General features: G+C 39.4%; 1 protein-coding gene across 2 annotated transcripts; it reads left to right on the forward strand.

Moving 5' to 3' along the window:
- The first annotated feature begins 16,385 nt into the window (after positions 1 to 16,385).
- LOC149254914 (uncharacterized) lies at positions 16,386 to 235,199 on the forward strand. 2 transcript variants are annotated; one of them, XM_089460276.1, is made up of 6 exons: positions 16,386 to 16,664; positions 105,444 to 106,027; positions 177,885 to 177,956; positions 215,454 to 215,591; positions 234,365 to 234,479; positions 234,595 to 235,199. In XM_089460276.1, exons 2-6 carry the CDS (start codon positions 105,455 to 105,457, stop codon positions 234,738 to 234,740), a joined length of 1,044 nt encoding a protein of 347 aa, XP_089316402.1. In that variant the 5' UTR covers positions 16,386 to 16,664; positions 105,444 to 105,454; the 3' UTR covers positions 234,741 to 235,199. The 2 variants fall into 2 exon arrangements, with proteins under 2 accessions (XP_089316402.1, XP_089316401.1); XM_089460275.1 differs by having other exon boundaries at positions 16,390 to 16,664; positions 105,429 to 106,027.
- The last annotated feature ends 53,159 nt before the right edge of the window (positions 235,200 to 288,358 follow it).

The raw sequence follows: 288,358 nt of genomic DNA on the forward strand, positions 1-288,358 counted from the left end.
AAAACCCTGCGTAGTGCTACCGATTTTTCTGTTTTCCAAAAAAAAACATCATTTAGGGCCTCAAAAAAACTTCAAAAGTTCAGGACCCGAAAAAATGCCAAAAATAGTGAATGGTGGGGGTCCAAGTGGAATAGGCGGGTGGGCACCAATATGAAACTATATCGACTGTGGAGAACAATCTAGAGACCACCCAAAAAATAAGACACAATTAAGACCTAGGGTGGAGTACTAAAGCTAAATGCTTTAGTGTGCATGTGAATGAGAACCCAATTAATTAGGTTGAGTGACATGATAGGTCATGTGAGTGAGTTGAGCACCATGACAGATACAAAATTAAGCAAGAGGATTGAGCATCACATCAAGCAACGAGTGGCAGAGTGAGGACAAGCTCCTGATATGTGAATTAACTCTTGAACACGTTGCATGGCCTTTCAAACCTCAAGTGGGTCATGCTACCACATCCCTTGGGTGTGTATCTCAGAGGGATAGAGGTAGCCTGCCCCCATCCCCTCGCATGTTTGACACCCCATCCATGGAAACCTACTCAATAAGTTATCTCCATTGTACATTATAAATATTTTTAAAATTAACATTTCCCTGTAAATTTGAATATGCAACATTCATGTTTTTTATTATGACATTGAAGTGTAGATAAAAAAAGAATAACAAGAAAATATCCTTTGTTCTAATAAAATATTTATTTTATACATGCATCTCATGAAAAATATCATAGATATATATGAGTTAATTGGATTGAACCAAAGCAAATTGTCTAGAAGTAAAAATATGTGAATATTGTAAGAATTAATATAAAATAATCTAAGGGTTGCAATTTGTGATTCATTTCGCTAGTTTCAATCCCACTTCTTCACCCCTGTGAGCATCACCCGATGCAATGAGTGCTAAGTGAACTATTCAAAAATCATGAGAAATTAGTCAGTTACGACTACCTCTCATGGAAATGGTCATACGTGAATGACTTAACGCAGTTGAATCCCAAAAATGATATCTAATATAATGCACTGCGTAAACCCCCATACTTAGGTTGCAATTTGTCTTGATCAATAGCTAGTATTAACATTATACTTTGGAGCTATGCACACTTTAACTCATAATTGGAGTCTGATGGGATCAAATGGTTGTGATTAAAACATGTCAATGACTAGTATTATTACTGGGGGGGTGAATAACTATTTCTTTTTTTATATTTTAAAACACTTGATACACATAAATCATGAAACACAAATCTTTATAGAAGAAACACATACAATTTATCTTTGTAAATATTTTGAAACTTCCTTGTACAAAGTAAGCACTAACTTACAACTTTCGTAGTCACCAACCTAAAGGAGATTTCATTCCCCTAACTGAGCACCAACTCAACGAATGTAGGTACCAACCTATAGGAGGCACTAACTCCCCCCCAGTTGAGCACCAACTTAGCAAACTATAAGCACCAACCTACGTCCTCAAGTTATTCCTTGGATATGTCATCAATAACTTATGGTAAGCAACAAATTCTTCGGTGAGTTGTCATCTAACTATGCAACCCTTAGGTTTGCGCCTTCAAGCTTCATCACAACCAATTGACCTGTACACCTTAAATTTTTGCTCTTCACCTATGCTTCTTGACATGACTCTTTAGACTTAATTTCCTACATGTCAGTTCTCTGCATTTGATCAAAAAGAGGTCTGCCCATCTCGCACTTCAACTTCCTTAACTCTTGTTGTTCACTATTCAACTATCACTACTTAGGCTTATTATATGTCTAAAGAGAAGGTCTTCGCACCTGGAAACTTGTACTAAAAAATGTAGATTTATTTTTGCTACATAGGGCTTTTCAAAATAATTGAAACCAAGCATGCCTTTACAACCTTGGTCTCCTTCCTACAACCTATTAACCTTTGCATTAAACACTAACCTTATGCAACCCAGAGGCTAACCACAAAATTTGTCCATAATGGCCCTGTTATTATTGCACCTCTGTCCACAATAGGGCTCAGTCCTATCACCACCTTAACATCATAATTACTTCCGCTAAAAACTCCCTTAACACTACCTTAGTCAACTAGACTTGGCCTCTAAAGATCCCTACAATAGTTCTCCAACAAAGCTCAACACCTCAAAAATTAAACCAGAACTTGGTCTATACAAGACTGCAACTTCGGCCACCGAACAAACTTGAACTTGGCCTTCAAAGCACCAGAAACCAACCTTCAAACTAGACCTAAATGCAATATTTAATGCACAAAAACTTTGCCCTCATAGAAGACCTGAATTCAACCTTCAAAATTCCCTTGAACTTGACTTTCAAACACCATAATTCGGCCCCCAAAACAAACCTGAAACTTGGCATCAACAAGACTGAAGTTTGACCTTCAACAAGGATAAAACTCATCTTCAACGGGGCTAAAACTAGGCCTCTAGAACATCTCTATAGCTCACCTTCTAACCAGGACCAAAAACCTTCCTAGAGAGTGCCAAAAACTCTTCCAAAAATGTGCTAAAAACCCTTCCCACAAAAAACCTCTCCAACTTGGCCTCACTTCACTTAGTTCATGAGGTATGAACCTCATAACTACTCTTTTGGTTGCTTAGATAAACCCGAATTTTCTTGATCGAGTGGTTTTAAATTCTCCGTCCCACACCTATTTATAGTGCTTTTGGGGTCTCAGTTGAATTGTGCAGATGACATAATGTATAATGAATATTCAATACATAATTTCTCCTCAATTGTGAGGAGTTAGAGGGAAGCTTTCCAACCATATATATTTTTCTCCCATTTGAGCTACGTAATATAGGGTATCTAAATGGGGCATCAAAAATAAAAAAACAATATTTCCACAAGGTGTGCCATATATCATTAAAAAGGTCTTGAAATATGTTATTTGACTATGTAACTTTCTATTTGATTTGGACAACCTTTGACATCAATAACAATCATTTTCAATAGCTACCACATGCCTTAGGTGTGTGTCTTACTGGGATGGCGACAACCTGCCCCCACTTCCTTGCATGTCTGACACCCATATGGGTAACTGATCTGATTTAGAATATTAAATTGTTGTGCTAAGATCCTCCTCATATTAGAAACAAAATGCTTTCATTGTGCTTAAGGATTCATGAATTTTGCAAGTGAAAAATGAGTTTTTATGTTAATTTTATGAGCAATTTTAACATAAATAAGAGACTGAACAACAACATAAACATGTACAGAACATCATCAAAAACACATCACAATAGGAACATGATAAAGGAGTTCACCCCTCCTAGGCTATGTCTCCTTGGTCCAACTTCTAATGGCTTGGGCCTCTCTATTATGCTCAAAAGTGTAAAAATATATGTTTACAATGTTCAAATGCTTATGAAACCTGCTCCAATGAGTCCAGAATGTCCAAAAATGGCTACCTAGCCTCTTTCTGCATTTAGAAGTTATGAACTCTCCTAGTTTCTCCACTATTCGCTCCACAATTTGCACCAAATTCAACATCATCCTACAAATTCGCCCCATTTTCCGCTAACGAAGCAACAAATTCCCCGAATTTTGGGCAGATTTGTAGGATCATTAATTTAGCCACTGAGGCCTTAGAACCAAAAATCGGGTCATACGGGGGCCATGTGCCCAGAGGCTAGCCCCCGGCATTGGCCCCCCTCCCTCCAACGGTCATTGTAACCTTTAACGGTTATGCAAAAGTGTTCACATAGGCGGTTTGGTTCAGCGATTAGGTGGCAGTGACCCTGGAGGTCACAACAACTGCTACAGTGGTGGTTTTGTGTGTGTTCACATGGGAGGTCCTCACGGTTACGTTGGTGGTCTTCCCCCAACCTGGCGGTTAACACTTAATAAAACAAACCTGCGACCATAGTTTGTTAAGTCATAATGTGCAGACAGAGTGGTAAATTGTTGTGATGTGATGTGGGAGGTACTGATTTCAATTCCTATGGCCTCTGGTTCGGTCGTTGAACCAATTTTTGGTGGCCTTTTGGGCTTCCATGTGGCAACCTCGGGTTGGGACATGTGTGAGCCCGTGGTTGGCCACCTCACCATCCAATAAAAAAACCAACATTTGTAACCAATCAAAGGGTGCCACTTGGCACAATTTGATTTGCCACCTGCAAGGAATTTTTTAGTATATTCCATAGAATATTCCAAGGATTTTTTTGGACTGGGATGTACGAATGCCCAGTCAGCATCCCTGTCAGCTCCTGCACCAAATTTTCTTGTTTGGGAAAACGAACAGATCGCGTTTCTGGGAGCATACAGTATCCATTTTGCGCGAAACGAGTTGCACCGGATTCAGGATAATGAGTACTACATGGTTGTTTAGGTTCCACACCATTATGATAACTTTTATTTTTGAGCATAATTTTGAGCACTTGATCACTCCTCCCCACTAGAAGCCTTTTAGACCCCAAAAGATCACTTTCAGTTGTCCAGTAGGTGAGGGTATAGTTCCCTCACCTTTCCAATCTCTATCAATTTTGATTTTGAAGGATTTGTACCCTTGATCCCCACTCGAAGATAATCGACACTTCTACTTTTTGATGTCCTTGTTCTTCTGTCAAGTATAGTGTTTTGCTGAAGTTCATCAAGGAATTATAGAGAAAAGTCTTCAATAGATGGAATTTGAATATTATCTCCTTGATCTTCAATCAAAGAAGGCTCATTCAACCTTAAATTCTCAACATTAACAACAACATAAATTTGCATATATGAAGGCAAATCCAACCTGAAGGCATTGTTACCAATCTTTTCAAAAATTTTGAATGGACCATATCTAATTGGTTTTAGCTTTTTACCTTCTCCTTGGAGCCTCTCTTTGCTAATGTGAAGCCAAACTTCATCACCGAATTGGAACTTGTAATCTTCACAATGCTTGTCATGCCTTGCTTTGTACTTGCCTTGGCTCTTTTCAAGTTGTTCTTGAACCTTTTGGTGTACTAATTAGATTTGTTCAATGAACTTTCTTGATTTGTCTATGTTGCTATGACCATCAATAGCAACATCTTTTCCAAAACTAAAATCCAAAGGAGATTTAGGCTATCCCAAACATGCCTCAAATGGCGATGTTTGAGTTGAATATTGCTTCGCCCGGTTGTAAGCATGTTGAATATAGTGCAAATGTTCATCCCACAACTTATGATGCTTGTTGCAATACCCACGAAGAAGATGTATCACTATTCTATTCACCACCTCTGTTTTTTGATGAAAAGTTGTACTCTTTTTCAATTTGGTGTCCATGAATTCCCAAAAGCTTGACCAAAAATTCCCAACAAAGTGAGAATCTCGATCACTAACAGTGGATGTGGGCAATCCAAAATTCACCCAAACATTCTGAAAGAATAACTGAGCAATTTGTTCAGTTGTAACTTGCTTTTTACATGGCATCAAAATACACATTTTATTGAGCCTATCCACAACCACATACAAATAATCATGACCTCTTTTTGACAATGGAAGACCTCCTACAAAATCCATAGAAACACTCTCCCACGGTCATGAAGGAACCAGAAAGTGGTGTGTACAATCCTAAGTTCCTATTGCTAGGCTTACTGATTACACATACTGAACATCCCTTAATAGAATGAGACACACTTTCAAACATACGAGGCCAATAACAATACCTTTGTAGATGTGCCACCATCTTACTTATACCGAAATTACCAGCAATAAGAGAAGTATGTGCCTCTCTTATGATGTTAACTCTTTCTCCTCGTGGAATACAAAGCTTTCCAAGATGGTACAACAAGTTATCATGCAAATGATAATCCAATTCCTCTACTTGGTTACCTTGACTCAAGCTTGCATAAACATCTTGAAAGTCATTATCTAATGCATATTTCTCAATATAACTTTCATGTAAAACAAAATTATGCTTGAGTAAAGTAGTTGCACTAACAATAGGCCTAGAAAGCATATCAACAACTTTATTGTAGATGCCTTTTTTATACTTGATTACCAAGTGGAATTGTTGAAGAAAACCCATCCATCGGAAGTGCCTTGATTGCTGCAACTTTGATTGAGATTGAAAGTATTGCAATGGTTGATGATCAATGTGAATGATTGTTTCCTTACCCATCAAGTAGTGTTTCCATTTTTTCACACTTTGCACCAATGCATACAGTTCCTTCTCATATGTAGGATAGTTAATCACTACACCATTAAAAGTTTCCGAATGAAAACAGATAGGCTTACCATGTTGCATGAGGACTGCACCCATGGCGTAGTCACTAGCATCAGTTTGAATCTCAAATGACTGTCTCAAGTCTGGAAGTGCAAGTATTGGAGCTGTACTGATCTTTTCCTTCAATGGATCAAAGGCCTTTTGTTGTTTTCCTCCCCACTAAAAAACCTTTTTCACTCTTGTCAATGCATGCAAAGGAGCTGCTATAAGAGAAAAAAATAGCAATGAATTTCCTCCAATATAGGGCTGCTCCCAGAAAAATTCTTACCTCAGTAACTATCTTGGGCCTTGGCCAATTCACAATGACATCAACCTTAGAGGGATCTATCTTCAACTCACCTCCTCCAACAATATGACCCAAGTAAACTAAAGATGTTTTTTCCAAACTCACACTTTGACATCTTAAGATACATTTGTCATTTTTTCAAGACATCAAGTACTTTTCTTACATGCATGACATGTTCATCACGAGATTTACTGAAAATTAAGATGTCATCTAAGTAGACTATAACAAACTCATCAAGAAATGGCCTCAACACATCATTCATCACGCACATGAATGTAGTAGGAGCATTACATAAACCAAAAGGCATAACTATCCATTCAAACAAACCTTGTTTTGTTTTGAATGTTGTCTTCCAAATATCTCTTTAGCTATTCTAATTTGGTGGTAGCCACTCCTTAAGTCCAACTTAGTAAAATACTTTGCATCTTTCAATTGATTAAGTAAATAATCTATTCTAGGTAGTGGGTAATGGCTCTTTACCGTAATTTTGTTCAATGCACCAGAGTCCACACACATGCGCCACATTCTATCCTTCTTTGGCACCAAGACAATAGGTGAACCACACGACGAGGAAGATGGTCTGATGATCCCTTTATTCAACAACTCTTGAATTTGCTTCTTAATTTCTGCACTTTCCATCACTGACATCCTATACATGCCAATGTTAGGAAGGGGACAATCTTGTTGCAACTGTATCTCATGTTGGATTCCTCTCTTGCGAGGTAATGCCTTTGGTTCATGAAACATCTCATCATATTGGTTAACTACATCAACCAATTCAAATTTCAAATTTGAATCGCAACCTTTAAAAGCTTCATTATCAACATCATTCTTGGGTTTCATCATTAGAAGCACAAAATTATTGCTTGAATTCACTAGTCTTTTCATCTGCTCCGCATTAACAAGTGAAAGATTTAATTTCTTGCTATGATCTTTCACAATATATTCTACTCCATCTTTGAATAAATGATATTTGTTTTCATGTCTATGGAAGATAGCTTTTCTGTCATAAAGGTACGGGCTGCCCAAAACTATGTCACATATATCTAATGTCACAACATCAAGCTCCACTTCATCTATGAAATTTGCAGTAATGGCGAATTTCAGTTTACAGTTTCTAGTAACCTGCGATTGCGCATTATCACACACCCATCCAAGTGGATATGGTTTATGATGTGGAATGGTTTCCAAGTTTAAACTTTTGACAATGTTTTAAGAGATAAGATTGGATTAGAGCTAGTATCGAAAAGTGTATCAATCTTGTTATGTTTTGAGATCACCCTTATGTGAAAAAATTCTATTCTCCTCTTTTCATTTGGAGTTTCATTTTGTGAGTTTGAATAACTAGTGCTAGCAATGGATTCTTTTCCTTTTGAACCCATGGCTGTGATTTTAGTTTCATCACCCAAATTAGATCCCAAATCCTGTTGAGTGATTGCAGTTGTCTTTTGTTTTCCCTTGTTGTTGTATCTTTTTGGTTTCATTTCGGGATGAAGCTTCCAACAATGAGCTTCATTGTGACCTTCTCTGGAACAATGTTTGCATGTTACTTTCTCTCCTTCTTTTTTGATAGATGCATTTTTCTTTCCCTTCCCTTTGAAACCCTTTTCTTTTCCTTTACTCTTAAATGGATTTTTACTACCTTCTTCTGGAGTGTTTTTCCCTCTTGCCTCAAGATGAGTGGCTTGCACACACACATCATCTAGATTATTGGGATTAAACATTAAGATAGTATACCTAAGGTAACTTTGTAAACCCCTTATGTACTTTAGCAATGTGTCATGTGATTGCAAATATACACCTAACATTAAAGACCTTTTTCTGAATTCTTGGGTGTAATCTTGCACATTTTGACCTTTAAGTTGTCTAAAGTTCTACCAATTCATGATGGCTTTCTGCATATAAGCTAGAGGGTAGAATTGTCTTTTGATTGCAGCAATGAAATCATTCCAAGAAATTGAGATCTTACCGTGTTTTTTAATCTCCTCTTGGGTCTTTGATTCTCACCATACTAGCGCTGCACCCTGCATTCTCAAGGAAGCTAACTGGATCTTTATGTCATCCTTTTGAAGATTTTGAATCCTGCAATAGACCTCCAACTGACGAATCCAATTATCAATCTTCTCTGCATTCACTTCACCATTATACATGGGCAGCTCAAATTTAACATCAAGTTTTGAAAAAGGTGATTTACCAGTTCCTTTTGAAGTATGATGATGAGTATGAGTAAGGGTTGTGTTAGTGGAAGAGGGTGAAGATGCTAGTGAAGAAGAAGATGAAGAAGATGGTGGAGAGGGTGAAGATGCTTGTGAAGAAGAAGATGAAGAAGATGGTGGAGAGGGTGGAGGTTTGTCTCCATTTCCATTACCTCCTCTTGAAGAACCTTCTCTTTTGGGAGGTTTGGAACTTTCCCCTTGCAACCTGGCATTCCTCTCTTCATAGAGGACCTTCACCATCTCTGTCATATCAAAGAAAGTCTTTCTGAAAGTCTTCTCATCTTCTGTCATGTTTGTAGGTTCTCCTTAATGAGACATGATCTATGGAGTCTCAATTGCAACTTGAGGCTGAACTGGTGTTAGAGATTGTGGCAACCTTTCTCTCCTTCCCCTTGACCCAACTTCAGGGCTTCCAACCAACTTCCCTTCTCCTGTTTTGAGTTTTAACCTTGTAAGGATGACATAAACTTGCAAACAATTAAATCCTTCTTTCACAAAACAAACCTAGTGCTCTGATACCAAAATGATATGATTTAGAATATTATATTGCTGTGTTAAGATCCTCCTCAGATTATAAACAAAATTCTTTCATTGTGCTTAAGGATTCATGAATTTTGCAAGTGAAAAATGAGTTTTTATGTTAATGTTATGAGCAATTTTAACATAAACAAGAGACTGAATAGTAACATAAACATGTACAGAACATCATCAAAAACACATCATAGTAGTAACATGATAAATAAGTTCACCCCTCCTAGGCTATATCTCCTTGGTCCAACTTCCAATGGCTTGGGCCTCTCTATTATGCTCAAAAGTGTAAAAATATGTGTTTACAATGCTCAAATGCTTCTAAAACCTACTCCAATGAGTCCAGAATGTCCAAAAATGACTACCTAACCTCTTTCTGCATCCAATTTGGTCGAAAAATGAAGAATTTATGACCTCTCCTAGTTTCTCCACTATTCGCTCCATAATTTGCACCAAATCTGGCATCATCCTACAAATTCGCCCCATTTTCCGCTAACGAAGCAACAAATTCCCCGAATTTCGAGTGGATTTGTAGGATCATTAATTTGGCCACTGAGGCCTTAGAACAAAAAATCGGGTCATATGGGGGCCATGCACCCAGGGGCTAGCCCTCGGCGGTGGCCCCTTCCCTCCGACGGTCACGGTAACCTTTAACAGTTATGCAAAAGTGTTCATAGGCGGTTTGGTTCGGCAGTAAGGTGGTGGTGACCTTGGCAGTCACAACAACTGCTACGGTGGTGGTTTTATGTGTGTTCACATGGGAGGGCCGCCGATGGTTATGCTAGCGGTCTCCCCCCAACTTGGTGGTTAACACTTAATAAAACAAACCCGCGACCATAGTTGGTTAAGTCATATTGTGCGGACGGAGTGGTAAACCTTGTGTTGTGCTATGGGAGGTGCTGGTTTCAATTCCCGTAGCCTCCGGTTTGGTCATTGAACCAATTTTTGGTGGCATCCCGGGCTTCCACGTGGCGGCCTTCAGTTGGGCCACGTGTCTGCTCGTTGTTGGCCACCTCACCATCTAATAAAAAACCTAGCATTTGCAACCAATTAGAGGGTGCCACTTGACACAATTTGAATTTCCACCTGCAAGGAATATTCTAAGGATATTCCACAGAATATTATTTTGCTGACTGGGCTGTACGGATGCCCAGTCAGCATCCTTGTAAGCTCTTGCACCAAATTTGTCTATTTGGGAAAACAAATAGATTGCGTTTCTGGGAGCATACGGTGTCTGTTTCGCGCAAAACGAGTTGCAACGGATTTAGGATGACGAGCACTACGCGGTCGTTCAGGTTCCACACCATTATGTCAACTTTGATTTTTGAGCATAATTTTAAGCACCTGATTAGTAACCCTACTCAATAAGTTATCTCCATTGTATATTATAAGTAATTATGAAGTTAGCATTTTCCAATAACTTTGAATATGTAACATTCATGTTTTCAGTTATGGCGTTGATGTGTAGATGTAAAAAATAATGGCAAGCAACTATCCTTTGCTTTGGTAAAATATATATTACATACATCTCATGACAAATATCACATATTTTTATATGAGTTAATTGGATTAAACCAAGGCAAATTATCTAGAACTAAAAATCTGTGAAAATTGTAAGAATTAATATGATAATCCAAGGGCTGCAATTTGTCTTGATCAACGACTAATATTAACACCAGATTTTGGAGACGTGCGCACTTTAACTCACAATTGGAGTCTGATGGGATCAAATGGTTGTGATTAAAACAAAGCAAAGACTTGTATTATTATTGGACTTGGAGAGTGTGCACTTTAACTCGCAATTGGAGTCTGACCCATCAGATGGTGGTGGCTTCTCGTAATTGATGGTTAAAAATAAATTTCGAATGCCAAGGTGAAAGCACTTAAACTCTTTTATGATGTGGGATATTCACATGTGTTCTAATCAAGGTAAATTATAATTTCACCTATGCAATGTCAGTCATTCACATGAGTTAAATCCACTTTCATAAATGCATTTAGATCATCGAGAAGACATAAATACAATTTTAAATAATTCGTGATTTAATTTCAACGGAAAGTTTGAAAACCCTTTAAAAGTATTTGATTTATACTCAAAACATCGACAACAAAATGACTACTATGGAACTATTTCTCACTCCTCAACATCAAGTTATATGTTTTATTTCACATTTTTTTGTAATGGACATTATTAGGTTATTATGACATTATGTATGTAGCATTATCATATTGATTGATATGATATTTATTAAAATGCACTTTTGAATGCATAAATGGATTCAACACCCTGAAAAACCCCTGTGGCATTAGACCTTTGCAAATTAAACAACTTAAATTTATGATTTTTAAAAATCTATAATGGATTTTGGACAAAATTGACTAGAAAAAATTCTAGGAAAAGGACCATTTCATCTATTAGTTAGACTACAGGTACATGTTGTATGTTTTAATATAATTATATTATAGTTTGATTATATTAATAAGGTTCTTTATAAGATTAATATTTCCTAATTTTGAATTTATTCTTTGTTTAACCTTTAAATCAGATCATGTGATTCAAAAGTGGTCAATCTTTACATTATCATTATGTTCAATGCTTTCGAAGAGAGTGTGATTATGATTTATGACTCAACTAATTCAGGTATAGATTAATGGTAAAGGAGCAACTTAGAATGTGGAAGATAGGTTTTATGAGTTAGAATAAGACTAACGATCATGGGCTAAGGATCCAGGTGCAATGACATTTGAATAGGTAACCCAATTTTAAGAGGGTAGAATTGGACTGCAATAGGGATCACTTTGAAGCTTGAAATGTGTACTCTTGGAGTGGAGTGTTCACTTATGTGAGCCCCCATTGCTTATAAGGGCATTGGACCACATATGTATTTTTGGTTGCCCTTACCTCCCATATATATAGAGAGGAAGGAGAGTCATTTTATTATCATTGCCATTATGCTCTTTACATTATCTAGTCTTCTTGGAGGAAGTTATTAGGGTTTATGAAGAAACACTATGAGGAGTTATGAAGTCTAGAAAGGATGTCTTGATCTACAACTGGATCCTGGTGAGATATCAGTGCTTACTCTTATGAAGAAGATGTTGGTGATGATCACTCATCATTCTACCCACCATTCTTATTCGTTATGTGATTAGAGATATGACTAAGACGAGAAGTCCATTAGCCACCTTTTCTCTCTTATATTTTCATTTGTACGTGATTTCTCTCTCTTGGAGTTGCTAAAGTTTCTTGATCTTCCTAGAGCATCTTCAAATCTAGGGTTAGAGTTTCGTCCACTGGAGAATTGAGGCTATGCTTTTAAAATGAAACCTAGATGTATTTGGTGACAAAGAAAAAGAGGAAGACATGTCTTGCCATGGAGGAGTTGATTGAGTGATTCATCCATGTTTGAGTTCACTGGTTAAGCTAGGGTTTTTGTTGGCTTTCTCTAGATAGAAATTTGGAGAGAAAGTGGATTGTATGACCTCGTGGTAATGCTATGGTATGCACAACGGCTTCATCTTAAGCATGTTAATGGAGTTTTCAACCAACTATTACTTGCGTAAATTGCATATTTGACTTTCGACTATTTGTGTTCTTTATGGTTTGTTACTTACAACTATATATGTCTTGTTGATTAAACAAAAGTAAGTGCAATTATGTGAAGTGATTTAACATCATAATTGAAAAAAGATAGGGGTTGTTTTACTATCGTAACTAAGAGTTTGCCAAATTGGTTTATGTTTGATTATATTGCTCCCAAGGGTTGAAACTTATTAGAACACTTTGGTATCTTCTCCTCCTTGGATCCCCTAGATGTTTGGGTTGTTAAGGATTGAAATATTTCACATTTCTATTGTTGTTCTGTATTGTATAAGGTGACAATTTTGAATTACATAGGTCAACTTTTCATTTTTGAAATTTCAACACTTTTATGATGAAGACAAAATTTTAGATCACAAAGATCTACTTTTCTTTTTTAAAATTTAAAAACTTGTATGATTCTAAGAACCCACACTTATAAAGGAAAAATGTAAAGATATTAAAAAGATACAAAATGACTTTAACTCACTTTTAGAAGAAATTCACCATAATAATTCAACAAACTATTTTAAACACATGTGATACTTTTGAATTACATAGATCAACTCTTAATTTTTGAAATGTCAACACTTTAATAATGACAACAAAATTTTGAATCACTTTGAGTTAAATTTTTATTTTTAAAATTTCAATTTTGAATTACATAGATCAACTCTTAATTTTTGAAATGTCAACACTTTAATAATGACAACAAAATTTTGAATCACTTTGAGTTAACTTTTTATTTTTAAAATTTCAAAGTTTTTATGATTTTGAAATGTCACACTTTAATAATGACAACAAAATTTTGAATCACTTTAGGTAATTTTTCATTTTTAAAATTTCAAAGTTTTTATGATGCTGCAAACCAACATATATAAAGGAGAAAATAAAAAAATATCAAAAGGATACAAAATGAGCTAATAATGCATTTTATATGAATTAAAATAATCCAAAATAAGTTTTTCGAAATACATAATAATTTACCAAAAATAATACATATAACAAATAATGGGTGTAAAATAAAATAATTAATCATGAATAAGTTTAAAGAGAAACATTGAAACTTAGTAAGTGGATAAGTTGAGCATTCAATGACATTTTTTTTCATATAAATAAAGACTTTAGTTTAATTGTTTCATTTTGTTTAGCTTTCAATGAAATGTCTTTTTTTTTTTATATATAAATAAAGACTTTAGTTTAATTGGTTCATTTTGTTTAGCTTTCAATGAAATGTCTTTTTTATTTTATTTTTTATATATATAAATAAAGACTTCATTTTAATTGTTTCAACAACATCATACAACAAGGGCTCCCCATAGATTGGACAACTAGTCTGGCAATACCTCTTTTCAAGAGCGGTGACATCAATAATCCCTCCAATTATAGGACCATCATGATAAACCCTTTGTTTCCAAAGCTATTTGGAAGCATGCTAGAAAACAAAATTAGCAAGTGGGCAGAAGAAATAAATAAGCGTGCTAAAGGGCAAGCAGGTTTTAGACCTAAGCATTCAACAATTGATCATTGCATAACTTTAAGGCACATCATTGAAAAAGTTTGGGAGAATAAGGAAGAAGTCTTTTGTTGCTTTGTTGATTTCAGAAAAGCGTTTGACTCGGTTCCTAGGGATAAACTTTGGCAAAGAATGGAGGAACTTGGGGTTCCTAAACATTTGAGAGCAGCTGTGCATAGGCTGTATGAAGAGGTGAAAGTCAAAATTAGAACTTCGGCAGGCATTTCTGAAAGTTTTAGAAGCGATATCGGGGTCAAGCAAGGTTGCCCACTGTCTCCTACCCTTTTTGGTTTATATATCGACAAGCTTGAGGAGTGGTTAAATTCGCAAGGGGGTGATGGTATCTATTTGTGCAAGTTTGTTATAAGGCTTCTTTTGTATGCAGATGACCTTATTCTAATTGCTAAATCGACGCTTGGTTTGCAAGAGCACTTACTATCCCTTGAGCATTTTTGTAGAAGTGTGGGGATGCAAGTCAATATCAGCAAAACGAAAGTAGTGGTCTTCTCTAAGAAAAGAAAACATAACCAACATAAGTTCTACTTTGAAGGCAACATTCTGGAAGAAGTTGCGGAATACAAATACCTCGGAGTTGACTTCAACAAAAATCTAAGCTGGAATGGTTGTAGAAAGAAAAGAACTTTGGGGGGTTGGAAAGCATTTTATGCTTTTCAAAATAGGTGTAGAGAGGCAGAGTTATGGGACTGGAAGACCACTCAAACTCTTTTTGGGCTTCTAGTGATTCCAGTGATTCTATATGGTTGTGAACTGTGGGCTAGCAGTACTTCCGACATGCAGTGGAGACAAATTGAGAAAATTCAGAAGCATTTGATTACAAACAAATTTAAGATTAAAAGTGCAGTGCCTTATGATATCTTGTTAAGTGAAACAGGGGCTGCTCCTATTGAAGCAATTGCTATGGTGCGAGTCATAAGTTATTTAAAAAAAATTGAGCAAATGGAAGATGGTAGATGGCCTAAGGTTGTCTTTAATGATAGATTGTGCAAGAGCAAAAAAACTTGGATGCAACAAAATAACAAATGGTTTAATAAATGGGATATTTGCTTGAACGCGTGCCCCATAAACAACAAAGAGATAAAAGCTTTTGTTATGGAAAAGTTCCACAAACGTACTTGGGAGAAGGAGCTAGGAAGAAAGAAAAATTACTATATTGAAGTGTTTAATCCCACTCATAATCATCAACCAAAAGCATACATAGAGGCCAATATCTCTTGGAGAGCCAAAATTCTTATTGCTCAGTTAAGGACTAATTCTCATCAACTCCGTTGTGAAACAGGGCGCTGGAAAAGGCCAAAGGAAGTGTGGGAGGAAAGGGTATGCATTTTTTGTTCTTCCGGAAAAGTGAAAACAGAAAAACATTTCATTTTAGAATGTGAGGCCTTCAAAGACAACATGGAAAGTTATGCAGATACGCTCGCAGCTAACTCTTGGGATAATCTATTTAACGAGGGGTTTGTCGAGAAGAAGGGAGCATTTATTGTGAAGCTTCACAAAAAAAGGGCCGAATACATCAAGCAGATGAAAAAGCAATCTGTCCCATAGGCTATCTTTAGCCTCGTGGACGTTAAAATAATTTCTTTCTTTCTTTAGGTCAAAATTTTATGCTTGAAATTTTGTTAATTAAATGAAAACATTACTTTAAATTTCTCATTTATTAAGTATAATTACTATCTCTTAAAATTCTTATGGATTAGGTGCAACTACTATTTCTCTTAAAATTCTCTATCAAGTATAACACTTTTTGCTTGTATCTCTTTATATTTGAAACTTGCTGGGATAGAAAGTATAAAATCTTTAGGAATAAAATCTTAAATCAAAATAGATAATTTATTTCTTTAGGTCCGATAGACCATTATTTGGTCTCAGCGGACGTTAACCATCATCATCATCATAAATCATTAAGCTAGTGCAAAAAAATATTAGAAGAATGGTTTGATAAATTGAAAACCGGATGACAAACCCAGGCAGAGGGTCATCAAAGCGCAGGAGTCATAGAGCAGTTAAAAGTCTGCTTGAAAGTTTGAAACCATGGACAAAATATCTTACAAAAACCCATCAACGGAATCAATGGAGTCTAAGAGATTCATTGAATCTCCACCACGTGCTGCGATGGGGACAGAATTTGTTTCCGTGTCATCGGAGGGCAAGAATATGCACACGTTAAAGTCCCACTCGCCCACCAGCACCATTTGATATATTTTCCTTTCAAACACTTCCACATTTGCAATCATTCGGCATTCGAGCTGCCCCATCTTTACCAGAAATAATTGCAGAAGCCCCAATAATTGAGGGCCGTTAAGCGCTTTTAAACAGCAATTCTTCACATTACAGGTAAGAGTCCACTGACCATGACAATAAATTTCTACAAATACTGTTTACTTTACGGCTGATGCTTTGTATCCATGTTACAAACATGCAAATATTTAAAAAAAATACAAATAGTTGAGATGCCCATTTGAATTATGTTTTCGTTTTCCGAGTGATGATTAAGCGGGGATTTTGAATATATCTTTGAATATTGCATGCTGGCATTTTATTTTCTGATACTGAACAGCTTCTGGTCATTTTCTCTCTCAGTTATTGTACACTGCTCTTCCGTTTTTTCAATGCATATAATGATGCCTTTTCGTGTTATGATTGTATTTAAAATATTAGGGATATTTATCGACACATCTCTTGTGTATCTCATGCTTTACAAAATATGCTGCTGATATATTCTTCTACTACTTTGAAATACTAAAATTCAGCTGATGGGGTTGTGGTGGTATCTGGTATAATCTCCCCAGTGTTCAAATCCCCCCGAGGGCATGTTTTTAAGAATTGCCTTTTGTTGGCTGGTTTGTCCCTTGTAGTTGTAGTTAGGTTCTCTACACCTAAATGGGCTGCGGGTATTTCTTCCAACTTGCTTGATGAAGTATCATCTTTAAGAAAAGGAAAAGCTAAAATCCATCTTATACCATCGCACGACCGTTGAATCTGCCAAACAAATTGAAACCATATGCGGTCGATTTTCCATGCAGAGTAATTTAGGCCAGTCATGGGTTTGAAACATCCTCTTAGATAGGGAGGGGGGAATACTTCCACCTTTCCTGAATCCCAAATTTGGGATATTTGTTCCTCCAACTCTCTTCTCAGTGTTTTCTACTTTCACTTTTGCACCGAAGTCCGTAAGAGCCTATCCTTAGCTGCACCATCCCTTGGTTTTCCCTCTAAGGGATGTTTGCTTTAAAAATTGCTTGTACATTATGCTTATAGGTTTGATATACAATACTGGTGTATTTTGCTGCTAGCTTGGGTAACATTCTAAAACCTTGTTTTTACCTGGTTTGCTTTCTTTTCACAGAAGTTTCCATGCACAAGCTAAATTTCATCCTTCAAAAAGTTGTCAAAACCCTTCACATGATGCCAGTTTGTACCTCACTCTCATGTTTTGCTTTATATTGCATGTCTCAGAACTGCTCTCTTATTTCTGCCTCCTCTGAATTGCAAACTTGACATATTTTGTCCTCTAACTCTTCCCTCTGTTTTCTACTTTCCACCTTTGCACTAAAGTTAGCTACACCATCACTTGGTTTTTCTTCTATGGGATGTTTTCTTTTAGAAAGGCTTGTACCTTATTCTCATGGGTTTTTACCACGGTTTGCTTGTTTCCCATAGAAATTTTCTTGAATAGGCTAAATTTCCTCTCCCAAAAAGTTGTTACAACTTTTCACCTGATGCCAAATTGTACCTCACTCTTAGGTGTTGCTATATGCCTCACGTGTCTTGAAACTGCTCTCCTCTTTCCACCTTTCTCTAATAGCAAAATTGGTATTTTCTGCCCTCTAACTCTTCCCCCAGTCTTTTCTACATTCCAACTTTGCACTAAAGTTTGTAAAAACCTATCATTGTGTTTTTAAATGGAACACACTATATTTTTTGATCAGAGTTAGGGTCTTAACCCCCCCAGCCCACTACCAGAATCGATTTATCTAGTGGGATCTGGTAGGAGTTAACAGAACTGCACCTCTGGGGATGTCACTTTGAGGATTTCTCCTTTAGATCGGAATCAAACCCGAGTCAGTGATAGAAAAATCCCACATGTTTACTGCTGGACCACAAGCTCAGCTGGCCACAAAAGCCTATCCTTAGCTGTACCATCACCGGGATTTCCCTCCAAGGGAGATTCACTTTTATATATGCTTGCACCCTATTCTTGTGGGTTCGATTTTAGTTGCTGGCTTGGTGACATTCTAAAGCTTTGCTTTTATCATTGTTTGCTTTCTTCCCACAGAAATTCCCTTGCATAGGCTAAATATCTTCCCTTCAATAGTTACTACAGCGCTCTAACACTTTAGCGTAGGTGTATATAGCATATGTCTACAAACTATCTCCTATTCCCACCTTTCCTGAATTGTAAACTTGTTATATTTTGTCATGCAATTTTTCCCTTGGTCCTTTATACTTTCCAACTTTGCACTAAAGTTTGTGAAGTACCATTTTTTATTGTGCCACCACTTGGTTTTCCCTACTAGGGATGTTTTCTTTTAGAAATACTTGCACTTTATTGCCATGGCTTATTTGAATTTTTTCATATAAAATTGTTGCTTCCTTAAATATCCACTCAAAATGATCAATGCACTAGATAATCTCAGAAGCAATGGCACAAGGTTCATGTTTTTCTATCTCATACATACCGAATGGCCAAACTATTCCATAATGGATTTGATGGCAGATGCCTTATTCATATTTCAAGATGACAGAGAAAATACTTGTATCCCAGAATTATTTCTAGATGGTTAGAAACATGCTTCTTATTTCTGGAATGCCTCTGGATGTTAGAAATGCCCCCCAGGACGTCCACAAAGTGCTCGAAGTGCCAGAAATGCTGATGGGGTTTTCAATTATTTCTGGAAATTTCTGAGGCCATTTTTTGTCACTTCTGAAAATTGCCAATAGTTTCCATTCAATTCTGCATTATAAAATATGTTTTGGACAATAACAAAAGGAACTAAAACTTTCTAAAACCATACCTAATCTCAGTAACCCTAAAAAAACGGTTCTAAAGCACTAAAAAAAAGACACTTTATTAGAATTTACAGGTATAGGGTAAAACCAGTGATCCAACAATGAAATTTTTTTCCTATATGCATTGAGATTCAAGTTATTAATTGTGATTTATTGTTGTATGGCTGAAAATAAAGCTGATATATAGATGATAACTTTACTTGAAAATTTTCTTCCTGTTTCCAATAATTATTTCTTGGCATTTCCCTATTTCCTGCAGTTCTTTGAAAAGTATATCCTGATTCCCAAGTTTACTGCCCTTACTAGACCCTTGTTGTTCCTGTTTTTGCAAACTGTTTCCTTCCATTTTTTCCATCCCATTTCTAATATTTGAGAACACAGGAGAAAATGGAATAGTTTGGAACATACTCCTTACATGGGCATCCAAAACTAGTATGTGGAGTGCCTATTTGAAATCTGGATGAGGTGGATTCAGATAGTGGATTTATGTATTAGCAGATGGAGGACTATTTGGACAAGGTGGTCTTTATCATATTTGCAGGTGTCCATAGAAGCTGAAGGTTGAAAAGGAGACATTTCATGAGATAAGGACATTCCATACCCATTGAGAACAGCTTGAGGAGGCATACAAAAAGCTAAGTCACATGACACAAGGACACAAGGCACAAAGGACAGGAAAATACGAGTATCTGACACGTGACATGATGACCCCCCTGGAACATGACACAGAGGACACATTTTATATTATATATTAAAAAATATAACAAATTAGTGAATTACACATAAAATATGGAATATATAAAACATTTACACGATGATGATACAAATTTAATCATACAACTAATGCATATAACTAAAATAGCACAGAGAGCAATCCATCTCGAACCAAAAATACATTAACAAAGAGGCCGTAAATGGCTTGTAGAGTCCAAAAAATATCATGCTACAACAAATAACTAGTACTATATATCATCAAAAGCATTGCCTATATTGGGATACTCATCATTAATATCACCTTTTAAGCACTAAAATAAGTTAGAAAAAAAACTTAACATGTTAAATCGAGATTCTGTTAGATTGAATCATTGATGGGTACATTTTTACTAGGGTCATGACAGAGGAGTTCAACAATCAATGCTACCAACATTGAGGTACATAGAGGGCTTTGTCCTCTTAACTAAATGCTGATTCCATACCCTCATAGATGACAATCTCCAATGGAAACGTTGCAATCCCCCCAATTCTGAAATCCTGAAAACTGTTAAGTCTGCTGGAATTTGAGTGGGATCTAAAAATTTACTTTCTCCATATGAAATCCAATGAGGTCGGAACCACCTTCAAACATCCTGAATCTATTAAATTTAATGGTAATGTTAAAAATTTAAGTAAAAGGATGAAAATGAAAGATAAAGGAGAATGTCACTTTAATTGCTTTCTTCAACATTACTATTAATTGCATAGCATTAGTAGGGCCTGGACAAACCCACTTCCCGACTCTTGGAATCCCTTCTGACATTGCTTAATCACCCTTAGCTGCACTCCAAAACCTTTGACAGCTCCAAACTTGTGAAAGCATTGCGTGAAAATGAGGCAATAAATCGATTTTAAGATGCTTTTTAATTGGACACGCGTCGAAGTTTCGGGACACCAGTAGGGCTTGTGTCCAACACCGATCAAACTTGTGTCTTGTCGTGTCAGACACGTGTCACACATGTGTTGTGTCGACACATGAAATACATGACATGTGGGGGGAGGGAGGACGTGTTATGTTACTTAGACAAGAGGTAAAGAGGGTAATCACAATGTGGGGAGGTCGTCTTGTCTAGAGGAAGGACAACCTATAAGGACATCCGTGGAGATTGTTACGAGGATGGCCTGCATAGGAAGAGGATGGCTCAGTAGAACTTATGACATCCAACTGTAGAAGAGATAAAGTAATCATCATGAAGATGACTTGTTGGGATGTCCAATTGTGGAGATGATGGGGAGCTCATATTCATGATATCCTGCATAGAAGGATGACCTGCTAGGATCTCCAACTATGGAAATGACATAGTAGTCCTTGTGAGGATGGTCCACTCAGAGAGTACATCTTGAATAATGGAGGACATTCTGCAAAGACATCTTGGAATACATTTGCTGAAGCAATTGCAGGGAAAGTGACTGACAAGGATGTACTCTTGGGGAATGAGTGAAGTGATTATGTAGAGGATATCCTGCACAACTGAAGGGCGTATAAAATATTTGGATACAGAGATGTATATGCCATTGAGAAAGAGGTTTCGTGTTCTAGTGAGGGATAGAGTGAAGGAGTTACAAGTTTGAAATTCCTAAAGCAAAAGAGTGCATGGATTATACCTTGAAAGAATTCATGAAAAATGAATAGAACACAGGAAATATTTTTCCCAATTTGTAAAGCCAGAAGGTGAATTTGTTTGAGAGGAAGTTGACAAGTAAGAGGACAAAGCAAAACTTAAAGACAAATTTGATGAAACTAAGCAAGATGGAGCAATGCACTGTCAGGGAACCCAAGTGGATAAGATCCACCAATCGCCTTCAGATTGGCCTTCTCAGCTTAACACAAGAATAATAAAATCTTACGATATGATCATGTACCTTGTAAACGCAACTCATCAATGCTGGTCCCAAAGAGAAATGGAGAGTGTAGAGTGATTGCTGAGTTTTGTTCTCACATCCCTTAGTGTTGGGAGTTAAGTATTAAAGGTAATGTGCAATGGTCTTGTAACCAAAATGGAACTACAACCATGACAAAATTAAAATATAACAACGATAACATAAAAGTTAGCAAGAAACAATGGAGGCACCTGCACACCCAAAGGTGAATTTCACCTATGAATCCAAAAGAATGGAGGGATGCATCTCTAGTAAACATCAAATGTTGGTTCTTTGTATCGATAAAATGATCTGAGATACATAGAGGGGAAAATCACTATTTATAACAATAGAGTGGCAAAACCGATAACTTAATGCCTAAGTCACTAATAAGAGTCATGAGACCCCTGTTATACAAAACGACTTTTTTACAAATATATCATAAAAAATCATGAGCTTATACACAAAATAGTTCATGTACATAGAGTTGTGGTTAGGTACAGAACATGCCCTCCCTCTTAAAAAAGCTTTGTCCTTAAGGTCAAAAAATCAAACAATAAGAACCAAATGTGGAAAAAAAACTGCTCAAAAACTGAAAAATATGCACTGGCACACCATGAAAGGTTTAAAGAATGTGGTATAATAGCTCAAAAAAAGTCAGAAACATGCCTTTGCATCTGTGTGAAGCATGAGATTGCTCAACTGTGGTGGTTAAACCCCTCTTTTGGTCGTCTGAGTGATTTTGGAGCAATGCTGATCAAGAAGAGAGTGTGCACTTTATAACTTAAGCCACTGTAAGGATAGAGAACAAGATTTGAATCCCAAACCAGTTGTTTCGAAAAGTACTACTCCAACCAAATGAGCTAAAACATGATTATATTTAAGGCATAAAAAGAGAAAGTGTTCTTTTTTCAGTCAATGGCTACTCTGAAGACAAGGGAATCACAACATTTGCAAACTTGGGCACTGTATAAATATCTGAAATGCTCTGATACCATGTAGAAATTGTTTCTATACACCTTTTATTGCAAATTCATAATTTCCTCATCACAGCAGAGGTTTCCCAAATTTAATCCCTGAAACCTTTCAGCCTTGGGGCTGATCTGAAATATATAATTATAGTGTCAAACAACAGTGAATACTTCACTTCACTTCATTCTTCTCACTTTATTACAACAGATTTCATAGCGATAAATCTGTCCTCTTATCGTCAAAATTTGTGTTAACTCTCTTAACAATTTCAGCCATATGTTCTATCAAATCAACGTGAACAAGTAGTGCTGGAAATTACCGTATGAAGAAGATAACCTAAGCTGAAAATAAAATCTGCAAGCACACAATAATTAGACAGCTGAATCACTTCATTTGTATTTATGAGATGAAGTACATGTACCTATTCACAGCTGATCATAAGTTGGTATAATTTCAAGTTCTCGAAACCCTAGCTAGTGAAACCAAGAAAATCCTAGACACCAACTCATAGAGAGGAATTACTCCTAACCAAAGCTGGTTTCTTCTTTTACATTCTCTTTGACTCCGACACTTAAATCCCACAAATGTGCAAGCTGTCTCTTTCTCTCCTCTTCAACAAGCATAACAAGTATCACAAGGGTTTTTAAAGCCCTAGATTCCTTCTCTTACAAGAGTGACAAGAACAATGCTTCTTTTACCGTCTAGGGTTTATCACAAACCTAGTTTCATCGCCTCCTTAAGGTGAAACCCTAACACTAGAAGTATTGTTGAACTTCTCCAAGAAACCTAGTGCTTAAAGGCAAAGAGTTGTCATACACTCAAGAGAATATTAGAGAGATTGGTGCGATCCAGTCCTCACATATCTAATACACATGAGTAATGAATGAATCACCATGATCAAGTATCATACCTAAAATCTCTCTCTTCTCTCTCTCTCTTCTTATCTTCTCCTAAGGTTTCCTCATGAACCCTAGCATATTGCTTCCTACAAGATGTCTGTCTAAGACAAGTAATAAGAGTGATTACAATGATGATGATGTGAAATGACTCTCTCCTTCCACTATTTCTTAGTTTTTGTAGCATTAGATGTGTTCTAGCCTTGAAATTTTGTGGAGGCTAGAATACAGGAGATCTCCAAAACCTAGAAATCGTTTTGGAAATTCCGTGTAGAAATGACTTAATTAGATTATTAGCTAGTTTTTAAATATTTCCTAAGTCTAAACTTAGGGAATATGGTTAATTAGTCAGAATTAATTAAGTCAAGGCATGAATGATCCACAAACTCACACAGATTGACTTCAAGTTAATCCTAGCCATCGATTAAGATTTAATCTTGGTCGTTAGAGTCCCAACAAAGGGTTATAAGAAGAAGTCAATGGGCACTTGGAGAAAACACTTGAGAGGTTCGATTTCTGAGCAGATCGATTTCCAGAGAAGTAGCAGTCAGTTGTTGGAGAGAGAGTCACAAATTGAAGCAGTGAGCGAGGGGTAGAGACAGTGAAGCCGTAGGAAGAATTCCAAATCCGGTGAGTGCATTTGCAGAGAGGCATAAGAGCCACAAAGAAGCTGACGCTGGGGTAGTGTAGTAGCCTCTATAGGTAGTTTCGATTCTGTTGGGGAAAGTCGAGTTTCAGTGCCAGAAATTAGACAGAGGTTCTGGAGGCCAGGAGAGACATTTTCCCAGACAACAACAGATTAGACGGCTTGAGGAGAGGCTGATTCAGATTGAGTGCAAAAGGGACCGCGCTAGTGTGACGCAGTAGCTGTGCAAAGGTAGTTTGGATGGTTCACTTGGAGTTGTAGTCAGAGCCTGAATTTGCCTGTGGGGTGAGGAAAATTCCTCACTAGATTTTTGCCAGTATTTTCTCTGTAGGATTGCTAGTATTCGACATCCAGATTGTACTCAGATTATTTCACTGCTGCTTAATAATAAAACCCTCAGCTGTTGCACCGGTTTTCCCAAGTTGGGTTTTTCCGGGGACTTTTGTCCAAAAATAATTGTGTTATTTTATGTGTGTGTGCTAGCATTTCTTCCAACGTTTATTCTTCTGTAGTTTTATTTGTGTAGATTGCAGTGTGAGTTATTCAGTATTTGCTGTAGGAAACAGTAAATAAATTGTTAAATTTAATTAACAATTAGGAGAATAATTTCTAGTTGCTACAATAGGATTCTAGTTGTGGAATTTTCACATGGTATTAGAGCGCAGTTGATTAGCCAGAGAGCTCAGTAGCAAAGACAAAAGGAGTTTCGTTGTTCAATGTGGGTAGCAGATCAAAACCCCAAAGGCAACACAATCACTTTGCCAAGAGGCCGAGTTTCTTGAGGAGATTCGATTTTTCTGAGTGAGGGATAGAAAAATTCGATCTCTCCAGATCGAGTGATTCCAGAGGCAGAGGGAGCAACCCAATATTTTCGCAGAGCAGATCTCTAGCTGGACACAATAGTTTTGCAGCAGTTTGTTAGAGCAGAGCTAGCATCGGGTGGAAGGAGAAGAGCACACATGGAGGGAAACTTTTCCTCAAGGAACTTCTAGTCTCAAGAAGTTCGATTTTTCCTTGCAGATCAACAGTCGTTGTGAGTAGAGTTTCTCACTCCAAAAGGGAGTGCGAATAGCTAGGCAACAACTGAGCAGAAGGAAAGAGGAAATTTTCGACATTGTTGAGATAGCCACTACTGGTCTTCGTGATCATGATAGGTTGGATGGTGCCTCTAACTATGTCATATGGAAGGCAAGGATATCCTTCTTTATAGATGAATATGGCCTAAAGCCATATATTGATGCAGTGGTTGCAGTACCCCAAGATGCAGATTAGACGAAGGAGTACAGAAAGGAGATGGCGTAGGCGAAGAGGTTGATCCTCGATGGAGTCTGGGATCACATTGTTTCACACATAGTTGGCAAAGGTACTACCAGAGAGATGTGGGAGACTCTCTCCACGCTGTACCAGGGCACTTCCGAACAGCGAAAGATGTACATAGAAGAGAAGTTGAGATGCATCAGGATGCAGAAGGGGGAAGGCATAAACCCCTTCCTCTCCAAGATTCAGGAGGTTTGAGACCAGTTGTTAGCTGTTGGGGCAGCGCCTCAACCCACAGAGCTAGTGTGATTGGCACTAAACAGTGTCTCCAAGGAGTGGTAGGTATTCGTCCAAAGTATTTTGGGTAGAGATACCTTGCCAAGTTGGGACATGATGTGGGCCGGTTTTGAGCAGGAGGAGTTGAGGCGAGCTCTTTTAAAGAGCTCCATCAGTGGCAACAACAACGGACAAAAACAGGTGAAGGAGGAGGAGAATGTGGCCCTCGCATCAAAGGGTCCCTATGAGGGACAAGGGGAGCAACAAAAGAAGAAGGAGGACCTGTCAAAGGTCAAGTGCTTTAGGTGTGGCGAGTTTGGCGACTACAGTACCTAGTGTCCTCTCAGGAAGAAGGACAAAGAGGAGAAGCAGGACCAGGCGGTAGCTCATGCCGATATTGATAGGTTGTCCTCCAGGTTGGAGGAAGACTTCACTTGATCGCCGTCATACCTCCAGGAGTGAGGTGGGTGTTGATTTGGGATAGCATCGGATGTGCCCTAGCCACAAAATTTGGTGGAGAGGTTGGGGCACATGAGATCTCCAATACCCAGAAAGGGTTTGGGCAGATTCTAAACAGATAAGGAGATATTAAAATAATTAATATTTTTAATGGAGTCCCTAAGTCGAAACTTAGGGAAAGTAAAATATTAATATGAATCCGTGTTAGAATGGTCCAAAAAGACAGGGATCAAGCCAGATCTAATCTTAGTCGTTGATTAGGGACTTAATCTCGGCCGTTGAGATGTCAACAGAAAAAGTATAAGAGGAGGCTTGAGGGGCACTTGGAGAACATATTGAGGGAGACCAGTCATTTCAATTTCTGGAGCGGGGTTTGCTGAGAAATTGAACCAGTGGTCTGGAGAGCAGTCCGGAGGTAGCAAGTACGGAACAAAGAGATGGGAGATCAGTGTAGAAGAGGCAAACGCAGAGCCAAAGGAAGCCACGCAGAGGCAACAGAGACTACGTAGAGCCAGAAGGGCCTGCGTCATCCACGCAGAGGCTGCAGGAGTGATGCAGAAGCCCAGAGAGGCTGCGCAGAGCTTCAGTAGGTTGACGCAGAGGGTTTCAGGCTGTAGTAGAGGTTAGTAGGGCCAACGCTGGGTTTAGGAAATTGCTAGAAGTTTGTCTATCTGTGGGTAAGCTAGTTTGGCACCCTGTTGTACAAGAAATTTGTTGAATAATAAAATCCTCCCTTGCTGCACTGGTTTTCCCACATTGGGTTTTTCTGGGGACATTAGTCCAAAATAACTGTGTCAATGTGTGCATATTTTTGTTTCTGTATTACGATGTGATATCTGCAACAATATTTATTTTAATGTTTGTTGAAGTAATTTCATGAATAACTTATGATGAAATAAGTAGGAAAAGTAAATCAGTTGCTGTAGTGATAGAATTTTCACATGGTATCAGAGCAAGTAATCAGAGACAGAAAGGGAAAATCAGTTATGGGTCGAGACCACGATGCAGAGGCATCCACCTCAGGGGACTCACACAGATTTTTAGAAGATTGCACAAGAGAGAGATTTCGATTTCTCTATGTTGGCTTCCAGGTTGGAAGAAGAAGTGGCGTGCATGACTAGTGCTGCATCATCAGAAGTATGGTATATAGACAGTGGAGCCTTGTGGCATATGACAGGAATCAGGGAGTGTTTCTCAGAATATTGAGAAGAGAAGATGAACTTTCAGATCACCATGTGGAACAAGGCAAAGTGTACTCCAGTAGGAAAGGGTACCATAGTTTTTCAAACAGAATCAGGAGAGTGGTTTCGTGCCACAAATGTGCTGCATGTGCCAGGATTGGGTATGAACTTACTTTCCGTGTCACAACTGGCAAGGGCTATGACATCTACTTCATTAAGGAAAAGGTATACGTCAAACACCCGAGCTAGAAAAAGAAAGTGCAAATCGGGATCAAAAGTAATCGGTTGTACAAATTACAACTAGAATCTCCAATGGCACTAATAGTCAGTGATGGGGACAAAGACTTGAATGAACTATGGTACAGAAGGATGGGTCACTTGCACCATGGAGCTCTGAGAATTCTCAGGAGCACTAGAACAGGAGTTACGGATCTGACTACGGAACGAGATGATGTATGCAGGGGATGCGCTCTAGGAAAGTATGCCAAGGCGACATTTCCTAGGAGGAACCACAGGGCCAAGAGTGTACTAGGATTGATACACTCAGATATTTGCGGACCTATGTCCGTCAAAGCTCTCAGCGGTGCCGAGTATTTCCTTACTTTCATTGATGACCACTCGAGGAAAACTTGGATCTATTTTTTGAAAACCAAGGATGAGTTTTCAGTCGATTCAAGGAGTTCAAGGCTCTAGTGGAGAATCTGACAGGTAAGAAAATAAAAGTCTTGCGCTCAGATAATAGTGGAGAATATGTCGATAAGGACTTCACTGATTTTTGTGCTAAGGAGGGTATCAGAAGAGAGTGGACAACTCCCTACAATCTGGAGCAGAATGGGGTGGCAGAAAGGAAAAACAGTTATATTGTAGAAACAGCCAGGGCCATGTTGTATGATCAGGATATGCCAAAATTCTTGTGGGTAGAAGCATGCAACACAACTATCTACATTCAAAACGGGACTCCTCATTGGGCATTGGGCAAGATTACTCTAGAGAAAGTCTTCACTGGGAAGACACCTGAAGTCAGTCATTTCAGGATATTTGGGAGTTTGGCATATTGTCACATACCCAAAGAAAAGAGGAAGAAGCTAGATCAGACTGTAGAAAAGGGGTATCTGGCAGGATATAGCGAGAACGCTAAGGCATACAGGATCTATCTTCCAGGGAGCAGGAAGGTAGTAGTACGACGAGATGTAAAGTTCATGGAGGACAGAGCTTTCAGAAGATCTCGCGAAATGCCTTCCAAGGAGCAGTCGAAAGAGGATCCGTTGGTCATGCCTCTTCAACCAACAGAAGTGAAGAATCCTTCCTCAGATTAGGAAGATTCTCAGGATGAGGAAGAGGAGCAAACAGAAGCACCTGTTGGCAGAGGAAGAACCAGCAGGGAACTTCGTCAGATTCTGCGTGATGCAGAGAACTTCATTGGAGAGCCAAGGAACAGTAAAAGGGAGCGAAAACAACTAGACATGTATCAAGTGTTAGTAGCTCAAGATGGAGAGCCTTCCAGCTTCAAGGAGGGAGCTCAGCATCAGGTCTGGCTAGATGCGATGGTGGAGGAGTATAACTCCATAATGGTAAATGATGTCTGGAAGGTGGTGTCAAGGCCTCAAGACAGATCTGTGGTAGGTTCAAGATGGATCTACAAGATCAAATATGCTGCAGACGATAGTATTGAAAAATATAAGGCCAGGTTTGTGGCTAAGGGGTATGCTCAAAAGGAAGCGATTGACTATGAGGAAACCTTCGCCCTAGTAGCCAGGTATACATCTATTAGGACCGTGATATCTCTTGCAGCCTAGATGGGATGGGAGATCCATCAGATGGATGTCAAAACAACATTCCTGAACGGGGTAATAGAAGAAGTATACATTGAACAACCAGAGGGCTTTGAAACTCATGAGAAGAAGTCTCATGTATGCAGACTGAAGAAAGCCTTGTATGGGCTGAAGCAGGCACCAAGAGCGTGGTATGGTCGAATAGATGGCTACTTGCAGAAGATGGGGTTTGTCAAGAGTGACGCGGATCCGAATCTCTACTATCTGGTCGTAGAGAGCGAGCCACTTATCTTAGTATTATATGTGGATGATCTCTTCCTTACAGGACCATTCAGACTCATTGAAGACTGTAAGAAGAATCTAGCCACAGAGTTCGATATGAAGGATCTGGGATGAATGCACTATTTTCTAGGGTTGGAAGTTTGGCAGCAGAAAGGAGAAATCTTCCTTGGGCAAGGAAGGTATGCTACAAAAATTCTGAAAAGGTTCGAGATGGGAGACTGTAGACCTATGGCTACGCCAATGATCACCAACTGGAAGAAGATTGATGCATCAGAAGACAAGGATGTCGATCCCACCGTATATCGATAGCTCATAGGGTCCCTGATGTATCTAGCCAATACCAGGCCAGATATTTGCTACGCTGTCAACACCCTCAGTCAGTTCATGGTGGAACTAAAGAGGGCTCACTGGGCAGCAACCAAGCACGTTCTCAAGTATTTATAGGGAACAGTTGATTATGGGCTCTTGTACAACAAGGGGAAGGATATCAGGTTGAGTGGATTTACTGATGCAAATTGGGCAGGAAGTTCAGTGGATCGGAAAAGTACCTCTGGGTACTGTTTCAACATTGGATCAGGAATAACCTCCTGGTGCAGTAGGAAACAGAAGTCCGTGGCTCTGAGCTCGTCTAAGGCAGAATATATGGTAGCAAGCACAACTTCGTGTGAGGCCATATGGCTTAGAAAATTGCTGGTAAACCTATTCAGAAGAAATATGGAGGCGACCAGGATCATGTGTGATAATCAGAGTTGCATTAAACTCTTTAAGAATCCAATATTTCATGATAGGTCAAAGCATATTGATATTCGGTGTCACTTTGTCAGAGATTGTGTCCAATGTGGAGCTGTACAGTTGAGCTACACTCCTACAAGGGAATAAGTGGCAGATATCCTCACCAAGGCCCTTGAAAAGTCAAAATTTGACTACTTCAGGGAAAAGATGGGGATGGTAAAGAACCCCTTTCAGAATGTGTGTTAGCAGCACAAATGAAGAGGGAGTTGCAGTGCAGATGCAATGTTGGGAAAAAGGACCAACAACAACACAGATGCAAAGGGAGTTGCAGTGTTGGGAGAAAGGACCAACAATAGCACAGATGCAGAGGAAGGTGCAGTGCGGATGTAGTACTGGGATAAAGGACCAGCAACAACACAGATGCAGAGGGAGCTGTCGTACAGATGTAGAAGTGGCAGAACCATGGGCAACAGTACAGGATGCAACAGTGCAAAGGATGTTGGGCAGGGAGGCCTAGCATCAGCACAGGGACCAATGCCGGATGATCAGAGTAATACTCAGTGAGGAGTATTGCTAGAGCACAGTCCTCGCTAAGAGGGAGTGTTGATTTGGGGTAGCATCGGTTGTGCTCTAGCCACGAAATTTGGTGGAGAGGTTGGGGCACATGAGATCTCTAATACCTAGAAAGGGTTTGGGCAGATTCTAAACAGATCAGGAGATATTAAAATAATTAATATTTTTAATGGAGTCCCTAAGTCTAAACTTAGGGAAAATAAAATATTAATATGAATATGTGTTAGAATGGTCCAAAAAGACATGGATCAAGCTAGATCTAATCTTAGCCGTTGATTAGGGACTTAATCTCGACCGTTGAGATGTCAACAGAAAAAGTATAAGAGGAGGCTTGAGGGGCACTTGGAGAACATACTGAGGGAGACCAGTCAGTTCAATTTCTGGAGCGGGGTTTGCTGAGAAATTGAACCAGTGGTCTGGAGAACAATTAGGAAGCAGCAAGTACGGAACAAAGAGACGGGAGATCAACGCAGAAGAGGCAGATGCAAAGCCAGAGGAAGCCACGCAGAGGCAGCAGAGACTGCGCAGAGCCAGAAGGGCCTACGTCATCCATGCAGAGGCTGCAGAAGTGACGCAGAAGCCCAGAGAGGTTGCGTAGAGCCTCAGTAGGTTAACACAAAGGGTTTCAGGCTGTAGCAGAGGTCAGTAGGGCTTATGCTAGGTTTAGGAAAGTGCTGGAAGTTTGTTTATCTGTGGGTAAGCCAGTTTGGCACCTTGTTGTACAAGAAATTTGCTGAATAATAAAATCCTCCCTTGTTGCACCGGTTTTCCCACATTCGGTTTTTCCGGGGACATTAGTCCAAAATAACTGTGTCAATGTGTGCATATTTTTGTTTCTGTATTACGATGTGATATTTGCAACAATATTTATTTTAATGTTTGTTGAAGTAATTTCATAAATAACTTATGATGAAATAAGTAGGAAAAGTAAATCAGTTGCTGTAGTGATAGAATTTTCACTGTGGGGTGATTTGGAGTTGTAGCCCCAGAGCGCTACAGATGGGCACGATCCTTGAGGAGTCCACCTCATGGATCGATACCTTGCTAAGGGGGCCCATAGTTTTCAGTAGCAGGATGGATCAGTGGTAGTTGGTGCAGTCAGATGTCAGAGTGACAGTTGCAGAGACTAGTAGCAGTCAGATGTTGGGAAGCGCAGTGCAGTTGGCACAATGCATAGTCAACAACAACGCAAATTCTTCAAGTGATAATGCAGATGCTAGTAACAGTCAGAGACTCGAGAGACAAATGCATCATACTGATCACAGGTGATTCAGTGTTTAGGATGCTTCTCAATTGTAGTTGTTGCAGTTGCAGTGTTGGCAGCAGTTCAACAGGGTCAGTAGCAGCATAGATTCAACAACAACCAGACATTAGCAGTGTGATAGGAGATGATGCATAGATAAGGTGCTACTACAGGGTGTGTAGTAGAGCACTAGAACACATTCTTTGCGAAGAGGGAGTGTTAGTTTTTGTAGCATCAGATGTGTTCTAGCCTTGAAATTTTGTGGAGAGGCTAGAATACAGGAGATATGCAAAACCCAAAATTTGTTTTTGGAAATTCCGCCTAGAAATGACTTAATTAGATTATTAACCAGTTTTTAAATATTTCCTAGATCTAAACTGAGGGAATATGTTTAATTAGTCAGAATCAATTAAGTCAAGGCGTGAATGATCTAGAAACTCACACGGATCGACTTCATGTTAATCCTAGCCATCGATTAAGATTTAATCTTGGGCACTTGGATAAAACACTTGAGAGGTTCAATTTCTGAGCAGATCGATTTCCAGAGTAGCAACAGTTAGTTGCCGGAGAGTGAGTTACAAGTCGAAGCAGTGAGAGAGGGACAGAGACAGTGAAGCCGAAAGAAGAATTCCAAATCCGGCGAGTGCATTTGTAGAGAGGCAGAAGAGCCACAGAGAGGCTGATGCTGGGGCAGTGCAGTAGCCTCTAGAGGTAGTTTCGATTTTGCTGGGGAAAGCCAAGTTTCCGTGCTAGAAATTAGTCAGAGGTTCCAGAGGCCAGGAGAGACATTTTCCTAAGCAGAAGCAGACTAGACGGCTTGAGGAGAGGCTAATTCAGACTGAGTGGAAAAGGGACTGCGCTAGGGTGACGCAGTAGTTGAGTAAAGGTAGTTTGGACGGCTCACTTGGAGCTGCAATCAGAGCCCGGATTTGCCTGTGGGGTGAGGAAAATTCCTCACTAGATTTCTGCCAGTATTTTCTCTACAGGATTGCTACTATTCGACATCCAAATTGTACTCAGATTATTTCACTGTTGCTTAATAGTAAAACCCTCAGCTGCTGCACCGATTTTCCCAAGTTGGGTTTTTCGGGGACTTTTGTCCAAAAATAATTGTGTTATCTTATGTGTGTGCTAGCATTTCGGCCAGCGTTTATGCTTCTGCAATTTTATTTGTGTAGATTGCAGTGTGAGTTATTCAGTGTTTGTTGTAGGAAACAGTAAATAAATTGTTAAATTTAATTAACAATTAGGAGAATAATTTCCAGTTGCTACAATAAGATTCTGCTTATGGAATTTTCACACTATTTACATGGTAGATAAGGAGGCCAACAATATAAAGTGGACCTAGTCCACTACAAACAACCTAACTCTACACAAACAACCTCAAATGTAGAGTGCTCCCTTTACAAGTGACACATGTCAAACTATGGTGAAGACGTCCAACAAACAAGGCTCAAAAGCATGAAATATTCTCAAGAAGGGTCCAATTTTCCATCCCCACAAGCCTCCAAAGCTCTAGTGCTTCTTTGGGTGTGCCCCACCTACATGATTGCTCCCTCAATCAAAATGTCCTCAAGTCAAATACAAGCCTCCGTGCAAGCAACCAAGAGTGTCCATGCCATCTAGGGCTCAACTTCCTCCTCCAAGATGCCAATGCTCCTCTTCCAAAGCAAGTTGTCATCCCAAGAATGTGACCACCCTCCATGTGGCCATCGTGAAGAAGTCACCAAGCTCCATAGGTCTCCAACACTCCAAGGAAGAAAGCCACAAAAGCATCAAGACAAAGGTCTAACAATTAGTGAGCAAGTCAACTCCAATGTGCCTTGTTACTGCAAAATCTAGTAGGCATAGTGCAAAGCCCCTTTAGGCAAATCTAGACCTTGTGGCAACAAGAGATCAACCCACTTTTTTCTCAGTGGTCTTTCTCCAGTTGTTTAGTGGTGAATTGAATCCCATAATGGAGGCTTCCCTATATAGATATCCTAAAGGATATTCAACAAGAAGGGTTTAAGGTGAAGCAAGGTCTATGATTGGGATAAGGTACTAGCAAAGCCTAGAAGGCTAAGATAATCTTTGCCAAGGTTCAAGTACTCTATCCTTAGGCCTCTTAAATAGAATAATGAGCTATTATAAGTTAGGATTTGAGAGATCTTCAATGATATGGCTTGTAATGTCATATAACAACTAGAAGAAATAGTCTTCCAAGGATGGATCAATCAAGGAATAAGGCTATCAATTAGGCATGCAAGGCTTAGGGTATGCAAGTGAGTTTTTATGGCCGAAACATGCATAAAATAACAATAGAAAAGATGATGTCAACTTTAATTATAGGGTTTCACCATGTGATTAATGCTAGATTTTTCCTTTTTTCATATTATTAAATGCAATCCGTATTAAGAGGGCATTAACACATAAAGTACAATTACTATTTAGCACTCCCCAATGGGGGTGAGAATTGAGGATGGTGACGATAGGGTCAATAGTGCCCTCCACCCTAGCACAATGCTTAATGTAGGGCATTAAAGACTAGGGGTGGTTTGGACACCCCCATGCATGCAATTGCATGCGACGAATCAAGATTTGGAAAGATGTGAGGCAGGATGAGTTTAAACGAGGAAGGGTGAGGAGACATTGGCAGAGCTTTGGAAAACTAGTGTTGATTCGTTGGAATATCAGAGTGGAGAGACGAGATTTGATTTATATCTGGAAAGGAAGGAATGTTTGCAGGCTTGTTGGCCTGTTGAGAAGTCTAGATCCATCGATTTGGAGAAGAATTTTGGAGCAACAATTGAGATAGAGAGGCAAATACTCAAGCACACCTTGCATGCTGATATTGGAGCACACCTCTCACTAGGTAATTTTGAACTTTGCCAGGCCTCTTGGTTTACTAATTGTGTTTTGGTTAAAGGTTTGGCTTGTGCGATGGATTTTTATCCTTAGTGATGCTAGCATTAGTTGGCTCATAGCTTGGATCTTCATTCTATATTGTGATATCGGTGGGTTTTTAGTGTGGTTGCTGTGGCTTTAAGGAGGGTCTCTGCCTGTTGCACTTGGTTTCAGGGTGTACTTCTATTTAATTGCTACAAACTTTAGTTTTATTTATGGTCTTGTTGTGGGATTTAGTCTTATTTGTGGTCTGAGTTGTGAAATTGCACTTATGGCTCTAGTGAGGAAAGCCTGGCTGTGGCCATCCTTCTGCACCCACGGTATTATTTGGTTACTGGGTGTTTTCAGGTCTAATTACTGTGAGTTTTAGTTTTATCTGCGGATTTTGTTGGGAGACCTTACTCACTACTTCAGTATTGAGAGATTTGTTGTGGTTGCTGGTCTGGTGCTTTGTCACCGATATATTATGTGCAACTACTGTTTGGTTACAACCTTGACAACTACCACCATGCAGAGGCAACGCATGAGAAGTCATAGAGGCGAGGGGGTAGTTGAGGCGAACATGGCCAAAATCGTGATAACCAACAAGCCTAATGTTGAAGTTTCTAAGTCTACCAGTTAGAAACCCTCCATGCACTTTACTGATTTATTCCTACCTACTTGTTCCGTTACTTAACAAGTTATTTTTGCAATGTAAATACTGAAAATAAACACTAGTGCATGCTCAACATATTACAGATCATCAACTAAAGGAAACAGAAACAAACACACACAATGACACCGTTATTTTTGGACCAATGTCCCCGGAAAAACCCAATGTGTGAAAACCAGTGCAGCTATCTGAGGGTTTTGTTATTAAGCAATTTCAGAGTACAATTTGGGTGCCAAATCCGGCTTATCCAACAGAGAATTTCCTTGGCAGTAGTACCTCTCAATTTGAGACAAATGTCCCGGTTGAAACCCCGGATAAACCTTCCTCAGCTCCAATCTGCCCCAGAAACCCCAACGTCTGCCTTTTTAGATTGCGTCAGCCTCTCTCTGCCCAGCGCTGGCCCTGTGTCACCCTGAATGGGTCTGCGTCAGCCTCAGGAGGCCCTGTGTCAGCCTTCTGGCCCTCTACGTTAGCAACACTGGCCTCTTTGAAGCACTGTGCAGCTCCTAGCTGCCTCTGCGTGACCCTGCGTGAGCCCTGGCTGCTATTGCGTCACTCTCTCTGGCTCCTGTGCTAATCTCCCGACACTATCTCTGCTTCTTTGTTTCTCTCTACTCAATGCCCCTCAACTGCGACTTCGATCATTGATTCTATTTCTCTTAGCAAACCCCTCTCTAGAGAATAGAATGACTAATCATCTGGTGTACTCTCCAAGTGACCCTCAAGCCTCCTCTTATACTTTTCTCGTTGACATATCAATGGCCGAGATTAAGTCCCTGATCAACGACTAAGATTAGATCTGGCTTGATCCATGTCTTTTGGACCATTCTAACACAGATTTATATTAATCCATATTAATATTTTAATTTCCCTAAGTTTAGACTTAGGGACTCCATTAAAAATATTAATTATTTTAATATCTCCTGAACTGTTTAGAATTTGCCCAGACCCTTTCTGGGTATTGGAGATCTCATGTGCCCCAACCTCTCCACCAAATTTCATGGCTAGAGCACATCCGATGCTACCGCATATCAACACCTAAGAGGCTGCTAAAGCTTTCAACTAGGTCATCCCTGATGACATTTGGAATGAATTGTGTAATCTTGAAAACTTGGTTTCCAGAGACCGACACACTGTGTATGATTCAGCGCTGTTAGAGGAGTTTGGACAATTGATTTTGGACCTTGGCCACACTAGGGGCTGCAGGAAGCAGTACCTCCAAGCCTTGTTTCTTTATTGGAAGATAAAAACTTTAATGGGCGGAATCCTGATGGAAAGACAGGTCTCATGGACATAAAAAGAGAGTAGCGTAATATGAGATTCCATAAGGAAAGGATGGACACTTGTCTGGTTCAGATCAAATGCCACATCCCTTGTATTGCTACCTCATCAGTCCCTCTAGGTTCTAGTGCACAAGATCTGAATTTTTTTGATTCCTAGCTGTTAGATTTTTGTTAGTTTTTTATGGCGTGATACTCTGATAGATTCTTTGGTGATGTTGCAAATGTTGTACTTTCTTCAATTTTGGTCTTGCTACTATATTGACAAATGGTCAAAAATCCTTGGTTTCCCACTAGGCAGGTTGCGACCATCTTCCGTAAAGTCCGATGGAAGTGAATCGCTGAACTATGTAATGGCTTTCTGGTTGATGTGAGGTATCCAAATTTAGCTTACAAACAAAATAAAAAGAAAATTACTATTTAGCATAATTTCAAGAAAACCCTATCCCTAACCCTCGATACTTAGAAGTTAGAGAGAACAAAGAGAAAATATGTATAGAGAAAAGGATTGATCAACACCTATTAGACTAGTGCCTTGATCTAATTGGGCCATCGTGTCCTTTAGGGCAATTTCTATGAAGATAACGTTGATGAAGAGGGTGAGAGAGCAAGAGTCTTTTCTTGCAAACCCTAGTGACTTCCTTAAACGAGAGATTTAAGTTCAAGAGATGCACATATCAAAGTTCTCTTGAAGGGTTCAAGGAAAACAATTTTGCATACCATTAAGAATCAAACTTTCAGGATAAATATTGCAATGTTAACATGGAACATATAGAAACCCTAATTCACATAAGATATCATGCAAAGATGGAAGAAGATAAACATTAAACTTACAAAAATTCTACAATATTCTCTTCAATCAATCCCAATGAAGCCTTCTCATTCTAAAATCCTCCTCAAAAGATAGCTTGCTTCATAAATTTAAATTGCGACCAAGTAGAAAGGAAGACAAGAGCTAATGTGCACTTCTAAAGAAGAAGTGAGATGTCTGATGATGACGGATAAGTAAGACTCCCATTTGTTTATATGAGGGTAGCCAAGTCACACTTCACTAATTTTACAAGCAAAATCCCTTAAAAACGTTTTGAGTGTCCAACTAGGTCAAAGGTCACAAGCCGACCTTTAGATAGGTTTAAAACATAACAAAATGCCAAAAATAACCCACTTGTTGGAGAATAATGATCTCCACCATGATGTCATCCTCCAAAAAGGCATTAATGCATCGAGTAAGTGAGGCAATGGTCCAAGAGTATTTCTCACTAAAACATTTTTTTGGCAACATTAACAAATTGCGACACATTAAAAAATACAAAAAATATTCATCTTTTCAAAATTGAAAAAATCGGAAAAAATAAGCAAAAATCGGGTAAAAATTAGAAAAAAATTGCCAAAGGAAAAAATCGCTATTTTTGCTCTGTAATTTTTTGGCAGTTGGAAAAAATTGCGATGTTGTTGATTTTTCGTCGATGTTTGCAACATTGGTATACATCTTCAAAAGGCACCTCCTCCACCATGACCCCATACTAGAGTTGTGTATGGGACATTATAATGATATCAAAGTTGTGCATCTTGCTAGCCTGATGGAGTTAATAGTGAAAGATGGTGACCAACACTCCTCTTAAACAGTTCAACAATATGTTGATGGGATCCTTGAAAAAGATGCTAGAGAAAGAGGAGGAAGTTTTTAATGCAAGAGACAAGCTTGGTCATTTGTCTCCATCAAGAGAGGCCCTTCTTAGCTCGTTGGAGGAGGTGGCAAAGTGTTTACATAAGGTGGATCAGACATCTTCTCAACTGATGCAAGCAACTATGGTTCTAGTAGCGATTTACTTGGGTGAGAACAGGTTGTTGAGACATGAGGATAAGATGGTAAGGCTTGCTGTCACACATCGTTTAAGTGAAATTCTAAGGGTTAGAACTCCTAACCTTCCTTACAAGGAAGATATAATGAAGGAGATATTCCAATTGATTGTTGAAAGTCTTCAAGGGTTAGATGGCATCAAAAGTCCTTCTTTTAGTAAGAGGGCTAAGATTCTAAATTTGATGGCATAAGTGAAATCATGTGTTGTCATGATTGATCATGATCTTATTTTATAGATGTTCCATCTTTTCCTCAATCTTATCAATGTCAGGCCAGGAGGTAACTCCTCAAATGAATTATGTTTATTCATTAAGATTACTCATGGTTATATACATGAGAGAGTGACTTTTGGGCTTCACCTCCCGATGACTCTTCATTTTCCATTATCTACTATTTACATTATTTACAAGTGTTCACCCAATCCCAATGATTAGGTGTCAACATTCCCCCCTTAATCTGAAGGGATGTTGGTAAGTCCAAGCATCGTTCTGAATCTTTCAAACTTTTCTCTTCCAAGCGCTTTGTTGAAGATGTCTGCAATTTGCTCATTAGTGGAACAATGGCGTAGATTGATTGTCTTGGCCTCAACATGATGTCGAATCAGATGGTATTTTGTATTGATGTGCTTCGTTTGATCATGGAACTTTGGGTTCTTGGCCAACTTTATTGCAGAGGTGTTGTCAATCATGAGTGGAGTTGAATGTACTTGTTTTACCTGCAAATCTTCCAGAATTTTCCTGAGCCACACAATTTCTTTTGTTGCCTCAGCTGTTGCCACATATTCTGCCTCTGTTGTGGAATCTGCTGGAACTGATTGTTTGCGTGATCTCCAAGAGACAACTCCTGATCCAAGACTCATAGCATAACCTGAAGTAGATACCCCAGTTTCTTTGTCTCCATCGAAGTCTGAATCAGAGTATCCAATCAAGCTGAAGTCGCCCACCTGTGTATACTTGAGTCCAAAGTCTTGGGTTCCCTTCAAGTAGTTTAGAACTCTTTTTGCAGTAGACCAATGTCCCTCACAAGGCTTTTGCATAGACCTCGAGAGGATTCCGACAACAAAAGAAATGTCTGGTCTAGCAGTAGTCAAGCAGTTGAGACTTCCTACAAGCTGTCTATACTTTGTTGCATCCTCAAATTCTTTTCCTTCAATGGATGTGAGCTTTAAGTTTTGTTCCATTGGAGTAGTTAGAGGATTGCACTCAGCCATGCCAAACCCGTTCAATAGATCCATTGTACTTCTTTTGAGAGAGGAATATAGACTTCATATGTTGAGTTACTTCAATACCAAGATAGTAGTGAACATAGCCCAAGTCAGCCATTTCAAAACCTTTCCTCAATTCCTTCTTTATGGATGCAATGTAGGTCTCGTTGTTTCCTGTCATCAAAAAATCATCTACATATACCACAAGATATACAACTGTTTTGCCGATTTTCTTGACAAACAAAGTTGCATCATCAAGATCATAATGTTTGAAGTTGAGTTTCAGAAGATGCTCTGTTAACTTTTCATACCAGGTTCACGGTGCTTGCTTGAGGCCATACAAGGATTTCACAAGTTTGCATACTTTATGTTCATGTCCCTTCACAACAAATCCTTCAGGCTGGGACATAAAAACATTCTCTTTCAGATCTCCATTCAAGAAAGCAGTTTTTACATCCATTTGATGGACTTTCCAACCGTTCTGAGCTGCTAAGGCAAAGAGTGTCCGGATGGTAGCCCATTTTGTTGTGGGGGCAAAAGTCTCCTCATAATCGACCCCTTCCTTCTGTGCAAAACCTTTTGCCACAAGCCTGGCTTTGTGCTTGTCAAGTGAGCCATCAACTTTATACTTGTTTTTGTAGACCCACTTGCAGCCAATTGGTTTGGTTCCCAATGGAGGATCAACCAGCTTCCAAGTGCCATTCTTTATCAAGGCATCATACTCCTTTTGCATCGCTTCTTTCCATTCATCATGAGAAGCGGCTTCTTTGAAGGAAGTTGGTTCAAAATCTGTAGACAAATTCAGTTCACAATCATAAGAAACATCCATATCAACAGGTGAATCAGAATCATCTACATCACCTCCATTTTGCCTGGTTGAATTTCTTGTTCCTGTCTTTCCAACTTCATCAGGATGAACACTTTCAAGTGTCTTTGTCAGCCACTTTGGGGGACCTTTCTGAGATGGTCCAGGTTGCTCAGTTGATTGAGTTGGGACTGAATCAAGATTGAGTCTCCTAATTCTGTCAATCACATCACTCAAAGTATCATCAGTGGTTGGAGTTTCATGTGGGGGAGAGAGTGCTTCAGAAGAAGATTCCACAGATTGATCCAGTATAGGAATCCTCCCTTCAAGATGTGGAATCTGATTATCAAATTCTTGAATGATTTTGCATGCCTGAATCTATCCAAGCGATCAAGTTGCTGCTCAACAACATTGTCAGCTTTGGAAGATTCAAGAAAGATTACATCTCTAGATACAACAAACTTTTTATTAACTTCATCATAGAGATGGTATGCTTTGGAGGTATTTGAATACCCCAAGAAGATACACTTACGACTCTTAACACCAAGTTTGTTTCTATGTACCTTTGGTATCAAGGCATAAGAGGTGGAACCAAAGACCTTGAGATGCTTTACCGAAAGAATGTGGCCATACCACATTTCATAAGGAGTCTTGTTTCTAATAACATTAGATGGACATCTATTCTTTACATATACAACACATAGAATTGCATTAGCCCAAAACAACAATTTTACATTGTTGAAAAACATCATGGAATGTACCATATTTAAGATTGTCCTATTCATTCTTTCAGCTACTCCGTTCTGTTGGGGATTATAAAGGCACCGTTGTTTGATGTTTGATCCCATGCTGGCGAAGATAGTTTTCAAATTCATTTGAAGTGTATTCTTTTCCATTATTAATGCAAATAGAGCCAATATGAGATTGTGCATCATTTTCAATCCATGTATGCAAGTTCTTGAATGTTTGAAAACCATCAGATTTGTTCTTCAATAAATAAACCCAACACATTCTGGTGTAGTCATCAATAAATGTCATCATATATTTATTTCCATTTGCAGAAGGAATAGGCATTGGACTGCATAAATCTGAATGAATGAGTTAAAGTTTTCTATGCGCTCTAGAATGTGAATCATGAAAAGACTGTTTGCTATGCTTTCGTAGAATGCAAGCATCACATTGCTTAAGTTTCCTAGGAATTGTAGGCAAACTAGTAACACCATTTTTCTTCAACAAGCGAAGGCTGTCATAGTTCAAGTGTCCAAATCTAGCATGCCATAATAGACTTGATGGAAATGTATGTTCATCATAATAAGAACTATATGAGAAATTTTGTGCACGAACAGATGTACCTTGCAGCTTGAGAAGTCTTCCTTCTTCTATCCTCGTCATGACAAGTGAGTGATCTGATGCTTTTTTCACCTCAACCTTGCCATCAAACATATGAATGGACTGTCCTTGCTGGTGGATGTGGACCAAGGACAACAAGTTTCTCCTCAGCTTTGGGAGATATAAAACATCATGCAAAAGAAAGTCTGAAAGACCAGGCAATTTGAGCCTGATTGTGCCAAGCCCTGATGGCTTGAGTTTTGATTTGTCTACAAAGTATACTACTCCATCAACATTGTCAGTAAATTCTTCAAAAAAATCTCTTCTAAAAAGTCATGTGACAAGTTGCTTTTGAATCAAGCAACCAATCATTTTTCCAAGAAGCAAGTGAAGCATTAAACAAGTCTTCAATTACTCCAATATTACAATGTGCCACAACATAGTGAGCGGATTCAGGTGCTTTACCTTTCTCTTTGTCATTGATTTTACCTTTGGCTTGATTTCTTTCCTGCTTAGACTTTTCTCCTTGAGAGTGTCTGCCCCCCTGCCTCTGAAATTTCTTCTTCCTCTTCCTCTTCGACCACTTCCTCCTCTAGAAGAATCTTGAGCATGATTCTTCTCTCTATGTGCAAGACACACAACTTCAGAAGACTGAAGAGCTATCTTCTTCCCAAAATCTTTCTCTCTCTCAGCGAATTTATTCACAAGGGAGTCAAAGGTAATTTCTTTGAGGTTTCCATTTTCTTACAATGACTCAAGATAATTTGAATAAGTGGGATAAAGTGCCTTGAAAAAAGCTATTAGAGGAATGTCTAGTTCAACATTAGTGACTTTGATATCATGCATAATACATTTTACTTCTGATGTTAGAGCAAGAGGATCATCATTTTGTAATTCAAGACTAAACAATTTAATCATCAATTTGACAACTTCAAGCGCAGAGTGTGAGTCATAGAGTTCCTTCAACTTCTGTAAGGCTTCAAAAGCATTTGAAAATGGTGAAATATGATGACTCACCTCTTCATTTACAGATGCTGCAATCAAGGCATAGGCCTTGCTGTTCTTGTTTTCCCAAATGGCGAATTCCTTGTCTGAGGTAGGCTTTGCAGGTTCATTATCTTTTTCTCCTACACAAACTCCTTTCCACAACTCATTGAAAATGAGAGTGTATTTTATCTTTCGCGACCATTCTGGATAGTTCTCTTTCCCAGAGAGAACTACTCCAACAATAGATATCAATGAATGCATTTAAAAATGTATACTGCAAAAAAATTGTACTTCTGGTGGCAAAAAAATGTAGTTTTGGTGGCAAAAAATGCATTTCTGGTGTAAAAATTGCACTCTATATATATGACAAAGGTATAATATGGAGATGAATCCTGTCAACCTCCACTCACGGTTTAATCATTCTTCATCCAAAAAGCTTAGATCAATCCTCCTACAAGTACGCAGGCAGTTACAAATGCATTAATAACTCAATGCACACATCGGATTGTATAGGATCACAAAGCTGAATTGATCTCAGACATCCTTTAATCGCACCCTTTACACAATATATTTCTGGTGGATATGAACACATGTGATTGAAAAACCAACCATAACATGATTTATCACAATGCATATAAAAACTAATTCGTTCATACCTCTTCAATGCATTAATAACTCAATTAAACAAGTACGCTTAGTGGGCAACGTGGTATTCAGTGGCGATGGAGTGGTATTAGAGCGTATTACCCAGTGTATGGTAGGTGGAGGAGGGGTCTCTCATATGGAGAGGGGAGTCGACTGTTTAGGAGGAAATGTGCAGAGGAGGATACGATGGGAGCCACGATGGTATGGAGGAGTGGCTGCGTAGTGGGGAGGGGTGTGAGGAGCCGAACGCAAGAGCGTGGAGTGTATTAGCGTATGGAGCTGAACGCAGGACTGTGGATCGGAGCAGTGGACCGTGTTGTCCCTTAAGAAACCAATTTCTTGGCTGTGTAGAAATTGTGCTTAAGACATTAATGTTTATTATTTTTGTCACTTATTTGTATGATATATCCTCAAATGAAGGACCTGAAAGACTTGGTTCTTAACCCTTAATACTTAGGTGATATGAAAGTCTCAGAATGCCATATGATGCTGGATATAAATGCTGAATGAAGAATGCTTTGAAGAGTTAGAGACAATATGCTATTTTTCATAGAAACTATTATCTGTAACACTTTGAGAAGTTAGAGACAATATGCTGTTTTCACAGAAACTATTATCTGTGACTTAGAAGAAATGTAGGAGTAGGGGTTTTAAGTATAGGAACGCTCTTTTAAGGAATTTTAACTTCATTCACATAAGTAAACAAAGACTTGCAACTTCATTACTATACTTAAAGAAAAGAAGACATATGATGCCATATAGCAGAGAAGTTACAAAATCGTACCCAACAATGTGTGGAAAACTTCTGATTCTTTCATTAATGAACAATTTATCAAAAATACAGTAACCTAGTCTCTAGGTTCTTCAAAATTCGAACCCTTTTTCTATAAGTTTTCTTCTTTTTATACATCATGTGACAGTTGATAATCACCAAAATTGTCAAACTGCTTAACTATCTCCTAACTGTCTAAAGTAAAAGTCATTACAGAAAATTACATTGGGGGGTAAAAGACACCTCATTCTCAAGAAAACAAAATAACAGGAAGTAACAGAAATTAGAATATAATTGATGATGGTTGCTCGCTGTTCAGATCTATGGCTTCACTGCTGATGAAGTTTCTTTGTAAATGTTCTGATAATAGCTAGACTATTTTAACACAGCGAAACTGCATCTTTACAAGATTCCGTGCGTGGCTGTGGGTTATGGGCCCACGTATGTATCGGAAATGTTCTGATTGGCGGAAACACAAAGAAACCCTTATGGCCCACATATATATCGGAAGTGCTCTGATTGGCGGAAACACAAAGAAACCAGACCAATCACTGTTCCTTTGGAGTTTCGGTCATCCGCCTCTAATTCTAGTTATTCTGCTAAAACAACAGAATTGGTTGATTTACTCCATGGCTTACCACAGACCTGAAAAGAATTTAGACTCTGGTTCATAATCTTATCGCGTCCGCCTTTTCCACAGACCTTTGCCTTCCCCACAGACCTGATAGGAAACAAAACTGTAGTTAAAAGACTTCTCGGGTCCGAAATTTATAATAAAACCCGAGCACTTTTTGACGCGATATCTGTCGGATCTCGTCCCTTCTTGATGAGCGCCTGTGATTGATCCGGACTTCAATGAATTAAACCACATTCTATAAACCATCGCGTCCCATTTTGAATTAAACATCGTCCTTGTTAACCATGCGATTACTGTTGGATCTGCATTCTTTAAGCGGATGACCTTGATCAACTGAGGTTTTAACTCGATTTTGTAAACCATCACGTAGGTTTTAACTCGATTTTATAAACCATCGCGTCCGATTTTGGAGTAAACCTCGCCCTTGTTAACCGCGCGATTACCGTCGGATCTATTGCCTTGCAAGCGGACGACTCAGATCTTCTTACGGGTTTCTCACGTTCAAAAGCCATTAATAATATAAAATAAGTCATTTCTTTCAAATTTCCGCATTTCCTTTTATTTCCGTTATAACATAATATTTGATTTTGTTTCATTTTTGTGATAAAACTGAAAATAAAATTAAAATGACAATGGATGCTACAACATCTAGCTCCACCTGGGGATAGTGCTTTTGCCATAGAAGCACTAAGAACCGCAGATCAGTGCGTTTACCTCGGGCATGGAGTCACATATTGCTTAGCTAATTTAAATTCTATGGAATTTGTACAATGAATTCACTCCGGTATCTACAATGACAGGATGCTTGTGCTTCAGAACTGGAAGTAATGTTTGAGGTACTGCCTATTGACAGGCAGCTGTAAAGATTCACCATCAAGATTCTCCAGGAAGAATGTATTATTTGCCCTTGCTTCTATAATTTTGAATGGGCCATACCAGAGAGGATCAAACTTCCCATGTTTGCCCTTATCTTCTCTTCTAGTATCCCACCTTAATACCAGGTCTCCAACTTTAAAATCAATTTCTTTGGCCTTTCTGTCAAAAATACCCTTCATCTTTGATTGATACATAATCAAATTATCTCTTACCTTATCCCTGCTTTCACTCAACTCCACTACCTTATGCATTCTTCTTATCAGAGCATTGGGCTCTTCTTTTGCCTCTTGAATCATTGCAATTACAGGCTTCACAAGCTGACTTGGGAACAGAGCTTGAGTTCCATACACTAACTCAAAAGGTGATTTGCCTGTAGACCTTCTTGTAGTCACTCGAATAGCCCATAGAGCAAACTTTAACTTTGAATCCTAGTCTTTCTGATTCTCTGCAATAGTTTTCTTAAGGATCTTAATCAATGTTTTGTTAGTGGATCCAGCGAATCCATTTCCCTGTGGATGATAAGTTGTTGAATGAGATAAAATAACATTATACTTCTGACAAAAAGCAACAAACTTACTTGAACTGAACACTTGAGCATTGTCTGTTATGATTTTGACAGGGCATCCAAATCTGCTGAAAATATTTTCCTCTAAGAACTTCATCACCACTTGGTCATTTGCCCTTTTAGTAGGTATAGCTTCTACCAACTTGGTGAAATAATCAGTAGCTGTGAGAACCCACTTGTGCTGTCCACTTGAAGGTGGGTTAATTTCTCCAACAAAATCTAGTCCCCATTGTCTAAATGGTTCTTCTATGAAGACTGGGATCAAAGGCAAGGGAGCTAACCTCTTCTTCTCAGCAAAAAGCTGACACTTCTGACAGCTTCTGACAAACTTATATGTATCACCAAATAGGGTGGGCCAATAAAACCCTGCCTGGAGGATTTTATGTGCAGTAGCCTTCCAACTATAATGTCCACCACATAACTTCTGACAGCTTCTGACAAACTTATATGTATCACCAAATAGGGTGGGCCAATAAAACCCTGCCTGCAGGATTTTATGTGCAGTAGCCTTCCAACTATAATGTCCACCACATAACTTCTCATGATAATCTTTAATGGTTTCTGTAAATTCATCCTCTATTAAACATAACAATAAAATTCCCACAGGATCCTTCCAATACAATCTGCCCTCAACAATCACATATGGCAAAGCTTTGATCTTTAATGCTCTATATTTTGTTCTATCCAAAGATTGAGGACAAGAGAGAAAACATAAATAATGGACTATGTGCTTGTACCATTCTGAACATAAAAACTTATATCTGATATTCATACCTGGATTTGATTTTTCTTCACCATCTTCAATTATTTCCTCATTTTCAAGTGTTAGCAAGTTGATTCCCAATGCCTAAAAATTTGACTTTGTTAGCATCTTTGCCAATCCTTGCCCTTTCACCAGCTTTGTGGGCTTTATGTCCAGGTCATACTCTTGAATCTTGGTTATCCATTTCCCTCTTTTGCCTTCCACATCGCTCTAGACTAAGACATCCTTTACTGCAGCATTTGGCACATAAGCAATGATTTGTGACTGTAGCACATAAGTCCTGAAGGCCTTTAGGGCTTTTACTAGAGCATATACTTGTTTTTCAAGAATATTGTACTTTAGTTCAGCAACTTTGAGAATCTTGCTAAAGAAAGCAACTGGCTGCTCCTTTTCTTCATCATTTTTTCTGTAACAAAACAATAGCTATTGAATTAGGTGATGCAAATGAAAAAACTTGAAAAGGCTTTTGATAATCAGGGCTAATTAAAACTAGAGCTGCTTGTAATTCTTCTTTAATCCTAGAGAATGACTCTCTGGCTTCCTTGGTCCAATGCACTTCATTTTCCTTCTTCAACATATTAGTAATTTCTTTTACAATTTCAGCATAATTGGACACAAATCTCCTTAAAAGTTTATTTTTCCCAGAAATTTTTGAATGTCTTTCTTACTCTTGGGCAAGGGTATTTTTTGCACAGCTTGCACCCTTGCTGGATCTATCTTCACTCCATCTCTAGAAACAATGTGCCCCAACAGTTTGCCCTCTTCTAGAGCAAAAATAGACTTCTTAGGATTCAAGGAAAGCCCAAATTTTCTACATTTCTCAAAAGTCTTTTTAAGATGGTCCAGATGTTCCTCATCAGACCTAGAGAAAACAGTGATGTCATCCAAGTATATCACTACAAACTTATCTCCCACAAATGAAATGTCCATTTCCCTTTGAAACATTGCACCTGCATTCATTAACCCAAAAGGCATTCGAGCATACATAAAGGTTCCCCAAGGAGTTGTGAATGCAATCTTTTTTAGATCTTCTTTATCAACAACTACTTGGTTATACCCAGAGAACCCATCCAACATTGACATTCTGAATGATCTTGTTACCTTCTGCAACACATGATCCATTTTAGGTAACAGATAGTTATCTTTTAAGGAAGCTCTATTGAGATTTCTAAAGTCCACACATAGCCTTATTTCTCCATTTTTCTTCCTCACAGGCACTAAATTGGCCACCCAGTCAGAGTACCTGAGTGGAACTATTATCTTGGCATCAAGCAACTTTTTGACTTCTTTCTCAATCAATGGTAAAAGCAGAGGGTTTATCTACCTGAGTTTCTGCTTAAATGGTTTAATCCCCTCTTTCAAGGGAATTTTGTGCTGAATAATACTTACATCATATGTTTTGAGATCCTCATAGGACCAAGCAAAAACATCAATATAGTCCCTGAAAAGATTAATATATCTCTCCTTATAATTAAGTGGAACTCCATTAAATAATTTGACTAACCTGGGCTCCTCCTGGGTTCCAATATTGTGATCTTGAATCTGCTCATCCTGTGGAATTTTCTTTGAACTGACAGCTACATCATTGGAGTTAAAAAGTCTTTCAAGAGGGACAAGCCCCCTTGGTAGAATATTATCTTTCAATTGAATAATTTTTTGATTAACTATAGAATTTTTCAAACCACTTACTTCTGCACCTTCTGTTGTTTCATCTTCATCCTGATCAATCTCTGTGCCCTAAAAATCTTCAATCATAGTCAAGAATTCCTTAATCTGTTGATCATCCTAAAAAATCTGCTAGTGTTTTATATTATCCGGAACAGAAGGCCTGTGCCTCATTTCAACCTCATATCTTAGCTTTGGATTTATGGGAGGCCTAAAAGCATTGGTAGCCACAGCCAAAGAATCTGCCAATCTGTTTCCATCTCTTGGAATGAATTGTATGTTGAAAGCCTCAAAGAAGTTCTCAACCAAATCCCACACTTCATTTCTGTATGCCCTAAGCCTAGGGTGTTTTGTTTGACAATGGTTCTTTATTTGCTTTATAATCAGCTCTGAATCTCCAAAAACAGAAATTGACTGGACTCCCATTTGTTTTGCTGTTTGCAGAGCAATGATCAAGGATTCATATTTTGCCACATTATTTGTTGCCTCGAACTCCAATTTAAAAGAAAAAGGGATCATATTACCTCCAAGTGTAATTAAAAGGAAACCAACACTTGTTCCTTCTTTAGAATAGGCTCCATCAAAGAAGCACTTCCACACCCCTTCTTTTTGCAGCTCTGTATTTACACTGGCTGAAGTAAGCTGCGTTTGGTTATCTTCAGCCAACTTTGCATTGTCATGCAGAATGAAGCAAGAAAAGTCATCTTTCTCTTGGCTATATACAGGTGAATTACTTGCTCTGTTTTTTGTGATTGTTTTTACAAATCTTGTTTCTCTGTACAACCTCCTTTCTTCTCCACCAAAAACTGGTATGACAACATAAGTAAAATCCAGTTTCAAAACGCCACCCAATTTAGCCCCCCATGACCTAGATGGCAACATTCCAAACCTAGCAGGGATATCTGATACCATTACATCCATTACCAAGTTTCTAGCTAGGATCTAGGCTAGTGACACCACCATATCTTTAATGACCCCTAGACACTTGACTTTATTTGAATCAAAAGAATACAGGTCTCTGTAAAGTTTAGTAACTTGTAGGTTTAGTTGTTTCATCACTGATAGTGGCATAAGGTTATGTAAAGTTCCTGAATCAAACATACAATTATGCAAGAGGAAATCATGAATCAATAAAGAAATATAGAAAGGAGGTGTTGAAGAATCTACCTCCTCCACATTATGTGTTGCCTCGAACTCCATTTTAAAAGAAAAAGGGATCATATTATCCTCAGGTGTAATTAAAAGGAAACCGACACCTGTTCCTTCTTTAGAATAGGCTCCATCAAAGAAGCACTTCCACACCCCTTCTTTTTGCAGCTCTGTATTTACACTGGCTGAAGTAAGCTACCTCTGGTTATCTTCAGCCAACTCTACATTGTCATGCAGAATGAAGCAAGAAAATTCATCTTTCTCTTGGCTATATATAGGTGAATTACTTGCTTTGTTTTTTGTGATTGTTTTTACAAATCTTGTTTCTCTGTACAACCTCCTTTCTTCTCCACCAAAAATTGGTATGACAGCATAAGTAAAATCCAGTTTCAAAACACCACCCAATTTAGCCCCCCATGACCTAGATAGCAACATTCCAAACCTAGCAGGGATATCTGCTACCACTACATCCATTACCAAGCTTCTAGCTGGGATCTAGGCTAGTGACACCACCATATCTTTAATGACCCCCAGACACTTGACTTTATTTGAATCAAAAGAATACAAGTCTCTATAAGGTTTAGTAACTTGTAGGTTTAGTTGTTTCATCACTGATAGTGGCATAAGGTTATGTGAAGCTCCTGAATCAAACATACAATTATGAAAGAGGAAATCATGAATCAATAAAGAAATGTAGAAAGGAGGTGTTGAAGAATCTACCTCCTCCACATGTGGACCAAAAACCACTACTGGTTTATCTTCTTGCAGATTCACAGTGTCATTTATATTTACATTCTCTTTTAGATTGATAAACTCAACAATCTCTCTTTGATAAACTGGTGTTTTGACCAACTCTGTGAGGGGCACCTGAATTCTGATTTTTTCTAATTCTTTAGTAAGACTAAACACATGAACCTGTTTAGTATTCCTTTCATTCTCATCTTCACTTCTCTTCATCACTGAAACCTCTTGTGGAATGGAAACAAGTTTTTCTAAAGGAATCTTTTCACTTCTATCTTGAGAAGACTCACCTTGAAGTATTTGAGTCTTGCTATTTGTATTCTGTTGTTGTTTTCCTTTATTCAATTGTTTTGCAGGCTGTGGTTCTTGTGGAGTTGCCTTTTGTAGGGGAGCTGGAACTTGCTGCTCGCCTTCATTTTCTTGAACTCTAGATCTTTTCCTTGATCTCAAGTCATATTTCTTATGTAATTCTGCCTCCATAAAATCAGAAATCTGCTTCTAATATTCATCATAAATTGCATTTGTTTCAGTATATTCATATTCTTCTCCCTCAACACCTAGTTCATCTTCATCTACTGCATATAGTGTGGAAATATGATCATCATGGTCCCTGGAATGCTCTGGTACTTCATCAGGATCTGCCTCTAAGTAAAGTGGTGCTTGAACCTGATCTTGGTCTTTTCTCTCCTTCTACAAAATTTGCAGAGGTTGTCTTCTATACTGAGGATTAAAGTTTCTGTTCTGTTGTGCTTGCCTCTGATAATTATTACTCTCCAATTCTAATTTAATCAATTTATTTGATAAATTTTTAATTACATTATTCATATCCTCTAATGTTTGACTTTGAGAGGATTCCACTTTAGCCTTTCCCTTATCTTGGATAGGCTGTGTCTCTGGTGTTTTACTTGCAGCCACCAGATTTGCTTCTATTTCTGTGGCATCAATTTGGATTTGATCAAGGGTTGTGGATCTTCTCTCCCTCAATGTGAATCCAAAATTTGATTCAAAAGCCCTTGCAAAAGTTATTTTTGAACCAACAGGAGGGGGCTTAATCTCCATCGGAAGACTATTGTACAGTTTATTGAACTAATAGCATTAAACTTTGTGAGTGAATACCCATGGTCTCTTTTCTCTCCCCATCTCTGGGTGAACAGGTGCTCCATCTCTTCCCATGTAGGAATAGAGTTATTAGGAAGCCATTTAAACCATTTTCTTGCTTCTCCATCCAAGGATTGCACAAAAATTCTTAAAACAACATCCAAGTGTTCAACATTGAGATTTTCTGCAAAATTACAAAACACTGCTATATGCTTCTCTGTTGTTTGTTCATCCTCCCCTGAGAAACGAGGAAGAATTTTCAAGTATTCCTGAGGCATTTGATTCAAATGTTGTGGCAACTGAATAGGTGCATACCTATTCAACAAGAATGCAAGTGCTACCATGTTTGCTCCTGAACTTACTGAATCTTGAGTACCAACAGATGTAGAACTTGACTGAGGAGTAAATGGAGTATGAAAAGGTGGCAATGTAGTTATAGGTTCAGGTTGAATAACTATAGCAGATACTGAGAAAGAAACAGACTCTAAAGACTATTCTTGACAGTTGGGTTCTTGAAATGAAGTGGATGTAAAAGGTGACTCTTGGTCAATAAAAGGTGAATGTTTGGATGAAAGATGTGATGAATTGCTGCCAGGTGCAGACAGTGTAGGACTTGGTGTAAATGGAGTTTTAGGCCTTCCAACCCTCTTGGAAACTAGTCTCTCAGGGTCTGAAAGGGCTTGAACTTTTTGCTGTGAGGTATCTGACCTCATATGAGGCCTCTTTGAAGCCAGAGTTATTGCTTTCTGTTCAATATAGCTAAATATTTCCTCCTCACTGAACAACCAGAGGAAAATATTAAAAACCCAAGGAAAAGTGTTATTGACTTCTCTCCCCAGCAACGATGCCAATTAATGTTGTCCCTTAAGAAACCAATTTCTTGGTTGTGTAGAAATTGTGCTTAAGACATTAATGTTTATTATTCTTGTCACTTATTTGTATGATATATCCTCAAATGAAGGACCTGAAAGACCTGGTTCTTAACCCTTAATACTTAGGTGATATGAAAGTCTCAGAATGCCATATGATGCTAGATATAAATGCTGAATGAAGAATGCTTTGAAGAGTTAGAGACAATATGTTGTTTTTCACAGAAACTATTATCTGTAACACTTTGAGAAGTTAGAGACAATATGTTGTTTTCACAGAAACTATTATCTGTAACTTAGAAGAAATGTAGGAGTAGGGGTTTTAAGTATAGGAGTGCTCTTTTAAGGAATTTTAACTTCATTCACATAAGTAAACAAAGACCTGCAACTTCATTACTATACTTAAAGAAAAGAAGACATATGATGACACATAACAGAGAAGTTACAAAATCATACCCAACAATGTGTGGAAAACTTCTGATTCTTTCATTAATCAACAATTTATCAAAAATACAGTAGCCTAGTCTCCAGGTTCTTCAAAATTCGAACCCTTTTTCTATAATTTTTCCTCTTTTTATACATCATGTGACAGTTGATAATCACCAAAACTGTCAAACTGCTTAACTATCTCCTAATTGTCTAAAGTAAAACTCATTACAGAAAATTACATTGGGGGGTAAAAGACACCTCATTCTCAAGAAAACAAAATAACAGGAAGTAACAGAAATTAGAATATAACTGATGATGGTTGCTCGCTGTTCAGATCTGTGGCTTGACTGCTGATGAAGTTTCTCTGTAAATGTTCTGATAATAGCTAGACTGTTTTAACACAATGAAACTGCATCTTTACAAGATTCTGTGCGTGGCTGTGGGTTATGGGCCCACATATGTATCGGAAATGTTCTGATTGGCGGAAACACAAAGAAATCCTTATGGCCCACATATATATTGGAAGTGCTCTGATTGGCGGAAACACAAAGAAACCCGACCAATCACCATTCCTTTGGAGTTTTAGTCATCCGCCTCTAATTCTAGTTATTCTGCTAAAACAACGGAATTGGTTGATTTATGCGGAATATGGCTTACCACGGAACTGAAAAGAATTTAGACTCCGATTCATAATCTTATCGCATCCGCCTTTTCCACAGACCTTTGCCTTCCCCACAGACCCGATAGGAAACAAAACTGCAGTTAAAAGACTTCTCGGGTCCGAAATTTATAATAAAACCCAAGCACTTTTTGACGCGATATCCGTCGGATCTCGTCCCTTCTTGATGAGCGGCTGTGATTGATCCGGACTTCAACGGATTAAACCACATTCTATAAACCATTGCGTTCGATTTTGAATTAAACATCGTCCTTGTTAACCACACGATTATCGTCAGATTTGCATTCTTCAAGCAGACGACCCCGATCAACTGAGGTTTTAACTCTATTTTATAAACCATTGCGTCTGATTTTGGAGTAAACCTTGCCCTTGTTAACCGCACAATTATTGTCGGATCTGTTGCCTTCCAAGCGGACGGCTCAGATCTTCTCGCGGGTTTCTCACGTTCAAAAGCCATTAATAATATAAAATAAGTCATTTCTTTCAAATTTCTGCATTTCCTTTTATTTCCGTTATAACATAATATTTGATTTTTTTTTTCATTTTTGCGATAAAACTGAAAATAAAATTAAAATGACAATGGATGCTACAACAGACCGAACGCAACACTGTGGAGCGATTGGGAATCAGTGTTTGGAGTGATTAGAGCGGAGCATACAATGTTTGCAGCGGATTGTTGGATACCAATGGTGGTATGACTATGGTGAACTGGGAGCACAGTGTATGGGGCGTTATGCCTGGAGGAAATCGATTAGTATGGGTGGCAACGTACCAGTCGAAGGAGCATCCAGAGAGCAGAGTATTGGGGCCAACAGTGCAGGCCGACTGTGCATAGGGAGCCACCAATCAACCAATGCCACGAATTATTAACGACACCATTCAATAAAACTAATGCAGAGGACAGAGAGCATAGGAATGAAGAATATGGCAAACTGCAGAAATGAGGAACACTGCAGAAATGGCAGAAGGGAGTTACAAGGGCAGGAAAGCTAAAAATTGAGCTGGCTCTGATACCATGTTAGGCTAGGAGGTAACTCCTCAAATGAATTCTATTTATTCATTAAGAATACTCATGGTTATATACATGAGGGAGTGACTGTTGGGTTTCACCTCCCGATGGCTCTTCATTTTCCATTATTTACTATTTACATTATTTACAAGTGTTCACCCAATCCCAATGATTTGGTGTAATAATCAATGAGGATCATGACAAATATATTTGTGATGATATGAGAACTATTATGACTACAATTATTGAGGAAAGTGATGTTATTTCACAACCCACATATCATTGTTAGTGGTTGTTCCGGAATAACAACAGGTCATCTCTCTAGCTTCTTATAACTTGGTACACATATTGTCAAACAATGTGAAGGGAACTTGAAACGTCACTTGTTTGACGTGGAACTGATGGAAGAAGAAGAAAGGATTGATGGGATTTATGTGGAAGCACATTCTTCAGATGCCATCATGCATGAGGATGATAATAGTGTGAAATCTAATATCATTAGTTGGAGTACCACTTCCCTTATTTCTTCTACAAAGCTTTCAGTTGAAATTCACGAGGGGCATGCTTAGGAGGAGATAAAAAATCTTACAAAAGGCCTCTTAGCAATGAAGGAAAAACTCAGGGGGCTAAAAGACACAATATAAAGAAGGACAATGAGCTTGAGGTACGTTGAATCATGTGTACTAGGACAATTGCCAAGCTTTGTAGTATTGACGAGCAGTTAAAATTCCTGACGGTTCAACAACAGAAACATGCTTTTGAGCTGTGTTGCACGGGTACCCGCACCCGGGGGTGGGGTTCTCGAACCTGTCTCGGGTTCCCGCACCCAAGTACCGGATTCGGGTACGGGTTCTTCCCAGACGAACTCAGAAGAATCGGGTTCTTCCATGAAGAATCGGGTTCTTCAAAAAAAAAATTTGGGTTCTTTTCCTTTAATGGGTTCTTGGGTTCTTCGGGTGCTTGGGTTCTCGGGTTCTTCGGGTTCTTCGGGTTCTTCGTGTGCTTGGGTTCTTGGGTTCTTCGGGTTCTTCGGGTTGGGTTCTTTGGGTTCTTCATAAAAAAACTATATTAAAATTTAATTTTCAAATAATTTTTTCTATTGAAATTTAAAAAAAGATATGCCATAGAATATAGAATATATGCCATAAACAAATGATATCATTTTTGGAGTCGTTGATGGTCATTGGTCTGGATTGTCCTTCAGAGATGGTCGTAAGGTCTTCTGAATGTTTCCCAAGGAAATTTTCTGCCATCATTTCCAAAGATTACAGTTTCCAAAGACTGTCTTTTTTCACATGCCTTAGCATTGCTCTGTGGGCATGACGTGCTACTCAAGGGTAATGAATCATTGTAAAAATTTATCAACAGTGATAAGTTTTTCAAAACTTATGAGCGACACAGTATTCTGAAATCATATATGATTATGATATCTCAATATTATAAAAGGAACATTATGGGTATACAATCCCACAAGCAGAATATCATATCATATTGGCTGTAGCTTTGTGGAAATATTTAATAAGGTGATGACCATAGTTGGAAATAAAAGGGTAGCTGTTTGCACATTCATGAGTCCCTTCCTACTGCAGGAGACTCTTATGATCAGTCTCTCCATTAGTCTTATGCTATAAATTTATAAAAACAATTTCAAAACTTATGCCCAAGGTTTGTTAGAGTCTCAATGTAAATTATGAATCTCCTGTATTTGTGGATCTTCAATGCCTTTAATATTATATGGCATCGTAACCAGAATTGGAAAAGAGACCTCTTACTCTGTAATTTGAGCCTACAGATTCTTGTAAATCAATTTGGAATGAATTTATGAAACATTCATTCACGAGCCAAATAAGTTAATAACCATCAAATTATAAACTGTAAACGCACACATACAAGTTCAGACATTTTTGGTCAAATAGAAAGTAGGATTGAGACCAGCCATAAGCTGTAATCAGCTGATGCTGTTAAATGGCGAAGGGCTATTTTGGAAAATGGCTAAATTAAGTATCAAAATCTGCCAATTTCTCACAGCATTCTGATAACATCATGTTAAGATTAAAACTAGGAAAATATGCCTAAATGAATAAGCGTGTTTTGTGGAAGGGCAAGGCTGCCACTGTTTTAACTTTTTGGGATTTCTTTACCACAGAGCACACCATGCATGGGGCAGATGGATGATTAGCCATCAAGAAATGTCTAGACCACTATCAGGTTGAGAAGAAACTCCTATGAAAAAATTGTGTTTTTATAAGGGACAGACTAAACATGTTTAAATGATTATCATTAAAGTTTTCTTGTTTAAAGCTGAAAAAATATACAAATTCAAATTTCATATATATTATTAATTATAAATTTATAATTTATAAAATATAATTATTAAAATTTAATATTATTATATTACCCGACGAACCCACGCACCCTGTTTCCAAAAATGCCGTCCCCGTCTCCGTCCCCATCCCCGTCCCCGACCCCGCACCCACGTTTCCTGGCAACATAGCTTTTGAGTTTCATTTAGCAAGAGCAAGAGGTGGGGCGTACAACAACCCTCTTCAAAAGTACATAGACAAGGCTTGCAACACCTTGAGTCCACATTTGCATATGAGTGGATACGTGATTAATGAGCAGCCTTGCACATTATTGTTCAACCCACATAGAGAGAGGGTGATGACACATAAGCATGGGATGGAGGGTTGGTATAAGGTGTTTCCTTCTATGGAGATATGAGTCGATTCTTGCAGGTCTCTCGGTTGTTTCTACAAGATAGCTATCTTGTGGGGATGTAGGAAAAATAGATAGAGCTCTAACATGTTGGTATTCCAAATGGCATCAAACTATGGCAGTGGAAGCATAATGGACTCCCAAGTTGGAAATGGGATCTAGGTGGAGTACACCCATGGGAGGAAGACTTTGACATCCTTCCCTTGGTTGGCTTACTCAAATATGCTACCACCTTTAGGATATATGATGATACCAAGGTTTGGGATTCAGGGATTTTTATGATGGATGGTTTGTTGCACCATGGGAAAGAGAGTTGGTAGGAGGTACTGGGATTGATAATATCCTATTGATGCAACAAGATTTTAGCAACACTTCTTCAGATCCATTAGGGATCTAGGAATTAGTCCTGGCATACAGGTTTTGGATTTCATGTTATTGATGCAACAAGAATTCTTCAGATTCAGTTGGGGTCTTGGTATTGATGTGCAGACTTTGGAATTGCATGAGGATAAGGAATCTTGGGAAGGGAGGACTGGCATGTCCCTTTCCAAGTGATCATCAAAAGGGAGAATAAGGGAACCATGGTAATCACCTATGGTATCCACCCATGATATTCGGATGACCCATGGTAATCACCCATAGTATTAAGATGATCCATGGTATTCTAAGATAAAGTTATAAAAGAGAATTGGATTTCACTTTTAGAGCATGTATTGGTTATTTGTCTTATTGATTCGAGAGCTCTTGGGGCTTGAATGTGAAGGTGTGAACCCACGTAAGTAGGATAGTTTCTTCGGTGCGAGATCCACCCTTGCTGATTTGGCCAGATTGGTTTCATACCCCCTAGTTGATCAAAAACTAGTTTCGGTGGGGAGATTCAACTGCCCTAGCTAGTCTAGAGGAGGAGCCATCAAGGTTTCTCATTAATGCTCAATTCTAAAGATTGTTATTTAGCCAAGCATGCCATTCTGTAGGAGTATTTATAGGTTTAAATCTGAAGCATTGGCATGTAATTACGTAACTAATAGAAATAAAGAATTCATTGAGTTATTATTTGCTGCTCATTTGGATTTTCATTATGCATTTTATTATATGAGGGTTTACTACTTAATTTGCACACATGTTTAATGAAATGTCCCTATGGAAATTTTTTTCTCTTGATTGCATTTAAGTGTTTGAATGTGTAAGCAAGAATTTGTGAATTTGTTTTGGCACATATCTAAAAAGGGACATTACAGGGACATTTTGTCAAATGGTGAAGTTGTGGTGGTTCCCTACTAACTTTTGCCAATAATACAACATTGCAGTAAAAATGGATTTATATCATGAGAAAGTGAAGCACTAGGAATATAGAAGCGAATATTTTGTTTCGCAGAGGAGCAAGATGAATAGGGTTAGGCAAAGAGGGAGAAGGATTATCCTTTGTAACGAAGATTTTGAGGGGGTGGCGGAACAAAAGAGCCAAAAGGTAAAGCTAAGTGTTAGAAAGTGAAAGAAGTTGCAAAAGAAGTATACTAAGAATATATGAGGATCTAGGAGAATTGAAGAGGACTGAATGAGTACCATCTCTATCACGAGTGATATTAGTAGCGTTAGACCCAGTGAAAGAATCAGACAGTTCCCTTGAGAAGATTGGTAATCTACTTACTACTTGACTGGGATGCTCAATAATAGAGGTTGAGGAAGATGTTAGCTTGCTTTTGTCATTGAGTGTATTGTGTCTTGTAGTGACTTATAAATATGGATCAAATTGTTATTTGTTTGAACAATGTAATTACTTTATCTCTTTATGAGTTATATAAAGGAGTCGTAATTTAAATCACGAGGTGATTATTTTGATGTCTTTGTCAAGAAGTCCTAAGTAGCCAAGTGAATAATCCAAATAGTTTTGAAGACAATTCTCGCCACATAAGTCTTAATAATCAAGTCCTAACTAGTCGAGTGAATGGTTGTCTTTGAACTATCATGTATGTACAACCTCAATGTGTATAAAAAAAATTCCTTCTTTCAATTTTAGTCATCATCATGAATGGAGACATTTTTGTTTATTGCGTTGCATACCTCCATTTTGTTGATTGTTTTTACATATGCGTCAAGCCAAGAAATAACTCCCAAATGTTGATTTGCATTAGTCTAAACATGATTATATAAGATGAGGAGGTGTGACCCTTGAGATTCATATTCCAGGATACTTCTTATTCTAACTCTGCAATTTTCCTCAATTTACATATTAACAATTTTCTCACCCAATTCTGAGGATTAGGTGTCTAACATTCCCCTCCTTAATTTGAAGGGGTGTTTGTGAGTCCAAGCATCATTTTGAATCTTTCAAACTTTTCTTTTCTAAGTGCTTTGGTGAAGATGTCTGCAATTTGCTCATTTGTGGAACAATGTCGTAGATGAATAGTCTTGGCCTCTACATGATGTCGAATCAAATGATACTTTGTGTTGATATGTTTAGTTCGATCATGGAATTTGGGATTCTTGGCCAACTTAATTGAAGTATTGCCAATCAGAAGTGGAGTAGAGTTCACTTGTTTCTCTTGCAAGTCTTCAAGAATTTTCCTAAGCCACACAATCTCCTTGGTTGCTTTTACGATTGCCAAATGTTATGTCTATTGTGGAGTTTGCTAGAACTGACTATTTGTGTGACCTCCAGGAGACAACTCCTGATCCAAGACTCATAACATAGCCTAAAGTAGACACTCCATTCTCCTTATTGTTGAGAAATCAATATGCTTGTAGATTAGGGTTGATTCCTCTTACTTGATAATTACTTGTGTTTGTTGGCTTTTATTATTCTATTATATCTTCTTCATCAAGCAATTACCAAAAACATAAAGTTCATGAAGATCACTAGAGACAAAGAACACAAGATATACACTCCAAGCTAGGGCAAAACCCCACAAGGGGGAAAACCCAAACAACTCCTCTTATAGAATCAGGTAAAGGTGAGACATCTAAGACCCAAGACCAAGACCTCCACAAGGAACCAAGTCAACCCTCCTTTAGATCTCCTCCAACCAAAACCAAGTCAACAAGAATCAAAGTTGGTCAAACCTCTTAAAATCAATATTTTGGACATGCAACTTTGCAGAGTTGCCCCAACACCTTTGTAGAGTTGCCCCAACACCTTCATAGAACAAAGTTGCCCCAACACCTTCACAGAAACAAAATTTCGGCTTGTAATTTGTAAAGTAACCCCAACAACTTCACACATGTGGACAAAAACAAGCAAAAACTCAAATTTTCTTCCTTCCTTGGATTCTTCTCTCTCTTCCTTGGCCTTCACACTTCTTCTTCTTCTCTCTTGTTCAAAAATCAAGTTATGAGTGAGTGAGCAAATGAGGTCGAAGTCTTTTCCTTTTATAGCCATCTAGTTGTTAATTTTCCATTGCTCTATGCTTAACACAATCACTTATTCCAATTCTTCTCCAATTAGCAATCAATTTATCCAATATAATTCAATCCTCCAGCAATAATAAGCAATTGTAGATAGAACAGTAAACCAATGCCCAATAAAAGACAACCAAGAACAACAGAGACACAGTATTTGGTCAAAGACCAAGGAAAAGCCCCATAAGGGGGGAAACCCTTTCAAACTTCTTCCATTAGATTGTCATCAAATGTTTAGCAGAGAGGTACAATATTCCATTTCATCAATAGAGTCAAAGTCAAACCTTTGACCAACCAATATCAACTAACCAATATCTAGTCAAAGATGAGTCCAAAAGTCAAATTTGGTCAACAAGTCAAATTAACAATTCTAGTCAAAGTCAACAGCAACAACAACAACCCTAACCAGTCAATGTTCAAAAGTCAAAGTGCCTTCAAAAGATTCAGTCAACAAACTAGAATTTTCGACCTCCTTCTCTTAGTCAAAATCGGTCAAAACAGTGATAAATTCTACCCACAAGAATTCGATCAAAGTCAATGTTTGACCTCCGGAAACTAGAACTGCAGGACTGTGGTCAAAGCAGGTCAAATTGCTAAGAAAAAATGGGTCTCTTGGCCAATCAATTTTGCCTTCCAAAACAGAGATAAATTCCCAGTTTCCAAGTCAAAATGATCCAAGTCAAACCAAGTCAAAGGCTGGTCAAAGCTATCCCAATCAGAAAGTCAACACACAAAACATAAATCACCTCCTTCCCTCGCATGTGTGAGCTCAAACCTTCTATTTCAGACTTGTACGAACCAATCAAATCAAGAGAAGAAGATGCGTTGTGTGATGATGCTTCCAAGTTATGTGACATGAGGTCTATTTATATGTGTTGGAGGAGGACAAATTCCTTGCCCAAGCCGACTTGTACTTTTGTGCACATGTCGGTTTTACATTAAAAATAATAATTTTCCTTGACCAAATTAAACTCTTCCAAGGGCTAGTAGGGGCTTCTGCGGATGATTAATGCTTCCCAATGGAGGGGAATTCTCCATGAGCTGCCAAATTTCAACACTCCCTCTCAGCCAGGGAGGAATTATCGATTGTATCATGAATCTCATCTCAAAAGTCCTATCATCATCATCATCGTTGTATCATGTCATATCTCGTCTCTGCTCATCTTTGCTCATCTGCTGAACACTCGAACCTAAAGAAGAAGAGTTATCATAAGGGAGATAAATTTGCTGGCTTATTTCCAAGGACAATAGGCAGGATACCCAACTTGTCATGAGAGACATGGATCACACATCCTATTGCCTATTGATCTTTCCCCCTTGACCCTCGAGAATCAAGTGGTAGAACACCTGCATCCTTTCACTTGGGGGAGGATACCCAACTTACTAGAGGTAAGGATCATTCACTCCCAAGCCTCTCCTTACCCATTGGCCAGATGGGTGTTAATCCCAACAAGCCTAGCTTGTGGGAGGATGCATACTGGGGTATACTTTGTCAAGTCCCAAACAAATGGTAGGGGAGGATACCTTACTTGTCATAAGTGACAAGGATCACGTACATCCTATAGTGACAATAGGCAGGATACCCAACTTGTCATAAATGACAATGATTGCACATCTTATTGTCTAGAGTTCCCTCAACTGCAAAAGCTCTCTGGCTCAATTCCTCTCCCTGGGAGCTCAGACAGGGGGGAAGAACATAGCTCAGCGTCCTTGATCAACCGTGACCCTTTTCTGGGAGGGCCGCATCCATCAATTCAAGCTGCTCTATGAAGACCAAGAACTTCCCTTTCGGTGAAGCCTTGGTAAGAATCTCTGCTATCTGCTCATCAGTCGAAATGTGATGGTCTTATGACTCCTCTCTGCACCATGTCTCAGATGTATTGGTATTTAATCTCAATATGCTTGGATTTGTCGTGGAACACAGGATTCTCTGCTAATCGAATCCCACTCTTGTTGTCACAATATATTACTATCCCTATCGTATCCAGAACCTACTCTAACAACTCTTCAAAGAGCTTCCCAAACCATACTGCTTCACAACAAGCCATGCTAGCAACAATTTAGCAATGTATTTGTGAAAATTATATCACTGCAGCAACTGATTTACTTTTCCTACTTATTTCATCATAAGTTATTTATGAAATTACTTCAACAAACATTAAAATAAATAATGCTGTAGAAATCACATCGTAATACAGAAACAAAAATATGCACACATTGACAGGTATTTTGGACTAATGTCCCCAGAAAAACCCAATCTGGGAAAACCGGTGCAACAAGGGAGGATTTTATTATTCAGCAATTTTTTTGTACAAAAGGGTGCCAAACTGGCTTACCCACAGATAGACAAACTTCTAACACTTTCCTAAACCCAGCGTAGGCCCTACTGACCTCTGCGACAGCTTAAAACCCTCTACGTCATCTTGAAACCCTCTGCGTCGGCCTACTGAGGCTCTGTGTAGCCTCTCTGGGCTTCTGCGTCACTCCTGCAGCCTCTACGTGGATGACACAGGCCCTTCTGGCTCTGCGCAGTCTCTGCTGCCTCTGCATGGCTTCCTCTAGCTCTACGTCTGCCTCTTCTGCGCTGATCTCCCGTCTCTCTGTTCCGTACTTGCTGCCTCCTGACTGCTCTCCAGACCACTGGTTCAATTTCTCAGCAAACCCCGCTCCAGAAATTGAACTGACTGGTCTCCCTCAGTGTGTTCTCCAAGTGCCCCTCAAGCCTCCTCTTATACTTTTTCTGTTGACATCTCAACAGCCGAGATTAAGTCCCTAATCAATGACTAAGATTAGATCTGGCTTGATCCATGTCTTTTGGACCATTCTAACACAGATTCATATTAATACACATTAATATTTTATTTTCCCTAAGTTTAGACTTAAGGACTCCATTAAAAATATTAATTATTTTAATATCTCCTGATCTGTTTAGAATCTGCCCAAACCCTTTCTGGGTATTGGAGATCTCATGTGCCCCAACCTCTCCACCAAATTTCGTGGCTAGAGCACATCCGTTGTTACCCCAAATCAACACTCCCTCTTTGCGAGGACTGTGCTCTAGCAATACTCCTCACTGAGTATTACTCTGATCATTTGACATCGGTACCTGTGCTGATGCTAGGCCTCCTTGCCCAACATCTTCTGCACCGCTGCATCTTGTATTGCTGCCCATGGTTCTGCCACTGCCATTGCTGCATCTGTACGACAATTCCCTCTGCATCTGTGTTTCTGCTGGTCCTTTCTCCCAGTACTGCATCCGCACTGCACCTTCCTCTACATCTGTGCTGCTCTTGGTCCTTTCTCCCAACACCGCATCTGCACTGCAACTCCCTCTGCATCTGTGCTGCTGTTGGATCTTTCTCCCAACACTGCATCTGCACTGCAACTCCCTCTTCATTCGTGCTGCTAACACTACTTCTGAAAGGTGTTCTTTACCATCCCCATCTTTTCCCTGAAGTAGTCAAATTTTGACTTTCCAAGGGCCTTGGTGAGGATATCTGCCACTTGTTCCCCTGTAGGAGTGTAGCTCAACTGTACAACTCCACGTTGGACACAATCTCTGACAAAGTGACACCAGATATCAATATGCTTTGACCTATTATGAAATACTGGATTCTCAGAGAGTTTGATGCAACTCTGATTATCACACATGATCCTGGTCGCCTCCATATTTCTTCTGAATAGGTTTACCAACAATTTTCTAAGCCATATGGCCTCACACGAAGCTGTGCTTGGTGCCATATATTCTGCCTCAGACGAGCTCAGAGCCATAGACTTCTGTTTCCTATTGCACCAGGAGGTCATCCCTGATCCAATGTCGAAATAGTACCCAGAGGTACTTTTCCGATCCACTGAACTTCCTGCCCAATCTGCATCAGTAAATCCACTCAACTTGATATCCTTCCCGTTGTTGTACAAGAGCCCATAATCAACTGTTCCCTGTAAATACCTGAGAACGTGCTTGGCTGCTGCCCAGTGAGCCCTCTTTGGTTCCACCATGAACTGACTGAGGGTGTTGACAGCGTAGCAAATATCTGGCCTGGTATTGACTAGATACATCAGGGACCCTATGAGCTGTTGGTATAGGGTGGGATCGACATCCTTGTCTTCTGATGCATCAATCTTCTTCCAGTTGGTGATCATTGGCGTAGCCATAGGTCTACAGTCTCCCATCCCGAACCTTTTCAGAATTTCTGTAGCATACCTTCCTTGCCCAAGGAAGATTTCTCCTTTCTGCTGCCAAACTTCCAACCTTAGAAAATAGTGCATTCGTCCCAGATCCTTCATATCGAACTCTGTGGCTAGATTCTTCTTGCAGTCTTCAATGAGTTTGGATGATCCTGTTCGGAAGGATCATCCACATATAATACTAAGATAAGTGGCTCGTTCTCTACGACCAGGTAGTAGAGATTCGGATCCGCGTCACTCTTGACAAAACCCATCTTTTGCAAGTAGCCATCTATTTGACGATACCATGCTCTTGGTGCTTGCTTCAGCGCATACAAGGCTTTCTTCAGTTTGCATACATGAGACTTCTTCTCATGAGTTTCAAAACCCTCTGGTTGTTCAATGTATACTTCTTCTTCTATTACCCCGTTCAGAAATGTTGTCTTGACACCCATTTGATGGATCTCCCATCCCATCTAGGTTGCAAGAGATATCACGGTCCTAATAGATGTATACCTGGCTACCGGGGCAAAGGTTTCCTTATAGTCCATACCCCTTAGCTACAAACTTGGCCTTGTATTTTTCAATACTGCCGTCTGCAGCGTATTTGATCTCGTAGATTCATCTTGAACCTACCACAGATCTGTCTTGAGGCCTTGGCACCACCTCCCAAACATTGTTTACCATTATGGAGTTATGCTCCTCCACCATCGCATCTAGCCAGACCTGATGTTGAGTTGCCTCCTTGAAGCTGGCAGGCTCTCCATCTTGAGCTACTAATGCCTGATACCTGTCTGGCTGTTTTCACTCCCTTTCACTGTTCCTTGGCTCTTCGATGAAGTTCTCTGCATCATGCAGAATCTGACGAAGTTCCTTGCTGGTTCTTCCTCTGGCAACAGGTGCTTCTGTTTGCTCCTCTTCCTCATCCTGAGAATCTTCTCGATCTGAGGAAGGATTCTTCAATTCCGTTGGTTGAAGAAGCATGACCAATAGATCCTCTTTTGACTGCTCATTGGAAGGCATTTCGCGAGATCTTCTGAGAGCTCTGTCCTCCATGAACTTTACATCTCGCCGTACTACTACCTTCTTGCTCCCTTGAAGATAGATCCTGTATGCCTTAGCGTTCTCGCTATATCCTGCCAGATACCCCTTTTTTGTAGTCTAATCTAACTTCTTCCTCTTTTCTTCGGGTATGTGACAATATGCCAAACTCCCAAATATTCTGAGATAACTGACTTTAGGTGTCTTCCCAGTGAAGACTTTCTCTGGAGTAATCTTGCTCAATGCCTGATGAGAAGTCCTGTTCTGATCGTAGACAGCTGTGTTGCATGCTTCTGCCCACAAGAATTTTGGCATATCCTGATCATACAGCATGGCCCTAGCTGCTTCTACAATAGTCCTGTTTTTACTTTTTGCCACCCTATTCTGCTCCGGATTGTAGGGAGCTGTCCACTAGAGCCTTGAACTCCTTGAATTGACAGAAAACCTCATCCTTGGTTTTCAAAAAACAGATCCAGGTTTTCCTCAGGTCGTCATCAATGAAATTAAGTAAATACTCGGCCCCGCTGAGAGCTTTGACAGACATAGGTCCGTAGATATCTGAGTGTATCAATCCTAGTACACTCTGGGCCCTGTGGTTGCTCGTAGGAAATGCCGCCTTGGCATACTTTCCTCGAGTGCATCCCCTGCATACATCATCTCGTTCCGTACTCAGATCCGGAACTCCTGTTACAGTGTTCCTGAGAATTCTCAGAGCTCCATGGTGCAAGTGATCCATCCTTCTGTGCCATAGTTTGTTCAAGTCTTTGTCCCTATGACTGACTATTAGTGCCATTGGAGATTCTAGTTGTAATCTGTACAACCGATTACTTTTGATCCCGATCTGCACTTTCTTTTTCCAGCTTGGGTGTTTGACGCAATGTTGTGAAAAGCGCGAGCGGGATTAAATCGGCACCGGGAATAAAGCGGAAAAAATTGGAAAAAGCGGGAAAAAAGCGGAAAAAAGCGGGAAAAAAGCGTTTGGTACAAAAATATTCATTTTTTTTCATTTTTTTTTCAATTTTTTTAATATCTAAACCATCTACAACATAAAATAAATACATTGACACATAAATATGATAAAAAAACTAATATATAAGATGTTTAATATCATTTATAGCGCTAAAATCACACATAACATTGAATCATGTCCTGAATAGTAAGTCCTAACTCCTGAGTCCCAACTCAGCCTCAAAATATCAACAAAAAATATGATAATGTATCTCATCATGTCATAATGTCATATACAATAAAATGAGGTCTAATCCTATTGATTTCCTCTGCCCCTCTTGCGAGAAAATGCCACAGCTTTCCCTTTCCCTCTAGATATAGATGCTGGTGCCTGTGTTGGTGGAGATGGCAGTGGAGTCTGATGTGCTCTAGAAGCTGAAGAACTAGAAGTAGGAGCTATAGGAGGTAGACCACGTCCTCTACTGGTGGCAGGGGTAGCCCGAGTAGGTGGTGTCACCTGGAAACGTTACAATCTCCCAATCCTGAAATCCTGAAAAACTGATAAGTCTGCTGGATTTTAAATGAAATCCAAAATTCTACTTTCTCCATATGAAATCCAATGAGGCTGGAACCACTCTCAAACATCCTGAGTCATTTCATGGTAATGTTAAAAATTTAAGTAAAAGGATGAAAATGAAGATTAAGGAGAATGTCACTTTTACTTTAAGAATTTAACATTACCATGAATAGCATATCCATACTAGGGCCTAGAATTGATCATTAAGCTGCCCCACTCAAAAATTATTTGTTTCTTTCCAAAAAAATTGCATGAAAAAACCCAAATGACCAAATGAAAAACCAAAATTTTTTTTATAAAATCATGCTGTCCTGGCAACCCAGCGCTTTTTTCAGAAAAAAGCGCGCTTTTTTCGAAAAAATCGGCAAAAATTTTTTTAGCCGCTTTTTTCCCATAAAACGCGCGATTAAATCGGCTTAGGGAAAAAAGCGCGATTTAATCGCGCTTTTAACAACACTGGGTTGACGTATACCTTTTCCTTGATGAAGTAGACGTCATAGTCCTTGCCTTGCAGTGTGACACAGAAAGTAAGTTCATCCCCAATCCTGACACATGCAGCACATTTGTGGCACGAAACCACTCTCTCGATTCTGTCTAAAAAACTATGGTACCCTTTCCTATTGGAGTACATTTTGCCCTGTTCCCGATGGTGATCTGAAAGTTCATCTTCTATTCTCGATATTCTGAGAAAAAATCCCTGATTCCCGTCATATGCTACGAGACTCCACTGTCTATATACCATACTTCTAATGATGCAGCACTAGTCATGCACGCCACTTCTTCTTCCAACCTGGAAGCCAACATAGAGAAATGAAAATCTCTCTCTCTTGTGCAATCTTTTGAAAATCTGCGTGATTCCCCTGAGGTGGATGCCTCTGCATTGTGGTCTCAACCCATAACTGATTTTCCCTTTCTGTGTCTAATTACTTGCTCTGATACCATGTGAAAATTCTATCATTGCAGTAACTGATTTACTTTTCCTATTTATTTCATCATAAGTTATTTATGAAATTACTTCAACAAACATTAAAATAAATACCGTTGCAGATATCACATCGTAATACAAAAACAAAAATATGCGCACATTGACACAGTTATTTTGGACTAATGTCCCCGGAAAAACCCTATGTGGGAAAACTGGTGGAACAAGGGAGGATTTTATTATTCAGCAATTTTCTTGTACAATAGAGTACCAAACTGGCTTACGCATAGATAGACAAATTTCCAGCACTTTCCTAAACCCACCGTAGGCCCTACTGACCTCTGCTACAGCCTAAAACCCTCTGCATCAGCCTGAAACCCTCTGTGTCAGCTTGAAACCCTCTGCGTCAGCCCACTGAGGCTCTGCACAGTCTCTCTGGGCTTCTGCGTCGCTCCTGCAGCCTTTGCGTGGATGACGCAGGACCTTCTGGCCTTGCGTAGCCTGTGCTGCCTCTGCGTGGCTTCCTCTAGCTCTGCGTCTCCCTCTTCTCTGCTGGTCTCCCGTCTCTCTGTTCCGTACTTGCTGCCTCCTGACTGCTCTCCAGACCACTGGTTCAATTTCTCAGCAAACCCCGCTCCAGAAATTGAACTAATTGGTCTCCCTCAGTGTGTTCTCCAAGTGCTCCTCAAGCCTTCTCTTATACTTTTTCTGTTGACATTTCAACGACTGAGATTAAGTCCCTCATCAACGACTAAGATTAGATTTGGCTCGATCCATGTCTTTTGGACCATTCTAACACAGATTCATATTAATATGCATTAATATTTTATTTTCCCTAAGTTTAGACTTAAGGACTCCATTAAAAATGTTATTTATTTTAATATCTTCTGATCTGTTTAGAATCTGCCCAGACCCTTTCTGGGTATTGGAGATCTCATGTGCCCCAACCTCTCCACCAAATTTCGTGGCTAGAGCACATCCGATGCTACCCAAAATCAACAGTATTCTGCCTTAGTTGTTCTTAAAGCAATAGACTTTTGCTTCTTGCTCATCCAAGATATCACGACAGAACCCAAACTAAAGCAACACCTTGATGTGCTCTTCTTGTCAATAACATTGATGTCCTAGTCAACATCAGTGTAACCATGAAGTCTCACATCTCCGGCAGCATATCTCAAACCAAGATTAATTGTCCCATGTAAATATTTTCGCACATGCTTAACAACGACGCAATGTGCATGTAGAGGCTCAGTCATAAATTGACTCAGAGTGTTAATTGCAAAACATATGTCCGGTCGAGTGTTCACAAGGAACATTAGTGCCCCAATAAACTGTCGATACTTAGAGGGATTCAGTAAGTCAGGTCAAGCAACTTCTCCACATAGCTTCTTGAAGTTCATCTCCATCGGTGTGGCCATGGACTTGCATTCTACCATTCCAAATCTTTCCAAGAGTTTCACCACATATTTAGAGGCTAGCTCCCTCTTGGACTCGAGAAGCAGAGGCTCACCACTTGTCAAGAATAAGTCATCGACATATAAAACCAAAATCAGGGGCATACCTTGTACAACCTTGAAGTAGAGGTTTGGGTCGACATTGCTTCTTGTGAATCCAAGCTTCATCAAGTAGCTATCAATATGGGCATAAAAAGCCTTAAGGGCTTGCTTCAATCCATAAAGTGCCTTCTTCAGCCTGCACACATGAGTCTTCATGTCCTATACTTCAAATCCCTATGGTTGCATAACATATACTTCTTCCTCGAGTATGCCATGGAAAAATGCAGTCTTGACATCCATTTGGTGAAGAGTCCATCCTCAACTAGCAACTAGAGCTACAATAGATCTAATGGCAGTGTAGCAAGAAACCTGTGCAAAAATGACATCATAATCTTCTCCCTCTTTCTGGGAGAAACCTCTAGCCACAAACCTCGCCTTGTATTTCTCGATACTTCCATCTGCTCCATGCTTGATCTTGAACAACCATTTAGAAGTTACAACAAACTTCCCTTTAGGTTTCAGAACTACTTCCCACACATCCTTCTTCATTATAGACTCATATTCTTTGGCCATAGCATCCTTCCATACCTGTTCTTTCACTGTTCTTCAAAGGTGGGAGGCTCAACCTGTATGATGGTGCTCATAACTACAACATAACCTTGATATCGACATGGATTCTTACTTTCTCTAAAGGATCCTTTGGCAGCAGCATGTCTCTCAGCATCTTGTAAAGTATCATGGAGCCAAAGTGGTCTCTTCCTGGCAAAAGGATTACATGGAGGAGGATCCAAGGGTCCATGGGTTCCAAAGGTTCATCGACAACACCAATCTCAGATTCAGGCACAAAAGGACCTTCTAGTAGGTCCATGTCATCATCCTTCTTCTCAATAGGAGGAGGAGGAGGAATGTCCCTTGCTTTTCCAAGGGCAACATCTTCATCGAATGTCACATCCCTGCTAAACTCGATATTCCTTTGACCAGGCACATATATTCTAAAATCTTTAGAATTTTCACAATAACCAACAAACATCCCTTTCTTCCTTGAAGCTTCCAGTTTGTTCCTCTTGTTTTTCGGCACATGAAAGTATACAGGGCAGCCAAAGATCCTCAAGTGTCCAACAACGGGCTTTACACTTGTGAAGACTTCTTCGGGGTCTTGTTACCCAAGGCTTGATGAAGGGTCCTGTTTTGAACATAAACCACAGTGTTTGTAGCTTCACCCCACAAAAGCTTTGACAACTTTTGATCATGTAGCATGGCTCGGGCAACTTCCATGATGGTCCTGTTCCTGGTCATGAGTGTTGTAAGGTACAATGGGTCCACACAGTCAGAATGTATGAGTTGTAGAATATCACTGGTCCCGCTCTTGTTAGAAGGGAATGGTCCCTTTGATTTCTTTCCACTTGCACATCCCGGACATACTCCATCATGATTAGTTTGAACCTCAGGCATTCTAGAAACCATCCTCCTTACTTTAGGCAGGGCTTCATAGTGAAGATGAGAAAACCTTCGGTGCCATAGCTCACTTTGATGATTGCTATCGTGTACCAATGCTCAGATTGGTTTTCCATTGACTTTATAGAGTCCTTTAATTCTTGATCCCAAAGTAAATGCATCCCTCATGCGAGATTCCATAGGCCAAGTGAGGACCTTTCCTTTTATAAAGGCAACTTGTGAAAATTCCTACTCTTTGAAGGAACCCCTACTGCAACAAATCTTAATCTACTTCACCTACTTGATTTTTAAATTACATTCATCAAGTTATTCTTCTGAATACTGAAGCAAATTACTTCTGCAACCTACACTAATTAAATATTTGATCTCATGAAACAAAAAACAGAGCAAAGTAAAAGATACATAGGACACACTTATTCTGACACAATAGTCCTCGGAAAAACCCAACGCGGGAAAACCAATGTAGCAGCTTTGAGGGTTTATTATTATGCAGGAGAAATATATGAATACAAATCTAGGATGCTCATCTAGCAATTCTTTACAGAGAAAATACTGGCGGAAAATTTGAGTGAGTTTTAGCTCACTTCACCCGGCAGAATTCCGGCTGATTCGGCACAACACTGGCTAACCTCGGCTGTTTCTGTGCTGGCTCTGCGTCAGCCTTGTATCACCTTCTTTGCTCTCTGCGTCAGCTCTCCTGGCTGTTCCGATAGTTCCCGACAGGTCCGACAGTTCTGGATTCTGCGTGACAGGCAGCGTTTCTGCGTCAGCTCTCCCGGCTACTGCGCTGCCTCTCTGCGAGCTCTCTCAGCTTCTCGGTTCTGTATTTTCCGGAAATTCCTTCTCCCGGATTCTCTCTGCCCGTCCGCTGCAAGATCTCCCCAATCGATTTTCCTCCTGAGAACTTCTCACCTCAGAAAATCGATTTCCTCAATCTCTCTGCGTGTATTTCCAAATGAACCTCCAATCCCCATTTTATACTTTTCCTGTTGAGTCTTCAACAGCCGAGATTAAGTCTCTAATCAATGACTAAGATTAAATTAGACTTGATCCCCGTCTCTTAGAAGCTTATCACCCATATTTTCATTAATACCCATTAATATTTTAATTTTCTTAAGTTTAGACTTAGGAACCCCATTAAAAGTATTAATTATTTTAATAAAATACATTCCGGGTGGAATTTCACCAAACGATTTCTGGGTCTTGGAGATCTCATGTGTTCTAGCCCCTCCACAAAATTTTAGAACTAGAGCACATCTGATGTTACCCAAAAATCAACACTCCCTCTTATTGAGGAATGTGCTCTAGCAATACTCCCCAGAAGAAGTATCACACTAATTCACGACATCGGTCCTCTGCGCTGCTGATGCTCGGCCTGCTGCCCCTCATCCACTGCGCTGCTGCAATCTGTACTGCTGCCCATGACACTGCCACTGTCACTGTTGCATCTGTATTGCAACTCCCTCCCAATACGTTGCATCATGCTGCCCATAGCACTGCCACTTCTCACTGCTGCACTGCAACTCAGTTGCTGAGAAGTAAGCAACTGAAAAGTCACCCAAAAATTGACACGTTGGTCAGTCTGGATACTGCGTGATGCTGAAGCTACATCTGCTGCTAATCTGTGCTGAATTTCTGATGCTACTGCACTGCTGCTGTATTTGCTCTGTGCCTCCCTCGCTGCTATAACACTCTACTGCGCTGCTTCAGACTTTGGCACTCTAGCTCTGCCACTGTTGCTCCATCATCCCTCGCACCCACTGACTCCTGTCATTCTGCTACTGTCATTGAGGGCTCCCGTAGCCGTATGTGATCCAAGAGTTTGGGCACCTCAAGGATCCTGCCCCGATGTAGTCCTCCTGATTACAACTCAATATCTCCCCATCTCCCTCCTGGAGATGCATGGGCACTCATAGCAAACTCATCCTCATCAATCTTTGTTGAAGCAACCTTAGGATCATGTTTTTCATCCTTGTCCTTTTTCTTCAAAGGACACTGGGATGCATAGTGGCCCATCTCACCACAACTGAAACATTTCACCTTCGAAATATCCTCCTTTTGCTTCGACTTCTGCTGTCCCTTCGATGCTAGAGCTGTGTTCTCCTCCTCCTCCTTTGTCTTTGTGCCACTCCCACTGTTGCCACTGAGGTTGACCTTCACTAGGTCCCTCCTTAATTCTTGTTGAAGAGCTGCCCACATCTCCTCCCATGAAGGTAGTGTTTCTCTGCGCAATATGCTTTGGACGAAAACTTGCCATTCATCCGAGACTCCATTCAGGGCTATCCTCACCATCGCGGTTGGCTGAGGAGTGGACCCCACTACAGCAAGCTGATCTCTAGTGTCCTAAAGACGTTGAAGATAGAGGTTCACCCCTTCTCATTTCTGCATCAAAGTCTGCTGCAACTTCTGCTCCAAATACATCTTCCGCTGTTCGGAAGAGCCTTCATTTAGAGAAGACAAGGCGTCCCATATCTCTCGGGCTGTATCCTTGCCCTGCAAGTGTGAGACCACTTGATCTCGAACTCCATCGAGAATGGGCCTCTTTTCCTTCCCCTTTTCGGCCTTGTACTTCTTCTTTTGATCGTTGTCAGTAGGAATAGCTACAACACTTTTGACGTAGGCCTCGAGATCATATTCCTCCAGAACAACTAAGATTCTGGTCTTCCATATGACATAGTTGGAAGCTCCTTCCAACCTGTCCTGATCTCTGAGCCCATGCGATGCCATCTCACCCAACTGTCGAACTGACTCCTCTAGTCACTGCTTAGCATTGTTTAGCTGCTTAGCAAGTGAGAAATTCGAACTTTCTAGCGGAAAGTTCTCTGAGGAGAAAATTCCCCTTCTACGTGTCTTCGTTCTTTTCCAGCAGATTTTTGCCTCGGCAAAAATTGCGCCCTTCAAGCACTGTGCTGAGGCCATGCATCACTCCCTCTGCTCCCCCTGCCTCTGCAAACTCATGAACTAGAAATCGTACCTCTCTGTCGTCTCACTTAGAGATATTTCCTTGTATATGCTTCCCGGCAAGGACTGCGCAATCCCTTCAAGGGGATTCGAATTGCTAGAAAGTGGAGCTTTCGGCCTCACTGCTAAGCACTGGATCTACTCTTCCTGTTTCAAAATCAATGCTCTGATACCATGTGAAAATTCCTACTCTTTGAAGGAACCCCAACTGTAGCAAATCTGAATCTACTTCACCTAATTGATTTTTAAATTACATTCATCAAGTTATTCTTCTGAATACTGGAGAAAATTACTTCTGCAACCTACACTAATTAAATATTTGATCCCATGAAACAAAAAATAGAGCAAAGAACAAGATACATACGACACACTTATTTTTGGACACAATAGTCCCCGGAAAAACCCAATGTGGGAAAACCGGTGCAGCAGCTTTGAGGGTTTATTATTATGCAAGAGAAATATCTGAAAGCAAATCTAGGATGCTCATCTAGCAATCCTTTACAGAGAAAATACTGGTAGAAAATCTAAGTGAGTTTTACCTCACTTCGCCTGGCAGAATTCCGGCTGATCCGGCACGAGACTGGCTAACCCCAGCTATTTATGTGCTGGCTCTGCGTCAGCCCTACGTCACCTTCTCTGCCCTCTGCGTTAGCTCTCCCGGCTGTTCCTGTAGTTCTTGGCAGTTTCGACAGTTTTGGATTTTGTGTGACAGGTAGCTTTTTTGCGTCAACTCTCCTGACTAATGAGTTGCCTCTCTGCAAGCTCTCTCTGCTTGTCTGTTCTGTATTTTCTGAAAAGCCCTTCTCCCAGATTCTCTCTGCCCCTCAGCTGGAAGATCTCCCCAATCGATTTTCCTCCTGAGAACTTCTCACCTCAGAAAATCGATTTCCTCAATCTCTCAGCATGTATTTCCAAATGAACCCCAAGCTTCCATTTTATACTTTTCCTGTTGAGTCTTCAACGGTCGAGATTAAGTCTCTAATCAACGACCAAGATTAAATTAGACTTGATCCTCGTCTCTTAGAAGCTTCTCACCCATATTTTCATTTTAACCATTAATATTTTAATTTTCTTAAGTTTAGACTTGGGAACCCCATTAAAAATATTAATTATTTTAATAAAATACAATCCGGGTGGAATTTCACCAAACGATTTCTGGGTCTTGGAGATATCATGTGTTTTAGACTCTCCACAAAATTTCAGAGCTAGAGCACATCCGATGCTACCCAAAAATCAACACAACTCTCATCCATTTGTATTCCAAAGCAGATATAGGTACAAGATTTTTCTTTAATTCCGGTACGTACATAACATCATGTAGATGTATGATTTCACCATAGTCCAAATGAAATGAAACAAAACCAAAGCCCTTCACAGGATAAGTAGAATTGTCCCCAAGAATGATCTTCAAATTAGTCTCCCTCTCAACCAAGTTTGAGAGGACTTCATGATACCTAATGAAGTGTCTAGAGGCCCCACTATCTACCAACCAACTATCAAACGAATCCAGAGGAGAGGAACTAGAAAGAGCAAAAATAAGAAAATATTCAGATTGAGTAGCAACTGCATTATTTCCATACCTTGAGTTCCTTGATCTCTTTTGAGGACAGTGGCCTTCTTCACGATCATCAGGAGCATCTCTTCTTCTATCTTTGAAATCATCTCTTCTTTTTCTATCATTGGACTTGCTATTGATGAAGCCATGATTGTTGTTGTAGGACCTAGGAGCATTTCCATTTTTTGGACAATGTTTGGCAAAGTGACCATACTTATGGCATTTGAAACATTCAACTTTGTCTTTTCTAAATATTCTTTGAGAATCCCTCGATGCTGGTGCAAACCTTCTTGAATTAGATGGTCTTCCTCTTCCTTTCCTTTTCTTGTCATGTGCAGCAAACGTAGAGGGTTCTCCTTCTTCATGCTTTTGAATCCTTCCTCTAGATATCATCCTGGTCTCTTCTTGAGTGCACTTGCCAACGAACTCATCAAATGTCGGGAACTTGTTATTGTTTCTTATTGTAGTAATAAATGTCTCCCAAATTGGAGGAAGGCTTCCAAGTGAAACAAGCACTAGCTCTCTATTAGACATAGGTTCTCCGAAAGTTAGTAGTTGATCTTTGAGTTGGGATATCCTCATGAAGTATTATTAAACAATCTCTCCTTTGTTCATTTTGATGTCCTTGAGTTGATCATACATCCCAACCAACTTATCGTAGATTTCCTTGGACTTATTCAACATAGAAATATAAGCAATCAAATGATCTCTTAAAGAATCAATAATGATTTTCTTTGCTTTGATCTCACCTTTCGTGTACTTGGCCTCAATAGCAACAGAGGCATTCTCTAGAGGCTTAGGTACCTTTCCTTCCACATATTCCAAGACAACATTCTCATCCAAGGTCACCTTCAACTAGATTTTCCAAGCAGCAAAATTTGTTGAGTCATTCAACTTCTCTCCCTCCTTGAAGTATGAGGTAGACATCTTGGCCTATTCATATAAGCTTCTTCAAATTTCTCTCAAAGGTGATTGCTTATCTCTTGTCTACTTGGGTTTGTCTTCACCTCAACTTTGATACCATGTTAATTTTCCAGTGTTTATGCTTAATACAATCATTTATTCCAATTCTTCTTCAATTAGCAATCAATTTATCCAATATAATTCAATAATCCAGCAACAATAAGCAATCTTAGATAGAACAATATACCAATGCACAATAGAAGACAACCAAGAACAATAGAGACACAATATTTGGTCAAAGACCAGGGAAAAACCCCGTAAGGGGGAAAACCATTTCAAAATTCTTCTTCTATTAGATTGTCATCAAATGTTTAGCAAAGAGGGATGATGTTCTGGTTTGTCAACAAAGAGTCAAAGTCAAACCTTTGACCAACCAATATCAACTAACCAATATCCAGTCAAAGATGAGTCCAAAAGTTCAATATGCAATTCTAGTCAAAGTCAGCAGCAACAAAAGCTGCCCTAACCAATCAATGTTCAAAATTCAAAGTTCCTTCAAAAGATTCAGTAAACCAACTAGAATATTTGGCCTCCTTCTCTTAGTCAAAATCGGTCAAAACAGTCATAAATTTTGCCCACAAGAATTTGGTCAAAGTCAATTTTGACCTGCGGAAACCCTAGCTGGAGGACTACAGTCAACGCTAGTCAAATTGCTTAGAAAAATTTGGTCTCTTGCCCAATCAATTTGGCCTTCCAAAACAGAGATAAATTCCAAGTTTCCAAGTCAAAATGATCCAAGTCAAACGCTGGTCAAAGTTGTCCCAATCAGAAAGTCAACACACAAAACATAAATCTCCTCCTTCCCTTTGCACGTGTGAGATTGAACTTTCTATTTCAGACCTATATGAACCAATCAAATCAAGAGAGAGAAGATGTGTTGTGTGATGATGCTTCCAAGTGATGTGACATGAGGTCTATTCATATGTGTTGGAGGAGGACGAATTTCCTTGCCTAGGCTCGTTACTGCTCAAACTAACAGGGGTCCTAGGAGGGGTTTGTTAGAAAACCAGAAAGGCAGAAATATTTTCTTATGTTGATAATTACTTGTGATATAGTTGTAGTTTTATTATCCTCTCTTTATGTTCTTCTTTTATCTTAGTTTCATCAAGCAATCATCAAAACAAAACATGAAGATCAACCACACCAAACGTAGGCACTCAGTCAGGGCTAAAACCCCTCTCTCGGGGAAAACCCAGTCAAACTCTTCCACTAATCAAATTGAGATAGACCAAGACCTCAGACCCAAAAGACCTTCCTCCTCGACCAAGTCAGCGTTCCAAAATGATTAAGCAAACTCCAGTAGTCTCTTCTTGTCCAACAACTTCAACGCAACAACAATCTAGAATTTTGATCCCCAACAACTCCAGAATTTCGGCCTAGCTACTCCAGAACTTTGACCCAACAACAATAATGCAATTTCAACCCTTCTAGCAACCCAACAACTTTGCATGTGTGAGACAAGGAGAGAAATTTCGACTTCTTATGTTTGAGAAAGACCTCCTTCTCCTTCGCTAGGGTTTTTCTTCTTGTTAAACACACATGGACAGCAAGAGAGATATGAAAGATAAAACATGCAATACAATTTTATTAACAAGAGATTTACATTTATAGTACATTATGTGACTCTTGGGTTTCAGATCCCAAGGTCTCTTGGACTGCTTTGGTCTATTCGGCTTCCACACTAACCCATTTAGGATTAGGTGTCCAACATTCCCCCCCTTAATCCAAAGGGTTATGTATGAGTCCAAGAAGAGAGCTGTATTACAAAATGTGCAAAAAATGCATGGCAGCACTAGGCTGAATGTGCTCTATGAAATGTTGGTAAAAAGGGCGGTGGTTTAAGGATGACCACCAACACTGGAACGCTTAGTGCAGTTCCCGGAACTCTTCTAAAACTGGCAAGAAACTGAAGTTTTCTGCTAGAGGAAGTGATCCTATTGTTTTAAAGAGGGAAACCTTCAACCATAAAAGGGAGGTCTCACCCCACATAAAAGGTAAAACTTCAACCTGAAAAGGGAAGTCTCAACCTGTGATGGTTTAAGGATGACCAACAACTCTGGAATGCTTAATGCAATTCCTGGAACTCTTCCAAAACTGGCAAGAAGCTGGTGTCTTCTGCTAGAGGAAGTGTTCTCAATTGTGTTCCTGGAATGCTTCCGAAACTGGCAAGAAGCTGAAGTCTTCTGCTAGAGGAAGTGTCCCAAATTGCCAACTGAAGGCATGTTCAGGGGCATCTTTGTTGCTGGCTACAACTCTGAAACGGGTGTGGCAGGTTGTGGCTCAGGCTCGCTTGATGTGACTTTGAAGCTTGTAGATGACCATCATTTCCCCCCCTGTCAGATACAAGGTGAGATGATGGAGAAAACTCGACTGCAAGACTGTTCAATATTCTGGAACAAGTTCTGACATGTGTTTGGAATATCTTCTTGGCTGTTGATGCCCATTGCCAAGAAGCGATCCATCCAAGATGAATCTTTGTTCTTGCAGGACGTTTGTTTTTGAAGCATCTGTGTGAAGAATGGCTGGTTTTATGACAGTGCTTACATGGATGAAGATCAAAACAATGATCTTTCAGATGGCCAACTCGATCACAGTGTTGGCATTTCTCAATCTGTTGTTGTTGTTGTTGCTGTGGAAGAGGGGCAGAATCTGGAACAGCTGGAGGTGAACTGTCATGAGGAGTAGGTGCACTGTCATGAGGAGCAGGTGAACTGTCATGAATGAATCCAGCACTCTGAAACTGAATGGGCTTGGCATAGTCTGGAATATGAAAGGACAAGTCCTTGTCATATCCAAGACCAGTTCTGTGCTTGTTGTGGACAAGTTGTTCCCAAGGTTTGATGATGGGCTTGGGAAGTGCAGGCTGAGTTTCTGCATCTGCATGGACAACTGCTGCTTTATGGGGTACTAAATCTGAATGAACTGTAATATTATTGTCTTGTTGTTGATGGGTTGCAGTCTCAACGTTCTGAATAGAAACAGGTTCAGAATGATGTCTATTTTGATGTAGCTCTTCTTGCTGTAGCTGTGATTCAAGCTGCAAAAAATCAATCTTTTCCTGTGCATTTTGTAGACATGTCTGAATTTTTGAGAGAGATCCTATGCTGATCTGTAATGTGTCATCAACAGTAGATTGTATAAGAGTTTTCATGAACTCTAATACTTCACTGATTCTGGCCATTTTTCTTCAATGTCAGATTTACACCTTAAAAACTGATCACAATTATTACTTTATGCAGAAAAGTAATAGTACACAGCAATATCTTGTATAAATGTGCAGCAAATGAATCAGGGAATCAATATATGTAGATAGACACTATAATGGGTTTTAAATACAATGCCACAATTGGGGCAAAAGCAACTGCAAACTTGCTTGGATCCTTCAAGTACTCCTTCACTTTCAAATCAGAAATGATGACTATCAAAACTTCAATAACACCATGTCATGGGCAGGATTTGAATATTCATATGCTTTGACTAGGGCACAAATTAATATTCTCTGATCTTACCACTTTCTTGCAATGAAGAGAAGCAATGAGAGTAAATTCCAGCAAGGACTTTCATACCCAGAATGCTTGGCTTTCTCTTTTAAAGACAGATAGCTTAATCTATTATGTGAACCTGTTTAGAAAATAAATGGGATACTCGGCCTTCCTAATGGAAGAAATATATATCAAGAGAAAATTGATGCTGCGAGATGGTGTAGCATGAAGAAAAACTAACGAATCACTTTACAAGGATCTCATTGCAAGAGCGAATCCACATTGTGAGTTGGTGTAGCGTGATGGAAAACTAGTGAAGCACTCTACAGGGATCTCATTGCAAATGAATTGATGCTCAAATGCACATACCAGATTGATCACGGATGTAGGTTACCATCTCCAAGATGACCATACCCCAGAACTTTAACTAATTCACCTCATATACAATAGATGTCACAGAGAGGTGTGATACTCCAGCTCGTTGTACAGGGATGTGATACTCAGGTCTGAAGCAATCAGTTTAGACTCCAATATAGCCACACGTCCAACCAGCGAGCAGTAACAAGTTCGAACCACCCAGAATAGCCTTCCACAAAATTGTGACCAGTGCAACACACAGTGCTAGGGATGCTCACACAAGTGAAGAGTATTCAGCTACCACCAGTTCGATTCTCGCACGAGCTTTCAAGCTGCCATGTTAGACAGGCATTCAACACATTCAACGTAATACTCAAAACTGATCAGCGTTAAAGAACACATATAAATATATGGGCAGCGTTCTGAGTGTTAAAGAACACATATAAATATATGGGCAGCGTTCTGAGTGTTAATGGACAGCGCTCTGAGTGTAAATGGACAGCGCTTTGAGTGTAAGACCGCAATGCAAGACAGCGCAAATATTCACCAGAGTTTTATACAACACATAAGGACAACACAAAAATAATGCAAAACATTCAATGGACAGCGCATCGATTTAATCATTCCTCGTTCCTTGTTTCAACAGACTTTGATGGGAGGAGCAATGCGCGTGTATACCAACGGACGACAGCTTTCCTTAATCCTGGTTCGTCTTTCCACCATGCCTCGATGCGCACCAGTCCAAACACACATGCTTTCAATTCGGGCTTGAGTCTAATCAGTATTCTTGCCAAATAACCAACGCTCCATCAACTTCCAGCAAAAGAACATTCCACTATGATGTTACCATACCTTTTAATGGGATTCTGTCCAACACATATACTACCAGGACACACATAAGCCATGTACTGCAATCAATGGATTTTAACATTTTGATCCCATGACTTAATTAATGCGCATAGAATTCACACCACTGAGGTCGAAATAGGAAGAACGGAGCAACGATGTTGATTGTAATTGCACCGAACCAAATAAGTTGTTACATGTTGATCAAATGAGCCTTTGATGTTGTTCCAGACCTTGAGTCAACAATTCTAAGAGTGCTCGTTCACAAAATCCACACTGCAATTCAATCGCTTCACCTTCTGAAACCACGACGGCCGAGTGATTGACCGCTCATCTTCCGATCGGGCAAGACTTCAGGGCGAGACTCCACACGTATATCGGTATTTGCGTTGTACGCTGGTCCTTATCTTATTCAACGAAACAGAAACATGCTCCATAGATTGATACGCCTCTACATTCAACCCTATTTCAAATTCATTTATCGCAAACACGACTCATAATCATATGCACGCCTCAATTGAAGTGAAGCGCAACTTCCCGTCAAGTGACGTACGTTTATTTCTAATCTGTGAACTTACCCCGAGAGTTTATTCGTTGATTGCTGCTACGGTATCCGCATTCTCTCTTTTGCAAAACCCACCATATTTTCCTCCTCGGTCATCTCTTTTCATCAGAGACGCAACCCTGCAATTTTTTTTTTGTTATAAACAATGCCGATATTGTCCCAATCCACAATGTGTTTACACATGCATACGAAAGGACTGCCTCTACATTCAACCCTATTTCAAATTCATTTATGGCAGGTGGCCTTTATGTATATCACAGACATGACATATATGAGGACATAATAGAGATGCCTGCATATGAACATATAACTCATAGGGTACAACGTTTTATCGACATCGACATCAAGTGCTCTCTGCAGCCGATTTTTTTTTATGGAGGTGTCCAAAAATTGTATTTCTTTGGGTCAGTTTCTTACACATGGCGTGTTCCATTTTTTTTTTTACCTGAATACCAGAACCTGGAATGATAGCATGGTTGAAACTCACTCTGAGGACAGTCTGAATGTTGAGAAAAATATGCTGCTTGTAGCTTATGACTACAAATATTTTCACATACTGAGCTATGAGTCGTCAAATGCACTTTCGATAAAAGCGGCAACGATGTTATCGCCGGTTAGATTTCTGTTATCTTGGACATGGGCCATATCGTTTCACAGTTGGGCCATTCCAATGCATCAACAATCAACAGACATCAACGCACATTCCAACGTTCACTTCATTATGGCGCTAGAGCAACGTACGCACACACCAAACTATTCGATGCAGAAAGCAGAGAATAATGACAGGAAAATAGGAGTGTGGCAGAGGTGTCAGGATGAAGGGGGAACAAAGGGCGTTACTGTGCATAAGATAGAACACGTGTTCTTGAATAATTGTTTCTTTGGTCTCCGTTTCTAGAATGACTATAACAAGATTCAGAATACGCAGAAAATGAGATCCAATAGAAAATTTAAAAACTGACAGGTAGCGAATAGTACTGAAAAGCAGTGTTGTTAAAAGCGCGATTAAATTGCGCTTTTTTCAAAAAAGCGCGCTTTTTTCCCTAAGCCTATTTAATCGCGCGTTTTATGGGAAAAAAGCGGCTAAATTTTTTTTTGCCGATTTTTTCGAAAAAAGCGCGCTTTTTTCCGAAAAAAGCGCTGGGTTGCCAGGACAGCATGATTTTATAAATTTTTTTTTGGTTTTTCATTTGGTCATTTGGGTTTTTTCATGCAAATTTTTTGGAAAGAAACAAATAATTTTTGAGTGGGGCAGCTTAATGATCAATTCTAGGCCCTAGTATGGATATGCTATTCATGGTAATGTTAAATTCTTAAAGTAAAAGTGACATTCTCCTTAATGAGGGTAGATTCAATCTAATGATTAATCACCCTAACAAGAATTTTTATGATTCAAAATCCTAGACATAAAGATGTTAGTAATATAACACAAATTTCAAAAGAGAATGATTATACCTTTTGTATGAACAGAACCTTGTAACAAAACTTGGAATCTAAGACATACCTTTAATTGTTCTTTAACAAACCTTGTAGGACATCAATTCTCGAAGGGATTCTTTTGCAACATAACTTCTTCCATGCTTCAAGTCTATCCTTTGAAGTTTCCTCCATAACTTTTGTGTATTCTGCATGCTTTCCTATCGAGGAAAATATAAAGAAAAGGTTTTTAGTATACAATACAAGCATGTTAAGTTATGGTATGTTCTATGCTTATAGTAGTTTACTTATCTTTCTTATTGTTATCCACATATTAGCAATCACATGTACATAAAGTAAAGTGCAAATAAAACATTAAACGATCGACAGAAAACAAGCCAAGACAAGAGACACAAGATGTGGCGGCTAGCCAAGGACAAACCCCAATGTGGGGAAACCCTTTGATTAAATCTTCTTTTATCTTCAATAATTTAGCGGAGAGAAATAGTACATAAATTTGATTTACATTAGCAGCAGGAAACCCTAGATCAACGAAACTAGGGCAAACAATATCTTGCAAACCGATCGTCGGATCGGCTTGATTCCTCCACCAAAAAATGCGGCCTTCAGAGGAGATCCATATGGACCTACAACGAAGTTTTGAGGAGGGAGCCTTCTGGTCAACGCTGGTCAAACTTTGGTTCTGCAGTTGCAACCCTAAATTATGCACCTTCCTTCCACATGTGTGAGAGAAGAGCCTCTTTTCTGCGCAGTAGGAGAAGAGCCCCTTTTCTGCGCAGGAGAGAGAGAGAGAGAGATGTGATGAGTTGAGTGAGTCCAAATGAGGAAAAGACCTCCTATATTTATACACAACTATTGATGATTGAATAGATGCGACTGTTGGGCTTCTGAGCCTACATGAGTTGCTGGTTGGCTTGATAATTATTCCATAATCAAAATAAATTCATATCTCCATAAATACTTATCGGAATCGGATGATCTTTAGATCAATCCTACACCTCTTGACGAGAGGAGTCTTATAAAAATATTATCAGCGATGAATAAGATGACCCACATGGAGTTTTGGCCCTAGTTGCCAATTTTAACACTCCCTCTCAACTAGGGAGAGTTCCATCTGCAATCTCTCTGTCGGTTGCTACTATTCATCCATCAAATGCATTGCCTTGTATAGCTTGACCCCTGCTCTGCTCTGCTCTATCCTGCCCGCTCTGCTTTGTTTTGTTCTGCCCTATTCTGATCTGCTCTGCTCTGCTCTGCTTTTTTCGAATTATGAAGGGGAAGAAATGATCGAGGATGTATCATACTGACTCAAAGTCAGTCTCAGAGTGTGTACCACTGGTCTCAGACCAGTCTCAACTGACCCGAAGTTAGCGTCATAGTGGGTACAACTCCTACCACTGGTCCCAGAGCAATATCATCTTTCACTGACTCAAAGTCAGTCTCAGAGTGTGTACCACTGGTCCCAGACTAGTCTCACCTGACTTGAAGTCAGCGTCATAGTGGGTACAACTCCTACTGCTGGTCCCAGACCAGTATCATCCTCCACTGACTCAAAGTCAGTCTCAGAGTGTGTACCACTGGTCCCAGACCAGTCTCAACCGACCCAAAGTCAGCGTCATAGTGGGTACAACTCCTACCATTGGTCCCAGACCAGTATCATCCTCCACTGACTCAAAGTCAGTGTCAGAGTGTGTACCATTGGTCCTAGACCAGTCTCAACTGACCCGAAGTCAGCATCATAGTGGGTACAACTCCTACCATTGGTCCCAGACCAGTATCATTGATCCCAGATCAATGAAGGTCATCCTAGCATAAGGAGTACGATAGATACAACGAAGCGTCCATCGATACTACTATGGTCCCTATCCTCATTTCCCTGCTCATTGATCAGATGAGAGGTACTTCCCATGAGTCCCAGACTGCATGGGTAGGATGCGTTGACAAGAGAACTAATCAATCCTGTCCTCACAGGAGAACTAATCATCTTGCTACACAATTGTCATGGAGAACACATCATCCAGACCTCACAGGAGAACTAATCATCTTGCTACACAATCGTCATGGAGAACACATCATCCAGACCTCACAGGAGAACTAATCATCCTGCTACATAATCGTCATGGAGAACACATCATCCAGACCTCATAGGAGAACTAATCATCTTGCTACATAATCGTCATGGGGAACACATCATCCAGACCTCACAGGAGAACTAATCATCCTGCTACATAGTCGCCACGGGGTGTTACAGGGAAAGTTTTGATTCTTTTACCTTGTGGTCATATGTCGCTCCAAGAAGTACCCCGCACCCCCTTGGAGCTCCCAGAGCTCAATACATCATACAAGACCCTCATTAGAGGGTCTTTGAATGACACCAAGTCGTTCTCGGAAAGTCATGAATTTGACCTTCCCTAGGGGCTTTGTCAGGATGTCGGCGACCTGTTCATCTGTATCGATATGTTGGAGCCTTATAGCTACTGCACCATATCTCGAATATAGTGGTACTTGATATTGATATGCTTGGAGCAATCATGAAATACGGGATTATCTGATAAACGAATCCCACTCTGGTTATCACACACGATCACAGTGGTATATAATGTAAATCCAAACAGCTCACTGAAGAGATTTCGTAATCAGACTGCCTCACAGGTGGCCATGCTAGCAGCAATATACTCTGCCTCAGCGGTGCTCAAAGCCATCGACTTCTGCTTCCTGCTCATCCAGGATATCGAAGCAGATCCTAAGGAGAAACAACACCCGAAAGTGCTCTTACGGTCCTCCACATTGCCTGCCCACTCAGCATCAGTGTATCCAAGTAGTCGCACATCTCCGACAGTGTATCTTAGCCCATATGTGATTGTGCCACGAAGATATCTTAATAGATTCTTGGCACCATTCCAATGTATGTGGTGAGGTTCAACCATATGTTGACTCAACGTGTTGACTGCAAAGCATATGTCTAGACGGGAGTTCACTAAGAACATTAATGCTCCAACGAGTTGATGATACTCGGTGGCATTTCGTAAAATAGGTCCAGCAACACTATCGCTTAACATCTTAAAGTCAAGCTCCATCGAGGTAGTTACAGGCTTGCAGTCCACCATACCGAATCTTTCCAATATTTTCACCACATATTTGGGATATGAAAATTTCCCTTGGCTTCTGCCAGACTTCAAGTCCAAGGAAATAGTGCACCAGTCCTAGGTCCTTCATTTCAAATTTAGAAGCCAACTCCCTTTTACATTTGTGAATGAGAGGGTCTGCACCTGTTAGGAAGAGGTCGTCAACATACAACACCAGTATGAGAGGTTTGTCATCTTCAACCTTAAAGTAAAGGTTAGTATCGGCTTCACTCCTAGTGAATCCCAGCTTCATCAAGTAGCTATCGATCCTCTCATACCATGCTCGGGGTGCTTGCTTCAGCCCATAGAGGGCCTTCTTCAACCTGCATACATGAGATTTTTGATCATAAATCTCAAATCCTTCGAGTTGCTCCACGTAGACCTCTTCTTTGATCGAATTATGCAAGAACGCGGTCTTGACATCCATCTGATATAGGTTCCATCCTTGTGAAGCCGTAAGGGCTATGATTGAGCGGATGGTGGTATATCTGGCAGCAGGTGCAAATATCTCGTCATAGTCTATACCTTCCTTCTGGGAGAAGCCACGAGCGACAAGACGAGCCTTATATTTTTCCGTACTTCCATCTACTGCATGCTTTATCTTGTAAAGCCATTTAGAAGTGACAACTGTCTTGTCCTAGGGTTTGGGAACTACTTCCCAGACATCATTCTTCATAATAGACTCATATTTTTCGGTCATAGCATCCTTCCATACTTGATGCTTGACGACATCTAAGAATGATGAAGGCTCATTTTGTGTGATCGTGCTCATGATGGTGAGGTATCCCTGATATCTGTTGGGTTTCTTACTTTCATGGAAGGTTCCTCGGGGTGCAGTGTGTCCTTCAGCATCATCAAGTAGCCCCCTAAGCCAAGAGGGCCTCTGCCTAGAAGAGGAAGGCTCAGGTGGATCAATAGGATCCATTGGTTCTTCCACATCAGGCATTGTTTCATCATCCTTTTCTTTTGGTTCCCTGGTGTTGGCTTCTTGAGAGCTTCTTAAAGTTGGAAGATTGTCCACCTTGCTGAGGGTCATATCTTCGTCAAAGGTGACATCACGACTAATCACGACTTCCCTTTGACCAGCTACATAGATTCTATAGCCCTTAGTATTTTCACCATAGCCCACGAAGATTCCTTTCTTTCCAGATGCACCCAATTTATTCCTTTTCTCTTTCGACACATGAAAATATACAGGGCTTCCAAAAATTCTAAAATGAGATATGTCAGGTTTCTTACCGGTGAACATTTCTTCAGGAGTCTTGGAACCCAATTGTTGTAGCTCTGATCCAAAAGATATATGAGAATAGAAATAACCCAAGAATAACAAGATCAAAATAGATAGAAATTCTTCTTTATTATCAAAACCCTTATGGTAGGGCAACACCATACATTCACTCCTTAAGGAAGGAGAACACTCCACAAGTCATATGCCTGTTCATACAATAATCCTTCTCTTCATATCCTCCATGTGGAGTCTCTAGCCTTTATATAGGCCTCATACATACAATACCATGTATCATTACCATGGTTTCCTCATACCATCAACTAATACCATGGGCCATTACATTATTATTAACTACTTGTGGTCCCTTACATGACATGGGTTAACCACCTTATTTATTACTATGGCCCATACCATTATTACATTATTACCTTGGGTACCTCCCTTGGTACCCCATATTACTCCCCTAGGTATATAACATTCCACCCCCCTAAGCATGTTTCGTCCCCGAAACATGGGAAGAACATAAATAATAAGATCTACTCAAAATAGTAGTCCACTGATACCATGCGTGTGCATCTAGCCATCCAAGAGAAAGGTGAACCCTCGATCTAGCTGGTGCCTCGCTCGCTTGAGATGGAAGTTGACCGTGGCAGCTCTTCTGTGTTGATGTGTAGTAGGTGGATCTTTTCTCCTCGCTATCCTTCATGTGACTACTTGTTTTCCGTCTTGATTGTTGTCTTGCAGGGTGATGTGGGTGATGGTATGTTGAACTTTTAATCCACGATGGCTTTTTCTTGACTTCATTCTGCTGTTGTGCCTGTTGTGGTGACTTCTTTTTCAATATGACTTCAACCACTGAGCCCTCCTCTGATGTATCATCACTTGTAGCCTTTTCTTCTACAACCTCTGTTTGTGTTTGATTGTTGATCATCAAAGGCTCATCATCTGATGTGTCAGTCCGTTGAACATCTTCTGCTTCAGCCTCCTTGGACTCTACCTGCTTATTAATGGAAATATCCTGTAATGTAATTTTCTTCTTTTTATACCAGAGCTTCAGGAATTTCTTCTGCACATTAATGTTGGTAGTACCCACTAATTCCATCCAAGTGTATCCCAAAACAACATCCATGTTATTCATATTTGAAGCATAAAAATCACCATGAAACACATACTTATCCATAGAAAGCTTCAAATCCTTATAGATTTGAACATCCTTATCATCAACCTGTGTATGTTCAATTTGTTTTGCTGGGACTTGCAATTTTTTTGCCAAATTAACATTGATAAAATTATGCTTGCAACTCAGATTTATAGACACAATGATTTTCTCATTCTGAATCAATCCATGAACCTGCAATAAAGATATACCAGTAGGAAATAACCCCACATGTTTCTCCTTATCTTGTTTTCTAGCATGAGACCATCTGTCCAAAAGTAATTTTTCAAATTCTTCATCGGGCAGGTTGTAACACTTCTTTTGGTTAAGTAATCCCCACCATGTGGTGGCCTCATCTCTAAAGTTCTGCACTACCCACCATTTCCAACTTTTGTCCCATACGAACTTTTTTTGTTTTATGTATTCTTCAATAGTAAGACCATTATCTTTCCCTGTAAAATATAGCTTATCCATGAGATAAATTCACTTACTTGGCGAAAATTTGTAATTGTCACAGTTTCGTCAATATTGCTCAGAATCTCTATTATAACCTGTTTTTGGAAATGGAACCATCATTCTGCATCTGCCCATGTGGTAGAAATCTTGATCCAGGCACTTGGAATTTCAGATCTGTGCTGCTACTCTCCCGCCGTCACCAAAATTTCTGCAAAAAAGAGCTGATTTTAAATCAGCGATATCTCCCTCATCCGGACTCCGATTCGACTGATTTTTTTTTTGAAACCGGCTATTTTTTCGCAAAGAATACAGATCTATAATTAGATTTTGCAGATCTTTTACCAAAACGTACAGATCTGACCTGCAAAGTCGCCGCCCCCGAAACCCTGCAAAAATAAAAAAAAAATTTCTCCACTGTTTGCCCAAGAAAGCGCTCTGATACCAATTGTTGTAGATCTGATTCAAAAGATATATGAGAATAGAAATAATCCAAGAATAACAAGATCAAAATAGATAGAAATTTTTCTTTATTATCAAAACCCTTATGGTAGGGCAACACCATACATTCACTCCTTAAGGAAGGAGAACACTCCACAAGCCATATGCCTGTTCATACAATAATCCTTCTCTTCATATCCTCCATGTGGAGTCTCTAGCCTCTATATAGGCCTCATACATACGATACCATGGGTCATTACCATGGTTCCCTCATACCATCAACTGATACCATGGGCCCATTACATTATTATTAACTACTTGTGGTCCCTTACATGACATGGGTTAACCACCTTATTTATTACTATGGCCCATCCCATTATTACATTATTACCTTGGGTACCTCCCTTGGTACCCCATATTATCCCCCCTAGGTATATATATTATATATTGTTGTAGATCTAACCCGGAAATACTATAGATCTGATATAAAAATATAAGACAATGCAAATAAACCCAGAAATGATATGAAATGATACTTTATTGATCAAACCCTTAAGGTAGGACAACACCATACATTCACTCCTTAAGGAAGGAGAACACTCTACAAGCCATATGCCTGTTCATACAATAATCCTTCTCTTCATATCCTCCATGTGGAGTCTCTAGCTTTTATATAGGCCTCATACATACAATACCATGTATCATTACCATGGTTTCCTCATACCATCAACTAATACCATGGGCCATTACATTATTATTAACTACTTGTGGTCCCTTACATGACATGGGTTAACCACCTTATTTATTACTATGGCCCATACCATTATTACATTATTACCTTGGGTACCTCCCTTGGTACCCCATATTACCCCCCCTAGGTATATAACACCAATGCTTGATGAGGGCATCGGATTTGTACATATACGGCGGTGTTTGTAGCTTCGGCCCATAGAAACTTCGAAAGTCTTTGATCATGGAGCATGGCATGGATAACTTCCACAATCGTACGGTTCTTCCTTTCCGCCACACCATTCTGTTCAGGAGTATATGGTGTAGTAGTCTCCCTCTTAATGCCAACCTCTTTACAAAAGTCATGAAACTCGTTAGATTCATATTCAGTCCCATTATCGGTCCTTAAGATCTTGATCTTCTTTTTGGTTTGATTCTCGATCAAGGCTTGAGATGTGTCACAAGACATTACACCTAGTGGACTTCCTTCGACCTGATATAATGAATCAACTCGAAACCCAAGAGTGAAGGCATCTTTAACATTGTTTTTCCATACACATACCTTGCCATCGCTGAATATCACCTTGTAGCCTTTGTCTTCCATTGCCGAGATGGACACCAGGTTCTTTTGAGGTCAGGTACATATAATACATCTTGTAAGTGGATTGTATTACTTTGATTCAATTTGAGAGAGACATTGCCTACACCTTTCACGGGATATTTCATATTATCTCCAAACAGGTTAGTTTCTTTCTCTATCAGATTATGGAGGACTTCTTTGTAACCAGTGAAGTGCCTTGAGGCACCACTATCAATGAGCCAAATTCCCATTGAGTCTGAAGGAGCAGAGGTAGATAGAGCAACTGGTAGATAATATTCATCCTGCTTATTTTCAACAATGTTGGATTCATACCTGGAATTTCTAGCCTTCTTGAATGGTTGTCCTCTTCCTTGATTTCCAGCACTCCTTTTACCTTTGCTATTGAATTTGCCATTACTTTGATTGCCATGAGAGGGATTTTGATCATCGTCCCGGTGTGAGTCCTTTCTATTAGGGCACTCCCTTGCATAGTGACGTGCTTTATCGCAAATGTAACATCGTCTTTTTCTTCCACCCTTAGGTCCAACCTTTCTTCTTGAGAGAAGAAAAGGCAGCAGGAGGACCTTTAGGCATGGGCATTTCTTGCTCTTCTACCTTTGTTTCTTCTTGAATGCATCTAGCCATTAATTCCTCGAAACCAGGAATTACATTATTGTTCAGAAGAGTAGTCCTGAACACGTACCATTTGGATGGTAATCCTCCAAGAGTTGTGAGTGCCATTTCCCTATCAGTAATAGTCTCCCCAATAGATAGGAGATCATTCTTCATCTCAGTGATTCTTAAGAAGTATGCTTGCATACTCTCATCTTTGCCCTTCTTAATTTTCTTCAGCTTATTTCTAAGAAACAAAACTTGATTTGCATCATTAACTTTAAATAAACTCACCAGTCTATCGTAGATTTCCTTGGAGGTGTTCAGGTCGGAGATGTAGGCCACCAAGCGCTTGTCGATAGAATCTCGGATGATCTTCTTTGTTTTGACTTCACCGGTTTTCCATTTGTTCCTGGCAGCAGCGGGTGCATTTGATGGAGGCTCAACAATATTGCCTCTCACATGGTCCAACACTCCTTGATCTTCTAAGGTTAGATCGATAGACATCTTCCATCTGTGATAGTCAACTTTCTCACGAAGCTTGTCTTCGGCAGGGAAGAGTGTTGAGGACCCCATAGTTCTTTTAGGATAGCCTTGCCAATCTTCTCTTTGGTGATTGCTCTTGCTCTTGCTCGGGCTTTGTCTTCACCTCAGCTTTGATACCATGTTAAGTTATGGTATGTTCTATGCTTATAGCAGTTTACTTATCTTTCTTATTATTATCCATAGATTAGCAATCACATGTACATAAAGTAAAGTGCAGATAGAACATTAAACGATCAGCAGAAAACAAGCCAAGACAAGAGACACAGGATGTGGCGGCTAGCCAGGGACAAACCCAGTGTGGGGAAACCCTTTGATCAAATCTTCCTTTATTTTCAATAATTCAGCAGAGAGAAATAGTACATAAATCTGATTTACATCAGCAGCAACAAACCGTAGATCAGCCAAACTAGCGCAAACAATATCTTGCAAACCAACTGTTGGATCGACTTGATTCCTCCACCAAAAAATGCGGCCTTCGGAGGAGATCCAGATGGACCTACAACGCAGTTCTGAGGAGGGAGTCTTCTGCTCAACGCTAGTCAGACTTTGGTTCTGCAGTTGCAGCCCTAAATTTTGCACCTTCCTTCCACATGTGTGAGAGAGGAGTCTCTTTCTGCGCAGTAGGAGAAGAGCCTCTTTTTTGCGTAGGGGAGAGAGAGAGATGTGATGAGTTGAATGAGTCCAAATGAGGAAAAGACCTCCTGTATTTATACACAACTGTTGATGATTGAATAGATGCGACTGTTGGGCTTCTGAGCCTACATGAGTTGCTGGTCGGCTTGATAATTATTCTATAATCAAAATAAATTCATATCTCCATAAATACTTATCGGAATCGGATGATCTTTAGATCAATCCTACACCTCTCGATGAGAGGAGTCTAATAAAAATATTATCAGCCATGAATAAGATGACCCACATGGAGTTTGGCCCTGGTTGCCAATTTTAACAAAGAAAATCTCGATCTGAGGAGGAAACCAATCATGAAAGATAAAACAAAGAACAATATACTTATCTTTTGGTAAAATAGTGAAGGCTCCCTCTTAATCCAATCTTTTTGAGGGATACCTACAACTATTGAATATATGAACAATGAAAATCAAAACATAAAGGAAAACATTGCAGAACTTAAAGTAGAAGGATATGCAAGGGATAATATCCCTAAGAGTCTCTAGAACATAGATCTTTGACTTCAGATTCTTCATTCTTGTTCTTCTTTGGTGGAGCTTCAACAACAATGTTTGCATGTTCTCGATCTCTCTTCTTATTCCTTGGATCTTCAGGACAATGACTTTTGTAATAACCCATCTTATGACAATTGTAGAATTCAATCTTGGATAGGTCAACTTTCTTCCTTGGTTCTTTGAACTTCTTGAATGTTCCCTTCTTTTTTTGTGATGAGTAGAATAGGGATTAGAGGTGTTGTCTTCTTCATCCTCCTTTTTGTTGTTTACTAATGATATTCAGGGTTCTTCTTGACTGCATGCATTCCACATTTGTTCAAAGGTTGGTGTATTCCTCCAACTGCTAATTCCTGATTCACAAGAACTCCAAGATTTTGGTAGACCTAGAAGAGCAACAATCACAAGTTCTTTTTCTAGTACAACTTCATCTATTGCTTGGAGTTCATCTCTTATTCTAGATATCCTTACAAAATATGATGATGTAGTATCATCTTTTGTCATCTTTATTGGCCTTAGTTCATTCTTGAGGCTAGCTATCTGACCAATGTTCTTTGATGGTGAATAACTTGGAGAGAGCTTCATACATTTCTTGAGCACAGTCTATGTTGGATATGTATGGGATTAGGTTGTCCTTTACTCCATCTACTATCAGATTCATGGCCAAGATTTCAGTTTCTCTGAATTTTTCCTTTCTTACATCATCTGTAGGTTTCTTGACTTTTCCTTGAACACGATCCAGGAATTTATGCTTAGCGAGGATAAGATCTATCCTCTTTTTCCATGCCTTGTAATTGGAGGCTCCTTCTAGCTTATTTTCTCCCTTCATTGTAGTTGACATAGTCTCTATAGATAGTAGGCTTCTCTTCTTATATAATCCTTTTCCTTAATGGCTTTCCTTTGATCCCCTTTTCCTTAGTAGATCTTCAAGTTGCCTTTTTATGTTTTTCTTCCTTTCTCACCTTAGCTTTGATCCCATGTTAGAAAACCATAAAGGTAGAAAGATATTCTTATGTTCATAATTACTTGTGATATTCTTGTAGTTTTATTATCTTCTCTTTATGTTCTTCTTTTATCTTAGTTTCATCAAGCAATCATCAAAACAAAACATGAAGATCAATGACACCAGATGTAGGCACTTAGCCAGGGCTAAAACCCCTCTCTAGGGGAAAACCCAATCAAACTCTTCCACTAATCAAATTGAAATAGACCAAGACCTTAGACCCAAAAGACCTTCCTCCTCCACCAAGTTAGCCTTCCAAAATGATTCAACAAACTCCAGTAGTCTCTTCTTGTCCAGCAACTTCAGCCTAGCAACAATCTAGAATTTCGACCTCGAACAACTCCAAAATTTCGGCCCATCTACTCCGGAACTTCGACCCAGCAATAGTACTACAATTTCGGCCCTTCCAGCAACCCAACAACTTCGCATATGTGAGACAAAGAGAGAAATTTCAACTTCTTATGCTTGACAAAGACCTCCTTCTCCTTTGCTGGGGTTTTCTTCTTCTTCCTTGAATCTCGCACCATTTTTTGCGTCCAACAACTGCAGATCGAACGTGTTGGTGATGTGCTCCAAATGAGGTCAAGTTGGTACCCTTATATAGTAGATTTTGCCCCTCAATTAGGCCGACTTGGTGGAGGATGCCTAAATGACTTATTTTATACAACATAATTCTTTTTCTTGACTCAAGAAGCCCAAGAAATGTCTATTACATAATGACATGGACAAGGACAATTGACATATACCCTAGAAGCCTACAATGGAGACTTTGACCTAACAACCATTGATCCAAGCATGAAACCCATGCTTTAATAAGTGAATTTCTTTTATAATAAAATTTCTTTTTCTTTCTTTTGACAAATACATTACATCATGACTGAAATACAACTACACCGACACTAATTACATTTTTCAACAGGCTTCCTATAGAGCGATTACTAGGTCAAGTGGCAACAATGGAGTAATAGCCCACCATCACCATCTAAAGCTCCCTGCTCTTTATGGACTTTCACCAATGGGAGGAGCCTTGGTAATAGGGAAATCACTAGGAGAAATATATAAATGGTGTGTAGTTAGTGATTCCAAGAGCCTATTCAAAGGAGAAACTCTAATGATGGGGATTGCTTACTTTAGAAGCAAAATGAATGACTCTCTAAGAAGGGCTAGAAAGAGACCTAGACCTAGGGTAGAGGAGCATTTCTTGATGTGAAGTGCCGTAGACCAAAGAATCCTAGAAGAGTAGCATTTCCAAGCAATCCTTGTGAAATTGGAGTGACAAGGTTGCGGGACCACAAAGAAGCCCTAGTGGACCCAAACAAGATCAAGGGTTTGGGATGAAACTTCAAACAAAGGAGTCTTGACCAAGTAAGGAAGAAGAAAGGGATCAAGGAGATGAAATTTGACTTTAATTTTCAATGCAATGATCCTTGAAGAAGCCACTAACAAAGTGAGACCTAGGGAGAATGGTTCTTGGACTAGGGCTTGGCAAAACTTGAGATTCAACCATTGGAATGGCTTCAAATTTGGAGGACCTCTCAAGGACACATGAGCGCAGTTCTAAACCAAATTTCATCAATTTTGGATGGCTACAATGGATTTCGTGTGATGCCCTAGGAAGCCTACTAGGGTTAGGGCTTATAAAAGAGAAAAGTAGGTGAGAAAAACCTTCGTTTGGTGATCAACCAGTGTCTAGCCTCTTGGGAGAATGGAGTCAATGAGATTTGATGTTTAAAGATTCTTATACCCAATCAAGGAGTTCCCCAACAACTCTTTAAGGGCAACAATTAGGTTACTAGGAAAATTTATACTTCTTTGATGTTGCAATTAATGACTTATCAAGACAATTATGAACAATCATATACCCCTAGGACATTCATTCACTATACTTTGCATGAAACATATGAAAAACCCTCACAAAGACAAGATTAACAAATTCGCATTTCATTAAGGCAACTACACTAGCTTCATGAGCGAAAATTCTTCATACATTATACAAGTGACAAAATGTGAAGTAGACCATGAAAAAGACACAAGTATAGCGAAATCTTCCAATCATCAATAGAGACAAAAATTGAAGCTCCAATATTAAAGACAAGCCTTTCCAAATATCTAAATGCATCAAGATTCCAATTCGTCCATCAATAGGTCTAGCAAAATTCTCAAGAAGAGATAATGATCCAAATCCAAGTGATCATCAAATGAAATGATCATCACATCAATATATATCCTCCTTAAGGGGTTCAATTTGCCTAATTAGGCCTAATAATACCCCAACTAATAAAATAATGTGCAAAAATAACATAACTTGGTGACAAGCCCACCAAGATAGCTCCATAATACAAAAATAAGCCTCTAAAGAGGGCAAAATTATAGATATAATAGATTGAAGGGCCATTGAAGAGGCCTAGTGGAGTCCAATGTGTGCCAAAATGAGTGAATGGGCTCCAAACATAGTGATAAAGAGGGTGGCCCCTTAATATCCTAGCAAATGACTTGTGGTGCCCCCAAGTGGCTGTGGGGGCATCATCATGGGTCTCCAAATGGATCAAACAAGCCTGTATCCCATCTGTAAGGGCTGAAAGAATGATGCAAGCCCTTCCATTGTCTCCCATGGTGGGACACACCCTCACCTGGGCCCTGGCTCAGCTGCCAAGTGTGTGGTGCAAGAGTGTAGCCGACTGGGCAAGATGGTCCAGGTGCATCATCATCGTCAGATAAATGGAACACGAGCAAGCAATGAGCGGAACTAAAGGATCCCATGAAGTGACAATCTGGTCCCTGCTATGGTGGAGGCCCATGGCTGTGAATGCTCACCCTACAAATGCCAATATGACCCTTTGGAGGGCTTGGTTCCCATATAGGGAGACCAAATCCAAGATAAAGATCCATTTGCAATCCTGTATATCTAATGCGTCCCCTCACCTTCCAGTATAACCAAACATTAGTGCAATTGAGTAAATGAGCTTACAAATTATGGATCCAAGTGGACACTTCAAGTGGCATGCCCTTCCATAGTGGGCTTTAGAACGTACAAGTGTCTGCAAGTTCAAGAAGGAGGTTAACTAAGGACCCTATTAGGTGGTTTTAGCTTCTAAGGGAGTGACATGTCCATGGTACATCCGTAAAATGGCAGGTGGCATGTGAAATAATGATGGAATGGATTAGGGCGCTAGGGGAAAGCTCCAAGCCACATGCTACAGTACAAGGGTAGCTATAATAAGGGAAGCCCCCACTTGGGTGTGTGAATGTAGGAGGGAGCAATAGTGGTACATGAGTTACCCCGACCTTTGTTTTTCCAACTTCCTTCATATGCCTTTTGCCTTTTATTGATTTTTCTTTTATAACTACTCAGAGCTCTAGAGGATGAGAGCATGATTTGTGAAATATAACAATGAATACCCCCTTAAAGTGGGGCAGTTCGTCCCCTACCAGGGGATGGGACAATCATGGATTCCTTAATGATGAAAGGAGCCAATATGAGGGGTCCTAGGAACTAGGGTGATGGCCATAATGATAGGGCTAGAGCTCATATTGGCTTTTGCCCATGTGCTAAATTTGGATATCTCGACCATCTTTTGCATTTTATGGTACATATCCTATTGAGAGTGACCAAATTATGTTTTTTCTTTTCTTTCTAGTTGCATCAACCTCCGGGGCATTGTTCCAAGCCTGACCCAAGGTGTGGACAAGGGGAAGGGGAGGCTAACTCCTTGTGGACCTAATGGACAAATGTGGACCTAGATGGGAAACATGGTGAATAGGGTTATAATGAGCGAAGGGGAGTGATGTATATGGTGTGGGGGAGCGGGACAATGCAACCAAAATCGGGGTTTCCCATGTAGTGCCACCCTTAAAGCTAGTAGCTAATAAAGGATATCGCACGGGACTAGGATATAAGGTTAACCATCAAATTGGACAAAGGAGACAAAAGTACAAACCAATCCCACTCTTTTCGCTGAACCCCCCCACACATGAAAAGCCATACCTTCAGGGTTGGAAGGCCCACGTTCAAACATACGGTCATAACAGATGGGCGAGGGAGTATATGACTAGCTCAGGTGGCGGAGATAGTGGTGGCACATCGAGCTATCTGGTGGCTGCAAGGGACTGCTGGTTGCCGGCTAAGGACAATCTAGGAGAATTTTTTTTTCTATGGGTACTACCCATAGGTGGTGGGTAACAAGGACGACTTGTACTTTTGTGCACATGTGGGTTTTACATAAAAAATAATATTTTTCCTTGACCAAATTAAACTCTTCGAAGGGCTAGTAGGGGCTTCTCCTGATGAGGAAGGCTTCCCAATGGAGGGAATTCCTCCCTGAGCTGCCAAATTTCAACACTAAGAAGTCGAATTAGGCCTCTTCAAGGTTGAATTGACAAGCTAGGGCTGACTTGGTCTTGTGGGACAAAATGACTCTTTTGACTAAAAAATAATGTTTTTCTTTCATTACAAATAGTCCAAATGGGAGTTTGACACATGATAAATTTTTTTCTTGACCCAATAGACTTGGAAGACTGAAGAACATGCTTTGACTAGAAAAATAATAATAATAATACATTTTTTATTCATCTTTTTGCTTTTTACAAGAAATACATATTGATACAAGTACAAAGATAATTATGAAGACCAAACATAGTTACATTTTTCAACACTTATCTCCATAAAAGTTTGAATCAGAATATCCAATCAAGTCGAAGTCATCCACTTGTGAATATTTGAGTCCAAAGCCTTGAGTTCCTTTCAAGTAATTTACAACTCGTTTTGCAACATACCAATGTCCTTCACAAGGTGTTTGCATAAACCTGGAAAGGATTCCAACAACAAATGAAATGTCTAGTCTAGTAATGGTGAGGTAGATAATAGTTCCCGCAAGCTGTCTATACTTAGTTGCATCCTCAATTTCATTTTCTTCTTTAGATGTGAGCTTCAAATTTGTTTTATTGGAGTGGACAAAGGACTACATTCAGCCATGCCAAACTTGTTCAACAATTCTCCAATGTAATTTTGAGATAAGAATATATAACTTGGATGTTGGGTCATGTCAATGCCCAAGTAGTAGTGAAGGTGTCCCAAATCTATCATCTCAAATCCTTTCTTCATCTCTTTTTTTTATGGATGCAATATAGTTTTCATTGTTCCCTGTTATCAACAGATCATCTACATATACCACAAGATAAACAATTGTTTTGCCAACTTTCTTGACAAATAGAGTTGTATCATCTAGATTAAAGTGTTTGAAATTTAATTTCAGAAGATGCTCAATCAATTTTTCATACCAGGCTCGTGGTGCTTGTTTTAGACCATATAAGGATTTGATGAGTTTACATACTTTCTATTCTTGTCCCTTCACAACAAAGCCTTTTGGTTGAGACATGAAGACATTTTCTTTCAAGTCTCCATTCAAGAAAGTAGTCTTCACATCCATCTGATGAACTTTCCATCCATTCTGAGTTGCCAAGGCAAAGAGAGTCTGGATGGTGGCCCATTTTGTTGTGGGGTCAAAGTTCTCCTCATGATCAACACCTTATTTATGTGCAAATCCTTTTTCCATGAGCCTTGCTTTGTGCTTGTCAAGCGAGCCATTTGATTTATACTTGTTCTTGTAGACCCACTTGCAGACAATAGGTTTGGTTCCAAATCGAGGGTCCACCAACTTCCATGGTCTATTCTTTATGAGAGCATCATACTCCTTTTGCATTGCTTCTTTCTATTCATCATGAGAAGCGACTTCTTTGAAAGAAGTTAGTTGAACCTTAGTAAACAAATTCAATTCACAATCATATGAAACATCGATACCATCAACAAAACAAAATCATCTACATCACCTCCATTTTGTCTGGTGGAACTTCTAGTTCATGTCTTTTCAACTTTATTAGGGTGAACACTTTCAAGTGTTTTGGTGAGCCATTTTGGGGGACCTTTTTGAGATGGTCCAAGTTACTCTATTGATTGAGATGGGGATGCATTAAGGTTTAGTTTTCCAATCCTCTCAATCACATCACTTAAAGGGTCTTCCTGATTTGAGGGAGTGGGCGAAAGTTCATGAGGGGGAGACAACGCTTCAGAAGGAAATTCCATAGATTGATCCAAGATAGGGATTCCCCCTTCAAGATGTGGAATCTCATTATCAAATTTATGATAAGTTTTTGCATGTCTTAATTTATCCAAACGATCAAATTGCCGTTCAACAGTATTGTCAGTCTTGGAAGATTCAAGAAAAATCACATCTCTAGACAATATAAAATTCTTATTTACTTCATTGTAGAGACGATATGCTTTGGTGGTATCTGAATACCCCAAGAAGATGCACTTTCAACTCCTTGCATTAAGCTTGCTTCTTTGTTCCTTAGGAATCAAGGCATAGCAGGTGGAACCAAAAATCCTAAGATGCCTTACTAAAGGAATGTGGCCATACCACATTTCATAAGGAATCTTGTTTTTGAGAACATGAGATGGACATTTGTTTTTGATATATACTGCACAAAGAGCTACATGAGCCCAAAACATCAACTTTACATTTTTGAAGAACGTCATTGAGCGAACCATATTTTAGATAGTCTTGTTCATTCTTTTAGCTACACCATTTTGTTAAGGATTGTAAGGAACAATAATCTGATGTTACATCCCACTTTGGCGAAGATAGTTTTCAAATTCATTCTGATATTACATCCCACGTTGGCGAAGATAGTTTTCAAATTCATTAGAAGTATATTATTTTCCATTATCAATATGAAGAGAGCCAATATGTGATTGTGCATCATTTTCAATCCATGCATGAAAATTTCTGAAAGTTTCAAAAGCTTTTGATTTACTTTTCAACAAGTATACCCAACACATCCTGGTGTAATCATCAATAAAAGTCATCATATATTTATTCCATTTGCAGAAGGAATAGGAATAAGGCCACACAAATTAGAATGAATCAATGCAAGCTTTCTACGTGCTATGGAAACAGAATCATGAAATGGTTATTTGCTATGTTTTCCTAGGATACAAGCATCACATTGCTTCAGTTTCCTTGGAATAGTTGGCAAACTAGAAACACCATTTCTTTTCAACAAACAAAGATTGTCATAATTAAGATGTCCAAATCTTGCATGCCATAGAAGACTGGATGGCAATGTACCTTCATTGTATTGAGAACTACATGCAAAGTTTTGTGCACGAGCAGATGTTCCTTGCAAGTTTAGCAATATTTCCCCCTCTATTCCAGTCATGACAACTGTGTTTTTTGACGCTTTTCTTATCTCAACTTTGGCATCAAATATATGAATGGAGTGTCGTTGCTGGCGAATGTGAACAAGGGATAAGTTTCTCCACAGTTTTGGAAGGTGGAGTACATCATGTAGAAGAAAGTCAGGAGTATAGACAGTTTAAGCTTGATGGTGCCAAGTCCAGATGGCTTGAGACTTGACTTGTTTTGCAAAGTGAATTGCTCCATCTACATTATCACTGAGGTATTCAAAGAAGTCTTTCTGAAAGGGCATATGGCAGGTTGCACCTGTATCAAGCAGCCATGCATCTTTCCAAGAAGCAAATGCAGTATGAAGCAAATCTGTAATTAGTCAAATATTGCAATGGGAAACAATGTAATGAGCAGATTCATGTACTTCACCTTTTGCTGGATTTGGTGTTTTACCTTTGTCTTCTTTGCATCCTGGCTTGATTCTTTCTCACGGGATTCTGCATGTTTATGCATCATGTCCATTTCTATCATAGCAAATGTAGTGGAGATCGGACCTTTCTCTTTGATGGCTGTCTGTTTGATTCCTTCTTCCACATCCTCTTCTACTGCCTCTTCCTTTAGGAGAATCTCGTGATTGATTTTTCTTTTTGTTGTTGAAGACACACTGCTTCTTCAGGGGACTGAGGAGTTGTCTTCCTCTTCCCAAAATCCTTCTCTCGTCCTGCAAACTTCTCCACAAGAGTGTCAAAAGTAACATCCTTGAGTTGGGCACTAGCTTGTAAGGATTCAAGATAGTGACATTATGTAGGATAAAGGGTCTTCATAAAGGCTGTGAGAGTAATGTCCATTTTAACTCCAGTAGCTTCTACATCATTCATGATGGCTCTAATCTCTAAGGCTAGGGTGAAGGGGTCATCGTCCTTCAACTCCAGGGTGAAGAGCTTAATCATCAATTGAACTACTTCCAATTTTGAGTGTGAGTCATATAAATCTTTTAACTTCTTCAATGCATCATAAGCATTTGTAATTGGAATAATATGACGACTCACCTCTTCACTTACAGAAGCAGCAATTAAGGCATAGGCCTTGTTGTCCTTGTTCTCCCAAATGGCTAGTTCCTTATCTGATGTGGGCTTGACAGGTGCATTGTCACCTTCTCCTTCACAGATGCCTTTCCATAAGTCATTAAAGATAAGGGTGTGCCTAATCTTTCTGGACCATTCTTGGTAGTTCTCTTTTCTAGTCAGCACAACACCAACGATAGAGATGAGAAAATGCACCTTCGAACAAAGGTCAGGCCAGTGCAATAATAATCTCTATTGAAAAAAAGTTATAAATATTTCTTTGTAAAAAAAAAAACTGTTGCAATGTGTCTTTGTTTGTTACACCAAGCACCACTCTATGTATCAATCTCGTTTTAAAAAAAGAAACACCTCAAATATCAAACTTTAAAATTTAAATCATATGTATACTATTCAGAACCTTATATGTATCAATAGAAATTTTGAAGCGTGATGATACCTGAATGCAATCTGTAGGTGCAACAAATCAATGACCACCGATTTCTGCTAGGTCTCACCATAGTTTGGTTCACTGTGATCCGAACCCTCAACAAATCTGTGATGCCTTCACTTCACCTTTGCCTTATAGAGATAATTCAAGTGCTGGCATGGTGAAGCATTCTCGTCAAAACCATCATAGCCAAAAATCCTGTCAAGCGACGCTGTTGCAGAGACTGCATTACACAAAGGGGATCTGTCATAGGATCCGCTAAAGGCATTCCTTATCTGAAAACTATTTTTTTTAACAAAATTGGGGGTAGCATGAGACAGTCTGTGATGCTCTGAGAGTGAGGCACAATTTACTAGGGATATGCACGAACAGACTCTCCTCCTGCAATTACATTTGTCTTTGCAAGCATGCGTGCAAAGTTGTTCTATGAAAACCATATAGAATCAATCTCTTCCTCTAAGTGAAAACAAGAGATATGCCCCGAAAGAGGAAGAAGGTTTAAAACAAAAGGCCCCAAGGTATGCCCAAATGGATCCACGTTCTCACGACAGTGTTTGGAAGCGCTCTTTTAATTTCAGGAAGATGTGTGCGAGGTGCACGCTCAATGTCTCCCCACAAGTGATACTAGGAAGGAGAATGAGCATGTTTCCAAATCATATATAAGAAAAAACCATAACATGCACATGTTAACTGAGAGGAAAAGAAAATGGGACGAGGACAATAGCACATATGGGCACGAGGGTTTTCAATAACCAGAGCCTGTTGTTAGGAATCAAGACTATTTGCAGCAGAGGAATGGAAGGCCTGCAAGATAGGTCTAGTTACTAACAACCAAGATAACTGCGAGCAGAAGGGAGACCAAACATCCAGCATGGACAAGCGTCGAGCATGGTAGGGTAACACATGTAGGAAGATAGGTCTGGGCATGGGTAACACACACTGGAAGAGGAGACAGGTCAGGGAATCTGCAAAGAAGTGGCAGAGTGACAGAGAGTGGGCAAAAAGGCCTAAACTTGGAACCTGTGGTTTTGATACCATGTGAGGCCAAGCAATAACTCTTGAATGTTGATTTACATTAATGTAAACATTATTATATAACATTAGGAGGTGTGACCTTTGGGATTCATATACCAAGGTCACTTCCTATTCTAACTCTTCAATTTTCCTTAATTTACATATTTACAATTTTCTTGCCCAATTCCTGATGATTAGGTGTCTAACAATATGTAAATAGACAGCTGTTATGAATAAGATCATAATGCCAATCTTTTGTTCTTGTAAGTATTGGCATTTTCTATTCTGCTCTCCGAGTCATGCTTGCAACATATTCTCTGCTAATTCTGTTTCATTATCATAAATTCAAAACTCAAACCTTTTGAAGTTAAATTTAAATACAGTATGATTGGGGAATTTGTGCAAGGCTTCAAACCATGTTATATGAACAAGCTAGTAAAAGGAAATGAACGAATGGAAGACACCTTATTGAAATAGTAACATTTGATCACACCTTCTGTTGGACAAAAATGAAGAGAGCAACTGAAGTGTCTTAGTTTTGTTGTTTCCTGTCTATGCTGTTGTCTCTGTTCATATATGTGCTAGTGTCTTAATAAGTTTATATTTGCATCTAACGGTATGGTGCTTTGATGTAGCTATCTTTCCCACAGACAACTTTTGAATGGCAAATCTTTGTCAAGCTTTGTCATCTATGGATGTGGCAGTGAAATATGGAGGACATGTGACTTGTTTTGGGCACTTGGATGTAAAATCTGCTTCCCAACTACCAACTTTTTCACCTGTGGACACATTCACATCCTACTTCACATTCAACAGAAATTTTGTGGTGAGAAATCCAAATTTAAGGTTCAGTGCATCATGGTACAGGACGTCTCAAACTTCACAACTGGCTGTGGCAGGTCCATTGAAATCAGAGCTATGGGGGGATCTTTTGAACATAAGAAATTCTCCTGTGAAGGTTGGAGTTGGAAAGGTTAAACAGGGAAAAGTCAGATGGAGCTCCATTAGTAGTTCATATGGTGGAAGGTTTTCAGGTGAGCCTGGGCCTGGAGGAGATCCAAATACTCAGGATATTCTTGTTGAGATGGTTAATATGGAAATCTCCAAAGTTCAGATGACAGAGATTGTAGATGAAAGTTCTCAAAGTATGCAAAATATTGGGTTGCAAACACAGCTGGAATATGCTCAACTAGCTGATCTAACTGTGAAAAGATTGGATGTATCTGGGAGCCAGGTAAAATATTTGAAGAGAAGAATCATAGCTATTAATTTTATGTATCTGGTATAGTAGAAATTTCTTTATTCAGAAAACAATTGGAAGTTTTTATTAAGTCAGCTCTATAATAATACTCGATGGCACACATGTGAAAGGATATCAATTGTGAGGGGGAGAAGCAGATCTTATGAGTGGTGGTTAGCTTGAAAACAAATGTGAAATGTGTATGTTAAGCTCAATTTGACACTGTCAGTAAATAGTAAACCTTGATTTAAGCATCTCTTTACAACTTAGATGCAAAGTAATGACCCTCAGAGATCATTATTCTCTCAGAGATCATTATTCTTTTGTTCATATACAATAAAATCCAGGAACGTTGTCCCAAATCAGTTCAACTAAGACCATATTTTGTATCTTAGCTAGACATTTAGCTTTTAACTGGATACTAAGATCTTGATCTCTCTTTTTCTGCTTTTAGCATTGTTCATGGAGTTGCTTTGACACTGCCACTTCATACTTGCATTGGATGTTTTTTTTGGCCCCATTGACCTACTATTGTGGTCATTTGTTGGACACTAATAAAATTATCTTATCTACTTAATGAAAAGTAAACTTCATGAACTTTAAAGTTTTGCATGCTAGATGACATCTTTTCATTGGGGACTTAGGCATTCATTCTTTTACTCTTTAAATCTTCGCCAAAGGTGTAAAAGAACCAATTCACTAGTTAAGGACCTAATGGTAACTTAGATGAGTCGCCCACTGTCACCCCAGTGACCCAATCCCACACTCTAGGTTGGTTGATTGCCAACTCAAGAGAGGAATCCCTATACACTAAATCTTTGAGATATAAGGATGACTCAAATGGGCCGCTGGTTGGCTGGCTGACAAATGAGAAGAATTTTTTTCTCCTATGGGTCACCCACTCTTGGTGGGTAAACAGCATGACTTCTTTCGTAAGTCTTACAATCTGTTACCCAAGGCCCTTTAAAATGGGCACACAACCCAAGAATTCTCCTCCAATGTGGGAAAGCAGTTTCCAAAGAGCATAATCATCCTCCAAAGTCAACAAATAGCGGTTCTCTTCTACCTTCTAAGGCACTTCCTTAGGCTGTCTGTGTCAACTCCTTAAGCAATCAAAATCCATGTCTCCTTAATATGTGGACATGAGGGCTTCCAAGTGTGCATGCTTAGCCTTCCAAGGTTCTTCAAAGGAGTGCCTTCTTCCTTGTATTTTGTGAACTCGACCCTCAAGTCTTCCCCATGCAAACGGCCTGGGCCCTCAATGTTTCGAACCATGGGTCAGCTCTTCCAACAAAAGTGCAATCAAGACCATGTATTGAATAACAATCGTTGAATAAGGATGGCCTTCAAAACACCATTCGCCAAGCAGCCACACACATCAATCCTACAAATAAGAACCAGACGTCTTCTTTTAAAGATTGCACACATAGGTTTCAATCTACAATTAGGTCGGCTTCAGATCTATTGTAGGTTGTCTCTACGATTTTATTTCAGCATGACTATATATAGCTGCCACATCTCATAATTTTCTTTAAAGACAAGCAATGACACTTTGCCTCTGCACTTTGCTCAGTTCGGTCTGCTTTATGGGACAACTAAATCACAGACAGATCTTTAACAGGCTCGGCTGCTACAGTTGTTCCAGCTTCCACAAGACATATATACACTGTTATTCACTGAATCACCAGTTTTTTTGCTGTTTAAGGTGAGGCTCTGTAATTTCCACAGTGTCTAAAAGCCAATGTAACACAAGTTTGAACAGAGGTACATGCTGTCATCAGCTGACGAGTGGGGGCAGATTCTGTGACCTTTTCTTGATGAGTGCTCAGACCTTCTCTTTCCAAAGTTCTACACACATATAGCATCAATTTTCAAACATATTCCTTTTACCTCAGGTGATCTGAGTGCAGGTCTGAGGTTAGTTTGCCCTAAACACAGAAAAGACATATATCGGTGCCATGTTTTGCTTTTAAGGCCACAGTTTGCTACAAGCCTGGAACAGTGGACTGCAAACAATTCTCAATAAGAGCAGCAGTTTTCTTCTCTCTGGAGTCTGAACACATTACAATCTTCAGTTACATTAGTGGTTGTTTAAGCTTTTGCTTAAGTTGCAGGTTATCTGGCACGTGTGAAAATTCCTGAATCTAACACATCAGAGACTCCTACTGCAATATCTGATTTACTATCTCCTACTTGTTCTTTACATTAACAAGTTATTTAACTGCATAAACATCGAAGTAAACACAATTGCAGCCTTCACAAATACGCAGATCAACAACTGAAATAAACTGAGACAACACAAGGGACACCGTTATTTTTGGACAATCGTCCCCAGAAAAACCCAATTCGGGAAACCGATGCAACATATATGAGGGTTTTATTATTAAGCAGATTTCTGAATACAAGTAGGGTGCCAGAAATGGCTCACCCTTCAGAGACTATCCTTGGCAATTGTACCTCTCTCTAGAGACAGATATCCCGGCAAATCAGCAACCGGATGAACAATCCCACAGTGCCTCGACTGTTCCTTGTGCTGGACAGCGAAAGCTGCTCCAAGCACTCCTCTAGAACTGTGTCACCCTTCAGGAACTGCGTCACCCTTCCTTGGCTCTGCGTCAGTTGATCAACTCCCAGTCTGACCCATAGAATCTCCCAGCGCTGTCTTTGAAGCCCTTTGCGTCCTTTGCGTTAGCCTCTACAGCTTCTACTTCAGCCTCTACGACCCTCTGCGTGCTTTGCTCTGGCCTCCTTAGCCTCTGCATCAACCCTCCTAGGCTCTGCGTTGCCTCTTTGATATGTATTCTTCAGCCTTGGATTGAAATCTTTTGCTGAACTGTCCCTCACTGCAACTGATCTCTAACTCGATTTCCTTAGCAAACCCAGTCTCAGAAAATCAAATTCTTGATCTCTCTTGGTGTATCTCCAACTGACCCTCAAGCCTCATCTTATACTTTTCCTGTTGACGAATCAACAACCGAGATTAAGTCCCTAATCAACGGCTAAGATTAGAACTAGCTTGATTCTCGTCACTTAAAACTTTCTCACCCATATTATATTAAATTATTAATACACATTAATATTTTTATTTCCTAAGTTTAGACTTAGGAACCCATTAAAAATATTAATTATTTTAATATCTCTTCATCTGTTTGGAATTTCTCCAAACGATTTCTGGGTCTTGGAGATTTCATGTGCCTTAGCCTCTACACCAAATTTCAAGGCTAGAGCACATCTGATGCTACCCAAAATCAACAACATGATGCTCAAAGTTTTCCTCAAAATGCTAAAATCTGGGTCTATTCCACCATTATTCCATCTTGGTCTAGTGCTGTAAGTAATTGCTGTGGTGTTTCTGTTCATACTTTCCTACACAGCAGGCAATAGGCTGTACCTTTATCTCACTTCGTTCTTAATAGTAACACACTTTTGGCTGTTGAAATTGCCCATTCAAGCACCTCTGTGAATGGTTTCAATGGCTGTTTAATATCTAAACTGTTGCCTGTCTCTTCCTTTGCTAGGATAGCCCCCATTTTGTTTTGGACAAAATTGTGGATAACAGTTTATACATTATTTCTATCAAATATCTTTTCAAAAGGGAGGACACCTTTGGAAAACTTATTATCCTTCAACTCAATCACTTCAACATTTTTATTGGATTCACCTTGCCAGTTAATTTGATTCTTTGCAAATTCTTGCATGTTATTTAGAAATTTGATAACATGAGTACCATCGTAGAATTTGCCAATGCTTATAGTTTTTAGGAACAGAGGGTTTAAAGATGAACTCTATTTTATTGTTACCAGACATCAAGTCGTCACAAAGAAACATGGTGGAAGCTGCAACTGCCAATTAATCGACTCACTCATTTTGCTGTCTCGGGACTGCATCAATTGAAAATGCCTCAAACAATTTGATGTAAACCCATACTGATTGCCTGTAACTCTTTAATCTAATATTCTTTGTAGTAAAGTATTTCTTGATCTGCAGCGGCCTTCAATATTTTAATTCCCATCTCTCTGGCAAGTTCCAAACCTAAAAACCTCATACTCAGTGATGTTGTCTGTGCATTCAAACTCCAATCTATATGAAAAGCTGTGTATCACTATGAGGAGATTGAACACAATACCGGCTCCTGCTCTAATTCTTGACTGAGCTCTGTCTAAATGCATCTTCCATCCTGTTTCGCCTTTATCCTCAAATGCTTTTTCAAAAAGAGGGGCCAGTGTATCAGCAAGAATAGCATAGCTCCCCATTTCATCTTCTCGACATAAAAACTCATTCATTGGGTCCTTGGGATCTTCAACATGATACTTCACAGGCAGTTCCCTATATAAAGTTAACATATGTTCTTTCACATAAGGGTAAAATGGCATTAGAGAGATCCATTTGAATACTATCACCAATGTTTGCAACCGATTTTTCAGGAAAGGAGCATACCGCATGGGTTAGGGACATCTGTGACAACCATGTCCACAAACAGTGGAATATGAGGATATGCGGCCAACTTAAAATGAAGATCTTTGATCAAGCCACATACCTTGATTTCTTTAGAGTCCGTAGCGCACACATTTTTGTATGGATGGGTGATTTCTAGGCCTAATTGATTCATTATTTTCAGAGTCATATTCGTTGATGCCCCTGCATCCAACATACGATTGTGAAATAAAAGATCATTTATAACCATTTCTTCTATCCCAATTCATTCCCTGAAAAACCATAGGACAGTGTTCATTCACTTAATCCTCATTTAAGAATCTCTTCAACTTTTCTTTCTAAGAAGGCATTATAGCTAACCTGGGAAGAGGAACTTGAACCTTCAAAAGTTCCAAGACTAGGACAGACATCTTAATACTATTTATCCATGCAGCCCAATCAACTTTTAATCCTGATTTATACTTTTCAGATGCAACCTGCTTATTCTGATTCTGGTCTTTTCCTTTTCTTTGATAAGTATAACCCTTACTTCTAGCAATTTCCAGAATTTGTTCCTGAGATGGAGTTTCACCATATATTTGTGTGATAGGATCCTTTTCATCACTGAAGTTATTGATGGCGAAGGATGAAGAAATCATGTCTGTGCAATGACCTTCCTTAGAAGAATTTTGACTTACATTATTTATCAGTTCATTTGCTGCCTCATCTAAGACTTTTCTAGCAATAGCACATGCATTTTCTTCATGGAAACTTTCACAAGGTCTACAAAATGGGATAGGCTAGTCAACAACATTGGCAGACTCAAGTGGATTGGGAGGTCTTTGATCACTAGGAGGATTCTTTCTTGGCCATGGATTATTATTTCCTCTGTTATTATTATTTCTAGGCTGAATATTCTGATTCTGATTTCGTTCCATTTGAATCAGCCTAGACTACATGGCACTTATTTCTAGAGCATGTTCAACTCTCACTTCCTTAACCATTTGAGTTAATTCTTTAATGGGATCATGCTCTTCCTCCTTCATTTCTTTTCCTTTAGATTTAACCAGACCTCTTTGTAAACTAGGAAATTTTGATTTGCTGGAAGCTTTCTTATCCTTCTCTAATTCTTCAGCTACATTCTGAGCAGCAGCTAAAGTGGCAGGCTTGGCACGTCTTATCTCATATTGAGTGTCGACCCAAAAGGCTTCAAGATATTGTTCTAACACTGTCTTGTCAGGTGGCTTGTAGTCTTGAGTCATATCTTTAAGGATACCATTGAATCTTTAATTGAATTCTTCAACTGTCTCATTTTCCCTTTTCTTGATGGAGTTAAGCTCTTTAACCAAATATTTCCCTTCTCTTTTGTCCCCAAATTAATCTTTAAATGCACTGGTAAGAGCTTGCAAGGAGTCAAAAGTATTATCAGGCTTTTCCTGAAACCACTGCAATGCATCGTCTTCTAATGAAAGGACAAAGAGTCTCATCCTGACATCCTCATGATTGTATGCAGCCACATGAGCATATCTTTGCAGAAAAGTTGTGAACTTTCTAATATGAGCATTAGCGTTGATCGCATTATTCCCCTGAAAAATCGGAAGCTTATTTATAGCAAATTCATCCGGAAGGTCATGAGGATATCCCTGAATGTTGGCAAAGCTGCAAGGCCCGTAGTAACCCATGAAGTCCTGATTTACAGGGTCAAGGAAAAGAAAGTGGATATCAGAGAGGGCTTCTCATTTGAGAAAGATTAAATGCTTACTAGAATGTAATTTGTTTAACTGAGCTCTCAGAGCCTTTTCAGGATCGGGAGCGGGGTTAACCAAGCTACCAGGATTTCTTCTAGAGTAAGCTCTTGTAAATGGATGAATAAGTGGAGTCGCCACCCAAATAGGAAACCAACTGAAACGTCTAGGTGCTAAAGGTGTGGATAGAGAAGATGAAAAGATTAGTGAGAGGAAAAAGGATAAGGTGATGAAAAGATGAAGAGATAATGATGCCCAAAAATGTTGTGGTGTTGACGGGCTAATGAATGGGTGAAAGATTGAGAAGATGTCGTTGAAGCGCCGAGAATGAGATAAACTCCTCCCCGACAACGACCCAAAAAATAATGTTGTTCAGATTGTATAAGCACAACGCGATAACGACTCAAGTTGGGGGCTGTCACTTTGATCCCCGACCTCTCCGTTCTAACTGTTTCCCAACAACATGCTATTGGGGGTAGTCCCTATGGAAGATGGGAATGCAAGACTTATTGGCAACCAACAAGTCTGGGAGACACGATTGAATGACCTACCCACTTGGTTGATTTTAGCAAGTTACAAGATTAGATTGAATTATTTACGAGACCAGTGCCTGATGGAGTCAACTATTTTCTTTAGATCAATTAAATACCAGTTGATAGGATGAACAACTGTTGTTTACATGCTTAACTACCTTATATGCTATGCAAATCCAATAATCTATGTGAAATGCAAGATCTTGGTTTATTTTAATTAAATGCCTAGTGTTGACCACTACAAGTCAACGACCCATAGCAGTACACCCCATTTTTTCGCAAAAGGGGATAGCGCCTGATCAACGTGTCCGTGCCATTCAACTATCATCATCAGCGTGATCATCATGTTATAATGTAAACCCAGTCTGCATGTGTATAATGTAAATAATCTTAGTAGATCCGTGTCGTGTATGTAATCACCTAGGTAAACCTACTTTTCTGGTGACGATCTACATTTCGGGAGGTTTTTTGTCTCACCGATCCATTCTCGAATGGTCGGCAGAGTTTTCCTTCAGCCTTACCCCAAAGCCGGAATGGATTTTGTCACTGGGATCTTAGGGGAGTCCTAGTGTTCTAAATCGAGTCTATGTAAAAGTGATTTGGGAATAATCCTAACTATTTGATTAGGTTATTTTATTACAAGTTGCTTGATCTGCTAGATTATATTTGTGTCGCAGAATTGGGTAGTCTCTGAGGGTCTTTTGCAAATGGGTTTTCCCCCTTGAGATGTAAAAAATGTGAAATCATGATGTGAAGTGTCTTGAGGGTTAGAAAAATAATTTATCCCTTCATAGGTTAATTAATTAAATTTTCTGGCCAAAATTAATTAAAATCCTAAGCTAGAAATTTGATTAATTCTAGATCCTAGGTAAATTTAAATTCTCTAAAGGCAAAATTCGTTGGTCCTTTAAAAAATTAAAGTTTAAGAGGTCTAGGGACTAAGGTAAATTAATTATTTTACTAAATTTTAAGCCTTTGGTCCCTGGGGTTAAGTCGAAGTCAAAATTTTGAGGAAATTAATTCAAAAATTTAATTTTTGAATTAATTAAAATGCATTTAATTGAAAATTTAGAATTTCCTCAATAATTTATAATTTCGATGCATGAGATTAAAAGAAGTTTTAATCCTCATCAACGGTCGAGATTGCTTTGACGAGGATCATTCGAACTAGCTGTTGGAGGATTTATCTTTAAATAGGAGGTCATTTGTCAGTCAGTTCATCCGATCTCTGGATCGTTTACTAAGCGAAAAGCTCTCTTGTAATCTTTTTATGAGCAATAAAGAAAGACTTTGGGGTTAAATTTCTCCTGGTGTTACTTTTCCTAGAAATACTGTAAGATGTGTCATTTTCATGCAGAGATTTCTTTTTAGCTATTGATGATAGCTTTCTGAAGAACGATTTGAGTACAGGTATCTTGCTCAGTCGTTGGGGTTTGAATGATAATTTAAGTTTTGAATATAATAGCAAGTATCTCTATTTATCTGAATTTTATTATCGTTTTCTCGCTCTATGTTGATGGTTAAATTGAGTTTTACAGGAAATCCTTGATTATTAGATCATCGGGCGTTCGGGAAAGTTCTCGGCTGAACTAGCCAACTCCCGATCCATGTTTTCTGAAGAGCCCAGTCTAATTTGATCCCGGGCTTATCATAAGATATTTTTTATGGGTGATGCATGAAGGGTTTTGACCTCAGTACCTCCTTTAAAATTCAAAAAAATTAATTTTTTCTGTGCTAAATCATTAGATCTGGCTGTTGAGAGCCTCAGATCATCAGATCTGGGAGCGGAGTCGGATTCACACAACCTAGATCTGATAGATCTGCCATTTATGTACATAGATCTGTAATTTTCTTCAGTTTTTTGACTTGGGTTTTAGTATTTTGGGTCATTGTATATATCGTTTGGGTGTTTCTTGTTGTCCTACAACTACAGATCTGAAGTATAAAACTGTGCAGAGTCCGGATCTAAGCTCTGGAGGGTAAGATCTGGATCTCTGGGTTTCATTAGCATCATTTTGGCAGGGATCATATCCATATTTTGCAGTCCAAAGGTTTAAATTTAAATTCAGATCTGGAAATTTCGTGAGGGTTTCAGGGTCAAATCTGAAGCTGGTGGATTTAATATTTTAATTAAATCTTGAGAATTTTCATAAAGGTTTCATTGGTAAATTTTAAGCTGAAGTATAAGATCTTAATTTGGAAATTTCTCTTCGGTTCTTAGGCTGCAGTTTCTCCGCTGCCTGGGGTTTCCTAAGAACAAGATTTCGAATTTGTTTTCACTGTTGTTTTCTGGAAAATTTCGAAATTATTTTTTGAGTTTGGGCTTTGAATTTTTTTTTTAAAAGATCTGGAGAAATTTGAGTTTCTGCCTGAGTTCTTTCTTCTGTCTATCCTACTCGTAGTCCCTCCATACCCTCCAGATCCGTGCCATACATAATCGCTGCTCCTCTGCATACCTTTCTCCGCCTCATGCTCTTCAATCCTCCTATCCACACAGTTGCATGCTCCAAGTTCGTCCAACTTGCAAACAACAAATGCTCCTTCAACCTGCATACACAACCATCTAACAAGTCCATCTCTCCCTCATACGCTACCCACGCTGCTCCATCTGCTTGCGTCCCTCGCTGCTGCCCTCTCTCCAAAACCTCGAAAACCCTGCCATCGCTGTCCCTCATGCAGATCTCTCCTTACGTTGCCCAAACCCTCACCTGTGCGTTGCCAAAACCTGCAAAATAAAAAAATATAAAAACTGAACCAGCCATCCACGCTGTATCTTAAGCCTTCATCTGCCCTCACGCGTCCCTATCCTCCTCGCATCCATCGTTTTGCTTCAGTCGCCAGACCTGCAATGCACAACAACAAACAAGAATGCGTCCAATTTCCTTTTTCATTTGTATATATGCGTAAATTACTTTAATTCTGTTCTGTATATTTAGGTTAGGGTTAGCATATGTTTTTTTTTTTTTTTTTTTTTTTAATTTTAACTTGGTTCAGTTTTATTCTTTGTTTTGGATTCTTTTTATTATTTTTATTTTCTTATTTCAATTCGATTAGGTTTCATTACATTTTGGTTTTTTTAATTTGATTTTTGTTTTTACTTTTGGTTTCAATTGATTTATTTTTTTTTTTTTTCATTTTGTTTTCATTTATGATTTTTATTTTTTATTTATTTTTATGATTTTATTTTATTTTCGCTTTGAATTTATTTATTTATTTTTTTCTTAATTTTTTTTTGATTTTTTCATTAAAAAGTCCTAAAAATAAAAAAAAAATCTGAAAAGTTAAAAATCTAAAAACCATTAAAAAGAAATTTTTAAAATATAAAAATTTAAAAAAAATCTTAAAAAATCATAAACATCAAAAAAATTCCAAAAGCTTTCGATTTTTTCTAGTGTGATTCATTAAAAAATTAAAGGTTTAAAAATTTTTGATTTAGGTTTTTTTTTTTTTTTTTTTTTTTTTTTTTGATTTCATTTTTTACTTTGATTGTATTTTTTTTTTTTGAAACCCCAAAAATTAAAAAACTTAAAAAACTAAAAATCTAAAACATTTATATTCATTTAAAAAATCTAAAATATTTAAAAAATATAAAGAATAAAAAATCTAAAACATTAAAAAATTCTTTTTTTTTTTTCTTAAATTTGTGACTAAGGATTTAAAATGAAATAAATTAAGGGGTTTTCGCTTAAACATCAAAATTTTTAATGTGGCCTATGGCCTATTAAAAATTTCGATTTTTAACCCGTTGATTTGTTTTACTTCTTTAGTTATTGCCTAAGGAATAATTAAGATTTGAATTTGAAGTTCCTTAGTGTTATTAAATGCATATTTTTCTATGGTCAAGGTGCAATAAACGTTTTAAATAATATTTGGCTGTTGAAGAAAGTTAATTGAATCTAGATCTGAGCGGTTAATGAAAATCATTTTAGATGTGGACTCTTTTGCATGTTACAGTGTTGGATGTTTATATTGATTATTCATGATTTTCATTATTCGTCACATATCGAAAATTGTTTTGGATAACTTGTTTTATTTAGTTGATGATTAATTCAAATATTAAAGGCACTGGTCTATAATTATTTATATCTTGTGGTCGTGTCTTGGTTACATTAGCATTTAATCTATTCATCTGAGTTAATCAAGATTCACTTACATTCGTTAAGTTGTCCATCATTAAAATCTCCTAGAGTCTATTTTTCACAGGCTACCCTCATCTGTTTACCTAGGGACTACCCCCCTTGACTTGTCTAGGAGAGAGTCTAAACGGAGTGAGTAAGGATTTAAGAGTGACAGCCCTTACTCTGAGCGTTGTCGCAGTGCCTAGACACTTGGTGCGACAACACCTAGCTCTGTAAATCTCTTAATCCCTAGCTGTTTTGAGGCTAGTCTTAAAAGTAAGTGGCAGAGATAAGTCAAGGTGAAGCAAGAAAAGGCTTGGTTAACAACAACTTTCCTTGAAATCTAACATACCCGGTGCCTCCGGCGCTGCAGAGACTGTGGCTCTGACGACTGCAAGGTCACCGTTTTAACCACTAGAGAAGGTCTAGTGTTCACAAGCTAAGAGATGAAGGCCCCTCCTATCTTTCTATCAACCAAGCTTATGCTTGGAGGTAAGTTGGTTAGTGCAAATCCAGGCCTAGAATGCAATGCAAGATGACTTGAGTGCTCTTGAGTTAAGATTGTTTATGATTTTAAGTACTTAGTTACGATTAATCTTATGACAAAGAGTACTTAATAAATGAATGAAAAGACAATCTTATACACAAGACAAAGTGTTCAATTTTAATAGTGTTCAAAAGATGTAAAGATAACCAAGAGATAATTGCTCAAGTAAATAAATGAGATTAATGCTCTTCACAATGATCTACCAATATGCCAAAGATAAAATTTGTCATCCACAATAGATCTTAACCATGAAACAATAGTGACAATAATGTCAAGTAAAAGAGACTAGAGCACTTATTACCAAGAACAATTGACCAAGGTTCTTATCAACACTTATATGATACAACACAAGAATCAAGAGATTGCTCAAAATGTGGATATTCTTTAAGCACAATTAGTGATTAACCAGTTATCACAATGTCAATTAGATGTGAAACAATTAGATCTTCAATGTGACAATATTAACCATTCAAGATGATATTAGATCTTTGTGTCTAAGTGAGTGAGCTTATTAAGTGTAGAATTGTGACTTTGAGGCTTATTAAATCAACAATGAGATACTTGTATGTTTTTAAAATCATTGGAGCAACTTAATGTAAACAATGCTTTCCACAATGAGCAAATTCTTATCAATAGAACATGAGCAAATGAAAACCTTTGTGTTACTTATGTTCAAGTGACATTTAATGAGCAATAGGACAGCAGTAAGTTAATCTATTTTAGAGCACTAAGGATGCCAATTATGAAGTGCACATGAATGCCAAATGCAAATGAGGTATCCCCAAATGATAGACTACTTTGCCTGCACTTCTTTTACATGTCAATGCCATAGTTATATATAAGATTTTATAATGCCTATGACAGTCATCAAATTTTCATGAAACAAGCTAAACAATGAATGCCGAATTTTTATAAGTGACTTAGCAAATATGTTAAGTGTTTTATTTATGATTTTATGTCACCTTTATGAGAAATTCATCACTGTAAATGTAATGATCAGATAGCTGTAGCAAAACAGAGATGAATGAGAGGGTTCGAGGAGAAAACCAATAAAGGCCTTGGAGATGGCAAACTTGCTTGTCCAAAATCACCTACAATCACACAATTTGGTCCAAAATCTCTGCAAAACATCAAATGACACTACAGTCAATGACTAAATGATGCAACAGGGGCTAGAGGAGGGCTAGGAGAGGGGACGGTAAGCCTAGAAAGGCTAGCGGCTAGGGGAGAGAGGCCAAAAAGGCTTGTCGTCAACGGCTTAAGGGCTGCCAAGGGAGGCTTAGAGGGAAAGGAGGCTAGGGAAAAGGTTGTGGCAGGGTTAGAGGAGGTCGTGAAGCCCACGACAGAGGAGAATAGGGCAGCGGAGGAGGAGGAGGGGGCCAAGAAAGGCTCGCGGCCTTGGGCAACAACCCTACAAGGGTGACGACAAGGGGAAAAGGGGTCATGCTGAGGCTTAGGAGGCCCAACAAGGCCAACGGCTCACCTAGAGTGTAGAAGAATACCACGACTAAGGCAAGGGAAGGCAGACGCTGGGTCTAGAAGGCCCAAAAAATTCTCAAACCTCTGCAAAAATTCCAGATTTTTCTTAGTTCTTCAAAATCGCCAAATTACTGCAAAAAATCATTGAATGCTGGCTCTGCAGATTGAATGGAGACTAGATTTTACACTCAAGGGCCTGTATCCAACTTAAAACCCCAACAAAATCCTATTGAATAGTTTGAGCTTCACTTGCACAAATGAAAAATAAAATTTCCCAAAACCCTAATATATACAAAATTCAAAAATAAAACCCCAAACCCCAATTGCTACAAAACAAGGGTTAGAAAAAATTTTACAAAAAAATTATTTTTCAAAATTTTGTACAAATCAATGTTTTAAATCTCTGACTCCAACTCAGCCGAGGGTTGACTTCAACTCCGACTCCGACTTGGTATCGACTCGGACAGCTCGATTTCAATGACTCGGTCATTGTAAAAAATACATTAAATATTTTTTTTTTTTATAAAAAACATAATTTTAAAGATTTTCATTCATGTTTCCAAACACACAGCATTAGAATATAGATGGAAGACAACATATGAATCTCAAAGAGCTGCTATATAGCCTTGTCTCTTCATATCTTAGCTTTTAGCTATGCACTTTTTGTGTATTATTATATTTCACAATTTCAGTCATTGGACCTTTTCCAGTTGAGAACATATTGTGTTACTTGAGGTTTTCTGATAAAATATTTTTTGAGTTGTATTCACTTGTGTGATGAATTCATTAGGGCTTGTCCAATTGAAAAAAGATGCAACATTTCATGTTTTCTTGAGGTTTTCCAATGCTGAATAATGATTTGTGGAAATTACAGAATACTTATTATGTTATTATACAAATACAGGCTTGGTTTTTGTGATTGAGTAAGCTCATGTATAATTTGTTGAATGGTTGGGAGAAGAAAAAATTCCATCTTTAGCAACAGGACATAGTTCAAGATCATCTTATGCATTACTTCTCCCCGTGTCTTAGTTTACAGACAAGGGGAGGCAGAAGACAAGAAGCCTTTGGTCTCCAGTAAGGGAAGGCAGGGTCTGTAATTGTATTGTACAACTTCTACATCTGAACCTCAATCTCCATCCCACAAAACAGATGTATGTGCTGAAAAGGATTTGTTCCAAAGGATGAGGTACACACACCTAAAGCATTAGTGACTTTCAAATTCTTGAATTGGAGACCAAAGCAAGGGAACTGTTGATCGTGCTGAAAAGGATTTGTTCAAAAGGATGAGGTACACTGTTAAGATTTGGGTATGTTCTATGCTAGATCAATTTATTTAAATTTTCACAGTTAGCAATCACATCAGCATTAAAATAAACTGCAGATAGAACACAATTATAAATCGCAGAAGACAAGCCAAGACAAGAGGACACAAGATGTGGCGCGAGCCAGGGACAAACCCCACAATGTGTGGGGAAACCCTTTGATCAAATCTTCTTTTATCTTCAAAGTTCAGCAGAGAAAGAGAGAGAGAGATAGTACAATTACAACAGAAGTCAACACTTTGACTTGTCTAGATCTAAGCACAGATCATCTCCTATAACGATGAGATCAGTTGAAGACACTCTGCTTCAACTGTTACCTATCATCGTGCTGCATTTGGTCCTCTAGTTGCACCACTGCATATTGCACCATGCTGCTCTAATCATGCTGCCCTTCATGTTCATGATCTCATTGATCATGCTGCCCATGAATTCATCATGATGTTGTCCATGCTCCATGTCATCATGCACTTATGCTGCCCATCATGCTGTTCATAATGCTGCCCATTATGCTGCCCATCATGCTGTTCATAATGCTGCCCATTATGCTGCGCATCATGCTATCTCATCTATGCTACCCTGAGATCTTTCGAGACTATGAAATCACATCTATGTATGATCAATTTCAGTCATGATCTAGACTAGGATCATTATCACCCTTTCTCGAAGTATGATGGGACTACCTCATGTTGTGATGATATAGTCTCCTTCTTTATGTATGTCGATACATCTTGTTGAGGTTTATGTATGTCATAGTAAAGACTGACTTATCTTCTCTATCCATCCAAGGGCATCATCCTTTATTATAGGTATGTCGAGGCTGATCTAGATCTTAGATTTATCCCATATAGAAATGTGGATCCGTTTATGACTGCGGCTTCATAGTTACCCTTTACTGCTATAGGGTTTCAACATAGCGTATCAGGTTTCCTGCGTATGAGCTGTGTGTCATTATTAACGTCATATCAGATCTTTCCATGACAACGTGTGAACTGTGTGTCACCTTGATTGTGCATTGAGCTGATTGTTGTGCGTGTAAACAGTGTGTAATATTGCTGCGTTGTATGGCAGCGTGTAATGCCATGATGCTGCATCGTATCTCCATTGCCTATATATATATATATCTATATATATATATATTTATATATATATATATATTTATATATATTGCCATTGCTTGCATGCTTCAGCAGCGTCCATAATTTACTGCGGCTTCCATTACGTTAAATGAACCTGCGTGCCATTGTGTTGTCAATGCGGCTTCTATTAACCTGCGTGTTTCATAGGCTGGATCTTGATCTGCATTGGATTTCATTACGTTGTATGCCTGCGTATATATATATTGCTGAGATGTATTGTCTCCATGAACTGCGTGCGTGTGCATTATATTACTGCTCCTTCAGGTTATTACAGCGGCCCATTCGTTAATAATGCGTATACTATAACAGCGTACATGTTAGTGCTATGATTGCGTTATGTATACATACGTATACTATATCAGTCTCTCTGTGGCTACATAACAACGTATTAATGCTATGACTGCATACGTATACTATATCAGACTTTGCATTCCTCATCATGTACATCACGTATAGCATATGTTGACTATTTGTAGAAGTCTCCATTGCAGCGTATTAGCTTAGGGTTATGAACAGCGTATATGGCATCACGTTGTAGGTGTTTCCATTGCTATGCGTTAGAACTAGAGCATCATAGGCCAGCGTATAAGAGTTGTGCTGTCGGATTCATTATAGATTAGGGCCTGCGTGCCTCGTATCCAACTCTGTCTGCTGCTCATCCTCATATGCCTGCGGCTTCCTGCGGTTAGGGCATCAACCTTGGGCAAGTGTATCTTTTGGTTCTCTCCTTCCAAAAACCCAGACGTGGAGAGGAGATCACCTCAAGAATACATGTCCAAAATGACTTCGAATCCTCACCAATTTATACTAAAAATGTAGAGGTTGAATAGACACGTCGGTTGGGCTTCTAGAGCCTACATAAGTGCTGGTCGGCTTGATAATAATTACATAAACAAAATAAATTCATATCTCCATAAATACTTATCGGAATCGGATGATCTTTGGATCAATCCTACACCTCTCGACGAGAGGGATCCAATAAAAATATCAGCTGCCATAAATAAGCTGACCCACATGGAGTTTGGCCCTAGTTGCCAATTTAACATACACACACCTAAAGCATTGGTGACTTTCAAATTCTTGAATGGGAGACGAAAGCAAGGGAACTGTTGATGAAGCTAAGTCATACACCATGCCTGTGAATATTGAATTCATGCCCCAACCTCATTTGGTTTGTCTTTGATAATGGACGTTGATGAAAATGTTTGTCGGAACAAGTAAATACATGTAAATCAGTTCTATTTGCAGAATCCATAGAGTGTTTATATTTATTTTCAGTTTTTGAGAGGTAAAATGAAATTCATAAACAGAGGTCACGAGCCAGATATTTACATGCTGATACAAAAATGTCGAAAGGGTACATCTTCGCCCCTTTTCCACCTGGCTAGTAAATTTCTTCTCTTCCCCTCCTTTCTTTCTACATTTCTACAGTTTTTCTGACCTTGATAAACTTTCCTCTATATAATAACCTTATAAAATTTTCTAATAGATGAAAAAAGACATCCAAGGACTGAGGAAGTTTGTATGTTGTCTAGGATTTCCATTCACGTTCTCTTTTCTGAGCTTCTTCCATATGCATTTCTAGCATTTGGAGCTCCTTTTTGTCTTGGAAGTGTGATTCTGCACTTCCGTCTGCACTGAAGTCCCCCACACTCAGCATTTAATAAAAAAATTTAAAAAAATCGCAGATTTTTTAGTGCCTGGGCCGCTGTACGTAACCCGGCCGAGTTGATACGGACTCGGCCTGGCCGGCTCGGTATTAACCCGGCCGGCCAAACTGGTTACTTGGTTGAGTTGATTTTTTCAGGCCTGGTTCGGACCAACTCGGCCGAGTCAGTTCCAAGCCGACTGTTTTTTAAAACACTGGTACAAATATACAAATATACAACACTTGTAAAATGAATTTTTTTGGGAAATAATTTTTAAAATAATGACAATGGCTTAATGTATCTCAAAAAGATTTGTTAACCACAACCTTTACCGAAGTAAGAAAATCACATAAATTTCCTGGAGCCCAAACAAGGTCACCTGTGCCCACAGTCTGTGAACTTGGAGCCCAAGGGTTGGTGTACTTGCAAATCTCTATATATTTCTTCAAGAAAACATGTTAGAGATATGGTGAATTAGATCACCTAAGATAGACCCAAAATCTACCAATAGAATGTTCTTATTATCGACAAATGAAATAACAAGCTTATATAAAAATTTAGCACAATATAGGAAAGCACATAGTCAGCACGTACCACATATCAATGAGACAAAGACACCATGAATTGAACCCCAAAGTCTTTTATTATGATATTCAAATGTTCCCAGCAGAACAATGGCTTAACACCAGTGTTACAAAATTACATCAGTCTAGAACTAGAGTCATCATCATGATTTGAGAAACAAAAATGGCTTCTATTTATAGATAAATCCTCCAAGTGGAAAATAACGGCTAGTTGGCTTGATCCTCGTCAAAATAATCTCGACCGTTGATAAATATTTGATCATATTTTAATCTCTGCCGTCGAAAATATTTATTTTTGAGGAATTTTCGATTTTCTCATAAAATCCACCATTTTTTATTAATCCAAAATTTGGATTAATTTCCTCAAAAATTTGACTTTGACTTAACCACCAAGGTCCAAGGGCTTAATTTTTCTTAAAAAATCCATTTTTGCCTTGGTGGGGGACCTCCAAAAATTAACTTTTTTTTGACCCACGAATTTTTTGGTCATTTTCCACTTGGAGGAATTAATTTTTTGACTCTAAATTAATTAATTTTCTGGCTTAGGATTTAATTTAATTTTTGCCAGAAAAATTAATTAATTGACACGAGGGGATTAATTATATTTTCCACCCTCAAATACTTTAGCCATGGTGTTTGATTGTGAGGGACCATGCACTAAAATATTTTTTACATTAGATATTACAAATTCAACCCTCAAAGGGGGAATACCCATTCATTATAGACCCTCATAATATTTACCCAATTCTGCGACACAATATGATCTAGTAGACCAAGTGATCTGTAATAAAATAATTTAGCCAAATAACTTAAATTATTCCCAAATCACTTTTACAAAGACTCGATATAACAGTAGGACTCACCTAAGACTTTGTTAATAAATTCCACCCTAGCTTTGGGGTTTAAGCTGGAGGGAAAAAATCTGCCGATTATTCGTGTTTAGAAACACACATAATGCAGTGAAAAGAACCTCCTAAGATGAAATTCGTTGCCAAAATCATAGGCATACTTAGGTTGTTACATAGTTAAACGGTCGTACTAGCATCATTTACATTACAATTTGCAGAAATTGGGTTTACAATGACATAAGAACCGACTCATTGATGATTCCAAACTTTGAAAAATTTTGCACAACTGCTTCCTTGGACTTGTGACAAATAGGTGCAACAGGACCCTGTAGCAAGGGAAATGATCCATATGAGGAAACACCTGTCCGATGCTATCCTCTTTGGACCCTGCCTAAATCTCCGCAACTTTGAGGAATTTAAAGCTCAATGTCTCCCCACCTCTCACCTGGAGGTATAGCTGCATACAATACGAATTCGTCCTCCAATCTGGAAGACAAATTATTTATCTCCGCCGAAGCTGTTGCCTGTTCCTACTTCTCCTTTTTGTCCTTTTTCTTTTCGGACACTAGGTACTGTAGTGACCAAGTTCACCACACCTAAAGCACTTGATCTTCAACAGATCATTCTTCTTCTTCTCTCCTCCTCGTGAGCCTTGTTCCTAACTGGGACCTTTCTTTGCCTCCCCCTTTGATGCAAGGGCTACATTCTCCTCTTCCTTCACACCCTTCGGTCCTTTGCTACTGCTGTCATTGATACTGCTCTTCACTAGAGCAAGCCTCATCTTCTCCTACGTAAAGTCTGCCCACAAACGATCCCAACCTGGTAGCTGATCTCGTCCATTGATACCTTGGGCAAAAGTGGCCCACTCTGGGGTGAAACCATTGAGAGTTGTATGCACCAGCTCGCTCTCTTGAGGAGTTTCTCCAACTACGACAAGCTCGTCTAGGATATCCTAAATCCTTGTGAGATAAGGATTAACTCCTCCCCCCTTATTCATCCTAGTGAGCCTCAACTTTTTCTTCAAGAACATCTTATGGTTCTCTGAAGGATTTTGGAAAAGCTGGGCAACTGTATCCCACATTTCTTTGGCCGTATTCTTGGTCGCTAAGTGTGAGACTATATGATCTTGAACGCCTTCAAGGATCAACCACTTTGCCTCGACCATCTCCTTATTACTATTCTCTAGCGATTACGGGTCTGTAGGTATGACTATAGCTCTCTCTACATACGCTTTCAGACCATGCTCATCTAGCAGGAAAGACATTCTGGCTTTCCAGTTACAATAATTTGAAGCTCCAACTAGCCTATCCTGATCTCAAAGTCTTACTGAGGCCATTTTCTGCAAAACTCACGACTGGGAAATAAATAGGAATCTCCTCCCTTTCCTGCTTGGTTGCTTCTTTGTTGTTCGCATTCCCTTCTAGAATGTGTAGTTCTACTAGCTGCTATTGCCACCCTGCAACTGGAAATCAAGGATTTCCTTCCAGAAAATTGAATTTGGAAACCTTTTGAGAAAATCTCTCAGTGTGTGCTGTTTCTCTTCCACCTGGTGCTGATCTTGCTTCTGCAAAATTGTTGTTAAATCAACTGCGCCTAGATCTGCTCAACAAAATCTCTGATTTTCTCACCGGAATTGCTTCTTTGCAATACCATTGTCTGCTGGACCTGCTACTGGCTTGTTTGAACTTTTCTCGCACCTGCAACTGGAAATCAAATCTTCTGCTCAACAATTCGAAATGCTTGGCTGGTCCTCTGTGTAGATCCTGAAATGTTGCTCAAAGATTCCCTTTGAAGTTGCAAAATTTCTCCTTCGCTATTGAGCTCTTGATCTGTCAAACTTGCTTTGATACCATGTGAAATTTCCTTAAATTGCAACGACTGGAAATTTATTCTTCTAACTAACTAATATCGTTGTTTATTTGCTACGACAAACAACGAATAAATCACTCTGCAATTCTTCACAAATAAAAGGTTGCGGAAAATAAAATACTAGAATTGAGAAATATAGAGCGCACACACAAAAAATTGACACAATTATTTTTGGACAAATGTCTCCGGAAAAACCCAATGTGGGAACACTGATGCAACAAATGAGGGTTTTCTTATTATTATTATGCAGCAGTGAAAATTATGGTTATAATCTGGATACCGAAAGCTTGGCAACCCTCAGCAAGAATATCTGGTAAAATTATTGAGGGAATGTCTCCCTTCTCCACGGGCAATCCCGTCACAACAACTCTTAGAAAAACTGGCCGTCTAAGACCCCTGCGTAGATGCTGTGCAACCTGTAACTCACACTCCTGGAATCTTCCTTTGAGTCAGACGTCCTGCTTGCTGCTGATGCTGGATGTGATCCTCCGGCCCTCTGGAACATTTTCCTACCCTCGAGAAAATGAATAGACTCCCTGCTCAGCCAAATTGATCTACCACTCTAAAGATGCTTGCGCAACCTCTAGTGGAATAACTTGGCCTCCTACTGCTACTTCTTTGGAACTGGAAATCTTCTTATGGACTCACTGTCTCTTCTCCCTCTCTGTCTTTGTTTCCCTTCCAGCTCGAACTCTCTTTGCTCAATTGCTGGATGGTCGATCTACCAAGGAAGTTGACCTCTGAAGTGTGTCTATCTCCAACCCCATTGACCTCCTTTTATAATATCTCATTGGCTTGCCAACGACCATGATTAAATCCACATCAATGGCTAAGATTATCTCCAAGTTCATCCATGTGAGTTTCTAGAGAAATCTCACCTTTCTCAATTAATTCTTGTTAATTAATCACTTTTCCTAATTTAGGCTTAGGAAATATTTAATTATTGATTAATTAACTTAATTAAGCCATCTCTAGGTGTTTTCTCTTGAAACTTTCTCTGGGTTCTGGAGATCTTGTGTTCCTTAGCCTCTTTGAGCAAAGTCGAGATTAGGACACTTGTTTGATGCTACAAAAAGTAACAGTTTCCATCCAAGAGAGATTTCCCAGTTCTGTTTCAAAGGGAGATTAGGTGAAGACTCACTATTGCAGTGGTTTGCAACAACATTGCAGGAATAACAACGAGTAGTAGCAACAACAGTGTGAGGTGAATCAAAGTTTGTGCAGTGCTGATGGACAATGTTTACCAGTTGACTTCTTCACAACAATTTCTAGTGATAGGGAGTCAAATCAGTATGAGATGTGAAGAAAGGAGGTAAAACAGATGTTAGACATCAATGGCGTGATCAATCCAGCTATAGTATGTAGAAGAAATCTTGGGGAGAACACATTTCTCGCTAAGAGGGAGTGTGAGTTTATGGATTTTGGGTAGCATCAGACACGTGTTCTAGTCTCTAAGGTGTTAGAGACGTTAAGGAACACAAGATCTCCAAAACCCAGAAAAGGTTTCAAGAGAAAACACTTAGAAATCCCTCATTTAAATGAATTGATCAATAATTAAAAAGTTCCTAAGTCTAACTTAGGAAAATTGATTAATTAATTGGTTTTAATTGAGAAAATCGACTTTTGCCTTAGAGACTTCCAGAAAAGTGTATTGGAGTCAAATTATTCTTAGCCATCGATCACATTTAGATCTTGGTCGTTGATGCTCCAGCGAGAGATTATAAGAGCAAGGCAATGGGATGGAGATAGACATATCGAATGAGCAAGGGAGCAAGGCAGTTTGAATTACCCAGTGCGCAGTATTCAACGAGGGTAGAGTTTGAGCCATGAAAGCATCAGTCAAAGGGTTTCAATAGAGATCAGAGAGAGGTTTTCTGGGGGAGATTTCCAGAGTCAGAGTGAGGGCCAAATTCATTTGCAGGAAGGTCGTACCAATTGGTACGAATTCTCTAGTGCGCAGATTTGGGTAGTAAATCATTTTCTAGTTGCTAGGAATCAGTTACGGAAGGAAGAGCGAGCTTTTCTAGTGCGAGTGCAAGATTACCAAAGGAGTGCAAGTGTTAATTTTAGGTATGTTCTATGCTTAGAGCAATTTATTTCAATTTTCACAGTTAGCTCAATATCTTTTCCAGATTAGCAATCACATCAGCATTAAAGTAAATTGCAGATAGAACATAAACATAAATTGCAGAAGACGAGCCAAGACAAGACGACACATGATGTGGCGCTAGCCAGGGACAAACCCCAATGTGGGGAAACCCTTGATCAATTCTTCTTATATGTTCTTCAATAGTTCAGCAAAGAGAGAGAGATAGTGCATTTACAACAGAAGTCAACACTTTGACTTATCTAGGTAAGAGCATAGATTATCTCTAAGAAGATGATACATGAGATCAGTTGAAGACATGCTGCTTCAATTGATTCTCCAAGGTGACTCCTTCACCTATCGTTGTGCCGCATTTCGTCATCATGCTGCACCTCACCGTGCTGCACCATGCTGCACCCATCATCACTATGCTGCATCTCATCATGCTTCATTAATCATGACTGTACCCATCACTGTACTGCATTATGTGCCATTGCTGCACCATGTTGCCATACTGACCTATGCGCTAGCTGCATCTTGCTTTCTTGTTGTCCCTAGCTTACTTGTTGTCCCTAGCATACTTGTTGTCCTTTGCATGCTTGCTGTTGCATGCTAGCTGTCCCTTGCATGCTAGCTGTAACATTGCATGCTTGGTGTATTTGTTGCTAAGTACCATACAACTATCCCAATGTTAGTTAGTTGTCCCTTGCATGCTGCTCTCCTTTGGAGACAGATGCTCTGGTTGTTTCGGCAGTTTCGACAATTTCGACTGTTCCCGGCAATTCCGACAGTTTCGGCAATTCCGGCAATTCTCGACTGTTCCAGCAGTTCCAGCTTTTCCCGGCAGTTCCGGCTATTCCCGGTAGTTTTGGCAGTTCCGGCAATTCTGGTAGTTCCCGGCAATTCTGGCATTTCCCGGTAGTTCCCGCTTTTCCCGGTAGTTCCGGCTTTTCCTGGCAGTTTCGGCTTTTCCCGGCAGTTTCGGCTTCTGCCCTCTACGTCAGCTTTCCTGGCAGTTTCTGCAGTTCCAGCTGTTCCCGGTAGTTCCAGCGCTTCCCGGTAGTTCCGGTTATTCCCGACAGTTCCTGTAGTTCCAGCAGTTCCGACAATTCCGGCTATTCCCGGTAGTTCCAATAGTTCCGACAATTCCGGCAGTTCCCGGCAGTTCCGGCAATTCCGGCAGTTCTGGCTATTCCCGACAGTTCTGGCTATTCCCGACAGTTCCGGCTTCTGCCCTCTGGATTAGGGCAGCGTTATCCCTTAGGATCTCTCCTCCTACTAAAACCCAAAGACAAGTAGAGAGAAAGAGGTCCCAAGTGTGTTGAAATGACTTGAGGGCCACCTCTATTTATACTAAAATGTTGAGCACAAGTGGGGTTTATTTGGTTGCTGGCCGACCTTGATGAATTGTCCCATAACACAAATAAATTCATATCTACATGAATACTTATCGGAATCGGATGATCTTTAGATCAATCCTACACCTCTCGATGAGAGGGATCCAAGAAAAATATCAGCTTCCATTAATAAGATGACCCACATGGAGTTTGGCCCTAGTTGCCAATTTTAACACTCCCTCTCAACTAGGGAGAACTCTATCCGCTGATCCATATGTCCAATTGTACTATCTTTTCCATCAGTGCCCTGCACTGCTCTGTTGAACAATGAAGAAGAAGAATTGATCGAGAATGTCTCATACCATTCTCTACTGACGCGAAGTCAGTTTCATCTGAAGAGAGTGTGTCACATCACTCTTATTGGCCCGAAGTCAGTTTTATTGATCCAAGATCAATATCACAAGAGAGTGTCTCAAACCACTCATACTGATCCCAAATCAGTTTCATTGATCCCATATCAATGGATGTCATCCTAGCATAGGGAGTACGGTGGATACATCGATGCGTCCATCAATAATACTACTATGGTCCCTAACTCCATTTCCTTGCTCATTAATCAGATGAGAGGTACTTCCCATGAGTCCCAGATTTCTTGGGTAGGATGCCTCGACAGGAGAACTAATCATCCCGTTTCACAGTTGCCACGGGAGAATTAATCATCCCGACCCACAGGAGAACTAATCATCCTGTTCCACAGTTGCCACGGGAGAACTAATCATCCCAGCGCACAGGAGAACTAACCATCCTGTTTCACAGTTGCCACGGGAGAACTAATCATCCCGACGCACAGGAGAACTAACCATCCTGTTCCACAGTTGCCACGGGGTATCACAGAGGAAGGTTGAACTTGTCATCTTGTACATAGCGCACTACCAGGGGAGGTTGAGTCGCCCTGTGGTTGTATGTTGCTTCAGTAAGTACCCCAAGCCCCCTAGAGCTCCCAGAGCTCAATGCATGCAACATGCATGACCCTTATAAGAAGGTCTCTCAACGACTCCAATTCGTTCGGAAAAGTCACAGATTTGACCTTTCCCCGGGGCTTTGACAAAATGTCTGTGACCTGTACATCAGTCTCAATGCAATGGAGCCTCCTCGCTTATCGACTTACCATATCCCAGATAAGGCAGTATCTGATGTCTATCTGTTGGAGCAATCATCGAATACATGATTCCTCAATAATCAAATCCCCCCTTTGGTTGTCACAGAGAATCATAGTGGTATTCATCATGTGTACAAACAACTCACTTAAGAGCTTCTGCAACCATGCAGCTTCACACAAGATCATACTCGTAGCTATGTATTCGGTCTCGGCGGTGCTTATAGCAACCGGCTTTTGCTTCTTGCTCATCCATGATATCGAAGCAGAATCCAAAGAGAACCAGCACTAAGAAGTGCTCTAGTGATCCTCCACACTGCCTGCCCAATCAGCAATCGAATAATCATGCAGTTTCATATTTTTGGCAGTGTATCTCAATCCATGAGAGATTGTGCCCCGAAGATATCTCAAAAGATTCTTGGCACCAATTCAGTGAGGCTCAACCAAATTTGAGCTCACCATGCTAACTGCAAAACATATGTCCGGACAGAAGTTCACCAAGAACATCAACGCGAATGAGTTTATGAAACTCAGAGGCATTTCCCAAATCTGGTCCGACATCACTACCATATAACTTCCGAAAGTTAAGATCCTTGAGGTAGTCATAGTGTTGCAGTTTATCATTCCACATCCGGAATCCAACTCACTCTTACTTTTGCAAATGAGTGGGTCTGCACCTATAAAAAATAGGTCGTCCTCATAAAGTGCTAGTATGAGAGGTCTATCATCCACAACCTTCAAACAATGGTTTTCGGCTTCACTCTTAGTGAATCTCAGCTTCATCTGACAGCGATCAATCCTCTCATACTACTCCCGGGGAGCTTTGCTTCAAACCATAGAGGGATTTCTTCCACTTGCATACGTGAGATTCCTGATCATCAATCTTAAACTCCTCAGGTTGTTCCAAACCTGTGGACCTGCTACATGAGGGGAATGGTCCCCTTGTAAGATTTTCCTTTGGTACATCTCAGACATGTACTTTCATGCTCTTTTTGAATTCAGGCATCCCTGTCACCATTTGACTCACAGACCTTCGGTGCTATGTGTCAATGGACATGGTCCCTAGTGGACTTCCTGCAACTTGATACAACCCTGAACTCAAAAACATCTTTGAAAATTCTATTTTCAAACACGTACCTTTCCATCGATGAGTGCCACCTCGTAACCTTTGACTTCCATTACTGAAATGGACACCAGGTTCTTCTTGCGATCAGGTACATAAAAGAGATTCTGTAAATGAATCGAGTTACCCTCATTCAATTGAGGGGTAACATTCCCTACACCCTTTCCGGGATAGGTGGCATCGACTCCAAGTATAATCCCACGATTGTTTCCATCTCTACCAAATTAGAGAGTGCACCCTTCTATCCGATGAAGTGCCTTGAAGCACTACAATCAATAAGCCAGATTCCCAAAGAATCTGAAGGAGAGGGCCAATACAAGATAATGCTTCTTTATCTTATCAAAAACAACATTTGATTCTTCATACCTGGGGTTCCTTGCTTTCTTTGAAGAGTCGGCCATTTCCTTGATGACCTGCATTACCTGTCATTCCTTTGATCATTGAAGATGTCCCTGGAATGATTGTTATCTTCATCAAGAGATGTGTCTCTGCTATTTGGACACTCCTTCGCATAATGGCTGAACTTATTACAACCAAGGTATCTGCCTTTCCTTCCACCCTTAGATTCAGACTTCCCATTGAAGTGATCTTTAGGTAGGCCATTAGAAACTTCTGCTGTGCCATTCTGATAATATTCTCTGCTTCGACTTCACGCTTGGTGAATTTGAAGAGGGATGAGGAATCCACTGATCCTTTTGTCCTTTCCCAACTGTCTTCGGTGATAGCTCTTTCACTCTTGCTTGGGCATTGTCTTCACGTCAGCTCTGATACCATGTTAATTTTAGGTATGTTCTATGCTTAGAGCAATTTATTTCAATTTTCACAGTTAGCTCAATACCTTTTCCAGATTAGCAATCACATTAGCATTAAAGTAAACTGTAGATAGAACATAAACATAAATCGCAGAAGACAAGCTAAGACAAGACGACACAAGATGTGGCGCTAGCCAGGGACAAACCCCAATGTGGGGAAACCCTTGATCAATTCTTCTTATATGTTCTTCAATAGTTCAGTAGAGAGAGAGAAATAGTACGTTTACAACAGAAGTCAACACTTTGACTTATCTAGGTAAGAGCATAGATTATCTCTAAGATGATACATGAGATCAGTTGAAGACATGCTGCTTCAACTGATTCTCCAAGGTGACTCCTTCACCTATCGTTGTGCCGCATTTCGTCATCATGCTGCACCTCACAGTGCTGCACCATGCTGCACCCATCATCACTATGCTGCATCTCATCATGCTTCATTAATCATGACTGTACCCATCACTGTACTGCGTTATGTGCCATTGCTGCACCATGTTGCCATACTGACCTATGCGCTAACTGCATCTTGCTTTCTTGTTGTCCCTAGCTTGCTTGTTGTCCCTAGCATGCTTGTTGTCCTTTGCATGCTTGCTGTCCCTTGCATACTAGTTGTAACATTGCATGCTTGGTGTATTTGCTGCTAAGTACCATACAACTATCCCAATGTTAGTTAGTTGTCCCTTGCATGCTGCTCTCCTTCGGAGACAGATGCTCTAGCTGTTCCTGCAGTTTCGGCAATTTCGGTTGTTCCCAACAATTCTGGCAGTTCTGGAAATTCTGGCTATTCCCGGCAGTTCCAGCAATGCCAGCTTTTCCCGGCAGTTCCGGCAATTCTGGCTATTCTCGACAGTTCCGACAATTCCGGCTATTCCCGACAGTTTCGGCAGTTTCGACAATTCCGGTAGTTCCTGGTAGTTCTGGCTTTTCCCGGTAGTTTCAGCTTTTCCCGGCAGTTCTGGCTTTTCCTGGCTGTTTCGGCTTTTCCCGGTAGTTTCGGCTTTTGCCCTCTGCGTCAACTTTCCCTGTTGTTTCAGTAGTTCCGGCTGTTCCCTGCAGTTCCGGTTATTCTCGACAGTTCTGACAATTCTGGCAATTCTTAGCAGTTCCGGCAATTCCGGCTATTCCCGATAGTTCTGGCTATTCCCGGCAGTTCCGGCAATTCCGGCAGTTCCGGCTTCTGCCCTTTGGATTAGGGCAGTGTTATCCCTTAGGATCTCTCCTCCTACTAAAACCCAAAGACAAGTAGAGAGGAAGAGAACCCAGGTGTGTTGAAATGACTTGAAGGCCACCTCTATTTATACTAAAACGTTGAGCATAAGTGGGGTTTATTTGGTTGCTGGCCGGCCTTGACGAATTGTCCCATAACACAACTAAATTCATATCTACATGAATACTTATCGGAATCGGATGATCTTTAGATCAGTCCTACACCTCTCGATGAGAGGGATCCAAGAAAAATAGCAGCTTCCATTAATAAGATGACCCACATGGAGTTTGGCCCTAGTTGCCAATTTTAACAGCAAGATCAGTCAACTCGAGATCTAGTTAGCTAGTGCACCTTTCCAGCAGCCAGTGCACAAAGCAGAAGGGAGGAGGTCGAGTTGGGTTTTGCAGTGGAAACAATGAGTTTCTAGGTTGATTTACCAGTTAGGGTAGTGGAGGAAATTTTCTCGAGCTTTGCCAATGTTTGGAAAGCAGATTATTGTACTTTAATTTTTTTGAAGAATAATAAAATAAACCGTCATTTGTTGCACCGGTTTTCCCTTCGAGGTTTTTCCGGGGACTTTTAGTTCAAAATAATTGTGCCAAATTTTTATGTGTGTGCATCTATTTCTCAGTTCCTTATTTTACTTCCGCAGTGTATTTTATTTGTGAAGAATGCATTAGTGAGTTATTTGCTATTTTCCGTAAACAAATAAATTGTTTTCAGTTAGGAGAATAATTTCCAATCAGTGCATTTGAGGAAATTTAATAGCCTCCACAAATCTGACTGAAGTCGATTTCCCCTTGCTGCTATGTTTCCCTCTTCTTTCGATTTCCCCTTGCTGCTATGTTTCCCTCTTCTTCTTGTCTTGCACACTAAGTGAACTCCTCTATCTCTTTGTGCAACTGAGTTACTGTGTCACTTTTCCTTCTATCTTGCCCTACCTTTATAATTTGGAGTTGATGACTAAGTCTCCACAACCCTAATCTCTCATTGAGATTAACAATTGAGATTAAATCCCACTCACTAAAGATCAATGGTGGAAATTCATCTAAATCACTAGTGTAATTAAATTACACTTTATTAGACTTTTCATAAATTAAAATTAAAAAGCTCTTCACCTTAATAAAATGAATTAAAAAGTAAAAAAGACTCAAACGACTTCCTGTAGGTTTGACACAAAATTCGTGCAAAAGCTCCTGTTCGAGCTATAAACATCAACACTCCCCATTAGCAAGGAAGGAATTATGCACCAATCCAAGTTTGTCTCTAAAGGCCTCAAACTTACCTTTTACTAGGGGCTTGGTTAGGATATCAACAATCTATTAATCTGTGGGAATGTATTGTAGCTTCACAACTCCCTTTTGACTCCTATCTTGAATGAAGTGGTACTTGATCTATGTATTTGCTGGTACCTATCATGGAACATTGAATTGTCAAATAGTTTGATATAACTTTTATTATCACAGTACATCATTGTAAGATCCAACTCTTGATTAAAAATCCTACAATTAACTTGCAAAGCCAAATGGCCTCACAACTCGATGTACTTGTTGCCATACACTATGTCTCTGTTGGTCTAAGTGTCACAAAAGTTTGCTTCCTACCGAACTGAGATATCATTGTTGATCTTGTTTGTTGCATTGCCTGCTCAATTTGACTCTGCATGCCCCTGCAACTTCACTTCACCATCTCCAAGATACCTTATACCATATTCTATTGTGCCCCTCACATATTAGAGCACATGTTTTTCTACTACCCAATGCTCCTACCTTCGCTCCACCATTAGAACTAACATAAGGTGTTCATTGCAAAACATAAATCCGGCCTAGTGTTGGCCAAGTACATCAAAAAACCAATTAGCTGCATGTACAATGTGGGATCCACCAAATCTGAATATGAAGTTGTCACCTCCTTCAAATCAATGAACATAGGTGTGGTGGCCATAAGCTTGCAGTACTCCAAAATCTCTTCAGTATCTCAACTGCATACTTCCCGTGTCTAAGGAAAATTTCTCTTTCTCTTTGCCAAATCTCCAACCCCAGGAAGTAAGGCATCAAGCTGATGTCATTCATCTCAAACTCAACTGTTAAATCTGCTTTGCACCCTACAACAAGCTTCTTTGAACCTACGGGAAAAAATCATCTATGTACAACACCAAAAGAAGCAAACCATCACAAAAAATATGTAGTACAAGTTAGGATTTCTTAATTTTGCACATGAGATTCCTCCCCATGTATCTCAAAGCCTAAGGTTGGTTTATGTCGATGACCCATTAAGGAATGTTGTTTTTACATCTATCTGATGTATTCTCCATCCCATGATTGAGACAATAGACATCACAACCCTAATAGAAGTGTACTTGGTGGCTGGAGCAAAAGTCTCTTCATAGTCCACTCCCTCTTTCTTGGAGAACCTTCTTGCCACAAACCTTGCCTTAAATTTCTCAATGCTTCCATCTGCAACATGCTTAATGTTGAAGAGCCACTTGGAACTTACCACTGATTTTCCTTCTGGTCTAGGCACTATGCCCCACACATCATTCTTTACGATGGAGTTGTATTCCTCCACCATGGCATCCTACCATACATGCTAGTTTGTTGCCTCCTGGAAACTGGAGGGATCAAAATCAATGACGCTCCTCATTAGTTCTTTGCAAGGTAATTTGTCTATCTTATTAAATATCATCATCAAAATCTCATAGAGATCATAAATGCTTGGGTGCTTCTCTTCAAGAGTCATGTAGTATGTCGTCATGAAAACCATGATTAAGCCCCCTATGATGCCTCAAAGTACAAGAAAGAGGTGATCGCTCTTTGAGATTGCTTATCTATCTCGTTAAACATCATCTTAGTTAAACATCATCTTAAAAGAACAATAGACATATAAAATGCCAAAATGCTTTAGCACAAGATTTATATCCCAACACCATGGCTAAGCTCTTGTACAAATATGAAAAAAACCATCATGAAGCAAGGAACTTAGCACTAATGCCAAGCTGATCAAATGGCATGAAACAAAACTAGGGGCATCATAACTATCTATCCATCAAGTGACCAAAGCACACCAACCAAGGAATTAACCACATCAAAGTTTCATATCTTATCATGGAGGATCACCACCATGCTCATCTAAGGAGTACTATCCTCGAGCAAAAATGAAAGGTGAGTATTTGTAGACTATTGACATCTTTGTAAGTTACCCTTGAAAATATGCTACGTGACAAAAGTCACATAATTGCCACTCATGTCGATATGAAGGGTAACAGGATGTAAAAAGGCAAGGTCTAAAGAACTTATTTATTTGAATACAAGGTTGTTTATAGTGATAATAAACATGCTATATCCATCTAGTCTGTCTCCACAAACTTTGAACAACCATTATAGTAGGAGCGCATCTTATATGGATGAAGAGCTCAAAACCTGCTCCAAGAAAATGATAATATCCAACCTAAAACCCTAGATCTATTCTAGGAATGCATAAAAAAATAATATTTATCTAACTTGATGAACAAATCAAAGAAGTAATAAACTATGAGTGGCCATGCCACGTGCAAATCTCAATCTAGATGAGCCAAAACAAGTGAGACGAATCCTCCAAGTAGGTAAACAATAATAATAAAAGCTCCAACATTTTCCTTGGTCTTCTCCATAAGAGGTCAATTCATGGAATAATTGTTAGATTTCTAGCACCTGGCAATAAATTTCGAACAAACCCTTAAATGATTATTGATTTATGCACGACTAAGTTCTTAACTAAAATTGCACAACAAAAACACACAAAAATCATCATCACATTGAGCATACAATTTACCCCGAAAACTGTTAGTTTTATAGCATTGGACATGGGTTCTAGTCTCGACTTTGGTCATAGAGGCTTAGAAACATAGGATCTCCAAAACCCAAAAAAGGTTTCAGGAGAAAACACCTAGAGATGGCTCAATTAAGTTAAGTGATAAATAATTAAATATTTCTCAAGTCTAACTTAGGAAAAGTGATTAATTAACAACAATTAATTGAGAAAGGTGAGAATTCTCTAGAAATTCACTCGGATCGAGTTGGAGATGATCTTAGCTGTTGATGGGGATCTAATCATGGATGTTGGTTCACCAACGAGAGATTATAAGAGCAACTTGATGGGTAGACGGAGAACACAATTGCAGTGCGAGTTCCTTGACAGATCGAGCTACCCAGTTGCAGAGGTTGAGCAAGAGAGAGAAGTTTGAGCCAGAAGGAAGGCAGGATTGAGATTGAGGGAGCAACAGAGTTTCTCAGTAGCATAGCAGCAATAGCTAGGAGGCTGAATTATTTCTGCAGAGAGGCCGAGCAACCAAAAACCCCAGTTCGAAGTGTCTGAAAGTGATCGTTTCAGTTGCTCGAGGTCGAAAGATCACTTGGAAAGCAGAGCGAGTCACTTCCAGGGCCAGAGGGAGGTAGGACGACTCATCTAGACAACTAGCAAGCAATGCAAATTATCTGGGCCAAGCAGTGCACATTTCTGGCCAGTGCGAGTTTACCAGGAGGAAGTGCGAGTAGGGCCAGAGGGGTTGAGTTTGGTTGCAGAAGGGAGGAATTTCCTCCAAATAATTTTGGTAGTATATTTTGTTGGACGATACCCAATTTGGCATTCAAATTTGTACTCAGAATTTTCGCTGTTGCATAATAATAATAAAACCCTCATCTGCTGCACCGATTTTCCCACATTAGGTTTTTTCGGGGACATTTGTCCAAAAATAATGGTCTCATTTTTATTGTGTGTGCTCTATATTTCTCAGTTCCAACATTTTATTTTTTGTTGTTAGTTTTTGTAGTATCAGATGTGTTCTAGCCACGAAATTTGGTGGAGAGGTTAGAATGCATGAGATCTCCAAAACCCAGAAATCTTTTTCAGAAATTCCACCTAGAGATGACTTAATTAGATTATTAACCTATTCTTTTAATGTTTCCAAAGTCTAAACTTAGGAAAATTGGTTAATTGATCAAAATTAATTTTAGTCAAGGTGAGAATAGTCTAGAAACTCACATGAATCGACTTCAAGATGATCATAGCCCTTGATTAAGTTTTAATCATGGTCATTGGTACTTGTTAAAATTGGCAACTAGGGCCAAACTCCATGTGAGTTTTCTTATTTATGGCATCTGATATTTTTCTTGGATTCCTCTTGTCGAGAGGTGTAGGATTGATCTAAAGATCATCTGTTTTCGACATGTATTCATGGAGATATGAATTTGTTTGTGTTATGTGACAATTCGTCAAGGTTGGCCAACAACCAAATTACCCCAACCTATCCTCAACGTTTTATTATAAATAGAAGAGGTCTTCAAGTCATTTTGTACACACTCATCTCTTGTGATCTCTCTCTTCATTTGTTTGGGTTTTTGTGAAAGAGAGATCTAGAGGGAGTGCCCTAATCACAGTAATGGAGGAGTCTTATACTCTGCGTTAAAGAGATCAAATCACAGTCCTAGGAGGAGACATCTAGACGCAGAGAAAGGAGGCTCTTCTACATAGCAAGGACAGGCTTCAATGCACTGTCAAAGGAAGCTCTAAAAGAGCCCTAGCCGCAGACAAGAGGAAGGGTTCTATTCACAACTAACCACAGTCCTAAAGGGAGGGATCTTGCCTTACCCTAGTCGCAGTAAGGAAGAGTCTTAGCCGCAAGTAAGGGAGAGGATCTGGGTACAGTCCTAGAGGGGAGCTCTAGCCCTAGACGCAGTGAAGGAAAGAGCCCTAATTGCAGACACCTATATGCTGTCCTAAAAAGAGTCCTCGCCGCAGTTTATGGAGGCCTATCTAGCAGCAAGGGAGAAGCCCTAATCAATGTCTTGAAGGTGCCCTAATCTGCAATCCTTAAAGGGCCTTATCTGCTGTCAAAAGATTCCCTCTAACGCAGGTCTAGAAGAGACCTTAATCTGCAGTATTATTTGCTGTCCTAGCTGCTGTTCTGGTGTGCCCTAGACGTAGTTGAATGGGGACCCTAGCCACTGTATTGAGAAGAGTTTAGGCAGCAAAAAGGAAGTCTTCTATACGTAGTCACAAGAGGCTCAATCTGCCGCTGAGAGGAGGGCTAATAGGCCCTAAATGAAGGCCATAATCCGTAGCTACAGAAGGCCTGAATCCGCAGACTATTGACCCTATACGTAGCGAGAAGGATCTTATTCACAGTATAAGGAGGTCTGGAAGGACAACGTTTCGATTGCTATAGATAAAAGAAGCATGGTGACAACACACTGATAAGGACTGTTTCAAGGTTGATAAGTTACTGTCATCAGATCAACATATGTTATTAGTTGCTGACTGTTTGAGGATCATAGGCCGATCTTGCTGCTGGGCTAGGCCGCAGGCCATAGCTAGTAGCATAGGCTATTCTATCAGTCTTGGACTGCGTGACATACTGCAGACTTGAAGGCCTTAATTATTGATGAGAAGGATAACTACTGAAGCAGTGTCAGTTAGTACAGCAAGAAGAACACTATTATGGAAATTATATTGAGTTAAGGTTTGATTATATTCGAATCAGTTTGATGAGCTTCCTATTGATGCCACTTGGATGGAAGATTCTGTCTAGCATTGACTTCTCTGGTCAAGGGTTTTCTATTGCTGTCATAAATATCATATTTATGTATTTGTACTATTTCTCTCTGCTGAACTATTGAAGAATATAAGAAGAATTGATCAAGGGTTTCCCCACATTGGGGTTTGTCCCTAGTTGGTGCCACATCTTGTGTCCTCTTGTCTTGGCTTGTCTTCTGTTGTTTATGTTTATGTTCTATCTCCACTTTACTATCATGCTGATGTGATTGCTAATCTGAATATTGTCATTGGGCTAATATGAAAAATTGAAGTAAATTGCTCTAAGCATAGAACATACCTAAATTTAACATGGTATCAGAGGTGAGGTGGAGACAAAGTCCAAGCAAGAGTGAAAGAGCACTCATCGAAGACAGTTGGAAAGGACAAAAGGCTCAATGGGTTCCTCATCCCTCTTCCCGGCTAAAGATAAGCTCCTTGAAAAGTCTGACTATCACAGATGGAAAATGTCTCTTCATTTGACATTGGAAGAGCAAGAAGTGCTGGATTGTGTGAAGGGTAAAATCCCTGAGCCTCCATCAAATGCACCAGCTGCCCCAAAGAACAAATACACCAAGGGTGAAGTCGAAGCGAAAAAGATTATCAGAGATTCCACTGACAAGTGTTTGGTGGCCTACCTAAAGGTCACTTTAATGGAAAGTCCAGATCTAAGGGTGGAAGGAAGGGCAGATGCCTTGCTTGCAATAAGTTTGGCCATTATGTAAGGGAGTGTCCAAATAGAAGGGACACATCACATGATGATGATCACAATCATTCTAGGGGCATCTTCAATGACTGAAGGAATGACAGGTACAAGGAATGCAGGACATCAAGGAAATGGGCGACTCTCCAAGAAAGCCAGGAACTCCACGTATGAAGAATCAAATGTTGTTTCTGATAAGCAAAAGGAGTATTATCTTATATCGACCCTCTCCACTACCTCTACTTTGGACATTGGTTTATTGATAGTGGTGCTTCAAGGCACTTCACCGGATTCAAGGAAGCTCTTTCTAATCAGAGAGAGAAGGAAAAAAACTTGGAGATTATTCTTGGAGATGATGCCACCTATCCCATAAAGGGTATAGGGAATGTTACTCTTCATTTGGATTAGGGTAACTCGATTAATTTACAAGAAGTTCTTTATGTACTTGATCTCAAGAAGAACCTGGTGTCCATTTCGGTAATCGAAGACAAAGATTACAAGGTGGCATTCATTGATGGAAAGATACGTGTTTGGAAAATAAATTTTAAAGATGCTTTTACTCTTGGGTTCAAGGTTGGCACTTTGTATCAAGTTGCAGGAAGTCCATTGGGGACCATGTTGTGTGACACATCTCTTCTATGGCGCCGGAGGTCTGCCCATCTTCATTGTAAGGCCCTTCCCGATGTGAGATAGATGGTGACAAGGATGCTTGAATTCAAAGAAGAGCATGAAGGTACATGTCCAAGATGTACCGAAGGAAAACTTACAAGGGGACCATTCCCCTTGTTGATTTGGGGTAGCATCAGATGTGCTCTAACCATGAAAATTGGCGGAGAGGCTAAAGCACATGAAATCTCCAAGACCCATAAATGGTTTGGGCAGATTCTAATCAGTTTGGGAGATATTAAAATAATTAATATTTTTAATGAAGTTCCTAAGTCTAAACTTAGGAAAAATAAAATATTAATGGGTATTAATATAAAACTGGGTTAGAAGGGTCCAAAAGTCATGAATCAAGCCAAATCTAATCTTAGCCATTGATTAGAGATTTAATCTCGGCCGTTGATGGACCAATGAGAAAAGTATAAGAAGAGGCTTGAGGGTCAGTTGGAGAAGACACTGAGAGAGACTAGTCAATTCGATTTCTGGAGCGGGGTTAGCTGAGAAATTCGAACTAGTGGTCTGGAGAGCAGCAGGAGGCAGCAAGTACGAAACAAAGAGTCAGAAACAACACCAGAAGACCTGCGCAGACGCAGAGGTAGCAGCAGACTGCGCAGTCACTGGAGGGCCTGCGTGGGTGACTCAAAGAGGCCCAATGCTGACGTAGAGAGGCAGGGGCTGACACAGAGTGTCTGGGAGCTACGCAGAGGTCAACCAGGCTAACGCAGAGACTGGGAGAAGTGTTGGAGAATTTTCTCTCTGTTGGGTAAGCCAGTTTGGCACCTTGTTGTACTGAAGAATGGCTGAATAATAAAATCCTCCCTTGCTGCAGCGGTTTTCCCACATTGGGTTTTTCCGGGGACAATTGTCCAAAATATCTATGTCAATGTGTTGATTCTTGTGCACATGTTTATTTCTGTATTATGGTGTGATATCTGTAGCAAAATTTATTTTAATGTTTATTGAAGGATTTTCATAAATAGCTTATTGGAAAATAAGTAGGTAAAGTAAATCAGTTGTTGTAGTGATAGAATTTTCACATGGTATCAGAGGAAGTAATTAGAGACATGAAGTGAAAATCAATTATGGGTCGAGACCATGATGCAGAGGCATCTACGTTAGGAGACGCACAGATTTTCAGAAAATTGCACAAGAGAAAGTGATTTTGATTTCTCTATGTTGGCTTCCAGGCTGGAAGAAGTGGCTTGTATGACTAGTTCTGCATCATCAGAGGTATGGTATATCGACAGTGGAGCCTCTTGGCATATGACGGGAATCCGGGAATGTTTCTCGAATCTCAAATTATCGGGAGGAGAAGATGAACTTTTAGATCACCATGGGAAACAAGGCAAAGTGTACTCTAGTAGGGAGAGGTACCATAGTTTTTCAAACAGAATTGGGAGAGCGGTTCTGTGCTACCAATGTGCTGCATGTACCAGGATTGGGGATGAACTTACTTCTCGTGTCGCAACTTCAAGGCAAAGGCTATGACGTCTTCTTCATCAAGGAGAAAGTACACGTCAAACACCTGAGCTAGAAAAAGAAAGTGCAGATCGGGATCAAAAGTAACAGGTTGTATAGACTACAACTAGAATCACCAATGGCACTAATAGGCAGTCATGGAGACAAGGATTTGAACGAACTATGGCATAGAAGAATGGGACATTTGCACCATGGGGCTCTGAGAATTCTCAGGAGCACTGTAACAGGAGTTCCAGATCTTAGTACGGAACAAGATGATGTATGCAGAGGATGTGCTCTAGGAAAGTATGCCAAAGCAACATTTCCTAGAAGTAAAAACAGGGCCAAGAGTGTACTAGGATTGATACACTCAAATATCTGCGGACCTATGTCCACTAAATCTCTTAGTGGTGCCGAGTACTTCCTTACCTTCATTGATGACCACTCAAGGAAAACTTGGATTTATTTTCTGAAAACCAAGGACGAGGTTTTCTGTCGATTCAAAGAGTTCAAGGCTTTGGTGGAGAATCTGATTGGGAAGAAAATAAAAGTTTTGCGCTTAGATAATGGTGGAGAGTATGTCGATAAGGACTTCACTGATTTTTGCGCTAAGGAGGGCATCAGAAGAGAGTGGACAACTCCTTACAATTCAGAGCAAAATGGAGTAGCAGAAAGGAAGAACGGGACTATTGTAGAAGGAACTAGGGCCATGATGTATGATTAGGATATGCCAAAATTCCTGTGGGCAGAAGCATGCGACACAACAGTCTATGTTCAGAACAGGACTCCTCATCGGGCATTGGGCAAGATTACTCCAGAGAAAGCTTTCACAAGGAAGACACCTGAAGTCAGTCATTTCAAGGTATTTGGGAGTTTAGCATATTGTCGCGTACCCGAGGAAAAGAGGAAAAAGCTGGATCAAACTGTGGAAAAAGGATATCTAGTGGGATATAGCGAGAACACTAAGGCGTACAGAACCTATCTTCCAGGGAGCAGGAAGGTAGTGGTTCGACGAGATGTGAAGTTCATGGAGGACAGGGCTTTAAGAAAATCTCGAGAAATGCCTTTCGAGGAGCAGTCAAAAGAGGAGCCGTTGGTTAAACCTCTTCAACCAACGGAAGTAGAGAATTCTTCCTCGGGTCAGGAAGATTCACAAGATGAGGAGGAGCTAACAGAAGCACCTGTTGGCAGAGGAAGACCTAGCAGGGAACTTCGTCAGATTTTGCGAGAGTAGAGGACTTCATCAGTGCGCCAAGAAACAGTAAGAGGGAGTGAAAATAGCCAGATGGATATCAAGCATTAGTAGCTTAGGATGGGGAGCCTGCCAGTTTCCAGGAGGCAACTCAACATCAGGTTTGGCTGGATGCGATGGTAGAGGAGTACAACTGCATAATGGTGAACGATGTTTGGGAGGTAATGCCAAGGCCTCAAGATAGATCAATGGTAGGTTCGAGATGGATCTACAAGATCAAATACGCTGCAGACGACAATGTTGAGAAATATAAAGCCAGGTTTGTGGCTAAGGGGCATGCTCAAAAGGAAGGAATTGATTATGAAGAAACGTTCGCCCCAATAGCTAGGTATACATCTATTAGAATCGTGATATCTCTTGCAGCACAAATGGGGTGGGAGATTCATCAGATGGATGTCAAAACGACATTTATGAACGAGGTGATAGAAGAAGAGGTGTACATTGAACAACCAGAGGGCTTTGAAACACATGAGAAGAAGTCTCATGTATGTAGGTTGAAGAAGGCCTTGTATGGGCTGAAACAGGCACCTAGAGCATGGTATGGTCGAATTGATGGCTACTTGCAGAAGATGGGATTTGTCAAGAGTGATGCAGATCCAAATCTCTACTATCTGGTTGTAGAGAATGAGCCGCTAATCTTAGTATTGTATGTGGATGATCTCTTTCTGACAAGATCATCCAGGCTCATCGGGGACTGCAAGAAGAATCTAGCCACAAAATTCGATATGAAGGACTTGGGACGAATGCATTATTTCCTAGGGTTGGAAGTTTGGCAGCAAAAGGGAGAGATCTTCCTTGGGCAAGGGAGATATGCTACAGAAATCCTGAAGAGATTCAGGATGGAGGACTGTAGACCTATGGCTACTCCAATGATCACCAACTGGAAGAAGATTGATGCATCAGAAGACAAGGATGTTGATCCCACCTTATACAGGCAACTCATAGGGTCCCTGATGTATCTGGTCAATACTAGGCCAGACATTTGCTACGCTGTCAACACCCTCTGTTAGTTCATGGTGGAACCGAAGAGGGCGCACAGGACAGCGACCAAACATGTTCTCAGGTATTTACAAGGAACAATGGATTATGGACTCTTGTACACCAAGAGTAAGGATATCAGATTGAGTGGATTTACTGATGCAGATTGGGCAGAAAGTTCAGTGGATCAGAAAAGTACCTCTGGGTACTGTTTCAACATTGGATCAGTAATGACCTCCTGGTGCAGCAGGAAATAGAAGTCCGTGGCTCTGAGCTCATCTGAGGCAGAATATATGGTGGCAAGCACAACATCGTTTGAGGCCATATGGCTTAGAAAATTGCTTGTAAACCTATTCAGAAGAAAAATGGAGGTGACCAAGATCATGTGCGATAATCAGAGTTGCATCAAGCTGTCTGAGAATCCAGTGTTTCATGATCAGTCAAATTATATTGATATCTGGTGTCACTTTGTCAGAGACTGTGTCCAACGAGGAGCTGTACAGTTGAGCTACACTCCGACATGAGAACAGGTGGTAGACATCCTCACTAAGGCCCTTGGAAGAACAAAGTTTGATAACTTCAGGGAAAAGATGGGGATGATAAGGAATCCATCTTAGTAGCAGAAATGGGGGTGATGTTGCAGCGCAGCGACAATGTTGGGAAGAAGGATCAATAGCAGCACGGATGTAGAGGGAGTTGTAGTGTTGGGAGAAAGGACCAGTAGCAGCACGGATGCAGAGGGAGCTGCCGTATAGATGCAACAATGGCAGTATCAGGGCCATTGGTAGCAGTACAGGATGCAACAGCGCAGAGGATGTTGGGCAGGGAGGCCTAGCATCAACATAGGGATCGATGCTGGATGATTAGGGTGATACTTAGTGAGGAGTATTACTAGAGCACAATCCTCGTTAAGAGGGAGTGTTGATTTGGAGTAGCATTGGATGTGCTCGAACCATGAAAATTGGCGGAGAGGCTAAAGCACATGAAATCACCAAGACCCATAAATGGTTTGGGCAGATTCTAACCGGTTTGGGAGATATTAAAATAATTAATATTTATAATGAAGTTCCTAAGTCTAAACTTAGGAAAAATAAAATATTAATGGGTATTAATATAAAACTAGGTTAGAAGGGTCCAAAGTCATGGATCAAGCCAAATCTAATTTTAGCTGTTGATTAGAGATTTAATCTCGGTCGTTGATGGACCAACGAGAAAAGTATAAGAAGAGGCTTGAGGGTCAGTTTGAGAAGACACTGAGGGAGACCATTCAGTGCGATTTCTGGAGCGGGGTTAGCTGAGAAATTCGAACTAGTGGTCTGGAGAGCAACAGGAGGCAACAAGTACGGAATAGAGAGTCGGGAACAACACCAGAAGACCAACGCAGACGTTGGAGAGGCAACAACAGACTGCATAGCGTAGAGAGGCAGAGGCTGACACAAAGTGTCTTGGAGCTACGCAGAGGTCAGCCAGGCTGACGCAGAGACTGGGAGAAGTGTTGGAGAATTTTCTCTCTGTTGGGTAAGCTAGTTTGGCACCCTGTTGTACTAAAGAATTGCTGAATAATAAAATCCTCCCTTGCTGCATCGATTTTCCCACATTGGGTTTTTCCGAGGACTGTTGTCCAAAATATCTGTGTCAATGTGTTGATTCTTGTGCATGTGTTTGTCTCTATATTATGGTGTGATATCTGCAGCAGGATTTATTTTAATGCTTATTGAAGGAATTTCATAAATAACTTACTGGAAAATAAGTAGGTAAAGTAAATCAGTGGTTGCAGTGATAAAATTTTCACACCCCTCATGTAATAGCAAGCCCACGGAAGTGGAACAATGCGAGGGGATTGAGATTCATGATCGAGAATCTCATGTATGTAGGTGGAATAAAGCTCTCTATGATTTAAAGCAAGCACCCCGAGCTTGATATGAGAGGATTGACAACTATTTGATGAAGCTGAGATTCACTAGGAGTGAAGCCGATCCAAACCTTTGCTTTAAGGTTGTGGATGATAGACCTCTCATACAGGTACTTTATATGGATGACCTCTTTCTGGCACCCTCTCATTTGCAAAAGTAAGAGGGAGTTGGATTCCAAATTTGGAATGGTGGACTGTAAGCCTGTGACTACCTCGATGGAGCTTAACTTTAAGAAGTTATGCAGTAGTGTTGGCGGACCTGACTTGGGAAATGCCTCTGAGTTTCATAAACTCATAATAGCATTGATGTTCTTGGTGAACTCCTGTCCGGATATATGCTTTGCAGTTAGCATGTTGAGTTAACATATGGCTGAGCCTCATCACTCGCATTGGATTGGTGCCAAGAATCTTTTGAGATATCTTCGGGGCACAATCACTCATGGACTGAGATACACTGCTGGAGCTGTGAGGCTGCATTGTTATTCCAATGCTGATTGGGCAGACAGTGTGGTGGATCGCAAGAGCACTTTTGAGTGTTGTTTCTCTTCGGGTTCTGCTTCGATATCTTGGATGAGCTAGAAGCAAAATTTGGTTGCTTTCAGCACCGCTGAGGCCGAATACATAGTTGAGAGTATGGCCTCCTGTGAAGCTGTCTGGTTGTGGAAGCTCATCTGTGAGCTGTTTGGACATGTACTGGATACCATCGTGATCTTCTATGACAACCAGAGGGGGATTCGATTGTTGAGGAATCTCGTGTTCTATGATCGCTCCAAGCATATAGACATCAGGTACCACTTTATCTGGGATATGGTACATCGAGGAGCAATAGGGCTCCATCACATTGGGATTGATGTGCAGGTCGCCGATATTTTGACGAAGCCCTTGGGAAAGGTCAAATTCTTGACTTTTCGAGAATGACTAGGAGTCGTGGAGAGACCCTCTGTTGAGGGTCTTGTATGATATAGATATTGAGCTCTGGGAGCTCCGGGGGTGCATGGGGTTTTTCTTGGAGCAATGAGCAACCATAGGGTGAGTGGTTCAGCCTTCCCCTAGTGGTTTGCTATGTAGGCAGGATGAGAGGTTCATCCTTCTCTTACTGAGACACAGTCATAGGGTGAGTGGTTCAGCCTTCCCCTAGTGATTTGTTGTGTACAGGCTGAGAGGTTCAGCCTTCCCCTAGGATACTCCATGGCGACATGTAGGCAAGATGAGTGATTCATCCTTCTCTTGCTGAGACATACTACCCATGTAGTCTGGGACTCATGGGAAGTACCTCTCATTTGGTCAATGAGTAGGAAATGAGGATAGGGTCCATAGTACTACCGGTGGATGTATCGTGTAAGACTGTGCTCCCTATGCTAGGATGATATTGATCTGGGATCAATTAGAACTGACTTCGGGTCAGTAAGAGTGGCATGAGACACTCACTTTATTTGGCACTGATTTTGGATCAGTAAGAGTGGTATGAGACACTCTCTTTATTTGGAACTGATTTCAGATCAATAAGAGTGGTATGATACACTCTCTTTATATGGGACTGATTTCGGGTCAGTAGAGAATGGTATGATACATTCTCGATCACTTCTTCTTCATAGTTCAATAGAGCAGAGTAGAGAAGAGCATTGCGTTGATGGTAGAGATAGTACAGTCTGGCAGATGGATTAGCAGAGGGAGTTCTTCTTAGTTGAGAGGGAGTGTTAAAATTGAAAACTAGGGCCAAACTCCTTGTGGGTCTTTTTATTTATGGCAGCTGATATTTTTCTTGGATTCCTCTCGTCAAGAGGTGTAGGATTGATCTAAAGATCATCTGATTCCGACATGTATTCATGGAGATATGAATTTATTTGTGTTATGTGACAATTTGTCAAGGTCGGCCAACAACCAAATTACCCCAACCTATCCTCAACTTTTTATTATAAACAGAAGAGGTCTTCAAGTCATTTTGTACACACTCATCTCTTGTGATTTCTCTCTTCATTTGTTTGGGTTTTGGTGAAAGAGAGATCTAGAGGGAGTGCCCTAATCACAGTCATGGAGGAGTCTTATACTCTGCCCTAAAGAGATCAAATCACAGCCCTAGTAGGAGACATCTAGACGCAGAGAAAGGAGGCTCTTCTACGCAGCAAGGAGAGGCTTCAATGCGCTGCCCAAGGGAGCTTCTATTCGCCCTCAAAGGAAGCTCTAAAAGATCCCTAGCCGCAGACAAGAGGAAGGGTTCTATTCACAGCTAGCTGCAGTCCTAAAGGGAGGGATCTTGCCTTACCCTAGCCGCAGTAAGGAAGAATCTTAGCCGCAGGTAAGGGAGAGGATCTGGCCGCAGTCCTAGAGGGGAGCTCTAGCCCTAGACGCAGTGAAGGAAAGAGCCCTAATTGCAGACACCTATACGCTGTCCTAAAAAGAGTCCTAGCCGCAGTTTAAGGAGGCCTATCTAGCAGCAAGGAAGAAGCCCTAATCACTGTCTTGAAGGTGCCCTAATCCGCAATCCTTAAAGGGCCTTATCTGCTGTCAAAAGAGACCCTCTAACGCAGGTCTAGAAGAGATCTTAATCCGTAGTATTATCTGCTGTCCTAGCTGCTGTTCTGGTGTGCCCTATATGTAGTTGAATGGGGACCCTAGCCACTGTATTGAGAAGAGTTTAGGCAGCAGAAAGGAAGTCTTCTATACGTAGTCACAAGAGGCTCAATCCTCAGCTGAGATGAGGGCTAATATAGGCCCTAAATGAAGGCCATAATCTGCAGCTACAAAAGACCTGAATCCGCAGACTATTGACCCTATATGCAGCAAGAAAGAGACTCATAATCCGCAGCAAAAGAAGGATCTTATTCACAGTATAAGGAGGTCTGGAAGGACAGTGTTTCGGTTGCTATAGATAAAAGAAGCATGGTGACAACGCATTGATAAGGGTTGTTCCTTAGGACTGTTTCAAGGTTGATAAGTTACTGTCATCAGATCAGCATTTGTTATTAGTTGCTGACTGTTTGAGGATCATAGGCCTATCTTGTTGCTGGGCTAGGTTGTAGGCCATAGCCAACAACATAGGCTGTTGTATCAGTCTTGGACTGCGTGGCGTACTGCAGACTTGAAGGCCTTCATTATTGATGAGAAGGATAACTGCTGAAGCAGTGTCAGTTAGTACAGCAAGAAGAACACGGTGTTCTGGAAATTATATTGAGTCAAGGTTTGACTATGTTCGACTCAATTTGATGAGCTTCCTATTGATGCTACTTGGATGGAAGATTCTGTCTAGCATTAACTTTTCTGGTCAAGGGTTTTCTACTGCTGTCATAAATATCAGATTTATGTATTTGTACAATCTCTCTCTGCTGAACTATTGAAGAATATAAGAAGAATTGATTAAGGGTTTCCCCACATTGGGGTTTGTCCCTGGCTGGTGCCACATCTTGTGTCCTCTTGTCTTGGCTTGTCTTCTGTTGTTTATGTTTATGTTCTCTCTGCACTTTTCTATCACGCTGATGTGATTGCTATGTGATTGCTAATTTGAATATTGTCATTAGGCTAATATGGAAAATTGAAGTAAATTGCTCTAAGCATAGAACATACCTAAATTTAACAGTACTCCAACAGAGGATTATAAGAAGTTGATGGGCACTTGGAGAATACACCAAAGAGACACTTGAGTAGCAGTTTCTTGTGCAGATCTAGCTAGCAACAAGAATTTGAGCCAGAGAGGGACGCAGTGTCAGTGAGGGGCAGGGACAGTGATCCTTAGGAAGATTTCCAAATCGGGAGAGGCAGCAACAAGGGGCCAAGTTATTCCAAGTACAGGTAGTGGGAGTGCAGGTGGAAGCCGGAGTACAGGCTACAACGTGAGTGCAGGCAGTCGCTTGAGTACAGGCGCTCGTTTGAGTATAGTCAGCCATGCGAGTTCAGGCAACGCGAGTTGTTGGGGTTGCTTGTGGAGAAAGGAAAATTCCCTTAGATAATTGCAGCCAAATTTTCTTGCTGTGGATTCTCAGTTTCAGGGACCCAGATTGTACTAAGAATTTCACTCGTGCTTAATAATAAAAACCCTCAACTGCTGCACTGGTTTTCCCAAGTTGTGTTTTTCCGGGGACATTTGTCCAAAAATAACTGTGTTAAAATTTTATGTGTGTGTGCTAGATTTTCCTGGTTTCCAGCGCTATTTTCTTCTACAGTTTATTTGTGAAAATCACAGTGTGAATTATTTGGTATTTGTCGTAGCAGACAACAAATAAATTAACAATTAGAAAAATAATTTCCAGTTGCTGTGATAGATGAAATTTTCACATGGTATCAAAGCGTGAGTGATCAGGTGCGAAGCTCAGAAGTGAAAGGAAGAAATTGACCATATTCAAAGGGAATTTGGCAGCACATTTTCCAGATCTACTCAAAGGCTGGCTTAGCACTTCGAATCGCTGGGCAGAAAGTTCGATTTTTCCAGTGCAGGTGGCAGGAAAAGTTTTGTGCCTAGAATTAGTTCCAGCAGGCAGTAGATAAGCCAGAAAGTAGTTCCGGTGAAGTAGATCAGACTTTCACTGAGCAGATTTCTTGCTTGGATGTAGAAGGGCTTTACAGTAGCAAAATCAGCGTCGAGTGCAGGCAAAACGAGTTGCCGAGTTTGCTTGTGGAGGAAGGGAAATTCCCTTAGATAATTTCGGCCAGATTTTCTTGCTGTGGATTGCTAGTTTCAGGCATCCAGATTTTACTCAGAATTTCACTACTGCTTAATGATAAAAACCCTCAGGTGTTGTGTCGATTTTCCCAAGTTGGATTTTTTGGGGGACATTTGTCCAAAAATAACTGTGTTAAAATTTTATGTGTATGCTAGATTTTCTTAGTTTCTAGAGCTATTTTCTTCCACATTTTATTTGCGAAAATCACAGCGTAAATCATTTGGTATTTTCCATAACAGACAACAAATAAATTAACAACTAGAAAAATAATTTCCAGTTGTTGTGAAAGATGAAATTTTCACATCCGCAACGTTTTTATGGTGAAAATTACAGTTGTGATTTTATTCATTGTTTGCCATAGCAAGAAAACTGCAGTTAATATTAATCAGTTAGAAGAATAATTTCTAGCTGTTGCAATAGAATTGAAAATTTCACAAAAACCCACAAAGGGATAAACCAAAAAACTTGTTCTATTATGAACTTGGGCTCCCATACTAGGGATAATCGCCCAACTGAGGAATTACATATACAACAACTAGATCTGATCCAATTGATCAAGCTCTCCTTGGTTGTGATTTGGATCTCCTTGCTGCTCCTAGCACCTTCCTCGGACCCTGCTTGACCTAGCACACTAGAGTATCACACTACTCTCGAGGCTAGTGTCGCTCAATGTTGTCTTCACCTCTCCTTCAAATCTCCTTTTATAACCTTTTAATGACTAAAATGCTAACCATAGATCTCAATGGCTAAGATTAGATCTTGCCATCCCAAGATCAACGATTGTGAGTTAATCTTTTGTTGAGATCCCTTAAAGTTTCTTTTAATCATTAAATACAGAAAGGTACTTATAAGATCACTTTACAAAGTTTATTATCTAGAGAGGCAACCTTCCACATGCTAAGACACCAAGCAATTGTCGAAGTCCTACCGAGCTACTCAATCCAACACTCCCTCTTAGCGAGGAAGGTACTTTCATAACTCGGATTTGTCCTCAAGCTTCTCACATCCACTGTCACTGCTCCCTCTGACACAAAGGCTTGTCCTGCTGCTAGTTATGAAACTTGAGTTGAGAACCATGCTCCTAGAAGCCTTCTACTCCTGAGCATCTTGCATGGCCATGCTTACCATGTCTTCCTTGAGGCTGTTGACTCAACTTTCTATTGCATACTTCCGAGGCCTGCTGCATGAGCCTATTGCCTGTTGCCCAAAACTGCCTGGACACTTCTTGAGACTACCCGAAGCCTTTGCTCGTTCCTTGGGAGTCTTGTGTGCCGCCCGAACACTTCTGCAGTGTAATAGCAATGATTTTTTAATTAATTCTATAGTTAGACGAATCATGCAGTGTCTGTTGCTGCTCAATCTTCCACGATAGCTATTTTCCTTGTGTTGTTCCGGTGGCGACTGTGGTCCAATTTGTGACTCCACTAGCAGCTAAAGTCTCTTGTATCCTCCACTAATCCACCACAAACTTCGTTTTGCACCTTCTTTCCATTTCCACTACATGTAGTCACAATTTGTTGATTGACCAATCTCTCGCTAGCGGCCACATCTTTTGTAGTTTGTCGGCAAAACACCTTTTGCGACTTGTTCGTTCCTTCCCTCGCGATTATATAGGATCAAAGTGGAACACTGCACCGGATTTGTCCACCGACTATATTGTGTGCTCGACAACTCTTGATGTTGTTTGCTCACCACTGCCCTTGCTGCCGTCCTCCATGGAATTTTCAGCCCAACGCCTTGTCACGTTTGACCTTTCTGCCACTTGCGTAGCCATCGAGTTTGACAGCGCTCAACTGCCCCGTCTCACTATTGTTCACTTCACAACCGCCGTGTTTGTGTTCGTTTGATTCGTCACCTTCGACTCCTCAGATTTTCGCTGTTATGTGCTGATCTATTGGTGGCTATGCTACTCGCAATTGACCTCAACCATGGTTTTGTTGCGGCCTTTACTTGTTGCTGCCTTCAACATCGACTTTGTGGCCCATGCATTGTGGCCTCTACCTGCTAGATGTCGAATTGCCACCCCTCCTATGTGCATGCAAGTCGTTGTTGTTTGGGCGGCCTAACCTCTGCCACACACAATGGTTCTTGCACTGGCCTTGATCGTCCCCACAATTCGCCTGCTTACGTGCTTTGTCTAGTTGAGTGGTAGCTGCCAGCCACACTCGTTTCTCGTTTGCGAGGTTGTTCAACCTTTTGTGCGCGATGGCATTACGAATCAACAGTTTTGTCAATCCTTGACACGCAACACGTCGTCTACCTGGGCGTGGTTGGCTTGATTTCTAGATTCGTTGACGACATTCTCGATTTCCCTATGTCGTGCGCATCCACTGCCATAGCTGGTCGGTCGGTCAGCCTGGCGGCTGTCGGCTGCCCTCGACGGTTGGTGCCCCTGGCCTGCCACTGGCTGGGCTGTCAGCCACCTCTGCGTGGGGTCCTTTTTTATTTTTATTTTTATAAAAGAAAATTTGTGCTTTGACCTAGATAAAATAAAAAACTCATCGCCTTAATGAAAAAATCCCGTTTGTATGATCCTAGCCAGCTTGGCTCTGATGATCTGATACGAACTCGACACTTGTGATTCCAAGAATTATTCAGAGTTGCAGCTCTGGTGCCATGTTAAATTTCCACGAACCCAACACCTAGCAATAATCTCAAACAACTCCTTAAAATGATTACTGATTTATGCATGGCTAAGTTCTTAACTAAAATTGCATAGTAGAAGCACACATAAATCATCATCACATTGGGCACACGATTTACCTTGGAAAACCCACAAAGGGAAAAACCATAAAACTTGTTCTATTATGAACTTTGGCTCTTGTACCAGGGATAATGGCCCAACTGAGGAATTACATATACAACAACTGGATCATCTGATCCAACTGATCAAGCTCTCCTCGACTGTTATTTGGATCTGCTTGATGCTCCTTGCACCTTCCTCGGACCCTACCCGACTTCGCACATTGGAGTATCACACTCCTCTCCCTGAGGCTAGTGCCACTCAATGGTGTCTTTACCTCTCCCTCAAATCTCCTTTTATAACCTTTTAATGACTAAAACCCTAACCCTAGATCTCAATGGCTAAGATTAGATCTTGCCATCTCAAGATCAATAGTTGTGACTTAATCTTTCGTTGAGATCACTTAAGTCACTTTTAATCATTAAATACAAAAGGTGCTTATAAAACACTTTACAAAGTTTATTATCTTGAGAGGCAACTTTCCACACACTAAGACACCAAGCAATTGTGGAAGTCCTACCGAGCTACTCAATCCAACAATAATGTGTTAAATCAACCCTCTTATGGTACATGTGGACCTCCAAGAACTCCAATAGTGTGGAAAGGGTCCTCATAAAGTAAGTTGACCTCCAAGATTCTTGGGGTTCATGTTGAGAAATCTAGGGCATCAAGTATTAGGTGATTTCTCTTCAATTAGTAACTGCTTGTGAGTGCTTTTTTCTTCTTTAGATTAGGATCTTGTTATGAAACCAGCTCACAAAAAGATAGAAAAGAGAGATCCACGACTTAGAATTCAGCCTCTTCGAGGGGGCAACCTCCTTTACATTACATAAATGAACAATTCTTGGATGATACAAATGAAAAACCTCCTTTCTATATATAGGAGTCTAAGTGGTCCCAATACAATCAAAGCCTACATAACAATAATATTGTAGGGCACAACAATAACAATAGAGGGATTCTATGTGGCACAATAGTAACAATATGGGCACTACATGGGTACATCAATATAAATAAGGGGTATAACTACAATAGTAATGGGGTAATCACTAGTATTATAGGGACCCAACATGCCCCTCTCCTTCAAAAAAGTGTTGTCCTCAACGCTTGAGTAGTTCAGGATACTTTTGCATAAAATTCTCATCCTCCCATGTGGAATCTTCAGCGGATAAGTTCTTCCACTTGATAAGATACTCTGAAATTGATCGATTTCGTAGCTGTCGAGTTCTTGTTTCTATAACTGCTTCCGGTTCCAATATAATTTTTCCTTCCTCGTCAAGTTCTGGCAATATTGTTTGAACTGGGAGCTTGTCGCCTATAACCTTCTTTAAACATGAAACATGGAAAACTGGGTGCAATCGAGAAGCTGCAGGAAGCTCCAATTTGTATGCCATAGTACCAATCTTTTGCAACACCTTGTACGGACCATAATACTTTGGTGATAATTTATTATCCTTCTTAGCTTGCTTGAGGGACATTTGCTTATATGGTTGTAGCCGTAGGAATACCCAATCACCTACATCAAAACTTCTTTCACTGCGATGTTGATCTGCCTGTTGTTTCATTCTATTCTGTGCCAACACAAGGTTATCCTTTAAGAGTTGGAGGACTTGTTGTTGATGTTCGATGTGATGTTCCACTGCCTGAACCTTAGAATTTTCTCTTAAATATGATGTGATGGATGGTGGTTGATACCCATAAAGTGCCATAAATGGGGTCATTTTTGTTGCTGTATGAAAGGAAGTGTTATACCACCATTCAGCCAGAGGCAACCATTTGACCCATTGTGTCTGTTTATCAGATACAAAGCAACGAAGATATCCTTCCAAACATTTGTTTACTATCTCAGTTTGCCCATCAGATTGAGGATGATAAGATGAGCTATGAGCTAACTGAGTACCAAGACAAGAAAATAATTTTGTCCAAAAATTTCCAGTGAAAATGGGATCTCTGTCACTTACAATAATCTTTGGGTTTCCATGTAGCTTTTGAATTGTTTCCATAAATGCAGTAGAAACTGTACTGGCTTTAAATGGATGTGATAATGCACAAAAGTGTGCATACTTGGTAAGTCTGTCAACTACCACCATGATGACACTCTTTCCCTCAGACTTGGGTAAACCTGTGATAAAATCCATTGAAACCTCCTCCCAACGTTGGCTTGGAATGGATAAAGGTTGTAATAGACCCGGTGTCTTAATTGTTTCAACTTTATTTTGCTGGCAAACCAAACATTCTGCCACAAACTTTTGAATATCTGATTTAAGGCCATCCCAAAAAAATTCCTTCTTAACCCTGTGGTAAGTTTTTAAAAATCCTGAGTGCCCTCCTAAGGGAGAAGTGTGCAATTCCATAAGAATCTTTTGTTTTAGCTGGGAATTCTTACAGAGGTATAAGCGATCTTTGTACCATAACGAATCATTTTTCCAGCTAAATGTATCAGACGTACTGGAATCTTGTTGTAGCTTTCGAATAAGTGCCCACACTTCTTCGTCATTCTTCCATTCCTCCCTTGCTTCATTTATCCAATCTGGTTGGATAATAGAAATGGCGCACAACAATGCTTCCACATCCTCATCCTTTCTTGAGAGTGCATCTGCCACCACATTTTGCTTCCCTTTTTTGTAGATGATTTCAAAGTCATAACCCAACATCTTTGTGACCCACTTTTGTTGCTCTTCAGAGGATAATCTTTGTTCTAAAAAGTATTTAAGGCTATCATGATCCGTTTTTACCTTGAAGTGTCTTCCCATTAGGTAGGGTCGCCATTTCTTAAGTGCATGGAGTATTGCCAACATTTCCTTCTCATAAATAGCTTTGCTTAAAAACTTTCCCTTGATTGGACGACTTTCAAAAGCAATGGGTCTTTCATCTTGCATTAGAACAGCACCAATTCCATTTCCTGAAGCATCACATTCCACAATAAAGGTTTTTGTGAAGTCCGGTGTAGCTAAGACCGGTGCTTGGCACATTGCCTCTTTAAGATGTTCAAAGGCCTTTGTTGCTTCCGGAGTCCATGAAAATGCATCTTTCTTCAATAATGTTGTTAGAGGTGCTGCTATTCTCCCATAATTCTTAACAAACTTGCGATAATACCCTGTCAACCCAAGAAATCCTCGCAGATGCTTTATGGATGTGGGGATTTTCCATTCCTTAATGGCTTTAATTTTGCTAGGGTCTACCTTAACTCCTTCATGAGATACAATATGACCCAAATATTCCACCTCCTGGACTCCAAAGAAACATTTGGATCTTTTTGCATATAATTGTTTCTCCTCCAATAGTTGTAGCACCCTGTCAACATGTTCAACATGATCCTTCCAAGACTTGCTGTAGATTAGTATATCATCAAAAAATACTAACACAAATTTTCTAAGGAATGGTTTGAAAATTGAATTCATCAAACCTTGAAATGTTGAAGGTGCATTGGTAAGGCCAAAAGGCATGACCAAAAATTCATAATGACCCTCATGAGTTCTAAATGCCGTTTTCGGAATGTCTTCAATCTTCATTCTGATTTGATGATATCCTGAACGAAGATCCAACTTGGTGAAGTAAATTGATCCATGCAATTCATCCAGTAATTCATCAATGACAGGAATGGGGAACTTATCTTTAATAGTGAGCTTGTTGAGCTCCCTATAATCCGGACACATGCGCCATGATCCATCCTTCTTGTGCACCAATACTACTGGAGCAGAGAAAGAACTTTGACTCGGTTGAATTATACCAGCCTCTAGCATTTCTGCAACCATACGTTCAATTTCACTTTTTTGGACATAGGGATATCTGTACGGCCTGATGTTTGGAGGAACACTTCCTGGAATCAGATGAATAGCATGATCATGATCACGCATAGGTGGGAGACCTTTGGGAGTCTCAAATACCTTGGAATGATTGTCCAGGACTTTTTGGAGATCTGGAGAAATAGATGATTCCAATGTGGAAACATCTAGCGAACATAATTGTGCAATTACACCTCTTTGCTCCTTTTTTAGAAGCTTTGTCATACCATTAGAGCTGATTATCTTTCCTGGTTTCCCTGCAATACCCCTTAATTCAACTTCCTTTCCTTCCACAGAAAATTTCATGAAAAGTTCTTGAAAATTAAAAGCTATTGTACCCAAGGATTGTAGCCATTGGACTCCTAGTACAACATCAGCACCTCCCATTGGAATGGAAAGCATTGGGCTAGTCAATACATATTCTCCCATGGATAGCTTGATATTATGGCACTTTCCAGAGCAATTTATTGTTCCTCCATTTGCAATCATCACTTGACACTCTGGTGCTGGATATAGGAAGCAATTCAATTCTTTTGCTACCCTACAATGAATAAAATTGTGGGTGCTTCCTGAATCAATCAACACTATTACCTTTTTCTTCTTGATTTGTCCTTCTATCTTGATGGTTTGAGGAGTGGTAATTCCCGCCAATGCATTACAAGATATGGTCGGATTTATTTGTTCTTCATCTAGGCTTTGTTCCTGGAATATATCCTCTTCTTTTGACCTTTCTTGCTCCTTTTCTTCTTCCTCTTCACAATCTATGTAGAATAATTTCTTCTCAGCACACTTATGACCTTTTGTGTATTTGCTATCACAATTGTAACAAAGCCCTTTTGCTCTTTTTTCTTCCAATTGTTGTGGTGTCAACCTTGTAGGTTGTGGAAGACTATGGGCAACAACACTTCCATCTTTATAGTTGTGAATGGTATGCTTCCTAGTTGCCATAATTTTGCTTTCCATTTTTCTTGCTAACCTGAATGCCTTCTCTAATGAATCAGGTTCCCAAAGGCGCACATCATGTTGGATATTATCCTTTAAAGACCCTATGAACACATCAATCCTATGCTCCTCTGGAATATCTTTTACCCTTATGTTCAATTTTTGGAACTCCTCAATGTGCTCCATTATTGAACCCTTTTGTTTGAGACTTATCAATTGGCTAAAAAAAGTGTTGCTTTTTGTATCCTCATAATGTGCTATCAATTCTTCCGTAAAAATTGCCCAAGTGATAAATTGTTTACGAGAACAAAGCCATTGATACCATACAAACTGATTTGGTTCCAAATATAAAGTTGCCATACGTACCTTTTGTGTGTTTTGCACATTATTGAGATCGAAGAATTGCTCCATCTGTAATATCCATGTGGCGGGATCCTTGCCATCAAACTTCCTCATATCGATTTTTGGAACATGGTGAGTCTTCGATCCAACATTAGAGTCTATGGAATCATGATTAACATTTCTTTTGTTCTCATCATGAGTTTCCTTTACTACCTTTTCACCATTAGTGACCCTTTCTTGTAGCAACTTCTTCAATTCATCCATCTTATCATCCATGCCATCAAATTTAGCATCAATCTTAGCTTCCATGCCATCCATCTTAGCTTCCATGCCCTTTATCTTAGATTCCACGCCATTTATCTTAGATTCCACGCCACTTATCTTAGCTTCTGTTAGCTTTTGTGAGCGTGACATTTGTTGCACTTGTTCTTGTAATTTTGATATATCATGTAGCATTTCTTCCTCTTCTTCATGAGTCATGCTAGAGCTTTCAGGTTCCTTACTAGGTGTTTGCATTTTCTTTCCTCGGGGCATCAGTTACCGATAATAATGCTTTACTATGCCCTTTGAATTCCGTTAAACCAAGCTTACACAAAAATTTAAAAAAAAACTACACACCTTTTTTCACTTTATAGAAGCCTGATATTGAATCTGATGTATCTCTGTAATTTCGGATCATCCAGTTCTGAAATTGCTATCTGTAGTAGCCTTCTGCGTCCTCTTTCCAATGCCACAAGTCTGAGCCAAATTGGATTCTCCAAGGAAGAGTTATGTGAAATCTCCCACAGTGACTTGCTTTTAGACTAGTTCAGTAGAGCGAACTTGTACGACGTGCCACGAGTCACTGTTTCAACCTTTGAATCTGAAACTCACCCACAAGAAACTACAGTCCGTCCTCTTTCTGTACCTTTTTACGAAATTTCAATCCGATCCTCAGAGAGAGAGTTATGACGATTTTCCCCAGGTCACCTGTTTTGAATGTAATTCAGGAGTCTGCAAAAAGACCAACTTCCTCAGATCATATCTCCGAAAATATCGCGAGAAAAGCTCTGAAATTCGGACCCAAGGTTCAGCGCCAATTCTTCTCAAATGGGTTTTTTTTGCGACTTCTGAAACGTCACAGAAAAAAAGTTATAGCGAAAATGCCACGATGACCTGTTTGGAGCAGCGAAACCCTAGAATCCAAAGCTCTGATACCAAATGTTATGAAACCAGCTCACAAAAAGATAGAAAAGAGAGATCCACGCCTTAGAATTCAGCCTCTTCGAGGGGGCAACCTCCTTTACATTACATAAATGAACAATTCTTGGATGATACAAATGAAAATACCTCCTTTCTATATATAGGAGTCTAAGTGGTCCCAATACAATCAAAGCCTACATAACAATAATATTGTAGGGCACAACAATAACAATAGTGGGCTTCTATGTGGCGCAATAGTAACAATATGGGCACTACATGGATACATCAATATAAATAAGGGGTATAACTACAATAGTAATGGGGTAATCACTAGTATTATAGGGACCCAACAGATCTTCTTTTACTTAGGTTATTAGTGTTCTTTTTCATAAAAAACTACCAATGCATGAACATAAATAGACAAGAGACAAAAAATGTAGGCTATCAGCTAGGGCCAAAACCTCTCACTCTTTGAGAGGAAAACCCGCACAAATTCTTCTTATAGAGATTCCAATTGACGAATACCATGACCAAGACCCTTGACCTATTTGCCACTCCAAGACCAAGACACAAGTTCTCTTGATAATCAATATTCTTCCTTAAGAGATTCTTCCATCAAGTCATCCACGTTTGTTCTTCCTCTCACTATGTTAGCATACTAGGATCCATGTCACTGTGTTTTGCCCCGAGATCATTATCTCACCTCTATTATGGCATCGAGATCCTCTCACTATAGTATCCCTGAGACCTCATCACTGTCATGACACCAAGTTGCACTGTGACCCTCTTTCTGTGGTAGCACCGAGATCATCTCCTATCCGAGCTTCTTCTTGTGGTGGTACTGAAGTAGAGATAGCACCGAAATTGTGTCTTTACTTAACTGTAATGACACCAAAATAGAGAGACCTCCTTTCTGTGATTATACCGAACCTTGTCATCTGAAATAGCACTGAACCATACTGTGACATGTGACTGAAATTGTGTCTAACATCTCTACTGCAATCCGCACTGTGATTTCTGCAATTAGACTGAGATTCTTTGTACCCTTATCTGAGCTTCTTTCCTGAAATGACATTCAAACTTGTAATTGTAATTTCCCATCGAATTTCAGAGGTGATCGAACTTCTTGACTGTGGAATAGGCCAAGCTGCCTATTTATAGTAGTCTGTCCATGTATATTAGCCAACATGACCATATGAAGAGTTGTGTCTCCAATTTAGGTGAGCCAACATGAGTTCTATATTTCATCTTGAAGCCGACTTGAAGAAGGATAACTTGTGCTTGTCTTGGAGGGCTACTTGACAATCCTATTGACTTATATACATTTGTAACATGCCCAAGAAGGGTTCTTCATACATGACACTAACTCTCTTTGACTTTTATGACTAGATGACAAATCCTAAAGGCTCACAATGGAGGTATTCATAATGGTACTTGGTCATTCTCAATCTGAAGAATTTCTCATAAGAAGAATCAGATTGGTAACCCATCTGTATAACATCATATTAACCAACATTGTCACATAGCAAGGCCTTGACTAACAACTCTATCTCTCCACGAGATCCGAGCACAATGCTGGCGAGACTAATGATTTATAGACACCCTCATCATTGTCTCTCCTGGAACATACCCCACCCGGGTTCTCAGGGTGTGTTCCACTAGGACTATTCTTATCTTGGATTCCCAGTTCTCAAAGAATATCGATCCTCTACGACTACTCTTTTCTTGGATGCCCTAACTCATCCTCAAAGAGTATCAGATGCCAGATGCTTACCCAATTCTCCATTTTGTCTTCCCAAGTGAAGACAAGAATGATGTGTCTATCTCTCCCTCTCAATTAGGGAGGACATATCTATTCCACTAAAGGAATGTACTCATTCCTACGGAAGGAATGTACCTAAGCTTCCTCTTGGCTTAGGAATTTTGCTTCCAAGTTTCTACCAAGTAAGAAACTTGTTTCCAAGCTCCCTCTTAACTAGGGACCTACAACAACTCCTCAGGTGGAGATGATGGGACAACCAACTGCTTGAAGAACTCCTTCCTTCGATGTCATGAATTTCTTCTTTGTCATGGAGTCTTCATCCTTTTGGGACTTCTTCATAGGGCACAAACCATCCATCACTTTCATTCATGAGTCAGTCATGTCAATATTCCTCTTATTGGAAAGTGATCCATCAGTCCATATCTGGCCTTCCTTCATGCCATGTTGCCTTCTTCATGCCATGTTTTCTGGAAGGATATTTCATCCTTCTACATGGTCCTCTTGGAAGACATCCATAGTTCTTCCCTCGACAACCCTGTATAAGCCCATCCAGATATATGTTCAAAAATAAGTAATGAACATTACATTTAAATCAAAATTACCTTTGTGATGGTCTTTCATCATGACATCTTCCAGTTTGCATCAGCATCCTACATACATATTGACACATCTCCCAAAGATATCCATTGTCAAGGGTCTTCATCTTTTTCGGACTTCCATCTGAGTCTTCATATCTTTCCGGGAGATATCATAGTCAAATCTTTCAGTTCTCGGATGTTGATTGCCTTTTCCATGGTTGCATAGTCCATGATCTCTTCCTTCCTTTCTTCACACATTTCATTCCCAGGAACTTCCAATCAGAGTTCCTCCAATTGTTGTCAACCACCTCATACTTCATATGAGGACATATTATGTTGATTTCATCTAGTGTGACCCATGCCTTCCTGCATCCTTTCAGAGGAGGAGATCCTTTTCTTTTGATCATGCTCTCAAGATAGAGCATTGATCCATGTTACCTACAATCATATGACATGACTCTATAATATCGAATACAAGCATACATACCTTATTTTCCTTTAGGTCATCTAGGCTTCCTTCAATAACTTCCTTGATTGAAAAGAGCTTCAATCCTTTGATCTACTTCATCTCTTATGTCATCATACCATCATCCCATGAATTCCACAAATTGGAATTCTTGATGGAACACTTTGCTTCCTCTCTAGATTGGTGAACCTTTTGATGAAGATTCCATCAGAGAATCTTGAGGATCTTGAATATCCCCATCCAGTAGATGTTTTCTTTTGACTGATGTATGATGAGACTTGTCCTGGATGACTTCTTCCTTTCATAAGTGTCAACTATGCTTTCAATGAGGTTCCCAAGAGCTATATCCTTCATAGTTGACTGCCATAGATTTTGATCCAGACATCGTTCATGTTCCCTATGGTGATGTCACGAGCTCTTACTTCTAATGCTTGTATGATGCTACAATGCATCCCATAATTTATTATAGTCATATCTTATAACAGAAGACTTAGGAACTATGAAAAGAACTTCGGTGAGGAAGACTATCTCAGTCATAGTAGAGATTTCTTACTTCCTCTTTCTTGGACTTCTTTTTTCTTTTCTTTTGAAGTGTCGAGTTTAGATGCACATGGAATGAGGGGATCCTTGATGGATTCTATGAGAATCATTTGAGCCCTCACTTCCCCTTTCATGAACCTAGAAAGTGCTTGAGCATCTTCTTTTGGAGGTTTGGTGATTGATCCCTTAACATGTTCCATGACCTCATTCTCAACAAGATTCAGATCTATCCTTTTCTTCCATGCAAGAAAGTTTGAAGCCCCAACCAAGTTGTTTCTTTCCTTGCAAAAAGACATTTTGACAGATTCAGATGAAGTCATAAATATACTTACTTGTGTAGATGCTTCTTTCTCCACTTGCTTCCTCCTTGAATTTGATGATGATATAGATAGTAGGAAACTCTTCCTTGATGAAGATAGTTTTCTTCAAGAATTATTATTGACCCCACAAGGAGATAGATCACCTTTGATGATGAATGTCCTTGATGATGATGATCAATGATGGCTTGATGATGTCTTGATGCTCCTTGGAAGATCTTCTTTAAGGATAAGGAGGTCATTGCTTCAACGAGAGGGAGATTGCCTTAGAACCTTTTGAAGATAATGATCACACCCTTGATCTTGCTTTTCTAGGAAGGAACTTGATGTATAAGTTCTTCAACTTGAGTAGGGTCTTTGTGGTCTCTTGAGATGTCTTGAGGGTTCCACCAACTTCTTTGCAGGCTTCTTCTTTGGTTATGATGCTTCCTTTGTAGATCTTGACTTCACGATGATCTTTGCTTTGATGCCTTCCTTGAAACTTGATCCTTGAGTGTCTCTTCATTAGATGCCCTTTCTTGACTTCGTTACCTTAGCTCTGATACCATGTTGAGAAATTTAGGGCATCAAGTATTCGGTGATTTCTCTTCAATTAGTAACAGCTTTTGAGTGCTTTTTACTTCTTTATATTAGGATCTTCTTTTAATTACTACCAATGCATGACCATAAATAAACAAGAGACACAAAATGTAGGCTATCAGCCAGGGCCAAAACCTCTCACTATTTGAGAGGAAAACCCACACAAATTCTTCTTATAGAGATTCCAATTGACGAATACCAAGACCAAGATCCTTGACCTATTTGCCACTCCAAGACCAAGACACAAGTTCTCTTGACAATCAATATCCTTCCTTTAGAGATTCTTCCGTCAAGTCATCCATGTCTGTTCTTCCTGTCACTGTGTTAGCATACTAGGATCCATGTCACTGTGTTTTGCACTGAGATCATTATCTCACCTCTGTTATGGCACCGAGATCCTCTCACTGTAGTATCCCTGAGACCTCATCATTGTCATGACACCGAGTTGCATTGTGACCCTATTTCTGTGGTAGCACCGAGATCATCTCCTCTCCAAGCTTCTTCTTGTGGTAGTACTGAAGTAGAGATAGCACCAAAACTGTGACTTTACTTAATTGTAATGACACAAAAATAGAGAGACCTCTTTTCTGTGATTATACCCAACCTTGTCATTTGAAATAACACTACACCATACTGTGACATGTGACCAAAACTGTGTCTAACATCTCTACTACAATCCGCACTATGATTTTTGCAATTAGACCGAGATTATTTGTACCCTTATCTGAGCTTCTTTCCTGAAATGACATCCGAACTTGTCACTGTAATTTCCCATCGAATTTCAGAGGTGATCGAACTTCTTGACTATGGAATAGGCCGAGCTGCCTATTTATAGTAGTTTGTCCATGTATATTAGCCGACATGACCATATGAAGAGTTGTGTCTCCAATTTAGGTGAGCCGACATGAGTTCTATATTTCATCTTGAAGCTGACTTGATGAAGGATAACTTGTGCTTGTGAAAATTTCTAAAATAGAAATTCTACTGCAGTGATTAATATGACTTCTTCTACTTATTATTTCAGAGATAAGTTATCTACTATATTCTTATGGTAAATATCAAATCATATTCTACTGCAGTCTTCACAATTAAAACATTGCATAAATTAAATGTAAGAAAAATGCCGGCACATATACAAACACCATAACACAGTTGTTTTTGGACAATTGTCCCTAGAAAAATCCAATGCGGGAAAACCGGTGCAACAGATGAGAGTTTTATTATTCTTTAGCAAAAATCAACATGTACAAAATTTCACCCAGCAATATAGAACTAAGAAATATTTACAAATATTCCTAAACAAGTGTTTGACCCGAGAGAGAGGTTCCTTGACCCTTTGCGTCTCCCTAGCTTGCTCAACGTCAATTTTTCCAACCTCTGGACTAGTCCGCGCAATGCCTGCGTCACTTAGGCCAGAGCTGCCTATCCCAACATCAATCTGCCCAATGTTGTTCCTTCTGCAACTCTGTGTCTTTGTCCCTGTTTCCCTGACTGATGTTGAACCCTCTCTATCTCTCCTCCACCTGCAACTCTCCCTCCGAATCGATTTTCTCTTGCCAAACTTCGACCAGTGAGAAAAATCGATTTCTCTTGGGCAACTGAGTATCTGCCCGGTGTGTCTTCCAAATGACCCTCAAGTCCCTTCTTATATCTTCCCGTTGAGCAATTAACGACATATATTAAAACATAATCAAAGGCTCAGATCATTTTGACTTGGTCTATGGATTTTTCTAGAAGTTTCACCCCTGATTAGATTAATACCTATTAATATTTTAATTTTCCTAAGTTTAGAGTTAGGAAACCCATTAAAAATATTAATTATTATAATAAAATCACTTCTGGGTGGAATTTCCCAAAACGCTTTTTGGGTTGTTTGGAATACTTGTGCCCAAGCCTACTTGCAAAATTTGAGGATTAGAGCACATCCGGTGCTACCCCAAATCAACATTCCCTCTTAGTGAGGAATGTGCTCTAACAATACACTACCTCTTTGCATACTGCTCTGACTTTGAAGCATCGTCTCTGCGTTGCTGATGTCTGATGTATTGTCTACCAGCCACTGTACTGCTGCCTTTGACACTGCTACTGTCAATGCTACATCTGTACTGCAGCTCCCTCTGCATTCGTGCTGTTGCTGGTCCTGTCACCCAACACTGCATCTGCACTGCATCCTGCTCCTGCTACTGAAACGGATTTTCAATCATACCCAACTGCTCTCTGAACTGAGTAAACTTAGCTCTTCTGAGAGCCTTTGTGAGTATATCGGCCACCTGCTCTCATGTAGGAACATACTGTAGCTGTACTGCCCCACGCTGAATAGAGTCTCTGATAAAGTGACAACGGGTATCTATATGTTTCGATTGATCATAAAACACTGGATTCACATAGAGTTTGATGCAACTTTGATTATCGCAGTAAACCTTGGTCGCCTCCATCCTTTCCTTGAATAGGCTCACAAGCAATTTTCTAAGCCATATGGCTTCGCACGTAGCTGTGCTGGCTGCCATATATTTTGCTTCTGCTGAACTCAGTGCTACCAATTTCTACTTCTTGCTGCACCAGGATATCATCCCTGATCCAACACTGAAGTAGTACCCAGATGTACTTTTTCGGTCTACTAAATTTTCTGCCCAATCTGCATCGGTGAACCCATTCAAGCTAACATCCTCTCCTCTCGAGTACTTCAACCCATATCCGACTGTTCCTCGTACATACCTAAGTATGTGTCTGGCTGTTGCCCAATGCACTCTTTTCGGTTCCACCATGAACTGACTAAGAGTGTTAGCCGCAAAACAAATGTTTGGCCTAGTGTTGACCAGATACATAAGTGACCCAATGAGTTGTTTGTACAAGGTGGGATCTACTTCTTTATCCTCTGATGCATCTATTTTCTTCCAGTTGGAGTTCATAGGAGTAGCCATGGGTCAGCAATCCTGCATTCTGAATCTCTTCAAAATCTCTATAGCATATCTTCCTTGACCAAGGAAGATCTCCCCATTCTTCTGCCAAACTTCCAACCCCAGAAAATAATGCATCAATCATGTCGAATTCGGCTTCAAGATTCTTCTTGCAATCCTGGATGAGCCTAGATGATCTAGTTAGAAACAGGTCATCTACATATAGTACCAAAATAAGTGGCTCATTCTCTACCAATAAATAGTAGAGATTGGAATCAACATCACTCTTGACAAATCCCAATTGCTGCAAGTAACTATCAATTCGACCATACCATGCTCTAGGTGCCTGCTTGAGCCCGTACAGGGCTTTCTTCAACCTGCAAACATGAGACTTCTTCTCATGAGTTTTGAAGCCTTCAGGCTGTTCTATATACACCTCTTCTTCTATCACCCCGTTCAAGAATGTTGTCTTGACGTCCATCTAGTGAATCTCCCATCCCATTTGAGCTGCTAGGGATATAACAGATCTGATAGAGGTGTAATGAGCAACTGGGGCAAAGGTCTCTTCATAGTCTATCCCTTCTTTCTGAGCATACCCCTTTGCCACAAACCTTGCCTTGTACTTCTCTATGCTGTTGTCTGCAGCATACTTGATCTTGTAGATCCATCGTGAACCTACCACTAATCTATTTTCCGGTCTAGGTACTACTTCCTAGACATCATTTGTCATGATGGAGTTGTACTCTTCCACCATGGCATCCACCCACACTTGGTGTTGAACAACTTCCTGAAAGCTAGAGGGTTCTCCAACCTGAGCTACCAATGCTTGGTATCTATCTGGTTGTTTGTGTTGCCTCTTCTTGGCTTTAGGAGCTCCAACAAATGCCTCTGCATCCCTTAGTGTTTGCCTCACTTCTCTGCTTGTTCTATCACTGGTGGTGGGAGGTTCAACTAATTCTTCCTCCTTACTTTGTTGTTCCATCTGTTGAGAAGCATTTGCATTTCCTCCCTCTGAGGAAATACTGGTACTAGTCACTGTACTTGTCCCATGTGCATGTTCTCCTGCCTGTCCTTCTTGCTGCCCCTGTTGTTCTTGGACTAACGAAACATCCCCCGACTGATCTTCTGTAGGCATTTCACGAGATTTCCTGAAAGCTCTGTCTTCCATGAACATTGCGTCTCATCTTACTACAATATTCTTGCTGCCTGTAATGTAGATTCTATAGGCCTTTGAGGTCTCGCTGTATCCTACGAGATATCCCATCTCTGCAGTTTGATCCAGTTTTCTACGCTTCTCATCTGGAATGTTGCAATAGGCCACACTTCCAAATATCCTGAGATCACTGACTTCCGGCTTCTTCCCTGTGAATACTCCTTTGGGCATTCTCTTCCCCAATGCCTTATGAGGAGTTCTATTCTGAATATATACTATCGTGTTGCAAGCTTCTGCCCATAGATACCTAGGTAGATCTTGATCATACAACATGGCCTTGGCTTCCCCAAAAATAGTTCGATTCTTCTGTTCTGCCACTCCATTTTGCTCTAATTTATATGGAGCTGTCCACTCTCTTTTGATGCCCTCCTTTGCACAGAAATTTGTGAAGTCCTTGTCTGTATATTCTCCACCGTTATCTGAACACAACACCTTTATCTTTTTCCCTGTCATATTTTCAACAAGAGCCTTGAACTCTCGGAAACGATCAAAGACCTCATCCTTGGTCTTTAAGAAATAGATCTAGGTTTTTCTGGAGTGATCATCGATAAAAGTGATGAAGTATTCGCCACCACTAAGAGCCCTTGTGGACATAGGACCGCAGATATCTGAGTGTATTAATCCTAATACATCCCTTGCTCTATTGTTACTTTTGGGAAAAGATGCTTTAGCGTACTTTCCTAGTACACATCCTCTGCATAAGTCATCATGTTCATTGCTTAGGACTGGTACCCTTGTAACAGTCTCTCTGAGCATCCTCAGTGCTCCATGGTGTAAGTGCCCCATTCGCCTATGCCATAATTTATTTTTCTCCTTCTCACCATCATAGTTGTTTCCTATTAGTGCCATTGGTGATTCGAGCTGCAACCTATACAACTTGTTGCTTTGAAGTTTTGAACGCCAATTTTCTTTTTCCTCTTCCAGCTTGGATGCTTAACATATACTTTCTTTCCGATGAAGTATACATCATATCCCTTGTCCTGTAACTGGGACACTAAAATTAGATTCATCCCTAATCCTGGCACATGCAGAACATTGGTGGCTCGGATGCCGATCCCTGCTTCCGTTTGAAAAGCTATGGTGCCTCTCCCTACGGGAGTACACTTCATTCTGTTTCCCATAGTTATTTGGAAGTCCATATGTTCTTCTTGATAGCTCAAGAAATGTTCTCGTACTCTAGTCATATGAGCTGAAGCCCCACTATCAATGTACCAAACATCCGCTGATGCTGAATTAGCTAAGCATGCAAATTCTTCATCTAATCTGGTAGACAAATCTTGGATATTTTGAGTATCCATATTGTGCCAACTTCTGACGCTAACCTATCCCAACAACTGTTGTAGGAAAAACTGTGTCTTCCTTGCTGAGTCTTTTGCTGCGCTGTTCCTTCTACCACTGATAAATTTCGACTGAAAAGACTTACCTCTCTGTCGGCTCACTCAGAGAGAGTTTTCCCATGAAATCCAATCTCTTTGGTTTGAACTGCTCAATCCTCTAGGAGATTCGAATTTTTTCCCTTGCAGGGATTTCGAATTCCCTTCCTTTCTCAACGTTGGATCTTCCGACTTTTCTCTTCTGCTTCCTTGTAGCTCTGATACCATGTGAAAATTTCTAAAATAGAAATCCTATTGCAATGATTAATATGACTTCTTCTACTTATTATTTTAGAGATAAGTTATCTATTGTATTCTTACGGTAAATATCGAATCATATTCTACTGCAGTCTTCATAATTAAAACATTGCAAAAATTAAATGTAAGAAAAATGCCAGCACATATACAAACACCATAACACAGTTGTTTTTGGACAATTGTCCCCGGAAAAACCCAATGCGGGAAAACTAGTGCAACAGATGAGGGTTTTATTATTCTTTAGCAAAAATCAACATGTACAAAATTTCACCCAGCAGTATAGAACTAAGAAATATTTACAGACGTTCCTGAACAAGTGTTTGACTCGAGAGAGAGGTTCCTTGACCCTCTGCGTCTCCCTAGCTTGCTCAACGTCAATTTCTCCAGCCTCTGGACTGGCCTGCGCAATGCTTGCGTCACTCAGGCCAGCGTTGCCTCTCCCAACGTCAATCTGCCCAATGTTGTTCCTTCTGTTGCTCTGTGTCTTTGTCCTTGTCTCCCTAACTGATGTTGAACCCTCTCTGTCTCTCCTCCACCTGCAAATCTCCCTCTGAATCGATTTTCTCTTGCCAAACTTCGACTAGTGAGAAAAATCGATTTCTCTTGGGCAATTGAGTATCTGCCTGGTGTGTTTTCCAAATGACCCTCAAGTCCCTTCTTATATCTTTTCGTTGATCAATCAACGGCCTAGATTAAAACATAATCAAAGGCTCAGATCATTTTGACTTGATCCATGGCTTTTTCTAGAAGTTCCACCCCTGATTAGATTAATGCCTATTAATATTTTAGTTTTCCTAAGTTTAGACTTAGGAACCCCATTAAAAATATTATTATTTTAATAAAATCACTTCTAGGTGGAATTTCCCAAAACGCTTTCTAGGTTCTTTGAAATACCTGTGCCCCAGCCTCCCTGCAAAATTTGAGGCTTAGAGCACTTCCGATGCTACCCCAAATCAACAGTGTTTGTCTTGGAGGGCTACTTGACAATCCTATTGACTTATATACATTTGTAACATGCCCAAGAAGGGTTCTTCATACATGACATTGACTCTCTTTGACTTTTATGACTAGATGACAAATCCTAAAGGCTCACAATGGGAGCCATCAAAAAATAAAATTCCTTGCTCATGAAAGCCATGAGGCAAGCATGATAATAATAATTTTATTTTTCTTCTTTACACCATTTACATAAAAATCACAATTACATGACATTATGCAGACTAAACCTAGTTACACTTTTCAACAGTTCATGCACACTTAGGACCTCACTTAGGACATCATTTGACCCTCTTCCATACATTATTAGGGGCACATATGACAACTTTTCTTTCACTAGTAGACCTTCCCTACCATTTGGATCATCACCTAAAATTATCGTTTCTCTATTTTTAGTGAGTTTATTTTTAGCAGGGGATGACACCTAGGATGACTTGTGGTAGTAGCTGGGCAGTGACATGGTGATTTCCTCTCCATTGTTATGCATTACCTTATCCCTAAGGTCCCTAATTTCTAATGTGCACCCCCTTTTTTTATTTTGGGAAACTACCTTATCCATTCACCTACGAACCTTATCCTTTGACTTTGAGTCTTATTTTGGGGGGTTTCTTGCTATTTTTGAGTTAGGAGTTGCATGAGTGAGTCTACACTTCAGTTCTATCTTATTTTTGACTCCACTTATATTTAGTGAGTGCTATTTTAGACTCTCACTCTATTTTAGGGTTTGCTTTAATTCCAGGCTACTAGCTAATAAGAGAAAGTGCTTTTTTATTTTCTCGTGTGCATGCAATATGGGACCCCCACCTAGTGCGCATTGGTTTTGTCTCAAGGATTGTTATAAATATATATTCAGGTCAAACAATAACACACACAAGATTTATGATGTAATCCAAATTGGTTTTTTGAGCTACTTAGTCTATTTGAGTTCAATTTGATTCTCTCTTCTTCTTGTCTTGCAATTGCTAGTGTAATATTTTTTACACAACTAGATCTTATGCTTGTGCTTGAAATCTAGCAAAGATAAGATAAAAGTGTGATTCCAAGTGTAGATCCATGCCAAAAATAACCTCCAAGGCTATGTCAACTCCATAACTAATTTAAGTGCATGGTTGCCATGGTAACACATCTCTTCAAATTGTGTGAATGGCTAGATTCAATAGAGAAGGGGTCAAAACCACATGAATACAAGTGCAAGAGCTTTTTAACAATCAAACCACATGCCAGAAAAGGGGGTGGTCTTGATCACTAGCGATAAAGTAATCACAAGAAATGGTGAGCACCTCAACTTGTGTGCAGAGCGGGTGAGTGATCCACCTAGTAACCATCTCCACATCATAATGTTGATTTGTGGTAGCATCGAATGTGCTCTAACCATGAAAATTGGTGGAGAAGCTAAAGCACGTGAAATCTCCAAGATCCAAAAATGGTTTGGACATATTGTACCCGGTTTGGGAGATATTAAAATAATTAATAATTTTTAATGGAGTTCCTATGTCTAACTTAGGAAAAATAAAATATTAATGGGTATTAATATAAAACTGGGTTAGAAGGTTCCAAAAGTCATGCATCAAGTCAAATTTAATCTTAGTCGTTGATTAGAGATTTAATCTCAGCCGTTGAAGGACTAACAGGAAAAGTATAAGAGGAGGCTTGAGGGTCAGTTGGAGAACACACCAGAGTGATTAGTCATTCGATTTGCTAGAGCGGGGTTGCTAAGCAAAGTTGAATCAGTGATCAACAGCGAGGGGCAGTGAGTATTGGACAGAGAGGCAGAGACAGTGCCAAGAGACCAGCGCAGAGACAGAAAGCGAGAAGTAGCAGCCAGAGCAGGCCACGCAGAGCCCAACAAAGACAACGCAGAGGCCAGAGGGACTGCGTCATCCACGCAGAGAGCAGCTGGAGTGACGTAGAGGGTCCCAGAGGCTGCGCAGTGCCTCAAAGGGTTGACGCAGAGGCTAGAAGGGCCAGCGCAGTGCTTCAGAGTCGCTGGAGAGGGTTTTGTGGGACAGGTTTTCTGAATACCTATTTCCGAATAGAGAGGTATTGCTGCCAGTTGCTTTTTTCTCTGTCGGGTGAGTCAGTTTGGCACCCAATTGTACTCAAGGAAATACTGCATAATAATAAACCCTTAGAATAGCTGCACCGGTTTTCCCGCATTGGGTTTTTCCGGGGACATTTGTCCAAAAATAACAGTGTCACTTGTGTGTTTGTATTTATTCCGCTGATGATCTGTAGATGTTGAGACTGTATTGTGTTTATTTTGTTATTTAATGTTTTAAATAACTTGTTCAAATTAGCAAGTAGAAGAAATAAACTAGAAGAATACAGATTAAATTTCTAACGTGTAATACTTCGAAATTTCAACACATAATAATCGATTTTAATGTGAAACCCAACATTATAAGCAACGATGCTCATGCTGAAAGCTTCCATCTAATAAAATAAAGTTAAAATAGCCATTAAATTTCTATAATCAAACTCAACTTGTGTGCACAAGGGAGTGCTCTGTTAGTTTTTGTAGCATCGGATGTGTTCTAGCCATGAAATTTGGTGGAGATGATAGAATACATGAGATCTTCAAAACCTAGAAATCGTTTTTGGAAATTCCACCTAGAGATGACTTAAATAGATTATTAACCTATTTTTTAATGTTTCTCAAGTCTAAACCTAGGAAAATTGGTTAATTAATCAGAATTAATTAAGTCAAGGTGAGAATAGTCTAGAAACTCACACGGATCGACTCCAAGATGATCCTAACCATTGATTAAGTTTTAATCTTGGTTGTTGGTGCTCCAACAATGGATTATAAGAGGAAGTCGATGGGCACTTGGAGAAGACACTTCTGTAGTTCGATTTTCTTGGTAGATCGATTTCCAGAGAGCAACAACAGTTGTCAGAGAGCCAGAGATCGAAGCAAGGTCAGTGAGGGGCAAAGACAGTGATTTAGAGGAAGTTTTCTAGATCCGGAGAGGCAGCAACAAGGAGGCCGAATTATTCCTAGTGAGGCAGCACAGAGGACTACGCAGCTGCTTCAGAAGCAATTCGATTTTGCTGGAGAGAAATTCGTTTTTAGTTCCAGAGGCTGGGCAGAGGGTCTAGAGTGTCGGAGAAGCGATTTCCTCAGTAGAGACAGGCATAACGACTTCATCAGAGGCAGTTCAGAGGCTTGACATCATAGGGTCTGCGTAGAGCAGGGTAGAGGATCCAAAAGGGTGAGTTTCTGAAAAGAATTCGTGCTAGGGTTGCTTGTGGAAGAAGGGTAATTTCCCTTAAATAATTTTGGCCAGACTTGCTGTTTGGATTGCCAGTTGGGCTTCCATAGATTGTACTTAGATTTCACTGTAGCATAATAAAATAAAACCCTCCTCTGCTGCACCGGTTTTCTTGCATTGGGTTTTTCCAGGTTCTTTTGTCCAAAAATCATTGTGTTAATTTTTATGTATGTGTGCTAGCATTTCTCAGTTCCAACGCTATTTTATTTCCACAATTTTTATTTGTGAAGGTTGTAGTGTGTTTATTTCGATGTTGCTGTAACAATAAACTGAATAATTAATTTATTAGTTAGAGGAAATAATACCAGTTGCTGCAATAGGATTCTAGTTTTGGAATTTTCCCATGCTCCTCTAGAAACCAGTCTTTGTGATAATAAAGTGATTAAAGTGCACATAAATCCCAAATAGCCTAGGGCGCTCACTCAGGAGGCTTAAAGTCACATTAAACATAGGAATGAACCACCATAATGCCTAGAACCATATAAGATAGTATTGATCATCATACAATGGAAAGGGGACAACGTGATATGCACCCTCCTAACCCGTGAACAATAAAACCATTATCATAATGCTGAATCCAAAGGAACTGAACATAATGTCAATATGCAGGGCTATGAACTAGTCACTTTGCACTAGCCACCACTTCTCTCCAAGCATCACAGACCCAACCATTGTGCAATTATCTAGTTCGAGAGAACCATAAGGGTAAGGCCAGGAAAAGTGTGTGCTTCCATAATGTCCCTGCCACCTGGATAACGTCAGTCAACTGTGTGGAACACCTGTAAATCTCTGCTACATATAGTGAAGTGCGCAGAATCATACACATGCATCTTACTGGGTAAAACATTCAGTTGTTTGTATCTTTGAATTATTTGCCAAATCCATGAGTGCAATGATGATTCTATTCTTGTTATCTATGCAGTCATTATCTGTGGTAGCAGATGGTTGTATGTCATCAAATGAATAGAGAAGAAATGTTGTTCATGAAATATACTTCCATATAAGACACTTCAACTCTCATACCATATAACTAAGTAAAGAAACTTATTGATCAAGTTTGCTATCAGTCACTGCTTTTATCATTTAGAAACATGTAACAGTAAGTCACAGGGGAGATAGGAATCTTTTGTAGTGGTGGCATTTTGAAGCTTTATGCAGAGCTAGTGATTCTATTGAGAATAGTTCAAGAAGAGATCCTTCTTGGGCCTTCGGGGTTATCTCTATTTGCAACTTTTCTTATCCAATTGTATTTGTTTGTTTGTTCATATAAATATTCAGTAATCAATTGAGAATCTTATATTGATTATCAATCTTTGTTATAGTAAAAGAGTTGGTTTGTGAAATGCCCCCTCTAGGATTCATGAATCCAGTATGCTACCGGACGGAGTACACACATCTTTTGGGGGCACACCACTTGTTCTACTAAACTATTTTTCTATTTGGGTAAAAGCCCAAAAAATGGAAAGCCCATGAGTTGCTCATTATAGAGCTTCTCATCTCTTTTGACTTTTAAAAAAATGGTCAAGACTCGTGAAAGATGTAGAGGCTATTATTAGTAGGCGTGGCCAAGGCATCATTCAATTTAACCACAACTGGAAGAGGTATCTACGCTTGACTCTAGAGTAATCAATCTACAACCTGTGGTTTCAGCTCTTGGTGTGTCCTATATCTTGTTTCTCCACATTACAAAACAATTGATATATGCTTATAGATGTGTGAACATAGACTCTCCTTGCGTGTATCGGACATTGTTAAAATGTAATAAAGGTGAGCTAAAGAAGTATCCTTTCAACCATTAGTATTTCCACAGATTTGAAAAGAGACTGCAACTCCGAGATGGAATTCAGCAACTCTTACTCATGAGAGCGGAATTGCAGCATACCTGATGTAACATGATTGCATATTTATTATCCACAAATTAAGCTTGGGTACTTTTGATAGAGGTAGGGCCATTTGTTAGATATACATGACCCTGAAGCTGGTATGATCTGGTGTCTGAGTTGAGGACATGTATGTCTCAGACCTCAGAAAGTTGGCTAAGATAAGAGTTATCATTGAAAATGCAGTACATTGTGTGTTGGACTTGCCTTCCTATACTAGATATCTGTTATGCAATGTGTGATACTTGAATACAAATGCTTAGCTAATGAATCCATATTTTCCCAATTATTACAGTGTGTACTAATAGGTGCACTGCATGAACTTATGATTTCACTTCTAGAAATATCTCCTAAATAGATATTTTATGTTGTACTGACTTTAGACTCCACACCAGTTGGTCAATGTCGATTGACATACTGATTGATTAGCAATTATATATGTTATCATTTTGCACAGTTAACAAACTAGATGGTCTCATGAACATAAAATGTTGTCCAAAAACCATAATTTCTGTTTCAGATTTTTTCTTAGGTCTATCGCAAGTAACATCTTGTGTGTGTTTTTCTGTAACAGGTTCTTAGCCAACTAGATTTAAATGCCAATGCATGCCTGCGTCAATTCAATCTTGCAGCTGCAGATCTTGAGGTTTGATCCTTTCACCAAATATTCACAAACATTGTGTTATACATATGGTATATACATACACATTGTGATTGCATTGTTTTTACATCATTTTCTATTGTTCCTCATTGTTCAAACATTTATTTATTTTCTACAAGGACACAATCCTTTGAAAGCCCATATTTCAATCTAGATGTTTTTATATGGACATAATTGTTATCAATCAAACCAACACTTGAGTGTAGAGTTATCCCCAAAAGTATTGAACAAAGTGTAAGGTATTTTCATACAAATTAAGAATGGTTTAATCCTCAATCCGTTAAAATTCCGAGTATAGGAAAATAATATTTGGGAATAAATGATGAAGGCACAGCTGTCTGCCGTTAAATCTGTATATGACATGTTATGGGTTTGTACAAGTTTCAAAAACATGATCCTCTTGCTGCTGTTTACTAGATTTTTTAATTATCCAGTGTGTTGAATCTTGATAATTCTGAGTGGATACTCCCACAACAAAAAATCAAGTATAATAGGGTTAAAACCTAAGACTTTCAATTTACTTGAGCATTTTTAGTCCACAGTTGATAATTCTGAGTGGATATTCCCAGAACCAAAGAACAAGTATAATAGGGTTAGATCCTAATACCATAATATCACTTGAGCATTTTAATCCGTCATTGACTGAATGACTGTTAAGTGGATGTGAGATGAAAATTAAATAGTTCAAAGTAAAATATTTAGTTTCAGGGTGGCATCAATGCATAGAACACACAAAAATAAATAGGTAAAGTTTCAACAGATCTTTCTCCCCTTTGTTCTTTTCATGAACACACATAAAGGAACAAGAAGTTCGAATTTCAACATTCTAGCACTTTGAGGTAATGTCCACAAGGTGTATACAATATTGATGGGTGTTTTTAAAACAGAATATATCCTTCATAAATCCTAATGTTACCTTCAAGTGTTGTTCGTGAGCACATTTGGGATGTAGTTGGACTTCTCCTTAGTCCATCTTGATTTTTTCTCAGCGATGGTTTGTGGATACTTTCTCTGTGGGTTCTCTGGCCATGATTTTTTTTCCAGAGATTTTAGATTTCTGTTTCTGGGAGTTTTAGTTACATTGCCACAATTTGGTCTTCAGAAGGATAGTGCAGGTGGGGAGCTGGTTTGCAGAGGTTTGCTGCTGGTACCATGGGGAAAGGCTGTTGCGAGTGGAAATCACGATTTTCAAAAAGATTCTGTGAAAGGACTGTTTTTGGGAGCATTCTTTATATAATACATATTTTATTATATTTTCATCTATATATATATTCAAAATAAACATGCATAATGTTGATTGATTAAAGAAAACATGAAAACTGTTATGTAATTAATTAACTATGTAATTGCGGCATGATCAAAGATCATGCCCCTTCTCGAAAAGGTGCCCAAGGGCTTATTTAAGCCAGGGCCTGCTTGTAAAAAACCCATCATTCAATCAATTATATATATATATATATATATATATATATATATATATACATACATACATACATATATATATATATATATATATACATACATTTATTTCTGAATTTTAATGCTTCAGGTGGTATCAGAGCAGAGCTAGTTCGGTTCTAACTTCTCCGGCAAGGCGCTGCACAAAAATGTATTACTCCCAACCATTGTCTGCATCATCTGCCCTGACAATTCCCTGCCGACTGTGTCCACTCCGCTATCTGGCTGTGTCCATTCCACTGTCAAGCCGTCCTGATTCCCCTTCCGCTGGCTCGACTCCATTCCTCATAAGTCACACTCACTGTTTTCCCTTCCGCTGTCAAGCCGTCCCAATCTCCCTTCTGCTGGCTTGACTCCATTCCTCATAAGTCACGCCCATGATTCTGCTTCCGTCCAACATCTCCGACTGCTGTCTCCGTTTCCGTTGACCACCAGACAGTTCGACAGACTCCCTGCTCAAGCCTCAGCCGTGTTTTATTCCCCACCAGTGACATGTTCCAATTTGCAGGTTGACTGTCACTGTCGTTCCAACCTGCAGGTTGACCGTCGTTGTCACTTGGTTGAACCATGAACAACACCACAATTGTATTTATAATCGTGGGTATCATGGTATTAATATAGTATACAGCGCTCCCATCTCTGTCAAGCTCTCGTCCTAGAGGCAATGGGATACAAAGTCTATGGCAACTTGAAACTCCGGAATGACCTCCCTACGTTATTGTAAGCTGTAGGCGGCGTCCAAAAACACTCTGCGTAGGTGCCATTCTATTGACGATGGATTTCTTCCCTCATCACTCCCAGCTCAGCTATTGTGTTGCTAATTTCCATGGCCAGCTGAGCTAGCTCCTCCTGTCCGATTATTAATATATATACTATATAGTTATATAGTATAGCTATGTATATTTAATATATTTATTAATTAAAAATAAAATAAAAAAATATTTAAAAATAATAATAATAATAATAATTATTATTATTATTATTATTTGAAAAAAAAATTAGGATCAAGTTAAGAAAAGTTAAGTTGGATAAGTATACTCCACATACCTGATCAATGGCTTCATCAATGTCGATGGCCGATTTCAATAAAAAATTGATAGATCTTGAGACTAAGGTGACCAAACATGGCGAACAAATCGAGGTGCTCCAAGATACATCAAAGAGAATAGAGAGTCAGCTCAAGCAAAACCATAATGAATTTAAAAGAGATCATGCAATCCTTTCAAATACAGTGAATCTAAATCATAGTCAAGCAATGGTGATGTTGACCTGTATTTGTGACAAGTTGAAGATTACACCCGATCAAATACCCCAGAATAATGAAGCTACTCAACATCTCAATTCTCCAGATTCGTCAAACTCGTCAGACTCACATGAGAAACCTGAGTCTCCAAAAGCATCGTCCATACCCCATCAACAAAATAGTATCATCAATTCTCAAAATATGCAGCTCTGGAATCAATTCTCAAATATGCAACTTGCAAATCAATACCCTCTCTTTACTCCAACAATTGCGACATATCAATGAAGAGAAAAACTTGAACTCTCCAAATTTGACGGTAACGAGAAGTGCAATGTTGCATGGTTCAATAAAGCAAAAGAATATTTCGAGATTTATGGTATTGACAATGATGACGAAAAGATCAGGCATGCATCCATGCAAATGGAAGGCGAAGCATATAATTGGTATATGTGGTGGAAAAAGACGACACTTGCTATTAGTTGGAGGAAATTCAAAAATGCATTCTTTAAAAGGTTTCAAGGTGTCAAGGAAGAAGAGTTCTTCTCGGCACTCACCAGACTGCAACAAAAAGGAGATGTGGATGAATACACTCGAGAATGGGAAACTTTAGCTACACGAGTACCTGGATTATCATAAACTCGTCTCATTCAATCATACACCACAGGACTTAAACCCCATCTCCAAGCTGAACTTGAGCTTCATGACATCACTTCTATAGAAGTAGCAAGACAGAAGGCAAAAGCTGCTGAAAAGAAGCACGAAAAGATGCAGTGGCCAAAAGTTGAAAGAGTATATTCGAGACGAAGATTTTCCCAAATTGCGAACACAGATAACACAAAATATGTTCCACCACATCTTCGTGAAGGAGAAAAAACTAACTTGGAAATGCAAAGAATGAAAGAGGGCAAGTGCAAACGTTGTGGCAAAAAATGGGACCCTAAACATAGGTGTGCTAAAGGAAAAGAGACCAAGAACCTGTATAAATGTGAAGCAACTAATGATTTAGACAGTGATGAATCAGACGTAGAAGAAATCGAAGATTCTCCAAAATTCTCTCCAGAACTAGATAATGAGAATATTCCGCAAGTGTCATTATCGGCCATGACAGGTATATCGCAACCCCAGACATTAAAGTTAAAAGGACATATCAAGAAGAGCAACGTAATGGTTCTGATCGATACCGGTAGCACCCACAACTTTTTGGACTCAACTATGGCGAAAAGACTCAACATTTTCACATTTCCCATGCCCAACATGAAGGTTATGGTAGCTAATGGTAAGAAAATTGAAAAAGTAGGGAAATGCCATAAAGTCAAATTACAAGACTATAATCTAGAATCTTCGTTCTACATTGTACCATTAGGAGGAGTGGATGTGGTCCTAGGTATCCAATGTCTTCAAACTCTAGGCACATATGATGCCAACCATGAGAAGCAATTTATAAAATTTAAATGGGAAGGGAAGAAATACAAGTTATATGGGTTCTAGCCCCTTGAGAATCAAATTGTATCATCATCCCAGATGATGAAAATGATCCGGAAGGGAGCACCAACTTATTTAGTACAATGTCATCAATTAGAAATGTTAACTTCAAATCTGGTCAACGAAGAAGCACCGGAAGTCCAAGAGCTAATTCAAAAGCACGAAAAAGTATTCCAAGATCTTCCAATGAAGTTGCCTCCTAAAAGAGAAATCGAGCATACAATCAAAGTCAAATCAGGATCAAATCCCATCAACATCAAACCGTATCAATATCCACATCATCAAAAAACCGAAATTGAAAGATTAGTCCAGGATCTTTTAAAATGTGGCATTATCACAAAAAATAGAAGTCTGTATGCTGCTCCAGTTGTATTAGTTCGAAAGAAAGATGGATCGTTCAGATTATGCATCGATTATCGAGGACTAAACAAAATAACAATTAAAAACAAGTTTCCAATCCCTTTTATCGATGAAATGTTGGATGAACTACATGGCGCTAAATACTTTTCAAAATTGGACTTAAGGTCAGGGTATTACCAAATTAGAATAAGGTTGGAAGACATAGCAAAAACTGTGTTCCGAACACATGAAGGTCTTTACGAGTTTAAGGTAATTCTTTTTTATTTAACCAATGCACCAACAACATTCCAAGCTACTATGGACAAGCTATTCTGCCCATATCTAAGGAAGTTTGTGTTAGTATTCTTTCGTGACATTCTAATTTATAGTAAAACATGGAAGGAGCACCTACAACATTTGGAGCAATTTCTTACGGTATTAGAAAAACATCAGTTCTATGCCAACAAGTCCAAATGCACTTTTGAGAAGGAAGAAGTAGAGTATCTCGGACATATAATATCCAAGGAAGGAATAAAAGTGGATCTTAATAAGATCAAGGCTATAAGAGAATGGCCCAAACCAGTTAATATCTCCAAGCTAAGAGGATTCTTAGGATTGATAGAGTATTAATGAAGATTCATTAAAAACTATGTCCATATAACTGCACCCATAACGAACCTTCTAAAGAAGAACTCATTTCAATGGAATGATGAAGCATAAAAGTGTTTTGAAGAATTGAAGGAAGTTATGTCTAATACCCATGTATTGGCAACTCCAAACTTCTCAAAACCATTTGTAAAATTGAGTGTGATGCTTCAGGATTTGGCATAGGAGCAGTACTAATGTAGGATGGACACACAATCGTGTTTGAGAGTGTTGACACCTAATCCTCAACGGATGGGTGAACTGGACAGTCATCAAGAAGATGAACTGATCCGTCATATTTATGTATATAATTGATAGTTAGCTAATGAATAAATCAATCAGTTTTTCTTCCGCTCATTCATTCTGGAGTTACCCTGGCCTGACATGGTATCAGAGCACAGGTCCCAGTTCCTAAAATAGCTGTAACTCCTGCCTCTGCCAGCGCTCTGTCCTCTGCGTGATTCCCTGCACCTCATTGAATCTCTGCGCATCCGTTTTCTGCTGCCTCATGAAACCTCTGTCCTGACATTCTCTGCGCATCCGTGCCTCTGTCCTGAAGACTGCGCACTATACATCCGTTGAAGCGTCACTGCATTGGTAACGCCCTTCCCTCTTCCCTCACGCCGACTGGAATCATTCGAAACCCTAGCATTCTAGAGGTTGTAGCTCTGCGACCAATGTTCTTCAACATGGAAGTCGGGTTACATGCATCTGTACGTTTTTGCTCAGCCGAGAGATGACAAAGAAGGTGAACACACAGTCCCTGCTCCTGGTCGGAATTCCAAATTAACGAACAGTGAGTTTTCTGAAGCTCTCCCTGCCTAACGAGGATTGAGCTTCTCCTGAATAGCAACTCAGGTTCTTGGAGGGTTAAAGCGTATATTTCTGCTTACAACTTTCCTTCATAGTCCTTTATGTTATATAGTTACTGGCGGGAGAATGCAAAATTATATTATGTGTTTAATTAAAATGCCTGCCGCCGAGATCCTTTCAGTTATTTAGCAGATGTAGAATTGGGTATTGACTGTAGACTGGTTGTCCTCCATCGCCTTGTAACCGTGGAAGCTGGGACGTCCGCGGGTTTGATCGCGGGACCTGCCCGTGGCCCTATGAAATGATTTACCATACTTTATATCATTTTCTCCATTGCAAAAAGTATGCATACTTGTCTGTCATCTTCACTCCATTGCAAAAAGATATCTCCTTCGTCGACTCCTACTCGTATAAGAAGCCCCCAATTCTGAAGTCTTCCTACGCCGTCCTCCCACGTTCATTTCTCTTTCAATTCTATTAAATTCCACTGTATTACTCTTGGGCAAGCGGTTATCTCAAAGAGCTTTTGAATATTATTGATTGTTTGTCGATTTGGTGAGGGAATTGTAAAGACCATTGACTTATGCAACGATTACGATTCTTCGGCTTCTCATCATCACTCGCAGTTCAAGGCATCGAGTATTGATCTCTGCATATGTAATCTTTGATTACCTTGGTAATCAAAATTTGAAAAGGTCATTTATTGCTTTTCATGACATTGCTCGGAGATGGAATGTGAAGTTTCACGAATACGCATGAAAAGGACATGGTATCAGAGGATTTAAATAGGCAGCGCATTTAAATAGGCAGTTGCACAGTTTTTTATAATGCTGTATTGAAGCATAAAGTGATATAATATTTCAATGAAATTCTGATGCCTTCTGTCACACATTAGAGGGATTTGTAGAAAATATAGTGCATAAGGCTGTAAGGAGGTTTTCTTTTTTCAAGCAGAAGTATTTTTTTTTACAGAATGCATTCAATCATTTCTATGGTAGGAATAGTTCTCACTGGCAAGGAGAACTATTCTGAATGGTCCCGGATGGTAAAACACACCCTCATCTACAATGAGTTGTGGAAGGGAGTGTGTGTCGGAGAAGAAGACAAAGACCCTGTGCAGCCTACATCAGATAAAGAACTTGTCATTTGGGAAAACAAGAACAACAAAGCCTATGCATTGATCGCAGCATCTGTAAATGAAGAAGTAAGTCGTCATATTTCATCCTATTCCACTGCCTTTGAAGCTTTACAAAAGCTGAAAGAACTCTATGATTCACATTCTGCACTTGAAGTTGTTCAGCTCATGATTAAACTCTTCACTCTTGAACTGAAAAATAATGATCCCCTTGCTCTTGCATCTGAAATAAAGTCTATAATGCATGATATTAAATCCACTAAGGTTGAGCTGGATATCTCTCTTATTGCCTTTCTCAAAGCACTCTATCCTACCTACTCCAATTATCTTGAGTCTTTACAAGCAAATGGAAATCTTAAAGACATAACCTTTGAGTCTCTTGTGAAAAAGTTTGCTGAAAGAGAGAAAGCCTTTGGAAAGAAAACAGTCCCTGAATCTTCTGAAGAGACTGTTTGCCTTGCTCATAAAGAAAAGCATCCTGCTCAAGATTCTACAAGAGGAAGAGGTGGACGAAGAGGAAGAGGAAGATACTTCAGAGGCAGGGGGGGCAGACATTCTCAAGCAGAAAAGGCAGATCTGCATTGCATTCGCTGCAAACGAAATGGATCACATGATGCTTCTACATGCAAGCTACCATGGGACAAAATTGAGCAGAGAAGAAACCAGCAGAAAGGTAAAATTGATGACACAGACAAAGGTAAAGCACCTGAACCCGCTCACTATATTGAGGCACAATGTAACATTGGAGTAAATGAAGATTTGTTTAATGCTTCACTTGCTTCTTCGAAAAATGACTGGTTGCTTGATTCAGGAGCAACCTGTCATATGACTTATAGGAAAGATTTTTTTGAAGATTTCACTGACAATGTTGATGGAGCAGTATACTTTGCAGATCAGTCAAAAATCAAGCCATCAGGGCTTGGCACAATCAAGCTTAAACTGCCTGGTCTTCCAGACTTTCTTCTGGACCATGTTCTATATCTCCCACAGCTCAAGAGAAACTTGCTGTCCCTGGTCCACATCCGCCAGCAAGGTCACTCCATTCATATGTTTGATGGCAAGCTTGAGGTAAGAAAGGCATCTGACCACTCACTTGTCATGAGGGGTATAGAAGAAGAAAGACTTCTTAAACTGCAAGGAACTTCTGCTCATGCACAACATTTCTCATATATTTCTCATCATGAAGAAGGTACACTTCCGTCAAGTTTATTATGGCATGCTAGATTTGGACATTTAAACTATGATAGTCTCCGCTTGTTGAAGAAAAATGGTGTTGCTGGTTTGCCTACAATTCCTAGAAAACATAAGCAATGTGATGCTTGCATTCTAGGAAAGCATAGCAAACAGTCTTTTCATGATTCACATTCAAGAGCACATAGGAAGCTTGAACTCATTCATTCAGATTTATGTGGTCCAATGCCTGTTTCTTCTGCAAATGGAAATAAATATATCATGACATTTATTGATGATTACACCAGAATGTGTTGGGTTTATTTATTGAAGAACAAATCTGATGCTTTTCAAACATTCAAGAATTTTCATAAGTGGATTGAAAATGATGCACAATCTCATATTGGGTCTATTCGCACTGATAATGGAAAAGAATATACATCAAATGAATTTGAACACTATCTTCGCCAACATGGGATTAAACATCAAACAACTGTGCCTTATAATCCTCAACAGAATGGTGTAGCTGAAAGAATGAACAGAACAATTTTGAATATGGTACGATCCATGCTTTTCTTCAAAAATGTAAAGACAATGTTTTGGGCTGATGCTGTTCTATGTGCTGCATATATAAAGAATAGATGTCCATCTAGTGCTATAAGAAACAAGACTCCTTATGAATTGTGGTATGGACATGTTCCTTCGGTAAAACATCTCAGGATCTTTGGTTCCACCTGTTATGCTTTAATACCAAAGGTACATAGAAACAAACTTGGTGCTAGAAGTCGTAAGTGTATCTTCCTGGGGTATTCAAACACATCTAAAGCATACCGCCTCTATGATGAAGTAAATAAAAAGTTTGTTTTATCTAGAGATGTCATTTTTCTTGAATCATCCAAATCTGACAGTGTTGTTGAGCGGCAACTTGATCGCTTGGATAGATTCACAAAACCGAAATCATTTCAAGAGTTTGATAATCAGATTCCACATCTTGAAGGGGGGATTCCTATACTAGATCAACATGTGGAATCTTCTTCTGAAGAACAATCTCCCTTGCATGAAACTCCAACACCGGATGATGCTTTAAGTGATGTAATTGATAGAATTGGGAGACTCAATCTTGATTCAGACCCAACTCAATCAACAGAGCAGCCTGGACCATCTCAGAAAGGTCCCCCAAAGTGGCTGACAAAGACACTTGAAAGTGTTCATCCTGATGAAATTGGAAAAACAGGAACCAGAAATACAAACCGACAAGATGGAGGTGATGTAGATAACTCTAATTCACCTGTTGATATGGATGTTACTTATGATTGTGAATTGAACTTGTCTACAGATTTTGAACCAACTTCCTTCAAAGAAGCAGCTTCTCATGATGAATGGAAAGAAGCGATGCAGAAGGAGTATGATGCCCTCATAAAGAATGGCACTTGGAAGCTGGTTGATCCTCCATTTGGAACCAAACCAATTGGCTGCAAGTGGGTCTACAAGAACAAATACAAAGCTGATGGCTCACTTGACAAGCACAAAGCTAGGCTTGTGGCAAAAGGTTTTGCACAGAAGGAAGGGGTCGATTATGAGGAAACTTTTGCCCCCACAGCAAAATGGGCCACCATCCGGACACTCTTTGCACTAGCTGCTCAGAACGGTTGGAAAGTCCATCAAATGGATGTAAAAACTGCATTCTTGAATGGAGATCTAAAAGAGAATGTTTTTATGTCCCAGCCTGAAGGATTTGCTGTGAAAGGACATGAACATAAAGTATGCAAACTTGTGAAGTCCTTGTATGGCCTCAAACAAGCACCACGAGCCTGGTATGAAAAACTAACTGAGCATCTTCTGAAACTCAACTTCAATCATTTTGATCTTGATGATGCAACTTTATTTGTCAAGAAAGTTGGCAAAACAGTTGTATATCTTGTGGTATATGTAGATGATCTTTTAATGACAGGGAACAATGAAAGCTATATTGCATCCATAAAGAAAGAATTAGGAAATTTTTTTGAAATGAATGATTTGGGCTATGTTCATTACTATCTTGGCATTGAAGTAACCCAACATCCAAAGTCCATATTTCTTTCTCAAAAGAAATACATTGGAGATTTGTTAAACAGATTTGGCATGACAGAGTGTAATCCTCTTTCTACTCCAATGGAACAAAACTTGAAGCTCACATCTATTGAAGGAAAGGAATTTGAGGATGCAACAAAGTATAGACAGCTTGTAGGAAGTCTCATCTACCTCACTACTACCAGACCAGACATTTCATTTGCTGTTGGAATCCTCTCCAGGTTTATGCAAAAGCCTTGTGAGGGACATTGGTCTGCTGCAAAAAGAGTTCTAAGGTACTTGAAGGGAACTCAAGACCTTGGAATCAAGTATACACAGGTGGACGACTTCAACTTGATTGGATACTCTGATTCAGACTTCGATGGAGACAAAGAAACTGGGGTATCTACTTCAGGATATGCTATGAGTCTTGGATCAGGAGCTGTCTCCTGGAGATCACGCAAACAATCAGTACCAGCAGATTCCACAACAGAAGCAGAATATGTGGCAGCAGCTGAAGCAACGAAAGAAATTGTGTGGCTCAGGAAAATTCTTGAAGATTTGCAGGTAAAACAAATACAATCAACTCCACTCGTGATTGATAACACCTCTGCAATAAAGTTGGCCAAGAACCCAAAGTTCCATGATCGTACTAAGCACATCAATACTAAATATCATCTGATCCGACATCATGTTGAGGCCAAAACAATCCATCTCCGTCATTGTTCCACAAACGAGCAAATTGTAGACATCTTCACCAAAGCGCTTGGAAGAGAAAAGCTTGAAAGATTCAGAACGATGCTTGGACTCACCAACATCCCTTCAGATTAAGGGGGGGAATGTTGACACCTAATCCTCAACGGATGGGTGAACTGGACAGTCATCAAGAAGATGAACTGATCCGTCATATTTATGTATATAACTGATAGTTAGATAATGAATAAATCAATCAGTTTTTCTTCCGCTCATTCATTCTGGAGTTACCCTGGCTTGACGCAAGAAGCTCAATAAGCAAGAACGTCTCAAGTCTACATACAACAAGGAAATGCTTGCTATTATGCACGCATTAGCCAAATGGAGACAATATCTCTTGGGAAGTAAGTTCTTAATATGAACAAATCATAATAGTCTTCAGCATCTCCTCCAGTAGAAAACACTATCTACAGAACAACAAAAATGGATAGAAAAAATTGCTACCTTCGACATGGATATATTACATAAGAAAGGGAAAGATAACGTAGTAGTTGATGCTCTGTCTAGGAAAGACGAAGAACCATCATTACTTGCAGTTTCAGTTGTTGTTCCTGAATGGCTTAATGAGATTCGAAGTGAATATGTAAAAGATCTAGAAACAAGTGCTATAATCAATAACCTTCCTCAGAATTCAAAATTTGAATGGAAAAACGATATTCTATGGTACAAGGGAAGAATTTATCTGAGTTCAAATTCCAAATTTAAAGCCAAGATTCTCAGAGTCGCATGATTCACGGTCAGTCATACTTGTAGGATTCTTTAAAACCTACTATAATGCACACCAGTCATTCTTTTGGAAGGGAATGAATAGTGATATTAAAAAATATGTAGCAAAATGTGATCAATGTCAGTGAAATAAAAGTGAGAACATTATGACCCCAAGGTTGCTCCACCCCTTAAATATCCCAAACAAAAATTGGAAGAAATATCAATGGCTTTTAGGATTACCCATGTCAGACAGAAAAGATAAAATTCTTGTAGTAGTAGACAAACTCACAAAGTATGCACACTTCATAGGAATGAAGAAATTAGATTCAACAAAAGAGATCGCCGAGATATTTTGCAAGAATGTCTACAAATTACATGGATTTCCTAAAGTCATTGTTAGTGATAGAGATCCCAAATTTAAAGGGAATTTTTGAAAGGAGCTTTTCAAACATATTGGAACATACCTCAACATGAGTTTTGCATATCATCCTCAAACAAACGGTCAAACAGAAACTGTCAATAAGTGCTTAGAAGCTTACCTTCGTTGTTATGCAACAAACAAGCAAAATAAGTGGGCTCAGTGGTTACATCTCGTTGAATGGTGGTACAATTCATTTTTTTTTTTTTTAAACATATAAAGCAATAACAACATGAAATAAACACATTAGCACATAAATATGAAGAAAGCACTGATATATATGATGTCAAATAGAAATGATACATCAAAGGCGATACCAAATCTTGCTGATCCCTGATAATTGTCCATTCAAGGACTCAAATGTGGAGAACCAATACAAAATAACATCACATATATAAAAGTATCTCATCATCATGAGTTATATGTAGCAAAACAAATAAAACTAGCAACTATCTATCTGAAATCATTGCCCTCTCCCCCTTTTACGGGAAAACATGATGGGCTGTTTGCCAGGCCTGCCCCTAGTAGTAGAAGGCCCTGGCCCCACCTCTGCACCTAATGTCAAATAATGAGTGCTAGGTATGGAGCTGTGCTCTCCTATACCTATAGCAGATGGTGTTGATGTTGATGCTCCCACAGTGTCCTCCTCCTCCTCCTCCTGCCCCTGTTCTAATGGATCATCTGGCTCTAACCATGAAGGTGACTCCTCCAAGATGGGCTCCTCAGACTCCACCCTCCACTCAGACAATACATCAATATTGTTTAAGAAAATGGCATCTGGATCCATTAGTGCTTCTATTTGCCTCACTCAAAGTCAGATGTTGTAATGCACATACACTAAATCATTGAGGCGTGCGAACTCCAACCTGTAAGAGTGTCAAAAAAACTAATGAGTCTTGACTCTTGACTCTTGACACTTGAAGGTCATAAATTAAAAATTAAAAATTACAATAAGTGTAATTGCTCAACTGAAGGCTGGAGCTCAAAGTTATACCTGTTGCGCTTTTTTGCGTGTATTTTCTCAAATACACTCCAATTGCGCTCACACCCTGAAGAGCTACATGTTTGACTCAAGATTCTTATGGCCAATTTCTGCAAATTTGGTGCCCTTGCACCATAGCTTCGCCACCAAATATCTACAACAAAATAAAGAAATAAAAAATTCCTTCAGTTCTCCTATGATCTGCAACCCTCTGATACCATGTTGAAATTTCGAAGTATTACCCGTCAGAAATTTTATCTGTATTCTCTGGTTTTTTTGCGTACTTGTTTAATTACAACAAGTTATTTAATCACATGAATATTGAAATAAACACTACAGTCTCAACCATCTACAGATTAGCAACTGAAAGAAATGAACAAACACAGAAGTGAGTCTGTTATTTTTGGACAATCGTCCTCGGAAAAACCCAATGCGGGAAAACCGACTTAACAATTTTGAGGTTTATATTATTATGCAGTCTTTTTGAGTACAACTAGGTGCCAAACTGGCTCACCTGATAGAGAAAATAATTTGGTCGTAATACCTCTCTATTCGGAAGGAGATATTCGGAAAATCTGCCCGACGAAACCCTCTCTAGCACAATCTGAAGTTCAGCGTCAGCCCGAAACCCTCTGCGTCAGCCCTCTGAGGCTCTGCGTAACCTCTATGGCCCTCTGCGTCACTCTTGCAGCCTCTACGTGGATGACGCAGGCCCTTCTGGCCTCTGCGTGGCTCCCTCTAGCTTAGCATCTGCCTCTCTGCCTCTGTGCTGTACTTCTGGCACTATCTTTGCCTCATACTCACTGCTCCTCACTGCAACTCTGATCACTGATTCGATTTCTCTTAGCAAACCCCGCTCTAGAAAATCGAATGACTGATCACTCTGGTGTGTTCTCCAACTGACCCTCAAGTCTCCTCTTATACTTTTCCTGTTGGTCCTTCAATGGCCGAGATTACATATCTAATCAACTGTTAAGATTAGATTTGGCTTGATCCATGTCATTTAGAACGTTCTAACCTAGTTTTATGTTAATACCCATTAATATTTTTATTTTCCTAAGTTTAGACTTAGGAACCCATTAAAAATATTAATTATTTTAATATCTCCTTCACCAGTTAGAATTTCCCCAAACCATTTTTGGGTCTTGGAGATCTCATGTGCTTTAGTCTTTCCACCATTTTTCATGGCTAGAGCACATGCAATGCTACCCCAAATCAACATGATGATGTAGTCTAGAAGTTGAGTATGTAAGTTTTGTTGATTATAGACCTAACTAAGTTAGGTATTTGGTGTCTAAAGTAGTTGATTATTTTGATGCTAGCATGATATTAACATAAATTTGATATAGTTAACTTCATACTTCTGTATATGTATTTGGTTGTATTTGTTATTGAAGATTTGTAGGTACATAATCTTCAAGATATACATAAGTTGAAGATGATAATGATGAGCATGAAGATGATGAAGATGACTTTGATGTTGTAAATAGGAATGAAGCCATGATAGGTTCTCTGATGTTGATCTCCCAAAGTAAAGAGGGAGCATGGTTAGTAGAAAATAGTACATCTCCTCAATTAAGAGGGAGGGCATATTACGATAGTCATGATACCTTGAAGAAGAAATTAGAGAATGAATGAAAGTACTACAATGTATTGAGTATCTCTTGATGCTACTGAAGAAATGAAAGAAGAAAATCTTCCAATTAGTTGCATATGAATAACATGATATAAGTGGCATCAGGATGATTAAGGACCCTGAAGGTTTGTTTTTTACTTATATATTTATATTTGGAAGTTTACTATTGATTGGGGTTTGTGTTTGAACAGGTAAATTTCTTCATAAAGAAGGATGAACACTCGGGAAGCATGCTTGGACAAATGGATATATCTAGTTTATTAGGGAAAGATGAAGCATCTAATGGCGGGTGCTTGGGAGGACATCAGTCTGACCTATGTGTTGATGTCTAGATCCCCTAGAAGGAGGGTGGCATTGGTCTTGGAGCTCTGACCTTGGATATGCACCTAGATTATGCACCTAGATCCTTGGGTTGATGGTTAGTTAGTAAACCTGATGGTACCTAGACTGGATGAAAGCTTTAGTCCATCTTAGTCCCACTTGGATAGATTGTGAAATTTTATCTATTGTAGCTACTGGAGATTATTCTTCTAACTCAGAAATTAATTATGTAGTTTATTTACTACTGCAAATAATGAATAGAATCACAGCTGCAATTTTCACCATAAAAATACTGTGGAAAGTAAAATGTTGGAAACTGAGAAATTCTAGCACACATACAATAAAATTGACATAGTTATTTTTGGACAATTGTCCCCGGAAAAACTCAACTTGGGAAAACCGATGCAACAGATGAAGGTTTTATTATTAAGCAACAATTCTGAGTACAATAATTTAGATGCCCAACTGGCAATCTAATATGAAGAAAACACTGGCAAAAATATTGTGAGAATTTTCTCTCAACCCCCAACTATTTTCTGCCTCTGAAATAGCTTCCCTGACCTCTGTGTTGAGATGCCTGCGTCAGCCTCTACGCAGTCCCTACGTTGGCCCTCTGAAGATTTCGGCCTTCCTTCCTTCGACTCTTCCGGGAACTAAAAACTTCCTCTCGAAATGTTGTTGCTATCTTCTTCCACCTGCTACTCACCCTGTGTCCCTATCTTCTCTGCTGAGTTGTTGCTACTGAAAAAATCAAATTGCCTAGGCAACTGAGTATCTGCACTGGATGATCTCCATCACCACATCGACTTTCTTTTATAATCCACTGTTGGAGCACCAACGACCAAGATTAAAACTTAATCAATGGCTAGGATCATTTCTAGACTGATCCATGTGAGTTTCTAGATGATTCACGCCTTATCTCAATTAATACTGATTAATTAACCATATTCCCTAAGTTTAGACTTAGGAAATATTTAAAAATCGGTTAATAATCTAATTGAGACACTTCTAGGCGGAATTTCCAGAAACGATTTATGGGTTTTGGAGATCTCATGTATTCTAGCCTCTCCACAAAATTTCGTGGCTAGAACACATCTGATGCTACAAAAACTAACACTCTCTCTTAGCGAGCTTAGCGAGGAATGTGTTCTAGAGTTGCTGCCTCCTGTAGCAACTACCTGTCTCTGCATCATCTCCTGTCACGCTGCTAATGTCTAGTTGTTGTTGCCCACCAACTACTACGCAACTCTGATATACACTGCATCTGCACTGCTGTTGTCCCTGCCATACTACTACCAACACTGCATCTGCACTGCAACTCCCTCTCATCTGCTACTGCTGCAACTGCAACATCTGCAACATCCAAAATATCCTGTCTCTGCTACTGAAACGGGTTCTCCACCATACCCATTTGTTCTCTGAAATAGACAAACTTAGCTCTCCCTAGAGCTTTCGTTAGTATATTCGTATATTCGTAATCTGCTCTTCTGTGGGAACATACTGTAGTTGGACTGCTCCTCGTTGTACACAATCTTTGATGAAGTGACACTGAATATTGATGTGCTTCGACCTGTCATGAAACACTGGATTCTTAGCGAGTTTTTTGCAACTCTGATTATCACAATAGACACTAGTCGCCTCCATCCTCTGCCTGAACAAGCTCACTAGCAGCTTCCGAAGCCATATAGCTTCGCACACAGCTGTGCTGGCTGCCATATATGCTACTTTTGTAGAGCTCAGTGCTACTGACTTTTGCTTTCTGCTACACCAAGAAACCATCCCTCATCCAACACTGAAGCAATACCTAAAGGTACTTTTCTTGTCGACTGAACTGCCTGCCCAATCTGCATCTGTGTACCCACAAAGGCTAACATCATCCTCTCGAGTATATTTCAACCCATACTCGACTATGCTACAAATGTACCTCAGAATATGCCTCGTTGTTGCCCAATGTACCCTTTTCGGTTCCACCATGAATTGACTAAGGGTGTTGGCTGCGAAGCAAATATCTGGCCTAGTGTTGACCAGATACATGAGAGACCCAATGAGCTGTCTATACAAGGTGGGATCGACATCCTTGTCATCTAATGCATCTATCTTCTTCCAATTGGTAATCATGGGTGTAGACATGGGTCTACAATCTTGCATTCTGAACCTCTTCAGAATATTTGTAGCATGTCTTCCTTGCCCAAGGAAGATCTCCCCATCTTTCTGCCACACCTCCAATCCTAGGAAATAGTGCATCAACCCCAAATCTTTCATGTCAAATTCTACTGCCAGGTTCCTCTTATAATCCTCTACGAGCCCTGATGATCCTATGAAGAATAGATCATCCACATACAACACTAGAATGAGAGGCTCATCCTCCACCATCAAATAGTAAAGGTTGGGATCTGCGTCACTCTTGACGAACCCCATTTGCTGCAAGCAATGTTTTAAAATTCGGTCGAATCGAATCCGAAACGACCGAGTTGATCCGAGTCATTGAAGAATTTTATGGCCCGGCAGAAAAACCAGTTCGAGAGGCCGAGTCATGATTGACTCGGCCGAGTTATTGCATGACTCAGCCAAGTCAGTCATGACTCGGTCAACCCGGCCGTTTCCACATCTACTCGGCCGAGTCATTAAATCTGGCTAGTCACCCAAAAAAACAGAGATTTTTCTAATTTTTTTTTAACTTTTTAACATTTCGCTGATTGTTGGGGACTCCAAGGTGTTTTCTAAATTGGTTAAGTGCTATTTCGGGTCCATTCCCCTCTCCTAGTATTGATATGCTATTCAAATTTCATGGTAATGTTAAATTCTTAAATTAAAAGTGACATTCTCCTTAATCTTCATTTTCATCCTTTTACTTAAATTTTTAACATTACCATGGAATGACTCAGGATGTTTGAGAGTGGTTCCGGCCTCATTGGATTTCATATGGAGAAAGTAGAATTTTAGATTTCATTCAGAATCCAGCAGACTTATCAGTTTTTCAGGATTTCGGGATTGGAGGATTGCAATGTTTCCATTGAATTTTGTCATGTATTAGGGTATGGAACTCGTATTTAATCAAGAGCACCAATCCCTCTATGTACCTTGATGTTAGTGACATTGGTTGTCGAACTCCTCCGGGATTCGCTCCCAAACTAGGAGCTTCTAAAAATGTCGCTCCTGCTCCCGTTTTCGCTCTCGCTCCCCATTTTCGCTCTCGCTCCCAAGTAACACTGAGCCAGATGATGTTGGCAACTCTAGCAGTAGCCAGTAGTACTGGTCACAAACTTTTGTTGTAGAGGCCATTTATAGCCTCCTTGGTTATGTGTTTTTGTTTTATCTCTATATCATCATCGTGTATGTATTGGACAGTGCACTGGGTGCCATTTTGATATAATGGATATATTCATCAGCCTACTTTGATCATATGTTGTCTTCTATCTATATTCTAATGCTGTGTGTTTGGAAACATGAATGAAAATCTTTAAAATTATGTGTTTTTATAAAAAATAAATATTTAATGTATTTTTTACAACGACCAAGTCATTGGAATCGAGCCAGCTGAGTCGATACCGAGTCGGAGTCGGAGTCGGATTCGACCCTCGGCCGAGTCAGAGTTTTAAAACATTGGCTGCAAGTAGGTGTCAATTCTACCATACCATGCCTCGAGAGCCTGCTTGAGCCCATATAGAGCATTCTTCAATTTGCAACCCCATTTGCTGCAAGTAGGTGTCAATTCTACCATACCATGCCCTGAGAGTTTGCTTGAGCCTGCATAGAGCCTTCTTCAATTTGCACACATGCGTGCGCCTCTCCTAAGTCTCAAAGCCCTCTAATTGTTCTATGTACACTTCCTCCTCTATCACTCCATTCAAGAAGGTTGTTTTGACGTCCATCTAGTGAATCTGCCATCCCATCTGAGCTACTAGAGATATAACTAGCCAGATAGAAGTGTCTCTGGCAACTGGGGCGAAGGTTTCCTCATAATCTCTCCCTTCCTTTTGTGCATACCCCTTTTCCATGAACCTAGCCTTGTACTTTTCCACATTGTCGTCTGCCGCATATTTGATCTTATAGATCCACCTCGAACCTACAACTGATCTGTCTTTTGGCCTGGGCACTACCTCCCAAACATCATTCGTCATGATAGAGCTATACTCTTCTACCATGGCATCTATCCACACCTGATGTTGTGCGGCCTCCTGAAAGCTGGAAGGTTCTGCAACCTGAGCTACCAATGCTTGGTACCTGTCAGGCTGTCTGCGTTGTCTCTTGCTCGTCCTAGGAGTTCCAATAAACTCCTCTGCATCTCTTAATGTCTGACGAACCTCTCTGCTAGCTCAACCACTAGTCGTGGGAGGTTCTGCCAGCGCCTCCTCATCCTATCTCTGCTGCTCCATCTGCTGAGAACTTCTTAGATTTCCTGCACCTGAGGAAATACTGGTACTGGTCACAGTACTTGACCCTTGTGACTCTTCTCCTTCTTGTCCCACTGGCCTCCCCTGCTGGTGAACTAAAGGAGCTTTTGCTGACTAATTCTAATCATTTGGAAGCATCTCACAAGACCTCCTGAAAGCTTGGTCTTCCATGAACTTCACGTCTCGCCTTACTACTATCTTACTACTATCTTACTACTATTAGGAATGTAGATTCTGAATGCCTTTGAGGTTTTGTTGTACCAAACGAAAAACCCCTTCTCTGCATCTGATCCAGTTTGGTCCTTTTATCATCTGGCACGTGACAATAAGCAACACTGCCAAAAATTCTGAGGTGGATGACTTCTGGCTTCTTACCTGTGAAGACAACTTCTGGCGTTTTCTTCCCCAATGCTCTTTGAGGAGTCCTGTTCTAAATATACAATGTCGTGTTACATGCTTCTGCCCACAGACATCTGGGTAGATCCTTGTCATATAACATAGCCTTTGCAACTCCAACAATGGTTTTGTTTTTCCTCTCTTCTACACCATTATGTTGTGGATTATATGGAGTTTTCCATTCTCTCTTGATGCTTTCCTTGGCACAAAAAGTTGTGAAGTCTTTGTCAATATATTCTCCACCATTATTTGAGTGAAGCACCTTGATCTTCTTCCCTGTCACATTCTCCATGAGAGCTTTAAACTCTCTGAAATGATTGAAGACCTCATCCTTGGTCTTCAAGAAGTACATCCAGGATTTTCTAGAATGATCATTAATAAATTTCGGCACCATTGAGAGCTCTGGTGGACATCAAACCACAAATATCTGAGTGTATAAGTCCTAACACGCCATCAGCTCTGTTGTCACTTCTTGGAAATGTTGCCTTAGCATACTTCTCAAGTATGCACCCTCTACGCACATCATCGTGTTTGGTTCCAAGTTCAGGAACCCTTGTTATGGTTTCTTTGAGCATCCTGAGTGCTCCATGATGTAGATGTCCCATTCTCCTGTGCCATAATTCATTCAGCTCCTTCCCACTGCTACTATTACTGCCTATCAATGCCATTGGAGAATCGATTTGTAACCAGTACAACCTGTTACTTCGAACTCCAATCTGTCTTACCTTTTTCCAGCTCGGGTGTTTGACATACACTTTCTTCCCTATGAAGTGAACATCATACCCCTTATCTTGTAACTGAGATACTGAAATCAGGTTCATACCCAATCCTGGCACATGCAATACATCTGAAGCATTGGTGCTTGCTCTTGACTCCCCCTGAAAATCTATGGTACCTCTCCCTACTGGAGTACATTTCGTTCTATTTCCCATAGTAATCTGGAAGTCCATCTGCTCCTCTTTGTAGTTAGAGAAATATTCTCTAACACCTGTCATGTGAGCTAAAGCTCCACTGTCTATATACTAGACTCCCTGTGAAGCCGATCCTGCTAAGCAAGCGAATTCATCTCCCAATCTGGAAGACAAATCTGAAGTCTCTTGAATGTTACTTCTGTCGATAGCTATACTGGAACAATTTAGTGTGCTTTATTTCTCTTTTTCTCCCCACGTGGATTTTGCTCTACAACCTGCAGCAAAAACTCTCTGCGTCCAACCAGGATTTTGCTTAGTGAAAATTTGAGCTGCAACTTCTCCCTTTGACTGTTGGAATCACTAATCTAGGTAATTCGATTTTCCTGCCTCCCTTTAATGAAAAATCGAACTGCTGCCCTAGTAACTCGAACTGCCAGTTATGGGCTCTATGCAGTCTCTTTGGGAATTTCGATCTGTTGCTCTGTGTGAACAACGAAATTCCTTTCTACTTCCGAGCTTCCTGGCTGATCAATTAAGCTTTAATACCATGTGAAATTTTATCTATTGCAACTACTAGAGATTATTCTTCTAACTGCAGAAATTATTTTTGCAGTTTATTTACTACGGCAAATAACGAATCAAATCGCAGCTACAATTTTCACCATAAAAATACTGCGGAAAATAAAATGCTGGAAACTAAGAAATTCTAGCACACATACAATAAAATTGACACAATGATTTTTGGACAATTGACAAGGGTTTTATTATTAGTGTTCAGCAACAATTCTGAGTACAATAATTTAGATGCCCAGCTGGCGATCTAATTTGAAGAAAACACTGGCAAAAATATTGTGAGAATTTTCTCTCAGCCCACAACGATCTTCTGCCTCCGAAATAGCTTCCCTAACCTCTGCGCTGAGATGCCTGCATCAACCTCTGTGCAGTGCCTACACTGGCCCTTTGAAAATTTCAACCTTCCTTCCTTAGACTCTTTCGGGAACTGAAAACGTCCTCCTGGAATGTTGTTGCTCTCCTCTTCCACTTGCTACTCACCCTATGGCTCTATCTTCTCCGCTGAGCTACTGCTGCTACTGAGAAAATCAAATTGCCTGGGCAACTGAGTATCTGTACTGGATGATCTCCATCACCACATCGACTTTCTTTTATAATCCACTGTTGGAGCACTAACGACCAGGATTAAAACTTAATCAAAGGCTAGGATCATTTATGGATCGATCCGTGTGAGTTTCTAGATGATTCATGCCTTATCTCAATTAATATTGATTAATTAACCATATTCCCTAAGTTTAGGCTTAGGAAGTATTTAAAAACCGGTTAATAATCTAATTGAGACACTTCTAGGCGGAATTTCCAGAAACGATTTCTGGGTTTTGGAGATCTCATGTATTCTAGCCTCTCCACAAAATTTCGTGGCTAGAACACATCAGATACTACACAAACTAACATAGATTACCCTGGTCAAGAATTTAGTCTGTAGCACCAAGTGTGCTAGAACTCTTCGTAGTTCATTTTGGAGATCTTCCATGTACCTCTATAGATATAGGTAGCTATGAATACCTTCCTAGTTAAGAAGGAGCGTTGAAGAATGTAAGTAGTGTCAGTCTTCATAATTGTACTCAAGTCATAATGAAATGTATTTATCAAAAGAGAGAAAAAAGATATTTTATTATTAAATAAATTGACTTGCTAAAGCATGGGTTTCATGCTTGGGTCAATTGTTTTTAGGTCAAAACCTCCATTGAATACTTCTAGGGTTTATGTCAAGTGTCCTTGTCCATGTCATATTGTAAAGAACCCTTCATGGGATTTATTTGTCAAAGAAAAAAATTATTTTATTGTAAAATAGGGCAATTAGGCCTCCTCCACCAAGTTGGCCTCAAACTGGACAAGTTGGCCTAAACTGTGTAGTAGAATCATTATGTAAAGGAAACAACTCGAACTCATTTGTCACTCACAACAAGTTCGATTTGCAACTTATGGGGCCATAAAAAGTGTGAATTTCAAGGAAGAAGAAGAAGAAGAATAGTGAAGGAGAAGGAGGTCTCTCACAAGCATAAGAATTTGAAATTCTCTCTCTTAGTCCCACACGTGTGAAGCTGTGAAGTTGCTGGAATGGCCGAAATTTTGTAGTTGCAGAAGGCCGAAATTCTGAAGTTGTTGGTGAAGCCGGGGCCGAAATTTCTGGGTTGATGTTGGGTTGAAGTTGTTGGACAAGAAGAGACTAATGAAGTGAGCTAAAACATATTGGAATGCTGACTTGGTCGAGGAGAAAGGTTTGTTGGTCTAGGGTATTGGTCTATCTCATTTGAATTACCGAAGGAAGAGTTCTTGATTGGGTTTTCCCCTATACAGGGGTTTTTCTCTGGATGTGTGCCTACATCTAGTGTCTTTGATCTTCATGTTTTGGTTTTGGTAATTCCTTGATGAACTAGAAGATGAAAGAAGAACATAAGAAAAATAATAATAATTTAAAGAAATCACAAATAATTATCAACATGATAAAATCTTTTTTCCTTGTTAGGATATTTTGACACGTAGGAAATTGTTTAGTATAACTTGGTCTAGTGTAGAGTTAAGTAAAGTGTCTCTCTTTACTATGTACTTTTGTACCTTACAATCTGACGGTCACGATATGTTCTAGACATGAAGTGATCCGACAGTTCATTCTCTCCTCAGTATTACCGACACTTGATCCGTGGCTTAACACCCGATTGGTCCATGATCTCTATTTAAAAAGCATGGAGGATCATTTGTAGGGTAACCGTTCATGAGAGAAACTTATGTAAATTTTCATTCTTTTATTAATAAATTCCCTGAAGTGGTCGTGTTGGCTCAGGCCTTGCACTGTTTCCCTCTTTGAGGGTTTTAACCACGTCAAGAACACTGGTGTATTGATCTGTGATCTGTTTGTGAGCAGTGTCTTTTGGTGTTCTGTCTGAGGAACTTACCCTGTAAATTCCTACATGGTATCAGAGCTATTTGAGGGCCGCATCTGTTGGTGATCCAAATCTGAGGCCGATACAACTGCATCCGACTGTCGTTTCTTAGATCTATTGTTTCTGACAGCTTTCGGGCCGAGAGGACTGCTTTATTGTGTTAGGAGCATCTGTTCCAGTGAGGAACCCCTTTCGTTTCACGCGAAAAGGTGTCTGGTAGCCCTAGCTACGTCATTTTTAAGATCTGGAGGTATACAGTCTTTATTTGTAGTTCTAGTTATTCATCTTTCTGTTTATTTCGGTTTATTTAGCTCTTTGCTTTTTATCATGGATCTATACCTTTAATTTCTGCGTATGCTCTTTGCCCCGCGACTCTGTGCAATCTGGGCAAATCAGAAACAGAAATCAAGGATTTTTCTCATGCGTATGCTCTTTTCCACCGCGCCTCAGTGTGATCTCGGAAAATCAGAAACATTGAGGAAAATATTTAGTTTTCGGCTAAAGCTAACTTCGAGTCGTAAGGTTTGTTTTTTTTTTGTATGTCTGTGTTGGGTTTTGTGGTTTTTGTTTTGTAGGCAAAAAATAGCTTTTTCAAGTAAGCACGCACCCCAAAGCTTCAGTGACTAAAAAAAAAAAAACCTTTTCCTCTTTTCCAAAAATTACTAACCTTTTAAACTAACTCACTTGGTCCAAAGTTACTTTATGAGAATAGAGGTCTTGAGTTCAAGTGTTTCTTTTTGTTGAGTTACTTTTTCAAAAAACACATGTAACTTATGTTTTAAAGTTACTTTATGTAAAAGTGTTCTCACCTATTATAAAAAGTGAGTCACTTCTAATTCTAAAGTCTCTTTATCTTTTATTTAAGTTACAATTTAATGGGTAGCTCATGAAGTACCATTGTAAAATTGACTTTCACTTATTTATGAAAGTGAGTCACATAATTTTTTTTTTTTAAAGTGAGTTAATTAGGTTAAGTTTGGAAGGGGGGGATTTTTTTATAACATTATCATTCATTTCCGCACATTCACGCACTTCGTCGGCATCTTCAACAACTTTTCTTTAAAAAACCATAAATTCTTCATCCGGAAGCCGTTTTTTTTTTAATCAGCCTAATTTTTCGAGATCTTTCCATTGGAACACTTAGTTTCAGCATCTACAGCTTCAGTTTCTGTTAAAATGGAAAGTCCATGCCAAGTTATTCTTGACAGCACCAACTACTTCCAATGGTGATCCTACATTGTGGATTTATTTAGAAGTAAAGGTCTTTACAGAATAGCCTCAAGCCAAGAAACCAAAACCTCAAGATGAAGATAAGGCAACCAAATGGGAAAATAGGCAAGATCAAGCACGTGGGTTGATAGGGATGTCTATTTTTCCAGACCTTAGATTCCATATCGCAGAACTTGATACTCCTAATGAAACAATGAAACAACTCACTAAAGTTTACTCGAAAATGAGTTGCTTACATTGGACCCCAATAATTTTTCTTCCATTGAAGATTTTTTGTCCAAGTTCAAGACCCTTAGACTTCTCTTGGAAGGTGTTAAGGTTAAAAAAGAAGATGGTAGCCTTATCTATTCCATTCTTACTAAGTTGGGACCAGCCTACTCTGTGTTTGTTTCCACCTTCCATTCTACTAGAGAATCCTTTATTTCTCAAGGACAAGACTACAAGTCTCCCTCTTTTGATGTCTTTTGTGATTCTTTAATAAGAAAACAAGAAAAGCTCTTATACCTTGGTCTTCTTAATCTTGGAAACTCTTCTAAGAAAGCCTTAGCCGCCCAGCAGCAACCAAATTCGAAGAATCCTAAGAAGCACTATCCCAAAAAAATGGTCCTAAACCAAACAAGAGTCCTAAGCAATTTCAGTCTCAAAATGAAAAATCATTTCAACAAAATGATAAGGCAAATAAAAACAAAGGGAAGAAGACTGATAGACATTGCCACTTTTGTAATCGAGATGGCCACTTAGAATCCAAATGCTTTAAGAAGATGGAAGCCTTGGAAGCAGCAATGAAGAAGCATAACATCCATTTGGAGCACTCTTCAACTTCAACTTCATCTTCAGGAATAACACTTTCTGCGTGTGGTTGTCAAGCATCTCAGTCTGGTTATGCACTAAATGTATCTTTTTCTTCTCATTCTGATTAGTGGTTCATTGATTCTGGAGCTTCTTATCATATGGCAAAAACCAAAGCCATGTTTTCTTCTTTAAATGATTGTAACACCAAAAATATATATGTTGGTGATGATAGATCTCTTAGTGTTGTAGGGACTGGAACTGTTCATCTAGACAATGATCAATTTAATGATGTATTATGTGTTCCAACCTTATCCTGCAACCTTCTATCTGTATATCAGATAACTCATTCAGGTGAAGGTAAAATTGTTGAATTCTCACCTCACGATGTTGTAATTAAGGACCTAAGAGATCCTAGACAGATTTTAGCTACTGGCATTGTTGATGATTCTACAAGGTTGTATAAGTTTAACAACTTTGGATCATCAAATCTTCCCTCGGTATTTGTTGCTCATAATGATGAAGTGAGCAAACTTTGGCATGAACGATTTGGTTACTTAAACTATCGCTCCCTTCAGAATCTATGTAAAGAAAATATGGTGACAGGTCTTCCAATGGTATCTTGCAGAGATGGTGTTTGTTTTGGATGTGTACTTGGAAAACATCATCAGGATAGTTTTGAAAAACGTGCCTCTTGGCACGCTTCAGCCCCTTTACAACTTGTGCATAGTGATTTATGTGGTCCACTTCCAGTTGTTTCATTCTCTGGCTACAAGTATTTCTTAACTTTCATTGATGATTTCTCCATACGCACTTGGGTATACTTCTTAAAACTCAAGAGTGAAATATTTAACATGTTCTTGGCCTTTGTTGAAAAACAATCTAGACATCAAATTCTTAAGTTAAGATCTGATAATGGCGGAGAATATGTTAACAACAAATTCATCAACTTTTGCATTGAGAATGGAATTCAAATGCAACATATTGTTCCATATACTCCACAACAAAATGGTGTAGCTGAAAGGAATAATCGCACCTTAAAGGAAATGGCTAATTGTATGCTTCAATCTAAAGGACTTAGTCTTAATTTTTGGGTAGAAGCAATTAACTGTGCAAATTAAATAGTAAATCGCACTCCTACTAAGGTTTTAAAGAATATCACTCCAGAAGAAGCATGGAGCTCAATTAAACCAGATGTAAGTCACTTTTGTGTTTTTGGAAGTGAAGCATGGGCCCATATTCCAGATGAGAAACATAAAGCTTTAGAACCTAAGAGTGAAAAATGTATTTTTGTTGGATATTCTGAAGATGTTAAAGCATATAGACTTATTCCACTTAAGTCCAAAAATGTTATCATTAGAAGAGATGTAAAGTTTGTTGAAAATATATCGGCCTACGAGCCTAGTTCGGCGGATGTGCCACCTCTCTCTATCCCTTCTACTTCTGAAAATATTTTTTCTTCAGATGATGACAGCGAGGATGACAATCCTCCCCCACCTTCTCGGGATCCTCCTTCAGCTCCTCAACTTCCAAAATGGGTCTGTGCTACTCGGGATGCAGCAGGTGCTCTTGTCGGTGATCCTATAGATCAGCGACGTACACATTCTCAGTTTGATAGAGCCTCTTCTTTACTGGCTCAAGCTTCAGCGAATTATGATCCTGACACCTTTGTAGAAGCTTCAGGCCATCCAGATTGGGACGCAGCTATGAATGAAGAATATCGTTCATTATTGGCAAATGATACATGGGATCTTGTTCCTCTTCCAAAGGGACGAAAACTTGTTAGATGCAAATGGGTTTACAGAACCAAGTATGGACCAAATGGAAAAGTTGATAAACATAAAGCTCGTCTTGTTGCTAAGGGTTTTTCACAAGTTGAAGGCATTGACTATACTGAAACCTTCTCCCTTGTTGCCAAAATGAACTCTATCCGCCTTGTTCTTTCCTTTGCTGCCTCTTTCGAATGGGAAGTCCATCAAATGGATGTTAAATCTACCTTCTTGCATGGGGACTTGAATGAAAAAATCTATATGGAACAACCTACTGGCTTTAAACAAACAGACTCCAGCCTTGTATGTGCTTAAGAAATCCCTTTATGGTCTCAAGCAAGCCCCTCGGGCTTGGTATGCCAAAATGGATAGCTTTCTTTTAGAAACTGACTTTACTAGGTGTCATTCTGACAATACTGTCTACACCAAGAAAGTGGGCAAGTCTCTTATCATTCTTGTTCTTTATGTTGATGATCTTATCCTTACTGGTAGTGATCCCAACCTTATAAACCATGTGAAGTCCAGCGTTAAAAAGAAGTTTGAAATGACAGACTTAGGACACTTGCATTATTTTTTTGGTCTTCAAGGCTTGCAATCCAAGGAAGGTATTTCCCTTTCCCAGTCTAAGTATGCTTGTGATCTTCTACGCCATTTTCACATGGAAGACTGTAAGCCAGTCCCTTCTCCCTTTCAGTCTGGAGCCAAAATTTCAGTCACTTGTACTTCCCCTAAAGTTGATGCTACCTTATACCATCAACTTGTAGGAAAACTTTTGTATCTGACCCATACTCGTCCTGACCTTTCCTTTTCTATTGGCCTTATTGCTCGGTTTATGCAAAACCCACATGAAAGTCATTGGAAAGCAGTTAAAAGAATTCTTCGTTATGTTTGAGGTACAGTTCAGTTTGGGATTCATTACAGTGCAGAAGCATCTCCTCTATTGGTTGGTTTCACTGATTCCGATTGGGCTAGTGACCCTGATGATCGGAATGCTACTACAGGTTATGTCTTCACTCTTGGTTCAGGACCTATTACATGGGCTTGCAAGAAACAAAGTGCCATTTCTCTTTCTTCAGCAGAAGCAGAGTATCGTGGTGTTGTAGAAGCTAGTAAGGAAGCCCTATGGCTTCATCAGATCTTGTCAGAGTTTGGCTTTCAACAGTAGCATCCGACTACACTTTGGTGTGATAATCAAAGTGCCATTCAACTATGCAAAGATCCAGTCCAACATCAGCGTAGCAAACACATTGAACTGCACATGCACTTCATCAGAAAGCTCATTCATGACCATGTTTTTGAAGTGCAATATTGTTCAACAGATGACCAAGTTGTTGACATCTTTACAAAGGCTCTCACAGAGGTGAAGTTTTCTAAACTACGATTTATGGTTGGAGTTCAGGAAGTTGTCACTAAGGGGGGTTAGGCTCTAATGCCTCCTTCCTTCTCCTGTTGTGTCATATTTGTACATCCTTCAATCCTATCCCAAGTTGTTCTTAAGGGGGGATGTTAGGATATTTCGACACATAGGAAATAGTTAAGTATAACTTGGTCTAGTGTAGAGTTAGGTAAAGTGTGTCTCTTTACTATGTACTTTTGTAACTTACAATCCGACGGTCACGTTATGTTCTAGACATGAAGTGATCTGATAGTTCATTCTCTCTTCGGTATTACCGACACTTGATCCGTGGCTTAACACCCAATTGGTCCATGATCTTTATTTAAAGAGCATGGAGGGTCATTTGTAGGGTAATCATTCATGAGAGAAGCTTATGTAAATTTTCATTCTTTTATTAATAAATTGCCTGAAGTGGCCACGTTGGCTCAAGTCGTGGATTGTTTCCCTCTTTGAGAGTTTTAACCACGTCAAGAATACTGGTGTATTGATCTGTGATCTGTTTGTGAGCGGTGTCCTTTGGTGTTCTATCTAAGGAACTTACCCTGTAAATTCCTACATTCCTTTCTGATTTTCCAACACTTAGGTCATTGTGTTTGACTAGAAAACCAGTGGGTTTGGTTGGGAATACTAATTTTGAGTTCTCTCTTGGTTCATTGGGTTTCACTGAGAGATCAATGGGAGGGTCGAAGAGATTGACTTTGATTACTCTCTTGGGTCATTGTGCTTGACAGAGAAACCATTTCATATGGTTGGAGTGTTTGGCCTCATGAAAGATATTGATTGATCCCATGGTCAGTTGGGTCCTAACCTTGTTGCCATTGGTTTTGGCTTGTGGGATGAGCTTGATGCCATCGACCTTTCCTTATGAAGAAATTTGTTTTATCATTTGTGAAGAAATTTGTTCCATCATATTTACTGTTGATTTGGGGTAGCATCGGATGTGCTCTAGCCATGAAAATTGGTGGATAGGCTGAAACACATGAGATCTCCAAGACCCAGAAATCATTTTGGGAAATTCCATCTTGATGAGGATTTATTAAAATAATTAATATTTTTAATGGGTTCCTAAGTCTAAACTTAGAAAAATAAAAATATTAATGGGTATTAATAAAGATAAGGATGAGAAGCTTCTAAGAGACAAGGATCAAGTCTATTTTAATCTTAGTAGTTGATTAGGGACTTAATCTCGACCGTTGATTCATAAATAGGAAAAGTATAAGAGAAGACTTGAGGGTCATTTGGAGACACACTAGCAAATACTCAGTATCCTAAGGAAAATCAATTTTTCAGAGAGAAGGAAAATCAATTTCAGAGGGAGAGTTGCAGGGTGGAGGAAGAGGGGGTGATTAGCAGTAGTCAGGAAGCTCAGAAGGGGTGACGTAGGGACTCTGAGAGACAACGCAGAGGGAGACGCAGATCAAAGACGTAGTGGATGACGTAGTGAAGGACAAAGCAGTGCAGAGCCAAGCAAGATGACGCAGGGCTGATGCAGTTGTGAAAGGAAGTCCTCCAGGGTGTTAGAAAGTCTCGAAGAAAAGTCTTAGGTGTTTTCTCCCAGTGTCTATGTAAAATCTTTCTGTAAAAGAAATTGTTGTTGAAGATTAATAAAACCCTCCTCTGTTGCACCGGTTTTCCCGCATTGGGTTTTTCTAGGGACAATTGTCCAAAAATAACTGTGTTGATGTGTTTGATTCTTGTGCATGTATTTTTTTCTATATAATGGTGTGATATCTGCAGTAGAATTTATTTTAATATTTACTGAAGAGATTTCATAAATAACTTATTCAGAAATAAGTAGGTAAATAAATCAGTTACTGTAGCAATAGAATTTCTGTTTAGAAATTTTCACATGGTATCAGAGCAAAGATTCAGAGATAGGAAGGGAAAATCAATTATGGGTCAAGATCATGATGCAGAGGCATCCACGTTTGGAGATTCATGCAGATTTTCAGAATATTGCACAAGAGATAGAAATTTCGATTTCTCTATGCTAGCTTCCAGATTGGAAGAAGAAGCTACTTGCGTAGCAAGCTCTGCATCATCAAGGGTATGGTATATAGATAGTGGAGCCTCCTGGCATATGACAAGAATCCAGGAATGTTTCTCAAATTATCAAGAGGAAAGAATGAATTTTCAGATCACCATGGGGAATAAGGCAAAGTGTACTCCAGCAGGGAAGGGTACTATAGTTTTTCAAACAGAAACAGGAGAGCGGTTCTGAGCTACCAATGTGTTGCATGTGCCAGGACTGGTGATGAACTTATTTTCGTATCTCAACTTCAAAGCAAGGGCTATGGCGTTTTTTTTCATTAAAGAGAAAGTATATGTCAAACACCTGAGTTGGAAAAAGAAGGTACAGATCGGAATCAGAAGTAACAGGTTGTACAGGTTGCAGCTGGTATCACCAATGGCACCGATAGGATGTAATGGAGACAAGGATTTGAATGGACTATGGCACAGAAGGATGGGACATTTGCACCATGGGGCTCTGAGGATTTTCAAGAAAACTGTAACAAAAGTTCCAGATCTTAGTACAGAACGAGATGATGTATGCAGAGGGTGTGCTCTAGGAAAGTATGCTAAAGCAACGTTTCCTATAAGCAAAAATAGGGCCAAGAGTGTACTAGGATTGATACACTCAAATATCTGTGGACATATGTCCACAAAAGATCTTAGTGGTGTCGAATACTTCATCACCTTCATTGATGACCATTCCAAGAAGTCTTGGATCTATTTTCTGAAAACCAAGGATGAGGTTTTCAGTCGATTCAAAGAGTTCAAGGCTTTAGTGGAGAATCTAACAGGAAAGAAAATGAAAGTGTTGCGCTCAGACAATGGTGGAGAGTATGTTGACAAGGACTTCACCAATTTTTGCGCTAGGGAGGGCATCAGAAGAGAGTGGACAACTCCTTACAATCCGGAGCAAAATGGAGTAGCAGAAAGAAAGAACAAGACTATTGTGGAAGAAACTAGGGCTATGATGTATGATCAGGATATGCCAAAATTCCTGTGGGCAGAAGCATGTAACGCGATAGTCTATGTCCAGGACAGAACTCATAGGACATTGGGCAAGATTCCTCCAGAGCAGGTCTTCACCGGGAAGACACCTGAAGTTAGTCATTTTAGGATATTTGGGAGTTTAGCATATTGCCGTATACCCGAGGAAAAGAGGAAGAAGTTAGATTAGACTGCAGAGAAAGGATATCTTGTGGGATCTAGCGAGAATACTAAGGCATATAAAATCTATCTTCTAGGAAGCAAGAAGGTAGTAGTCCGGCGAGATGTGAAGTTCATGGAAGATAGGGCCTTCAGAAAATCTCGAGAAATGCCTTCCGAGGAGCAGTCAAAAGACGAGTCGTTAGTCAAACCTCTTCAACCAGCGGAAGCCAGTACCAGGAATTCTCCTTCAGAACAGGAGGAATCACAGGAAGAGGAAGAGCTAAGAGATGCACCTACTACCAGAGGAAGGACAAGTAGGGAACTCTGACAGATTCTACAGGATGCAGAAGATTTCATTGGTGAACCCAGGAACAGTAAAAGGGAGCGAAGACAACTAGATAGATATCAGGCCTTAGTAGCTCAGGTTGGGGAACCTTTGAGTTTGTAGGAGGCCACTCAACATCAAGTTTGGGTGGATGCGATGGTGGAAGAATATAGCTCTATAATGGTGAATGATGTCTAGGAAGTAGTGCCTAGGCCTCAGGACAGATCAGTGGTAGGTTCGAGATGGATCTACAAGATCAAGTATGCTGCAGACGGCAGTGTGGAAAAATACAAAGCCAGGTTTGTGGCTAAGGGGTGTGCTTAGAAGGAAGGAATAGACTATGAAGAGACCTTCGCCCCAGTAGCCAAGTATACATCTATTAGAACCGTGATATCTCTTGCAGCACAGATGGGGTGGGAGATTCATCAAATGGATGTCAAAACGACATTCTTGAACGGGGTGATAGAAGAGGAAGTATACATTGAATAGCCAGAAGGCTTTGAGACACATGAGAAGAAATCTCGTGTATGCAGATTGAAGAAAACCTTATATGGGCTCAAGCAGACACCTATTGCATGGTATGGTCGAATTGATGGCTACTTGCAAAAGATGGGGTTCGTCAAGAGTGATGCAGATCCAAATCTCTACTATCTGGTTGTAGAGAATGAGCCTCTAATCCTAGTATTATATGTGGATGATCTCTTCCTCACAAGATCATCCAGACTCATCGAGGACTGCAAGAAAAATCTAGCCACAAAATTTGACATGAAGGATTTGGGACAGATGCATTATTCCCTGGGATTGGAAGTTTGGCAGCAGAAGGGTGAGATCTTCCTTGGACAAGGGAGATATGCTACAGAAATCCTGAAGAGATTCAGGATGCAGGACTATAGGCCTATGGCTACTCCAATGATCACCAATTGGAAGAAAATTGATGCATCAGAAGACAAAGATGTTGATCCCACCTTATACAGGCAGATCATAGGGTCCATGATGTATCTAGTCAATACCAGGCCAGACATTTGTTACACTGTCAACACCCTCAGTCAATTCATGGTGGAACCAAAGAGGGCGCATTGGGCAGCAGCCAAACATGTTCTCATATATATACAGGGAACAGTCGAGTATGGACTCTTATACACTAGAAGTAATGATATCAGACTGAGTGGGTTTACTGATGCAGATTGGGCTGGAAGTTCAGTAGATCGGAAAAGTACCTTTGGGTACTGTTTCAACATTGGATCGGGGATGACCTCCTAGTGCAGTAGGAAACAGAATTCTGTAGCTCTAAGCTCAGCTAAAGCAAAATATATGGCCACTAGCATAGCTTCGTGCGAAGCCATATGGCTTAGAAAATTGCTTGTGAACCTATTCAGAAGAAGGATGGAGGCGACGAGGATCATGTGTGATAATCAAAGTTGCATCATGCTCTATGAGAATCCAGTATTTCATGATCGGTCAAAGCACATTGATATTCGGTGTCACTTTGTCAGAGATTGTGTCCAACGAGGAGTTGTACAGTTGAGCTACACTCCTACAGGAGAACAGGTGGCAGACATCCTTACCAAGGTCCTTGGAAGAATAAAGTTCGTTTATTTTAGGGAGAAGATGGGGATGATAAAGAATCCATTTCAGTAGCAGAAATGGATAAGTGTCAGGTGTTGCAGTGCAGCAGTTAGCAGTGCTATGGGCAACATTTGAAAGAGAGTTGCAGTGCAGATGCAGTGTTGGGAGGAAAGACCAACATCAACATGGATGCAGAGGGAGCTGCAGTACAGATGTAGCAGTGGCAGTGGTAGAGCCATGGGCAACAGTACAGGAGGCAGCAGTGTAGAGGATGTTGGGTAGCAGGCCAAGCATCAACACAGGTACCAATGCCAGATGATTAGGGTGATGTTCAGAGGTGGAGCATTACTAGAGCACATTCCTCGCTAAGAGGGAGTGTTGATTTGGGGTAGCATCAGATGTGCTCTAGCCATGAAAATTGGTGGAGAGGCTAAAACGCATGAGATCTCCAAGACCCAGAAATTGTTTTGGGAAATTCCATCCGAATGAGAAGTTATTAAAATAATTAATACTTTTAATGGGTTCCTAACTCTAAACTTAGGAAAATAAAAATATTAATGGGTATTAATAAAGATAAGGATGAGAAGCTTCTAAGAGACGAGGATCAAGTCTATTTTAATCTTATTCATTGATTAGGGACTTAATCTCGGCCGTTGATTCATCAACAGGAAAAGTATAAGAGAAGACTTGAGGGTCATTTGAAGACACACCAGCAAATACTTAGTATCCCAAGGAAAATCGATTTTTCAAAGAGAAGGAAAATCGATTTCAGAGAGAAAGTTGTAGGGTGGAGGAAGAGGAGGTGATTAGCAATAGTCAGGAAGCTCAGAATGGGTGACGCAGGGACTCTGAGAGACAACGCAGAGGGAGACGCAGATTAGAGACGCAGTGAAGGACAAAGCAGCGCAGAGCCAAGTAGGATGATGCAGGGCTGATGCAGTTGGGGAAGGAAGTCCTCCAAGGTGTTAGAAAGTCTCGAAGAAAAGTCTCAGGTGTTTTCGCCCAGTGTCTATGTAAAATATTTCTGTAAAAGCGATTGTTGCTGAAGATTAATAAAACCCTCCTCTGCTGCACCGGTTTTCCCGCATTGGGTTTTTCCGGGGACAATTATCCAAAAATAACTGTGTTGATGTGTTTGATTCTTGTGCATGTATTTGTTTTTGTATAATGGTGTGATATTTGCAATAGAATTTATTTTAATATTTGTTGAAGAGATTTCGTAAATAACTTATTGGAAAATAAGTAGGTAAAATAAATCAGTTACTGCAGCAATAGAATTTATGTTTAGAAATTTTCACATTTACATTTGTTGGAGTCAATGAAAAGTACCTCCCTGGCTAAGAGGGAGTGATGAGAAATTGTAGCTGCGGTCAGTATTTTTATCATCAAAGTTAAAGGAGAATTAATTGGTTTCTAGCTGTTCATGTCGGCCCCACCTCATAAAGGAGTTTGACCCAAGGCCAAAACCCACTTGAATTGTCCACTATATATTGGCAACTCAACTCACGTCATTTGGCATCATCACATGATCAATTCGGACCTGTTCTACAAGAAGACATCTGCTCACTCGTGCGAAGAAGAAGACTGATTTGACCAGCAAGTTTGACATTTTGTTCTCTGCATTGACTTGGATTCTTCTCCTGCTGTTTGACCGAACTTTTGACTGAGGTTGGAGGCCGAATATTCTTGGTATCTTTGATTAGCTGTTGACCGAGTTCTTGGAGCTGTTTCTGGCCATTGACTGAGATTTGACCACAGGTCAAACTCTATTGTTTGACTGAGATTCTCTGAGCTACTGCAAGACTGAATTTTGGCCCCTTTGTCCATCTACTGCAGGCTGAAATTCGGCCCCTTTGACCAGACTTGACTGTGAGCAGAAGTTGACTCTTTTCTCTCTCTTTTGACTTGATTTGACTTGGCATTTATTCTGGTCAAATAGTTGACATTTTGACTATAAAATTAGATGTACAAATTGGATGAATTGAACAATTTCTCATAAGGAAAAATTACAGGGTTTTTTCCCAAGAAAATTTTGGTGTCTCTTGTATCATTGTTTCATTGTGATCTCTGCCACTCTACTGAATTTTATGGTTGAAATTTTCCAAGTGTAACTACTTGATGATTTGAATGCTCTAAGAAGAAAAATTGTATCATTGGAAATAGTTATCAGATTTAAAATTGTTCTAGTATATCTTGTTACTAGAAAATCAACAAAAGGATAAACAGATGAATCTGAGTCTGAAATTCGGTGGATAAATGTGGATAGGTGCCGCCGAACCCCAGATAAATTTCCTCTTCATCCAACTTCATGTTCGCCCTTTATGCTAAAAACTTGAAACTAGTTCTTAAGTTGTTTTCTTCTGCAGCAATTAGGGTGGTTTTGCAGCAATTGTGCTTTGGAGATTTTATGCACTATATTACATGATCTGAAGCAACTTGTAGCATGGTCACTTCTCTCTTTTGCAGCAACCATGAACATCTTCCATTTGGGTTAACTATAGCAACAAGTTTGCATTCCATGGCATGCCTTCATTCTTTAGTATCTTCCAATGCATTTTTGGTGACTTTTGTTTTTTAAAACAGTTCTTTAGTATTTTCCAATGCATTTTTGGGGACTTTTGTGTTTTAAAACAGGCCAAGGTTAGGCATGAAAACTAAATTCATTGATCAGATCCATTTCATATAATCTGCATACATGATTTTTTATTTTTTCATACTCTAGCAACACTATTTGTTTATCTGCCAAGCTGACGAATTCAAGCAAATTAGCTGTTTAGGGAAGGTATCCAATTTAACAGAGACTCAAGTATCTAGTGCTTGATCTCAAACTGACCAAAGTCATGTCCACTCCTCTCTTGATTCATCATGGCTGAGTATTGATGTATGCCTTTTGACTTGGCACCCAAGACAACATACGCTTGATTTAATGATTCACCAGACAGACCTTAGTCAACTTCTTGAAATCCCAAAAGCCAAATCAACCAATCATATCAACCAAGTGACTCAAGGATTGATTCATTGATCCGTCTTTCAAAAATTTAGAGCACAAAAAATTCTGCTTGCAAAAATTCCATAGAAACTTCTGCAGAGACCTCTATCTTACAAATAAGTTTGGGAATGAAACTCAGATTTTAGACTGAAATGAAACTCATTGAACACTTTTATGCTACACATTGAAACTGTATCTATTGTTTTGTTGTATTTTCTTGCTTTTGAAGTGGAGGTTTCCAGGTTAAAGAAGTCCATGCTATATTTTTCATTGTGTTGTATAATAGCTCTCATGCTTTGAATTCAAAATATTTTTGATGACATGTTCTGTCTGTATGATATTGCTAACTCGAGGTTTGAATTTTCAGTAATCATGCACCATGATGGTTGTGTTTGGTATGAGGTCTTGTGTAATGGTTAGATTTTATTAATCAATGTTCAACATTTCAGGCACAATCTCGCAATTTTGAGCAGCTTCAGCTTGTTGCAACATATTCAAGAAACGATGGACTGTTCTTCAAAAATCTGTATAAAGCGCCGCCAGTACTTGCATATAGATCAAATCTGTCAACAGCTTTGACAGAAGAGGTATATATTGTATTTTGTTCTTGAATGCGTCTAATATGTGCAACTTATATACTAATCAAACATATTCTTTTCCCTACAAGACTATTTGAATATCCGTTAACTTGAGACAGTCATGTTCACCTTTCAGTTTGTAGCTCTATCTTTTGGATTTTAGCTAAAGTGGGACATTTGTGTAGGTGACCCTTAGAAGTGCTTAGTTTTCTTCAATTATTAATATTACTATTATTATAAATTTTCAACTGTGTGTGTTTTTTCTTTACTTCCTAGCCACGTGTTTCCATCAAGATTATCTAGTTGGCAAGAACTATTACCGCAAAACAAGAAATCTGGCCCCAAAACCTTTCAAATTTGGTTAAAATACCCGAAAATCAACCCAAAGAGAAAAAGTATTGATACTGGTGTTACCATCTTTTAATGGTTAATATTTAATCATTTTATTAAAAAGTAGTGATACAATATCGGCACCTTAAGTTTTATATAGTTAATATTTAGTCATTTCTTAAAAAGTGGTATCACCACTTTTTTATATTAATATATATCTTTTGTTGAATTTAAGAAGTATTACCTCCAAGACCTGCACCCAAAGTTATTCAAGGTTCTGAAACTGGCTGCAACCCTAGAGGCAGTTAGGAAGGTTGTCCACTGTCACCACAACAACTCTTTCTTTCATTTTAGGCCAACTGTCCCCTTGCACAAAGGGGGAAAGCTTAGAAAAAGATATTTATTATATTCTTAGAATTAACAGGATGGTGGTTTGCCAAGAACATTGCCTATCCAATGGGTGATGGACTAGGATTGACAATCAAGAGGGTTCAAACTTGTACGGAAGAAGGTGTAGCTAGGCTGTTACAAACATGCTCTAACCAATGACATGGACTTACTTCAATATGCAAAGATGCTTCTCACAACAAATAAAAAAATCAGTCACGTAATAATATGCAACCATGAATAATTAAAGGACAGCTACGTACGAAATCATAAATGAAGTAGAAGGGAGTAGGAAGCCTTATTTATAGAATGAACAGCCAACAATACATCATCCTTCAAGTGTGATCTCATGCAAAAATCAAGAGGGCCTAAACATTCCACACAACTTCAAAACCCTAGTTAGGGTAGCCCTCAAAATAGAGTGAAGAGTCCTAACTGAGACGTTGCATCAGTGAATATCCTTCAATAAATATAATGATTACAGTGAGATGAAGGGAGTGTTTCACGTCAACCCTATTGCTCTCTTATTGGAACCAAAACTGCCCTCCACAAAGATTAGTTCAGCAGATATTTACTAGGAATTTCCAGTCATCAAATCAACTCAACAAAACAGAAAAAAGAGCCTCACTTTTAAATGCCCCTTAGCTTCTTCCTCCCAAAACATCTTTAACCAAGCATTGAGGGGATTTCCGACAACTCCAACCATGTCTTTAGCAAATGAAACCCTGCTCCGTTTATAGGTTTTTGTTCTGTCAAATTAGGGCTTGGCCCCTTTAAGAGAGGAAAATATTTTTTTAATCCACAAATCATGTCTTTCCACCTAGGGCATGTTGCCGCCTAATTCCACACCTAAGGTTAGCGTGGAGAAAGTCTCTAACTCTACTTGGTGTGGCTTTGGGGGCAAGCTAAGAGTTGGGGCTGTCACCCAATTCCCAACTCCTCTGTCTAGGCTCTCCCCTAGATGAAGCCGAGGGGGGTAGACCCTAAAGGAAATCTGAGGCTTGGTTAGTGGTGCTAAATAAGTTCTACGAGATGAAAGGATTAGTTAATCAAGAGACACATCAACAATCAAATTAAACATGCAAGTACGTTAACAAGTAAAGGATATGACTGTCAGCATATAGATAAACAATGATATCAACAAGATATATCCCTTGCGAGACTTGAAATAAATAGACCAATGCTCAATAAGTAAAACTTGCAAAGAAATAGATTACTTGTAAAGTAAAAGCAAGTGAAGATGAAAGTTACACTTGAAATGTAAAGATAGCAAGTAAGATGTAATTGCACTTGGAAAGTAAGAAATTCATTCACATGAGATAACTTGAAAGAAAGTTGCACCAATGAAAGATACTCAAGATAATTTAAACAAACTCCAAGTATTTCAAGATAAGCAAAGTGAACTTCAAATATGAATGTATCCAAGTACAAGAAATGTAAATACTTGCAAAGTTAAATCCACGATACTTACAAGAAAATGAAATGCTACTTGACAAGTAAATGATGTAAAACTTAATAAACTCAAGGTATCATAAGCATGAGAATTGAATTGCAAGTAAATTAAAATGATGTGATGTAGAAAGTGAGAATTGTATTGTGAGTAAAGTAAATTTATGTGATGTAGAAAGTGCTCTTGGTTAATTTTATTAGATCTACTCTAACCTATTCTAAGGTGAGAACTTCCTCTCTAAGTTTTTGCCCTTATAAGGATAGGGATAATAACTTGGGGCCTCAAGTGGAGAAGCCTAGTTTCATTACCAAAGATCCACCTAGTCCCTCAAGTCTATCCACGAGATCCAGGTGGATGTTGGTGGCCACCCACCTATCCCATTTGAAGCCCCACAACTGTCTCTTTCAGCGTTTTCAATTTCCTAAATTGTAGCAGTTTACTATTTTTAGCAGTTTTTCGGGTCCTGAACTTCCAGAGCCGTTTTGAGGCCCTAAACGATGTTTTTTGGGAAATCTGGGGCAACATGGGACCCATGTTGCCTCCCAAAGTGGTAGTACTCGGATAGATATTTCTAACGAGCTATCGTACGCATCAAACGGAGATCGTATGCCAAAGTTACGACCTCGGGAAATTGATGTACCAATTTACCCAAACGGGGCCCACAATTTGGCGTTTCATCTTCTAGGGTTAGGTTTTGGGATGTGAAGGGTTTTCCATTGTTTCTCAACAATAAATAGGCCTTCGAGCCTCATTGTAACACAGTTTTTAGAACAGTTCAGAGGCATGTAGCCGCCACATCTCTTCTCAGAGATAAGCTACCATCGCCCTAGCTGGTTTATTTCCATTTCTGTTTGTAAGCATATTTCAGTATCTTCCATTAATGAAATGAAGTATTATTTCCGCTGCATCTTTGTGTATATGGTTATCTCTGTAATTTGTTGCGTTCCTGTTTAAATCCGGATCAGTGATATCAGAGCGGTCTGCTTTTTCTCTGTTTTTCTTTGCATGTCCCCAACGAGGTCGGGATATAAGGAGTTAGGGCTTGAACTGGTCGAACCTTTGCAAGACCAGCGTCGCAAATCCCGACGGCCTCCCATGGCGGATGAGAAGAAAGACGAGGGAGCAGGGGATCCTATCAAAATCTTGCTCGAAGAAGCCCTCGAGCGACAAAGGAACGCGATGATGGACAACGTTGCGCAGATCCTTCAGCGGCTACCTAGAGGCGACGCATCGGCTTCCAACAGCTACTCTAGAAATGCCACACCGTTTAAGGTACAAGCTAATTTTGAAATCCCCATCTTCGAGGGTCAAATAGACGCAAATGTCGTAGATAAATGGTTAAATCTGCTAGATGGGTATTTTTCTGTTCATGAATTTTCAAATCGGGAAAAGATTATTTTCGCTCTTCTCAAAGCAGCCCCCCACGTCAAGGACTGGTGGGAAACCTACTGCGAGCAAAAGGATGAAAGTACATGCTCACTATTTTCAGCCGCACCCACTTGGAATGACTTCCGGGATGCCATCAAGGAGCAGTACTACCCTGTCAAAAGCTACGAGGACAAATACATCAAATGGACCACACTACGGCAGGGACGAGACCAAGATGTGCCGGAGTTCACAAACATTTTTCATACCCTTCGCACACAGTTGGGTATCAAAGATTCTGAGCTGCATCTGGTACTCAAATACCGTGGCTGCCTGCATAGATACATCCAGGAAGAGATGGTGTTCTTGAACATCTCCTCGCTCGGCACGGCGTACCGATACGTTGTCAAAATCGAGCAAAAGTTCAAACAGAAGAAGCGAGAATTTGGATCTGCAAATCCAAAGCCCAAAGGACAAAGCCAAGGCAGGGTGACCCAAGACAACTCGTCGAAGCCACAAGAAAAGAACAACACCATGAAGCCGAAGAAGGACACAGGGAAGTGGTGTGAGTTCCACAAGAGTCCCACTCATAACACAAGTGAGTGTCGGACCAAGCAGTCGCTGGTGGCTGAGTTGAAGGATTCCGAATTAGATGCATGTTTCGACCCTGAGCCAGAACCCGACAAGGGGAATGGCAAAGGGAAGCAGATCATTGATGCGAATCCTAGCGCCACTGTTGCCACCGCCAAGATCCAGAAAGATGAGCCCGAAAATCCAGAGGAAGGGGAGCGTCTTTTCCACTCACAGATGTGGGTGAAGGGTTCGCCGCTACAATTCATTGTCAACAGTGGCAGCCAAAAGAACCTCGTTTCAGCAGAGGTCGTGAAGCGGTTGGGCCAGTGTTTTTAAAACCGGAACCGGTGACCGGACCGGTCCACCTAATGAACCGGTTTACCGACCGGAACCGGTCTAACCGGGACTGGTTTGGTCTAAACGAACCGGTTTTAGAAAAATACATTAAATAATTATTTTTTAATGAAAAAAACTATTTTTAAGATTTAAAACCATGATTCCAAGCCAATAGAGACAAAATATGCAAAGATTGCTCATTGATATACCATGTAAAGCCTTAAAGGTGAATATATCAAAATGGCACCGAGTGCAATAAATATCATCGACAAAATACATAAGCAATGAGGCTCTAAATGGCCACTAGAGTGCAAAAATAAAGCCTACAAACTATGGGGCCAGTGGCCTACTACAAGACTTCAATCTAGACTCTAGACTCTACATATATGATAATAGTAATACTATAATAGTGATCAACATTATCACTTGAAGTTGAAACTTCTCATGAGTCTCAGTCATCATGATCAAACTCAGTTGGTTGAGTCTCGACTCCCAAACTGTGTAGCCACAAACTTCTCTATTGGTTCAGTGACTTGAGTCTCAAACTTCTGAAGGTATTTTGCCCTAATATGCCCTATTATTTCATTTGGTGCTCCACATGGCTTTACATGGCCTCCTATCCTAGCCAAGTGTTGCTTGAACCTGTTAATACCCCCTCCTTGAATGGATTTTTGGCAATATTTGCAGATCATTTTGCCATCAATCATATCACAATGAGCCCATGCAGTATCTTCGGCTTTTGGAGGCATGATGACTCCCTGGATGGTAGATCATAGAAGTGAGAAGTTTATAACACAAAAAAAAAATTCATGGACAGCAGACTCAAATGAGGAATTATCAAGTGCAAATCCTTACCTGGAAATGCAAACTAGCTCCCTTAGCCTCCTCTTGAAGATGGCAACTCCACTGACAGCTACACACTTTCTCCAAAATAGCTCCAACTCCAACTCCAAGATGACTACTTCAGCATAAACTCCACACTCTCCAAGCTCACAAACAAACTCACAAACACTCACAAACACTCCAAATCAGTTGTGTGAGACAAATGAGAGTGAGAGGGGTCTCTTATAGCTTGGAGAGGGCCTTTTTGGAGGGAAAATACCTTTCCCTCCCCCCCAAAACCCCTAAACCACAAACTGCCTGCGCTTTTTCATAAGTTACGGTGGGCTTGCCATAAACCGGCCGGTTTAGGACGGAACCGGCCGGTTTGCTACAAACCGGCCGGTTCCGTCCTAAACCGGCCGGTTTTGACCGGTTAGGGCTAAATTTCGGTCACAAGGCAGGGTTAACCGGGTTTTTAGGCCGGTTCCGACCGGCAGGCCAGCTAACCGGCCGGTTGGACCGGTAACCGGTTTTTGTGAGCGGTTTTAAAAACTATGGGTTGGGCCTACCGACTACACCACACCCACAGTCGTACAGTATCAGGTGACTTCATGAAGGACGAGATCTCAAAGTTCGCCAGCAGTGCCGCCTTCCCTACAGCATCAAGCCCTTCACAGACGAGGTATTGTGTGATGTTACACCTCTGGATGTTTGTGATATTAGGCCAACCATACTTGTGGAGGCGACATGCTGTGTATGAGTCAAGGCTTCGTGCTGTCATTATTTCTTTGAATAATTCATTATACAGGATACCAGAGGTAGCCCCACCTACTGCCACCTCTTTGATCACTACTAAGAAAGGCAAAAAGCTCATCTCCTAGACTAGGAAATTCATCTGTCTGGTTCACTCCCAAAGTAAGGGGAAGATCGTTGCTACATCCATGATCCTTGCAAAGGGTTCCTCCACGCAGCAGCAGCAGCAAAGGGATACGGTCATGACCGATCACAAGAACAACTTCTCCTCGCCCACAGGGGTACCACACAAGTTTCAAGTGGGCGACAAATTTTGGTTACATCTGCAGAGAGAACGCCTTACCAGGACCCATTAGAAACTCAGACCACTCTGACATTGTCCTTACACCAGTACCAAGGCTACGGTCAGCAATGCTTCGAAGCACAACATTCCTCCATTCCTTGGCTTGCACCGAGTGTTCAATGTGGACCGTCGTCAACCATGCTTCCCACCATTTCTGGACACATCAGAGATTGCAGAACAACTCACCAGAGACCCAGCTCAGCAGAAGCTTCCTCATCTCAGGGAGGAACTCAACGCAATGGGGACCATTGCTTCCTAAGGGGGGAGGAATGATCCAGGTGGATGTTGGTGGCCACCCACCTATCCCATTTGGAGCCCCACAACTGTCTCTTTCAGCTTTTTCAATTTCCTAAATTGTAGCAGTTTACTATTTTTAGCAGTTTTTCGGGTCCTGAACTTCCAGAGCCGTTTTGAGGCCCTAAACGACGTTTTTGGGAAATCTGGGGAACATGGGACCCATGTTGCCTCCCAAAGTGGTAGTACTCGGATAGATCTTTCTAACGAGCTATCGTACGCGTCAAACGGAGATCGTATGCCAAAGTTACGACCCCGGGAAATTGATGTACCAATTTACCCAAACAGGGCCCACAATTTGGCGTTTCATCTTCTAGGGTTAGGTTTTGGGATGTGAAGGGTTTTCCATTGTTTCTCAACAATAAATAGGCCTTCGAGCCTCATTGTAACACAGTTTTTAGAACAGTTCAGAGGCATGTAGCCGCCACATCTCTTCTCAGAGATAAGCTACCATCGCCCTAGCTGGTTTATTTCAATTTCTGTTTGTAAGCATATTTCAGTATCTTCCATTAATGAAATGAAGTATTATTTCCGCTGCATCTTTGTGTATATGGTTATCTCCGTAATTTGTTGCGTTCCTGTTTAAATCCGGATCACCACGTGCCACCGTTCAGACACAGGACTCAACCATACCCTAACTGCATGGTCACATGTTGACTTCTCCTGGACTTGGGAAAAGAAAATCCAGGAAGGGGTCCTAGTTTCTATACAACCAACTTAAATTGGAGGTAAATTTTAGAAAAAACAAAATGACAAATTGCAAATTGTGAATGATATAATGTGAAGCAACAAATTCCAAAATGAACTAAAAATGAGACAAGTAAGTAAATCTAAATGAAAATTATATCACTAGATTTGTTGCCGACAAACTAGATGGAACTTTGCAAATTGCTCTAAATGTAAAGATTTTCTCAAGAGAAATTTCCAAATGAGACAAGTTGCAAATAAGTTAAATCAAATGATCATAAGGCAACAAACATGAAACTTGAAATTAGTAAATGTTACAATGTAAATGAAAACTGTTGATTTGGGGTAGCATCGGATGTGCTCTAACCACGAAATTTGGTGGAGAGGTTGGGGCACATGAGATCTCCAATACCCAAAAAGGGTTTGGGCAGATTCTAAACAGATTAGGAAATATTAAAATAATTAATATTTTTAATGGAGTTCCTAAGTCTAAACTTAGGGAAAATAAAATATTAATGTGTATTAATATGAATCTGTGTTAGAATGGTCCAGAATACATGAATCAAGCCAGATCTAATCTTAGCCGTTGATTAGGGACTTAATCTCAGCCGTTGAGATGTCAACAAGAAAAGTATAAGAGGAGTCTTGAGGGTCACTTGCAGAGCACACCAGATGACCAATCATTCTATTCTCTAGAGCGGGGTTTGCTAAGAGAGATAGAATCAGTGATCGATAGAGTAACTGAGGGGCATTGAGTACAAAGAAACATAGAAGGCAGAGATTGTGTCGGGAGAGCAGCGCAGCAGCCAAGGAGGGTGACGCAGAGCCAAGAAGGGCTCACGCAGGGCCACGTAGAGGCAGCCAAGTGCTGTGCAGAGCACCAGAGGGGCCAGTGCAGCTGACGCAGAGGCTCCCAGAGCTGACGCAGGGCCTCCTGGGGTTGATGCAGGCCAAGAAAGGCTAACGCAGGGCCAGTGTGAGACAGAGAGGGGCTGACGCAGTCCAGTTTGGGCAGAAGTTGGGGTTGTAGAGCAGTTTTGTGCTGAGGAGTTGCCGGAAGGATTTTTCGGGGTTTCAGCTAGGAGATTTCTCACAAACTGAGGTATAGCTGCTAAGTAAATTCTCTGTTGGGTAGGCCAGTTTCGGCACCTAGATTGTACTCTGATATTGCTTAATAAGAAAACCCTCAGATAGCTGCACTGGTTTTCCCGCATTGGGTTTTTCCAGGGACATTGGTCCAAAAATAATGGTGTCATGTGGTGTGTTTGTTGTTGTTTCTTTTAGCTGTTGATCTGTAATATGTTGAGCATGCACTGGTGTTTATTTTCAGTGTTTACTTTGTAAATAACTTGTTAAAGAAAAATAACAAGTAGGTAGGAATAAATCAGAAAAAGTACATGAAGGGTTTCCAAATTAAGTAAACTTAGAAACTTCAACAAAAACTACACTAGCATGTAATGTAATGAGAAATGAAATTTGAGAGAGATTAACATGCAACAATAAGAAATATTAACAAGTAGTAACAACTAAATAAGATAGAGAGGAAAACTTAGCATGAAATTAAATGAGCATATGAGAATGTGAGCAATTTGCAAACTAACTTAAAGGGAAAATTAGAGATCAAATCAAAACACTATACAAAGAGGGACCTTCTCTCAAAAGAGAGAAGGAGAAGGATTCCAAGGGGAGGATTCCCCAAGCTCCCAAAAAAATGTTATTTTTATTAGTTGTTAGTGATGTGATGCCTCTCTTATAGGAATGAGAGTTTAAACTTGGGAAGAGTTACAACATGAGCTTGAAAGCCAAATCACTCTCTCCCAATAAGTTACAAATAAATGATTACAAATCTACTTTGATAAATTTGTTACAAAAGAAAAGGCTTGAAAGCCTTGAGTGAATAGTGAGATACAAGAAGGTTATAATCCCTCAAGAAAATGAGGTTCTAGAAGAAGAAGCGATGAGAGATGAGATGAGGTTATTGAAGGTTGAAAGGTGAGGTGACTCCAAGGCAATGCACTTTGAATCTTCTTCCCAAACTTGAATTGCCTCTAATCCTTTTCCAATCGAACTCACCTCCAATCCCTATGCACAATAGATAGAACAAGTTAGTGTACAAGAGATATAGAGAGCTGAAATATGTGAGAAGAAATCACATGCATGAGATGGAAAGAGGTTAGAAATCCAGTGCAACTATAAAGTACACTTGTATTACAAATTTCCTCACTAAAATCAGCTTGAAAGAGCTGATTTAATGAGTGAGAGTTGGGATTTAAACCCAACAACTTAGCCTCGAATGCTAGATAAAATCAATACTTGTGCAAATAGGAAAGGAAAGTATTTAATTTTTAGAGATGGAAAAGAAACATAGGGCTCATGAAACCCCCTTTTCAATAAGCCTCTTGATATCCTTGGAGAATTCCTTGTTTGAGTGGTTTGTGGGCTTCTTGAGATCTTTGGAATTGGATGATACAACTGAAGACTTCCCCAAATGCCAAAGGAACTTGGTAAACTGTCGTTTGAACACACAAATGCTTGCAAACCAATTGTTAGTGCAAAAGAGTCTTGGCATATAGAGGCCAAGTTGAGTTTGTTATTCAACCGAGAATAACAAGCTACAACAAGAGCACAAAATATACCAAGCCCAAAGGAGATTGTAGATAGCCACAGATCTCCCCTCCCTAGACAATAATGCCCTTAGGCAAATGCACAAAATCAACTAGATAGCAATGTAAACTCAATGGAAGATAATCATATAAATGAATAACATCAAATGAAACAAGTATACCTCATCCACAAGCAATAGCACCACAACACCAATACCTCATCCACAAGTAATAGCACCACAACACCAAGAAGTATCCCCCAAAGACTTTATTATTAGCTCAATAGCAATTCCAGCATAGTGACAATAAGCACAAGCTTCCAAGCATGGGAAAATGAGAGCTCTCATGGTGAATTTATACAAATATGGGAGAAAATCCCAATGAGAATGCCATATGACAAGTGTAGCAATGACAATCCCAATGCTAGCAAGTCGAATTCCAAGTGTGGAGAGTTATATGCGGCAACACTTTTCCTTCTTCTCCATGTGCAAAATTTGATTTCCCTTCTTGCTGTGCCATGTGTGGAGAATGGTAGGTGGAAAGGGATCTAATGTGAAGATTCCAAAACTGGAATCCTATTGCAACAACTAGTATTATTTCTTCCAATTGATAAATTAATTATTTAGTTTATTGCTACGGCAACATCGAAATAAACACACTGCAATCTTCACAAATAAAATTGCGGAAAACAAATAGCGTTGGAACCGAGAAAATACTAGCACACACACAATAAAAATGACACCGTTAGTTTTGGACAAATGTCCTCGGAAAAACCCCAACTTGGAAAAACTGGTGCAGCAGTGAGGGTTTTTATTATTCAGCAGCAGTGAAATTTGAGTACAATCTATGGATGCCCAACTGGCAATCCAATCAGCAAGTATCTGACAGAAATAATTAGAGAGAAAATTCTCTCATCCCACAAGCAATCCCAACACTGGATTCTACAGAAAAACTAGTCTTCCAAACCCCAACGTAAGTCCTCTACGCCACCTCTCACATGAGTAGCTCGAATTTGCCTCTGAGCAAGCCGTAAAGCCTGCCTCTACTGCTGGAAGTGACTCTTCAGCACTCTAGAAGACTTTCCCAGCCTCTGGAAACTGAATCAACCTCCTCCTCAGCTAAATCGAATTGCTCTGCATCAGCTTCTGTGCAGTCTTTGCACTACTTCTACGTGGATCACTTCCGTCACTTGTTGCTACCTCTTCGGATCTGGAAAACTTCCTCTGAATCTCTGTCCTTGCCCCTCATTATCTCCATTGCCTCACTGAAGCTCGAATTCTCTGGCAACTGATTGTTGCTACTCTGGAAAATCGAATTCTCCAAGTGACTCTAGTGCCTTCTCTAAGTGCCCATCGACTTCTTCTTATAATCCTCTGTTGGAGCGCCAATGGCCAAGATTAAAACTTAATCAAGGGCTAGGATCATCTTGAAGTTGATCTGTGTGAGTTTCTAGACTATTCTCACGTTGACTTAATTAATTCTGATTAATTAACCAGTTTTCCTAAGTTTAGACTTAGAAAACATTAAAAAATTAGGTTAATAATCTAATTAAGTCATTTCTAGGAGGAATTTCCAGAAACGATTTCTGGGTTTTGGAGGTCTCATGTATTATAGCCTTTCCACGAAATTTCGTGGCTAGAACACATCCAATGCTACAGAAACTAACAACCAACTCCCATGGAATCCTCAAACCAAGACCATGGAGTGACCCCTCCCCAAACCGAGTCCATAATGTTAGTTTTTGTAGCATCGGATGGTGTTCTAGTCTCGATAGTTGTTAGAGAGGCTAAGAAACACTAGGACTCCATAATCCAAAAAAGTTTCAAGAAAATCCACATGGAAATGCCTTAATTAAGTTAATTATCAGTAATTAAATTTTCCTTAGTCTAACTTACGGAAAATGATTAATTAACAACAATTAATTGAGGACGGTGAGATTTCTCTCGAAACTCACACAAATCAACTCAGAAATGATCTCAGCCATCGGAAAGGATTTAATCGTGGTCGTTGGTCATCCAACCGGAGATTATAAGAGGAGGTCGATGAGGTTGGAGCAACACGCTTGAGGTCAAGTTCCTTGTAGTGATCGAGTTTCCCATCTGCAGTGATTCAACATAGAGAAGTTCGAGCTAGAGAGGGGACGTAGAGTCAGTGAGTTCGGAGGAAGTTTTCTAGTTCCGAAGAGTCAACTACAGGAGGGTTGAGTTTCCTCAGTGAGACTATGTAAGGACTGTGCAGGCAGCTTCAGAGGCAGAGTTCAATTTAGGTAGAGTGAGGGTCGATTCAGATGATGGAGGCTGGGAGAATTTCCAGAGGGGCTAGCGAATCATTCTCAGAGGTTGAGTTGGGTTGGAAGGCTTGATCAGAGCATCTTCCAGGCAGTGCATGTGAGGGTATGCACAAAGGTGATGCAGGGGCCTTCGTGTGGCATGTTTGTGCCGGTTGTGGAGATGGATCAATGTCAGGTGAGGCAAAATTTGTCTCACTAATTTTGGTGGTCAGTTTATCTTGTAGAGGATTGCTAGTTTTGGGCATCTAATTGTATTAAAAAAAATTCACTGTTTCATAATAATAAAACCCTCAGTTGTTGCACTGATTTTCCCACATTAGGTTTTTCTGGGGAATATTGTCCAAAAATAATTGTCATTTTTATGTGTGTGCGCTAGCATTTTCTCGGTTTCCAAAATTTTATTTTCCATTGTTAGTTTTATAGTGAAAAATTGCAGTGTGATTTATTCGTTATTTGTCATAGCAAATAAATTGCATAATTAATTTATAGTTAGAAGAATAAATTTTCAGTTGTTGCAATTAGACTTGAAAATTTCACACGGTATCAGAGCATAGTTGACAGACAGGAAGCTCAGAGACAGAGAAGGAGAAATTCGTAGCTGAGAGGGAGCAGCAGTACAATTTCTTCAAGGGTTGCGTAGTGCCTAGCCAGGCAGTGCGAATTACTGGATAGGGGGTCGCATTTCCAGTTGCATGAGAGTGTAATATCATATTGTCTTACATCTAGCGGCCAAGAATATAGCCAAAGAAATTTGTGATGAACTAGCAGCACTATATCAGAATCCTTCCAAGAATCGGAAGTTGTTCCTAAAGGAGATGCTGAGAACCACCAGGATACAAAAGGGGGAGGGAGTTAATCCATACCTTACCAGGATTTAGGATATTCGGAATGAGTTGTCTTCCATAGGAGAGACACCACAAGAAGTTGAACTTATACATGTGGCTATCAACAGTTTCACCGAGGAGTGGACTACTTTCATCCAAGGCATTACTAGATGAGATCAACTACTTGGATGGGATCGATTGTGGTCAAATTTCATGCAGGAAGAGATGCGACTTGCTATGGTCAAGAGTCGTCTCAATGACAGTAGCAGAGGTTTGAAGACTGTGAAGGAGGAGGAGCATGTAGCCCTTGCATCGAAGGGAAAGGCAAAGAAATGTCTCAGTCTCAAGGACAAGGCTCACAGGGAGGTGAGAAGAAGAAGGACATGTCAAAGGTCAAATGCTTCAGGTGTGGTGAGTTCGGTCACTACAGTTTTTAGTGTCCTCAAAGGAGGAAGGATAAGAAGGAGAAGCAGAAGCAAGCAACAACTTCGGCAGAGATAGATTAGTTGTCTTCCAGATTAGAGGACCAACTCGCACTGTATGCAGTTATACCTCCAGGAGAGGTGGGGAGATATTGAGTTCTAAATTCCAGAGTTGGGCAGGGTCCATAGGAGAGCAACAACAGTTCAGTATACTCTTGTCATGGATCATTACCCTTGCTACAGGGGCCTATAGTATTCAGTAGCAGGTTGGATCAGTGTCAGCTTGTTGCAATCAGTTCTTGAGGTACAGTTGCAGTGCTAGTTGTAGTCAGATGTTGAGGAGCGCACTGTAGTTGCAACGCAGACAGACTTAGTGGACAACACAAAGACTAGTAGCAGTTAGAGAATCAAGAGACAGTTGTAGCAAATGGACATAGTTGATTCAGTATTCAAAATTTTGGATCTCAGTTGCAGTAGTTGCAGTAGCAACATCAACTTGAGAGGGAGTGTTAGTTAGTTGCAGACTATAGTGCAGTGGCATAGTTGGCAGCAGTATAGTTGTACAGTGCAGTGCCAACAACAACACAGACGTGGCATTTTCAGAGTTGCACAATAGTTGGTGGGCAATGGCAGAGTGTCACAGTTGTTAGACATCAGCAATGTGTATGGAGGATGTTATGGAGGCAGTTGGAGAACACCTTCCTCACTAAGAGGGAGTGTTAGTTTTTGTAGCATCGGATGGTGTTCTAGTCTCGACAGTTGTCAGAGAGGCTAAGAAACACTAGGACTCCATAACCCAGAAAAAGTTTCAAGAAAATCCACCTAGAAATGCCTTAATTAAGTTAATTAATCAGTAATTAAATTTTTCTAACTTAGGGAAAATGATTAATTGACAACAATTAATTGAGGAAGGTGAGATTTCTCTAGAAACTCACACGGATCAACTCAAAAATGATCTCATCCATCGAAAAGGCTTTAATCATGGTCGTTGGTCATCCAACTGGAGATTATAAGAGGAGGTCGATGGGCTTGGAGCAACACACTTGAGTTCGGGTTCCTTGCAATGATCAAGTTTCCCAACTGCAGTGATTCAACAGAGAGAAGTTCGAACCAGAGAGGGGATGCAGAGATAGTGAGTCCAGAGGAAGTTTTCCAAGTTCCGAAGAGTCAACTACAGGAGGGTGGAGTTTCCTTAATGAGACTGTGCAGGGACTATGCAATCAACCTCAGAGGCAAAGTTTGATTTAGCTGGAGTGAGAGTCGATTCAGTTGTTGGAGGTTGGGTTGGATGGATTGATCAAAGCAACTTCCAGGCAGTGTGTATGAGGGCCTGTGCAGAGGTGACGCGGAGGATGACGTAGGCGTGTGGCCTGTTTGTGCTAGTTGTGGAGCTAGACCAGTGTCGAGTGAGGCAAGATTTGTCTCACTAATTTTGGTGGTCAATTTATCTTGTTGAGGATTGCCAGTTTTGGGCATCCAGTTGTACTCAGAATTTCTCACTGCTGCATAATAATAAAACCGTCAGTTGCTGCACCAGTTTTCCCACATTAGGTTTTTCTGGGGACAATTGTCCAAAAATAATTGTCATTTTTATGTATGTGCTGGCATTTTCTCAGTTTCCAACATTTTATTTTCTGTAGTAATTTTTATGGTGAAAATTTGCATTGTGATTTATTCATTATTTGCCATAGAAAATAAGCTGCATAATTAATTTACAATTAGAAGAATAAATTTCCAGTTGTTGCAATTAGACTTGAAAAATTTACACAGAACTGTTGTGCGTTGATGCTATCAAGATTGCTCTGCATGTGGGTGAACTGGTTGTGCGTAGAGCCGATTTGATGCTACGTGGAGGTTGAAGTAAGTAATGCAGATGAGGTAATGTGGAGTTGGTGTGAATGGAGAACAATCTCCTTAATTTTTTCCATCAAATATTCCCTTAATATTTCATTAACCATGCATTGATCCTCCAAGGGAAATCAAGCTGACACATAAGGAAATCGGTCCCTCAAATCTGGCCCACCAATTCGAACTCAATGTGTGCAATAACTCTTTGTTGATGTGGGTACCCAATCACTCTCCAACTTGTCTTTCGACTTGTGTTTTACTTGAGTTCATTTTCCAACTCATTTCCACTTCATTCTGGCATGTGGAAATTTGTATTTTTTCTCCACTTTATTCTTTTTTTGACAATTTATTTCTAATTTACCCACTAGACTTGGGAAAAGTGGGTTTTGAGGATCAATATGTGATTTTTCACCCCTCAAAGTATGTCTTATAAGAATGTTGAGGTTGAGAGGTCTAATTTTGATTATTCACACCCCCTCAACATTTTCTGGCATCACACTATTACATTTACATAAAAATAATTAAAAAATCTCGTCCTGCAAGAAATTTTTAATTATTAAAAATTCCTATCTAGACTTAGTCAAATTCTGCGAAATTTCAAAGATGACCTAGCATGGTAACATACATTGACCATAGACACTAAGATGGACCTAAGGCGCGATCTTCAAGTCATCACCCCAGCTCTGGGGGTATGCGGTGAGTGAAAAAACCTAAAAAATTATTCGCCGCTAAAAAGTGGGAATAATTAACTGAGTAGAAAAAACATTCCAAGGTGAGCTCACTTGCTGATGGAGTCTCAAGCAGCCTAAGTCTGTTACATAGCTTTATGTCATCATGCTAGTGACATTTATATAATATCCCCGCAGGGTTGTAGAATCTGAGGACTGAGAGAATGATGAAAGAGGAGATAGAAAGGGGATGGAAGGCCCTATTGAGTTCTGAACTCTGAAAATTTTGATGTACAATCTTTGTCATGGGCTATGGAGTCTTCACCAATATTGCTAAGTGCAATCTAGCAGTCAACAGGGCATACATCCCGAGGGATTTATTCATGCAATTTAGGGCCTGCACACCACTTGTAGAGCCCTCGTGAACCCCAACGCTCCTCTTTTAGCATGTAATTCAGTTCACATTTGGTCTTTCATTACCCTATAGTTTCTAAAGATTAAATGAGAACCTTTATACCTTTTGCATAGGTCCACTGGCCACATGTCATCATTCTACTTTTTTAGATTATGCTTTAACTTTTTATTTAGGAGCTTGGAACATGTCAGTGATGCCACATGTCACTCTCCCATGCAAAGGACTCTCCTCCGAAGCTGTAGCACATGCCTCAAACAAAGTTTCCTTGCCTGAATGTCTCAAAAGTTGAACATGCCTCCAAATATGTGGAATATGCCTCAAATAATGTGTAATGCCCCATGAAGTCACTTTAATATGCTTTGAATGGCTTCTTTCCCACAGTGTCCCTCCTACAAGTAGTGGACTCATGATCAAGCAACAAAAATGCTCACTTGAAGTTGAGTGCTCCTCATCAAGTGATCTACTTTGACCAAACAAATGTTTCCACTACCATATGAGGGTGTTCTTCTTCTAGCCTCTTTCCTTGTCATTTGTCATGCTCTAGAGTCTAGCCCCATTCCAAGCTGAGGCATTTGTTCTCCCTATCATCTTTCATATTTTGAACCTCCCATGTGTAGGGTGTTTCCTACTTCTAGTTGTCTCTGACTATACTTTCACCATAAACCATGGCATGGACATCTCTTGAAATAGGTTGTTCTTGCTCTAGGACTCCTTTCTTGTATCAATCACCAATGTGGTCCTGAGTTGACCTAGGAATGAGCCTCTCCATCAAACTGCTACTCAACTCCAAGGATCTTCTGCTATGTTGGTGAGAGAAGAAAGGTCGATGAATATACAAAATGAACTATGCATTTTTAGGAGGCAACAAGAAGTTTTCTAAAATACTTCTAAACTTATAACTTCAGAAATTTTCATCTGTAGATTACTTAAGATATTCAAACTAGCATAACCAAATTTCAAAGTTGAAGTATTGCCTAGTTTTTGCACCAATCTGTATGAATGTTTTGTGAATTCACTTTTATTTGTCTAATTGTTCAAATATTTTCCTTGCCATAATTGGGTGACTTTGTACTGTTGGTAAGGTTGGTTCACTAAATATTTTCTCCATGTAGTCAATCTCATTTTCACTTGTGTTAGTTGTTGGATTAGTTGCCTCACCTATGCCATCACCTAATCAGTGATCATAGTTGACTCATTCAAATTCGTTTCACATATGTGCTGTTGTTTGCTTCTGTAATTGCATATTTCAGATCAGCCCTAGCCCTGAAAGCTGTCGGGGATTAGATCCAGGAAACTTCTAGTGACATTTAAGTTTTTAACATATATCTTGAAGATGAGGAGGCAGATTTACTACTGACAATCCTACTGTGATATGGTTATTTCAGATCTGTTATATGCATGAAAAAATGTGCCCCAAGGGCTGTAGCTTGTTGACATTGAAGTACACTCATTTGGTATCTTTTCTCTTGAGCTGCGTAGTGATTTGGATTGAAGTGAAATGAAGTATGTGTTGTCGTTTGCTTCTGTAATTGAATACTTCAGATCAGCCCTAGCCCTGAAAGCTGTCAGGGATTAGATCCGGGAAACTTCTAGTGAGAAGTAAAATTTATGAACTTGCATAACAGAAATTTCTAGAGTCTAATCATAAACACATTGTTGTCAAAAGTTTTGTGGGTAGCTTTTATCCTTGCCTTACTTGAAAGCCTTTAGTATTAGCTTTGCCCTCTGCAAATGTGCATACTACTACTTTCACCTTGCTACCTATTATCGTTTCACTTGAGAAGCGGACAGTCCTTCATTGACTTTAGTTACTTAATGACACATTTTTCCTTTTCTTGTTGCTCCCTTCTGTCTATTATCAGGATTCATCTGCTGAAGGAAGAATTCGTATGTCTGTAGCTCTACACTTTGCATTGTCAACAAGGAACTTACGAGCAATGTGATCAACTACTTTGTTAAAACTTGAGTTCAAACCCTCAACAAAATATGAATACAATACAAATCTAATCAAAACTACATCAAATACTATACATACTAAATCATGGATTTTGATTTAAAATTCACAACCCTGGGTTAGAGAGCTTCATTCATGTCATACTAGGGTTCATACTATTCTATCATCACTTTATTTGTTTGACATGATTTGAATTTCTGTTCTCGCTGTGCCTACTTTGCATAGACTGAGTTGTTCAAAATCTCAATACCATATTTGCCCAAACAGTGTGGGGTTATAGAGTCTTTGGAAAACATGTGGATAAATTTTGAGATGGAATTAAATATTTAAAACTGTTATTGATAAATGTTTTTATCTTTTCAGTTGGTTTTGGTTGTGAAAGATAGCAAGTAGTCTAAATTCCTTTTAATCATTGCAGAAAGCATCGGTCTCATCTTCAATCACTCCCGAAGACTTTACTAGAAGTTACAAGCAAATATTATGTGGAGGTCTTTCCCTGGTATTTCTTTCTTTTGCATGGAGTTCAAGCTCAGGTAAATTTCCAAATTAATTCTGATAATTTGTTAAGATGTTTTGACATACAATTTTGGACCATTTGAGTTAGTTTCTACCACTGCACTGATTGTTGCCCTTTCAATCTTTCTGTAGCTTTTCTGTCGGGAACATACATCCGTGCTCCAAAACTAATATCTTATGGGGTCATCATGTCTTTGCTTCTGCTACAATTAGCTTATGCTAAAGTCTTGACAGGAGAAGCTGACACTGTCAAGGAGACTGAAGATAAAGCAGATTAAGATCTTTAATCGGAGGCATTAAAACGTTGATTCAAATTTCAAACATATTCAATCAGGGTTGAAAGTGTTGTTTGTTTTTATAGGCTTATGGAATTGTAATATATGATTGATGATTTCATCCCTTCTAAATTAGTTTGCTTTCTATCGATTTTCTCCTTTACCTTGACTGGAGAAAAGTATGATAGGAAACCCTCTATTCAATAAATCTGTTGTATATTTTATGGCCCACATGCACTGTAAAAGGTCTTCACATGGAATGATCTCCTTCAGATTCACGCACAAAGTAATTGATCCATGGATTTGTGATGACAGACACCCTGTCACAGGTAGTCTACTGCATCACCATAAACCAGCCTTTTGTGAAAATTAGTCCAAGGAACTGTCAGGTTTGATTACTGTGTCTATATTAAGCTATGAATAAATAGCACGGGAAATATGAAATTTATAGTGTTTGGTTTACTGACATTCATCATCCTTGGGGAATATAAACTGTTAGAGCTCTGAAATAAAATGTTACATCTCAAATTGATTATATGATGTCTGTCCTCTGTGGCTAGTTGTTGAGATAGGGTGTTGTCACCATAACGATGCAAGTTCAAACTCCAGCGGAAAGAGAGAGTTCTGATTATCTGAATAAATTGGTCAAGTTTGAGGGCCCCATGTTAAAGTATCCCTTTACCACAATAATGCTGCAATGGAGTTATAACTCACCGATAAAAGAAAGCCTTTACCCTTTTCAAAAAAGAAAAAGGCAGTATGTGGATTTTGAGAAGGAAACATTTTACAATGATGTAGGTACAATAATGTGAATAATTCTAGTTGTTCCAGATCTTCTTTAAATAACTCGGTTGTGATGGGCTTGACCCTTCAATAAGTAACTAATTTGTAAAAGACCTTAAAATTCTTTGATTCATTGATTTCAAATTTCACTTACATGGTGAAAATTAAATTATTTTATATACTATTATAGCTGGAAAACATCTGTAATGTAGAAATGCAGATTCAAAGAATATTGGACAGCTTCTAGCAGAAATAAAGTATCAAAATCTATTGGTCCAAACAAAAGCAAAAAGTTACATTAGTTGGGATATTTAGATTGGTTTGCAATAAATATACCATGCTATAACTTCAGGTAGCCCAAAAGATGTTCTTTGACTTTCAATTATTTTACTTGTATTGTCCGACATGTGAAATTATTTTATATACTATTATAAGTTGACGTCTTCTGTAATATAGAAAATGCAGATTCAAAGAAAATTAGTTGGACACCTTCCAGCATGTTTGAAAATAGAGGATGAAAATTATTGATTTAATTAAAGAAATAAGTTAAGATAAGTTTTGTCCTGGGAGGGGGTCAAACAACAATGCTGAGTTCTCAGCCCTTTGGGCATTACATTTTGTTGTAAATTACTTTGAAGTTAAAACCTGCAGATATTTGGAAACTCACAGCTTGTAGTTAATTGGATGCATGACAAGGTAGGTATCGTCACTCTTCACCTCTACCATATCATTCAAAAAATTAGAGTTGAGGCGCGCAAATTGGAATGTTTTGGAAACCAAACATATCATGAGACAGCTCAACACTGAGGCAAATTGGAATGGTTGGAAACCAAACATATCATGAGAGAGCTCAACACTGAGGCAGATCGCCTTTCAAAGGAAGCACTGCAAGTTTGACTTGGAGCGTTGGAAATTATTGAGTCCTTGAATGACCAGGCTGTGGATGGAATAGTCATACAATTTTAAGTTCTGGAAAATGATGGTTTATTGCCTTTTTTATATAAGCCTTAATGATAGTAGCATGTTTTTTAGAAGACAGTCTATGTCTATATGTGACAGGAAGGAAGACAAGGAAAGGAACGCCTTCAGATTATGTCTTTTTTGTATAACTAACATTGTATCTCTTTGAACAGACGCATTGAGTTGTCACAGTGTATATTTTCACCTATAGAAATATAAGTTTGTTTTTGGAAAAAAAATAAAATAATATTAGATAATTGTATTAATGTCTAACAAATGATCACAAAGTAATAAGATTAGATAATTGTATTAATGTCTAACAAATGATCACAAAGTAATAAGATTAGATAATTGTATTAATGTCTAACAAATGATCACAAAGTAGGCCAATGGAATTGTTGAGTACGGTAATGTCAATACAAAGCGAAAGAATCAAAATGTCTCCTATATAAAGAACAAGAAATAAATCATGAGCTCTATGCTAAAACATGGAAAACCCTTAACCATCCCCATTTGGTCCAACAAGGGTTAGGCGGACATACCCTGTTCGTCTGGCCAATGGGATTGTTGAGTACAATAATGTCAATACAAAGCGAAAGAATCAAAATGTCTCCTATATCAAGAACAAGAAATAAATCATGAGGTCTATGCTAAAACATGGAAAACCCTTAGACTCTAAGTGCAGGTGACCACAATGAGAAGATGTTCAAATGGAAAGGATCCAAGGACTAGATCATGGTCCACCGAATCTATCACTCCTAACAATGTTGCTCTCTGCAAAAAGTAAACCTGCTTTGATGTCTAGGTTATCTCGTTTTCCTGCTAATAAGGGATATAATTTGCGAATGTCTCAGAGGTCTCTAGAGAGGGGATATGGTTTCTCAAGTCCACACCGATTTGGGGTTAGAGGCAATGTTGCTATCAATTTGCCTCTTGGTGTCCTAGTTGATAGGAGCATCGTAAAGAAGAAAGTAATACATTGAGAAGGATATGGTCTAAGATGAGACTAGAGAATGTGGGCACGAAGTCTAAGGGCCTCCAACATGTAATGGGCTAGATATCTATAGTTTGAGTGTTGAAAGAAACTAGATAGTGTCTGGATCCCCTTAAAACAAACAATGAAATCTCCCACAAATCTCATAATAAATGGGGTAGTAGAATATGAAATGCTCCTTTGTTTCCACCCCATGAAGATGACAAAATTTGTGGATCCTCTCTGCGAGTTTTTATTAGCTCAAATTTTATGTGAGTCCACTTGAAATTGGCCTAGGGAGATATGAAAAGAATGCACCCAATGATGAGATGTGTATGGGGTTTGGAGAATGAGTTGGTCCGTCACCTCTATGAAGTGCTTAGTATAGAAAGTCATCTAAAGATGTTACGTACCTATTGTAGTCTAGGGGATTAAACGTATACATTAAAAAATAAGCTTGTTGATTTGGGGTAGCATCGGATGTGATCTAGCCATAAAGATGTTACATACCTATTGTAGTCTAGGGGATTAAACGTATACATTAAAAAATAAGCTTGTTGATTTGGGGTAGCATCGGATGTGATCTAGCCATGAAAATTGGTGTAGAGGCTAAGGCGCATGAGATCTCCAATACCTAGAAAGGGTTTAAGCAGATTCTAAACAGTTTGGGAGATATTAAAATAATTAATATTTTTAATGGAGTCCCTAAGTCTAAACTTAGGAAGAACAAAATATTAATGTGAATTAATATAAAACTATGTTAGAATGGTCCAAAAGTCATAGATCAAGCCAGATCTAATATTAGCCATTGATTAGGGACTTAATCTCGACCGTTGATTTGTCAACGAGAAAAGTATAAGAAGAGGCTTGAGGGTCACTCTGAGAACACATTGAGTTGATCAAGATTTCGACTTTTTGGGGTTGGGTTTGCTGAGAAAGTTGAGAGAGTGATCAGAGTTGCAGTTGAGGGGCAGTGAATATAGAAGTAGAGAGGCAGAGATAGCACCTGGAGGATCAGCGCAATAGCCGAGAGTGAGGGATGTAAAACCAGCTAGGGGTTCACGCAGAGCCAGCCAGGGCTCACACAGAGGCAGTCAGGAGTTGCGCAGTGCCTTAGAGGGCCAGCGTGGGTGATGCAGAGGGCCGGAGGGCTAACGCAATGCCTCCAGAGGCTGACGCAGGCCAAGGCAGAGTGATGCTAGGTAAACACTGGGCCAGAAAGGGCTGACGTTGTCCCTAGAGGTTGACGTTGGGGTTTCCAGGAGGGAAATCGAGGCTCAGAGGGAGTCACACCAAGAACTTCCAGGAGGGAAGTAGAGGAGCAACGAGATGGCAGTGAATGGAGTAAGAGACCAGGACAGACTGGACGGAGCCTCAAACTTCGTAGTCTGGAAGGCCAGAATCTTATCCGTTCTAGACAGGAATCATGTCAAGCACTTCGCCTTGAGGACGATAGCAATCCTAGTTGACCCAGCTGATAACGACAAGTACGAGGAGGCAATGGCGAGGGCCAAGAGCATCATTCTTGACGAGGTCAAGGACCATGTAGTACCACATATTGCCGAAAAGGACACAGCAAATGAGATGTGGGAGGCCCTAAAGAAATTGTACCAGCATACTTCTGTACAAAGAAGGATGTTACTAGAAAATCAGATGTGATCATACCAGATGCAGAAGGGAGAACAGATTGACATCTTCCTCGGTCGATTGAAGGAGATCCGGGATCAGCTGACTTCTATAGGGGCCACGCCGGATCAAGAACTGATGGTGAGAACAGCCCTAAACGCAATCGCAGAGGACTGGGAGGTGTTTGTCCAGAGCATACTAGGCAGGGCGACCCTTTCAGACTGGGAGGAAATGTGGGTGGCTCTTCGCTAAGAAGAGATTAGAAGGCTAAGCAAGGCAGGAAGAAGCGGGAAGGGGATCAGAATCAAGGAGGAGGTGGATGCTGCCCTAGCATCTGAGGGAAAGCAGGAGAAACGAAAGAAGAAGGACCTCTCCAAGGTCAAATGCTTCCACTGTGGGGAGCTGGGTCATTATGCGACCCAGTGCCCAAGGAAGAAGAGCAAGGGAGAGGCCTCCGAGACCAAGGTTGCGTTAGCAAGGGCAGAGAAGGAAGTGGAGACAGACGATGATTGTGCCATGAGTGCACACACGCCACTTGAGAGGAAGTGGGGAGACATCGAGCTGTAGTCAGATGGACTATAGGCAATGAGGGGCAGGATCCTCGAGGTACCCAGCCTCTTGGATTAGACCTTGCTACGGGAGCCCCGAAGAGGAGTAGCAGTACTAGCAGATGTCAGTAGAGACGGATGTGGATGGAGCGACAGAGGGAGCTATAGTGCAGGATTCCCGAGACAGCATGAGGTAGCAGTGCGAGAAGCACGGGAGTGTTGCACCAAGTGCAAGATGGCACAGAGAGGTGTGCAATGGTGCGAGATGCATGGAATAGTTGCAGCAGCGCAGAGGTCAGAGAGGGAGAACTTGTCAGCGACAGAGGGAGCTTCAACATCATGGGTGTCTCTAACTTGACGAAGATGTCAGAGTTGGGAGATCAATTACTTACTTCTCAGTAACTGGGTTGCAATGCAGCAGTTAGCAGTGACAGTGCTATGGGCAACAGGGTGAGAGGGAGTTGTAGTATAGATGCAATAGTGGCAGTGGCAGGGCCATGGGTAGCAGTACAAGATGCAGCAGTGCAGATGATGGGCAGTAGGCCTAGCATCAGCACAAGGACCGATGTCGGATGATCAGAGTGATACTTAGTGAGGAGTATTGCTAGAACACAGTCCTCTTTAAGATGGAGTGTTGATTTGGGGTAGCATCGGATGTGATCTAGCCACGAAAATTGGTGGAGAGGCTAAGGCACATGAGATCTCTAATACCCAGAAAGGGTTTGGGAAAATTCTAAACAGTTTGGGAGATATTAAAATAATTAATATTTTTAATGGATTCCCTAAGTCTAAACTTAGGGAAAATAAAATATTAATGTGAATTAATATAAAACTATGTTAGAATGGTCCAAAAGTCATGGATCAAGCCAGATCTAATCTTAGCTGTTGATTAGGGACTTAATCTCGGCCGTTGATTTATCAACGAGAAAAGTATGGGAGGAGGCTTGAGGGTCACTTGGAGAACACACCGAGTTGATCAAGATTTCGACTTTCTGGGGTTGGGTTTGCTAAGGAAGTCGAGAGAGTGATCAGAGTTGCAGCTAAGGGGCAATGAATACAGAAGCAGAGAGGCAGAGATAGCACCAGGAGGATCAATGCAGTAGCCGAGAGTGAGGAACACAGAACCAGTGAGGGGTTCACGCAGAGCCAGCCAGGGTTCATTGAGAGGCAGTCAGGAGTTGTGCAGTGCCTCAGAGGGTCAGCGTGAGTGACGCAAAGGGCCAAAGGGCTAACGCAGTACCTCCAGAGGCTGACGCAGGCCAAGCCAGAGGGACATTGGGCAAACGCTAGGCCAGAAAGGGCTGACGCTATCCCTAGAGGCTGATGTTGGGGTTTCGTGGGGCAGATTGGAGTTGTGAAGCTGTTGGAGTGATTATTCGGGGTTTCAATTGGAACATCTGTCTCTCACTGAGAGGTACTACTGCGGAGATTATTCTCTGTTGGGTGAGCCGGTTTTGGCACCCAGATTATATTCAGAAACTGCATAATAACAAAACCCTCAGATAGTTGCACCGATTTTCTCGCATTGGGTTTTTCCAAGGACATTGGTCCAAAAACAACGATGTCACTTGTGTGCTTGTTTTGTTTCCTTAAGTTGATGATTTGTAATGTGTTGAGCATGTACTTGTATTTATTTCCAGTATTTACATGGTAAATAACTTGTTAATTAATAGAACAAGTAGGTAGGAATAAATCAATAAAGTACATTAAGGGTTTCTAACAGTTAGACTTAGAAATTCCAACAAGGCCTACATTCAACAAGACACATCAAGAACGACAAATAGGATACTGAAGAAGAAGAGAGATATTTGGGAAGGTTAACCAATCGAATTCATTTTTAAGAGTGTTTATACATTGGAGTGATGGCTGGAACAGTGGTATCCACTTCAACTAATCATTCATTTGGTTCCTTTTATATATTTATTCTTTAGTACATGTATTTATTTAATGTCTAATGTGTCATAACCATTACAAGGGCCTAAAAGGCCTCCCAACAACACCCCAACCCGTAAATCCTTGCTTCTTCCTGAAGCAATTGTGTAGCAACAATACCATGAACTGCTACTCTTTAGCCTTCACTTTTGATTTGGTAGGTGCTTATGCACTCAATGAGTCTCCAGTGCCTAGCTACTTGCCCAACAGTGGTCCTATTCACTCTCTTGTTGTGGTGCTTAGGCATTATCCCATGCTCATCTATAACTTGCACAATGCTTCAACCAACCTACCATGTCTCTGCTTTCTAGCTTCGAAAATCACAACCCAAAAAACAATTATACAATTGTTATATCAAGGGGTTCGATTAGTTCAAGTGTTTATGTGTCATTATCTTGTCCTTTAAGCTCATTGTGTGTGTGTGTGTGTTCATCTAATATTTGTTTCTTGAATGCATCCTTCTCTTGTGTTGCTGTAGTGAGAATCTTGGAATTAGTACTCTCTACAAGTGTTGTACTCAATTAACTACTATAAAAATTTCTCTATCAATGTTCAATATTTCACTAAAGTGCTCCAATGTCAGTGTGCTTACTATTTAGTTGAACTACTGCTTGGTCTAAATCTACTTAATTGATCTTAAATACATCAATTCTTCAAACTTTGTCAAACTCAGTCAATTCTTCAAACCTTCTCTTTATGTTATTTTGAACAATTGTTATTCTCAGTTTCAAATCCCTTTTTGTCCTTGAACTTCTTCATATCTTCCACTAAGATAACTAAAGCCAATGCATAGTTAAGTATGCCACTTAAAGTCCTTTATCTACTTCGAATATCTTTATATTAGTTAACTAAGGAAAATTAACTATGTAAATATATACTTAGCATAGGAAGCCTTGGAAAACTCTAAAATGCATAAAAGAAAAGGAATTGTATTGACGTGCTTGCATCCATACTTCTATTTTCAGATCTATGCCACTATCTCCACCTATGTTGTTTGATTAAATCCACACAAATTTGTTATCTTGAACTTCAATTTTTTCTTCATTTCAGTATGCATAGATAAGATAAGATAAGATAAATATATTTATGTCCAACTAATGACCACAAAGTAGGTTAAAGGGACTGTTGAGTACAATGATGTCCATACAATGCGGAAGAACCAAACAGTCTCCTATAAAAAATACAATGCATGAATATAAAAGCTACAATGCAGGAATATAAAAGGTACAATGTAGGAACATAAAAGATACAATGTATGGAATGTCCTGACAGAGAAGATCTAGGCCTAACATCTGAGGTTGACTGAAGAACACTAGAAAAAACTCCACAAAGTTTGTTGGCCTGATGAAGGGCCAATGGGAGGTGCGGATTGTCCACTAAATTGTTTTTTGGGGGAGTTCATGCATTGTTGAGGTCTGGATGACCTAGTCTGTCCCAGGGACGGATCTAAGATGATTTTACTATTGAGATCTCGTGTGGCGGGGTGAAGTCTCACGAATACTCACTAGTGTAAAGTCTGGATATGAAACGGTATCAATCGTTCTCTTTGTGCCCCTCTCTGAAGGTATTACCCTGAAAAATGTTGTGATCCTCTGTGTGGGGTCTGGTCTGATGGGAGGCTGAAGAATATGTGCTCGAAACCTGAGAGCCTCCTGCATATATAGGGCCAAACATCTATGATCGGGATACCTGATAAATTCTGCGAGAGTCCGAGAGTCTCTGAACAGGGAATGGAACCTTCCTCTGATCTCGTAGTAGAAAGGGCATTCAAAAATGAAGTGCACCTCGGTCTCTACTTCCTGTAAATGACATACCTGGCATATTCTTTCTGGTCTATCTCTACCCGAAGTCTATGAGAACCTTCTCTGAACTGGCATAGAGGAATGCGAAGAGCATGCATCCAGTGGTGAAACGTATACTGGGGTCGAATAATGAGCCCGTCTCTCAACTCCAAGAAGTTCTCAGCATAGAAAGCCATCTTTGGGCGCAACCCTCCCGGAGGATTGACCCAGGTGACCTGGACGAACTACCTGTAGATGTCCTCCCTAATGATCTTTTTCAACTCTTGTCTAATAGGTAGAAGGTGACCAGGAGCATCCAAGGAATGTCGGAAAGGAGGGAGACAATTCAACTAAATGCCCACTGACTCTAAGAGATCTGGAACTCCTGTAAACCAACATCTAGCCCGATCTGAGGGAGTTGAACGGGCAATAGTCTCAGAAGAGCAATATGCCAAGTAAGGGTAATGGTCGCTACTCTTTATCGAGTCTACAAATACTCGAACACGGTGCAAGAATGAGACCAAACTAAACACTGTCTCAAGCCGAAAGGGCTAAGCTCCAAACTCTGCAAGGATGATGTGTTGAGGTACTATCTGTTTGCATCTAATGATGCAGCGGAGAACAAGAATCTAGACTCTCTCAACTGAAGCCCAATCTGACTCAAGTAAAGACGGTCCGCAAATGTTTGAGCCATATAGAACAGTGGGACAGATCAAGGTGTCCCTAAGGCTCATCTTGGATGAGATGTCCTGGAAGTGATATCGAAAGCATTGTCTCTCGAGAAGGGCTAAGGATCCATATCCTTTGTTGATCTAAGGTTGAAGAATTGGTTGCAAACTGAAGCGGGGACCTGAGAATTGCACCCCCAAGTATGTATACGTGCTGGTGATCTCAACCTCCTCCCCTCTGAATAGGAAGTGAAGGTCCAAAGTTTTCTTCACCCCATTGAAGATCATTATCTTGGTTTTACCTAGGTTGACCGTCAATTGTCGAAGATCGCAAAACAGAGCTAAGGCATCCAATTGCCTCTGTAATCCTTTTGGAGATGAGGAGAGGAGTACCACGTCGTCAACAAAGAGTAGAATAGATATCAGGACCTGGTGAAGAAGGCAGTCATCAGTGTCCTAGATATGCTCGTGTAGAAAAGCCTCCAACTCATCAATATAGATGCCAAACAAGGTAGGGGACAATGGACAACCCTATTTAACCCCAATAGTGCTTCGAATGAAATCAGACATCCCATGAGGCATGCAGAGACGACCAAGGACAGACTCATATAGGTGCATAATCATTGTTAATAGGGTCGCCGAGATGCCAATATCTTTGAGTCTCTGGAGTAAGGCTTCCCTTGGAACAAGGTCAAAAGCTTTCCAAAAATCTACGAAACAACAGTAGACTTTCAAAGAGCAATGTCGTGCCTCCTCAATCACGGCGCGGAGGGTGAAGATGTGGTCAATGGTCTGAAGAGTTGGTCGAAAACCTGCCTGTTCCCTAGCTCTAAGTTGCCTCTACTCAAGGTCACTGGAGAGCTTCCTATGTAGACCAATAGCATACAACTTCAAGAACATGTGGCCCACCTTGATCGTTCTATAGTTATTGGGATTTGAGCTGGAGCCTGATTTGTGGATCGGATGGATGATGTGGTGTGACCATCCGGTGGAAAACCTTCACGGACTACATGGTTGAAGAGATCAGCCAAGTAACTACCCAAAGCATGTAAATCGTGTTTAAAGAACTCTGCTTGGTAGCCTTCCTCATCGATTTCTTTGTTGTTGTTCATCACCCAAATGGCCTCTCTAATATCTTTGTCTAAGAATAGGTAACAGGAAGGGGGTGCGGAGGTAACATGAATTTGGCCCTACCCCGGAATATCATAAAGGTTGGAAGTGTGAGAGAACATGGATGTAGGATCGGGGTCAGATGGAAGAGGGGAGCGTCGAGGAAGGATGGTCTGCTAGAATTGTTTAGGGGAGTGGGCAAAGAGAGAAGAAAGTTCTCGTCTTCCATGAGAGACAAAGAGTCGTTTCTTGCGACGAAGGAGACAATGGTAAGAAGCTTTGAGGTTAGGATAGAAGGGTTAAGAGTGGGTGAAAGCATATCAAATTTCTCGATGTAGAGTCTTGCATTTGTCATCGTACCATTTGTTCATGGGGCAAGATCCAACTTTCAGGAGGTGGAAGTGGAACAAGTGGATGGGGGAAGGATTTGAGTGTTGCTTCCCAAATGGCAAATGAAAGACGGGTGTATTTAGTGGAAGCAGAATCAAGCAAGGAGAACTGGGTCTCTGATGGGAGCATCTTGTGTATGGTAGAGGAGAATATGCCAGGCTAAAATCTAATAGTAATAAGTAGCACTCTTTCTTATGTCAATAGAATCTGAAGCAAAACAGAAAGAGGTTATGAGTTCAAATCCAAGGTAGAGTATGTATATTTCTATATATTTTTAACAATCAGATCACTGTGTGAAAGCTAATCCCTTATCCCATAAATCAGAATCCTCGTATTGTAGAATTTCCACGAAATTTTGATTCGCTGATAAGAACAATCTGAAAAGCACTTTCTTTTGTTACAAACATAGAAATTTGCTACTCAAATTGCAGTGGAAAAAAACAGAATTAAAGACACATTCACAGACAATTAAACACTATTTTTCTAGGGAACCCAACTGGGAAAACCCTTTGCTTATGAGAATTTTATTGATAGAAAAACTAAGCAATTGATCTCTTACAAAATTACAAATGTTTCAATATGAAAGACACATTTGTCTTTCCTGCTTGATCTAAGTTGAAACCCTTGCAAAACTCTGATCTTTGCTTCCCTCTACCAACATGTGCACAAACTTCTCTTGCACACTCTTCTCTCACAAGCTCCATGCTCAAACTTGTGCTTCCTATTGCTTGGTCTCACCAACTCGTGCTCACCAAAACAATGAATAACTTGTGCCTTTCTTCCTCCTTTCAAAGGAAATTTGAATGGTTAAAATTAGGAGTTTTCTAGTTAAGGAATTGAACTAGAGCTTTTCTAGTTAACAAAAATCAACAGAACTAGTTAACTAGATCCTGCTAAAATTTAGGAGGCTAACTCCACTTAAGTTTTTAGTTCCCAATTTAACTCACACTAGAAGATCAAAACTTGACCTTCAACTTCAACACATCAATTAATTGCCTCATGCACTCCTAATTTTTAGGTAAACTCCTAAATTTTAGGAACTCGACCATGCACAAAAAAAAGAACTCAACTTAGACTCCTTGAATTAAGGCACAAATCAAGGAACCCTTTTCTCGCTAATATTTTCAACACTCCCTCTTAGCAAGGATAGTGTTCGTGGAAGAACCTCATCCACTTGGGTTTGTCTTCAACTTCAACACATCAATTCACTGCCTCATGCACTTCTAATTTTTAGGGAAACTCCTAAATTTTAGGAACTTGACCATGCACAAAAAAAAGAACTCAACTTTGACTCCTTGAATTAAGGCACAAATCAAGGAACCCTTTTCTCGCTAATATTTTCAACACTCCCTCTTAGCGAGGAAGGTGTTCCTAGAAGAACCTCATCCACCTGGGTTTGTCTTCAACTCTACCAAGGTCTATGTTGTTGCAGCTGCTCCCTCTGAACTAGAAGGATTCCCTACTTTCTTTTGCAGAACCTGCTTTGAAGACCTATTCTTTCCCACCATGTTTTGCAAGTCCATAATATGCCACTATTAATGATCACAACTCCTTTTGTGTCACTGAACTTTGGCTCACTGATCTGCCCACTAGCATACCTCTAGCTCCACTAAGAAGTCTACTCATTGGGTCTTCTGGATCTGCCCTCTTATCAGTGGTTTGACCATCTGCAACCAACTGAACTAGGGATCCACAACTCTGCCTCCTAACAGCTCATTAGTCCTTTATTGATCACTATATATGAGGACTTCAAGCACTGCCAACTTGTAAAGATTTTGGTTGCTCTAGAATGTTGCTCCTAGGGCACACAAATCTGCGTTGTCACTATGACACATCAGCGTTGTTATCACTCTCCTAAGGGCCTCCAAAACTACCCACACATAATCAACTTTTTAACTGTCTAGGGCTTGCAAATCAGCCACTAATAGTCCATACACTTATTGTTCTTAGGTTGCTTCAAATCTCTATCCAAACACCACTAAGACAATTTTCCACCTAGCAATATCTCCATTATTTTTGCTGCTCCTGCATATCTAGGTCTCATTGTCAAATACTTGACAGAACTCGGACCTCATACATAGCCACTCCTTGAGAGATCTTTTCAACCGTGGATCCATGAACTATTGCCCTAAAAACTTTCAACACAAACCTACAATATACTATCATCATTGCTCCTTGGCAGCCATACAATGACCCTACCTCTATCCATACTTGCATGTTGCTTTTGCACTGACTTTAGGCTTGATTGGGTTGACCATCCACAAACCGCAACAACCTTAGACTAGGGCATCTAAATCTGTTGTTCAAATGTAAAATCTGTGTTGGTCAATTTTGTTCGTTGCTTGATACCATGTAGAAGCTCCACGAAATTATTATTCGCTATATAAGAACAATCTAAAAAACACTTTATTTTCTTACGAACACAAAATTTCTCTACTAAATTTGCAGCAGAATACAACAAAATCAGAGACTCATTCACACACAATTAAACAAACTATTTTTCTAGGGAACCCAAGTGGGAAAACCCTTGATAAGAATTTTATTGATAGAAACATTGAGCAATTGATCTCTTACAAAAATACAATTGTTTCAATGTGAAAAACACACTTGTCTTTCTTGCTTGATCTAAGCTTGAAACCCTTGAAAGATTGTTGATCTCTACTGCCCTCTACCAACCTATGCACAAGCCTCTCTTGCACACTCTTCTCTCACAAGTTTCACACACAAATTTGTGCTTCCTATTGCTTGGTCTAACCAACTCATGCTCACCAAAATAATGAATAATTTGTGCCTTTGTTCCTCCTTTTAAAGGCAATTCAAATGATTAAAATTAGTGAATTTTCTAATTAAAGAATTGAACTGAAGCTTTTCTAATTAACAAAAGTCAACAAAACTAGTTAAGTGGATATTCCTAAAATTTAGGAAGCTAACTCCACTTAAACTTTTAGTGCCCAATTTAACTCACACTAGATAAAAATAAGACCTTCAACTTCAACGCATCCTAAATTTTAGGAACTGGAACTCCACCATGCACAAAAAAAACACATCCTAAATTTTAAGAACTACTTTGACTCCTTGAATTAAGGCACAAATCAAGTATTGGATAATATACTTATATCAATTTGATTAGTTTAATATTTAACTTATGGGAACTTTAAAATTAGATTATTATTATTATTGAATTTATAGCCTTCTTAAATACGGCCACTATCCTCGATCACTGCAAATATATGCAACCTTCACTTGTTTATGCATGCAGAGAAAACATTATCTTCCTCGCCTTGCCTCTCTAGGAATATGCCACTTGAAGTTGTTTCGCATGGAGTTCTTCATCATTCATTCGACAACGAGAACCTTGTAGCTAGCCACCTGCTTCTTTCTTTTCATATTGGCATTGGTTTTGTACATTCAACACATTAATCTTCACCTTAGGGCCCTTGAAGTTATATAATGTTGCTGCATAGATCTCCTTTCGCAGCTTCTCCTGCGGTTGTTGCTGGGGATTATTGCAACTCACATGGACGTCTAGAATTCTTTTCCCCGGATTAACACTAAATCCACCGAGATAAATTGAAGCCGGATCAGAACAAGAATCAGCCAGAATTCCTCTGATATTCGATAGGCCTGATCTGATGAGATCAATAAAAAGAACAGGCCAGAGCTGAAAGAGTACGTCTCCCTCTGGACCTAAAATGGTCGTCTTTTATTGGGATGTACTATCAAACCAAAATTGGGTTTATCAGCAAAAAACTATGGTAGAGCAGTTTACGAATGTCTCCGTGGTGGACTCGATTTTACTAAGGATGATGAGAACGTAAATTCTCAACCATTCATGCGCTGGAGAGATCGTTTATGTTATATCATAGAAATGTGGGGCATCTTTATGTAGATTGCTGATTCCCCGAATGTTCGGGAATCAGATGGACATGGGCGCGCGCATTCAATTTGTTTTGACCGCGCCTATGTCCATCAAATTCCAGAATAATGAAGGAATCAACAATCGACTTAAGCTCAAGGAGAAATGTGTGGTAGCATTTGTGCACGCTATAACAACACGTAAAGGCTCTATTAAATAACAAAGCGATCTACTCAGGCATCATCATTTTGAAGGGCGTTGTCTAATTTTGAAGCCTTTTTTAAGAATCAGTTGAAACAATTTCTGGTAAATCATGAATTTTCTTGGTTAAAATGTGTTTCTTAGTGGTTTAAAATGGGTTGTTTCTTAGTATATATAGATTCAACATATTTTTTTTGGGTAAATTATGAATTTTAGTGGTTTAAAATGGGTTTTTAGTTGTTTAAAATGTTTTTTTGGTATTTATGTAGATTTAATATTCTGAAAACCTTTGAGTTCATAAAGATTTCAATAAATTTGGAGTAAATAAATTTTACTCAAAAATGTACTTATAAAAACATAGAAGGAAAGAAAGAAAGAAATTATTTTTAACGTCCACAAAGCTAAAGATAGCCTATGGGACAGATTGTTTCTTCATTTGCTTGATGTATTCGGCCCTTTTTCTGTGAAGCTTCAAAATAAACGCTCTCAACTTCTCGACAAACCCCTCGCTAAATAGATTGTCCCAAGAGCTCGTTGCATAACTTTCCCTGTTGTCTTTGAAAGCCTCACAATCTAAAATGAAATGTTTTTTGTTTCCACTTTTTGGGAAGAACAAAAAATGCATACTCTTTCCTCCCATATTTCCTTTGGCCTTTTACACCGCCCTATTTCACAACGTAGTTGATGAGAATTATTCCTTCACTGAGCAATAAGAACTTTGGCTCTCCAAGATTTATTGGTCTCTATGTATGCCTTTGGTCGCTAACTATGAGTGGGATTAAACACTTCAATATAATAATTTTTTTCTTCCTAGCTCCTTATCCCAAATATGCTTGTGGAACTTTCCCATAACAAAAGCTTTTATCTCTTTGCTATTTATGGAACACGCATTCAAGCAAATACCCCATTTACTAAACCATTTATTATTTTGTTGCATCCAAGTTTTTTTGCGCTTGCACAATCTATCATTAAAGGCAACCTTAGGCCATCTACCCTCTACCATTTGCTCAATTTTTTTTAAATACCTTATGACTCGCACCATAGCAATTGCTTCAATAAGAGCTGTCCATGTTTCACTTAGCAAGATATCGTAAGGAATTGCACTTTTAATCTTAAATTTGTTTGTAATCAAACGCTTCTGCATTTTCTCAATTTGTTTCCACTGTGTGTAGGATGTACTGCTGGCCCATAGTTCACAACCATAGAGAATTACCAGAATCACTAGAAACCCAAAAAAAGTTTGAGTGGTATTCCAGTCCCATAACTCTGCCTTTTTACACCTATTTTGAAAAGCATAAAATGCTTTCCAACCCCCCAAAGTTCTTGCCTTTTTACATCTATTTTGAAAAGCATAAAATGTTTTAGAACCCCCCAAAGTTCTTTTCTTTCTACAGCCATTCCAGTTTAGATTTTTGTTGAAGTCAATTCTGAGGTATTTGTACTCTGCAACTTCTTCCAAAATGTTGACTTCAAAGTAAAACTTATGCCGGTTATGTTTTCTTTTCTTAAAGAAAACCACTACTTTCATTTTGCTGATATTAACTTGCATCTCCACTGGTGTACAAAAATGCTCAAAGGATAGTAAGTGCTCTTGCAAACCAAGAACTGATTTAACAATCAAAATAAAAATTTCAACAAATTCTGAATAAATAAATTCCTCTAAAAAAATATACCCATAAAAACATACATAAATTCAATATTCTGAAAACACCAAAATTCACAAAAATTACTCTGAAAACCCCGGAATTCACCAAAATTTCAACAAATCCATATCAAATTCTCAGCAAATATATTTTCTTCCTTTATCAAATTCTGAGCAAGAGAATTTGAGCAAAGATATATTGCTGCTCCAAAACTTGTAACGGATTGAATACTGCCGTGACTCGTCAACACAAAATATCCCTTCTTCACCTGCGTTTCTCCCCATCCGCCCGTTAATTATTTCCAATCTTGGCTTTGGGAAAGGCTGTAATTTACAGGTGTCATTCCGCTCAGGATTTGTCAGAACTCCTCTCTCGTTAAGAAGGATTCCTACGTTGGTTGTCTGCGAGCAGCTTCTCAGATAAAACTTATATGCTCCTCAAGATTGGTAGGCTTCTGCTGCTGTGGATAGATATTTTTTCATTCATGAACAGACCGTCCACTTGCAACATTTCCTCCTCTGATCATTTTATTTCTTTGGCCTTCTGCACTGTGCATCTCGCATTTCCTCCTCTGATCATTTTATTTCTTTGGCCTTCTGCACTGTGCATCTCGATGCCATGTGGCTTTTCTGGCTTCTTCGTTTGGGCGTCATCCGTGGGCATTACAGAAAACATCAAGCAACAGCATTCTTATTTACACGCAGCGGTTTATTCCACAATAGACATATATATTATAAACAATGATGCACTCTTCAAATATTTTTCTTCCGCTATTTTAACTTTAAAAAATTAAGGAGCGAAAGACTGTGGAAAAATGAATGTACTTTTAAAAAAAATTAAGCACTGAGAGAGCTATGGCAATGGCAAGGACAAATATATTAAACATGGAGAGTGGATAAATTTAGCGGTGAGAGAGTTAGGCTTATAAAAGTCATCACTTAACTTTAGTGATAAATATATCATTCTAAGTAAGAAGCAACCTCTGTGGAGGGGTTCTTGTTTTTTCTAGAAGAAGTTAAAAGACAACAAGAGAAAAGGGGGAGGAAATGTCAAAGGTTAGGGCAGCAAGGGATGAAGGCAAGAGAGCATGGATCTATAAAGGTAAAGTTGTGATAGCACGATTTGGACCTCCCTCCAAAATAGAGCAGCAAGATCGTAATAAAGAAGAAGCAGTGAACTCTTTAGCAAGAAATCAGTGAGCAAGGTCAGTATGGGGAAGCAAGGATAAGACTCAACTGTGAGTCTTGCATGTCAAAACAAATAGCAATCAAGTCATACCCAAGTTTCCTTAAGATTAGTTTGTTGGAATTGCAGAGGTTACCCATGGAGACGAGGACCTAGGTTAGGGCCTATCGCGAAAGATAGAAACATAATTTGCCTTATAGAAACATATGAGCATGAAGGGTGCAAGACACCTTTCTTTGAAGGGTACTGGAAGATGGCAATGTGGAACAAGGCAACAGGGAATGGCAAAGGACATGGGGGTCTCATGGTATTAGTGAGAGAAAACGAAGTCGTCTCATTCAGTTGGAAAAAGAAGACTCAAATAAACAATTTATTTGGTTTTAAATATTAGAAAATGGAAATCACTTTAAAATTGCAACATGTTATTTTGCACCACAAGTTTTAAAATTTTACAAAATTTGAGGGCTTGACCACAAAGATCCATTTGCAGCCTTAAAAGTAGATATTGCAACATATTTTCAACTAGGTGAAGTCCTTATAGTAGGTGAATTCAACGCTAGAACTGCAAGTGAGCAAGCTAGCATTCTTTGTTGTAAAGAAGATTGTGACCCTATCTGGCTTACATAAGAGAGTAATCCTCGGTGGGAAAGAATTTTAGAGGACAAGGGTTGTAATCTCTTTGGTGAACAATTGCTTACATTATGTGGGCTTTCAATTTAGTCATTTGTAATGGTTTGACTAAATGGGCAAAGTCCTGTAATTTCACTTGCAATACTTACAATGGAGCAAGTGTAGTAGATTATGTAATTTGCTCACATTGTTTGTGTGAGAAAATTGAGGAAGTTTTGATTGGAGATCAGTTTTGGGACTTAAAATTGGATCACAAGCTAATTTGTTTAAGTTTATCTTGGACTGGAAAGAAGCAATTAGAGTCAAAAACTCGGTGTGTTTGACAAAGGGCAGAATTCTTTTGACTCCAGAAAATTGTAATACCTTCAAAATAAAGCTAGAGAGGCTCTTCGAGAGTAGAAAATCCCAATTCACGGTCTTCATATTCACGAACTAACACATTTAATTCAAAACGCACTTACAGGGTGCAAAAGAGCAAAAATTAAGAAGTCTAAAACAAATTGCTTTCTAGTTAATGCTTGGTTTGACGAGGAATGGAAAAAGGCAAGGAGAATGTGGAAAGAGTCAAACAAAGATAACATAAAGCTCAAAGCTTACACGCAGACATTAAGAAATAAAAGGTTGATTTCATGGTTTCAATGAGGGAAGAACTAATCTTCCTTGGGAAAAATAACCCCAAATTATTTTGGAAGGAGCTCCAACCGAGAAAATAGTATTACATCTTTGAAGTGGTTTGACTATGCAAGGCAACTTTATGAGTAGGATCCCAAGGTTGACCCTCCCCCCCTTGGTCAACACTGATATTGAACTCTTCACGATGTAAGAAGTAAATATGGGTATCAAGAAGTTGGGTGTTGGAAAAGCAAAAGACTTAGCTAAACTCCAAGCAGAGTATTTAAAGTGGGGCTTAAAAATTCTTGCACCCCACATTACAAAAAATTTCAACAACATCATACAACAAGGGTTCCCCACAGTTGGACAACTAGTCTGGTAATACCTCTTTTCAAAACTGGTGACGTCAATAATCCCTCGAATTTTAGGACCATAATGATAAACCCCTTGTTTGCAAAGTTATTTGGAAGCATGCTAGAAAATAAAATCAGCAAGTGGGTAGAAGAATGAGATAAACCTGCTAAAGGGAAAGCAGCTTTTAGACCTAAACATTCCACAGTTGATCATGTTATAACTTTAAGGCACATCATTGAAAAAGTTTGGGAGAGAAAATAAGAAGCCTTTTGTTTCTTTGTTGATTTCAGAAAAGCCTTTGACACAGTTCCTAGGGATAAGCTTTGTCACAGAATGGAGGAACTTAGGGTTCCTAGGCATTTGAGAGCAACTGTGCATAGGCTGTATGAAGAGGTGAAAGTCAAAATTATAACTTCCGCAGGCATTTTTGAAAGTTTTAGAAGCGATATCGGGGTCAAGCAAGGTTTCCCATTGTGTCCTACCCTTTTTGGTTTATATATCGACAAGCTTGAAGAGTGGTTGAATTCGCAAGGGGGGTGACAATATCCATTTGGGCAAGTTTGTTATAAGACTTTTTTTGTATGCAGATGACCTTATTCTGATTCCTAAATCTACTCTTGGTTTGCAAGAGCACTTACTTTCCCTTAAGCATTTTTGTAGAAGGGTGGGGATGCAAGTCAATATTAGCAAAACGAAAGTAGTAGTTTTCTCTAACAAAAGAAAACATAACCAGCATAAGTTTTATTTTGAAGACAACATTATGGAAGAAGTTGTGGATTACAAATACCTCGGAATTAAATTCAACAAAAGTCTAAGCTAGGATGGTTGTAGAAAGAAAAGAACTTTGGGGGGTTGGAAAGCATTTTATGCCTTTCAAATTAGGTGTAGAGAGACAGAGTTATGGGACTGGAAAACCACTCTAACTCTTTTTGGGCTTTTAGTAATTTTGGTGATTCTCTACAGTTGTGAATTGTGGGTGAGCAGTACATATAACATGCAGTGGAAACAAATTGAGAAATTTAGAAACGTTTGATTACAAACAAATTCAAAATTAAAAGTACGGTTCTTTATGCTATCTTATTAAGTGAAATAGGGGTTTCTCCTATTGAAGCAATTACTATGGTGGAGTCATGAGGTATTTAAAAAAAATTGAGCAAATGGAAGAGGGAAAATGGCCTAAGGTTGTCTTTAATGACATATTGTGCAAAAGAAAGAAGACTTGGATGTGACAAAATAACAATTAGTTTATTAAATGGGGTATTTGATTGAACATGTGTCCCATAAATAGTAAAGAGATCAAATCTTTTGTTATAGATAAGTTCCACAAGCAAATTTGAGATAAGTAGATAGGGAGAGAGAAAAAGTACTATATTGAAAAGTGTAATCCCACTCATAATCATCAACGAAAAGCATACATAGGGGCCAATATTTCTTGGAGAGCCAAAATTCTTATTGCCCAGTTAAGGATTAATTCTCATAAACTCCGTTGTGAAACAAGACACTAGAAAAGGCCAAAAGAAGTGTGGGAGGAAAGAGTATGTATTGTTTGCTCTTCATGAAAAGAGAAAATAGAAAAACATTTTATTTTAGAATGTGAGGCCTTCAAACGCATCAAGGAAAGTTACACAGATATTATGGCAGCTAGCTCTTGGGATAATCTATTCAGTGAGGGGTTTGTCAAGAAGATGGGAGTGTTTATTATGAGGTTTCACAGGAAAAGGGTTGCATACAAGAACTAGATGGAGAAGCAATATGTCCCATAGGCTATCTTTGGCCTCGTGGGTGTTAAAGTAATTTCTTCTTCTTCTTCTTCTTCTTCTAACTATTGCAACAATTTCTTGTGAATTTATGCTCTACCAACTCTGCCACTTGCAGGTTCTTGATTTCATCACCTCTTTCATCTTTTGTGTACGTTTTTTGAGGAGCATCCATGAGCAATCCTTCATGCTCATATGGTTATAATTCAAATGCTATCGGCAAGGAACCTAATGTTGTTGTTTAGGGGATTAAATGCATGCATTTAATAAAAGGCTTACATTTAAGTAAGATACATCAAGAATCACACATAAATTGCCTAAGAAGAAAGATATTTGGGAAGGTTAACTAATTAAGTTCATATTCCTTTTTCAAGAATGGTTATAAATTAGAGATATGGTTGGAATGGTTGTATCCACTCTAACTAATCATTTCTCAAGTTCTCTTTAAACATTAATAATTTAGTACACATATATTTACTTAATGTCTAATATGTGAAGACTATTACAAGGGCCTAAAAAGGCCTCCTAGAAGCACCCTAGGGGTTTTTCCAAGTGATGTACACAAATTGTCTATAGATATCATCCCTAATAATATTTTTCAACTCCTTCGTAGTAGGTAGGAGGTGGCCAGGTGCACCCATGAAATATTTGAATGGATAAAATTCATTCCATCAAAATACCAATGGACTCTAAAAGGTCTAATACCCATGCAAACCAACACCTATTGCAACCATGAAAACTAGATGAGTAAATGGACTTTGATGAGCGGCAGCTAGGTATGGTCTCAACCCATTGCTTCATTGACAAAACTGTGAATGTAACGCAAAAGTGAAACCATTTGGAAAATAGCCTTAAGTTGGAAGGGCTTGGCACCAAACTCTCCTAGGATGATGTGCTAGGGTATTGTTTGCTTGCATCTAACTATGCATCAAGGAGAAAGATCTTCACTCGCCCAACTGAAGCCCAATCAGCTTCTAGTAAACAAGGCCCCGAAATATACCATGGTAATTTGGGGTAACCCTAAATATTTGAACACCTTTTAGCATATTTGGAAATCGAGTATGAAAATATATTTCTCTAACTAAAGAGAAGTTAGATTGGTTGGCATATTTAGATTGTTTTGTTATAAATATACTTTCCTAATATGTGATAACCCTAAAGATTCATGCCATTCTAAAGATTATGATGAAGTGTTACTTTGTGGGCTATTGGTACTAATAGGGGTTTATAGTGGGAGCCACTCTAATGACTCTCACTATAAACCATTTTCCTAGTTATATAGGTTAAAAAAAATAAAACAAAACAAAAAAAATTACCCAATAGAGTTTGAAGAATTATTTGGCATTACAAATCAAACATGTTTTTGAGGCTTTTTGCTTAATTAATATTTAACAAAATCTACCCCTCCTTGATCCTTTCCTTTCTCGTGCGTACTTTATTTGTCCATATTTGCATTTATGTCATTCCCCCATATATTAAAGAGATTTGATGCTTGAGGATACAAACAAGCAAGTGGACAACATTGTATTGGATATTAGTGAACACCTATAGCTATTATGGGAATTATTGTTGTAATTTGTACATGTTATCATGACCCTTAATATGTGTCATCATATATCGTATTGTGAAGATTATATTTTATTTTGATTGTTGTATATTATGCTTATGGTTAAGGTATTCCTACTCAAACTTTATTTTTAGACTCAATACCCTTATAGGGTGTGTGTCGTTGTTATGTGAATCCATAACTCACTCTTGAAGAAATTCCTCTCCTTCTTGAAAAGGCACTTAATTTGAATTGTGTATAAATACACAACTCAAGCTCCCATTTGGATCATTTCATTTGATAATCTTTTTGATATGAAGTATGAAGTATTATTAGCTTAAGGGCACTTAGTTTTTACGCTTTGTCTTGTCATTGGCATCTTTTCTTTTAGGTCCATTTCTATATTTATTTTCAACTCTTGTGCTTTTCCTTTGTACTCTCTTCAAGGAACTTGTGAGGAGGCTAATTTAGAACTTGGGTGATATTTTGTTCCATCAATTCTTTGTTGACCCTTATCAATCTCAACATGGTGCTGAAGCAGATGTGAACCTTACTCTCTCAATTATTTGATGAGAAAAATATTAGCTAGGGCATTTGTGTTATAATGCAAAATTACGTCCTTTTTATCATCTCTTTTAGGGTTTCTCTAGGGGTTATAGAGATACAAACACTTATCTAGGGTTGCACCTCCTTCTAGGGCATTCATTGGCACTTTTCATCCTTATTTAAGGCGAACACCTCCATTCCCAGGGTAACATAGGGTTTTGTACCATTTGGCTCTCTCATGGAGAATCTATTCCATAAGGACTCTTCATCATTTTGTTGTTGATCCTATGTATTCAAAATAATTCTTTCCATGTTTGAATGGGGACAGCTATCATTTCAGGTGGATCAAATTGCTTCCCTATTTTGAAGCAAAGGTTTATGGATGTAATTAGCAAGATTGCTTCCTAGTAAAGATGATGTCAGTTATGACCTCATATGTTTGAACGAGGGTGAAGCTCTTGGGTTGATCATTCTATATGTTGACTGTAATCTCTTTCATCGTACCAAGGATAACAAAGGTCCAAAGGAAATCTAGGATAACTTCAAAATTCTCTTTGGAATACTGAATATTAATTAGGTTATCTGAGTTGAAATTAAATTTGATGAGTATATTGCAAGGTTGTTATTATTCATTAGGAGTAAAAGAAAATCAAATTTAGAATTTGTAATTGTTATGAGTAATATCTCACTAGCATCCAAATCTTTTACTTTATATTCTACAATGTTCTTTTATTTTTCATTTAGAATTTACACTCTTGAACAAGTTGTTGGAAATAATACTGGGGGGGGGGGTGAATCAGTATTATCAAATTCTTATCAATCTATCTTCCTTATTTATACTTTGAATAATTCTTCAAATATTGATCATTACTTTGTATGTCAGTATCATAAAATAATGAGGAGGAACAAGAAAAGCAAATAGTCACACAAAAGAACACCAGATATAAGGTGGAAACCCAATGTGGGTGAAAACCACCTGCTGCAATATGTCTCTATCTTCTTTCAATTAGAAATTCCTTTTACAATGATTTTGTACTGGTGCAGTCCTTTACCAGTACGCAGGCTACAACCTGCAGAGAGCTACAACCCTCTCTCGTTCTCCAGCTTCTCCTGGAAGGGAGCTACAACCCCCTTAGCTCTTGTACTAGCCAAGATACTAGTACGTAGGTGCTGGCCTACTGAAGGCTACAACCTTCTCTTTTTTCCAGGGACCACGTTTCATAAATTTTCAGACTGGATCCATGAACATCAATCAATCATCAAGTATATCTGCATCAAACAATCTCCTTTCCCAATTAGCATTGAATCAAGTAAACACTTCTCTGACAGCTGTACCCAGAACACAGTAACAGTAACCACACACCAAATTCTGAACCCAGAATACTGCAGCAATAGACAGAGGCAGCTAGATCATAATTTAAAGATATACGCTACTTCAACAACCTGAAACCTGCGTGCAGATCTATAAAGGATAATTCCTTCTTTCAAATATTCAGACACTAATTAACCCAGATTGTCAGATTTATAGATCAAGCATGCGCCTCATATAACAGATCAAAATCATGCAAAGATACTATTATTCAAGCATAAAGATTATGACCCATCAAAAGAACTTATCCTTCTTTATGCGCTAAGGTTCCTCCTTCATTCAGATCCAGATCTGCACCATAACCCAATCACAAATATTTCAGATCTAGCACTTATTAGATATTCAATTCATTCGATGATCCTTTGCCAAATGATCTCCTTCCTCTTTTATAGTCTTAGGCCTTCCACAATACCACGGTCCAAAACCATAGGATCAAAAAACTGTTGGACTAATACCATGAACCAACCATGAAAGTGCGTGAGATCAACACTTTTGGATGCAATACCACGAGCCAAAACCATAGGATCAAAAACTATAGGACTAATACCATGAACCAACCATGAAAGTGCGTGAGATCAACACTTTTGGATGCAATACCACGGACCAAAACCATAGGATCAAAAACTGTCGGACTAATACCATAAGCCAACCATGAAAGTGCGTGAAATTTTCTCTTCATGAAAGGAACTTTTCTCTGCATGAAAGTGCGTGAACTTTTTCTCTACATGAAATAAACTTTTCTCTGCATAAAAGTGCGTGAAATTTTCTCTACATGAAATAAACTTTTCTCTGCATAAAAGTGCGTGAACTTTTCTCTACATGAAATAAAATTTTCTCTGCATAAAAGTGCGTGAACTTTTCTCTACATGAAATAAACTTTTCTCTGCATAAAAGTGCGTGAACTTTTCTCTACATGAAATAAACTTTTCTCTGCATAAAAGTGCGTGAAATTTTCTCTACATGAAATAAACTTTTCTCTGCATATAAGTGCGTGAACTTTTCTCTACATGAAGGAAACTTTTTTTCTTCATGAAAGAAACTTTTATCTTCATGAAAGTGTGTGAACTTTGCTGCACTATAATTTATCATCTGAGATGAGTGGGTTGCCATCAAGTACAACATATGTATCATAATGCCAACACAAGTTTTCTTTAATCTCATTAAGCATCAAGTTGCTTTGAGGAATATGGATGAATTAAACCTTTGAGATCAAGCTTGTCCATAAGTTGTTTTAGTGATTCTTAAATATGAGATGAGTCGGGGTAATTGAGATACTTTGAATCCTCCATGAAGAGAAAAGTCATAAGGAGGGCCATCCCTTCAAGTCTTATCTTTTTTTGTCTAGGAAAATTAAAGAACTTGCAAGATTTGTAGTGGGCACCAAAAACCATTTTGATTATAATATTGGATCTTCTTGTACTGCCAAATAGTACACTTTGCACTTTGGTCCTCTTATTCTCACTAAGAATGGATCATATATTTTGGAGCTACTTGACACTTGTCCAAACATGACACCACCTCTATAATTATAGATAGCAACACAGTGGAGAGAAAGTAGTTATTGACAACAATTTAGCCATATAAGTTGCAAGTTGGGACGATATCCTCAATTATACAACTATGTTTTGGGATATTCTTCTTGTTTCTAGGTGTTGGACCAAATCTTCTTTTTATTTATTGCATTACACAAAAATAAAAAGGTAGAATTTTAGTTGAGTTGATAGGTTGTAAAGGACATGACTAATGGTTACCTTGGCATATTGTGACAACTCTAATAATCGTTTGGGAATATTCCTCCTTGTTGAAAGAAAAAAGGGTTTGTTTCTAAGCTAGCCAATGCATTGACACCATAGTATCATGGCATCAACAACTCTACCACACCAATTATGGATCTTTGGAAATAATTTGATTATGTGTTGTTGATTACCTTAACAAATTGAAAAATGCATTGGTGTTTGTGAAGGACATGTAATGGGGAAACATCTTCAAAATTCCTTTCCCAAGGACAAATTGGAAAACTTCTTAGCCTCTTGCATTAGTTCATATTGATTTTGGTGGGTCTATGGCTACATATTTGACTAGGGGACCTAAGTACTTCATCACCTTCATTGATGACTTTTTCCACTTTCTTTGTGAATACATCATAAGGATGAGGAGTTTGGATTGTCTTAGGAATTCAATTCTCCTATGAAAAATCAAAGCAATAGGAAGGTTATTTCCCCTTGCGTGATGGTGACAGTGAATATATTAGCAATGTTTTACAAATATTTCTCATATCTCGAGTCATTTCTTGGAAAAAAAAATGTTAATTTGGCAGCTTAGTGACAAATTCCAGTCATGGGACTAGTTTCCTCTTTTCGAGAGGACCAGTTTTAACTTTGGAAGCACTCAATTTGGACAAGAGAAAGTGCATTTTTGAATTGAGCCCATAATGTCACAAAAGGATAGGTTGGCCCTAACAGGAAATTGGACACCCTTGAAAGCCTATAAATACAAGTGACCTAAAGCTTATTTGGACATCATCATCAAGCATCTTCTTCTCTCTTCTTTGGATTAGTTCGCATAGGTCGGAAGTGAGTTCGTGGAATTTGGTTCGTACAAGTCCTAAATTGCAAGGTCTGAAGCTCACACGTGTGTTTAAGGTCTTTGGTTTCCAGCCACAGGGTTGATACAAGCAATTTTTGGTTATAACCACAAGCTCATCTGTGTAGTTGGAGCATCTCAACCGTGTGCATAACTCTTCCTCCATGCAGTTGGGATTTAGGGTTTCAATTTGACAGTTGACCGTAGTTGACCACAAATCGAGAAAGATAAATATGATCAGTATTGTTGCTGGGATCATATTTCTGATATTGTTTGGTTGATATTGCTTGATACTTTTTATGGGATCATTATACTCTGCTGAACATTTATGACAATCTAATAGAAGAAGAATTACAAAGGGTTTTCCCCCTTGTGGGGTTTTTCCCTAGTCTTTGACCAAATCTGGTGTCTCTTGTTGATGTGTTGATTGTCTCCTATTTGTCATTACACTATTGCTCTATCTTCAATTATTATTGATAGATGAAAAATATTAATTGTTATTGAAATATTGCTAATTGAAGAATTGAAATGGGCTGAAGTAATTGAAATAGCATAGAGAAGTGAAAAATGAACATGGTAACATAGCTAAGGTGAAGGACAAGCCCAAAGGAGACAAGAACTAGAGCAATCATTTGTGAAAAGTTGAAGGAGCCTATCTAATCAAGTCAAGGTGTCTTCCTCTTTCTTCAAGGAAAATGAGAAGTTGGGTGACTCATCTAACTTTGTTGCTTGGAAGATCAAATTGGAAATCATAGTTAATTACAATGATGCTTGGGAATACATACAAGGAAAATTACCTGAGCCTCTAAATAATGCTTCTGTTGTTGCCAAGAGAAAGTACAATAAAGGTGAGTTAAAAGCAAAGAAATTTATAGTTGATGGTTTACAAGATCATTTACTTTCATATGTTGGAAATTCGAAAAAGACTAAGGATATGTATGATAAGCTAGTTGGCATGTATTAAGTCAACAATTTGACTGAAATTGTCTCCTTGAAATATCAACTCAAAGATATGAAGATGAATAAAGGAGAGTTTGTGCAATCCTACATTATGAGGATATCTCGTCTTAGAGATCAATTGCACAGAATTGGGGAAACCGTGCATGACAGGGAATTGGTGATTGTGACCTTAGAGGTCTCCCTCCTATTTGGAAAACCTTCATTACCACTACGAGTAATAACAATGTGGTCCCATCATTTGATGAGCTCGTTGGAAAAATCACTCAAGAAGAATCAAGGATGGTTTCTAGAGGTAGGATACAAATCCATGAAGAAGGAGAACCTGCTCCATTTGTCACTCATAACAAGAAAAAGAAGGGAAAAGGAGGTCCATCAAATTCAAGGAAGCCTCCTCCTCAAAATTCGAAAAGAAGGAATGAAAGAGAAGCATTGCACATTGAATGTTACAATTGTCACAAGAAAGGTCACTATGCTCGAGATTGCCCTGAGAAGAACAATGGTCCACGCTACAACACTAGAAGCAACAATAGCATGTTTAATAAAATAAAATAAAAAAGATGATTGAAGGAATGATCATAATGGAAGAGATGAAAGAAGAAGAAGAGATGTCGCAAGTGATCATGAAGAAGAACATTGTCCTAAAAAGAAGTCAAGAAACACCAAGTATGAAATTAATATTGCAAATCAATTTGAATATATTCTTATTTCTGCACTTCTAGTTCATCTCCTTTAGATACTTGGGATAGTTGATTGGTTTATAATGGGGCCTCTCATCATTTCTCTAGGTATAAGGAATTTCTCTCTAATTTGGTAGAGAAGGAGTCAAGTTTGAAAATTATTCTTGGAGACAACTCCACTCATCCCGTGAAAGGTTTTGGGTCTGTTAAATTTCATTTAGAATCTGGGGAATTTGTTTTACTTCATGATGTGATGTATGTGTCGGGATTGAAGAAGAATTTTGTATCTATATCTACTTTGGAAGACAAAGGGTTGAGGGTTGACTTCATCAAGAGAAAATTACTTACTTGGCCAGTGGGAACCCCTATGAGAGACGCATTCACATTGGGATCTAGATTTGAAGGACTCGATAGAGTCAATGGAAGACCTCTTCTAGCATTGGTCCATGATATACGGCACCAAAGATTGGCCCATCTAAACTATGAAGCCTTTACAAGATCGAAGAAATTGGTATTTGGAATTAACAATGTTCAAGCCCAACACGATGGAGTATGTCTTGGATGTGCCAGTGGAAAGAAGATAATGGGACCATTCCCCTCTAGTAAGAACAAGACAAATGACATCCTCCATCTCATTCATTCTGACATATGTGGTCTGATGCCCATACACTCTCTTGGTGGCCATCTCTACTACATTACCTTCATTGATGATTTCTCAAGGAAGACATGGATATATTACTTGAAGCATAATGATGAGGCCTTTGATTTGTTTAAAATTTTCAAGGCTTTGGTCAAAAATCAATCAAGGAGGAAAATTAAGATCTTCAAGTCTGACAATGGTGGAGAGTACATTTCCAATGAATTCATAGATTTTTTCAAGAAGGAAGGCATCAAGAAAGAGACGATTGTGCCCTATAATCCTGAACAAAATGGAGTGGTTGAAAGAAAGAACAGGTCTATTGTAGAATTTTCACATGCCATGCTCCATGATCAAAAGTTTCCAAATTTCATTTGGGGAGAAGCAACAAATGTAGTTGTATATGTTCAAAACAGGGTTCCTCATCAATAATTGGAAAACAAACTCTTGAAGAAGTATTCACAAGTGTCAAACCTGATGTTAGTCACCTTCATATATTTGGTTGCCCCGTATATTTTCATGTGCCAAAGGACAAAAGGAACAAGTTGAAAGCCACAGGAAGAAAAGGTACGTTTGTTGGATATTGTAAATATTATAAAGAATTTAGAATATATATTCGTGGCCAAAGGAAGGTTGAAATTAGCAAATATGTAATGTTCAATGAAGATGCTACCCTTGGAAAGGCAAGGGCCTTCCTTTGCCTCATCTGCCTGAGAAGAAGAATGATGATATGGATATTTTAGATGGTTCTTTTGTGCCTAAATCCGAGAGAGACATTGTTGATGATCCCATGGAGCCTATGCACTTCTTGGATCTTCTTCCATGTGATCCCCTTGCTAGGAAGATTCCACTTTGGCTTTGTGATACATTACAGGATGCCAAGAGGCGCATTCCCACCAGAAGATCATTTAGAGAAAGAAAGAAGCCATGCAAGTACTAGGGATATGTACTCACACCTTTGAAGAAGTCGTAAAAGAACAAGTTTGGAAGCATACTATGGCCAAAGAATATGAATCAATTATGAATAATGGTGTATGGGATTTTGTGCCAAGACTAGAGGGGAAATTTGTCGTGACTTCAAAATGGCTATTCAAGATCAAGCATGGAGTTTATGAAAGCATTGAGAAATACAAGGCAAGGTTTGTGGCCCGAGGATTCTCCCAAAAAGAGGGAGAAGATTATGACAATATATTTGCACTTGTGGCTCTATACACCACCATTCGCTCGATAGTTTCTCTTGTTGCAAGTCAAGGATGGACCCTTCATCAGATGGACATGAAGACAACATTCCTTCATGGAATGTTACAAGAAGAAGTATATGTTGAGCAGCCACATGGATTTGAAGTAGAGGGTTGAAAGACACATGTTTGTAAGTTGAAAGAAAGCATTGTATGGCTTGAATCAAGCCCCCAAATCATGGTACACCCACATAGATAGTTATCTGATGAAGCTTGGATTCACAATAAGCAATGTCAATCTGACCTCTACGTCAAAGTGGTCCAAGGTATGCCACTAATTTTAGTTTTATATGTTGACGATCTATTTGTGACAAGTAGTGAGCCCCTGTTGATTGCATGTAAGAGGGATCTAGCCTCTAAATTCGAGATGAAGGACCTTAGACTCATGCACTACTTCCTAGGCCTTGAGGTGTGGCAAAGGCCTGGTGATATCTTCCTTTCACAAGAAAAATATGTCGTGAAGTTTTTGGAGATATTTGAAATGACAGAATGCAAGTTCTTAGCCACATCGATGGAAATTAAGTTCAAGAAACTATGTGGAGAAGTTGCAGGACCTGATTTGGCGAATCCATCCGAGTATAGATATTTAATTGGGGCTTTGATGTTCTTAGTGAACACTCGTCCAAACATATGCTATGTAGTGAACACATTGATTCAATTTTTGACAAATCCTCACCATGCACATTGGATTGCTGCTGAACACATTTTGAGATACTTGCATGGGATGATCACCCTTGTTTTGAGATATTCTGCCAAAGATGTTCGACTACATGGATATACTAATGTTGATTGGCCAAGCAATGTTGTTGACAGGATGAGCACTTATGGATGTTGTTTTGACCTTGGATCTTCCATGATATCTTGGATGAGCATGAAACATAAGTCTGTAGCATTGAGTACCACAAAGGAAAAATTTATAGCTACTAGCAGGGCTAGTTGAGAACTAGTTTGGTTGAGAAAGCTCTTTAGAGAGTTGTTTGAGAAGGTCCTAGCCACTACAATGATATATTGTGACAAAAAGGGTGGGATTCATCTTGCAGAGAATCTTGTGTTTCATGACAAGTCCAAGCACATAGAGATTTGATATCATTACATTCGAGACATTGTGCAGAGAGGAGTCATAAGACTCCATCACATATCGACAGATGAACATATTGTAGATATTCTCACCAAGGCTTTGCTAAAAGGGAAGTTCTTGTTCTTCAAAGAGCAATCCTTGACTGATGGATGTGACCCCTCCTGATAAGGGGCATCGCTGATCAAGGACACTGAGCTAACTCTTCCCCCCTGTTTGAGCTCCCGGGGTGAGGAATTGAGATGTAGGGCTCCAAGGGTTGAGGGATCTCTAGAATATGTTTCTCCCCTATCTTGGCCAAGCAGAGTATACCCCAATTTGCATCATACCCACAGGTTGGGCTTGTGGGGATTGTAGCTCCATGTCTGGCCAACGAGTTGAGAGGGCTTGGGGGTGTGTGATCCTTACCTTTTGTAAGTCAGGTATACAACCTAATTTTATGATGCAAGGTGTTCTACCACATGACTCTTGAGGGTCATTGTTGGGAAGATCAAGAAGCAATAGGATGGATGATATATTGTATCACGCCTATTGCTCGACATAGGGTGGAAGACATATGCTCCCCTTTGAGATGACATGAGGTGAGAGTGTCCCATAGGACATTCCTCATTTCCCTGAGAGGGTGGTAGTTGATGCTCCCTCTTGATTCTTCTTCTTTAGATTAGAGAATGATTCAACAGATAGAGTTGAGCAGAGATGGGACATGCAATGGTGACATGATACTTACGATGATCACATGATGCAGTTGGAATTTCTCCCTAGCTGAGAGGGAGTGTTAATTTTGTAGCTCAATGACAAATTCCAATCATGGGACTAGATTCGTCTTTTTGAGAGGACTAATTTTGAATTTTGAAGCACTCAATTTGGACAAGGGAAAGTGCATTTGTGAATTAAAGCCCACAATGTCACAAAAGGACAGGTCGACCTTAACAGGAAATTGGACACCCTTGAAAGTCTATAAATAAAAGTGACCTCAAGCTCATTTGGACATCATCATCAAGCATCTTCCTCTCTCTTCTTTGGATTGGTTCGTATAGGTAAAAATTGAGTTCATGGAATTTGGTTTGTATAGGTCTGAAATTGCAGGGATTGAAGCTTGCACGTTTGTTTAGGATTTTTGGTTTCTAGCCATAGGGTTGATACAGGAAATTTTCGGTTATAACCGCATTCATGCAAGCTCATCCGTGTGTTTGGACTATCTCAACTGTATGCATAAGTCTTCCTCCATGCATTTGGGATCTAGGATTTCAATTTGACAGTTGATCACAGTCGACCGCAAATCAAGAAAGCTAAATTTGATCACTATTGTTGCTGGGATCATATTTCTGATATTGTTTGGTTGATATTGTTAAATATTTGTGTATCGGCTCATTGTACTCTTTGTTGAACATTTTATGACAATCTAATAGAAGAAAAATTACGAAGGGTTTTCCCCCTTGTGGGGTTTTTCCCTGGTCTTTGACCAAATCTAGTGTCTCTTGTTGATGTGTTGATTATCTCCTATTTGTCATTTCATTAATGTCTATCTTCAATTACTATTAATTAATGAAAAGTATTAATGGTTATAGAAATATTTCTAATTGAATAATTCAATTGGGCTAAAGTAATTGAAATAGCATAGAGCAGTGAAAAAATAACAAAAAACATTCCTTACACTCCATAAGAAGTTGGAGAGGTAATTGTTTGTACAACCCATATCATTAATAGAACACTTGCTTGAATTGTCATAGGTATGACTCATTATGAGAAATTTTATAGCAACAAAAAATTTATGTTGCATTGTGTATCGTTTTAATCTAGTGCATGGGCCTGTGATCCCAATGAACAGAAAAACACGTCAACATCTCCATATTCTTGTTACAGGTTAGTTGGCTAAAGTGAGACTTTAAGGGACTACCTTTATTATCCAACCACTCTTTGGGTGGAATATAGAGACATTGTTTTGGATGAGGTTCCCACTCACAATCCATTAGATATTCTCTTATTACTTATTTTAGAAGACTCTTTATATGGGTCTCAAGATGTTTCCATGGATCATGTTTCTTCTCATCACCATTTAGGTCATCTTCTAGATGATTCCTCTTTTGTTTTAATGGACCCTTCTTCTTCATAGTATAATGTTGGTTCTCTATACTTATATGAGCACTCTCTCAAGTACACCTTCCAAAATGCAAATGGTTATGGCTAATGTGGACCCTATTGATGACTTGTCTAGTATACCTATCATAGATTTATTTTTTTCACTCATTTAGGATACTCTTGTTTGTAACTCATCTAATCCGTATATTTCAGAGGATGATGCTCTTATCAATGGATAATCCAGTCATGTTGATAATGATATCTCATGTATTACAAATTCTCCCATAATTAGACTCTATTACACAATGATGATAACACCTTTCATGATTCCCCTGCGCTAGTTACTCTTCCTTTGGATAGGTCCAAGGCCTATACCTAAGTGGGTTATCTCCACTCTTATAGATGCCACGAAGTTTCTTGTTGGTCCATTTTCACCCTATCAAGAGGAAACTCAGCCACCTCAAGTCCTTGTGCATATTGAGTATTTTTTTCATGATGAAATTTTACACAATTGAATTCCTTTCTACTCCAATTAAGCACTATCAAGAGGAATCGTCACCACCATGAGCCATTGCTTATTTTATGATTTCTCTGTTAAATTTCAACTTCTCTCACATAAATCTCCTTAAATCTCAACCCAGTGATTGATAATCTTGATGGATTTTGAAATGAGTGGTGTGGAGTTCAATTGGGGTGATATGGTTGTTTGCCCAACATTCATATGGTACATTCATAGGGTAAGTAAATCTTGTGTTGTAATGACTTATCTCTATGCCCCCTATGCAATTCAAGGGAGATGTCGAAATTATTGTTGTAATTTCTACATGTGGCTAACCCATTCATATGTATCATTATGCATTTGTAATTGTGACCACAAACATATTTTCTTTCATTTATTATATACTAGAATTATGGTTAATGCCAACCTAGTCAAACTTGATATGTAAGGTCAATACTCTTTTTGGGTGTGTGTCCATTTTATGTGGGCCCATAACTCTATTGCAAGGATGTCTCCCCCACTTGCAAGAATGTCTCACTTGACTTATGTGTATATATACACTTTATCTCTCGTTTGTATCATCTCATCGGATTATCTTCTTGATCTAAAATATGAAGGATTATAAGCCTAAAGGAACTTATATTTTGTCTTGTGATTGGGATCTTTTCTCTTAGATGGACTTGTGTATTTTTGGTTTCAACACTTGTGCTTGGATTTTACACATTCTCTAGCACATTAGACCTGTCTCTAATGCACTTATGAGGAAGCTAGTTCAAAATCTAGGCGAGATTTGGTTATATCAATTAAAGTTTGTTGATCTTTATCATTCTTGTTACGAGCAAATTTAGTGTTTCTTCAAACGACTAACCCCTAGACCTAGTAGAAAGTCTAGAACAACAGTTAAAGTAATTCCATTGCTTTTCCCATAGCTAACAGATAAAATAAAGAGGATCAAAAGAACCAACCTATATCTCTCGCTTGATCCCTCTTCCCTTTGACCGCTTTCGTCGCTCCCTTCTATACTTAACTCGCTTGAAAGGTATTTGCACACAAGCCGAGACAAAAACCATCAAAGAATACATATCGATCTGTTAACTAAACATATTATAGAATCGAAAGTACAATATACATCACATAAAACATGAATGGCAAAAAGCATAGAACTCTTTATTCATAGAAGGAAAGATTACAATCCATGTAGATGCATTTTCGATTCAGTGTCATCCTTCCAGCTTCAAACCCTTCTCTCCTCATGAAACAACAATTTGACATGATAACATTACTCTCTCTACTAATCTCTTTCCAATAGCATTTCCTTAGCTCAAGAAGTTTCAACCTCACCAAGCCTTTCAATGCTTAGTCCATTTATAGCTTAATGGAGGAGTTTAGGCCATTAATGGTCCTCATGAATGCTTTGCCATAATTGGGAAGTGGTTCCATGGAGGAAGGGATAATGGATTAAGGTTCATTCATCCTCTTCCTCATCCAAAAGCGAGCTCCAATCCATCTGGAAACTTCCAGAAGGATCCATTGGATGAGGAATCCAATGGATTCATTTAAAAAATTCGATGAATCTTGCTCATCGCAGGTGAAACAAAGGCTAGGTGCGATGCATAGCACCCAGACAATGCAGTTCCTACAATGCATTGCAACCAGATAGAAGGCCACCTGCGCTGATCCCTTTAGGGGAATTTTTTGGATGAATGGTATCATGAAACTCTTGGGAGGCAAGCATGATGTAGGTTAACTTCATTAGGGAATGAAAACAACTGAATTAGGGGTTGATGGACCCTAATAATACGGATCTGGAAGTCGGGGTTGATGTGCCCAAATTTTCCTATAATAGTTGCCCCCTAAAGCATGAAGTCGAAAATAAACATGTCGAGTGAGATGCTTTACCACTTGGAGAGAAGGTTTCGAAACGGAAGGAGACCTGCATCATTTACAATACATATATCATGATACTTTGCTTTTTCTCGCAATTCGGCTGAGGGAAGGCATACCCATGCTCAACTTATAAACTTTCATTACATGTAAAAATATAGTCGTCTATAGATGTAGACCCATCAATGGATGACCATGAATGCAAGGCCATTGTACATTTGATATAGTACTCCTGAAAATATATTGCGGCCCGGATGACTGAAACTAGATCCGGGGTCTTCAATCTCATCCAATCTTTCACTCAATGTACAAGTCTAACCATGTGAATAGATGGTCTGAAGTCGAACATGGAAAGACATCGTCTGATTACCAACCAATGATGTAAGTCGTTAACAAATGCGAGAGGAATCACCTATAATGATAATGACCCTCAAGGTACTGCAGTACATTTCGCAAGGTGTGAATAAATGATTTGATGTCGAACACCATACAAATTCTTTCGGTCGAAGGCCATTGATGTCAACCTATCGCCGAAAGCGAGAAACCTTCCATTGATGTATGCAAGCCTCAAGGTACTGAAGGGGTGTTTCTAAGTCAACTTCTTGGATGATGTGCTGATGTCGACAAGAAGCGACTCGTCGTAGGATGGCCTTGATGTATCCCACATCAACGACACGAAACGAGGTAAATGATTTTGGAGATTTGATATCGACTGACAACACAAGGTTCAGGAATGGCGAGCATGAAAATGAAGGTTTACTGTATTGTAAAGGATGAAGTTTTGAACTGAATGACTTCTCTTGAACATATCGGCGACATTGAAGTGAATTGGTAGCATTGACCCAAAACAAAGTGATGGATGGTATGATAGACCAATGGTGTGATAACTATCAAGCTGAATGTCCCAACCCACATAGTCACGGTGATGAGGTGAAAGTGCCATGTTCAAGAGCGACCTGCTACCATAAAGTGTTCCCAGCTTTTTCCCATTTTCCCCAGTCATCTCTGACCAGTACCTCTTTATTTTTAATCAATCTTGAGGAGGATAACATATGCTTGTTGTATAATTCCACCCTTCGAGTGAATCCATTGCTATTTTATGTTTTAATGAGTCTAACAAAGGTGAAACTCGGTCTTGTCTAGATGGACAAGTTTGTCGCTATTTAATGTTTTTAACAAGTTTAACGACAAAGATAACTCAATCCTTTTCACATTTAGAGAGTCTGAAAAGGGACTAAAAGGAAACTCCAAAAGTTCTTTTTCGTAAATTTGTCTCTCAAGTCCGAAAAAGCATAAAATAATACAAGAGAGAACCTATTGATCATGTTTGATCAACGAGTACCTTTTTCGTAGTTAATCTATCTCATCCCGAAGAAGGGGTAAAACTATACTGAGTAGATATCGATTCTAATCCATTAACGAGCTAGAAACGACAAGCGCTTGGCAATCTTTTCATTTTTAGAGAGTCTGAAAAGAGCTTAAAGAGGACTCCAATTTGAGGAACGAGTGGTGACTAGGATAGCAATTGGTTCCGATGATGTGGGAACTTCTCAAAACATGTTGATTGATGTGAAGAGGCTGGCTAATAAGACCACTCATTGCAATTGTTCCTCAAAAAAGGTAAAACAACCAAGTGAAAGCATATGATTGGCCAAAGAGATGGTGGCGATGGAATGAAATAACCAAGGCTCATCTGATAGAAAAGGCTGATAGAATAGCAATCACAAGGGTTAAAATGGAAATGGGTTCATTTTTAGACAAGCTTGAACCATAGGGAACTGTGCATGGATTTAGTTTCATGTTTACACAAGCTTGAAACGACAAACTATGCTTGGATTCAATTTCATTTTTACACAAGCTTAAAATGAAAAACTATGCTTGAATTGGTTTACATGCCCCCAGCATGATGAAAAGGAGAGTCTCCGGTAACCAGATGGAAGTCGTTGCGGTGAAGCAAGACAATTATCCAACACCTTTTTGGGTTCGTCAAGATAGACAAAGGTGAATGGGGTGATTCCCTTCACATAACCTACAGGGAAACTTAACTTTACCATTAGGTGCATGCCCCCTAAGCTTCATTACATTCACCTAAGTAGACTACTCATGGCTATTAGGTGGTTGGAATGAAGGTTCGTTATGAGTTCAAGTGAAAGACTCGACTGGGATTTTACAAGATATACTCAAAGACTTGGCTTGGAACTTTGCTCTAGGGGACCTTGTTTCATTTTTTAATGAGTTTGACACAAGACAAGGAACTATGCTCATTGGTCTGTTTCATTTTTTAATGAGGTTAACGCATTAAAAGAACTATCCTCATAAACCCTTGTTTCATTTTTTAACGAGGTTGACACAAGACCAAGAACTATCCTCAGATCCCTTGGTTTCATTTTTTAACGAGGTTGACACGAGACAACAAACTATCCTTGGACCCTATCACAACTCATAGGAAGTCATGAAGGAGAGATCTGGTTCCAATGCCCCCAGTACATGATGTACAACATCACTGAATTGATCGTCAGTTGATGTAGGCATGGAACAGGTTGCCACATAATTAACCCGTGGCGGGGATGATACCATTGGTACAAATGGACCATTTAGGGACGATGGTTGACTAGGAGCTATATTTGGACCAGGAAATGAAAGCTGGTCAACGGTGACAATTCTGCCTTCATGCAGGAAACAAATCACTCGAAAGAGTGTTGAAACAATAGCTCCCATGCCATAAACATAGTCGCGCCCAAGAAGTAAATTGTAATCTAATGGGCCTGGGACTACCATCACGTTCAGATAAATGATTTTTCCTCCCAAAGTAATAGGTAACTGAGGGAGGATCCCTAATGGTTGACTGGTTCCTCTATTAAAACCCAACAGATTTTGTGTAACAGGCACAAGCGGTGGCGAACCAAGCGCTTGCCAAGTAGTTGAGGAAAGGATACTCACTAATGCACCTTCGTCTATAATAGTGCTAGATACAATCATATTACAAACATGTACTATGATCTGGAAAGGCACATAAGAAGGAAGGCGGAATCCAACCAGTCGATTCCAATCAAAGGAAGTGACTAGACTACTTGGAGGGGGCACTGTAGAAATGGGAGGATTAACCCCTTGAGTTACGAGATCAAGAGGATTGTCCTCTTTTCTTGATGGAGCAGGAGGACTACCCCCAAATTCATTTGAATCTGAAGAAACAAAAAGAACCTGAGTAGTATCATTTTCACTCTCTTCGGGAAAGGTACGATTAGTTGAAGGTGGAATTGGGTCAACTGTTACCTTGACCTGTTGATTTGGGTCAGGTATAGACTCATAGGATTCACTTTCAGAGAGAGTGGGTTCGATCGACGGTTGATTTTGGTCAGTCAATTCATCAACTAGTGAAGGATTTAGGGATAGTTTTCTGTAACCAGATGGAAGTCGTTGCGGTGAAGCAGGACGGTTATCCAACATTCTTTTGGCTTCATCCAAATAGGGACAAAGGTGAATGGGGTGATTCCCTTCACATAACCTACAAGGAAACTTGACTTTTCCCTTCTTTCCATGATCTTTACTGCCATTAGTTGATGGTGTGTCACCAACATGATCTCCAGAAGCTGATGACACAGGATGATGTGAACGGGAAGACCATTCTTCTAAGATCTTAGGAATATCAGAACAACTTCGAAGAATATGGCCTTCCGCACAAAGTTTGCATGGATATCGAACTTTGTGAGGCTTGATGGGCGGTTTCTCATCAGATGTTGCATTCAAAGCAATGGTTGCTTGGTTGGCCCTTTGCTGAATTTGCTTCTTCTTCTTCTTCCCTTTCTTCTTCTTCTTAGCCACCTAGTTTCTAGTACCAATACTTTCCCCAGGTGAAGAGGAAGAAGGGGAGGAAGAAACAACCGAGGAAGAAGGCAAAGGGTCAACTTTAGGATCAACTGGAGGTTGATTTTTTCCAGTTGGAGTTGTACTCGATTGCGGAGAAATCACGACATTTTGAACCAAGGAGGTTGAAATCAACCATACTGGCAAGCCAATGGTAAATTCCGAAAGGGACAATGTAGCCATATATGGAGCACCAATATTTCCAAATGGAGGAAAAGGACTAGGATTCCCATCAAAAGGAATTCCTTGATTGGTGGACTCCGGATTTGTCGCCATATGCTTCAACCTAAGATCAACTAAGGAGCAAGCATGGAGGATGTTATCGTGGTCAATTAATTTTTACGACACGGGAACACAACTTTGCTTTTTCATTTTTAAAGAGTCAAGAAAAAAAAAAGATGACTCTAGTCGCTTTTGATGTTTAATGAGCCTGAAAGGACAAGTGCTCAGATGATCCTTTTCTTTTAAGGAGTCGAAAAGGAATGAAAGTGATTGCTCTGGAGATTCTAGACAAGAGGGTTTATCAAAAAAATTGCAAAACTGCAATATACGCCTTGGTGATAAATGAAAGAGAAATTACCAAGGATTTAACGTACAACAGCCAATCTTCCCTAATATTGTGTTTGGTGCATTGCGATCGGTAAGGCGGTAGACTCGGCTTCCAAGGGATAAAGGATTTCAACCTATTGGGGTCTCCCACTATATACTCGACGATACAGGGAGCACAAGTCCGTACTAGCACTTATCGAATCGGAGAGGATGAATCACCCAACCTTAGTGAAAACGACAGCCACTAGGTTTAAAGACGCTGGAACACGTATCTAGCCTAGACCTCTAGATGTTTTCGTTAAGTTCCAATGTGTTATTAGATTAATTGATGTAAATTTTAGGTTGATATTGCTTAAAATTTTCCTTTAAAGGTTCACCACGAGATTTTTTCCGAAATTCCTAAGAATGCAACTAGAATGAGAAGCACTCTTTCCATTTATTTCAACAATGAAAATCCTAGCTCTGAGGGATAGAGCATACATGTACTTTTTGGACAAGCAACAAAGAGCACAAACTAATGCAATTCCCTAAACCATTCCTTTCAAGCATTCACAAACTTTAATATGCACAATGCATGTTTTTCTTTTCAGTTTCTCTTAATGTGAATGATGCAATAAGAAAAACTAATGCACAAACGATTCAGAACTCTTTTCATAAAAAATGACGATTTGTGACAATTTCTTTTAAAGGGAAAGGAAGACTGTACGACACTTTCGATTTTAAAGAAATGAAGATTTTCGACACTTTAAATGAAAATACAAATCAAATGCACAAATAAATCAATCGATTATTTATGAAGGAAGACTTTACGACACTTCATTTTTTCGAAGAAAATGACGATTTTACGACACTTTTCTATCGACAAAACAATCGATCAACTATATTCTAACTTTGACTATAGACTGATAATGACAAAGAAAACATTAAAGAAACATTAATCAATCCAATCAAAGTAAGGCTGGCTGGCTAAGGAGATGAAAAAAACTGTTTTTAGAGATAAGACATCATTGATATTTAGCAAGCAAGCAATCAGAAGAATGTTGGCAACAAAGGTGGGAATTTAACCCAAGGTTGATCAACGCAGGTCAAAGAGGGTCTAACTGCACTGCATAACACTGTCTCTCACTAAAAACTGCACTGATTTTAATGAGTTGAAAACTGATCAGTGCAGGTCAAAGAGGGCCAGTCTGCATTGATCATCGCAGGCCAAAGAGGGAAAAACTGCACTGATTAAAATATTCTTTTGTTAATCAGCACAGGTCAAAGAAGGCATAATTGCAATGCATAGCACTGTCTCTAAGGCTAGCCTGCACTGATTCCTGTGAGGCCACTCAAGAGTCATCTAACCTCAAATTTTGACCGAAATTTAATGCAAAAGGCTGAATTACAACAAGTAAAGTATGTCCAAGGTGTCTAAGGAGGTGATAAGCTACTATAAGGGATAGAATCGCTCCCCAGCGGAGTCGCCATTTTGTTACAGGAAAATTTAGTGTTTCTTCAAACGACTAACCCCTAGACCTAGTAGAAAGTCTAGAACAACAGTTAAAGTAATTCCATTGCTTTTCCTATAGCTAACAGATAAAATAAAGAGGATAAAAAGAACCAACCGGTATCTCTTGCTCGATCCCTCTTCCCTTTGACCGCTTTCGCTGCTCCCTTCCATACTTAACTCGCTTGAAAGGTACTTGGACACAAGTCGAGACAGAAAACCATCAAAGCATACATATCGATATGTTAACTAAACATATTATAGAATCGAAAGTACAATATACATCACATAAAACATGAATGGGAAAAAGCATAGAACTCTTTATTCATAGAAGGAAAGATTACAACCCATGTAGATGCATGTTCGATTCAATGTCATCCTTCCAGCTTCAAACCCTTCTCTCCTCATGAAACAACAATTTTACATGATAACATTACTCTCTCTGCTAATATCTTTCGAATAGCATTTCCTTAGCTCAAGAAGTTTCAAACTCTGCAAGCCTTTGAATGCTTGGTCCATTTATAGCTGAATGGAGTAGGTTAGGCCATTAATGGTCCTCATGAATGCTTTGCCATAATTGGGAAGTGGTTCCATGGAGGAAGGGATAATGGATTAAGGTTCATTCATCCTCTTCCTCATCCAAAAGCGAGCTCCAATCCATCTGGAAACTTCCAGAAAGATCCATTGGATGAGGGACGAGGAATCCAATGGATTCATTTAAAAAATTCGATGAATCTCACTCATCACAGGTGAAACAAAGGCTAGGTGCGATGCATAGCACCCAGACAATGCAATCCCTCCAATGCATTGCAGCCAGATAGAAGGCCACCTGCGCTAATCTCTTTAGGGGCATTTTTTGGATGAATGGTGTCATGAAACTCTTGGGAGGCAAGCATGATGTAGGTTAACTTCATTAGGGAATGAAAACAACTAAATTATGGGTTCATTGACCCTAATAATACGGATCTGGAAGTCGGGGTTGATGTGCCCAAATTTTCCTGTAACAATTCTCCATAGTTTCAACCATATGGATGTTGAATTTTATAACTATGGTCGATCCTCGTAATGTATATTTGGCCACTTGTTTTATTTATTTTGATTATTGTAAAGCATATTTTAAACGAGTTGTCTTTAGTGAGACATTTTGGAATTTTTTCTGGTGGTTTTTTTCGGTCTAATTTCTCTAAAATCCCGCAGGAATTTATTGAAATCACAAGTTTGATGGGTAACCCCTACACAATCGAAGTGCCCTAGGTGTTTTTCAGGGTGTTGAATCCATATATACAGTCAAAAACCAGTTTAAATAACACAAATCAATATTTCACCTCAAATTTTTCCGCCGAATTCCGACAATGGAAAGTCCAAATAGTCGCACTTTGGACTTTTGGAAGAAGAAAAATTGAAGTTTTTGGCTCCAAGTTTTTCAAGTCAACCTCCCACTAAGTCAAGTCGTCCCATGGCAAAGGAAACACTCATTTGACCAAGAAAATCACCATATAAAGGTAGCTCGGCCTCCCTCTCAAGGCACCAATTTACACCCTCTCAAGAAAATGTTTTTTGGGCATCTAGCAAAGATCAAGAAGGACAAATTGGATCTCTTTCTCTCTCTCTCAAGCTCGCACGTGTGGATAAAATCTCTCTCTCTCTCTCGCTCTCTCTCTCTCTCTCTACAATTCATATATTTTTTAGCAGTTTTTGTTATAGGATCTGAAATTTTTGGATAGTTACTAGGGGCTGAAATTTTGAGACTTTGGTAGTTGTAAGAGGGCCAAAATTTTGGGTCAAATCAGGTAGAGAAAAGTGTTGGGTCAAGTTTGGAAGCTTGACTTGGAGGGTTTGACCTAGTTAATGACTCGAAGGTCTAGGTGTGTCTCTTGTTGAACAAAAGAATTTCTCTTTTGAAGATGTTGTTGGGTTTTTCCCCTTCATGAGTTTTCCCAAGGTAAATTTTGTCTTCTCTTTGTGCATTGTGATCAGCACTGTTATACTATTCTTGTATTGGTTGAATTTTTGAAGTATAATTGTTGAATGATATATTGGAATATTTAAAAGAAGATCAACATCAAAAGAAATTATCATTTTTTCATAAATATTGTGCTAGACTCTATTGCACTTAAAAAAATAATGATGGAAGCCATAATAAGCGAATGGATTGTTTTCATCCTGAAAATATTTCCAAGAATAATTTTAGATATAATATTTGCATGGTTAATAACACCTAGCATGACACCATGTCCCTCCTATTACATCCACTCATGTCTCTCCTCTACCTTTCTATTCTCTGTGTAATCCATGGCGTGCACTTATATGGGCTTATTCCTCTTGAATTTTGTTGGAAAATATTGTTCACACATCTACCACATTGAAGATTTAGTCCCATGAATGAAACAAATAGGTTTTTTTTTGCCTCTCGTTATCATTAAAGGAGAATTATCCATGTTATTATTTTGTTGTTCATTATTTTTAGGGATACATTGAACTTGACTCCCAACATCGAGACACTAGGCAATTTGAAATGCATTTGAGAAGAGGTCAAGAAATTTTTGGAAGCATTGGAACTTATAAGGGAAAGCATACCTCTCTATGACACCCATGTATCTAGAATTTATCAGTTTATACTTGTTATTATGAAAGAAGTGTTGAGAAACCAAGTGTTGGTGGATAATGATTGATTTCTCTTAACTTGATATTTATGAATGTTTGTTGGCTTCGTATTACTATTATAATGTTCTTCATCAAGTAATTATACAAATATTCAAACCATAAAGATCACAAAGAGACAAAGAACACCAGAAATTAGGCTCCAAGCTAGGGAAAAATCGCACAAAGGGGGAATCCCAAAAATCTTTCTCTTATAGAATCAAATCAAATTAAGATATCTAAGACCCAATACCAAGACCAAAACTGCCACCAAAATTTCAAGTCAAACCCTCCTCCAAGTCACCTCCAATGTCAAAGTCAAACATGGCAAATTGCCCCAAATCTAGTCAACTCCTGAAATTTCAGCCCTTGAAATTTTAGGCCTGTAGTGACAGAAAAAATTCATCCTTCAAGTCTAAAATGTGTTCAAGAAAAATTATCTATTCTTTGACTTTAATTCTCTCTCCTTTCACTTCTGTTTTTTTTCCTCCTTTACATGCTTCAAATGTACTTCTTGTGTGTGTGTCTGAATGAGCTTTCAAATGAGTCAAACTACCTCTTATATGTAGTTGTCCATGAGGGTCAAAAAGTGGTTCTTGGAAGCCCGGGCTAACTTGTTCCCAAGGAGGGCCGACTTGACAATTTGATGGTATTTGACTTAATAAAAAATTATTTTTCTTTTCATTACAAAAAGTCCATATAGGACTTGACTCAAATACATTTATTTTGACTGATAATAAATTATTTGAGTCAATTAACCCTATAAGCATGAAGAAAATGCTTTGACTAAAAATAAAATAATGATAATGAATATAATTAATGATAAAAATTACATTTTATTACATTATGACTACCAGCACTAGTTACATTTTCAACACTCCCTCTTAACTAGGGAGGTATTCATAATGTCTTTTCAAGACATTCTCAAGTTGAAATATTCATATAGGAAAGGATTCAAATTGATAGGCATCAATGATGATAACATCATCATAACCATCATTGTCAAAATACTAAGGCCTTGAAAACTAAGCTCCATCTCTCCACAATAGCACAATGTTGGGAGGCATGGACACCACTTCCTCTCAGGCACATACCCCACCTAGGTGTTCTCAGAGTATGTCCTCACAGGACCATTTCATCTAAACCCAACGAAAAGTTCATCCTCCAAACCATTCTTACCAAGTCCATGTATCCAACTTAGGATGTTAATCCTAGTTACATGACTCAAGAATGTATGTCCCTAATGCTTATCCAATCCACCATTCTCCCTAGCAATGCCTTTACTAGGCTTATGGTTGTTAGTCCTAGCCATAGTACATGACACATGGAGAATAGCACTAGGAGGAGATAACCACAAGCCTAAGATTTTCACATAATACTCAACCTTTCCCTTTAGGAAATAACTTCATCAATACATTGGCTATATGTTAATTTCTGGAGATCTGTTGTAGCTTCTTAGCTCCTATCCTGCATCATGTCACGAATCAAAGTGAGCTTTGACCTTCCTATTTCCTTGGTAATCTTCATCAATATCACTATCATAATCGAATCATGTCATCAAATAGTTCATAAAACATTTTGTGGAGCCAAACTTCTTGATAATTGATTGTACAAGTCTTCGCATCTTCTTCCTTCGCATATGCAATAGAACATTTCTTTACATTCTTTCAAGAAATTGTATCAAACTCCCAATCATCAGTAGTGTCTCTATCAACATCAATATTGTCAATCCAATCAATGTGTTCCTAAATTGAACCAATCAAAGCTCCCTTTTTCTAGTTGAGGTAGGTGAAATTCTTCTTTTATTAATCCTTGTTCTTCATGCTGCGATCTAATTGACTTCTTTGATGCATACTTCAAACCGCTTTCTTCTTGTCTTCGTTCTTTGCTATGTTCTTCTAATTCTTCCATCTGTTAGTCAGGATTAGATAGATCTTGCCTTTACCTATAACCTTTATTAGAAGACTATGAAAGAACAAAAGACAAAGTGCATATACAAAAATAGCAACAATAATAATTAAAGAAAGGAGGTGTAGAATACTTCTCTCTTTGAGGAGTGTCGGCCCCCTCTTAATATTGGACTTGTTCACCAACCTTATTCCCACATTAGCAAGATGTCATTACTGTTATTCTCAAGAGCTAGGTTTTCTTTTTATAGAAAAAATGATTAGTTTTTTTTTTTTTTTTTTTTTAAACTCAAACCTTTGTTAAGGTTTACAAATCCTAGAGTCTCCAAAGTCTTCAAGATCTGTCATTTTAGGAAATGCAAATTATACAAGCATGCTAGTGAGTTAGTTACAAAACCATAGAGATGTTATTTACATGCTTTTTATACATTAGATTTCATTCCTTGATCATAAAACCTAGCCTACATATGCAAGGAGATACTTCAAATGTAACATGTCAATGATTTCTACATAGGCCCTTTTATGATGCATTGCTATTTGACAAGATATCATTAGATTATTATATTATATGCACTACAAATGAACAAGGTTTGTATGTACCTTTTTTCGTCTTACCTTATCCTTGCAGAGATCTAGTCCTTTGACTTTTCTTCTATTGTCATGTAGCAACTTACTTCAATAAAGGTGCCTCAATCCTTCAACTATTGTATTAGGATACAGATCACAGAAAGTTATTTGAGCTGCTAGCTTTATCTTAGCTTCATAGATAGGTCGGCTTCATTGATGTAGATATTCCTTATTCTATGTATAGGAGGAACTCTTGGTAGTATAGCTACTTCATATACTATGAAAATTCCTACACTCTGAAGGAACCCCTATTGCAGTAAATCAGAATCTACTTCACCTACTTGATTTTTAAACATCAAGTTATTCTTCTGAATACTGAATCAAATTACTTCTACAGCCTACACTAATTAAATATTTGATCTCATGAAACTAAAAACAGAGAAAAGAATAAGATACATAGGACACACTTATTTTTGGACACAATAGTCCCCGAAAAACCCAATGCAGGAAAATCAATGCAACAGTTCTAAGGGTTTATTATTAAGCAGGACAAATATATGAATACAAATCTAGGATGCTCATCTAGCAATCCTTTATAGAGAAAATACTGGCATAAAATCTGAGTGATTTTTACCTCACTTCACCCGACAGAATTTCGGTTGATCTCGCACAAGACTGTCTAACCCCGGCTATTTCTGTGTTGGCTCTGTGTCAGCCCTGCGTTACCTTCTCTTCCCTCTGTGTCAGCTCTCCCGGTTGTTCCTGTAGTTCCCGGAAGTTTTGGTTGTTCCAGTAGTTTTGGATTTCTATGTCATCTCTCCTAGATACTACGCTACCTCTATGTCAACTCTCCCAGTTGTTCCCGCAGTTCTTGGAAGTTTCGGTTGTTTCGGCAGTTCTAGATTCTGCGTGACAGGTAGCTTTTCTGCATCAGCTCTCACGGCTGTTGCGTTGCCTCTCTATTGGCTCTCTCTGCCTCTTTGTCAGTATTCTCCAAAAATTCCTTCCATATTCTCATTGCCCCTCAGCTGCAAGATCTCCCCAATTGATTTTCCTCCTGAGAACTTCTCACCTCAGAAAATCGATTTCCTCAATCTCTCTGTGTGTATTTCCAATTGAACCCCAAGCCTCCATTTTATACTTTCCTTGTTGAGTCTTCCACGGCTGAGATTAAGTCTTTAATCACTGGCTAAGATTAAAACATGACTTGATCTGCCTTCTAGATCATTCTCACCCATATTTTGATTTATACCCATTAATTTAATTTCCCTAAGTTTATACTTAGGAACTCCAATAAAAATATTAATTATTTTAATAAAATACAATCCAAGTGGAATTTCACCAAATGGTTTCTGGGTTCTTTAAAACTTATGTGCCTTAGCCTCTCCACCAATTTTCAAGGCTAGATCACTTCTAATGCTACCAAAAACTAACACTCCCTCTTAGCGAGGAAAGTGCTCTAGCAACAATGTCCACCTACATGCTCCTCTATTTCTGAAGCACCTTCTTTTTGCATTGTTGTTGCCACCAACATTGTGTTGTTCTTGCTACTATACTGCTGCCCATGACACTGCCACTGCCACTAGTGCATTTGTATTGTAGCTCCCTCTCAAACGTTGCATTTCTTATGTTGTTAGCACTACCACTACTAACACTACATACGTACTGCAACTCAGTTGCTAAGAGAAGCAACTAAAAAACATCCAAAGTTATCTAAACTTAACTGTGTTTAGCATAATACAATGAATGTTGGAATCTGACTGTTGTTGTTCTGACCCTCTGAATCTTCTGCGTTGTTGTTGACTCCTGCACTATGCCAACTGCACTGTTGCCAACCTTGCTCTGCGTTAATCAGTCTCTAGTCCCAAGCCACTGCATCTGTCCTCCAAACACTCCACTGCATTATCTGACAATAAGTCCATCTCGCTGCTACAGAATCTTGGGCTCCCGTAGCAAGGAATTGATCCAAGAAGTGGACTCCTCAAGGATCCTTGCCACATGTAATCCTCCCAACTACAGCTCAATATCTCCCCATCTCCCTCCTGGAGATGCGTGGGCACTCATGGAAAACTCATCCTCATCAATCTTTGTTGAAGCAGCCTTAGGATCATGTTTCTCATCTTTATCCTTTTTCTTCAAAGGACACTGGTATTCATAGTGGCCCATCTCGCCACAACTGAAACATTTCACCTTCGAAATGTCCCTATTTTGCTTTGGCTTTTGTTGTCCCTTCGATGCTAGAGCTATGTTTTCCTCCTCCTCCTTCATCTTTGTGCCACTCCCACTGCTGCCACTACGGTTGACATTCACTAGGTCCCACCTTAAGTCCTCCTGTTGAAGAGCGCCCACATCTCCTCCCATGAAGGTAGTTTTTCTCTACCCAATATGCTTTGGACAAAAACTTTTCATTCGTTTGAGACTCCATTTAGGGCTATCCTCACCATCGCGGTTGGCTGAGGAGTGGACCCCACTGTAATAAGCTGGTCTCTAGTGTCCTGAAGACGCTGAAGATAAAGGTTCACCCCTTCTCCTTTCTGCATCAAATTCTGTTGCAAATTCTTCCCCAAATACATCTTCCGCTCTTTGGAAGAGCCTTCATACAAAGAAGACAAGGCTTCCCACATATCTCAGGCTGTATCCTTTCCCTGCAAGTGTGAGACCACATGATCTCGAACTCCATCAAGAATGAGTGTCTTTGCCTTCCCTTGCTCGGCCTTGTACTTATTCTTTTGATTGTTGTCAACAGGAACAACTACAACACTATTGACGTAGGCCTCGAGATCATATTCCTCCATAACAGCTAAGATTTGGTCTTCCATATGACATAGTTTGAAGCACCTTCCAACCTGTACTGATCTCTAAGCCCATGCGATGCCATCTCACCCAACTGCCGAACTGACTCCTCTAGTCACTGCTTAGCTGCTCAGCAAGTGAGAAATTTGAACTTTCTAGCGGAAAGTTATCTGAGGAGAAAATTCCCCTTTTACATGTCTTCATTCTTTTCCAACGGATTTCTGCCCCAACAGAAACTGCGCCCTTCAAGCATTGAGGCTCTGCATCACTCCCTTTGCCTCTGCAAACTCACGAACTGGAAATCGTACATCTCTGTCGTCTCACTCAGAGAGAGATTTCCTCAGATCTGCAATCCCTTCAAGGGGATTCGAATTGCTGCCAAGTGCAGCTTTCGGCCTCATTGCTCAGCAATTGATATGCTCTTCGCGTTTCAAAATCATTGCTCTAATACCATGTGAAAATTCCTACACTCTAAAGGAACCCCTACTGCAGCAAATCTGAATCTACTTCACTTACTTGATTTTTAAACATTAAGTTATTCTTCTGAATATTGAAGAAAATTACTTTTGCAGCCTACACTAATTAAATATTTGATCTCATGAAACAGAAAATAGAGCAAAGAACAAGATACGCAGGACACACTTATTTTTGGACACAATAGTCCTCGGAAAAACAAAATGCAGGAAAATCGATGCAGCAGTTCTGAGGATTTATTATTATGTAGGAGAAATATCTGAATACAAATCTAGGTTTCTCATCTAGCAATCCTTTACAGAGAAAATACTGGCCAAAAATCTGAGTGAGTTTTACCTCACTTCACCCAAAAGAATTCTGGCTGATCCGGCACAAGACTGGCTAACCCTGTCTATTTTTGTGTTGGCTCTGCGTCAACCCTGTGTCACCTTCTCTGCCCTTTGCGTCAGCTCCCCCGGCTGTTCCGACAGTTCCTAACCATTTCGGTTGTTCCGACAGTTCTGGATTTCTGCATCAGCTCTCCCGACTACTATGCTACCTTTGCATCATCTCTCCCAGCTATTCCTGCAGTTCCAGCAGTTTCAGAATTTCTTGGTAGTTTTGGTTGTAATTCCGGCAATTATGAATTATGCGTGACAAGCAGCTTTTCTGTGTCAGCTCTCCCAGTTGTTGCACTACCTCTCTACTGCCTCTCTCTGTCTCTCTGTTAATATTCTTCAGAAAGTCCTTATTCCGAATTCACACTGCCCCTCAACTACAAGATCTCCCCAATCGATTTTCCTCTTGAGAACTTCTCACCTCAAAAAATCGATTTCCTCAATCTCTTTGTGTGTATTTCCAAATGAACCCCAAGCCTCCATTTTATACTTTTCATGTTGAGTCTTCAACGACCAATATTAAGTCTCTAATCAACAGCTAATATTAAAATATGACTTGATCCACCTTATAGATCATTCTCACCCATATTTTGATTAATACACATTAATATTTTAATTTCCCTAAGTTTAGACTTAGGAACTCCATTAAAAATATTAATTACTTCAATAAAATACAATCCGGGTGGAATTTCACCAAACGGTTTTTGGGTTCTTTAGAACTTATGTGCCTTAGCCTCTCCACCAATTTTCAAGGCTAGCTCACTTCCAATGCTACCAAAAACTAACATATACTATTGTCACAGAGATATGCTTCATATGGCTTCAGATTCCTAATCACATTCCTTTCTACAAGGAGATACTGCTCATTTGTCTTTTGTATTCACACAGATCATAGTTTTCAGTGATTCGGCTACTTTACCACATATTTTAGTTCCTTCCATCGACTACAAATAGAACTAATTCAAAAATATATATTTTGTATTTTTATATGTCTTAGGAACATGCCAAACATTGTTTTATACTTAAAACTTGTGGTCACAAAGTTTTCGAATGATGCTTTCACCTTTAAAACACTAGGAGACTCAGCCCCCAAAGATCTAGTCTTCATGGTGTCACCATAGTCCCATAGAAGGCTCAAATGTCTTTGTAATAGAATATTTGAATGCCTCCATAGAAGGTTCGAATAGTTTCATAATTTCGATTTCTTTTATGAGCACACTTCTTCGTATAGGGAAAAGTATGGCCACAGGAGCTTGCTTGTATGTTTCTGATATGTAGTTCTCGGTTCGTGGACAAGTGTTATTTGGTGTCATCATCAATGCCTCCTTATCTTGTTCAAACATTCATAAAATTCGTATGCTTTGATCTATAATGGAGATGCTCAGATTGGTCACAAATTTGAATGAGGCATGTTATAGTACAAACTTCAAATTTCTAATGAGCCAGATAATGTCATAGTTATGTTTTTTTCCACAAAATATTATTCTTCTTGTAGCTAATATTACACAAATAAATGCTAGTCTCCTTGTAGCTCGCATCATCAGGGATAATCTCCTTCCTATAGCTTGCATCATTTCTTAGATAATAGTCTTCCTGGCATTACTTCTATACTTTAGAAACTTTTTGTATTGTCTTTTCATATATATATCAAATTATTATACAACGAATTATTATGTCTTAGAGATAACGAACTTATCCTTTTGTTTTGAGTGAGGATACATCACATTATTTCCTTGTCCTTTCGTCCTTCTTTATGCTTTGTAGACTTCAGAGATATATAACTTGATTGATGTGTGTGTGTGTGTTTTTAGAGAAGAACAAATATATGCTTAGATTTCCAGTTCAGTCTTTTTCTTGAGCTCAGACTCCAAACAAAGAATATATCTTGGAAAGATATGATGGTAAAAAAATATAAGTTTTGTACCTCCTTTATCAGATGTTGTAGCCTTATCACATACATGTAGCTTGGATGAATGATCTGTAATATTTTCACTCTTTTGAAAATGAGAGAAAATATCTTCAAAGATGTTTGATGAGTGAATGAGAGTTGTCTTATAATAATTTCAAGAGCCTTCAAGAGAGTGATGGTTTCTATGAAAGTAGTATGATCTTCAAGCCTTTCTTATTTTTTGATAGAGAGAGATAATTGTTGAAAGAGTGTCTTTAAACAATATGCAAACGAGTTGTGATCTTCAAGCTGCCTTCTTATACCTTAGCTTTGATACCATATTGAGAAACTTGGTGCTAGTGGATAATGATTGCTTTCTCTTAACTTGATAATTACTTGTGAACGTTTGTTGGCTTCTTATTACTATTATAATCTTCTTCATCAAGTAATTATACAAATATGCATACCATAAAGATCAAAAAGAGACAAAGAACACTAGAAATTAGGCTCCAAGCCAAGGCAAAACCCCACAAGGGGGAAAACCCAAAAATTTGTCTCTTATAGAATCAGATCAAAATGAGGTATCCAAGACCCAATACCAAGACCAAAATTGCCACCAAAATGTCAAGTCAAAACCCCCCTCCAAGTCACCTCCAATGTCAAAGTCAAACATGGTCAAATTGTCCCAAATCTGGTCAACTCTTGAAATTTCAGCCCTATAATTTCAGCCCCTAAAATTTTGGGCTTGTAGTAGCACTAAAAAATTCATCCTTCAAGTTTGAAATTTGGTCAAGAAAAAATACATTTTCTTTGAATTCAATTCTCTCTCCTTTGACTTTCTGCTTTTTGTCCTCCTTCGCATGCTTCAGATGTACTTGTGTGTGTATGAATGAGCTTTCAAATGAGTCGAACTACCTCTTATATATATCTTCCTAGGAGGGTCAAATAGGTGGCTCTTGGAGGCCCAAGCC

The sequence above is a fragment of the Pinus tabuliformis genome, chromosome 7, assembly GCF_031772625.1.
Source record: "Pinus tabuliformis cultivar Carrire ecotype Pingquan chromosome 7, CPIR1, whole genome shotgun sequence".
NCBI classification, from domain to species: Eukaryota; Viridiplantae; Streptophyta; class Pinopsida; order Pinales; family Pinaceae; genus Pinus; species Pinus tabuliformis.

Excerpts from the sequence above, each read along its gene's own strand:
- LOC149254914 (XM_089460276.1), top strand. The coding sequence starts at position 105,455 with ATGGCAAATCTTTGTCAAGCTTTGTCATCTATGGATGTGGCAGTGAAA. Across the intron at positions 177,957-215,453 it reads TTGCAGCTGCAGATCTTGAG|GCACAATCTCGCAATTTTGA; the intron begins GTTTGATCCTTT and ends TCAACATTTCAG. Across the intron at positions 215,592-234,364 it reads CAACAGCTTTGACAGAAGAG|AAAGCATCGGTCTCATCTTC; the intron begins GTATATATTGTA and ends TAATCATTGCAG.